Below are 270,535 nucleotides of genomic sequence, written 5' to 3'. Positions count from 1 at the left end.
GGACGAAGGGTAGATGCTGGATGAAGATTAGGTGCTGGATGAAGGGTAGGTGCTGGATGAAGGGTAGGTGCTGGATGAAATGTAGGTGCTGGACGAAGGGTAGATGATGGATGAAGGGTAGATGCTGGATGAAGATTAGGTGCTGGATGAAGGGTAGGCGCAGGATGAAGGGTAGATGCTGGATGAAGATTAGGTGCTAGATGAAGGGTAGATGCTGGATGAAGATTAGGTGCTGGATGAAGGGTAGATGCTGGATGAAGATTAGGTGCTGGATGAAGGGTAGATGCTGGATGAAATGTAGGTGCTGGACGAAGGGTAGATGATGGATGAAGGGTAGATGCTGGATGAAGATTAGGTGCTAGATGAAGGGTAGATGCTGGATGAAGATTAGGTGCTAGATGAAGGGTAGGCGCAGGATGAAGGGTAGATGCTGGATGAAGATTAGGTGCTGGATGAAGGGTAGATGATGGATGAAATGTAGGTGCTGGACGAAGGGTAGATGATGGATGAAGGGTAGGTGCGAGGATGAAGGGTAGATGGATGAGGGTAGGGCTAAATGAAGGGTAGATGGATGAAGGGTAGATGGTGAAGGGTAGATGATGGATGAAGGGTAGATGCTAGATGAAGGGTAGGTGCTGGATGAAGGGTAGGCGCTGGATGAAGGGTAGATCATGGATGAAGGGTAGGTGCTAGATGAAGGGTACATGCTGGATGAAAGGTAGACGCTAGATGAAGGGTAGGTGCTGGATGAAGGGTAGGTGCTGGATGAAGGGTAGGTGCTGGATGAAGGGTAGGTGCTGGATGAAGGGTAGGTGCTGGATGAAGGGTACATGCTGGATGAAGGGTGGTTGCTAGATGAAGGGTAGGTGCTGGATGAAGGGTAGGCGCTGGATGAAGGGTAGATCATGGATGAAGGGTAGGTGCTAGATGAAGGGTAGGTGCTGAATGAAGGGTAGGTGCTGGATGAAGGGTAGGTGCTGAATGAAGGGTAGAGGTTGGATGAAGGGTAGAGGTTGGATGAAGGGTAGGTGCTGGATGAAAAGAAGATGCTGGATGAAGGGTAGGTGCTAGATGAACGGTAGGTGCTGGATGAAGGGTAGGTGATAGATGAAGGGTAGGTGCTGGATGAAGGGTAGGTGATGGATGAAGGGTAGGTGATGGATGAAGGGTAGGTGCTGGATGAAGGGTAGGTGCTGGATGAAGGGTAGGTGATGGATGAAGGGTAGGTGATGGATGAAGGGTAGATGCTGAATGAAGTGAAGGTGCTGGATAAAAAGTAGATGCTGGATGAGGGTAGGTGCTGGATGAAGGGTAGGTGCTGGATGAAGGGTAGGTGCTGGATGAAGGGTAGGTGATGGATGAAGGGTAGGTGATGGATGAAGGGTAGGTGCTGGATGAAGGGTAGGTGCTGGATGAAGGGTAGGTGCTGGACGAAGGGAAGGTGCAAGGACCACTAGTCCTGCCACTATATCAGGACGACCAGTCCTGCCACTACACAAGGACCACCAGTCCTGCCACTACACAAGGACCACCAGTACCACCACTACACAAGGACCACCAGTACCACCACTACACAAGGACCACCAGTATCACCACTACACAAGGACCACCAGTCCTGCCACTACACAAGGACCACCAGTCCTGCCACTACACAAGGACCACCAGTACCGCCACTACACAAGGACCACCAGTACCGCCACTACACAAGGACCACCAGTCCTGCCACTACACAAGGACCACCAGTCCTGCCACAACACAAGGACCACCAGTCCTGCCACTACACCAGGACCACCAGTCCTGCCACTACACCAGGACCACCAGTCCTGCCACTACACAAGGACCACCAGTCCTGCCACTACACAAGGACCACCAGTCCTGCCACTACACAAGGACCACCAGTCCTGCCACTACACAAGGACCACCAGTACCGCCACTACACAAGGACCACCAGTAATGCCACTACACAAGGACCACCAGTACCGCCACTACACAATTACCACCAGTAATGCCACTACACAAGGACCACCAGTACCACCACTACACAAGGACCACCAGTCCTGCCACTACACAAGGACCACCAGTACCACCACTACACAAGGACCACCAGTACCACCACTACACAAGGACCACCAGTACCGCCACTACACAAGGACCACCAGTACCGCCACTACACAAGGACCACCAGTACCGCCACTACACAAGGACCACCAGTACCACCACTACACAAGGACCACCAGTCCTGCCACTACACAAGGACCACCAGTACCACCACTACACAAGGACCACCAGTCCTGCCACTACACAAGGACCACCAGTACCACCACTACACAAGGACCACCAGTACCACCACTACACAAGGACCACCAGTACCACCACTACACAAGGACCACCAGTCCTGCCACTACACAAGGACCACCAGTACCACCACTACACAAGGACCACCAGTACCACCACTACACAAGGACCACCAGTACCACCACTACACAAGGACCACCAGTACCACCACTACACAAGGACCACCAGTACCACCACTACACAAGGACCACCAGTACCACCACTACACAAGGACCACCAGTACCACCACTACACAAGGACCACCAGTACCACCACTACACAAGGACCACCAGTACCACCACTACACAAGGACCACCAGTACCGCCACTACACAAGGACCACCAGTACCACCACTACACAAGGACCACCAGTACCACCACTACACAAGGACCACCAGTACCACCACTACACAAGGACCACCAGTACCACCACTACACAAGGACCACCAGTCCTGCCACTACACAAGGACCACCAGTACCACCACTACACAAGGACCACCAGTACCACCACTACACAAGGACCACCAGTCCTGCCACTACACAAGGACCACCAGTACCACCACTACACAAGGACCACCAGTACCACCACTACACAAGGACCACCAGTACCACCACTACACAAGGACCACCAGTACCACCACTACACAAGGACCACCAGTACCACCACTACACAAGGACCACCAGTACCACCACTACACAAGGACCACCAGTACCACCACTACACAAGGACCACCAGTACTTCCACTACACAAGGACCACCAGTACCACCACTACACAAGGACCACCAGTACCACCACTACACAAGGACCACCAGTACTGCCACTACACAAGGACCACCAGTACTGCCACTACACAAGGACCACCAGCCACTACACAAGGACCACCAGTACCACCACTACACAAGGACCACCAGTACCACCACTACACAAGGACCACCAGTACCACCACTACACAAGGACCACCAGTACCACCACTACACAAGGACCACCAGTACCACCACTACACAAGGACCACCAGTACCACCACTACACAAGGACCACCAGTACCACCACTACACAAGGACCACCAGTACCACCACTACACAAGGACCACCAGTACCACCACTACACAAGGACCACCAGTCCTGCCACTACACAAGGACCACCAGTACCACCACTACACAAATACCACCAGTCCTGTCACTACAGGACCACCAGTACCACTACACAAGGACCACCAGTAGTACACAAGGACCACCAGTGCCACTACACAAGGACCACCAGTACCACCACTACACAAGGACCACCAGTACCACCACTACACAAGGACCACCAGTACCGCCACTACACAAGGACCACCAGTACCACCACTACACAAGGACCACCACTACACAAGGACCACCAGTACTGCCACTTCACAAGGACCACCAGTACCTCCACTACACAAGGACCACCAGTACCGCCACTACACAAGGACCACCAGTACCACCACTACACAAGGACCACCAGTACCACCACTACACAAGGACCACCAGTACCACCACTACACAAGGACCACCAGTCCTGCCACTACACAAGGACCACCAGTACCACCACTACACAAGGACCACCAGTACACAAGGACCACCAGTACCTGCCACTACACCAGCACCACCACTACCACCACTACACAAGGACCACCAGTACCACCACTACACAAGGACCACCAGTACCACCACTACACAAGGACCACCAGTACCACCACTACACAAGGACCACCAGTACCACCACTACACAAGGACCACCAGTACCACCACTACACAAGGACCACCAGTACCACCACTACACAAGGACCACCAGTACCACTACACAAGGACCACCAGTACCACCACTACACAAGGACCACCAGTACCACCACTACACAAGGACCACCAGTACCACCACTACACAAGGACCACCAGTACCACCACTACACAAGGACCACCAGTACCACCACTACACAAGGACCACCAGTACCACCACTACACAAGGACCACCAGTACCACCACTACACAAGGACCACCAGTACCACCACTACACAAGGACCACCAGTACCACCACTACACAAGGACCACCAGTACCACCACTACACAAGGACCACCAGTACCACCACTACACAAGGACCACCAGTACCACCACTACACAAGGACCACCAGTACCACCACTACACAAGGACCACCAGTACCACCACTACACAAGGACCACCAGTACCACCACTACACAAGGACCACCAGTACCACCACTACACAAGGACCACCAGTACCACCACTACACAAGAACCACCAGTACACAAGGACCACCAGTACCACCACTACACAAGGACCACCAGTACCACCACTACACAAGGACCACCAGTACCACCACTACACAAGGACCACCAGTACCACCACTACACAAGGACCACCAGTACCACCACTACACAAGGACCACCAGTACCACCACTACACAAGGACCACCAGTACCACCACTACACAAGGACCACCAGTACCACCACTACACAAGGACCACCAGTACCACCACTACACAAGGACCACCAGTACCAAGGACCACCAGTACCACCACTACACAAGGACCACCAGTACCACCACTACACAAGGACCACCAGTACCACCACTACACAAGGACCACCAGTACCACCACTACACAAGGACCACCAGTACCACCACTACACAAGGACCACCAGTACCACCACTACACAAGGACCACCAGTACCACCACTACACAAGGACCACCAGTACCACCACTACACAAGGACCACCAGTACCACCACTACACAAGGACCACCAGTACCACCACTACACAAGGACCACCAGTACCACCACTACACAAGGACCACCAGTACCACCACTACACAAGGACCACCAGTACCACCACTACACAAGGACCACCAGTACCACCACTACACAAGGACCACCAGTACCACCACTACACAAGGACCACCAGTACCACCACTACACAAGGACCACCAGTCCTGTCACTACAGAAGGACCACCAGTACCACCACTACACAAGGACCACCAGTCCTGCCACTACACAAGGACCACCAGTCCCACCACTACACAAGGACCACCAGTACCACCACTACACAAGGACCACCAGTACCACCACTACACAAGGACCACCAGTACCGCCACTACACAAGGACCAAGGACCCAGCCACTACACAAGGACCACCAGTACCACCACTACACAAGGACCACCAGTACCACCACTACACAAGGACCACCAGTACCACCACTACACAAGGACCACCAGTACCACCACTACACAAGGACCACCAGTACCACCACTACACAAGGACCACCAGTACCACCACTACACAAGGACCACCAGTACCACCACTACACAAGGACCACCAGTACCACCACTACACAAGGACCACCAGTACCACCACTACACAAGGACCACCAGTACCACCACTACACAAGGACCACCAGTACCACCACTACACAAGGACCACCCGTACCAGCCACTACACAAGGACCACCAGTACCACCACTACACAAGGACCACCAGTACCACCACTACACAAGGACCACCAGTACCACCACTACACAAGGACCACCAGTACCACCACTACACAAGGACCACCAGTACCGCCACTACACAAGGACCACCAGTACCACCACTACACAAGGACCACCAGTACCACCACTACACAAGGACCACCAGTCCTGCCACTACACAAGGACCACCAGTACCACCACTACACAAGGACCACCAGTACCACCACTACACAAGGACCACCAGTACCACCACTACACAAGGACCACCAGTACCACCACTACACAAGGACCACCAGTACCACCACTACACAAGGACCACCAGTACCACCACTACACAAGGACCACCAGTACCACCACTACACAAGGACCACCAGTACACAAGGACCACCAGTACCACCACTACACAAGGACCACCACTACACAACGACCACCAGTACCACCACTACACAAGGACCACCAGTACCACCACTACACAAGGACCACCAGTACCACCACTACACAAGGACCACCAGTACCACCACTACACAAGGACCACCAGTACCACCACTACACAAGGACCACCAGTACAACCACTACACAAGGACCACCAGTACCTACACAAGGACCACCAGTACCACCACTACACAAGGACCACCAGTACCACCACTACACAAGGACCACCAGTACCACCACTACACAAGGACCACCAGTACCACCACTACACAAGGACCACCAGTACCGCCACTACACAAGGACCACCAGTACCACCACTACACAAGGACCACCAGTACCGCCACTACACAAGGACCACCAGTACCACCACTACACAAGGACCACCAGTACCACCACTACACAAGGACCACCAGTACCACCACTACACAAGGACCACCAGTACCACCACTACACAAGGACCACCAGTACCACCACTACACAAGGACCACCAGTACCACCACTACACAAGGACCACCAGTACCGCCACTACACAAGGACCACCAGTACCACCACTACACAAGGACCACCAGTACCGCCACTACACAAGGACCACCAGTACCACCACTACACAAGGACCACCAGTACCGCCACTACACAAGGACCACCAGTACCACCACTACACAAGGACCACCAGTACCACCACTACACAAGGACCACCAGTACCACCTACACAAGGACCACCAGTACCATCACTACACAAGGACCACCAGTACCACCACTACACAAGGACCACCAGTACCACCACTACACAAGGACCACCAGTACCACCACTACACAAGGACCACCAGTACCACCACTACACAAGGACCACCAGTACCGCCACTACACAAGGACCACCAGTACCACCACTACACAAGGACCACCAGTACCACCACTACACAAGGACCACCAGTACCACCAGTACACCAGGACCACCACTACACAAGGACCACCAGTACCACCACTACACAAGGACCACCAGTACCACCACTACACAAGGACCACCAGTACCACCACTACACAAGGACCACCAGTACCACCACTACACAAGGACCACCAGTACCACCACTACACAAGGACCACCAGTACCACCACTACACAAGGACCACCAGTACCACCACTACACAAGGACCACCAGTACCACCACTACACAAGGACCACCAGTACCACCACTACACAAGGACCACCAGTACCACCACTACACAAGGACCACCAGTACCACCACTACACAAGGACCACCAGTACCACCACTACACAAGGACCACCAGTACCACCACTACACAAGGACCACCAGTACCACCACTACACAAGGACCACCAGTCCTGCCACTACACAAGGACCACAAGTACCACCACTACACAAGGACCACCAGTACCACCACTACACAAGGACCACCAGTACCGCCACTACACAAGGACCACCAGTACCACCACTACACAAGGACCACCAGTACCTGCCACTACAAAAGGACCACCAGTACCACCACTACACAAGGACCACCAGTACCACCACTACACAAGGACCACCAGTACCACCACTACACAAGGACCACCAGTACCACCACTACACAAGGACCACCAGTACCACCACTACACAAGGACCACCAGTACCACCACTACACAAGGACCACCAGTACCACCACTACACAAGGACCACCAGTACCACCACTACACAAGGACCACCAGTACCACCACTACACAAGGACCACCAGTACCACCACTACACAAGGACCACCAGTACCACCACTACACAAGGACCACCAGTACCACCACTACACAAGGACCACCAGTACCACCACTACACAAGGACCACCAGTACCACCACTACACAAGGACCACCAGTACCACCACTACACAAGGACCACCAGTACCACCACTACACAAGGACCACCAGTACCACCACTACACAAGGACCACCAGTACCACCACTACACAAGGACCACCAGTACCACCACTACACAAGGACCACCAGTACCACCACTACACAAGGACCACCAGTACCACCACTACACAAGGACCACCAGTACCACCACTACACAAGGACCACCAGTACCACCACTACACAAGGACCACCAGTACCACCACTACACAAGGACCACCAGTACTGCCACTACACAAGGACCACCAGTACCACCACTACACAAGGACCACCAGTACCACCACTACACAAGGACCACCAGTCCTGCCACTACACAAGGACCACCAGTACCACCACTACACAAGGACCACCAGTCCTGCCACTACACAAGGACCACCAGTACCACCACTACACAAGGACCACCAGTACCACCACTACACAAGGACCACCAGTACTGCCACTACACAAGGACCACCAGTACCACCACTACACAAGGACCACCAGTCCTGCCACTACACAAGGACCACCAGTACCACCACTACACAAGGACCACCAGTCCCACCACTACACAAGGACCACCAGTACACAAGGACCACCACTCCTGCCACTACACAAGGACCACCAGTACCACCACTACACAAGGACCACCAGTCCTGCCACTACACAAGGACCACCAGTACCACCACTACACAAGGACCACCAGTACCACCACTACACAAGGACCACCAGTACCACCACTACACAAGGACCACCAGTACCACCACTACACAAGGACCACCAGTACCACCACTACACAAGGACCACCAGTACCACTACTACACAAGGACCACAAGTACCTGCCACTACACAAGGACCACCAGTACCACCACTACACAAGGACCACCAGTACCACCACTACACAAGGACCACCAGTACCTGCCACTACACAAGGACCACCAGTACCACCACTACACAAGGACCACCAGTACCACCACTGCCACTACACAAGGACCACCAGTACCACTACTACACAAGGACCACCAGTACCGCCACTACACAAGGACCACCAGTACCACCACTACACAAGGACCACCAGTACCACCACTACACAAGGACCACCAGTCCTGCCACTACACAAGGACCACCAGTACCACCACTACACAAGGACCACCAGTACCACCACTACACAAGGACCACCAGTACCACCACTACACAAGGACCACCAGTCCTGCCACTACACAAGGACCACCAGTACCACCACTACACAAGGACCACCAGTACCACCACTACACAAGGACCACCAGTACCACCACTACACAAGGACCACCAGTACCACCACTACACAAGGACCACCAGTACCACCACTACACAAGGACCACCAGTACCACCACTACACAAGGACCACCAGTACCGCCACTACACAAGGACCACCAGTACCACCACTACACAAGGACCACCAGTACCGCCACTACACAAGGACCACCAGTACCACCACTACACAAGGACCACCAGTACCACCACTACACAAGGACCACCAGTACCACCACTACACAAGGACCACCAGTACCACCACTACACAAGGACCACCAGTACTGCCACTACACAAGGACCACCAGTACCACCACTACACAAGGACCACCAGTACCACCACTACACAAGGACCACCAGTCCTGCCACTACACAAGGACCACCAGTACCACCACTACACAAGGACCACCAGTACCACCACTACACAAGGACCACCAGTACCACCACTACACAAGGACCACCAGTACCACCACTACACAAGGACCACCAGTACCACCACTACACAAGGACCACCAGTACCACCACTACACAAGGACCACCAGTACCGCCACTACACAAGGACCACCAGTACCACCACTACACAAGGACCACCAGTCCTGCCACTACACAAGGACCACCAGTACCACCACTACACAAGGACCACCAGTCCTGCCACTACACAAGGACCACCAGTACCACCACTACACAAGGACCACCAGTCCTGCCACTACACAAGGACCACCAGTACCACCACTACACAAGGACCACCAGTACCACTACACAAGGACCACCAGTACCACCACTACACAAGGACCACCAGTACCACCACTACACAAGGACCACCAGTACACAAGGACCACCACCACTACACAAGGACCACCAGTACCGCCACTACACAAGGACCACCAGTACCACCACTACACAAGGACCACCAGTACCACCACTACACAAGGACCACCAGTACCACCACTACACAAGGACCACCAGTACCACCACTACACAAGGACCACCAGTACCGCCACTACACAAGGACCACCAGTACCGCCACTACACAAGGACCACCAGTACCGCCACTACACAAGGACCACCAGTACCACCACTACACAAGGACCACCAGTACCACCACTACACAAGGACCACCAGTACCACCACTACACAAGGACCACCAGTACCGCCACTACACAAGGACCACCAGTACCGCCACTACACAAGGACCACCAGTACCACCACTACACAAGGACCACCAGTACCACCACTACACAAGGACCACCAGTACCACCACTACACAAGGACCACCAGTACCACCACTACACAAGGACCACCAGTACCACCACTACACAAGGACCACCAGTACCACCACTACACAAGGACCACCAGTACCACCACTACACAAGGACCACCAGTACCACCACTACACAAGGACCACCAGTACCACCACTACACAAGGACCACCAGTACCACCACTACACAAGGACCACCAGTACCACCACTACACAAGGACCACCAGTACCACCACTACACAAGGACCACCAGTACCACCACTACACAAGGACCACCAGTACCACCACTACACAAGGACCACCAGTACCACCACTACACAAGGACCACCAGTACCACCACTACACAAGGACCACCAGTACCACCACTACACAAGGACCACCAGTACCAGCACTACACAAGGACCACCAGTACCACCACTACACAAGGACCACCAGACCACCAGTACCACCACTACACAAGGACCACCAGTACCTGCCACTACACAAGGACCACCAGTACCACCACTACACAAGGACCACCAGTACCACCACTACACAAGGACCACCAGTACCACCACTACACAAGGACCACCAGTACCACCACTACACAAGGACCACCAGTAACACCACTACACAAGGACCACCAGTACCTGCCACTACACAAGGACCACCAGTACCACCACTACACAAGGACCACCAGTACCACCACTACACAAGGACCACCAGTACCACCACTACACAAGGACCACCAGTACCACCACTACACAAGGACCACCAGTACCACCACTACACAAGGACCACCAGTACCACCACTACACAAGGACCACCAGTACCGCCACTACACAAGGACCACCAGTACCACCACTACACAAGGACCACCAGTACCGCCACTACACAAGGACCACCAGTACCACCACTACACAAGGACCACCAGTACCACCACTACACAAGGACCACCAGTACCACCACTACACAAGGACCACCAGTACCACCACTACACAAGGACCACCAGTACCACCACTACACAAGGACCACCAGTACCACCACTACACAAGGACCACCAGTACCACCACTACACAAGGACCACCAGTACCACCACTACACAAGGACCACCAGTACCACCACTACACAAGGACCACCAGTACCACCACTACACAAGGACCACCAGTACCGCCACTACACAAGGACCACCAGTACCACCACTACACAAGGACCACCAGTACCACCACTACACAAGGACCACCACCACTACACAAGGACCACCAGTACCACCACTACACAAGGACCACCAGTACCACCACTACACAAGGACCACCAGTACCACCACTACACAAGGACCACCAGTAGCCACTACACAAGGAGCACCACCTGCCACTACACAAGGACCACCAGTACCGCCACTACACAAGGACCACCAGTACCACCACTACACAAGGACCACCAGTACCACCACTACACAAGGACCACCAGTACCACCACTACACAAGGACCACCAGTACCACCACTACACAAGGACCACCAGTACCACCACTACACAAGGACCACCAGTACCACCACTACACAAGGACCACCAGTACCACCACTACACAAGGACCACCAGTACCACTACACAAGGACCACCAGTACCACCACTACACAAGGACCACCAGTACCACCACTACACAAGGACCACCAGTACCACCACTACACAAGGACCACCAGTACCACCACTACACAAGGACCACCAGTACCACCACTACACAAGGACCACCAGTACCGCCACTACACAAGGACCACCAGTACCGCCACTACACAAGGACCACCAGTACCACCACTACACAAGGACCACCAGTACCACCACTACACAAGGACCACCAGTACCACCACTACACAAGGACCACCAGTACCACCACTACACAAGGACCACCAGTACCACCACTACACAAGGACCACCAGTACCACCACTACACAAGGACCACCAGTACCACCACTACACAAGGACCACCAGTACCACCACTACACAAGGACCACCAGTACCGCCACTACACAAGGACCACCAGTACCGCCACTACACAAGGACCACCAGTACCACCACTACACAAGGACCACCAGTACCGCCACTACACAAGGACCACCAGTACCACCACTACACAAGGACCACCAGTACCGCCACTACACAAGGACCACCAGTACCACCACTACACAAGGACCACCAGTACCGCCACTACACAAGGACCACCAGTACCACCACTACACAAGGACCACCAGTACCACCACTACACAAGGACCACCAGTACCACCACTACACAAGGACCACCAGTACCGCCACTACACAAGGACCACCAGTACCACCACTACACAAGGACCACCAGTACCCCCACTACACAAGGACCACCAGTACCGCCACTACACAAGGACCACCAGTACCACCACTACACAAGGACCACCAGTACCACCACTACACAAGGACCACCAGTACCACCACTACACAAGGACCACCAGTACCACCACTACACAAGGACCACCAGTACCACCACTACACAAGGACCACCAGTACCACCACTACACAAGGACCACCAGTACCACCACTACACAAGGACCACCAGTACCACCACTACACAAGGACCACCAGTACCGCCACTACACAAGGACCACCAGTACCACCACTACACAAGGACCACCAGTACCACCACTACACAAGGACCACCAGTACCACCACTACACAAGGACCACCAGTACCACCACTACACAAGGACCACCAGTACCACCACTACACAAGGACCACCAGTACCACCACTACACAAGGACCACCAGTACCACCACTACACAAGGACCACCACTACACAAGGACCACCAGTACCACCACTACACAAGGACCACCAGTACCACCACTACACAAGGACCACCAGTACCACCACTACACAAGGACCACCAGTACCACCACTACACAAGGACCACCAGTACCACCACTACAATGGAATATTATATTTGTGTTATGGGAAGAGAGTGCTAAACCAACACGGGTTTAAAGCATAATGGCAATTAAATATTTGAAGTTTAGTTCAAGGAAAGGGATGTCAGGTCTAATTAACTTGGAACAAGAGCCCTCACCAGCATCAAGGAATCTTCTTGCAAGGGCCATGGATCAAGGGAACCTCTTTTATAAATGTTCCAGAATCAATGATGATGGATATTGGCCATTATTTTTTTTTTCAACAAGTCGGCCGTCTCCCACCGAGGCAGGGTGACCCACCGAGGCAGGGTGACCCACCGAGGCAGGGTGACCCAAAAAAGAAAGAAAATCCCCATAAAGAAAATACTTTCATCATCATTCAACACTTTCACCTCACTCACACATTATCACTGTTTTTGCAGAGGTGCTCAGAATACAACAGTTTAGAAGTATATACGTATAAAGATATACAACATATCCCTCCAAACTGCCAATATCCCAAACCCCTCCTTTAAAGTGCAGGCATTGTACTTCCCATTTCCAGGACTCAAGTCCGACTATATGAAAATGACCGGTTTCCCTGAATCCCTTCACTAAATATTACCCTGCTCACACTCCAACAGATCGTCAGGTCCCAAGTATCATTAGTCTCCATTCACTCCTATCTAACACGCTCACGCATGCTTGCTGGAAGTCCAAGCCCCTCGCCCACAAAACCTCCTTTACCCCTTCTCTCCAACCCTTTGGAGGACGACCCCTAACCCGCCTTCCTTCCCCTATAGATTTATATGCTTTCCATGTCATTCTACTTTGATCCATTCTCTCAAAATGACCAAACCACCTCAACAACCCCTTTTCTGCCCTATTACCATATATTCATAGGAAAGTAAAAAACTTGTATGGGTCATACACAGTAAAAGTAAAAACAACTGCTACATAGTAATGTAGCTGCACCTCTCCTCGTACTACAGTTGCTTCTGTAGTCTACTGTTTCCTGCTTCTATTGTGCTGCCTGATACTCTGGGCAAACAGGTCGCTCTCTTTCTGACAGACTTATAGAACAAAAATGCAGTATTAGACTTGATAACACTAATAATGTTATTTTCTGTCATGTCAGAGATGACAGTCATCATATTAACTGATCCTGTCAAAACTGTCTACCTTTCTCCTAGCCTTCACAGACACAGTCTTCCTGAATCGACTTTCTTGATATGAATCTTAGTCTTGGCTTTTTCCCTCTAGATGCCTTCCTTTCTCATTACTTTATCAAATGTTCCAAAAATCACAACACTCGTGACTTGACCTGATCTTTACCTCCTTCTCTCCTTACCTCCTCTTCTTTCCCATTCTTCTTAGCCTTCCCTTTTTTTCCCGCCTAGGTGAGTTCTGTCCACGAGCTGTCGCTGTGTTTTTGGTCCTACCCTCATGGGCCATTAGCTCTCCTGCAGTGCTCCTTTTTCTTGTCCTTACACTTCCTATGCTACTTGCACTACTTCTACTACCACTGCTACTACTGTACCACTACCACCACCACCACTACTACCACCACCACCACCACTACCACCACTACTACCACCAGTTCCTCTACCACTACCTTCATTATGTTATTACTTCCACAATTGGATCGAAACATTACCATAAGTTTTTCTCTTATATGCTGGTTATTTGTGTATAGCAGAAAAATGTTGAGAAGAGTACAGTTATAAGCCCAATTGAGGCTTGTTGCAAAACAGCTTGTTGGTAATTGATGAGGACCAATTAAGCTGCTAGCAATATAATAAGACCTGATTTAGCAATGAATAAAATTAGAGGATTGTAATCATTACCAACACTGGGTACTGAATTACAAGACCCAGTGTTAGTAATGAAGAGTAAGCACATGTCCAGACATGATGGCCATGTGGGAACTGAGCTCTTACTTTCCACACACATTACAGTAGTGGAATGCCAGCCAAGGCAGCAACAAAGACCATAATCCTCACAAATAACACGCAGGAGTAAGAAGCTTATGATGATGTTTTGGTCCGACTTGGCCCACTAACTAGTCACACACTACGACTAGTTAATAGTCTAAGTTGGCCAAATCTAAGGCGAAAACAACATCCAGTATTGGACCCCTGCTTAGACGAGATGGGACCTGCACACATGACAGCAAAGAAATGAGTGAGATACTAAAGTCACTGTTCCGTGAGCCATTAACCAGACTCAGGGTCGATAATTTAAATGATTTTTTGTGACTGAGACTCAAAATTTGGTCACCTCAAAAACCTCTAATATTATCCTAAAACCACAAGACTTTTAAATGGCAACTAATGACATGCCCATGCACTCTGCCCGAGGCTCAGACTTGTGGAACTCTGTGTTCATCAAGAACTGCAAGAAGTACCTATCACGTGCCTTCAGCATTCTATGGAGAGGGAGCATGGACATGGGTCATCTCACACACACTAAAAACAACAGACATAGCCCCGCTCCACAAAGGTGGCAGTAAAGCAATAGCAAAGAACTACAGACTGATAGCACTAACATCCCATATCATAAAAATCTTTGAAAGGGTTCTAAGAAGCAAGATTGCCAACCATCTAGATACCCATCAATTGCACAACCCAGGGCAACACTGGTTTGGAGCAGGCCACTCCTGTCTGTTCCAGCTACTGGACCACTATGATAAGGTCCTGGACGTTTTAGACAAACAAAATGCAGATTACGTATACACAAACTTAGCGAAAGCCTTCGGCAAGTGTGACCATGGTGTAATAAGGCACAAAATGCATGACAAAGGAATAACAGTTAAGGTTGGTAGATGGATCTATAACTTCCTAACCAACAGAACATAAAATGTAACAGTTAACAGAGTAAAGTCTGAGGCATCTACAGTGAAAAGCTGTGTTCCACAATGCACAGTACTCACTCCCATCCTGCTCTTCATCTTCATATGTGACATACACAGAGATGTATGCCATAGCTCCGTGTCTTCCTTTGTAGATGACACTCAAATTTCCATGACAGTGACGTCCATCTAAGACACCACAAGACTTCGAGCAGAAATCATCCAAATCTTTAAATGGTCACAGAAAATAATATGAAGTTCAATGAAGACAGATCCCAACTACTCAGATATGGAAAACTTGAGGAAATTAAAACTTTAACAGAGTATAAAACAAATTCTAACCACAAAATAGACATACAGAGCAAAAAACTAATGTGAAAGATCTGGGAGTGATAATGTCAGAAGATCTCACCTTCAAAGACCACAACAATGTATCTATCTCATCTGCTTGAAAAATGATAGGATGGATAATGAGAACCTTCAAAACTAGAGATACGAAGCCCATGATGATTCTCTTCAAATCGCTTGTTCTCCCTAGGCTGGAACACTGCAGTACACTAACTGCCCCCTTCAAGGCAGGTGAAACTGCACACCTGGAGAATGTACACCTACCATCCGACTTACGACCTGCTCGACTTACGACCACTCGACTTACGACCGTGTTTTTTATGCCAAATTTCTGGGAAATAAACAACTATTTGTGTTGTACACAGTGTTTATCCTAAACCTTACAGTATAAAATACAGTACTAACAACATAAAAAGTAAAGTAAAACATGAAATACCAAAATAAAACAATAAAATAAAGTCGTTACAAAAATGTTTTGTTGATATTCAGTAGTAAAGTTCGACTTACGACCATTTCAACTTACAACAGGTTTCTCGGAACCAAACTCGGTCGTAAGTCGGATGGTAGGTGTACAGAGAACTTTCATGGCATGCATAAGTATGATAAAGCACTTAAATTACTGGGAATATTTGAAGTCCCTTGATTTATATTCTCTGGAATGCAGGCAAGAAAGATATATGATAATTATACACTTGGAAAACCCTAGAGGGATTAGTACCAAACTTGCACATGAAAATCACTCTCTACAAGAGCAAAAGACTCAGCAGGAGATGTAACATTCCCTCAATGAAAAGCAGGGGTGCTACGTACATTAAGAGCCAACATAATAAGTGTCAGGGGCCCAAGACTGTTCAATGCCTCCCAGCATACATAAGGGGGATTACAAATAGACCCCTGGCTGTCTTCAAGAAGGCACTGGACAGTACCTGATCAGCCGGGCTGTGGTTCGTATGTCGGTTTAGGAAGAGCCAGCAGTAACAGCCTGGTTGATTAGATCCTGATCTACCACGAGGCCTGGTCTCAGACCGGGCCATTGAGGCATTGACCTCTGAAACCCCTCTCCAGGTAAACACCAGGTAATTGTTCCAGTCACCATATTGTACCTTTTGATAGTCATAATCCTTCACACAAAGGGAAGTTTACCCTAAAAAGGCTGATGGTTCAATAATACTGAGTTGTATGATTTAAGAAAGCTCTCAACTAATTTTTTTTTTTTTTTTTTTTTTCAACAAGTTGGCTGTCTCCCACCGAGGCAGGGTGACCCAAAAAAGAAAGAAAATCCCCAAAAAGAAAATACTTTCATCATCATTCAACACTTTCACCACACTCACACATTATCACTGTTTTTGCAGAGGTGCTCAGAATACAACAGTTTAGAAGTATATACGTATAAAGATACACAACATATCCCTCCAAACTGCCAATATCCCAAACCCCTCCTTTAAAGTGCAGGCATTGTACATCCCATTTCCAGGACTCAAGTCCGACTATATGAAAATAACTCAACTAATATGTTTACTTAAACACTCCTCAGATGTTTCCATTTTCTTCTTCAATAAACTTTTAATCAATCTGAAAAAACTACCACATAACATTCAAATAATTACTAACTTAAATTTGTAATGAATGAGTTAGTAATGTACTGATGAAGGATAAATAAGTAAGATTTTTACATATACATAAATTATATTAACAAAAATAATACATACAGAAAATTTACATATTTTCCTTATATGCTACACTTTCTTGACTATAGTAACACAAAATTATATGGGTCATATTCCAGCAGAACTGACCTTCAAAAACAAATTTCAAACAAATAAAAATTTAAAAATTTCCTTAGGATAAACAGAATGCTTATACTGACTGGAAAGAGCACATTGTAAGTATACATACAGTTACAGTACAGCCTCGCCTCACTTAACGATGGAGTTCCGTTCATAAGACTACGTCATTCAACGAATTTGTCGCTAAGTGAGGAGCATACTACAGTGGACCCCCGCATAACGATTACCTCCGAATGCGACCAATTATGTAAGTGTATTTATGTAAGTGCGTTTGTACGTGTATGTTTGGGGGTCTGAAATGGACTAATCTACTTCACAATATTTCTTATGGGAACAAATTCGGTCAGTACTGGCACCTGAACATACTTCTGGAGTGAAAAAATATCGTTAACCGGGGGTCCACTGTATAATGATAGTGGGTTTGTGTCAACCATCTTTGATACTGTTTTAATGTTTCCTTTCCACCATTTATAACATTTCTGTTATATTTTTAAATGTTTATACAGTAATGTACTGTATATTGAAATAAACAGAATAGAGAAAATCAGCTCTAATATATATTATTTAGGTATGAATACTGGTCAGGGACCCCATCGTATGTCCGAGGCGTCGGTAAACGAGTACATTACTAGTGAGGAGAGGCTGTATATAGTTACAGTATTAACTATCTTACTTCATAGTTCCATACCTTTCCTTTAATATCAAACAACAATACATGAAGGACAGGTGGAGATACAGTGGTCCCTCGATAATCATCGGGCTCGATAGTCGTCCTTTTCGGAAATCGTCACATTATTTTCGTCCAAACATTGGCTCGCAAATGGTCAGTTGACCCGCTAATCGTCGTTTGTCCTGGACACGTACTTATGGCTCTGAGCTGCCTCGGCCTCCCTTCCCAGCCAGTGTGCCATTGTTTACCAGTGAGTGACGGTCCCCTCACTTGTTCATACAAAATATTTCATAATATTCCATTCATTTTAGTGCTTGCAAGTGCTAAATAAGCTACCATGGCTCCAAAGAAAGCTCCTAGTGCCAAGCCTTTGGTAAAGAAGGTGAGAAATACGGCTGAATTTAAGAAAAACATCATTGAACAATATGAAAGTGGCATACGTGTGGCCGAACTGGCCAGGATGTATAACAAACCCCATACAACCATATCTTCCATCGTGGCAAAGAAAAAGGAAATCAAGGAAGCTGTTGTTGCTTGGAGAAAACTGTGGCCAGATTGTGTCCAAAAGAGGGATTTTGAAGGGTTTGTGGCTGACCCTGATGAGCCTATGTCAGTTGTGAAATCTATTGTGGCATTGGGGAGTTCCATGGGGTTGGATGTGAGTTTGGAGGATGTGGAAGAGTTGGTGGAGGACCACAATGAAGAGCTAACCACTGAGGAGCTGCAAGAGCTTCAGCAGGAACAACAACAGATCGCAGCTCAGAATCTTGCTGCAGAGGAGGAAGAGAGATGGAAGAAGTTGCCTTCTTCAGAAATTAAGGAGATTTTTGAAATGTGGGGTAGAATGGAAAGATTTATGGAGAAACATCACCCTGAGAAGGATGTTGCAAGCCATATTGGCAACTTGTATAGTGACAGAGTCTTGGCCCATTTTAGGGAAGTTTTAAAGAGACGCCAGAAACAGAGCTCTCTGGACACTTTTTTTTGCGAGGCAGGACTCCAGTGACTCTCAAGCTGCTCCTAGTGGCATTAACCCTTTGAGGGTCGACAGGCCCTCTCCGAAACTCGTTCTCAGGGTCGGCCAAATTTAAAAAAAAAAAAAATTATTTTCTCTTATGAAAAGATAGAGAATCTTTTCCCGATCATAACGACACCAAAAGTTTGAAATTTGATAGAAAACTTACGGAATTATGCTCTCGCAAAGTTAGCGGTCTCGGCGATGTTTACGGATCGGCGATTTTGCCCACTTTGAGCCCCATTTTCGGCCAATTTCACTGTACTAGTCGACAAAGAACATGAATATTTCGCTAGAACTCCATTTTTTCTATCGAATGGGTGCAAGAAACCACCCATTTATAAATTCAACTATCCAGTACAGTGGTCAGAATTTAGCAATTTTGCCAATTTCACACAAATTTCAAAAGATGCCAATTTCGGAATAGGGTCCAGAATAAACAAGAAAGACATTCCTGGCACTAAAATGACATTTCCTCTAGTCATTAGTCACGTCTCAAGGCCCCTCTTATATTCTTTTGCTTTCCACTTTGAATTTTTATTCTCACAAAAAATATAAGATTTACTGTTATGCAGACTACTGCATTAGTGTAAAAAATGGTATAAATATTATTGGTGCACTTGTGAAAGAATATTAGACTCACCAGTTGACGTGTATTGCACGCTTGGCACGATTTGTTTACTTTTGAAGTTTGGTAAAAATCGAACATTTCTGCTACTTTGAGCTCAATTTCAAGGCACCTTTCATTGTAAAACCAGTCAAAATCATCTCAATTTCAGTAATATGTCTTCCATTCTATAAAATGAGACCAAGAAAACTAGAATACAACAATAAATACTATACGAAAATACACTGCAAAGTTGCTGATTTATTAAAAAAAAAATGGAAAAAGTTTTTTTTTTCTCATTATGCACCGTTTGCTGCAGGATTTTTTTTAGACTGTGCACACTGACCACATAGACCCATTCTTTCATATGAAGGCCTACCAGCTTTCTCCCACTAGATTTGAGGTCGCTAGAATTTATGAGTACTAGTACGTCAAAAACCCCTACGCGTAAGACGTACTAGTACGACGAAAACCCTCAAAGGGTTAAGAAACAGAGAAGAGAAGTAACCCCAGAAAAGCCCTTGGTACCTGAGGTGTTGATGGAAGGGGATTCCCCTTCCAAACTGTAAATAATCCAATCTGTCTCCTCCTCCAGTCTTCCATACACTAAGAAGAATCATCAATAAAGGTAAGTGTTATGCTGTTAATGTTTCATTCATCATGTGCCATTGTATTGTTTATGTCCTACATCTATATTTCATGTAAAAAAAATTTTTATTTTAATACTTCTGAGTGTCAGGAACGGATTAATTGTATTTACATTATTTCTTATGGGGAAAATTGATTCGAAAATTGTCTATTTCGATAATCGTCGCACTTCCAGGAACGGATTAACGACGATAAACGAGAGACCACTGTATGTTGCAGTTTTTCAAATGTAGTATCAGAAGGCCTCTGGTAAGAAAGTGATGGAGTCAGTGATGGTGAGAAATGGCAGATGTGTTTAAAATAAACAATATACTGTATATTGTGATCTTAGTTTATTTCAATATAAATAACTTAATAAACACAAAATAAAACCGCATCAATTTCTAAAAGTAACAAATCACGTAGAGTGCAGGGCAGTGGCGGATCTATGATGAAAGTAATGAAGGTTAAGCTTGAGGGCCCCTAATCCCGGAGGGTCCCCTAATCCCGGAGGGGCCCCAGAAGGAACTTTAATCCACATTGCTTGAAAATTTTGGGTCTACTGTATGAGAAGGAGTTGAAAAGGGGCTCCATAACAGTTCAAGTTTGAGGGCCCCAAAAATGTAGGACCACCCCTGGTGCAGGGAACCCGAGTGGTGAAGCTGCAGTGGAAAATCTATGACTATACTGACTCTACTACACTTTCTGACAGAACTGGCATAGTTGTGCACTTGTAAATGTAATGCCAATATTTCAGTCCCTCATTACTCCTAACACAATTTGATGAGACACATTCAATTATAATATGTATTCTTAGACAGAATCTAGGCAAGAAAATTAGAAAGAACTTTTAAAGTGGACATGAGATGAACTCAACCCAGACTAGAGTTGTGCAAGCAGCAAACACAGTGTCTTCACTCTGAAGGATGCTTGGGGATGCTGAGAGTAATTTCAATTGTGATGTTTGTGTTCTTCTAGTAAGACAACTATTGTACATATGTTGGTAAAATTACCAACAATATGTAAAGTAAAAGGACACAAGTGCAACTAATGTGACATTTTATTGTGGCAACATTTCGCTCTCCAGGAGCTTTGTCAAGCCGTTACAAACAATACATGGACACAGAGGGTATATATAGGCTTAGAGTGAGGTGTAATACTAGTGGTAGAAGAAGTAGTAGTAGTGATATAAGTTGTAGTGGTAGTAGTAATACAATATGGTAGAACAATTAACTTGCACATGAGTAAAAGGATATAAAAGCTAATACTTGAGTAGCATAAAAATAAGTTAGACAAATATTTCTATTGGAGGTTTGATTAGAGGCAGCCTGTTTCAGTGTTCATCCTCTGTAATGTGCTTGTGTAGTAATAACAGGAGAGACTATGTGATGGCAGGGTTTACTGTTTTCAGGAGGATTCTTGCTAAGACTTCAGAGATGGTGAAGCTGCCTTTGTTTTGTTTAATTGTATTAGAAACAGCAATTAGTGCTGATTCAAGGCACTTGCGTCTGCAGATATTAGTTTCTTTGATCACTAATCAGGCATCCCTGAATTTCATGAGATGATTGGTGGAATTTTGGTGTTGTACGGAGGCATTGTTCAAGTCATTGCTCCTACATGCGCAAATGTGTTCATTGACTCAGGTTTCGAGGTTTCTTGCTGTTTCACTTACATAAATCCTGTCGCAGCCTCCACAGGGTATAGTGTAAACCCCTGCATTGACTGGTTCATGGTACTTGATTTTGTCCTGGTTAGAAGTAATGGGGACTCTAGTGTTAGCTTGTGCAAGTACTTTAGAAACATTCATTGCAACCTGTCTGCTGGGAAGAATTATAACTTTGTTAGGAGTGGTGTTGGTGCATGGAGAATTAATGATCTGAAGAGCTCTTTTCTTGCAGTCTTTGATGAAAAAGGAAGGAAAATGTAAATCAGTGAAGGTATGTACATTCCTCATCAAGAAACTCAGGACTACAAATTCGGTATGTCCTTAGGAAAAATTCGATGATGATGCTTCTTTTGGTCTTAGTATCTTGACTGGAATAGAAGTTTGTGAGATCATTTTTATTTGTAGGTTTCCGGTAAACTTGAAATCTTAGGTTGTTATCTGCTTTGTGAATGAGGACGTCTAGAAAAGGTAGCTTGTCATTGGACTCGTCTTCTAGTGTAAACTGGATTGCCGGTTCAACTGCATTGAGCCTTGCCTGAAGATTCTGTACATCAAAATGTTTGAGGAAATGATGTTGGCGAAGTGCTCAGCCTCTGTGCGTTCCATGTACAACTTGTCTAAGATGGCACTGATGGGGGACCCCATTCCCATGCTGTAGGTTTGTTTGTAGAGCTTGTTCTTGAAAGAAAAACAGTTGAAATTAATGCGGAGTTCAATCAGGTCAACAAAATGTCCAGGAGATAGAGGAAAATTAAGGTCCTGATTGAGTTTACGTCACAGAACCTCGATGGCTTGTGTGGTAGGTAATTTAGTGAAGAGGGAAGTTAAGTCCAAACTGTTTAGTTTCTTGTTACAGATGGAGAGGTTTCGCATGCAGGTGAGAAGGTCGCCTGAATGCTTAAGATGAGTGGGGCTGATGGTCCCCAGAAGGCAAGAAAGATGTTTGGCAAGAACTCCTGCTAGTCTCTGTGATGCATTGCCTATACCTGATGTGATTGGTCTGAGAGGAATATTATGTTTATGGGTCTTGGGTAAACCATACATTGTCTGGTTCTGTATAGGAAATCTTTGCTGTCTCCCACTGTTATGTGCTGAAGGGTTCGTATGTAGACTGATTATTCAAAAGGTCCATCATTTTGAATGATCAGTCTACATATGAACCCATCAGCACTCAACAGTGGGAGACACTCACCAAAGATTTTCTATACAAAACCAGACAAATGCTCAAATGCACTAGTGAAGGGAAGAAACTTCTGTACTTGATACCCAGGAAACCTAAACCAGCACACATGTATGGTTTACCCAAGACCCATAAACATAATATTCCTCTCAGACCAATCACATCAGGTATAGGTAGTGCATCACAGAAACTACCAGGAGTTCTTGCCAAACATCTTTCTTGCCTTCTGGGGACCATCAGCCCCTCTCATCTTAAGCATTCAGGTGACCTTCTCACCTGCATGCGAAACCTCTCCATCCATAATAAGAAACTAAACAGTTTGGATGTAATTTCCTTTATCTCCTGGAGATTTTGTTGACCTGATTGAACTCTGCGTTAATTTTAACTGTTTTTCTTTCAATAACAGGCTCTACAAACAAACCTATGGGAATGGGGGTCCACCATCAGTGCCATCTTAGCCAACTTATACATGGAACACCTAGAGGCTGAACACTTCGCCAACATCATCCTCTCAAGCGTCACTTGGTTACGTTACGTGGACGACATCCTCATAATAACTCCCAAACATTCTGATGTACAGAATCTTCAGGCAAGGCTCAATGCAGTTGAACCAGCAATCCAGTTTACACTAGAAGAAGAGTCCAATGACAAGCTACCTTTTCTAGACGTCCTCATTCACAAAGTAGATAACAACCTAAGATTTCAAGTTTACCGGAAACCTACAAATAAAAATGATCTCACAAACTTCTATTCCAGTCAAGATACTAAGACCAAAAGAAGCATCATCATCAAATTTTTCCTAAGGACATACCGAATTTGTAGTCCTGAGTTTCTTGATGAGGAATGTACATACCTTCACCAAACCTTCACTGATTTACATTTTCCTTCCTTTTTCATCAAAGATTGCAAGAAAAGAGCTCTTCAGATCATTAATTCTCCACGCACCAACACCACTCCTAACAAAGTTATAATTCTTCACAACAGACAGGTTGCAATGAATGTTTCTAAAGTACTTGCACAAGCTAACACTAGAGTTCCTATTGCTTCTAACCAGGACAAAATCCAAGTACCATGAACCACGAACACTATACCCTGTGGAGGCTGCGACAAGATTTATGTAGGTAAAACAGCAAGAAACCTCGAAACCTCACTCAATGAACACATTTATGCATGTAGGAACGATAACTTGAACAACGCCTGCCTACAACACCGAAATTCTACCAATCATCTCATGAAATTCAGGGACGCCTGATTAGTGATCAAAGAAACTAATATCTGCAGACGCAAGTGCCTTGAATCAGCACTAATTGCTGTTTCTAATACAATTAAACAAAACAAAGGCAGCTTCACCATCTCTGAAGTCTTAGCAAGAATCCTCCTGAAAACAGTAAACCCTGCCATCACATAGTCTCTCCTGTTAATACTACACAAGCACATTACAGAGGATGAACACTGAAACAGGCTGCCTCTCATTCAACCTCCAATAGAAATATTTGTCTAACCTATTTTTATGCTATCCAAGTAATAGCTTTTATATCCTTTTACTCATGTGCAAGTTAATTGTTCTGCCATATTGTATTACTACTACCACTACAACTTATATCACTATTACTACTTCTTCTACCACTAGTATTACACCTCACTCTAAGCCTATATATACCCTCTGTGTCCATGTATTGTTTGTATCGGCTTGATAAAGCTCCTGGAGAGCGAAATGTTGCCACAATAAAATGTCACATTAGTTGCACTTGTGTCCTTTTACTTTACAAAACAACTACTGAAGTAATAATGGGTCATTATCACTGACCAAATTAAATGCGGAGCACCAACACTGTCACTCAAAAGCATAGCCAATATTTCTGATAAAGTGAAAACATTTATCTACCAAAATAAAGATAACCAATGGGACAGACTAATATATGAACTTTCTATTTCTATATTTAAAATTAGTATAAAAAAAAAATCCTAAGTCAAAAATATCCTAAGTCGAACATGAATATATTTGCGTTTTCCCAACATATCAGCTATTTCCCACTGAGGCAGGGTAGGAAAGAAACACTTTCACCATCATTCACACACATCACTGTCTTTGCAGAGGCACTCAGACATGACAGTTAAGATGTTACTCCAAACAGCCAATACTGCAAACCCCTCCTTTAAAGTGCAGGCATTGTACTTCCCACCTCCAAGACTCAAGTCCAGCTAACCAAATATTAATATATGCTTAATAAATAAATAACTACTGTCCATGAATAGGTAAATAAGCAAATAATTACTGTAACTAACTAAATACCAGCACTGAAAGGTTAAAAAATGTATACAAATTAAGAACTTGCCACCTTCATGATGGATAATTATCTTAAGTTTCGACTTTATGATGGTGCAAAAGCACCATTGTAAAGTTGAAATATCATAAGTCAACCCATCGTAAGTTGAGTAACAACTTAACAACTGTGTAGCATGACTATATTTGGTATATAACAACTGAATTCTAAATACAAGGTACATAAGGTACAAAACAGAAATATAAATTTTTCACATCAAAATTATATAATATTCTAGGAAAACACTGCACGACTTTTCCTAAATTAAGAGAAATCAAATTTTAACTGATTTAGAGTACAATGTTCTACATAAGCACAAAATAAATTACTCGGTTATAACATTAATATTATAAAGAGCACAAAAAAATATTAGTAAACAAAAATATTAATTCCCACAAGCAGGTTTCCACAACATATAAAGCAAATTCACTTGGTAATTAATGTTTCAATATTGGCCGTTCCATTTGTAGGAGGCGGAGGAGGAGCTGCGTAGGGGCAACCCAGAAATTGATCAGCAATTCGACCTGCTTCCCTCAACCCACTGAGGAAGGCCCCATGAACAGTGGCTGGGTAGTTCCTGATGGTATGTTCTCCTCCAAAGAATAACCTGGAAAATTATTATTTGATGGTACAATAGAAATAATTTCTTTCTGACATGCTGGTCATCTCCCACTGAGGCAGTGTGACCCAAAAAAGAAAGAGGAAAAAAATGATCAATCCAGGACTTACAAATTACAAATCCTTACAAAATCAGACACTTTCTTAAGTAAAGGGAATATTACAGGAATAAGAACTACTGGATTAAGAAACACAGGAAAGTAAAGCTAAGTGTATAATGTAGGAAAATTGATGTTTTTAAGGTATGCCTGGTCCTACATGTTTATAATAGAAAAAAACAGCACTCCTAATATAGTGCTAAATCAACAAATATCTATTGCACACCCATATGAGAGAACAAAATTACTGTACCTTCCTGGGCAACTAGTTGGTTTACCAACTTCCTACCATAGAATTCTTTACAGTTATAAGACAGGGTGGTAGTACCTCCACGAGTGGTACTTATTCAACAATATTTTTTTTCTAAAAAAAGATCAGACTAAAAACATACCTGGGAGGTGGGGTGGAAGTATCTGCTGAGTTCTGCAAGTTCTGTGAACTCTGGTTGGAAGGAGGAAGTGAAATAGGTGTAGCTAGGATGTCATAGTCATTTCCAGAAGCTCCAGTAGAAACAAAAGAGTAGGATCCCCTTGACCAGGGATCAGCTCGCCAGCGTGTTACAACAGTTTCCTTGGGCTGAAAACAAGTCGCTTTACTAAACACCAAAACTGCTTGGTGTATTTTTATTATATCACCCCCTTAGCATCTTTCACCAGGAACAGGTAATCCAAAGAGATTATGAGGCTAAAGTGGCAAGGGATTCAAAGACTAACCCAAAATGTTTCTTTCAAGTATATAGAAGTAAGATTAGGGACAAGACTGACCCACTCAAAAGTAACTCAGGTCAGATTACTGACAGTACTGAAGAAATGTGTGAAATTTTTAACTCTTATTTCCTCTCCGTTTTTACACATGAAGATACTAACGAAAATCCAGAAATAATAAATTATGTAGAACAGGATGATAATAAACTATGCACAATTATGGTAATTAGTGACACAGTCTTCAGACAAATAAGGAAATTAAAACCAAACAAATTCCCAGGCCTTGATGAACTGTTTGCAAGGGTTTTAAAGGAATGTAAAGAGGAACTCAGCAAACCTTTGGCTAGTCTTTTCAACATGCTACTACAAACTGGCATGGTACCAGATAAGTGGAAAATGGCAAATGCAATACCTATTTACAAAGCAGGAGACAGGTCCTTAACTCTGAACTATAGACCAAAAACCCTCACCTCCACAGTGGGAAAATTTATGGAATCAATACTTGCCGAGGCAATTTGTAGCCATCTTGAAACTCATTAATTGATTAATGAATCTCAACACGGTTTTACAAAGGGGCATTCCTGCCTTACTAATTTACTAACTTTTTTCACAAAGGTATTCAAGGAGGTAGATCATGGTAATGAATATGATATTGTGCATATGGACTTCAGTAAGGCTTTTGATAAAGTTCCACATCAGAGGCTACTGAGCAGAGGAAAATTAAGGTACACAGAACAGGAGAAATATTTTTTTCCTGGGTAGAGGCATAGTTGACAGATAGACAGCAGAAAGTTTGCATCAATGGGGAGAAGTCAGAATGGGGGTGTATCACGAGTGGTGTTCCACAGGGGTCAGTGTTGGGCCCTTTGTTGTTCACAATTTATATAAACAACGTTGATGAGGGAATCAACAGCGACATAAGCAAGTTTGCTGATGACACCAAAATAGGTTGCGTAATTCGCTCTAATGAGGACATTAGAGCACTCCAGGAAGATTTGAAGAGAATGATGCAGTGGTCGGAAAAGTGGCAGATGCAGTTTAATATAGACAAATGCAAAGTTCTAAACATTGGACAAGAAAATAACCATGCCACATATAAACTAAATAATGTAGATCTTAATATTACTGATTGCGAAAAGGATTTGGGAGTTCAGGTTAAGAGTAATCTAAAACCAAGACAACAGTGCATATATATTCACAATAAAGCAAACAGAATCCTTGGCTTCATATCAAGGAGCATAAATAATAAGAGTCCTCACGTTGTTCTTCAACTATATACAGTGGACCCTTGAATTTCATGATTAATCCGTTCCAGAGAGTCCGCTGAAATTCAAAATTCACGATTTTCAAAACCATTTTTCCCATAAGAAATAATGTAAATCCAATTAATCCATTCCAGACACCCAAAAGTATTAAAAAATATATTTTTTTACATTAAATGTACATTTATCTACACAGAAAACAATGAGACATGAAGAATAAAACAATAATAACTTGACACTTACCTTTATTGAAGAGTTCTTGATGTGTGGAGGAGGGGAAAGGATGGAAGAGTTACTATTGTTTGGAAGGGTAATCCCCTTCCATAAAGACTTCAGGTACCAAGTCCTTTTCCGGGGTTACTTCCCTTCTTTGTTTTTTTAATTCAACTAGGACCAGCTTGAGAGTCACTGGAGCCCTGTCGCTCAAAAAATTGTTCCAGAAAGGTCTATTTCTGGCGTTTCTTTAAAATTTGCCTAAAATGAGACAAGACAGTCATTGAACATGTCACATACACAGTCTGCAACAGCTTTGTCAGGGTGATGTTCCTCCACAAATTTTTCCATCCTAGTCCACATTGCAACTTCTTCCCTCTCTCTTCCTCTTCCTCTTCCTCTGAAGCAATTTCCTGAGCTGTGGTCTGTTGCTGTTGCAGATTATGGTCTAGCAGCTCTTCAGTGGTTAGCTCTTCATTGTGGTCCTCCACCAACTCTTCCACATCGTCGCCACTAACCTCCAACCCCAATGACTTCCCCAGTGCCACAATAGACTCCACAACTGGCACAGGGTCCTCAGGATCAGCCTCAAACTCTTCAAAATCTTTGTCGAGGACACATTCTGGAAACAATTTTCTCCAAGCAGAGTTCATCGTCCTGGAAGCCACTCTCTGCCAAGCCTTACCTATAAGGTTCATGCAGTGGAGGATTCTGAAGTGATCTTTCCAGAACTCTCTTAGGGTCAATTCAGAGTCCGAGGTTATGTTACAGCACCTTTGAAACACTGCTTTGGTGTAGACTTTTTTGAAGTTTGAAATGATCTGCTTGTCCATGGGCTAGAGGGGAGGAGGGGTATTAAGGGGGCAAGAACTTCACTGTGATGAAATTAAACTCCTTCACCATTTGCTCTTCCAAGTCTGGAGGATGAGCAGGAGCATTGTCCATTACAAGGATGCACTTGAGTTTCAATTTATATTCCAGGAGGTATTTCTTTACACTGGGGCCAAACACTTCATTGAACCAATCAAGGAAAATGTCCCTCATGACCCATGCCTTATTGTTAGCCTTCCACATCACACACAAATTAGCCTTTGCGACACTGTTTTTCTTGAACACTCTGGGATTTTCAGAGTGATACACCAGTAAAGGCTTCACTTTGAAATCACCACTAGCATTACCACACAACATGAGAGTTAGCCTGTCTTTCATTGGCTTGTGTCCTGGCAGTGCTTTTTCCTTCTGCGTGATGTAGGTCCTCCTTGGCATTTTCTTCCAAAAGAGGCTGCTTCACTTCCTGGGGGATGAATCCTTCAGCCTCTACATAGTCCTTGAATTCATTATGAATTTTTCAGCAGCATGTTTGTCTGAACTGGCAGCCTCACCATGCCTTACAACATTGTGTATGCCACTTCACTTCTTATAATTTTTGAACCAGCTTTTGCTGGCCTTCAATTCACCAACATCAGCACTCGTTCCAGACCTTTTCTTTACGAGATCTTCATGCAACTGCCTTGCGTTTTTGTAAGGTAGTTGCTAACTCTTTTTGTTTGATCCACACCAGCAACAACAACTCAACATCGATTATTTGCGACCTCTTTATGTTAGCATATTCATCCCTTTTGCAACACCTGCTTCCTTGATTTCCTTTTTCTTCGCCACGATGGAAGAGATGGTTGAATGGGCCTTCCTGTACATCCTGGAGAGCTCCGCCAAACGCACTCCACTTTCATATTTTTCTATGGTCTCTTTCTTTACTTCAGTTATGTTTCTCACTTTTTTTACCAAAGGGCTGGCACTAGGAGCTTTCTTTGGGCCCATGGTGGCTTATTTAGCGGTTGCAAGCACTAAAACAAATGAAATATATTAAGAAATGTATCAATGAGCGCGTGAGGTGATTGTCACTCGCCGAGATACAATACCAGACTGACACTGAATGGTGTTTGTGTGACCGCTGTGGCTGGGAGGCCGCTCAGACACGTTTCGTATGACTGTGGACTTCTAAACTAAATCACGAAAATCAAGCCAATATTATGAAGAAAAAAGTAGCTGATTTCCAAAATTCATGATATCCAAGGGGGACAAAATTCAAGGGTCCACTGTATATCTTTGGTTAGGCCTCATTTAGATTATGCTGCACAGTTCTGGTCACCATATTACAGAATGGATATAAATGCACTGGAAAAAGTACAAAGGAGAACGACAAAGTTGATCCTATGTATCAGAAATCTTCCCTATGAGGACAGACTGAGGGCCCTGAACCTGCACTCTTTAGAAAGGCGTAGAATTACAGGGGGTATGATTGAAGTGTATAAATGGAAAACAGGAATAAGTAAAGGTAATGTAAATAGCATGCTAAAAATATCTAGCCAAGACAGGACTTACAGCAATGGTTTTAAGTTGGAAAAATTCAGATTCAGGAAGGATACAGGAAAGCCTTGGTTTGGTAATAGAGTTGTGGATCAGTAGAACAAACTCCCGAGTACCGTCACAGAAGCTAAGACGTGTAGTTTTAAAAATAGGTTGGATAAATACATGACTGGGTGTGAGTTGGACCTGACTAGTTTGTGCTGATAGGTCTGATGGTGTGCTCCTTCTCTAAGTGTCCTTAAGTGGATGTGACCTGACCTGACTAGGTGGGTCACTGGTTTAAGCCAAGAGGCAACTTGGACCTACCTTGCATGGGCCAGTAGGCCTGCTGCAGTGCTCCTTTTTTCTTATGTTCTTAACAATTACATTTACCAGTTGTTTTTTTTTCCCAACAAATCGGCCGTCTCCCACTGAGGCAGGACGACCAAAAAGAAAGAAAATCCCCAAAAAGAAAATACTTTCAGGTTTCCCTCCACATTCGCGAGGGTTAGGGGATCAAGAACCTCGTGAATGTTGAAAAATCTCAAATGTTTGGTGCACAAATATATTGTAGGGAAATATAATAGCATTTATTTAGCCAAACAATACTGCTTCCTTAACCTATTGAACCATGAACAATCATAAAACACATGAAAACATCATAAAATATTGTACAGTGGACCCTCGACATTTGATACTAATCCGTTCCTGAGAGCTATCGAAAGTCGAATTAATTTTCCCCATAAGAAATACAGTGGACCCCCGCATAACGATATTAATCCGTTCAAGAGAGCTCATTGTTATGCAAAATTATCGTTATGCGAATGAATTTTCCCCATAAGAAATAATGGAAATCAAATCAATCCGTGCAAGACACCCCAAAGTATGAAAGAAAAAACATTTTTACCACATGAAATATTAATTTTAATACACACAAACTGAAAAAGGCATGCACAATTACATGACACTTACCTTTATTGAAGATCTGGTGATGATTGATGGGATGGGAGGAGGAGAGAGTCTTAGTGTTTAGAAGGGGAATCCCCTTCCATTAAGACTTGAGGTGTCAAGTCCTTTTCTGGGGTTACTTCCCTTCTTCTTTTAATGCCACTAGGACCAGCTTCAGAGTCACTGGACTTCTGTCGCACAACATATCTGTCCATAGTGGCCTGTACCTCTCGTTCCTTTATGACTTCCCTAAAGTGTTTCACAACATTGTCAGTGTAATAGTCACCAGCATGGCTTGCAATAGCTGTGTGAGGGTGATTTTCATCCATAAAGGTTTGCACTTTCAGCCACATTGCACAGATTTCCTTAATCTTTGTAGTAGGCAACTTCTTCAATTTCTCTCTCCCCTCCTCCGAACCAGTTTCCTCAGGTCTGGCCTCTTGCTGTTGAAGTTGATCTAGCAGCTCATCAGTGGTTAGTTCTTCATTGTCCTCCTCCACCAACTCTTCCACATCATCCCCACTAACCTCCAACCCCAAGGACTTCCCCAATGCCACAATTGATTCCTCAACTGGCATAGGATTCCTAGGGTTAGCCTCAAACCCTACAAAATCCCTTTGGTCTACACATTCTGGCCACAGTTTCTTCCAAGCAGAGTTCAAGGTCCTCTTAGTCACTCCCTCCCAAGCCTTACCTATAAGGTTTACACAATTGAGGATATTAAAGTGCTCTCTCCAAAACTCTCTTAGAGTCAGTTGAGTTTCTTAGGTCACTACAAAGCACCTTTCAAACAGAGCTTTTGTGTACAGTTTTTTGAAGTTTGCAATAACCTGCTGGTCCATGGGCTGCAGGAGAGGAGTGGTATTAGGAGGCAAAAACTTGACCTTAATGAAGCTCATGTCCCCATAAAGTCGCTCTGCCATGTCTGTAGGATGACCAGGGGCATTGTCTAACACCAGGAGGCACTTAAGGTCTAATTTCTTTTCAGTTAGGTAATCTTTCACATTGGGGGCAAATGCATGGTGTAACCAGTCATAGAAAAAGTCCCTAGTGACCCATGCCTTACTGTTTGCCCTCCACAGCACACACAAATTAGCCTTGAGGATATTCTTTTGCCTGAACGCTCTGGGAGTTTCTGAGTGATACACTAATAAAGGCTTCACTTTGCAATCACCACTAGCATTGGAACACATCAACAGAGTAAGCCTGTCTTTCACAGGCTTATGTCCTGGGAGTGCCTTTTCCTCCTCAGTAATGTAGGTCCTGCTTGGCATTTTCTTCCAAAACAGGCCTGTTTCATCACAATTAAACACTTTTTCAGGTTTCAGTCCTTCACTTTCTATGTATTCCTTGAATTCCTGCACAAATTTTTCAGCTGCTTTGTGGTCCGAACTGGCAGCCTCACCATGCCTTATCACACTATGTATGCCACTACGCTTCTTAAATCTCTCAAACCAACCTTTACTGGCCTTAAATTCACTCACATCATCACTAGTTGCAGGCATTTTTTTAATTAAATCCTGATGCAACTTCCTAGCCTTTTCACTTATGATCATGATCACTTGAGAGATGCTATCTCCTGCAATCTGTTTTTCATTTATCCACACCAATAAGAGTCTCTCAACATCTTCCATCACTTGCGATCTCTGTTTCGAAAACACAGTTGAACCTTTGGCAAGAACAGCTTCCTTGATTGCCTTTTTGTTGCCCACAATAGTAGCGATGGTTGATTGGGGTTTATTATACAACCTGGCCAGCTCGGAGACACGCACTCCACTTTCATACTTATCAATGATCTCTTTCTTCATCTCTATAGTAATTCTCACCCTTATTCCTGTAGGGTTGGCACTAGAAGCTTTCTTGGGGCCCATGGTCACTTATTTTGCAGATAAAATCACCAAAAACACTGTAATAATACGAAATGTTCCGATTGTATGCTTGGATGTTACCGCGGAGGCTGGCTGGTAAACAATGCCACCGGCGGAACATGTGAGGCTGGCTAAGGCTGTACATTAGACGCGTCTCGGACGAACAGCGTTGAGTGGGTTTTTTAGCGGTATGCGAGGCAAAATCTTAGCGATAAAATGTATCGGTATGTGGATTTAACGTTATGTAAGGCCAATGGTATGCGGGGGTCCACTGTAATGGAAATCAAATTAATCCGTGCAAGACACCCAAAAGTATGAAAAAAAAATTTTTACCACATGAAATATTAAGTTTAATGCAACAGAATAATTACAATAACAACAATAACAATAGATTAATAACAATAGAATAATTGACACTTACCTTTAATGAAGATCTGGTGATGATTGATGGGATGGGAGGAGGAGAGTGTGTGGATGGTGTTAGTGTTTAGAAGGGGAATCCCCTTCCATTAGGACTTGAACTGGCAGCCTCACCATGCCTTACCACACTGTGTATGCCACTACGATTCTTAAATCTTTCAAACCAACCTTTGCTGGCCTTAACTTCACTCACATCACCACTAGTTGCAGGCAATTTTTTCTCGAAGAGTTGGCACAAGAAGCTTTCTTGGGGCCCATGGTTACTTATTCTGCAGAAACAAGCACCAAAAACAGTGATAATATGGAATGTACCGAATGTATCCTTAGATGCGCGCACACTGGCTGGCTTGTAAACACTGGGCAGTTCAGGCCACACATGGACACGTCTCGTATGAATCGTATCGAATGTCGGGTTTTCCATCGAATGCCGAGGCAAAACTTTTGCGTTAAAATGCATCGAATGTCGGATTTATTGAATGTCGATGCCATCAAATGTCGGGGGTCCACTGTACTAGTATATAGATGAATGGTTAAGAGAACCAACAAGATGATAAATTAGACACATATGCAACACTTGGGTATCTTTAATGAGGAAATGTTTTGGAAAAGAGTACAGCATATGTTCAATTTAATTTTTTGTCCATGGACAGTGAATATATTACCAAGAGACTCCAAAGCAAAATTCAACATTAGTGAGGGAAAAAGCTTTGTACACCAAGGCACTATCGTGGCACCTCTGATGTTTCTTATCCTCACAGCAGACATGGATAAAAACACCCATCACAGTTTTGTATCATCATTTGCAGATGACACTAAAATAAGCATGAAAGTCACTTTGGTAGAAGACACTTAAAAACTGCAGGAAGATATAAGCAGTGTTTTCCAGTGGACAGTGGAGAATGAACTCAATACACACACTAAAGTAGGACCCCATATCCACGATATATGTTCCAAGGACTTGCCATGGATACCAAAACTGCGGAACATAGCAAACCTTATACAATGGATCCCTGGTTATCATAACTAATCTGTTCCAGAGAGAGTGACTAAACCCGAATCCGACGCCTTCCGAATTCATTTTTCCCATAAGAAATAATATATGTAAATCCAATTAATCCATTCCAGACACCAGAAATTATTAACAAGAATTATTTTTTTTATAGATTAAATATAGATTTACATACAGAAAAGAATGAGAAATCAAGTATAAAACAATAATAACATCACACTTACGTTTATAGAAGACTCTTGTTGGTGTATGGAAGATGGGAGAGGGGGAGAGGGTTAGGGTGATGTTCCTTCACAAATGTTTGCACCTCGCTCCACTTTGAACTAATGTCCTTAATCTTTGAAGAAGGCACCTTCTTCCCTCTCTCTTTCTCCTCCTCTGAAGCAATTTCCTCAGCTGGTGAACATAAGAAAGCAGGAACACTGCAGCAGGCCTGTTGGCCCATATTAGGCAGGTCCTTCACAAACTATACCACTAACAGAATCGAATTTGACCAACCCAATTTTCAATGCTCCCCAAGCAATAAGCTTTGATAATTCTATTCACTCATGCGCAAGTCCTGCTCAAATCAAATCGTGTGTGTGGGGAAGTACCCTATCTGGTGTGTGGGGAAGTACCCTGGCTGGTGTGTGTGGGGAAGTACCCTGGCTGGTGTGTGTGGGGAAGTACCCTGGCTGGTGTGTGTGGGGAAGTACCCTGGCTGGTGTGTGTGGGGAAGTACCCTGGCTGGTGTGTGTGGGGAAGTGCCCTGGCTGGTGTGTGTGGGGAAGTACCCTGGCTGGTGTGTGGGGAAGTACCCTGGCTGGTGTATGGGGAAGTACCCTGGCTGGTGTGTGGGGAAGTACCCTGGCTGGTGTGTGGGGAAGTACCCTGGCTGGTGTACATAAGGAAGCAGGAACAATGCAGCAGACCTGTTGGCCCATACTAGGCAGGTCCTTCACAAACCATCCCACTAACAGAATCGTATTTGCCCAACCCAATATTTAATGCTTCCCAAGCAATAAGGTTTGATAATTCTATTCACTCATGCTTTTGTGTTTATTGCCTTCTTTCCCAAAGGGCTGGCACTAGGAGTTTTCTTTTGGCCCATGGTGGCTTATTTAGCAGTTGCAAACACTAAAATGAATGGAATTTTACAAAATGCATCATATGAACGCTTGGGATAGTGCTCACTGGCTGATAAACAATGACACACTGGCTGTAAATGGTGTCGAGCTGCTTGGACACATTTGGGACGAATGATTACTACCGAGCTAAATGATGATCACTGACCAAATATTCTGATGAAAAAACGTTACTATATATTTCCGAATATTACAAAATCCGATGACTACAAAATCCAGGGGTCCACTGTATGTAAGTCCTATACATACTTATTATGAAGTTTAATTGATAAATTATGCATGATAAGTGCAGAATTATCACTTGTACACTGATGGGAAGCACTTCACTGCTTCTCTTAGGGTTTGAAGAACTGCCAATTTCTCTGCTTTTGCACTTCAGGGCCATTATTATGCAAAGTTAAAAGGTATTTTGGGGCCATAGTAACCGTGGATAACTGAAACCACAGATACCAAATCAGTAGATATTGGGTTTCAACTGTATATAAAACTCAAGAGGATCATCAACAAGAATGAAAGGAACACACAAAAGATCTGGGAGTAATTACATCAGCTGAGCTTTCTTTCAGAAAATGCAATAAGGCAAATGCCCTGACAGCCAGGTAGATGATGGGGATGGATAATGAGAATTTACAAAACAAGAGATATAGTATACTGCTCAATGTTGATGGCCACTTCAAGGCAGGAGATACCATACCAGAGCTGGAACATTTACAGATTTCGTTGACTGCCCGCATAGAGCCAATAGAGTATTTAAATTACTGGAAATGCCTTAAAGTTCTAAATATGCACTCACTGGAGTAAAGGAGAGAAATACATGACAATATATACCTGGAAAGTACTCAAGACTGTAGCCCCAAACCTGCACACTGCCACAACAACACACTGGAGTGAGAGGTATGGCAGGAAATGTAAAATTAACCCAGTGAAAAGAAGAAGCGCCACAGGCACAATACGGAAACACTGTATCAACATACGTGGCCTCACACTATTCAACGTCTCACCAGAAGATATCAGAAACACTGCTGGGACAAGTGTAAAAGTGTTCAAGAGGAAACTGGACAAGTATCTTCACAAGGTGCCAGATCAACCTGGCTGTGATGGATATGTGGGCCAGCGGGCCACCAGCAGGAAAAGCCTGGTTGACCAGGCAAGCTCCCAGAGCCCTAGCCCAAGGCCGGGCTCCGGGAGCAGAAAAGCTCTCGGAATTCATCAAAGGTATAAATGGATGCCATGCGCTCAACACTTCCTGAAAAAAATATTTTTCAGTTATACCTCATACTTAAATTTTATGTAAGCAAGCCCCGCCACTGCTGTAACTACTGCTTCACCACTCCACTATAACCTCAAGATACGGCAAAAAATTTTCTGCAGTAATGATACCCTAGTGTTGCACATGTCTTGTTCACCAACTCGTCAGTATTAGTATATACTTTTGATTCTATGATATTTATACAGTACATTCGACATAAAACACCAGAATCATGGCTCTTGAAATGATAATGACACGTCTGCAAACAAACCACTGTATGGGCGGGAATTGAACTTGCGGCTAGTAAGTCATAAAACTCCAATCCAATGCATTAGCCACTGAATCAGCTGGCTACAATAAGATTCATCCAACTACAGTGGACCCCCGCATACCGCACACATCGCATACCGTACAATCCGCATACCGCTCGCTTTTTTCGCAAAAATTTTGCCTCGCATACCGCCCAAAAACCCGCTCACCGCCCTTCGTCCGAGACGCGTCCACTGTGCGGCCTGAGCCACGCTCACATGTTCCGCCAGTGGCATTGTTTACCAGCCAGCCTCCGCGGTAACATCCAAGCATACAATCGGAACATTTCGTATTATTACAGTGTTTTTGGTGATTTTTTCTGGAAAATAAGTGACCATGGGCCCCAAGAAAGCTTCTAGTGCCAACCCTACAGCAATAAGGGTGAGAATTACTATAGAGATGAAGAAAAAGATCATTGATAAGTATGAAAGTGGAGTGCGTGTCTCTGAGCTGGCCAGGTTGTATAATAAACCCCAATCAATCATCGCTACTATTGGTGGTACAGCTGCTGTACCACCGTCAGCTGCTGCTGCACTGTCAGCTGCTGCTGCACTGTCAGCTGCTGCTGCTGTTGTACCACCGTCAGCTGCTGCTGCTGCTGTAGCATCGTCTGCTGCTGCTGTAGCATCGTCTGCTGCTGCTGTAGCATCGTCTGCTGCTGCTGTAGCATCGTCTGCTGCTGCTGTAGCATCGTCTGCTGCTGCTGTAGCATCGTCTGTTGCTGCTGTAGCATCGTCTGCTGCTGCTGTAGCATCGTCTGTTGCTGCTGTAGCATCGTCTGTTGCTGCTGTACCACCGTCAGCTGCTGCTGCTGCTGTAGCACCGTTGTTGGTGTGGCTTATTGAGAATACCAAGAAACAATTAACCCCAGAGGATTTGCCACCCAGGATAACCCAAAAAAGTCAGTGTCATCGAAGACTGTCTAACTTATTTCCATTGGGGTCCTTAATCTTGTCTCCCAGGATGCAACCCACACCAGTCGACTAACACCCAGGTGAACAGGGAAAAATGCCTGGAACTAGTGCTCATATTGGTGAATTTAAAGCCAGCAAAGGTTGGTTTGAGAGATTTAAGAATCGTAGTGGCATACACAGCGTGATAAAGCCTGTTCTGGAAGAAAATACCAAACAGGACCTACAGTACTCAGGAGGAAAAGGCACTCCCAGGACACAGTGTCTCATCAGTCATTGCTGCATCTTCAATAAAGGTAAGTGTCATTTATTCTTCATTTAGTAGAGTAGTACATGCACAATATATACTGTGCATGTACTACTCTACTATTGTGCATGTATCCTTCTCTTTGTGTGTAGGAAAATGTATATTTCATGTGGTAAAATTTTTTTTTCATACTTTTGGGTGTCTTGCACGGATTAATTTGATTTCCATTATTTCTTATGGGGAAAATTCATTCGCATACCGAACATTTCGAATAACAACCAGCCCTCTTGCACGGATTATGGTCGCTATGCTGGGGTCCACTGTATATATATTTATACACCATTGGAAGGTTAGCATAGGCATCACTGTGACCACAGATGCATGATTTTACAGATGAATTTCCTGTCTGTGTGGCCATCATGAACTCTAGCTCAAGTCTCCTGAAAGCTGGGGAGGCTTTGATGGGACTTGAGCTATCATTTTCCCTAGTTTCTGGTATATTTTTTTCACAATAAATACATGTTTCTACCCCATAATCCAAATGACCCTTACTGGTACACTGTATAGTGCACCAGTAAATGGACTACGACAAAATTGAAGAACCTTGAACCAGTCAATGCAGGGGCTCATACTATCTCCTGTGGAGGCTGTGACAGAATATACGTTGGCAAAACAGCAAGAAACCTCAAAGCACATCTGAATGAACATATTAACACATGTAGGAAGGATAACTTGAACAAAGCCTGCGTACAACGCCGGAATTCCGCCAACCATCTGATAATATTTAATGACACCCAACTAGTGATTAAAGAATGAAATTTCCACAGATGCAAATGCCTTGAATCATCATTAATCACCATTTTCAACACAAACAGAATAAAAGTAGCTTCATAATCTCTGAAATATTAGCAAGAATTCTCATTACAATAATAAACCCTGCCATCACAGCTGCTAGTACCACCACTACTACTACCTACAGCAATTATATTATGCTTTTACATCTCTAATACCTATATATACCCTCTGTGTCCCTATACTGATTGTAACGCCTTGACAGAGCTCCTGGTGAGCAAAACGTTGCTACAATAAAATGTTACATTAGTTGTACTTGCGTTCTATTTTTACCTAACAAATATATTAATAAACTGCCCATTATACATTAGGTCTCACCAATACGAACATTTCTACATCTCCCAGTACTGTCCACACCTACAGTACTCTACAAACATTTCTACATCTCCCAGTACTGTCCACACCTACAGTACTCTACAAACATTTCTACATCTCCCAGTACTGTCTCAGTACTCTACAAACATTTCTACACCTAATACAGAACATTTCTACACATCTCCTACAGTACATCTCCCAGTACCTACACCTACAGTACTCTACAAACATTTCTACATCTCCCAGTACTGTCCACACCTACAGTACTCTACAAACATTTCTACATCTCCCAGTACTGTCCACACCTACAGTACTCTACAAACATTTCTACATCTCCCAGTACTGTCTACACCTACAGTACTCTACAAACATTTCTACATCTCCCAGTACTGTCTACACCTACAGTACTCTACAAACATTTCTACATCTCCCAGTACTGTCTACACCTACAGTACTCTACAAACATTTCTACATCTCCCAGTACTGTCTACACCTACAGTACTCTACAAACATTTCTACATCTCCCAGTACTGTCTACACCTACAGTACTCTACAAACATTTCTACATCTCCCAGTACTGTCCACACCTACAGTACTCTACAAACATTTCTACATCTCCCAGTACTGTCCACACCTACAGTACTCTACAAACATTTCTACATCTCCCAGTACTGTCTACACCTACAGTACTCTACAAACATTTCTACATCTCCCAGTACTGTCCACACCTACAACACTTCTACTTTTTTGTACATACATTTTTGCAGATTTTACTTACACTCTGCATGAAAACCCATGTTGCATCACCACTATGATACAACATACTTTGCTATTCTATAACATCACTATACACTTCCCACAGGTATGGTGCTGTTGCCATGATGCACATGTTGGTACCAAACAGCCTCCCACGAGGGGCACAAAACACATGCAAACTTTTCACTGCATTATAAATTGTGAGCACACGAATCAAGATGTCTCCTCAACAACAAGTACATAGTAATTCACTTATGAAGTATATCCAGATAAAATTAAATCCTTGATATAGAGGCAGGCTTCACTTTACAGCGCTTTGATGTACGGTGTTTCGCTAATGCAGCAGTTTTCAGTTATACTCGTTCTTCATTTATTCAGACTTCCTACAATAAATATATTCACTGCTCATTATAAGCTAAGGATGAAAATATTTTAAGTAATGTGTATTGTATACACATTTTTTGGGCCTAGTTCTATTGCTCACTTAATATATGATAGTGTAAACATATCAGGTTTTTATATGAATTTGAATTTTGGAAGTGAAAAAAGGTCTATGTTTCACTTTACAGCAGTATAGCCTGGAAACTGACCTGCTGTACAAGTGGGGCCTGACTGAATATTGTAAAATTACCAATAAAATGTTACATAAATGGACACAGATGCATCTAATGTGACATTTTGTATTGGCTTGACAAAGCTCTTGGAGAACAAAACATTTCCACAATAAATGTCACATTAGCTAAATTTAAGTCCATTTACCTAATATGCTGTAAATGGTTTAAGATAATCCAAAACTTGCTTTAATCTAATTTTTTTTTTTTTTTTTTTTCAACAAGTCGGCCGTCTCCTACCGAGGCAGGGTGACCCAAAAAAAAGAAAGAAAATCCCCAAAAAGAAAATACTTTCATCATTCAACACTTTCACCACACTCACACATTATCACTGTTTTTGCAGAGGTGCTCAGAATACAACAGTTTAGAAGCATACACATATAAAGATATACAACATATCCCTCCAAACTGCCAATATCCCAAACCCCTCCTTTAAAGTGCAGGCATTGTACTTCCCATTTCCAGGACTCAAGTCCGACTATATGAAAATAACCGGTTTCCCTGAATCCCTTCATTAAATATTACCCTGCTCACACTCCAACAGATCGTCAGGTCCCAAGTATCATTCATCTCCATTCACTCCTATCTAACACGCTCACGCACGCTTGCTGGAAGTCCAAGCCCCTTGCCCACAAAACCTCCTTTACCCCCTCTCTCCAACCCTTTCGAGGACGACCCCTACCCCGCCTACCTTCCCCTATAGATTTATATGCTTTCCATGTCATTCTACTTTGATCCATTCTCTCTAAATGACCAAACCACCTCAACAACCCCTCTTCTGCCCTCTGACTAATACTTTTATTAACTCCACACCTTCTCCTAATTTCCACACTCCGAATTTTCTGCATAATATTTTGCTTTGATTGCTTCCTTGCTCCCAGTCATGAGAAATGGCAGTCTTTACAGTTATCACAAATATTTTATTTTATTAACACATCAGCTGTTTCCCACCAAGGCAGGGTGGCCCAAAAAAGAAAAACTTTCATCATTCACTCCATCACTGTCTTGCCAGAGGCACGCTTACACTACAGTTATAAAACTGCAACATTAACACCCCTCCTTCAGAGTGCAGGCACTGTACTTCCCATCTCCAGGAATCAAGTCCGGCCTGCCGGTTTCCCTGAACCCCTTCATAAATGTTACCTTGTTTACACTCCAACAGCACGTCAAGTCCTAAAACCCATTTGTCTCCATTCGCACCTGTCTAACACGTTCACGCACGCTTGCTGGAAGTCCACGCCCCTCGCACACAAAACCTCCATTACCACCTCCCCCTAACCTTTCCTAAGCTGACTCCTACTCCGCCTTCCCTCCACTACAGACTTACGTACTCTTGAAGTTATCACATATATTTACAATAAACAAAATGCTACAAATGGGACATTACAAGCTTAGCTTTGCTTCTATAGTGAGACCCCACACACCTGACTTGTTAAGAAACAAATGTGGGGGTCTTACACCCACTCCAAACCTGCCTTTTAGGAGGCAGGTGTGGGGGTCTAACACTCTCCCCACACCTGTCTTGTCAGAAGGAAGGTGTGGAGGTCTCACACCCACCCCACACCTGCCTTCTCAGAGTGTGAGCAACTTATACCCCAGCACACCTTATCAAGAGGTTGCAAAAAATCAGGTGAAGATTCATTCTCCTGCATACATACAGTCAGGAGGTGGGTACTGAAGACTCATACCCTCCCCACACCTGTGGTGGAATCACGCCTCTGTACCAACATTATCAGGAGGCAATGTTTTGTTTTTAAACACGCTTGCTGTCCCCTACCAAAACAGGGTGACCCTTGTTCCTAGTATTTAGTAATGTATACAGGAAAAGGGGTTACTAGCCCCTTGCTCCCAGCATTTTAGTTGCCTCTTACGACACGCATGGCTTATGGAGGAAAGATTCTTCTCCATTTCCCCATAGAGTACGAGGTGATGTATTTTAATTTTAGGTTTCAAGAAATGTAATTGATCTCAGTTGGGCTGAGTCTTTGAATTAACCCTTTGAGGGTCGACAGGCCCTCTCCGAGACTCGTTCTCAGGGTCGGACAAATTAAAAAAAAAAAAAATTCTTATGAAAAGATAGAGAATCTTTTCCCGATCATAATGACACCAAAAGTATGAAATTTGATGGAAAACTTACAGAATTATGCTCTTGCGAAGTTAGCGGTCTCGGCGAAGTTTACATATCGGCAATTTTGCCCACTTTGAGCCCCATTTTCGGCCAATTCCACTGTACTAGTCGACAAAAAACATTTTCTCTATTGAATGAGTGCAAGAAACCACCCTTTTACCAATTTCAACCATCCAGTACAGTGGTCAGAATTTAGCAATTTTGCCAATTTCACACAAATACAAAAGATGCCAATTTCTGAACAGGGTCCAGAATAAACAAGAAAGACATTCCTGGGACTAAAATGACATTTCCTCTGTTCATTAGTCACGTCTCAAGGCCCCTCTTACATTCTTTTGCTTTCCACTTTGAATTTTTATTCTCATAAAAAATAGATTTACTGTTATGCAGACTACTGCATTAGTGTGAAAAATGGTATAAATAATATTGGCACACTTGCGAAAGAATATTAGACTCACCAGTTGACGTGTATTGGATGCTTGGCATGATTTGTTTACTTTTGAACTTTCGTAAAAATCAAACATTTCTGCTACTTTGAGCTCAATTTCATGGTACTTTTCATCGTAAAACCAGTCAAAATCATCTGTAATATGTCTCCCATTCTATAAAATGAGACCAAGAAAACTAGAATACAACAATAAATACCATACGAAAATACAGTGCAAAGTCGCTGTTTTATTCCAAAAAAACGGTCCAAGTTTTCTTTTTCTCATTATGCACTGTGTGCTGCAGGATTTTTTTTATACTGTGCACACTGACCACATAGACCCATTCTTTCATATGTAGGCCTACCAGCTTTCTCCCACTAGATTTGAGGGCGCTAGAATTTAGGCGTACTAGTACGTCAAAAACCCTGGGTCGTAAGCCATACTAGTACGGCCGAAACCCTCAAAGGGTTAAAACTGATGCAATAAAAGTAAAACTGCCCCCAAACAAAATTTTTGTACAAATATCTTTTTGAAATGGGAGGAAGGGGCTAGTAACCCCTTGTCCTGCATAAATCAAAATGAAAAGTTTTAATATGATGTGCTACTCAACAAAGTGCAAAGCCAAAAAATTCCACATTAATTAAAGAGCATCAACTCCTATTTAATATTTTGGAGAGATGTGTTTTCTTTTAACACAGCAGCAGCAGCCGTCTGCCACTGAGGTAGAGTGACTCAATAAAAAGGAAACACTGTCAGCGCTATTCATTCCATCACTGTCTTGGAATATTTTTAAAATCAGTATACAGGAAGGCCCCATTCATATGGTTCTACGGTCAGCAACTCCAAACGGTAAGCAAAAATCACTAGTGTGTGGAAAAGAGCTGTTTTTTTATTATGAAATGTCTAAAATGCCTGATACCATTTTTACACTATCATATATTATGTGCTCAATATAGCTAGGCATAAAAAAAAAAGATAAAGTAAGATAAATACATAATACATACAATACTTACCTTAAAATACGGTAATGGTGGTCCTTCCCTTACACAACTGTTGTACAAAAATGGCGATAATGGTGGAAAAATAGTAAAAGCACCGAACACAATGAACAATGGCTCAACTGAAAACCACCGAAATATTAAGACAACAAAAAGAGGGTGTCAAAAATGCAGAGTCCTACTGTACAAAGACTGATAAAATGATGCATCACTCAACACACACAGTAGTGCAGCCAAATAATTACTCCCTCAAGGGTACTGTTCCCTTCATTAAAAATTTTGGAAAGCTATATAACCTTAAACCTGCTTCTGGGTGCAAGAAAGACTTTAAGGTAGTTTGGTTGCACCGGCTTTCATGAAGACTAAGTTATAGAACAACAAAAATCCACACATCAACAAACCTTCACAAATATATATAAATATATATGAGAGAGAACAAACACAACTCACTTGTGGTACAGCAGAATTTCCAAAAATGCCCTTAAGCACAGCAATGCAGCGGCCGACAATAACATCATCACTGACATTTTCCATTATTGCCGCAGCTTCACCAGCGACCAATGCTAGAAGAACTGGTGCTCGATACAGGTTCCAAAACAGAAATAATTCACCTGTGATGGGAAAGAAAAACTGTTTTGTATAAAGTAATACCAAATATAGTAGGACCCCCATATCTGCGGGGGATACCCCAGTATCTGCCACGGGTACCAACACCATGAACAGTAGCACACCTTATGTATAAGTCCTATACATACCTATTACAAAGTTTAATTAATAAATTATGCACAATAAGTGGAGAATTATCACTTTCTGACTGATGGGAAGCACTTCATGGGTTCTCTTAAGCTTTGAAGAACTGTCACCTTCTCTACATTTGCAATTTTGGGCCATTATTATACAAAATTAACAGGTATTTTTGAGCTACAGTAAACCATGGATAACTGAATTAGTGGATACTGAATTAGTGGATAAGGGGATTCTACTGTAAATATCAACAATTGACATAGGAACAAGCCCTTCATGTTAACATATGGAACCCAACAAGTAACATGGAACCCAACAAGTAACATTCAAAAATGTTGTACTGAGAAAACTGTATACCGCTTTCCATAAAAAATAAAAAACTTTTAAGAGAAAAACTTAAAAAAAATATACTACTGGAATAGCTTATATATGGGATGATATACGTAATTTAGAATAGGTTAAAACAAAGAAAAAAATCTACAATGCAGTTTAAAGCAATAAAGATGACCAATGAAGATCACCATCAATAAAGTTCACCATCAATAAACGTCACCATCAATAAAGATCATCAATAAAGATCACCATCAATAAAGATCACCATCAATAAAGATCACCATCAATAAAGATCATCAATAAAGATCACCATCAATAAAGATCACCATCAATAAAGATCACCATCAATAAAGATCACCATCAATAAAGTTCACCATCAATAAAGATCACCATCAATAAAGTTCACCATCAATAAAGGTCACCATCAATAAAGATCATCAATAAAGATCACCATCAATAAAGATCACCATCAATAAAGATCACCATCAATAAAGTTCACCATCAATAAAGATCATCAACAAAGACCATCAATAAAGATTACTTTCAATAAAGGTCACCATCAATAAAGATCACCATCAATAAAGGTCACCATCAATAAAGGTCACCATCAATAAAGTTCACCATCAATAAAGGTCACCATCAATAAAGATCACCATCAATAAAGATCACCATCAATAAAGATCACAATCAATAAAGATCATCAATAAAGATCACCATCAATAAAGATCACCATCAATAAAGTTCACCATCAATAAAGTTCACCATCAATAAAGATCACCATCAATAAAGTTCACCATCAATAAAGATCACCATCAATAAAGTTCACCATCAATAAAGATCACCATCAATAAAGATCACCATCAATAAAGATCACCATCAATAAAGATCACCATCAATAAAGATCACCATCAATAAAGTTCACCATCAATAAAGATCACCATCAATAAAGTTCACCATCAATAAAGTTCACCATCAATAAAGTTCACCATCAATAAAGATCACCATCAATAAAGATCACCATCAATAAAGTTCACCATCAATAAAGATCACCATCAATAAAGATCACAATCAATAAAGATCATCAATAAAGTTCACCATCAATAAAGATCACCATCAATAAAGATCACCATCAATAAAGTTCACCATCAATAAAGATCATCAATAAAGATCACCATCAATAAAGTTCACCATCAATAAAGATCACAATCAATAAAGATCATCAATAAAGATCACCATCAATAAAGATCACCATCAATAAAGATCACCATCAATAAAGTTCACCATCAATAAAGATCACCATCAATAAAGATCACCATCAATAAAGTTCACCATTAATAAAGATCACCATCAATAAAGTTCACCATTAATAAAAATCACCATCAATAAAGTTCACCATCAATAAAGATCACAATCAATAAAGATCACCATCAATAAAGATCACCATCAATAAAGATCACAATCAATAAAGTTCACCATCAATAAAGTTCACCATCAATAAAGATCACAATCAATAAAGTTCACCATCAATAAAGTTCACCATCAATAAAGATCACCATCAATAAAGTTCACCATCAATAAATATCACCATCAATAAAGTTCACCATCAATAAAGATCACCATCAATAAAGATCACCATCAATAAAGTTCACCATCAATAAAGATCATCAATAAAGTTCACCATCAATAAAGATCACCATCAATAAAGATCACCATCAATAAAGTTCACCATCAATAAAGTTCACCATCAATAAAGATCACCATCAATAAAGTTAACCATCAATAAAGATCACCATCAATAAAGATCACAATCAATAAAGATCACCATCAATAAAGATCACCATCAATAAAGTTCACCATCAATAAAGTTCACCATCAATAAAGATCACCATCAATAAAGATCACCATCAATAAAGATCACAATCAATAAAGTTCACCATCAATAAAGATCGCCATCAATAAAGATCACCATCAATAAAGATCACCATCAATAAAGATCACCATCAATAAAGATCGCCATCAATAAAGATCACCATCAATAAAGATCACCATCAATAAAGATCACCATCAATAAAGATCACAATCAATAAAGTTCACCATCAATAAAGTTCACCATCAATAAATTTCACCATCAATAAAGATCACCATCAATAAAGATTTGTAGATGAATGGTTCAGAGAACCGACATGTTAATAAATTAGACACATGTGCAACTCTTGGGTATCTTTACTGAGGAAACGTTTCGCCACACAGTGGCTTCATCAGTCCATAAAAAGGAGAATCTTGAAGAACAGGAGGAGAATGAGGTAATCAGTCCCTCAACCTTGAGTCGAGTCGAGTTGAGTTGAGTCGACTCAAGGTTGAGGGACTGATTACCTCATTCTCCTCCTGTTCTTCAAGATTCTCCTTTGTATGGACTGATGAAGCCACTGTGTGGCGAAACGTTTCCTCAATAAAGATACCCAAGAGTTGCACATGTGTCTAATTTATCAACATGTCGGTTCTCTGAACCATTCATCTACAAACCTGTCAGACACTGCAACTTCTTGGGATCTTAATACTTGGGAATTCTTCGCTTGCCTAATTCTTGGGCACGACCTACTTCAAGATTGAACAAATGTTACACGACCTATGACTGCTGCACCTCTCCTGCCAACGGTTTATAAGCTCCTTCTCAGCACGTATGCCGTATTCTATTCAAGATTGATGGACTGACCACATCGACTCAAGGTTGAGGGACTGATTACCTCATTCTCCTCCTGTTCTTCAAGATTCTCCTTTGTATGGACTGATGAAGCCACTGTGTGGCGAAACGTTTCCTCAATAAAGATACCCAAGAGTTGCACATGTGTCTAATTTATTGCACATGTGTCTAATTTATCATCAATAAAGATCAATAAAGAGGGTGATTGCTAGGTTATGCTCACTGAAGAAAAATGTTATAATAAATGAGTTCAACTGATGAGTCTGCTTATATTTTATATTAGGTTACGTATATAATCACTAATTTTCTACTTAATTAAAATCAAAAGGTTGACTTTCACATAAGATTAGCTGAAAAAACTACAGTATTTGTTACAATACAGTTTCAGTGCTACAATTATGAGTCTTAAGCACATGTAATCAAAAATCAATTTAATAAAAACTTTTAAAATATGCTGAATACTGACATAAAAACAAAGCTACAGGACATTCAGACATTTAGAGAGGACAGAACAAAATACGATGACTTAGTGTGTGTATAAATCTGTAGTGGAGGGAAAGTGGGGTCAACCTAGGAAAGTTTGGAGGGAGGGGGTAAAGGAGGTTTTGTATGTGAGGGGCTTGGACTTCCAGCAAGCATGCATGAGTGTGTTAGATACAAATGAGTGGAGACAAATGGTTTTTATGACTTGATGTGAAGTTGACTATGAAAGAGGGGTGGGGATATTTGCAGTTTTGAACTGTGGTATCGCCCCTCTGGCAAGACACTGAAGACAGCCAATGTGTTAATAAAAAAAATAAGAATAAGAATAAGAATCTTTCCTCCCTAAGCCATGCGTGTTGTAAAAGTCAACTAAAATGCCGGGAACAATGGGCTAGTAACCCCTTTTACTGTAAAAATTACTAAAAAGAATAAGAAGAAAATTGTCAAAGTGGGAAGTCTGAATGTGCGTGGATGTTGTGCAAATGATAAGAAAGAGATGATTGTGGATGTTATGAATGAGAAGAAGCTGGATGTCCTGGCTTTAAGTGAAACAAAGCTGAAGGGAGTGGGAGAGTTTCAGTGGAGAGGAATAAATGGGATTAGGTCAGGGGTTTCAAATAGAGTTAGAGCTAAAGAAGGAGTAGCAATAATGTTGAAGGATAAGCTATGGCAGGAAAAGAGGGACTATAAATGTATTAATTCAAGGATTATGTGGAGTAAAATAAAGGTTGGATGCGAAAAATGGGTTATAGTAAGCGTATATGCGCCTGGAGAAGAGAGAAGTGTAGAGGAGAGAGAGATTTTGGGAAATGTTGAGTGAATGCGTGGGGAGTTTTGAACCAAGCGTGAGAGTACTTGTGGATGGGGATTTCAATGCTAAAGTGGGTCAAAATGTTATGGAGGGAGTAGTAGGTAAATTTGGGGTGCCAAGGGTAAATGTAAATGGGGAGCCTTTAATTGAGCTATGTGTAGAAAGAGATTTGGTAATAAGTAATACATATTTTATGAAAAAGAGGATAAATAAATATTGAAGGTATGATGTAGCACGTAATGAAAGTAGTTTGTTAGATTATATATTGGCGGATAAGAGGTTGATGGGTAGGCTCCAGGATGTACATGTTTATAGAGGGGCAACTGATATATCAGACCATTATTTAGTTGTAGCTACAGTTAGAGTAAGAGGGAGATAGGACAAGTAAGAGAGAGGTGAAAGTGTATAAACTAAGGGAGGAGGAAGTTCAGGTGAGATATAAGCAACTATTGGCAGAAAGGTGGGCTAGTGCAAAGATGAGTAGAGGGGGGGTTGAAGAGGGTTGGAATAGTTTTAAAAATGCAGTATTAGAATGTGGGGCAGAAGTTTGTGGTTATAGGAGGGTGGGGGCAGGAGGAAAGAGGAGTGATTGGTGGAATGATGAACTAAAGGGTGTGATAAAGGAGAAAAAGTTAGATTATGAGAGGTTTTTACAAAGCAGAAGTGTTATAAGAAGAGCAGAGTATATGGAGAGTAAAAGAAAGGTGAAGAGAGTGGTGAGAGAGTGCAAAAGGAGAGCAGATGATAGAGTGACAGAGGCACTGTCAAGAAATTTTAATGAAAATAAGAAAAAATTTTGGAGTGAGTTAAACAAGTTAAGAAAGCCTAGGGAACGTATGGATTTGTCAGTTAAAAACAGAGTAGGGGAGTTAGTAGATGGGGAGATGGTGGTATTAGGTACATGGCGAGAATATTTTGAGGAACTTTTAAATGTTGAGGAAGAAAGGGAGGTGGTAATTTCATGCACTGGCCAGGGAGGTATACCATCTTTTAGGAGTGAAGAAGAGCAGAATGTAAGTGTGGGGGAGGTACGTAAGGCATTACGTAGAATGAAAGGAGGTAAAGCAGCTGGAACTGATGGGATCATGACAGAAATGTTAAAAGCAGGGGGGGGATATAGTGTTTGGAGTGGTTGGTACTTTTGTTTAATAAATGTATGAAAAAGGGGAAGGTACCTAGGGATTGGCAGAGAGTATGTATAGTCCCTTTATATAAAGGGAAGGGGGACAAAAGAGATTGTAAAAATTATAGAGGAATAAGTTTACTGAGTATACCAGGAAAAGTGTACGGTAGGGTTATAATTGAAAGAATTAGAGGAAAGACAGAATGTAGAACTGCGGATGAGCAAGGATGTTTCAGAGTGGGTAGGGGATGTGTAGATCAAGTGTTTAAATTGAAGCATATATGTGAACAGTATTTAGATAAGGGTAGGGAAGTTTTTATTGCATTTATGGATTTAGAAAAGGCATATGATAGAGTGGATAGGGGAGCAATGTGGCAGATGTTGCAAGTATATTTAATAGGTGGTAAGTTATTAAATGCTGTAAAGAGTTTTTATGAGGATAGTGAGGCTCAGGTTAGGGTGTGTAGAAGAGAGGGAGACTACTTCCCGGTAAAAGTAGGTCTTAGACAGGGATGTGTAATGTCACCATGGTTGTTTAATATATTTATACATGGGGTTGTAAAAGAAGCAAATGCTAGGGTGCTTGGGTGAGGGGTGGGATTAAATTATGGGGAATCAAATACAAAATGGGAATTGACACAGTTACTTTTTGCTGATGATACTATGCTTATAGGAGGTTCTAAAGAAAAATTTCAAAGGTTAGTGGATGAGTTTGGGAGTGTGTGTAAAGGTAGAAAGTTGAAAGTGAACACAGAAAAGAGTAAGGTGATGAGGGTATCAAATGATTTAGATAAAGAAAAATTGGATATCAAATTGGGAAGGAGGAGTATGGAAGAAGTGAATGTTTTCAGATACTTGGGAGTTGACGTGTCGGCGGATGGATTTATGAAGGATGAGGTTAATCATAGAATTGATGAGGGAAAAAAGGTGAGCGGTGCGTTGAGGTTAAGGTGGAGTCAAAAAACGTTATCTATGGAGGTAAAGAAGGGAATGTATGAAAGTATAGTAGTACCAACACTCTTATATGGGTGTGAAGCTTGGGTTGTGAATGCAGCAGCAAGGAGACGGTTGGAGGCAGTGGAGATGTCCTGTCTAAGGGCAATGTGTGGTGTAAATATTATGCAGAAAATTCGGAGTGTGGAAATTAGGAGGTGTGGAGTTAATAAAATTATTAGTGAGAGGGCAGAAGAGGGGTTGTTGAGATGGTTTGGCCATTTAGAGAGAATGGATCAAAGTAGAATGACATGGAGAGCATTTAAATCGGTAGGAGAAGGAAGACGGGGTAGGGGTCGTCCTCGAAAAGGTTGGAAGGGGTAAGGGAGGTTTTATGGGCGAGGGGCTTGGACTTCCAGCAGGCGTGCATGAGCGTGTTCGATAGGAGTGAATGGAGATGAATGGTATTTGGGACCTGACGATCTTTTGGAGTGTGAGCAGGGTAAGATTGCTGGTGTCTTTTTCTGTCTCATAAACATGCTAGATAACAGGGATATCTTGCTACTCCTACTTACACTTTGGTCACACTTCACAGACATGCACATGCATATATATATACATACATCTAGGTTTTTCTCCTTTTTCTAAATAGCTCATGTTCTTCTTTATTTCTTCTATTGTCCATGGGGAAGTGGAAAAGAATCTTTCCTCCGTAAGCCATGCGTGTTGTATGAGGCGACTAAAATGCCTGGAGCGATGGGCTAATAACCCCTTCTCCTGTAGACATTTACTAAAAAAGAGAAGAAGAAAAACTTTATAAAACTGGGATGCTTGAATGTGCGTGGATGTAGTGCAGATGACAAGAAACAGATGATTGCTGATATTATGAATGAAAAGAAGTTGGATGTCCTGGCCCTAAGCGAAACAAAGCTGAAGGGGGTACAGGAGTTTCGGTGGGGGGAAATAAATGGGATTAAATCTGGAGTATCTGAGACAGTTAGAGCTAAGGAACGGGTAGCAGTAATGTTGAAGGATCAGTTATGGAAGGAGAAAAGAGAATATGAATGTGTAAATTCAAGGATTATGTGGATTAAAGTAAAGGTTGGATCCAAAAAGTGGGTCATAATAAGCATGTATGCACCTGGAGAATAGAGGAATGTAGAGGAGAGAGATTTTGGGAGATGTTAAGTGAATGTATAAGAACCTTTGAACCAAGTGAGAGAGTAATTGTGGTAGGGGACCTGAATGCTAAAGTAGGAGAAACTTTTAGAGAGGGTGTGGTAGGTAAGTTTGGAGTGCCAGGTGTAAATGATAATGGGAGCCCTTTGATTGAACTTTGTATAGAAAGGGGTTTAGTTATAGGTAATACATATTTTAAGAAAAAGAGGATAAATAAGTATGCAAAATATGATGTAGGGCGAAATGACAGTAGTTTGTTGGATTATGTATTGGTAGATAAAAGACTGTTGAGTAGACTTCAGGATGTACATGTTTATAGAGGGGCCACAGATATATCAGATCACATTTTAGTTGTAGCTACACTGAGAGTAAAAGGTAGATGGGATACAAGGAGAATAAAAGCATCAGGGAAGACAGAGGTGAAGGTTAATGAACTAAAAGAGGAGGCAGTTAGGGTAAGATATAAACAGCTATTGGAGGATAGATGGGCTAATGAGAGCATAGGCAATGGGGTCGAAGAGGTATGGGGTAGATTTAAAAATGTAGTGTTAGTGTTCAGCAGAAGTTTGTGGTTACAGGAAAGTGGGTGTGGGAGGGAAGAGGAGCGATTGGTGGAATGATGATGTAAAGAGAGTAGTAAGGGAGAAAAAGTTAGCATATGAGAAGTTTTTACAAAGTAGAAGTGATGCAAGGAGGGAAGAGTATATGGAGAAAAAGAGAGAGGTTAAGAGAGTGGTGAAGCAATGTAAAAAGAGAGCAAATGAGAGAGTGGGTGAGATGTTATCAACAAATTTTGTTGAAAATAAGAAAAAGTTTTGGAGTGAGATTAACAAGTTAAGGAAACCTAGAGAACAGTTAAAAATAGGAGAGGAGAGTTATTAAATGGAGAGTTAGAGGTATTGGGAAGATGGAGGGAATATTTTGAGGAATTGTTAAATGTTGATGAAGATAGGGAAGCTGTGATTTCGTGTATAGGGCAAGGAGGAATAACATCTTGTAGGAGTGAGGAAGAGCCAGTTGTGAGTGTGGGGGAAGTTCGTGAGGCAGTAGGTAAAATGAAAGGGGGTAAGGCAGCCGGGATTGATGGGATAAAGATAGAAATGTTAAAAGCAGGTGGGGATATAGTTTTGGGGTGGTTGGTGCAATTATTTACTAAATGTATAAAAGAGGGTAAGGTACCTAGGGATTGGCAGAGAGCATGCATAGTTCCTTTGTATAATGGCAAAGGGGACAAAAGAGAGTGCAAAAATTATAGGGGGATAAGTCTGTTGAGTATACCTGATAAAGTGTATGGTAGAGTTATTATTGAAAGAATTAAGAGTAAGACGGAGAATAGGATAGCAGATGAACAAGGAGGCTTTAGGAAAGGTAGGGGGTGTGCGGACCAGGTGTTTACAGTGAAACATATAAGTGAACAGTATTTAGATAAGGCTAAAGAGGTTTTTGTGGCATTTATGGATTTGGAAAAGGCGTATGGCAGGGTGAATAGGGGGGCAATGTGGCAGATGTTGCAGGTGTATGGTGTAGGAGGTAGGTTACTGAAAGCAGTGAAGAGTTTTTACGAGGATAGTGAGGCTCAAGTTAGAGTATGTAGGAAAGAGGGAGATGATTTCCCAGTAAAAGTAGGCCTTAGACAAGGATGTGTGATGTCACCGTGGTTGTTTAATATATATTTATAGATGGGGTTGTAAGAGAAGTAAATGCGAGGGTCTTGGCAAGAGGCGTGGAGTTAAAAGATAAAGAATCACACATAAAGTGGGAGTTGTCACAGTTGCTCTTTGCTGATGACACTGTGCTCTTGGGAGATTCTGAAGAGAAGTTGCAGAGGTTGGTGGATGAATTTGGTAGGGTATGCAAAAGAAGAAAATTAAAAGTGAATACAGGAAAGAGTAAGGTTATGAGGATAACAAAAAGATTAGGTGATGAAAGATTGGATATCAGATTGGAGGGAGAGAGTATGGAGGAGGTGAATGTATTCAGATATTTGGGAGTGGACGTGTCAGCGGATGGGTCTATGAAAGATGAGGTGAATCATAGAATTGATTAGGGGAAAAGGGTGAGCGGTGCACTTAGGAGTCTGTGGAGACAAAGAACTTTGTCCTTGGAGGCAAAGAGGGGAATGTATGAGAGTATAGTTTTACCAACACTCTTATATGGGTGTGAAGCATGGGTGATGAGTGTTGCAGCGAGGAGAAGGCTGGAGGCGGTGGAGATGTCATGTCTGAGGGCAATGTGTGGTGTAGATATAATGCAGAGAATTCGTAGTTTGGAAGTTAGGAGAAGGTGCGGGATTACCAAAAATGTTGTCCAGAGGGCTGAGGAAGGGTTGTTGAGGTGGTTCGGACATGTAGAGAGAATGGAGCAAAACAGAATGACTTCAAGAGTGTATCAGTCTGTAGTGGAAGAAAGGCGGGGTAGGGGTCGGCCTAGGAAAGGTTGGAGGGAGGGGGTAAAGGAGGTTTTGTGTGCGAGGGGCTTGGACTTCCAGCGGGCATGCATGAGCGTGTTTGATAGGAGTGAATGGAGACAAATGGTTTTTAATACTTGACATGCTGTTGGAGTGTGAGCAAAGTAACATTTATGAAGGGATTCAGGGAAACCGGCAGGCCGGACTTGAGTCCTGGAGATGGGAAGTAGAGTGCCTGCACTCTGAAGGAGGGGTGTTAATGTTGCAGTTTAAAAACTGTAGTGTAAAGCACCCTTCTGGCAAAACAGTGATGGAGTGAATGATGGTGAAAGTTTTTCTTTTTCGGGCCACCCTGCCTTGGTGGGAATCGGCCAGTGTGTTAATAAATAAAAAAATAATTCAGGGAAACCGGTTATTTTTATATAGCCGGACTTGAGTCCTGGAAATGGGAAGTATAATGCCTGCACTCTAAAGGAGGGGTTTCGGAATATTAGCAGTTTGGAGGGATATGTTGTGTATCTTTATACGTACGTACATGCTTCTAAACTGTGATTATGTGTGAGTGAGGTGAAAGTGTTGAATGATGATGAGGGTATATTCTTTTTGGGGATTTTCTTTCTTTTTTGGGTCACCCTGCCTCGGTGGGAGACGGACGACTTGTTGAAAAAAAAATATATATGTATATATAAGTCAAATGTCTGCACTGATTGCAGTATCATACCTGCATCCAGTACAAGCAGAGATTGTGACATTGAACAATTTTACACCAAATTCCTTTTTAAATTTTGTATACGTGTTATAATGAACTGTAATAAGAGTTTCCCTGTAAATATATTGTGTTAAATTTGAAATGCATTTCAAAATACTACTGTGCCTCGTCTTGTGTCTTGTTCGTTTGGAGATCAATAAATGCACTATGTCATCTTCATATATTTTATTTCATGTATAAACTTGAAGAGGAAAAACAGTTCTTGGGGATGAAGCACTATGACAGATGAAGCACTATGACAGATGAAGCACTGTGACAGATGATGCACTATGACAGATGAAGCACTGTGACAGATGAAGCACTATGACAGATGAAGCACTGTGACAGATGAAGCACTATGACAGATGAAGCACTATGACAGATGAAGCACTGTGACAGATGATGCACTATGACAGATGAAGCACTGTGACAGATGAAGCACTATGACAGATGAAGCACTGTGACAGATGATGCACTATGACAGATGAAGCACTGTGACAGATGAAGCACTATGACAGATGAAGCACTGTGACAGATGAAGCACTATGACAGATGAAGCACTAGGACAGATGAAGCACTGTGACAGATGATGCACTATGACAGATGAAGCACTGTGACAGATGAAGCACTATGACAGATGATGCACTATGACAGATGAAGCACTGTGACAGATGAAGCACTATGACAGATGAAGCACTATGACAGATGAAGCACTGTGACAGATGATGCACTATGACAGATGAAGCACTGTGACAGATGAAGCACTATGACAGATGAAGCACTGTGACAGATGAAGCACTATGACAGATGAAGCACTATGACAGATGAAGCACTGCGACAGATGAAGCACTATGACAGATGAAGCACTGTGACAGATGATGCACTATGACAGATGAAGCACTGTGACAGATGAAGCACTATGACAGATGAAGCACTGTGACAGATGAAGTACTATGACAGATGAAGCACTGTGACAGATGAAGCACTATGACAGATGAAGCACTATGACAGATGAAGCACTGTACAGATGAAGCACCATGACAGATGAAGCACTGTGACAGATGAAGCACTATGAGAGATGAAGCACTATGACAGATGAAGCACTATGAAAGCTGAAGCACTGTGATAGATGAAGCACTATGACAGATGAAGCACTATGACAGATGAAGCACTATGATAGCTGAAGCACTACGATAGATGAAGCACTATGACAGATGAAGCACTATGATAGATGAAGCACTATGACGGATGAAGCACTATGATAGCTGAAGCACTACGATAGATGAAGCACTATGACATGAAACACTATGATAGATGAAGCACTATGACAGATGAAGCACTATGATAGATGAAGCACTATGACAGATGAAGCACTATGATAGCTGAAGCACTACGATAGATGAAGCACTATGACAGATGAAGCACTATGATAGATGAAGCACTATGATAGATGAAGCACTATGACATGAAACACTATGACAGATGAAGCACTATGATAGATAAAGCACTATGATAGATGAAGCACTATGACAGAGGAAGCACTATGACAGATGAAGCACTATGACAGAGGAAGCACTATGGCAGATGAAGCACTATGACAGATGAAGCACTATGACAGATTAAGCACTGTGACAGATGAAGCACGATGAAGCACTATGACAGATGAAGCACTATTATAGCTGAAGCACTATGACAGATGAAGCACTATGACAGAGGAAGCACTATGGCAGATGAAGCACTATGACAGATGAAGCACTATGATAGATGAAGCACTATGACAGATGAAGCGCTATGACAGATGAAGCACTGTGACAGATGAAGCACTATGACAGATGAAGCACTATGATAGATGAAGCACTATGATAGATGAAGCACTATGATAGATGAAGCACTATGACAGATGAAGCACTGTGACAGATGAAGCACTATGATAGATGAAGCACTATGATAGATGAAGCACTATGACAGATGAAGCACTATGACAGATGAAGCACTATGATAGATGAAGCACTATGACAGATGAAGCACTGTGACAGATGAAGCACTATGATAGATGAAGCACTATGATAGATGAAGCACTATGACAGATGAAGCACTATGATAGATGAAGCACTATGACAGATGAAGCACTATGATAGATGAAGCACTATGATAGATGAAGCACTATGATAGATGAAGCACTATGATAGATGAAGCACTATAACAGATGAAGCACTATGATAGATGAAGCACTATAACAGATGAAGCACTATGATAGATGAAGCACTATGATAGATGAAGCACTATGATAGATGAAGCACTATAACAGATGAAGCACTATGATAGATGAAGCACTATAACAGATGAAGCACTATGATAGATGAAGCACTATGATAGATGAAGCACTATGACAAATGAAGCACTATAACAGATGAAGCACTATGATAGATGAAGCACTATAACAGATGAAGCACTATGATAGATGAAGCACTATAACAGATGAAGCACTATGATAGATGAAGCACTATAACAGATGAAGCACTATGATAGATGAAGCACTATGATAGATGAAGCACTATGATAGATGAAGCACTATAACAGATGAAGCACTATGATAGATGAAGCACTATAACAGATGAAGCACTATGATAGATGAAGCACTATAACAGATGAAGCACTATGATAGATGAAGCACTATAACAGATGAAGCACTATGATAGATGAAGCACTATAACAGATGAAGCACTATGATAGATGAAGCACTATAACAGATGAAGCACTATGATAGATGAAGCACTATAACAGATGAAGCACTATGATAGATGAAGCACTATAACAGATGAAGCACTATGATAGATGAAGCACTATAACAGATGAAGCACTATGATAGATGAAGCACTATAACAGATGAAGCACTATGATAGATGAAGAACTATAGCACAGATGAAGCAATATGATAGATGAAGCACTATAACAGATGAAGCACTATGATAGATGAAGCACTATAACAGATGAAGCACTATGATAGATGAAGCACTATAACAGATGAAGCACTATGATAGATGAAGCACTATAACAGATGAAGCACTATGATAGATGAAGCACTATAACAGATGAAGCACTATGATAGATGAAGCACTGTGATAGATGAAGCACTATGATAGATGAAGCACTATGATAGATGAAGCACTATGATAGATGAAGCACTATGATAGATGAAGCACTATAACAGATGAAGCACTATGATAGATGAAGCACTATAACAGATGAAGCACTATGATAGATGAAGCACTATAACAGATGAAGCACTATGATAGATGAAGCACTATAACAGATGAAGCACTATGATAGATGAAGCACTATAACAGATGAAGCACTATGATAGATGAAGCACTATGATAGATGAAGCACTATGATAGATGAAGCACTATGATAGATGAAGCACTATGATAGATGAAGCACTATAACAGATGAAGCACTATGATAGATGAAGCACTATAACAGATGAAGCACTATGATAGATGAAGCACTATAACAGATGAAGCACTATGATAGATGAAGCACTATAACAGATGAAGCACTATGATAGATGAAGCACTATAACAGATGAAGCACTATGATAGATGAAGCACTATAACAGATGAAGCACTGAAGCACTATGATAGATGATAGATGAAGCACTATGATAGATGAAGCACTATGATAGATGAAGCACTATAACAGATGAAGCACTATGATAGATGAAGCACTATAACAGATGAAGCACTATGATAGATGAAGCACTGTGACAGATGAAGCACTATGATAGATGAAGCACTGTGATAGATGAAGCACTATAACAGATGAAGCACTATGATAGATGAAGCACTATAACAGATGAAGCACTATGATAGATGAAGCACTATAACAGATGAAGCACTATGATAGATGAAGCACTATAACAGATGAAGCACTATGATAGATGAAGCACTATGATAGATGAAGCACTATGATAGATGAAGCACTGTGACAGATGAAGCACTATGATAGATGAAGCACTATGATAGATGAAGCACTATGATAGATGAAGCACTATGATAGATGAAGCACTATGACAAATGAAGCACTATAACAGTTGAAGCACTATGATAGATGAAGCACTATAACAGATGAAGCACTATGATAGATGAAGCACTGTGATAGATGAAGCACTATAACAGATGAAGCACTATGATAGATGAAGCACTATAACAGATGAAGCACTATGATAGATGAAGCACTATAACAGATGAAGCACTATGATAGATGAAGCACTGTGACAGATGAAGCACTATGATAGATGAAGCACTGTGATAGATGAAGCACTATAACAGATGAAGCACTATGATAGATGAAGCACTATAACAGATGAAGCACTATGATAGATGAAGCACTGTGATAGATGAAGCACTATAACAGATGAAGCACTATGATAGATGAAGCACTATAACAGATGAAGCACTATGATAGATGAAGCACTATAACAGATGAAGCACTATGATAGATGAAGCACTGTGACAGATGAAGCACTATGATAGATGAAGCACTGTGATAGATGAAGCACTATAACAGATGAAGCACTATGATAGATGAAGCACTATAACAGATGAAGCACTATGATAGATGAAGCACTGTGATAGATGAAGCACTATAACAGATGAAGCACTATGATAGATGAAGCACTATAACAGATGAAGCACTATGATAGATGAAGCACTGTGACAGATGAAGCACTATGATAGATGAAGCACTGTGATAGATGAAGCACTATAACAGATGAAGCACTATGATAGATGAAGCACTATAACAGATGAAGCACTATGATAGATGAAGCACTATAACAGATGAAGCACTATGATAGATGAAGCACTGTGACAGATGAAGCACTATGATAGATGAAGCACTGTGATAGATGAAGCATTATAACAGATGAAGCACTATGATAGATGAAGCACTATAACAGATGAAGCACTATGATAGATGAAGCACTGTGATAGATGAAGCACTATAACAGATGAAGCACTATGATAGATGAAGCACTATAACAGATGAAGCACTATGATAGATGAAGCACTATGAGAGATGAAGCACTATGAGAGATGAAGCACTGTGACAGATGAAGCACTATGATAGATGAAGCACTATGAGAGATGAAGCACTGTGACAGATGAAGCACTATGATAGATGAAGCACTATGAGAGATGAAGCACTGTGACAGATGAAGCACTATGATTGATGAAGCACTATGAGAGATGAAGCACTGTGACATGAAGCACTGTGAAGGACAAAGCACTATGAAATATAACCAGACATGTTGTAATAGTGCCATTCACACTGTGATGTTTGTGCTTCTATCGTAAGAGTTATTAAATGACAATTGCTAAATCTCAGGGGCCCAAGACTGTTCAACAGCCTCCCACCATGCGTAAGGGGAATTACCAATAGACCCCTGGTTGCCTTCAAAACGGAGCTGGACAGTCACCTAAAGTCAGTACCTGACCAGCCAGACTGTGGTTCATACGTTGGTTTACATGCAGCCAACAGTAACAGCCTGGTATATCAGGCCTTGATCCACCACGAGGCCTGGTCACAGACCGGGCCAAGGGGGCATTAACCCTCAGAATTACCTCCAGGTAGGTAGGTAGACTCTACCTTAGTGGTAAATTATAAGATACATGTGCAACACTAGCAATTTTTATTGATTCCTGGTGTTGCACATTTTTCTTTACTTGTTGATAAGACACACGTTGGTATACCTGGAGCATCTTCTGGGGGGTCAATGTCCCCACCAGACAGTCCTTGATGATGCACTGACTTTCTTGGGTTATCCTGGGTGGCTAACCCTCCGGGGTTAATCGTTTCTCGGTAATTGTTTCACGTTAAGCCACACCAACAACACTCTCTCCACATCTTCGAGTAATACAGCTGATTGTGGTGCAGCAACAACAACAGCTGACTGTGGTGCAGCAGCAGCTGCACCTTTGGCAAGAACAGCTTCCTTGATTGCCATTTTCTTACCCACAATAGTAGCGATGGTTGATTGGGGTTTATTATACAACCTGACCAGCTCAGAGACACGCACTCCACTTTCATACTTAGAAGTGATCTCTTTCTTCATCTCCATAGTAATTCTCACCCTTTTTGCTGTAGGGTTGGCACTAGAAGCTTTCTTGGGGCCCATGGTGACTTATTTTGCAGGTGCAATCACTACAAAGGCTGTGATAATATGAAATGTTCCAGTTGTTGTATGTTTGGAAATGACCGCGATGGCTGGCTGGCTTGTAAACACTGACACCCAAGGGACAAGTGAGGTGCGCTCAGGCCAAAGTGGACGCGTATGGTACGGAACGAATAGCGCTGGTCGGGTTTTTAAGCGCTAGTTGAGGCAAAATTTTTGCGTTTAAATGTATCGCTAGTCAGATTTATCGTTAATCGATGCCATCGCTGGTTAAGGGTCCACTGTAATTGTATAAATAATGTCAGTGCATTCCTAAATGTGTATCAGACTGGCCACTTGGATGTGTATTAGACAAATGATGTCATTTGTATACTCTAGAATACAGTGGACCCCCGTGAATTCGCGGCTTCAGTAATTTGCGGATTTTTCCTTAGAACCTAACTAATAATTGTTCATGGAAATTCCTGCAAATTTGCAAAATTTTTGTTTTGCTTTTTTCGTGGCAATATATAACTTTTATGCATTTTAACGCTAAATACAGTGGACCCCCGGTTAACGAACTTTTTTCATTCCAGTAGTATGTTCAGGTGCCAGTACTGACCGAATTTTTTCCCATAAGGAATATTGTGAAGTAGATTAGTCCATTTCAGACCCCCAAACATACACGTACAAACGCACTTACATAAATACACTTACATAATTGGTCGCATTTGGAGGTGATCGTTAAGCGGGGGTCCACTGTATTAAGAAAAATATAATTTAATAATTTTGTAACGTAAATATTAACGTGAATTTAGCAAAATTTCCATATACAGTGGTCCCTCAATAATCGTAAGGTTCGATAGTCGTAATTTTCGAAAATCGTAACGTTATTTTCGTCAAAACATTGGCTCGCTAATCGTAGTTTGACTCGCGAATAGTCATTCATCTGGGACGTGTACGCATGGCTCTGAGCCGTTCCCAGCCAGTGTGCCACTGTTTACCAGTGAGCGATGGTCCCATCACTTGCTCATATGAAATATTTCATAATACTGTATTCCATTCATTTTAGTGCTTGCAACTACTAAATAAGCTACCATGGCTCCAAAGAAAGCTCCTAGTGCCAAGCCTTTGGTTAAGAAGGTGAGAAATATGATTGAATTTAAGAAAAACATCATTGAACAATATGAAAGTGGCATACGTGTGGGCGAACTGGCCAGGATGTATAACAAACCCCATACAACCATAGCTTCCACCGTGGCCAAGAAAAAGGAAATCAAGGAAATTGTTGTTGCAAAGGGGGTAAATATGCTGACAAAAATAAGATCACCAGTACTCGAAGATGTTGAGAAGTTATTATTGGTGTGGATAAAAGAGAAACAATTAGCAGGAGATAGTCTTATGACGTCGATTATTTGTGAAAAGGCTAGGCAGTTGCACGATCTGGTAAAGAAATTGCCTGCAATAAGTACTGATATTTGTGAATTTAAGGCCAGCAAAGGTTGGTTTGAAAGATTTAAGAACCGTAGTGGCATACACAGTGTGGTAAGGCATGGTGAGGCTGCCAGTTCAGATAAAATTGCAGCTACAAAATTCGTAAGTGAATTCAAGGAGTACATAGAGGCTGAAGGACTGAAACCTGAACAAGTGTTCAACTGTGATGAAACAGTCCTCTTTTGGAAGAAAATGCCAAAGAGGACCTACATTACTCAGGAGGAAAAGGGACTGCCAGGACACAAGCCTATGTAATACAGGCTGACGCTCATGTTATGTGCTAATGCTAGTGGGGATTTCAGAGTGAAGCCATTACTAGTGTACCATTCTGAAAATCCCAGTGTTCAGGAAAACAATGTTATGAAGAGTAAATTGTGTGTGTTTTGGAAATCTAATAGTAAGGCATGGGTCACGAGGGAATTTTTTGTCAGGTGGTTCAATGAAGTGTTTGGCCCTAGTGTGAAGAATTACCTCCTGGAAAAGAAATTGGATCTCAAGTGCCTCCTAGTAATGGACAATGCACCTGCTCATCCTCCAAACTTGGATGACCTAATTTTGGAGGAGTTTGGGTTCATCACAGTAAAGTTCTTGCCCCCGAATACCACTCTTCTCCTCCAGCCCATGGACCAGCAGGTCATATCAAACTTTAAAAAACTCTACACCAAAGCAATGTTTCAAAGGTGCTTTAATGTGACCTCGGACTCACTTGACCCTAAGAGATTTTTGGAAAGAACACTTCAGTATCCTCCATTGCATAAGCCTTATAGGTAAGGCTTGGGAGGGAGTGACTACCAGGACTTTGAACTCTACTTGGAGAAAACTGTGGCCAGATTGTGTCCACAAGAGGGATTTTGAAGAGTTTGGGACTGACCCTGATGAGCCTATGTCAGTTGTTAAATCTATTGTGGCACTGGGGAGTTCCATGGGGTTGGATGTGAGTTTGGAGGATGTGGAAGAGTTGGTGGAAGACCACAATGAAGAGCTCACCATTGAGGAGCTGCAAGAGCTTCAGCAGGAACAGGAACAGATTGCAGCTCAGAATCTTGCTGCAGAGGAGGAGGAAGAGAGATGGAAGAAGGTGCCTTCTTCAGAAATTAAGGAGATTTTTGAAATGTGGGGTAGGATGGAAAGATTTATGGAGAAACATCACGCTGACAAGGCTGTTGCAAGCCATGTTGGCAACATGTACAGTGACAAAGTCTTGGCCCATTTTAGGGAAGTGTTAAAGAGACGCCAGAAACAGAGCTCTCTGGACACTTTTTTTTTGCGAGACAGGACTCCAGTGACTCTCAAGCTGGTCCTAGTGGCATTCTCAAGCTGGTCCTAGTGGCATTAAGAAACAGAGAAGAGAAGTAACCCCAGAAAAGCACTTGGTACCTGAGGTGTTGATGGAAGGGGATTCCCCTTCCAAACAGTAATTCAATCTCTCTCCTCCTCCAGTCTCCCATACACTAAGAAGAATCACCAATAAAGGTAAGTGTTATGCTGTTAATGTTTCATTCATCATGTGCCATTGTATTGTTTACATACTACATCTATATTTCATGTAAAAAATTTTTTTGTTTTAATACTTCTGGGTGTCAGGAACGGATTAATTGTATTTACATTATTTCTTATGGGGAAAATTGATTCGAAAATCGTAAATTTCGATAATAGTCACACTTCCAGGAACAGATTAACTATGAAAAATGAGGGACCACTGTACAATATAGTACAGTGGAACCTTGGCTTACGAGTGCCCCAACATGTGAGTTTTTCAAAATACGAGCAGTCGTTTGGTCGATTTTTTGCTTCCATATGCGAGTGCAATTTCAAGATGCGAGCGGGCCTCAAGGGAGGTTCCTTGACGCTGGTGAGGGGGCTCTTGCACTTAATCTAGGGAGTTGTATCTCAGTTGTTTGTTGGACTATCATATTGAAACTTTGGCAATGTATGATGGAAAGATGCTTCTTAACCTACACCAAAATTGAAAGAAATCGAATCATAAATAACGGAGTTCACTTCTCAGCCATTAGCCACCCATTAGCAGCATAATAATTTCATATGGTTTTTATTGGTGGTATTCTCATTTTTTTGGTCTCATTTGTTAGAATGGAAAATATATAATAGAAATAAATGTGATTTTGATTGGCTTCACGATGAAAAGTACCTTGAAATTGAGCTCAAAGTAGCAGAAATTTTTTATTCTTTGGCGATGTTCAAGAGTAAACAAATGACGTCACCATTCAATACCCGTCCAACTGGCCATTCCAATACACAGTACAGTTATTTCAGTTATTTTAATAATGCAGTAGCCTGCATAACAGTAAATCTATTTTTGTGTGAATAAAAATTCCAAATAATAAGCAAGAGTATTATTATAAGAATGCGTAAGTACTAATAAATAATAATAATAATAATAATGGATTTATGAAGGATGAGATTAATCATAGAATTGATGAGGGAAAAAAGGTGAGTGGTGCGTTGAGGTATATGTGGAGTCAAAAAACGTTATCTATGGAGGCAAAGAAGGGAATGTATGAAAGTATAGTAGTACCAACACTCTTATATGGATGTGAAGCTTGGGTGGTAAGTGCAGCAGCGAGGAGACGGTTGGAGGCAGTGGAGATGTCCTGTTTAAGGGCAATGTGTGGTGTAAATATTATGCAGAAAATTCGGAGTGTGGAAATTAGGAGAAGGTGTGGAGTTAATAAAAGTATTAGTCAGAGGGCAGAAGAGGGGTTGTTGAGGTGGTTTGATCATTTAGAGAGAATGGATCAAAGTAGAATGACATGGAAAGCATATAAATCTATAGGGGAAGGAAGGCGGGGTAGGGGTCGTCCTCAAAAGGGTTGGAGAGAGGGGGTAAAGGAGGTTTTGTGGGTAAGGGGCTTGGACTTCCAGCAAGCGTGCGTGAGCGTGTTAGATAGGAGTGAATGGAGACGAATGGTACTTGGGACCTGACGATCTGTTGGAGTGTGAGCAGGGTAATATTTAGTGAAGGGATTCAGGGAAACCAGTTATTTTCATATAGTCGGACTTGAGTCCTGGAAATGGGAAGTACAATGCCTGCACTTTAAAGGAGGGGTTTGGGATATTGGCAGTTTGGAGGGATATGTTGTGTATCTTTATATGTGTATGCTTCTAGACTGTTGTATTCTGAGCACCTCTGCAAAAACAGTGATAATGTGCGAGTGTGGTGAAAGTGTTGAATGATGATGAAAGTATTTTCTTTTTGGGGATTTTCTTTCTTTTTTGGGTCACCCTGCCTCGGTGGGAGACGGCCGACTTGTTGAAAAAAAAAAAAAAAAAAAAAAATCAAATTAAATAAAGATTTATATACTGAAATCAATGAGAAATCAAGTACATGCATATAAAAAATAATAATAACATTACACTTACCTTTACTGAAGACTTCTGGGTGGATGGAAGACGGGAGGAGGGGATAGGAGGAAGGTGTTCATGTCGGTTCTCTGAACCATTCATCTACAAATCTGTCAGACACTGCAACTTCTTGGGATCTTAATACTTAGGAATTCTTCGCTTGCCTAATTCTTGGGCACGACCTACTTCCACATTGAACAAATGTGACACGACCTATGACTGCTGCACCTCTCCTGCCATACGGTTTATAAGCTGCCTCTCCGCTGATATGCCGCATTCTATTCAAGATTGGTGTTTATTATTGTTTGGAAGGAGAATCTCCTTCCATTAGGACTTTAGGTAGCAAGTCCTTATCTGGGGTTATTTCCCTTCTTCTTTTAATGCCACTGGGAACAACCTGAGAGTCACTGGACCCCTGTCGCACAAAATATCTGTCCAGAGAGGTCTTTTTCCGGCATTTCTTTAAGATTTTCCTGAAGTGGGACACAACACTGTCATTGTACATGTTGCAGGTATTGCTTGTTTCAGCTTGGTCAGGGTGATACTTTTCAACAAAACTTTGCAACTCATTCCACTTGGCACAAATCTCCTTAATCTTTGAAGAAGCCACCTCATCCACTCCCTCTTCCTCCTCCTCTGAAGCAAGTTCCTTGGCTGTGGTCTGATGCTGTTCCAGTTGAAGTTCTTGCAGTTCGTCAGTGGTTAGCTCTTCCCTGTGGTCCTCCACCAACTCTTCCACATCCCCGTCACTCACCTCCAACGCCATGGACTTGCCCAATGCCACAACACTTTCCACAACAGGCAGAGGGTCAGCAGGGACAGGGTCTGCCTCAAACCCTTCAAAATCCCTCTGGATCGTGTTCCTCACTTTATTTACCAAAGGGCTTGCACTAGCTTTCCTTGGGTCCATGATGACTTATTTAGCAGTTGCAAGCACAAAAAACAATGGATTATTATGAAATGTATGAACATGTGGGATGATGGTCACGTGTTGGTAAACAATGGCACACTGAGCGTGAATGACGTGGGAGACTGGCTTGGTGTGTGCAGTGACGGGCGGACGGGTACTGGACGGTCGCCGAAACCTGAGTCTAATCACAAAACTCGAGGCCAAATTTTGCCCAAAAAATTCGCCGAAGGTCGAATTTCACGAAAGTCAAGGCTGCCGAAACTCTAGGGTCCACTGTAATTGCATTTCAATTTAAATGAGGAAAATTGACTCAGCATATGAGCAAACTGGGATACGAGCAAGGTCACAGAACAGATTAAACTCATAAGTAGAGGCCCCACTGTAATGTATAATTTTTTAGTTCTGTAGAGAGAACACAAAGCGACCGTAGAGGAAAACACGGCATGGGATGGTGAAATGCACTTATACTTAGAGGCGTAATTATTACCATATATTTACCGTGCGTATACCAAAGAAAATGGGGTTGCATGAATTACAGTACATACAAGGGTAACATTGGTATTTTACATTCTAGCACTGTGGGAGACATAGCAGAATAGTACTGTACATGGGTTTATCTTTACATTTTTTTTTTTTAAGGGTGATGAATGAGGCTGAGTTTGAAATTAAATTAAAGTGTTTTGGGGGTATATTTAGGGTTTAACCTATGAAAATAGGCATTTACAGTAGAGGCATTTTTTTAACTATGTCCAGAATTCAAGGTTTTTCCAAATTCACAGATGGTCTTGGAACGTAACCCCCACGAATTTGGGGGACTACTGTATTGGCAAAAATCAAACATTTCTGCTATTTTGAGCTCAATTTCAAGCTACTTTCAGTCCTGAAACCATCAAAATCATCTCTATTTCTGTAATATATTTTCCATTCTATCAAATGAGACCAAGAAACTGAGAATATAACCATAAAAAACGTGCAAAAATACACTGCAAAGTTGCTGTTTTGAACAAAAAACACGGATGCAGTTTTTTTTCTCATTATGCACGGAGTGTTGCAGGATTATTTTTATATGTTGCACACTTACTGCAACAACCCATTCTCTCATATCTAGCCCCAAATTTACCACTCACAGCTTATCCGAGAGAGATGAGCTCATGGTGTCACACTATGGGATCGACACTGGCTTCAAAGCCAAGATACAATGGGAGCGACCCTAAAAGTGTTAATAGGAGAAAATCAGTGATAACAAATCCACTACAAAGAAGTCTGCTCACCTCTGCTGGCTGTGGTTGATCCAACATGGCCAAATAAATTAGCATTTGGATCCCAGAAGACACGGTCAAAACACAACACAACCTGAAAATAGTTTATAAAGTTTACAAAACTAATTATTGATGGTATACAATGTTTACAAGACAACAGGCCTGAGGGACCGGCCACCTCCTACTAAAGGTGTCGGACTGATCACGTCAAAATTATTTCTATTGCCCCCTTTGTCATTTTGTTTTTTTACCACACTGGCTATCTCCCACTGAGGAAGGGTGACCCAAAAAAAAAAAAAACATTTTCACCATCATTCACATTATCACTGCTTTGCCAGAGATGCATAGATATGATAGTTCTGATGTTCCTTTAAAAAGCAAATACCTTTAACCCCTCCTTTAGAGTGCAGACACTGTACTTCCCATCTCCAGGACTCAAGTCTGGTTTCCCTGACTCCCTTCACAAAATGTTACCTGGCTCACACTCCAACAGCTTGTCAGGTTCAAAGAACCATTTACCTGTATTCGACTGGTTTTGTTAATAAAGATACCCAGGTGTTGCACATGCATCTTACTCAGCAGACAAAACTAAGTTCCAACAATACCAGTGTCGAAGACACCTTAAAATTTATACAATAGAATTCAATGATGTGGTGATGTAAGGTATATAATAAAAGATGAGTTAATATAGTTCATTAACTACATTAAGAATATAAAAACAATATATCAACACAATCCAGGTGAGTAAGATTCCAGGCTGCCGCCATAAAGCTAATATTGCCTTAAAGCAAATTACAGCCTTTATTTTTCCCTTGTCAGTGCATGTGACAGCCTAAAAATACATTTACACTAACATTTATTAACTATGCAATAGTGCTAGGCCTAATAAAATGTAAAAGTAAAAATAAATAATAAAAAAATGTTTTGCAGACTATTTCAAATTACAGTAGGGCCCCGCTTTACGGCGTTTCACTAATACAATGATGTCAAATTATGACCAAAATTTGCTATACGGCAAGTGGTCTTTCAAATACAGTGCGCCCCACCAGGTTTGTTTACATTCTCCATGAGCACATCTATTATGTCTGGAAACTTTCCAAAATTTCAAGTGTTTTAAAGTTATTGCATATAATTATGCTTATGTGTACATGTACCTAAATATACTTACACACTGTGCTGGTACGTAGGCACACATTAAAACCACTAAGAGTCTTTCTCCTCATGATGCCATAGTAATACTATGTAATAATAATCACTCTTGGGCACATTAAGTGTCTTATTTTATGTTAATAAAGACATTTTCATTAATCCATCTATGATATTTTCTTCAAAATTATATAAGAAACACGTTACATAGCATATAAACATTATACATACACCCAGAGAATAAAAATTGACATAAATATGAGATTTGCTTACAAAGTGGCTTTGCAGGAGTGCCAGAAGAATTACGTTTTCTCTAGTCAAACCCTGGGGGATAACTGTAGATAAATATTCCTTTCGTATGCCTTCACTCTATATATAGCAATTCACGACCCTTGTGGGTTTAGTGCTTCTTTTTTATTATGATTATAATAATAACAACTTGCAATAATAATTTGTAATAATAATTTGTAATAATAATAATAATAATAATTTGTCAGAGCACCATTCTTTCTAAAAATTACATGAGAATGGAAGTGTTGGTCTTTATTTATTCTACTGTACCACTGTGGAGACAAGTTTAACACAATGTAAGCTGTTTGTATGAATGTTTATGAACCATAACCAGATGCATCGTTTGTTTGTTTACATAGTGGGTGGGGTGGCCAGACTGGCTTCCCTACACTACCATACCTACCACACCACTTTCTACAAATACTTTTCACCTTTCATCCTACATTAAGACTACAAATATTTTAAGGTAGGTAATGAATGTACTGTACATGTATATTCATTTTATCACTATTTAACCCCTTGACTGTCGCAACCCCCAATCCTGAGGTGTCTCCTGGTGTCGCAAAATTTCAAAAAAAAAAAAATTATTTTTTCTTATGAAATGATAGAGAATCTTTTCCTGATTGTAATGACACCAAAAAAACGAAATTTGATGGAAAACTGACGGACTTATGCTCTCACGAAGTTAGCGGCCTCGGCAATATTTACAAATCGACGATTTCGCCCACTTTGAGCCCTATTTTCGGCTAATTCCGTTGTTCCAGTCGACCAAACTCATAGCTATTTCTTTAGAACTCCATTTTTTCTATCGATTGAGCACAAGAAACTGCCCATTTACTGATTTCAACTACCCAATAATGTGGTCAGAAATTTGCAATTTGGCCAATTTCACGAAAATTAAAAAATACGACAATTTCAAAATAAGGTCCAGAATGAACAATGCAGACATTCCTGGCTCTAAAATAACATTTTCTTTGTTCATCAGTCATGTCTCCAGGCCCCTCTGATATTACTCTTGCTTTCTATTTTGAATTTTTATTCAAACAAAAAATAGAAGACTTACTATTATGCAGACTACTGCAATACTGTAATAATTGTATAAATAACATCAACCCATTCATGACTGCATATCAGAATGGCTAGTTGGACATTTATTGGACAATGACATCATTTGTTTACTTTTGAACATTGGCAAAAATCAAACATTTCCCCTACTTTGAGCTCCATTTCCAGGTTCTTTTTATTGTAAAATCAATAAAAATCACCTCTATTTCTATAATATGTTTTCCATTCTATCAAATGAGACCAAGAAAATGAGAATACAACCATAAATACTATACGAAAATAGACCACAAAGTCGGCATTTTAATTAAAAAAATGGTTGGAGTTTTTTTTTTCTCATTATGCACTGCGTGCTGCAGGATTTTTTTTATATGGTGCACACTGACCACACAGACCCATTTTCTCACATGTGGGCCTACCAGCTTTCTCCTGCTTGATTTGAAGCCACTAGAATTTATGAGTATATATACGTCAAACACGGTACCTCGTAAGACGTATATATACGGCCGCGACAGTCAAAGGGTTAAGCATCTCCGTAGTATATTATGTGTGGGTGGGGGTGGCCAGGAGGGCTACCACACCTAGCTTCTTACAGTAAATACTACTCACCTTTTGCCCTACATTAAGACTACAAATATTTTGAGGTAAATAATGAGTGTACTGTGTGTGTGTATTTTACTTTTGATTGTTTTTTAATGCCTAACTTAATACTGCTAACTTAATATATGTTAGTGTAAACTTGTTATCTGGCATTTATATGCATTTATAAGTGGAAAAATTGGTGTTCTGCTTCCTGGCAAAGTCTGCTTTCCGGCAGTAGCCTGGAACCTAACCTGCCGTATGCTTTCCGGCAGTAGCCTGGAACCTGACCTGCCATATGCTTTCCGGCAGTAGCCTGGAACCTGACCTGCCGTATGCTTTCCGGCAGTAGCCTGGAACCTGACCTGCCGTATGCTTTCCGGCAGTAACCTGGAACCTGACCAGCCATATAAGTGGGCCCTACTGTACATGAAAATTATTTTTTTTTTTTACCACGCCAGCTGTCTCCCACCGAGGCAGGGTGACACAAAAAAGAAACACTTTCACCATCACTCACACTATTACTGTCTTGCCAGAGGCATGCAGATATCTACGACAGGTTAGATATCCCTCCGAACAGCAAATATCCCAAACCTCTCCTTTAGAATATGAATTAACTCTGACAAATAAATTTCATCCTGATGTTTCAGGTGATAAAAATGATAATTGATACAATCACAATCAGCCTGCCACAAACATTCACGCTCACCTTGTTGAGATTACCAAAACCGAGTCTATTGATAGCATCCGCTTTCCACTGTGGCAGAGGTGGATTGAAGGAGACGGAGTGCGGTGCGCTAGGGTTCGCACCAACTGATTGCTTGAGGACGCCCAGGGGCAGGGTACACAACACTGCATCAGCTGCAAAATTCAGACAAGTTATAAATGAGTGTGGTAAAACAACACCAGATGAATTTGAAAGTATGTAACTTAAGAGATACACAAATAACCCGCACATAAAAGACAGAAGCTTACGACGACGTTTCGGTCCGACTTGGACCATTGACAAAGTCACACTAACAGAGGAGGAGCAGGACGGCTATATATAGGCAGGAAGAGGTGGAGGTAGTAGTAGTGGTAGTAGTAGTAGTAGTAGTAGTACAAGAATTGTATATAATACCGACAGGATGAAATGACACATGCACAACACCCGGGCATCCCCACCGTAGACGTTTCGCCATCCAGCCAGCCACTGGATGGCGAAACGTCCACAACAAAGACAACCAGACGCCGCACATGTGTCTAATTTCATCAGTAGTTGTAGTAGAAGAAGAAGAGGTAGTAGTAGTGGTAGTGGTAGAAGTGGGAAATAAGGAAGACGAGCCAGTCAAATACAAAGGAAGGGGAGCACTGCAAGAGAGCTAGAAACCCACAGAGGGAGAGCAAGCGCACCGAGGTGCGTGAAAGGGGAAGTGGTGAAATAAAATAAAGAAGGAACAGAAACACGAGACAGGAGAGAGAAAGACAACCCAGAGGAGAAAAAGAGAGAGGAAAGGGGAAGAGGAAGAAGAAAAAAAAAGAAGAAAAAATGAGGATTCAGGTTAAGTCACGGGTGTTCTGAAGTTTGGAGCATTTTACAATGTAGTGGGAGAGGAAGGCATCTACAGAGACGAAGCCAGGGCTAAGGTTCATACAAGGAAAGTTGTGTATAAGAGAGGATTCAACTAGACGGCGACTGTTCGAGTTGGAAGTAGGGAAGACAGTTTTAGCAGAAGACCAGTCAATAGGATGGCTATGATCTCTGACGTGACAGAAAAGAGCATTGTTAGTGTCGGCAAGCCTAACACTATTTTTGTGCTCCCTAAGTCTGTCAGAAAGAGATCGACCAGTTTCTCCGAAGTATTGAAGAGGACAGGAGGAGCAAGAAATAGAGTAGACACCAGGAACATCTGTAGAGGGAGGAGAGGTATGAACGAGATTAGTGCGAAGAGTGTTAGTCTGGCGGAAGGTAAGCTTGATGTCTAAGGGACGGAGAGAATTGTTGAGATTAGAAAGACCGGAAATGTAGGGAAGGCAGAGGATAGAAGAGTTCCCATGAGTAGAGAGTTTGGGAGAGAAGAAATTGCGTTTAGCACGTGAGAGGGCAGAGTCTATGAAATGGGAAGGGTAGCCAAGACGGGAGAACGAATTATAAAGAGTGGAAATTTCTGCTGGAAGGAACTGAGGATCACAGATGCGGAGGGCACGGAGAAAGAGGGAGATAAGAACACTTTTCTTGACAGGGGAAGCATGATAGGAAAAGTAGTGAATGTACATGCCACTGTGCATAGGTTTACGGTAAACGGAAAAGGAAAAACCTGTATCTGAGCGGTGGACATGGACATCAAGGAAAGGAAGTAAGGAATTAGATTCCCATTCAGCTTTAAACTTAATGGAAGGGGCAAGATTGTTAAGAGCTTCAAGAAAAGGTTGGAAGAGACTGGAGTCATGAGGCCACAGAGCAAAAATGTCATCCACATAGCGGAGCCAGAGTGAAGGTTGCACATCGAGGGTAGGAAGAAGAACAGTCTCGAAGTATTCCATGTAAAGATTAGCAAGGACAGGAGAGAGAGGAGAGCCCATAGCGACACCGAAGGTTTGGGAATAATATTTCCCTTGGAAGGAAAAGGAGTTAGAGTCCACACAGAGGCGGATCAGATCAAGAAAGACATCAGTGGGGATAGGGAGATGAAGAAACCCTTCATGGGCCTTCTCTCTAAGGAAATCAAGGACATCATCAAGAGGGACATTGGTGAAGAGGGACTCAACGTCAAGGTTGGGAGAGAGCGAACCCGTTCAATGAAGTCTTGAGAGTAACGGAGGTGGGCAGGAGAAAAAGTACCAAGTATCAAGAGAACTTTCAACAAAAAACTAAGGACTCTTTCCGACCTCTGTCCTCCTGACTTTGACCTTGTTCAACGGTTTCGTGTCATCTGTCCCTCTCTTCCCTATTTCTATGGCCTTCCCAAAACTCATAAACCTGATATTCCTCTTCGTCCTATCATATCCTCTAGAGGTTCTGTCTCTTATTCTCTTGCTTCTTGGCTGGCCAAAACCCTCACTCCCTTTCTTGGTACTTTTTCTCCTGCCCACCTCCGTCACTCTCAAGACTTCATTGAACGGGTTCGCTCTCTCCCAACCTGTAAGATGCTTAGTCTTGACGTTGAGTCCCTCTTCACCAATGTCCCTCTTGATGATGTCCTTGATTTCCTTAGAGAGAAGGCCCATGAAGGGATTCTTCATCTCCCTATCCCCACTGATGTCTTTCTTGATCTGATCCGCCTCTGTGTGGACTCTAACTCCTTTTCCTTCCAAGGGAAATATTATTCCCAAACCTTCGGTGTCGCTATGGGCTCTCCTCTCTCTCCTGTCCTTGCTAATCTTTACATGGAATACTTCGAGACTGTTCTTCTTCCTACCCTCGATGTGCAACCTTCACTCTGGCTCCGCTATGTGGATGACATCTTTGCTCTGTGGCCTCATGACTCCAGTCTCTTCCAACCTTTTCTTGAAGCTCTTAACAATCTTGCCCCTTCCATTAAGTTTAAAGCTGAATGGGAATCTAATTCCTTACTTCCTTTCCTTGATGTCCATGTCCACCGCTCAGATACAGGTTTTTCCTTTTCCGTTTACCGTAAACCTATGCACAGTGGCATGTACAATCACTACTTTTCCTATCATGCTTCCCCTGTCAAGAAAAGTGTTCTTATCTCCCTCTTTCTCCGTGCCCTCCGCATCTGTGATCCTCAGTTCCTTCCAGCAGAAATTTCCACTCTTTATAATTCGTTCTCCCGTCTTGGCTACCCTTCCCATTTCATAGACTCTGCCCTCTCACGTGCTAAACGCAATTTCTTCTCTCCCAAACTCTCTACTCATGGGAACTCTTCTATCCTCTGCCTTCCCTACATTTCCGGTCTTTCTAATCTCAACAATTCTCTCCGTCCCTTAGACATCAAGCTTACCTTCCGCCAGACTAACACTCTTCGCACTAATCTCGTTCATACCTCTCCTCCCTCTACAGATGTTCCTGGTGTCTACTCTATTTCTTGCTCCTCCTGTCCTCTTCAATACTTTGGAGAAACTGGGCGATCTCTTTCTGACAGACTTAGGGAGCACAAAAATAGTGTTAGGCTTGCCGACACTAACAATGCTCTTTTCTGTCACGTCAGAGATCATAGCCATCCTATTGACTGGTCTTCTGCTAAAACTGTCTTCCCTACTTCCAACTCGAACAGTCGCCGTCTAGTTGAATCCTCTCTTATACACAACTTTCCTTGTATGAACCTTAGCCCTGGCTTCGTCTCTGTAGATGCCTTCCTCTCCCACTACATTGTAAAATGCTCCAAACTTCAGAACACCCGTGACTTAACCTGAATCCTCATTTTTTCTTCTTCTTTTTCTTCTTCCTCTTCCCCTTTCCTCTCTCCTTTTCTCCTCTGGGTTGTCTTTCTCTCTCCTGTCTCGTGTTTCTGTTCCTTCTTTATTTTATTTCACCACTTCCCCTTTCACGCACCTCGGTGCGCTTGCTCTCCCTCTGTGGGTTTCTAGCTCTCTTGCAGTGCTCCCCTTCCTTTGTATTTGACTGGCTCGTCTTCCTTATTTCCCACTTCTACCACTACCACTACTACTACCTCTTCTTCTTCTACTACTTCTACTGATGAAATTAGACACATGTGCGGCGTCTGGTTGTCTTTGTTGTGGACGTTTCGCCATCCAGTGGCTGGCTGGATGGCGAAACGTCTACGGTGGGGATGCCCGGGTGTTGTGCATGTGTCATTTCATCCTGTCGGTATTATATACAATTCTTGTACTACTACTACTACTACTTCTACCACTACTACTACCTCCACCTCTTCCTGCCTATATATAGCCGTTCTGCTCCTCCTCTGTTAGTGTGACTTTGTCAATGGTCCAAGTCGGACCGAAACGTCGTCGTAAGCTTCTGTCTTTTATGTGCGGGTTATTTGTGTATCGTTCCAGTCACGGTATTGTGCCTTTTTGTTATTTAAAAGGACTCTCTCCGACCTCTGTCCTCCTGACTTTGACCTTGTTCAACGGTTTCGTGTCATCTGTCCCTCTCTTCCCTATTTCTATGGCCTTCCCAAAACTCATAAACCTGATATTCCTCTTCGTCCTATCATATCCTCTAGAGGTTCTGTCTCTTATTCTCTTGCTTCTTGGCTGGCCAAAACCCTCACTCCCTTTCTTGGTACTTTTTCTCCTGCCCACCTCCGTCACTCTCAAGACTTCATTGAACGGGTTCGCTCTCTCCCAACCTGTAAGATGCTTAGTCTTGACGTTGAGTCCCTCTTCACCAATGTCCCTCTTGATGATGTCCTTGATTTCCTTAGAGAGAAGGCCCATGAAGGGTTTCTTCATCTCCCTATCCCCACTGATGTCTTTCTTGATCTGATCCGCCTCTGTGTGGACTCTAACTCCTTTTCCTTCCAAGGGAAATATTATTCCCAAACCTTCGGTGTCCCTATGGGCTCTCCTCTCTCTCCTGTCCTTGCTAATCTTTACATGGAATACTTCGAGACTGTTCTTCTTCCTACCCTCGATGTGCAACCTTCACTCTGGCTCCGCTATGTGGATGACATCTTTGCTCTGTGGCCTCATGACTCCAGTCTCTTCCAACCTTTTCTTGAAGCTCTTAACAATCTTGCCCCTTCCATCAAGTTTAAAGCTGAATGGGAATCTAATTCCTTACTTCCTTTCCTTGATGTCCATGTCCACCGCTCAGATACAGGTTTTTCCTTTTCCGTTTACCGTAAACCTATGCACAGTGGCATGTACATTCACTACTTTTCCTATCATGCTTCCCCTGTCAAGAGAAGTGTTCTTATCTCCCTCTTTCTCCGTGCCCTCCGCATCTGTGATCCTCAGTTCCTTCCAGCAGAAATTTCCACTCTTTATAATTCGTTCTCCCCGTCTTGGCTACCCTTCCCATTTCATAGACTCTGCCCTCTCACGTGCTAAACGCAATTTCTTCTCTCCCAAACTCTCTACTCATGGGAACTCTTCTATCCTCTGCCTTCCCTACATTTCCGGTCTTTCTAATCTCAACAATTCTCTCCGTCCCTTAGACATCAAGCTTACCTTCCGCCAGACTAACACTCTTCGCACTAATCTCGTTCATACCTCTCCTCCCTCTACAGATGTTCCTGGTGTCTACTCTATTTCTTGCTCCTCCTGTCCTCTTCAATACTTTGGAGAAACTGGTCGATCTCTTTCTGACAGACTTAGGGAGCACAAAAATAGTGTTAGGCTTGCCGACACTAACAATGCTCTTTTCTGTCACGTCAGAGATCATAGCCATCCTATTGACTGGTCTTCTGCTAAAACTGTCTTCCCTACTTCCAACTCGAACAGTCGCCGTTTAGTTGAATCTTCTCTTATACACAACTTTCCTTGTATGAACCTTAGCCCTGGCTTCGTCTCTGTAGATGCCTTCCTCTCCCACTACATTGTAAAATGCTCCAAACTTCAGAACACCCGTGACTTAACCTGAATCCTCATTTTTTTTTTTTTTTTTTTCTTCTTCTTTTTCTTCTTCCTCTTCCCCTTTCCTCTCTCCTTTTCTCCTCTGGGTTGTCTTTCTCTCTCCTGTCTCGTGTTTCTGTTCCTTCTTTATTTTATTTCACCACTTCCCCTTTCACGCACCTCGGTGCGCTTGCTCTCCCTCTGTGGGTTTCTAGCTCTCTTGCAGTGCTCCCCTTCCTTTGTATTTGACTGGCTCGTCTTCCTTATTTCCCACTTCTACCCTACCACTACTACTACCTCTTCTTCTTCTACTACAACTACTGATGAAATTAGACACATGTGCGGCGTCTGGTTGTCTTTGTTGTGGACGTTTCGCCATCCAGTGGCTGGCTGGATGGCGAAACGTCTACGGTGGGGATGCCCGGGTGTTGTGCATGTGTCATTTCATCCTGTCGGTATTACATACAATTCTTGTACTACTACTACTACTACTACTACCACTACTACTACCTCCACCTCTTCCTGCCTATATATAGCCGTCCTGCTCCTCCTCTGTTAGTGTGACTTTGTCAATGGTCCAAGTCGGACCGAAACGTCGTCGTAAGCTTCTGTCTTTTATGTGCGGGTTATTTGTGTATCGTTCCAGTCACGGTATTGTGCCTTTTTGTTATTTATTAACTTAAGAGATGTTATGATCATAAGCATAAAATATTTTAAAGAAGAATAAAAGAAGAAGAAGAAGAAGAAGAAGAAGAAGAAGAAGAAGAAGAAGAAGAAGAAGAAGAAGAAGAAGAAGAAGAAGAAGAAGGAGGAGGAGGAGGAGGAGGAGGAGGAGGAGGAGAACGAGGAGGAGGAGGATGAGGAAGAGGAGAAGGAGGAGGAGAAGAATGAGGAGAAGGAGGAGGAGGAGGAGGAAGAAGGAGGAGGAGGAGGAGGAAGGAGGGAGGAGGAGGAGGAAGGAGGAGGAGGAGGAGGAGGAGGGAGGAGGAGGAAGGAGGGGGAAGGAGGAGGAGGAGGAGGAGGAAGGAAGGAAGGAGGAAGGAGGAGGAGGAGGAGGAGGAGGAAGGAGGGAGGAAGGAGGAGGAAGGAAGGAGGAAGGAGGAAGGAGGAGGAAGGAGGAAGAAGGAGGAAGGAGGAGGGAGGAAGGAGGAGGAGGAGAAGGAAGGAGGAGGAAGGAGGAGGAAGGAGGAGGAGGAAGGAGGAAGGAGGAAGGAGGAGGAGGAGGAGGAGGAGGAGGAGGAGGAGGAGGAGGAGGAGGGAGGAGGAGGAGGAGGAGGAAGGAGGAGGAGGAAGGAGGAGGAGGAGGAGGAGGAGGAGGAGGACGGAGGAGGAGGAGGAGGAGAAGGGAGGAGAAAAAGAGAGGAGAAGGAAGAGAGAGGAGGGGAGGAGGAGGAAGGAGGAGGAAGAGGAAGGAGGAGGAAGAGGAGGAGGAGGAGGAGGAGGACGAAGAGGAGAATGAGGAGGAAGGAAGAGGAAGGAGGAGGAAGGAGGAGGAAGGAGGAGGAGGAGGAAGGAGGAGGAGGGAGGAGGAGGAGGAGGAAGGATGAGGAGGAGGAGGAGGAGGAGGAGGAGGTGGAGGAGGAGGAGGAGGAGGAGGAGGAGGAGAAGGAGGAGGAGGAGGAGGAGGAGGAGGAGGAAGGAGGAGGAAGGAGGAGGAAGGAGGAAGGAGGGAGGAGGAGGGAGGAGGAAGGAGGAGGAAGGAGGAGGAAGGAGGAGGAAGGAGGAGGAGGAAGGAGGAAGGAGGAAGGAGGAGGAAGGAGGAGGAAGGAGGAGGAAGGAGGAGGAAGGAGGAGGAAGGAGGAGGAATGGAGGAGGAAGGAGGAGGAGGAAGGAGGAAGGAGGAGGAAGGAGGAGGAGGAAGGAGGGGAGGAGGAGGAGGAGGGAGGAGGGAGGGAGGAGGAGGAGGAGGGAGGAGGAGGAGGAGGGAGGAGGAGGAGGAGGGAGGAGGAGGAGGGGAGGAGGAGGAGGATGAGGAGGAGGAGGAGGAGGAGGAGGAGGAGGAGGAGGGAGGGGAGGAGGAGGAGGGAGGAGGGAGGAGGAGGAGGAGGAGGGAGGAGGAGGAGGAGGAGGAGGAGGAGGAGGGAGGAGGAGGAGGGAGGTGGAGGAGGGAGGAGGAGGAGGGAGGAGGAGGAGGGAGGAGGAGGAGGGAGGAGGAGGAGGGAGGAGGAGGAGGGAGGAGGATTAATACTCTTGAAGACTGCCTCACTGCATGGTAGATATTAATATTTCTAGGACTGACCTTTACCCTTATAATGGAGGCAGCATGAGTGTCTCTCTCTCCGTCCAACCCCAGGATCAGACTTCAGTGCTGGCCTTGCTGGAGTGCAGATAAGTAAGCCTCACTTTATCCCTACCCTGAGCATCGCTGACAAATTTACCCTATTTTCTTCCTAGGATGTTTGTTATCATACAAAACCCACAGGGTAATTGGTCAGTGTACCATACATCAGCTCTTTCAAGACCTTGAAAAAGCTCGTTGTTACTGAATGTGGTAGTGGTTGCGGCAGTGATATATACCTTTGATAAGTACCAAGAGTTTTTCTACACCTGAAGCCCAGCCATGGGCCAGGCTTATCTGGTGCTTGCATGGTCAACTAGGCTGTTGTTGCTGGTGGCTCTCTGCTGAGGCAGCAGTGGTGGTGGCAGTGTAGGTATTTGGCTCTGTCAGGGTTTAAACCACCTGACCTAAATGGGAACATATTGTACCCATTTCTGCTACTGGAGGAACCTTTGTTTTCTTTTCAATTCCTGCCCAGATCTGGGCAGGAATTGAAAAGTTCCTTGAAAAACAACAACAAAAACAACAATTCCAGAATCATATCTACAGCTATTATTATTAGCTACAACTATTACTACATTATGTGTCACAGCTACAACTACTTTTGATACATAATGCAGGAAAAAGAAATTAACGGCAGAAATTCCATAACAATTACAATCTGAACAAACAATGCATAGTAGACTGTTTTGCTATTATTATATTTACTAAAAAATATTCAACTCTTAACCCTTTGACTGTCGCGGCCGTATATATACGTTTGCGAGGTACCGTGTTTGACGTATATATACTCATAAATTCTAGCGGCTTCAAATCAGGCAGGAGAAAGCTAGTAGGCCCACATGTGAGAGAATGGGTCTGTGTGGTCAGTGTGCACCACATAAAAATGCAGCACGTAGTATAATGAGAAAAAAAAACTCCGACCGTTTTTTTAATTAAATGCCGACTTTGTGGTCTATTTTCGTATAGTATTTGTGGTTGTATTCTCGTTTTCTTGGTCTCATTTGATAGAATGGAACCTATATTATAGAAATGGAGGTGATTTTGATTAATTTTACTATAAAAAGAACCTGGAAATGGAGCACAAAGTACAGGAAATGTTTGATTTTGCCGATGTTCAAAAGTGAACAAATGATGTCATTGTCCAATAAATGTCCAAATAGCCATTCTAATACGCAGTCATGAATGGGTTGATGTAATTTTTTACAATTATTACAGTATTGCAGTAGTCTGCATAACAGTAAATCTTCTATTTTTTGTTTGAATAAAATTTCAAAATAAAAAGCAAGAGTAATATCACAGGGACCTGGAGACATGACTGATGAACAAAGAAAATGTTATTTTAGAGCCAGGAATGTCTGCATTGTTCATTCTGGACCTTATTTTGAAATTGTCGTATTTTTTAATTTTTCGTGAAATTGGCCAAATTGCAAATTTCTGACCATGTTATTGTAGTTGAAATCGGTAAATGGGCAGTTTCTTTGTACTCAATCGATAGAAAAAATAGAGTTCTGAAGAAATAGTTATGAGTTTGGTTGACTGGAATAACGGAATTAGCCGAAAATAGGGCTCAAAGTGGGCGAAATTGCCGATTTTTAAATATCGTCGCTAACTTCGCGAGAGCGTAATTCCGTCATTTTCCATCAAATTTCGTTTTTTTGGTGTCTTTACAATCGGGAAAAGATTCTCTATCATTTCATAAGAAAAAATAATTTTTTTTTTTTTCGAATATTTTGCGACACCAGAAGCAACTTCAGGATTTGGCCCTTCGACAGTCAAAGGGTTAAATAGTACTGGAGAGTGAAATACAATATCTCACCCTTCCTTCAGAGTGCAGGAACTGCAAGTCCAGCTAAACGGTTTCCCTGAATTCCTTCATAGATGTTACCTTGCTCACTTGCTCTCACTCCAACAGCATGTCAAGTCATAATAACGGCTTGTCTCCACATACACAAGCCTGTTGGATGCTCAAGCCTCTAGCATTCAAAACCTCTTACCCTTCCTTCTTTCCTTCCTTTCACCCCAGATTTACATGCTCTTTTCATAGTTTTATTCTGTTCCATCCTATCTAAATGCCAGAACCACTTCATTACACTCAGTGTTATAAACGTAAGCTATTTAGCAATGCACTTCTAAATCTTTTTTTTTTAACACATTGGCTGTTTCCCACTGAGGCCAAGTGACCCGAAAAAGAAGAAACGCTTTCAGGGGTTAAACACTACCTGGGGAATGAAAGGTAATCAGACCATACCACGGGTGGGATTTGAACCCGCGGTCAGGGAGTCTCAAAACTCCAGACCGTCGCGTTAGCCACTGGGCCAGCTAGCTTCAATAAGATTCGTCCAACTAGGTGTATTTCTACACCATAGGAAGGTTAGCATAGGCACCACTGTGTCCAACTAGGTGTAGAAATACACCTAGTTGGACGAATCTTATTGAAGCTAGCTGGCCCAGTGGCTAACGCGACGGTCTGGAGTTTAGAGACTCTCTGACCGTGGGTTCAAATCCTGCCCGTGGTATGGTTTGTTTGCAATCATGTCATTACGATTTTGTGAGTCATGTTGACGGCTTTGAGGGGACTTGAGCTAGAGTTCGTCACAGCCATGCTAGCGGGAGATTCCTCTGTAAAAACTTGCATTTGTGGACACAGTGGTGCCTATGCTAACCTTCCTATGGTGTAGAAATATACCTAGTTGGACGAATCTTATTGAAGCAAGCTGGCCCAGTGGCTAACATGACGGTCTGGAGTTTTGAGACTCTCTGACCACGGGTTCAAATCCCGCCCGAGGTATGGTTTGTTTGCAATCGTGTCATTACGATTTCGTGAGTCATAAAGGTAATCAGGTTTAATCCAAGAAAGGGAAGGATAGCTCAAATTCCTTGGATCTAGGTCTTCACCAGCATCAAGGGATCCTGTCTGAAACCAGTAAAAGCCTGATTAATCAGGCCATCAACAGAAAAACCTGATTAACTACCAGGGCACAGAGTACAATGATTCCGGTACCCTCTACAAAGTATCTGTAATTGTTACAAAAACTTTGAGAGGGAACACTGAACTTACCCTTGAGGGTAGCAGGGTTGGAGTGGTTACGTGCATTGGAAACTGTTACTTCAGCCCCAGAATTTGAATACATGATTTTGCGCACAGCCATATTCAGTCGAATATCTAGGCCTTCACTTAGGCCTACAGGCACACAGGAATATCCATTTCGAACTGTAAAAAAACAAAATTATCCTAGTTTATCAAAAAGGGGGTAAGAAATAGGAACTTTTATTTAAAAAGATTAGTTATACAGTGGACCCCCGCTTAACGATCACCTCCCAATGCGACCAATTATGTAAGTGTATTTATGTAAGTGCGTTTGTACGTGTATGTTTGGGGGTCTGAAATGGACTAATCTACTTCACAATATTCCTTATGGGAACAAATTCGGTCAGTACTGGCACCTGAACATACTTCTGGAATGAAAAAATATCGTTAACCGGGGGTTCACTGTACACTTATAAATCTTTCTTTCAACACACCAGCCGTATTCCACTGAGACTGGGTGACCTAAAAAGAAAAACAAAATTTTTCTTTTTAAATTTAATAATTTATACAGAAGGGGTTACAAGCCCCTTGCTTCTGGCATTTTAGTCGCCTCTTAATCCACGCATGGCTAACAGAGGAATAATTCTTTTCCACTTCCCACTGGAGGTAACAGGAAATAAAGGAGAACAAGAACAATTAAGAAAATAAAAGAAAACCCAGATGAGTGTGTATGCCTATACTTATACATGCATGTGTAGTGTGACCTAAGTGTAAGTAGAAGTAGCAAGACGTACCTGATATCTTGTGTGTTTATGAGACAGAAAAGAGACACCAGCAATCCTACCATCATGTAAAACAACTACAGGCTTCCGTTTTACACTCGCTTGGCAGGATGGTAGTACTTCCTGGGGCAGATGCAGACAGTTATCAATTTTTTTTTTTTTTTCCAACAAGTCGGCCGTCTCCCACCGAGGCAGGGTGACCCAAAAAGAAAATACTTTCATCATCATTCAACACTTTCACCTCACTCACACATAATCACTGTTTTTTACAGAGGTGCCCAGAATACAACAGTTTAGAAGTATATACGTATAAAAATACACAATACAGTGGACCCCCGCTTAACGATCACCTCCAATGCGACCAATTATGTAAGTGTATTTATGTAAGTGCGTTTGTACGTGTATGTTTGGGGGTCTGAAATGGACTAATCTACTTCACAATATTCCTTATGGGAACAAATTCGGTCAGTACTGGCACCTGAACATACTTCTGGAATGAAAAAATATCGTTAACCGGGGGTCCACTGTATATCTTTTTCCTAATAAGCACATTACCAGTAGATCTGTATCTGTATTGTAACTATTTGTTGTAGTTTGTGTTTGAGTGTTTGATAGGGCGGGTAGAGCCCCGTTAGTTAGTGAAACCAGTCAGAGGATATGTCATTATCAACGAATCCATTTGAATCCAGTCACTGAATGATCCAGGCAGATCTGGATTAGGCTCACTGGTGATATTGGACTAACTCATGAAAAGGACTACTGGAAGAAAATTAAACAGAGTAGTATATGTTCAGTTTGATACAGAAAGTATAACTTGTGTATTTCGGTGCTGATGGCTTCAATATATGGAGATTACTGGAGGAATAATGATTTTCGTTGTGTATATAGCGACCGCTGATAACTACAGGTTTACCACACACTGTATATGTCACTCCATCACAATAAGTACTAACAATTATACATTGTTTATCATATTTCTACAAAACCGTACACTTTTTGTATTTCCTTGAGATTTTGCACCTCTTCGTATTTCAACAGTAATGTTTTACTCACTGGAATCACTAATTATAGGTCAGGTACACTAGCAGACCTGCATGGGAGGGTTCTGATGACTGCTGGCAACTGTTTACAACATGAACCTTTGGGCCTAACACTTCAGTTTTAAATTTCACCATATCTTTTATTATCCATATACTAGGGTACCACTGTTGTACACACTATAACACACTATAACACTATGTATAACACACTATTATCAGGGAGACTGTCTTTTCTCTGACAAAAAAAAAGTTCTAATATCATTTTCATTGGTACTCTAGGCCTAAAGTTTTCCTCTGAGAGTATGGTTATGCTTTGTTATTTTACACTGATTCTCCTTTTTTGACTCGGTAGATATTATTTTCCATTAGATTAGTTCCAAGCGCTGGAGGGATATATCTTATAAGTTCACTGGCATTGTTTAAAGTTCTAGTACGCCAGAGAGGCAATGAAAAACACGAAAGAACACGGCAGCACGGCGACACGGCGACAGTCCTTTACCAGAAGAGATTCGAACCCTGGACCTCAGTGTGTGAGCTGAGTGCACTAGCGACTGAGCTACAGGACACATACAGGACACATTGTATCTTGCAAAAAAAAAAAAGCAAGTTTGCTTGTTGGAAGTTGGAAGTAAATTTAATGAGTTATTTTAAAATTTAAAAAAAGTAGTAATTTTTAAATGCATGTTTAATGTAACAGGGAAAGGAAGCATATGTTCAAGTGTGGTAGATCTTACATTAATGAACCATCATATTTTGTTTATTGTCATTCTCACAGACTTAGGTAAACAATATTTTTTTAGGTCACTAGTCACAATACCTGTGAGGTGGCTGCCTGAAAATTCAAAATCATCATCTTGGTCCCAATGTTTGAGTGATAGGTTATTGAGAGGAGTGGCATTAGCAAACTCAAGATTAGCAAAATGCCAGTCCAGAATCTGTCTATCCCTGGAGGAGAGGTAAACATCACTTGGAGACGATGCCTCCAGCTCCTGCAACTTGTCTTCTATTTCACGCTGTTGCTCCACCAATTGATCCCATTCCTTAAACAAGAAAATTAAAACCAATAATAAATCATTTTAACATTCTTATTTTGCCACAATGATTATCTCGCACTAAGGCAGGTATCACATGAAAAACATTCACCATCATTCATTTATTAGCTGTCTTGCCAGAAGTGAATAGACACTGAAAATTAAAATGACCCTCTGAACTGCAATATCTGCACCCTTCCTTCATTGTACTTCCCACCTCCAGGACTTAAGTCTACTTAACTGATTTTCCTGAATCCCTTCATAAATGATACTTTGTTCACACTCCAACAACGTATCACCTCATAAAAACTACTTATCTCATTTCAATCAAACACACTCACACAAGCTTGCAGAGAGTCAAGCTCCTACCAATCAAAACTTCCTTCACTCTCTTTCTTCAGTCTTCCTTGGGATGGCACTTAACCATCCATCCATCCACCCTGGATTTATAGACCCTCTTGGGTATATAAATCCAGAGTGGATGGAAGGATGGTTAAGGGTGGATGGAGGATGGATTTATACATCCTCTTGGGTGTATAAATACATCCTCTGTAAATACCCTAACCACCTCAACAACCCTTCCACTCCCCTCTGTGTATTTACAATATACAAAAAGGATCTAACTTCTGTTTACCTTACAAGCATTCTGTAGTTCACGTAGTTTGACCCGGTACACAAATTCATTTGTGATGTTCCGGGAGTTTCTCTTTTCACTTAACTGGCTGTGTTCCTTATGTAATAATGCAATTTTGTCATGAAGGGCAAGGAGCTGTTGAGAAACAAAAGAGAGATAATATTATATCTATACTAATGCATTCAATTATGTATTTTGTATGTACACAAATAACCCGCACATACGAAAAAGAAATTTGTGACATTTTGGTCTGACTTGAACCTAATATATTAACTAATCTGAGTCTAGTTAATGGTCAGAGTCAGACAGAAACATCATCATAAGTTTCTCTCGCCTATGCCTGGGTTATTTGTGTATTGTTCCAGTCAGTCACAGTATTGTACCTTTTCGTTCTTTCTTAATTTTGTTTAAGTTGACAGTTAGGGTGAGGCTTCTAAACTTCTAAGAAGTGACTGTTCTTCATACACATTAATAAAATATCAATGAAGGCCACACCAGTTAGTTACCATCCACATTAGTCCACTAAATACAGTGGACCCCGGTATTCGATGGCATCGGTATTTGATAAATCCGGTATTCGATGCATTATATCGCAAAAAAATTTCCTCAGTATTCAATTGAAAACCCGGTATTTGATACGATTCGTACGATACCTGTCCACGTGTGGCCTGAACTGCCCCGTGTGTGCCAGTGTTTACAAGCCAGCCAGTGTGCGCGCATCTAAGGATACATTCGGTACATTCCATATTATCCATATTATCACTGTGTTTGGTGCTTGTTTCTGCAAAATAAGTCACCATGGGCCCCAAAAAAGCTTCTAGTGCCAACCCTGTGGTAAAAAGGGTGAGAATTAGTATGGAAATTAAGAAAGATTTTGAAGGGTTTGGGGCTAACCCTGAGAAGCCTATGCCAGTTGTGGACTCCATTGTGCCTACTTCAAAAATTAAGGAAATGTGTGCACAGTGGGTTGAAGTGCAAACCTTTATGGATGAAAATCACCCTAACACAGCTATTGCAAGCCTTGCTGGTGACTTTTACAATGACAATGTTGTGGCCCATTTTAGACAAATCGTAAAGGAACGGGAGGTACAGAGCTCTATGGACAGATTTGTTGTGTGACAGAGGTCCAGTGACTCTCAAGCTGGTCCTAGTGGCATTAAAAGAAGAAGGGAAGTAATCCCGGAAAAGGACTTGCTACCTCAAGTCCTAATGGAAGGGGATTCCCCTTCTAAACACTAACATCTCTCCCCTCCTCCCATCCCATCAATCATCACCAGATCTTCATTAAAGGTAAGTGTCAATTATTTTATTGTTATTGTAATTATTCTATTGCATTAAACTTAATATTTCATGTAGAAAATTTTTTTTTTTCATACTTTTGGGTGTCTTGCACGGATTAATTTGATTTCCATTATTTCTTATGAGGAAAATTTATTCGGTTCTCGATATTATCGGTATTCGATGAGCTCTCATGGACGAATTAATATCGAATACCAGGGGTCCACTGTACTCATCTTCCTGGGCATATTTGCTATTTTGCAAATAAAGAGTACAAAATTTTAGAGCTATGAGTTAATGCTTTCTTAAGTAAATTGTAATAAAAATCATAAAATATATTATGGGTGATCCTATTGGGAATTTTCTGAACAAAAATTGAACAAATACGGTATTATAATGGAAAATGTCTGCTATAATAATTTCTATAACAATTTAAAATGGGAATGCACCACCAATCTGACGAGTAAGACACATGCAATTTTTTCTAACATGCCAGCCATCTCCCACCAAGGCAGGGTGACCTAAAAAGAAACACTTTCATCATCACTCTATCACTATCTTGCTAAAGGTGCTCATTTACTATGATACAGATGTTACTCTAAACAGCCAATATCCCAAACCTCTCCTTTAAAGTGAAAGCATTGTACTTCCCACCTCAGCTTCTATGAATCCCTTCATAAAATATTACCATGCTCACACTCCAACAGCACATCAGCTCTCCTGCGCTGTAGGCACAATGAAGATACCTAATGGCATACTCATCAACATATCAGCATTGTATACTATTTATAATATGACACAATAATTTTATAATATTTTATTTTCATATAGTCGGACTTAGAGTCCTGGAAATGGGAAGTACAATGCCTGCACTTTAAAGGAGGGGTTTGGGATATTAGCAGTTTGGAGGGATATGTTGTGTATCTTTATACGTATATGCTTCTGAACTGTTGTATTCTGAGCACCTCTGCAAAAACAGTGATAATGTGTGAGTGTGGTGAAAGTGTTGAATGATGATGAAAGTATTTTCTTTTTGGGGATTTTCTTTCTTTTTTTGGGTCACCCTGCCTCGGTGGGAGACGGCCAACTTGTTGAAAAAAAAAAAAATTATAATGTGCTAACCTTAGGTCTAGTAATATGGCAATAAAATCTCTCACGGGACCACAATATTTCCAACAAATGAGTTACGTTCCTGGAAGCCCAGTAATACCAAATCCCCAAAACTCTAATTTTCAACACGATCGTGCTAAAACAAAACCAGCCAATAATTATAGTTATAGTCTTCTGGCTCCACCAAGAGGTGGAAACAGGAAAGAACTGTCACTCAGTATAGGTTCTCAAGCTGAAAGCAAGTTGACACAGTATTATTATTATTAAGTGGTAGAGAATTCTTCCTCTGTAAGTCATGCATGTTGTAAGAGGTGACTAAAATACTGGGAGAAAAGGGCTAATAACTCCTTCTCCTGTATACATTACTAAATTTAAAAAGAAAAACTTTTGTTTTTCGTTTTAGGTCACCCTGCCTCGGTGAGATACAGCCGGTTGTTGAATTGTTATTATTATTATTATCATTATTATTATTATTATAATCATGGGAAGTGTATGCTTGAGACAGTGGAGAACTTAGAGCTGGCCTCTTCCTCTCCACACTGACAATCTTGCACTAAGTTTGTGCTCATGAGCAGACCACAAAAGGACACAAATATAGTGCTGGTGTATCATGACTGTTTCCTATAAATGATATCTGTTATTGTTATGAGTATCGTAGAGCTTCGGCAGAACACTGTAGCACTGTGAGCTAGAGAATTTTTTGGTACTGATCAAATATCAGTCATACCTCTTTATATACACATGACTCAGGTTGGCAGTAGGTTGGTAGACAGCAACCGCCCAGGGAGATACTACCGTCCTACCATGTGAGTGTAAAACAGAAGCCTGTAATTGTTATACATGATGGTAGGATTGCTGGTGTCTTTTTTCTGTCTCATAAACATGCAAGATTTCAGATACGTCATGCTAGTTCTACTTACACTTAGGTCACATTACACTTGCATGTATTAGCATGTATAAGCATATATATATATATATATATATGCTTATACATATATATATATATATATATATATATATATATATATATATATATATATATATATATATATATATATATATATTTTTTTTTTTTTTTTTTTTTTTTCAACAAGTCGGCCGTCTCCCACCGAGGCAGGGTGACCCAAAAAAGAAAGAAAATCCCCAAAAAGAAAATACTTTCATCATCATTCAACACTTTCACCACACTCGCACATTATCACTGTTTTTGCAGAGGTGCTCAGAATACAACAGTCTAGAAGCATAAACATATAAAGATACACAATATATCCCTCCAAACTGCCAATATCCCAAACCCCTCCTTTAAAGTGCAGGCATTGTACTTCCCATTTCCAGGACTCAAGTCCGACTATATGAAAATAACCGGTTTCCCTGAATCCCTTCACTAAATATTACCCTGCTCACACTCCAACAGATCGTCAGGTCCCAAGTACCATTCGTCTCCATTCACTCCTATCTAACACGCTCACGCACGCTTGCTGGAAGTCCAAGCCCCTTACCCACAAAACCTCCTTTACCCCCTCTCTCCAACCCTTTCGAGGACGACCCCTACCCCGCCTTCCTTCCCCTATAGATTTATATGCTTTCCATGTCATTCTACTGTGATCCATTCTCTCTAAATGACCAAACCACCTCAACAACCCCTCTTCTGCCCTCTGACTAATACTTTTATTAACTCCACACCTTCTCCTAATTTCCACACTCCGAATTTTCTGCATAATATTTACACCACACATTGCCCTTAAACAGGACATCTCCGCTGCCTCCAACCGTCTCCTCGCTGCTGCATTTACCACCCAAGCTTCACACCCATATAAGAGTGTTGGTACTACTATACTTTCATACATTCCCTTCTTTGCCTCCATAGATAACGTTTTTTGACTCCACATATACCTCAACGCACCACTCACCTTTTTTCCCTCATCAATTCTATGATTAACCTCATCCTTCATAAATCCATCCGCCGACACGTCAACTCCCAAGTATCTGAAAACATTCACTTCTTCCATACTCCTCCTCCCCAATTTGATATCCAATTTTTCTTTATCTAAATCATTTGACACCCTCATCACCTTACTCTTTTCTATGTTCACTTTCAACTTTCTACCTTTACACACATTCCCAAACTCATCCACTAACCTTTGCAATTTTTCTTTAGAATCTCCCATAAGCACAGTATCATCAGCAAAAAGTAACTGTGTCAATTCCCATTTTGAATTTGATTCCCCATAATTTAATCCCACCCCTCTCCCAAACACCCTAGCATTTACTTCCTTTACAACCCCATCTATAAATATATTAAACAACCATGGTGACATTACACATCCCTGTCTAAGACCTACTTTTACCGGGAAGTAGTCTCCCTCTCTTCTACACACCCTAACCTGAGCCTCACTATCCTCATAAAAACTCTTTACAGCATTTAATAACTTACCACCTATTCCATATACTTGCAACATCTGCCACATTGCTCCTCTATCCACTCTATCATATGCCTTTTCTAAATCCATAAATGCAATAAAAACTTCCCTATCTTTATCTAAATACTGTTCACATATATGCTTCAATGTAAACACCTGATCTACACATCCCCTACCCACTCTAAAACCTCCTTGCTCATCCGCAATCCTACATTCTGTCTTACCTCTAATTCTTTCAATTATAACCCTACCGTACACTTTTCCTGGTATACTCAGTAAGCTTATTCCTCTATAATTTTTACAGTCTCTTTTGTCCCCTTTCCCTTTATATAAAGGGACTATACATGCTCTCTGCCAATCCCTAGGTACCTTCCCCTCTTTCATACATTTATTAAACAAAAGTACCAACCACTCCAACACTATATCCCCCCCTGCTTTTAACATTTCTGTCATGATCCCATCAGTTCCAGCTGCTTTACCCCCTTTCATTTTACGTAATGCCTCACGTACCTCCCCCACACTTACATTCTGCTCTTCTTCACTCCTAAAAGATGGTATACCTCCCTGACCAGTGCATGAAATTACTGCCTCTGTTTCTTCCTTAACATTTAAAAGTTCCTCAAAATATTCTCGCCATCTTCCCAATACCTCCATCTCCCCATCTACTAACTCCCCTACTCTGTTTTTAACTGACAAATCCATATTTTCCCTAGGCTTTCTTAACTTGTTTAACTCACTCCAAAATTTTTTCTTATTTTCATTAAAATTTCTTGACAGTGCCTCTCCCACTCTATCATCTGCTCTCCTTTTGCACTCTCTCACCACTCTCTTTACCTTTCTTTTACTCTCCATATACTCTGCTCTTCTTATAACACTTCTGCTTTGTAAAAACCTCTCATAAGCTACCTTTTTCTCTTTTATCACACCCTTTACTTCATCATTCCACCAATCACTCCTCTTTCCTCCTGCCCCCACCCTCCTATAACCACAAACTTCTGCCCCACATTCTAATACTGCATTTTTAAAACTATTCCAACCCTCTTCAACCCCCCCACTACTCATCTTTGCACTAGCCCACCTTTCTGCCAATAGTCGCTTATATCTCACCCGAACTTCCTCCTCCCTTAGTTTATACACTTTCACCTCCCTCTTACTTGTTGTTGCCACCTTCCTCTTTTCCCATCTACCTCTTACTCTAACTGTAGCTACAACTAAATAATGATCCGATATATCAGTTGCCCCTCTATAAACATGTACATCCTGGAGCCTACCCATCAACCTTTTATCCACCAATACATAATCTAATAAACTACTTTCATTACGTGCTACATCATACCTTGTATATTTATTTATCCTCTTTTTCATAAAATATGTATTACTTATTACCAAATTTCTTTCTACACATAGCTCAATTAAAGGCTCCCCATTTACATTTACCCCTGGCACCCCAAATTTACCTACTACTCCCTCCATAACATTTTTACCCACTTTAGCATTAAAATCCCCAACCACCATTACTCTCACACTTGATTCAAAACTCCCCACGCATTCACTCAACATTTCCCAAAATCTCTCTCTCTCCTCTACACTTCTCTCTTCTCCAGGTGCATACACGCTTATTATAACCCACTTTTCACATCCAATCTTTATTTTACTCCACATAATCCTTGAATTAATACATTTATAGTCCCTCTTTTCCTGCCATAGCTTATCCTTCAACATTATTGCTACTCCTTCTTTAGCTCTAACTCTATTTGAAACCCCTGACCTAATCCCATTTATTCCTCTCCACTGAAACTCTCCCACCCCCTTCAGCTTTGTTTCACTTAAAGCCAGGACATCCAGCTTCTTCTCATTCATAACATCCACAATCATCTCTTTCTTATCATCTGCACAACATCCACGCACATTCAGACTTCCCACTTTGACAATTTTCTTCTTCTTATTCTTTTTAGTAATCTTTACAGGAAAAGGGGTTACTAGCCCATTGTTCCCGGCATTTTAGTTGACTTTTACAACACGCATGGCTTACGGAGGAAAGATTCTTATTCCACTTCCCCATGGATATAAAAGGAAAATTAATAAGACCAAGAACTATTAAGATAAAATCAAAGAAAACTCAGATGAGTGTGTATAAATAAATGTGTACATGTATGTGTAGTGTGACCTAAGTGTAAGTAGAAGTAGCAAGACATGCCTGTAATCTTGCATATTTATGAGACAGACAAAAGACATCAGCAATCCTACCATCATGTAAAACAATCACAGGCTTCGTTTTACACTCACTTGGCAGGACGGTAGTACCTCCCTGGGTGGTTGCTGTCTACCAACCTACTACCTACATAAAAAATATATATATATATATATAAGTATATATATATATATATATATATGTATAAGCATATATATATATATATATATATATATATATATATATATATATATATATATATATATATATATATATATATATATATATATATATATATATATATATATATATATATATATACTTATATATATATATATATATTTTTTTTTTTATTATCACACCGGCCGATTCCCACCAAGGCAGGGTGGCCCGAAAAAGAAAAACTTTCACCATCATTCACTCCATCACTGTCTTGCCAGAAGGGTGCTTTACACTACAGTTTTTAAACTGCAACATTAACACCCCTCCTTCAGAGTGCAGGCACTGTACTTCCCATCTCCAGAACTCAAGTCCGGCCTGCCGGTTTCCCTGAATCCCTTCATAAATGTTACTTTGCTCACACTCCAACAGCACGTCAAGTATTAAAAACCATTTGTCTCCATTCACTCCTATCAAACACGCTCACGCATGCCTGCTGGAAGTCCAAGCCCCTCGCACACAAAACCTCCTTTACCCCCTCCCTCCAACCCTTCCTAGGCCGACCCCTACCCCGCCTTCCTTCCACTACAGACTGATACACTCTTGAAGTCATTCTGTTTCGCTCCATTCTCTCTACATGTCCGAACCACCTCAACAACCCTTCCTCAGCCCTCTGGACAACAGTTTTGGTAATCCCGCACCTCCTCCTAACTTCCAAACTACTAATTCTCTGCATTATATTCACACCACACATTGCCCTCAGACATGACATCTCCACTGCCTCCAGCCTTCTCCTCGCTGCAACATTCATCACCCACGCTTCACACCCATATAAGAGCGTTGGTAAAACTATACTCTCATACATTCCCCTCTTTGCCTCCAAGGACAAAGTTCTTTGTCTCCACAGACTCCTAAGTGCACCACTCACTCTTTTTCCCTCATCAATTCTATGATTCACCTCATCTTTCATAGACCCATCCGCTGACACGTCCACTCCCAAATATCTGAATACGTTCACCTCCTCCATACTCTCTCCCTCCAATCTGATATTCAATCTTTCATCACCTAATCTTTTTGTTATCCTCATAACCTTACTCTTTCCTGTATTCACCTTTAATTTTCTTCTTTTGCACACCCTACCAAATTCATCCACCAATCTCTGCAACTTCTCTTCAGAATCTCCCAAGAGCACAGTGTCATCAGCAAAGAGCAGCTGTGACAACTCCCACTTTGTGTGTGATTCTTTATCTTTTAACTCCACGCCTCTTGCCAAGACCCTCGCATTTACTTCTCTTACAACCCCATCTATAAATATATTAAACAACCACGGTGACATCACACATCCTTGTCTAAGGCCTACTTTTACTGGGAAAAAATTTCCCTCTTTCCTACATACTCTAACTTGAGCCTCACTATCCTCGTAAAAACTCTTCACTGCTTTCAGTAACCTACCTCCTACACCATACACTTGCAACATCTGCCACATTGCCCCCCTATCCACCCTGTCATACGCCTTTTCCAAATCCATAAATGCCACAAAGACCTCTTTAGCCTTATCTAAATACTGTTCACTTATATGTTTCACTGTAAACACCTGGTCCACACACCCCCTACCTTTCCTAAAGCCTCCTTGTTCATCTGCTATCCTATTCTCCGTCTTACTCTTAATTCTTTCAATTATAACTCTACCATACACTTTACCAGGTACACTCAACAGACTTATCCCCCTATAATTTTTGCACTCTCTTTTATCCCCTTTGCCTTTATACAAAGGAACTATGCATGCTCTCTGCCAATCCCTAGGTACCTTACCCTCTTCCATACATTTATTAAATAATTGCACCAACCACTCCAAAACTATATCCCCACCTGCTTTTAACATTTCTATCTTTATCCCATCAATCCCGGCTGCCTTACCCCCTTTCATTTTACCTACTGCCTCACGAACTTCCCCCACACTCACAACTGGCTCTTCCTCACTCCTACAAGATGTTATTCCTCCTTGCCCTATACACGAAATCACAGCTTCCCTATCTTCATCAACATTTAACAATTCCTCAAAATATTCCTTCCATCTTCCCAATACCTCTAACTCTCCATTTAATAACTCTCCTCTCCTATTTTTAACTGACAAATCAATTTGTTCTCTAGGCTTTCTTAACTTGTTAATCTCACTCCAAAACTTTTTCTTATTTTCAACAAAATTTGTTGATAACATCTCACCCACTCTCTCATTTGCTCTCTTTTTACATTGCTTCACCACTCTCTTAACCTCTCTCTTTTTCTCCATATACTCTTCCCTCCTTGCATCACTTCTACTTTGTAAAAACTTCTCATATGCTAACTTTTTCTCCCTTACTACTCTCTTTACATCATCATTCCACCAATCGCTCCTCTTCCCTCCTGCACCCACTTTCCTGTAACCACAAACTTCTGCTGAACACTCTAACACTACATTTTTAAACCTACCCCATACCTCTTCGACCCCATTGCCTATGCTCTCATTAGCCCATCTATCCTCCAATAGCTGTTTATATCTTACCCTAACTGCCTCCTCTTTTAGTTTATAAACCTTCACCTCTCTCTTCCCTGATGCTTCTATTCTCCTTGTATCCCATCTACCTTTTACTCTCAGTGTAGCTACAACTAGAAAGTGATCTGATATATCTGTGGCCCCTCTATAAACATGTACATCCTGAAGTCTACTCAACAGTCTTTTATCTACCAATACATAATCCAACAAACTACTGTCATTTCGCCCTACATCATATCGTGTATACTTATTTATCCTCTTTTTCTTAAAATATGTATTACCTATAACTAAACCCCTTTCTATACAAAGTTCAATCAAAGGGCTCCCATTATCATTTACACCTGGCACCCCAAACTTACCTACCACACCCTCTCTAAAAGTTTCTCCTACTTTAGCATTCAAGTCCCCTACCACAATTACTCTCTCACTTGGTTCAAAGGCTCCTATACATTCACTTAACATCTCCCAAAATCTCTCTCTCTCCTCTGCATTCCTCTCTTCTCCAGGTGCATACACGCTTATTATGACCCACTTCTCGCATCCAACCTTTACTTTAATCCACATAATTCTTGAATTTACACATTCATATTCTCTTTTCTCCTTCCATAACTGATCATTTAACATTACTGCTACCCCTTCCTTTGCTCTAACTCTCTCAGATACTCCAGATTTAATCCCATTTATTTCCCCCCACTGAAATAAATATATATATATATATATATATATATATATATATATATGCTTATACATATATATATATATATATATATACTTATATATATATATATATATACTTATATATATATATATATACATATATATATATATATATACTTATATATATATATATATATATATATATATATATATATATATATATATATATATATATATATATATATATATATATATATACACACACACACAAACACACACACACACACACACACACACACACACACCCATCTGGGTTTTCTTCTATTTTCTTACTAGTTCTTGTTCTTGTTTATTTCCTCTTATCTCCATGGGGAAGTGGAACAGAATTCTTCCTCCGAAAGCCATGCATGTTGTAAGAGGCGACTAAAATGCCGGGAGCAAGGGGCTAGTAACCCCTTCTCCTGTATAAATTACTAAGTGTAAAAAGAAAGACTTCTGTTTTTCTTTTTTAGGTCACCCTGCCTCGATGGGATACGGCTGGTTTGTTAAAATAAAAATAAAAAATGCCATATTAGCAAAGCACTCTAAAGCAAGTGCCGTATTAACAAGGTATGCCTGTATTAAAAACAAAATAATAGTCCTTACCTTGTTCAAGACAGTTTTAAGCTTCTCCTGAAGTTTCACTACAGTCTTCCAATGAGTCACTTGCTTTTCTTTGACATTTTTCTCTTGAAGACTTTAAACATGAAAGAAAAAAAACCTTACATTAAATAAGGAAAACCTATAATTTTTAATATATTATATAAAAAAAAAAAGACAGCCCAGACTTTTCGAATTTAGAACTAACTCCTGGAACGGATTAAGTTCGATATTTGAAGTTCCACTGTATACATTGGACCCGCGACCAGCGATGGCATCGATTAACGATAAATCTGACTAGCGATATATTTTAACGCAAAAATTTTGCCTCAACTAGCGCTTAAAAACCCGACCAGCGCTATTCGTTCCGTACCATACGCGTCCACTTTGGCCTGAGCGCGCCTCACTTGTCCCTTGGGTGTCAGTGTTTACAAGCCAGCCAGCCATCGCGGTCACTTCCAAACATACAACAACTGGAACACTTCATATTATCACAGCCTTTGTAGTGATTGCACCTGCAAAATAAGTCACCATGGGCCCCAAGAAAGCTTCTAGTGACAACCCTACAGCAAAAAGGGTGAGAATTACTATGGAGATGAAGAAAGAGATCATTGCTAAGTATGAAAGTGGAGTGCGAGCTCTCTGAACTGGTCAGGTTGTATAATAAACCCCAATCAACCATTGCTACTATTGTGGGCAAGAAAACGGCAATCAAGGAAGCTGTTCTTGCCAAAGGTGAAACTATGTTTTCGAAACTGAGATCGCAAGTACTCGAAGATGTTGAGAGACTGTTATTGGTGTGGATAAACGAAAAACAGATAGCAGGAGACAGCATCTCTCAAGCGATCATATGTGAAAAGGCTAGGAAGTTGCATGACGATTTAATTACAAAAATGCCAGCAACTAGTAATGTGAGTGAATTTAAGACCAGCAGAGGTTGGTTTGAGAGATTTAAGAAGCGTAGTGGCATCCATAGTGTGATAAGGCATGGTGAGGCTGCCAGTTCGGACCACAAATCGGCTGAAAAATATGTGCAGGACTTCAAGGAGTACATAGACAGTGAAGGACTGAAACCTGAACAAGTGTTTAATTGTGACGAAACAGGCCTGTTTTGGAAGAAAATGCCAAGCAGGACCTACATTACTCAGGAGGAAAAGGCACTCCCAGGACATAAGCCTATGAAAGACAGGCTTACTCTGTTGATGTGTGCCAATGCTAGTGGTGATTGCAAAGTGAAGCCTTTATTGGTGTATCACTCTGAAACTCCCAGAGTGTTCAGGAAAAACAATGTCCTCAAGGCTAATTTGTGTGTGCTGTGGAGGGCAAACAGTAAGGCATGGGTCACTAGGGACTTTTTCTATGACTGGTTACACCATGCATTTGCCCCCAATGTGAAAAATTACCTAATTGAAAAGAAATTAGACCTTAAGTGCCTCCTGGTATTAGACAATGCTCCTGGTCATCCTTCAGACTTGGCAGAGCGACTTTCTAGGGACATGAGCTTAAGTAAGGTGAAGTTTTTGCCTCCTAATACCACTCCTGTCCTGCAGGCCATGGACCAGCAGGTTATTTCCAACTTCAAGAAACTGTACACAAAAGCTATGTTTGAAAGGTGCTTTGTAGTGACCTCAGAAACTCAACTGACTCTAAGAGAGTTTTGGAAAGATCATTTTACCATCCTCAATTGTGTAAACATTATAGGTAAGGCTTGGGAGGAAGTGACTAAGAGGACATTGAACTCTGCTTGGAAAAAACTGTGGCCAGAATGTGTAGACAAAAGGGATTTTGAAGGGTTTGAGGCTAACCCTGAGAATCCTATGCCAGTTGAGGAATCCATTGTGGCATTGGGGAAGTTCTTGGGGTTGGAGGTTAGTGGGGAGGATGTGGAAGAGTTGGTGGTGGAGGACAGTGAAGAACTAACCACTGATGAGCTGCAAGATCATCTTGAACAGCAAGAGGGCAGACCTGAGGAAACTGCTTCGGAGGAGGGGAGAGAGAAATTGAAGAAGTTGCCTACTTCTAAGATAAAGGAAATGTGTGCAAAGTGGCTTGAATTGCAAACCTTTTTTGATGAAAATCACCCTGACACAGCTACTGCAAGCCGTGTTGGCAACCTGTACACTGACAATGTTGTGAACCACTTTAGGAAAGTCATAAAGGAATGAGAGGTACAGGTATCTATGGACAGATATGTTGTGCGACAGAAGTCCAGTGACTCTGAAGCTGGTCCTAGTGGCATTAAAAGAACAAGGGAAGTAACCCCAGAAAAACACTTGCTGCCTCAAGTGCTAATGGAAGGGGATTCCCCTTCTAAACACTAAGAAGATCAACGCTCTCCCCTCCTCCCATCCCATCAATCATCACCAGATCTTCAATAAAGGTAAGTGTCATGTAACTGTGCATGTAATCTTCAGTTTGTGTGTATTAAAATTAATATTTTATGTGGTAAAAAAAATTTTTTTTCAATACTTTTGGGTGTCTTGCACGGATTAATTTGATTTCCATTATTTCTTATGGGGAAAATTAACTTGACTAACGATAATTTTGACTAACGATGAGCTCTCAGGAACGGATTAATATCGCTGGTTGAGGGTCCACTGTATTTATTTAGTGATCTTTTTTTTGTGAAGAATGAAAGTTACAATACCACTGCTGGAACAACTAACCTCTCCCCCCCCCCCATTAAAAAACAATAACTGACAATGTTTCAGTCTATCCTGGACTTGATAACAGTCTAGCATGAACCAAAATACTGTTCATAAAGAACAAAAAGTCACAATACCATGACTGGAACAATATACAAATAACCCACACATAGGAGAAAGAAATTACTGTACTACTACTACTACTAGGTCCACTACCAGCATTATCTCTACCACTGCTATCTCCACTTCCTTCTTCCTGTCTTTGTCCCATCCCTGCTCTCCTCTCGTATATACACTGGCTCCCTTACCTTCATGTGTTAGTGTGTTACTAGTTAATGGTCCAACTTAGACCAAAACATCGTCGTGAGTTTCTTTCTCCTATGTGCGGGTTATTTATGCAATGCAAAATACTGTCTAGTTTTCATTTATAAATAAGTATACAAGACATGCTGTAGGGCGAAATGACAGAAGTTTGTTGGATTATGTATTGGTAGATAAAAGACTGTTGAGCAGACTTCAGGATGTACATGTTTATAGAGGGGCCACAGATATATCAGATCACTTTTTAGTTGTAGCTACACTGAGAGTAAAAGGTAGATGGGATACAAGGAGAATAGAAGCATCAGGGAAGAGAGAGGTGAAGGTTTATAAACTAAAAGAGGAGGCAGTTAGGATAAGATATAAACAACTATTGGAGGATAGATGGGCTAATGAGAGCATAGGCAATGGGGTCGAAGAGGTATGGGGTAGGTTTAAAAATGTAGTGTTAGAGTGTTCAGCAGAAGTTTGTGGTTACAGGAAAGTGGGTGCGGGAGAGAAGAGGAGTGATTGGTGGAATGATGATGTAAAGAGAGTAGTAAGGGAGAAAAAGTTAGCATATGAGAAGTTTTTACAAAGTAGAAGTGATGCAAGGAGGGAAGAGTATATGGAGAAAAAGAGAGAGATTAAGAGAGTGGTGAAGCAATGTAAAAAGAGAGCAAATGAGAGAGTGGGTGAGATGTTATCAACAAATTTTGTTGAAAATAAGAAAAAGTTTTGGAGTGAGATTAACAAATTAAGTAAGCCTAGAGAACAAATGGATTTGTCAGTTAAAAATAGGAGAGGAGAGTTATTAAATGGATAGTTAGAGGTACTGGGAAGATGGAGGGAATATTTTGAGGAATTGTTTAATGTTGATGAAGATAGGGAAGCTGTGATTTCGTGTATAGGGCAAGGAGGAATAACATCTTGTAGGAGTGAGGAAGAGCCAGTTGTGAGTGTGGGAGGACTTCGTGAGGCAGTAGGTAAAATGAAAGGGGGTAAAGCAGCTGGGAGTGTTGGGATAAAGATAGAAATGTTAAAAGCAGGTGGGGATATAGTTTTGGAGTGGTTGGTGCTATTATTTAATAAATGTATGGAAGAGGGTAAGGTACCTAGGGATTGGCAGACAGCATGCATAGTTCCTTTGTATAAAGGCAAAGGGGACAAAAGAGAGTGCAACAATTAGAGGGGGATAAGTCTGGCGAGTATACCTGGTAAAGTGTATGGTAGAGTCATTATTGAAAGAATTAAGAGTAAGACGGAGAATAGGATAGCAGATGAACAAGGAGGCTTTAGGAAAGGTAGGGGGTGTGTGGACCAGGTGTTTACAGTGAAACATATAAGCGAACAGTATTTAGATAAGGCTAAAGAGGTTTTTGAGGCATTTATGGGTTTGGAAAAGGCGTATGGCAGGGTGAATAGGGGGGTAATGTGGCAGATGTTGCAGATGTATGGTATAGGAGGTAGGTTACTGAAAGCAGTGAAGAGTTTTTACGAGGATGGTGAGGCTCAAGTTAGAGTATGTAGGAAAGAGGGAGATTATTTCCCAGTAAAAGTAGGCCTTAGACAAGGATGTGTGATGTCACCGTGGTTGTTCAATATACGTATTTATAGATGGGGTTGTAAGAGAAGTAAATGCGAGGGTCTTGGCAAGAGGTGTGGAGTTAAAATTTTGATAATCACACATAAAGTGGGAGTTGTCACAGTTGCTCTTTGCTGATGACACTGTGCTCTTGGGTGATTCTGAAGAGAAGTTGCAGAGGTTGGTGGATGAATTTGGTAGGGTATGGAAGGAGAAAAGAGAATATGAATGTGTAAATGCAAGAATTATGTGGATTAAAGTAGGTTGGTAGACAGCAACCACCCAGGGAAGTACTACCGTCCTGCCAGATGACTGTGAAACAAAAACCTGTAACTGTTTTGCATGATGGTAGGATTGCTGGTTTTCTTTTTCTGTCTCATAAACACGCTAGATAGCAGGGATATCTTGCTACTCCTACTTGCACTTTGGTCACACTTCACAGACACGCACATGCATATATATATATACATACATCTAGGTTTTTCTCCTTATTCTAAATAGCTCTTGTTCTTTTTTATTTCTTCTATTGTCCATGGGGAAGTGGAAAAGAATCTTTCCTCCGTAAGCCATGCGTGTCGTATGAGGCGACTAAAATGCCGGGAGCAATGGGCTAGTAACCCCTTCTCCTGTATACATTTACTAAAAAAGAGAAGAAGAAAAACTTTATAAAACTGGGTTGTTTAAATGTGCGTGGATGTAGTGCGGATGACAAGAAACAGATGATTGCTGATGTTATGAATGAAAAGAAGTTGGATGTCCTGGCTCTAAGCGAAACAAAGCTGAAGGGGGTAGGAGAGTTTCAGTGGGGGGAAATAAATGGGATTAAATCTGGAGTATCTGAGAGAGTTAGAGCAAAGGAAGGGGTAGCAGTAATGTTAAATGATCAGTTATGGAAGGAGAAAAGAGAATATGAATGTGTAAATTCGAGAATTATGTGGATTAAAGTAAAGGTTGGATGCGAGAAGTGGGTCATAATAAGCGTGTATGCACCTGGAGAAGAGAGGAATGCAGAGGAGAGAGAGAGATTTTGGGAGATGTTAAGTGAATGTATAGGAGCCTTTGAACCAAGTGAGAGAGTAATTGTGGTAGGGGACCTGAATGCTAAAGTAGGAGAAACTTTTAGAGAGGGTGTGGTAGGTAAGTTTGGGGTGCCAGGTGTAAATGATAATGGGAGCCCTTTGATTGAACTTTGTATAGAAAGGGGTTTAGTTATAGGTAATACATATTTTAAGAAAAAGAGGATAAATAAGTATACACGATATGATGTAGGGCGAAATGACAGTAGTTTGTTGGATTATGTATTAGTAGATAAAAGACTGTTGAGTAGACTTCAGGATGTACATGTTTATCGAGGGGCCACAGATATATCAGATCACTTTCTAGTTGTAGCTACACTGAGAGTAAAAGGTAGATGGGATACAAGGAGAATAGAAGCATCAGGGAAGAGAGAGGTGAAGGTTTATAAACTAAAAGAGGAGGCAGTTAGGGTAAGATATAAACAGCTATTGGAGGATAGATGGGCTAATGAGAGCATAGGCAATGGGGTCGAAGAGGAATGGGGTAGGTTTAAAAATGTAGTGTTAGAGTGTTCAGCAGAAGTTTGTGGTTACAGGAAAGTGGGTGCAGGAGGGAAGAGGAGCGATTGGTGGAATGATGATGTAAAGAGAGTAGTAAGGGAGAAAAAGTTAGCATATGAGAAGTTTTTACAAAGTAGAAGTGATGCAAGGAGGGAAGAGTATATGGAGAAAAAGAGAGAGGTTAAGAGAGTGGTGAAGCAATGTAAAAAGAGAGCAAATGAGAGAGTGGGTGAGCTGTTATCAACAAATTTTGTTGAAAATAAGAAAAAGTTTTGGAGTGAGATTAACAAGTAGTAGGTTGGTAGACAGCAACCACCCAGGGAGGTACTACCGTCCTGCCAAGTGAGTGTAAAACGAAAGCCTGTAATTGTTTTACATGATGGTAGGATTGCTGGTGTCTTTTGTCTGTCTCATAAATATGCAAGATTACAGGTACGTCTTGCTACTTCTACTTACACTTAGGTCACACTACACATACATGTACACGTTTATTTATACACACTCATCTGAGTTTTCTTTGATTTTATCTTAATAGTTCTTGGTCTTATTACTTTTCCTTTTATATCCATGGGGAAGTGGAATAAGAATCTTTCCTCCGTAAGCCATGCGTGTTGTAAAAGTCAACTAAAATGCCGGGAACAATGGGCTAGTAACCCCTTTTCCTGTAAAGATTACTAAAAAGAATAAGAAGAAGAAAATTGTCAAAGTGGGAAGTCTGAATGTGCGTGGATGTTGTGCAAATGATAAGAAAGAGATGATTGTGGATGTTATGAATGAGAAGAAACTGGATGTCCTGGCTTTAAGTGAAACAAAGCTGAAGGGGGTGGGAGAGTTTCAATGGAGAGGAATAAATGGGATTAGGTCAGGGGTTTCAAATAGAGTTAGAGCTAAAGAAGGAGTAGCAATAATGTTGAAGGATAAGCTATGGCAGGAAAAGAGGGACTACAAATGTATAAATTCAAGGATTATGTGGAGTAAAATAAAGATTGGATGTGAAAAGTGGGTTATAGTAAGCGTGTATGCACCTGGAGAAGAGAGAAGTGTAGAGGAGAGAAAGAGATTCTGGGAAATGTTGAGTGAATGCGTGGGGAGTTTTGAATCAAGTGTGAGAGTAATGGTGGTTGGGGATTTCAATGCTAAAGTGGGTAAAAATGTTATGGAGGAAGTAGTAGGTAATTTTGGGGTGCCAGGGGTAAATGTAAATAGGGAGCCTTTAATTGAGCTATGTGTAGAAAGAAATTTGGTAATAAGTAATACATATTTTATGAAAAAGAGGATAAATAAATATACAAGGTATGATGTAGCACGTAATGAAAGTAGTTTGTTAGATTATGTATTGGTGGATAAAAGGTTGATGGGTAGGCTCCAGGATGTACATGTTTATAGAGGGGCAACTGATATATCGGATCATTATTTAGTTGTAGCTACAGTTAGAGTAAGAGGTAGATGGGAAAAGAGGAAGGTGGCAACAACAAGTAAGAGGGAGGTGAAAGTGTATAAACTAAGGGAGGAGGAAGTTCGGGCGAGATATAAGCGACTATTGGCAGAAAGGTGGGCTAGTGCAAAGATGAGTAGTGGGGGGGTTGAAGAGGGTTGGAATAGTTTTAAAAATGCAGTATTAGAATGTGGGGCAGAAGTTTGTGGTTATAGGAGGGTGGGGGCAGGAGGAAAGAGGAGTGATTGGTGGAATGATGAAGTAAAGGGTGTGATAAAAGAGAAAAAGGTAGCTTACGAGAGGTTTTTACAAAGCAGAAGTGTTATAAGAAGAGCAGAGTATATGGAGAGTAAAAGAAAGGTGAAGAGAGTGGTGAGAGAGTGCAAAAGGAGAGCAGATGAAAGAGTGGGAGAGGCACTGTCAAGAAATTTTTATGAAAATAAGAAAAAATTTTGGAGTGAGTTAAACAAGTTAAGAAAGCCTAGGGAAAAGTATGGACTTGTCAGTTAAAAACAGAGTAGGGGAGTTAGTAGATGGGGAGAGGGAGGTATTAGGTAGATGACGAGAATATTTTGAGGAACTTTTAAATGTTAAGGAAGAAAGGGAGGCGGTAATTTCATGCACTGGCCAGGGAGGTATACCATCTTTTAGGAGTGAAGAAGAGCAGAATGTAAGTGTGGTGGAGGTACGTGAGGCATTACGTAGAATGAAAGGGGGTAAAGCAGCTGGAACTGATGGGATCATGACAGAAATGTTAAAAGCAGGGGGGGATATAGTGTTGGAGTGGTTGGTACTTTTGTTTAATAAATGTATGAAAGAGGGGAAGGTACCTAGGGATTGGCGGAGAGCATGTATAGTCCCTTTATATAAAGGGAAAGGGGACAAAAGAGATTGTAAAAATTATAGAGGAATAAGTTTACTGAGTATACCAGGAAAAGTATACGGTAGGGTTATAATTGAAAGAATTAGAGGTAAGACAGAATGTAGAATTGCGGACGAGCAAGGAGGCTTCAGAGTGGGTAGGGGATGTGTAGATCAAGTGTTTACATTGAAACATATATGTGAACAGTATTTAGATAAAGGTAGGGAAGTTTTTATTGCATTTATGGATTTAGAAAAGGCATATGATAGAGTGGATAGAGGAGCAATGTGGCAGATGTTGCAAGTACATGGAATAGGTGGTAAGTTACTAAATGCTGTAAAGAGCTTTTATGAGGATAGTGAGGCTCAGGTTAGGGTGTGTAGAAGAGAGGGAGAATACTTCCCGGTAAAAGTAGGTCTTAGACAGGGATGTGTAATGTCACCATGGTTGTTTAATATATTTATAGATGGGGTTGTAAAAGAAGTAAATGCTAGGGTGTTTGGGAGAGGGGTGGGATTAAATTATGGGGAATCAAATTCAAAATGGGAATTGACACAGTTACTTTTTGCTGATGATACTGTGCTTATGGGAGATTCTAAAGAAAAATTACAAAGGTTAGTGGATGAGTTTGAGAATGTGTGTAAAGGTAGAAAGTTGAAAGTGAACATAGAAAAGAGTAAGGTGATGAGGGTATCAAATGATTTAGATAAAGAAAAATTGGATATCAAATTGGGGAGGAGGAGTATGGAAGAAGTGAATGTTTTCAGATACTTGGGAGTTGACGTGTCGGCGGATGGATTTATGAAGGATGAGGTTAATCATAGAATTGATGAGGGAAAAAAGGTGAGTGGTGCGTTGAGGTATATGTGGAGTCAAAAAAACGTTATCTATGGAGGCAAAGAAGGGAATGTATGAAAGTATAGTAGTACCAACACTCTTATATGGATGTGAAGCTTGGGTGGTAAATGCAGCAGCGAGGAGACGGTTGGAGGCAGTGGAGATGTCCTGTCTAAGGGCAATGTGTGGTGTAAATATTATGCAGAAAATTCGGAGTGTGGAAATTAGGAGAAGGTGTGGAGTTAATAAAAGCATTAGTCAGAGGGCAGAAGACGGGTTGTTGAGGTGGTTTGGTCATTTAGAGAGAATGGATCAAAGTAGAATGACATGGAAAGCATATAAATCTATAGGGGAAGGAAAGAGGGGTAGGGGTCGTCCTCGAAAGGGTTGGAAAGAGGGGGTAAAGGAGGTTTTGTGGGTGAGGGGCTTGGACTTCCAGCAAGCGTGCGTGAGCGTGTTAGATAGGAGTGAATGGAGACGAATGATACTTGGGACCTGACGATCTGTTGGAGTGTGAGCAGGGTAATATTTAGTGAAGGGATTCAGGGAAACCGGTTATTTTCATATAGTCGGACTTCAGTCCTGGAAATGGGAAGTACAATGCCTGCACTTTAAAGGAGGGGTTTGGGATATTGGCAGTTTGGAGGGATATGTTGTGTATCTCTATACATATATGCTTCTAAATTGTTGTATTCTGAGCACCTCTGCAAAAGCAGTGATAATGTGTGAGTGTGGTGAAAGTGTTGAATGATGATGAAAGTATTTTCTTTTTGGGGATTTTCTTTCTTTCTTTTTTGGGTCACCCTGCCTCGGTGGGAGACGGCCGACTTGTTGAAAAAAAAAAAAAAAAAATTAACAAGTTAAGGAAGCCTAGAGAACAAATGGATTTGTCAGTTAAAAATAGGAGAGGAGAGTTATTAAATGGAGAGTTAGAGGTATTGGGAAGATGGAGGGAATATTTTGAGGAATTGTTAAATGTTGATGAAGATAGGGAAGCTGTGATTTCGTGTATAGGGCAAGGAGGAATAACATCTTGTAGGAGTGAGGAAGAGCCAGTTGTGAGTGTGGGGGAAGTTCGTGAGGCAGTAGGTAAAATGAAAGGGGGTAAGGCAGCCGGGATTGATGGGATAAAGATAGAAATGTTAAAAGCAAGTGGGGATATAGTTTTGGAGTGGTTGGTGCAATTATTTAATAAATGTATGGAAGAGGGTAAGGTACCTAGGGATTGGCAGAGAGCATGCATAGTTCCTTTGTATAAAGGCAAAGGGGATAAAAGAGAGTGCAAAAATTATAGGGGGATAAGTCTGTTGAGTTGTAGGTAGTAGGTTGGTAGACAGCAACCGCCCAGGGAGGTACTACCGTCCTGCCAAGTGAGTGTAAAACGAAAGCCTGTAATTGTTTTACATGATGGTAGGATTGCTGGTGTCTTTTGTCTGTCTCATAAATATGCAAGATTACAGGTAAGTCTTGCTACTTCTACTTACACTTAGGTCACACTACACATACATGTACAAGCATATATATACACACCCCTCTGGGTTTTCTTCTATTTTCTTTCTAATTCTTGTTCTTGTTTATTTCCTCTTATCTCCATGGGGAAGTGGAACAGAATTCTTCCTCTGTAAGCCATGCGTGTCGTAAGAGGCGACTTAAATGCCGGGAGCAAGGGGCTAGTAACCCCTTCTCCTGTATATATTACTAAATTTAAAAGGAGAAACTTCAGTTTTTTCTTTTGGGCCACCCCACCTCAGTGGGATACGGCTGGTATGTTGAAAGAAAGAAGAAGTCTGTTGAGTGTACCTGGTAAAGTGTATGGTAGAGTTATAATTGAAAGAATTAAGAGTAAGACGGAGAATAGGATAGCAGATGAACAAGGAGGCTTTAGGAAAGGTAGGGGGTGTGTGGACCAGGTGTTTACAGTGAAACATATAAGTGAACAGTATTTAGATAAGGCTAAAGAGGTCTTTGTGGCATTTATGGATTTGGAAAAGGCGTATGACAGGGTGGATAGGGGGGCAATGTGGCAGATGTTGCAAGTGTATGGTGTAGGAGGTAGGTTACTGAAAGCAGTGAAGAGTTTTTACGAGGATAGTGAGGCTCAAGTTAGAGTATGTAGAAAAGAGGGAAATTTTTTCCCAGTAAAAGTAGGCCTTAGACAAGGATGTGTGATGTCACCGTGGTTGTTTAATATATTTATAGATGGGGTTGTAAGAGAAGTAAATGCGAGGGTCTTGGCAAGAGGCGTGGAGTTAAAAGATAAAGAATCACACACAGGGTGGGAGTTGTCACAGCTGCTCTTTGCTAATGACACTGTGCTCTTGGGAGATTCTGAAGAGAAGCTGCAGAGATTGGTGGATGAATTTGGTAGGGTGTGCAAAAGAAGAAAATTAAAGGTGAATACAGGAAAGAGTAAGGTTATGAGGATAACAAAAAGATTAGGTGATGAAAGATTGAATATCAGATTGGAGGGAGAGAGTATGGAGGAGGTGAACGTATTCAGATATTTGGGAGTGGACGTGTCAGCGGATGGGTCTATGAAAGATGAGGTGAATCATAGAATTGATGAGGGAAAAAGAGTGAGTGGTGCACTTAGGAGTCTGTGGAGACAGAGAACTTTGTCCTTGGAGGCAAAGAGGGGAATGTATGAGAGTATAGTTTTACCAACGCTCTTATATGGGTGTGAAGCATGGGTGATGAATGTTGCAGCGAGGAGAAGGCTGGAGGCAGTGGAGATGTCATGTCTGAGGGCAATGTGTGGTGTGAATATAATGCAGAGAATTCGTAGTTTGGAAGTTAGGAGGAGGTGCGGGATTACCAAAACTGTTGTCCAGAGGGCTGAGGAAGGGTTGTTGAGGTGGTTCGGACATGTAGAGAGAATGGAGCGAAACAGAATAACTTCAAGAGTGTATCAGTCTGTAGTGGAAGGAAGGCGGGGTAGGGGTCGGCCTAGGAAGGGTTGGAGGGAGGGGGTAAAGGAGGTTTTGTGTGCGAGGGGCTTGGACTTCCAGCAGGCATGCGTGAGCGTGTTTGATAGGAGTGAATGGAGACAAATGGTTTTTAATACTTGACGTGCTGTTGGAGTGTGAGCAAAGTAACATTTATGAAGGGATTCAGGGAAACCGGCAGGCCGGACTTGAGTCCTGGAGATGGGAAGTACAGTGCCTGCACTCTGAAGGAGGGGTGTTAATGTTGCAGTTTAAAAACTGTAGTGTAAAGCACCCTTCTGGCAAGACAGTGATGGAGTGAATGATGGTGAAAGTTTTTCTTTTTCGGGCCACCCTGCCTTGGTGGGAATCGGCCAGTGTGATAATAAAAATAATAAAAAATAAAGTAAAGGTTGGATGCGAGAAGTGGGTCATAATAAGCGTGTATGCACCTGGAGAAGAGAGGAATGCAGAGGAGAGAGAGAGATTTTGGGAGATGTTAAGTGAATGTATAGGAGCCTTTGAACCAAGTGAGAGAGTAATTGTGGTAGGGGACCTGAATGCTAAAGTAGGAGAAACTTTTAGAGAGGGTGTGGTAGGTAAGTTTGGGGTGCCAATTGTAAATGATAATGGGAGCCCTTTGATTGAACTTTGTATAGAAAGGGGTTTAGTTATAGGTAATACATATTTTAAGAAAAAGAGGATAAATAAGTATACAAGATATGATGTAGGGCGAAATGACAGTAGTTTGTTGGATTATGTATTGGTAGATAAAAGACTGTTGAGTAGACTTCAGGATGTACATGTTTATAGAGGGGCCACAGATATATCAGATCACTTTCTAGTTGTAGCTACACTGAGAGTAAAAGGTAGATGGGATACAAGAAGAATAGAAGCATCAGGGAAGAGAGAGGTGAAGGTTTATAAACTAAAAGAGGAGGCAGTTAGGGAAAGATATAAACAGCTATTGGAGGATAGATGGGCTAATGAGAGCATAGGCAATGGGGTCGAAGAGGTATGGGGTAGGTTTAAAAATGTAGTGTTAGAGTGTTCAGCAGAAGTTTGTGGTTACAGGAAAGTGGGTGCGGGAGGGAAGAGGAGCGATTGGTGGAATGATGATGTAAAGAGAGTAGTAAGGGAGAAAAAGTTAGCATATGAGAAGTTTTTACAAAGTAGAAGTGATGCAAGGAGGGAAGAGTATATAGAGAAAAAGAGAGAGGTTAAGAGAGTGGTGAAGCAATGTAAAAAGAGAGCAAATGAGAGAGTGGGTGAGATGTTATCAACAAATTTTGTTGAAAATAAGAAAAAGTTTTGGAGTGAGATTAACAAGTTAAGGAAGCCTAGAGAACAAATGGATTTGTCAGTTAAAAATAGGAGAGGAGAGTTATTAAATGGAGAGTTAGAGGTATTGGGAAGATGGAGGGAATATTTTGAGGAATTGTTAAATGTTGATGAAGATACGGAAGCTGTGATTTCGTGTATAGGACAAGGAGGAATAACATCTTGTAGGAGTGAGGAAGAGCCAGTTGTGAGTGTGGGGGAAGTTCGTGAGGCAGTAGGTAAAATGAAAGGGGGTAAAGCAGCCGGGATTGATGGGATAAAGATAGAAATGTTAAAAGCAGGTGGGGATATTGTTTTGGAGTGGTTGGTGCAATTATTTAATAAATGTATGGAAGAGGGTAAGGTACCTAGGAATTGGCAGAGAGCATGCATAGTTCCTTTGTATAAAGGCAAAGGGGACAAAAGAGAGTGCAAAAATTATAGGGGGATAAGTCTGTTGAGTATACCTGGTAAAGTGTATGGTAGAGTTATTATTGAAAGAATTATAAGTAAGATGGAGAATAGGATAGCAGATGAACAAGGAGGCTTTAGAAAAGGTAGGGGGTGTGTGGACCAGGTGTTTACAGTGAAACATATAAGTGAACAGTATTTAGATAAGGCTAAAGAGGTCTTTGTGGCATTTATGGATTTGGAAAAGGCGTATGACAGGGTGGATAGGGGGGCAATGTGGCAGATGTTGCAGGTGTATGGTGTAGGAGGTAGGTTACTGAAAGCAGTGAAGAGTTTTTACGAGGATAGTGAGGCTCAAGTTAGAGTACATAAGAAAGAGGGAAATTATTTCCCAGTAAAAGTAGGCCTTAGACAAGGATGTGTGATGTCACCATGGTTGTTTAATATATTTATAGATGGGGTAGTAAGAGAAGTAAATGCGAGGGTCTTGACAAGAGGCGTGGAGTTAAAAGATAAAGAATCACACATAAAGTGGGAGTTGTCACAGTTGCTCTTTGCTGATGACACTGTGCTCTTGGGAGATTCTGAAGAGAAGTTGCAGAGATTGGTGGATGAATTTGGTAGGGTGTGCAAAAGAAGAAAATTAAAAGTGAATACAGGAAAAAGTAAGGTTATGAGGATAACAAAAATATTAGGTGATGAAAGATTGGATATCAGATTGGAGGGAGAGAGTATGGAGGTGAATGTATTCAGATATTTGGGAGTGGACGTGTCAGCGGATGGGTCTATGAAGGATGAGGTGAATCATAGAATTGATGAGGGGAAAAGGGTGAGTGGTGCACTTAGGAGTCTGTGGAGACAAAGAACTTTGTCCTTGGAGGCAAAGAGGGGAATGTATGAGAGTATAGTTTTACCAACACTCTTATATGTGTGTGAAGCATTGGTGATGAATGTTGCAGCGAGGAGAAGGCTGGAGGCAGTGGAGATGTCATGTCTGAGGGCAATGTGTGGTGTGAATATAATGCAGAGAATTCGTAGTTTGGAAGTTAGGAGGAGGTGCGGGATTACCAAAACTGTTGTCCAGAGGGCTGAGGAAGGGTTGTTGAGGTGGTTCGGACATGTAGAGAGAATGGAGCGAAACAGAATGACTTCAAGAGTGTATCAGTCTGTAGTGGAAGGAAGGCGGGGTAGGGGTCGGCCTAGGAAAGGTTGGAGGGAGGGGGTAAAGGAGGTTTTGTGTGCGAGGGGCTTGGACTTCCAGCAGGCGTGCGTGAGCGTGTTTGATAGGAGTGAATGGAGATGAATGGTTTTTAATACTTGACGTGCTGTTGGAGTGTGAGCAAAGTAACATTTATGAAGGGGTTCAGGGAAACCGGCAGGCCAGACTTGAGTCCTGGAGATGGGAAGTACAGTGCCTGCACTCTGAAGGAGGGGTGTTAATGTTGCAGTTTAAAAACTGTAGTGTAAAGCACCCTTCTGGCAAGACAGTAATGGAGTGAATGATGGTGAAAGTTTTTCTTTTTCGGGCCACCCTGCCTTGGTGGGAATCGGCCAGTGTGATAATAAAAAAAAAAATAATGTAAAAGAAGAAAATTGAAAGTGAATACAGGAAAGAGTAAGGTTATGAGGATAACAAAAATATTAGGTGATGAAAGATTGGATATCAGATTGGAGGGAGAGAGTATGGAGGAAGTGAAAGTATTCAGATATTTGGGAGTGGACGTTTCAGCGGATGGGTCTATGAAAGATGAGGTGAATCATAGAATTGATGAGGGGAAAAGGGTGAGTGGTGCACTTAGGAGTCAGTGGAGACAAAGAAGTTTGTCCTTGGAAGCAAAGAGGGGAATGTATGAGAGTATAGTTTTACCAACGCTCCTGTATGGGTGTGAAGCATGGGTGATGAATGTTGCAGCGAGGAGAAGGCTGGAGGCAGTGGAGATGTCATGTCTGAGGCAATGTGTGGTGTGAATATAAAGCAGAGAATTCATAGTTCGGAAGTTAGGAGGAGGTGCGGGATTGCCAAAACTGTTGTCCAGAGGGCTGAGGAAGGGTTGTTGAGGTGGTTCGGACATGTAGAGAGAATGGAGAGAAACAGAATGACTTCAAGAGTGTATCAGTCTGTAGTGGAAGGAAGGCGGGGTAGGGGTCAGCCTAGGAAAGGTTGGAGGGAGGGGGTAAAGGAGGTTTTGTGTGTGAGGGGCTTGGACTTCCAGCGGGCATGTATGAGCATGTTTGACAGGAGCGAATGGAGACAAATGGCTTTTAATACTTGACGTGCTGTTGGAGTGTGAGCAAAGTAACATTTATGAAGGGGTTCAGGGAAACCGGCAGGCCGGACTTGAGTCCTGGAGATGGGAAGTACAGTGCCTGCACTCTGAAGGAGGGGTGTTAATGTTGCAGTTTAAAAACTGTAGTGTAAAGCACCCTTCTGGCAAGACAGTAATGGAGTGAATGATGGTAAAAAAAAAGTTTTTCTTTTTCGGGCCACCCTGCCTTGGTGAGAATCGGCCAGTGTGTTAATAAAATAATAATTTTCATTTATAATTTGCTATTTGTGAATTTAGCAATTATGAATTGAATTATGCGAAAGTGAATTATGCAAAACAAACTTAGATATTTTATTAATGCACAAAATATCTCAAGATCAACTCTTGTGGTTCAGAGAGTCACTAGAACTATGATGTCTGTGCACTTCTGACAAGAAAGATATTTAATGAGTTATGATGAATGTTCCCTTCTCTGGGTGTCTCGCCTGGGTGGGAAATGGCTAGTGTGGTAAACAATTTTAATAATTCATAGGGTCACTTTCTATACGTTTACTGTGCTGATTATAGACCCGAGCTTAAAAGACATTTGCAAAAGCTAAATAACTGGTAAAACCCTATAAGGGAGGCATATTCATTTACATTAACTGAAAAAATATACATATTAACTTAAGTCCTATCAAAGTCATTGTGAATGACCCACATGAAATTCCAGTGACAATTATAAAACCTTCCTATGCTGTACAGAAACACACATTATTGGGTGAACCTTATTAGTACAGTGGATAACACATTGGCTTGCTAGTTTTAGGCCTGGCTTGCCATAGATTCAAACTTCTACTGTATTTTGCAGCTTAGAAGACTTGTTTTAGCTTTAATGGCTCAGCATCAGACATAAATGGGAAAGCTACAGCCCACCTAACACCCCAAACTTATAGCTCCTATCACTGACCTTCAGTTTATAGGACACAGGGTGGTTTTTGGAGACATTTTATGAAAAAAAAAATGCATCTAACAAGCCGTATTTGGTGAGCTGTTTACAGTTGTGTCGTTATGATTTCAAAAGTCATTCATAATGCCTTTGAAGGTACTTGAGCTACAGTTTATTACAGCCATGCTGGTGTGAGATTTGTCAGTAGAAACATGCATTGTGGTTACTGAGGTGGCCCATGCTAACCTTCCTATGAAGTACAGGAATACACCTAGCTGGATGAATCTTACTAAGCCAGCATAGCAGGGTGGATAGATCACCGGCCTGCTACTTCTAGCACTGGCTTGCCATGGCATCCAACTCTGCTCAGCACATTATTTACAATCAAGTAATTACAGTTTTAACCCTTTCAGGGTCCGTCCCGTAGATCTACGGCTTTACGTTCAGGGTCCAAACCGTAGATCTACGTCATGAGCTCAGCTCACTCTGATAAACTGTGAGTGGTACATTTGGGCCTAGATATGAGAGAATACATGTATGTGGTATGTGTGCACCACATAAAACAAATCCTGCAGCACATTGTGTATAATGAGAGAAAAAAAACTGAAATCATGATTTTTCGATTAAAACAGCGACTTTGCAGTGTTTTTTCATATGTTTTTTATAGTTGTATTTGCGATTTCTTGGTCTCATTTGATAGAATGGAAGACATATTACAGAAATAGAGATGATTTTGATTGGCTTTAGCACTGGAAATGGCTTGAAACTGAGCTCAAAGTAGCAGAAATGTTAAATTTTTGCCGATATTCAAGAGTAAACAAAAGACCTCACATGTCTAATACATGCCAGCTGGTGGGTCTAATATACATTCACAAATATGGTGATGATATTTATACAATTATTACAGTATTGCATAATAGTAAATCCTCTATTTTTTGGTGTGAATAAAAATTCATTATGTGAATAAAAAATCAAAATGGAATTTATTTGTAAAGCCTCAAAACGTAACTAATGAACAGAAAAAATGTTAGTTTAGTTCCAGGAATACCTACATTGTTTATTCTGGACCCTATTTTGAAATTGGAATATTTTGAACTTTGTGTTAAATTGGCCAAGTTAACAATTTCCGATCACTTTATTTTGTAGTTGAAACAGTTGATTGGCGATTTCTTGTGCTCAATCGATAGAATAGAAGTAATACTAGTGAAATAGCTAAGAATTTGGTTGACTGGAATAATGTAATTGGCCTAAAATGGGAGTCAAAGTTGGCAAAATCGCAGATTCGTAAATATCGCTGACACATCAAAATTCGCAAGAGCATAATTTCGTCAATTTTCCATCAAATTTCGTACTTTTTGTTTTATTACCTTCACAAAAAGAATCTCTACCGTTTCATAAGAAAAAATAACAATGTTTTTTTTTTTTAAATTCTTGGACACTGGGGCACCACTTCAGATTTGGGCCTTGGACCCTGAAGGGGTTAAGGATCAGTTTTCCTGAAAAAATCCTAGGTGTTATGGGAGTTATCCTAACCATTACATTTTATTCCAACTGGAATTATAGGTTTATAATTAGAAAGTTGAAAGTGAACATAGACAACGGTAAGGTAATGAGGGCATCAAACGAATTAGGTAAAGAAAAACTGGATATCACATTAGGAGGAGGGAGTGTGGAAAAAGTGAATGTGTTCAAATATTTGGAAGCAGATTTGTCATATGGGTTTATGAGGGACGAGGTTAGCCATAGAACTGACGATGGAAAAAAGGTGATTGGTGTTTTGAGGAACCTGTGGAGAAAAAAAAAACGTTATCCATGGAGGCAAAACAAGGAATGTACGAGAGTATAGTGGTATCAACACTCTCATATGGGTGTGAAGCATGGGTTGTAAATGCTGCAGCGAGGAGGCTGGAGGCAGTGATGTCATGTCTAAGGGCAATGTGTGGTGTAAATATTATACGGAGAATCTGTAGTGTGGAAATAATGATTCAGAGGGCTGAAAAGGGGTATTGAGGTGGTTTGGTCATTTAGAGAGGATGAAGCAAAAGAGATTGACTTGGAGGGTGTATAAATCTGTAGTGGAGGAGAGGAAGGGTAGGAGTCATCCTAAAAAATGATGGAGGGAGGGGATAAAAGAGATTTTGTGTGCAAGGGGCCTGCACACAAGTTAGTTGTAGTAGCTGTGAAGGTCATGTATAACTAACAACTAACCCATCCCTTTGGGTATGACCTACTTCCACTGGGGGAATCCCACCTACCAGTGACTATGCCCTCATCTGCTACACATCCTTATCCACTGATGCCTACATAAGCGTCACTCCCCTTGCTTGTGCTCTAGAATCTCTACCACCATGGTGCTCTCCACACCAACTCCAAGGCTGAGGGACTGATTACCTCATCTTTTGTATATAGTTCTACTGTCTTCTAATTATGTCCTAGAATCTGTATTGATAAAGCCACCGGATGGCAAAACGTCTACAATAAAGATAACCAGATGTTGCACATGTCTTAACTTTCATCTGGTCGGTATTGTATACCTTTCTTGCACAACTTGATGAGTTGTCGGAGTGTGAGCAGGGTAATATTTCGTGAAGGGATTCAGGGAAACTGGTTAGCTGGACTCGAGTCCTGGAGGTGGGAAGTACAATGTATGCACTTTAAAGGAGGGGTTTGGGATATTGGTAGTGATTATGTTTGAATGATGATGAAAGTGTTTCTTTCTTTTTTGGGTCACCCTGCCTTAGTGGGAAACGTCCAATGTGTTAGAAAAAAAATTATACAAGTACCATCTGACTTACAACCGAGCTTCATTCCGAAAAACCGGTCATAACTCAAAATGGACCCAAGTCGAACCTTAGAAAACGTCAACCTTTGCTATATAAAGTACCTACATAATATCGTATGTTACTTTTTAATAAACATTTTACTACTGTATATGCTGCCAGACGTATGTTACTTTTTACTGAATATTTTACTACTGTATATGCTGTCAGATGTACGGTCCTAAGTATGAGTGGTTGTATGTCGAGCAGGTCGTAAGTCGGATGGTACTTGTAATGGGTTTCAAAAGTTTCAACTTCTGAAAACTTTGACTTGAAACTAACCCACATCATACAACATGAAGGTATTTACCATATAACTAATGGTGTCAACAATTTTTTTTTTTACCATATCAGCAGTTTCCAAGCAAGGCAGGTGACCCAAGTTATTATTGCATTCATGGGGGAGCGCTAAACACATAGGAGTCATAGAGTGTCTGGGGGAATGGGAAGCAATCAATTTCAATTCCAGGAAGTGGAGGTCAGATCCAATTCCTCAGATCAAGAGTTCCTCAACAACATCAAGCAACTTTCCTTGAGGGGTTAAAGATTCATCATCACCTATTTAATAGCAATCATGAAAAACAAAAAGGTACAATACCATGACTGGAACAATATACAAATAATCCATACATAAGACAGAGAAGATTATGGTAACGTTCCAGTCCGACTTGGGTCAAAGGGGTCCAAGTTGGACTGAAACATCGTCGTAAGCTTCTCTCTCTTATGTGCTGGGTATCTGTCAATAGCAATCATGTCAGAAGTGTGAAAACATTAAAATTCAAATGACCCTCTTGAGCCATAACAACCAAACACAATAATTTTTCGACTGGAGGTTATGTACTTTCCAACCCCAGAACTCAAGCCCAAAGCAAAAATATGTGCAGTAATAAACATCTGATTTGAATGTTCTCTCTCCCTATATAATTTCATTCATTATCATTTTATCAATCATATTTTGTATGGTTTTACTGGAATTTTCACTTGAGAAGTGATTCACAGATGCCTGTGGCCACAGGCAAGGTTATAGCCATTCAACTAGGCTGCGAGACTGACCAGTCCATCTAACAATTAGCAGACAGAGGATCAAGCCTTCACCACTCCGTGTACTGAATGACCCACAAGGATTTAGCGCATCATATAATAATAATAATAATAATAATACAGTAATAATAATAATACAGTAATAATAATAATAATAATAATAATAATAATGACCTCCATTCTAGGTAGGTTGGTAGACAGCAACCATCTAGGGAGGTACTACCGTCCTCCCAAGTGAGTGTAAAATGAAAGCCTGTAACTGTTTTACATGATGGTAGAATTGCTGGTGTCTTTTTTTGTCTCAAACATGCAAGATTTCAGGTATGTCTTGCTACTTCTACTTACATTTAGGTCACACTACACATGCATGTACAAGCATATATATACACACTCTTCTGGGTTTTCTTCTTTCTTACTAGTTCTTGTTCTTGTTTATTTCCACTTATCTCCATGGGGAAATGGAACAGAAATCTTCCTCCGTAACCCATGCATGTTGTAAGAGGCGACTAAAATGCCAGGAGCAAGGGACTAGTGACTCCTTCTCCTGTATATATTACTAAATTAAAAAGGAGAAACTTTCATTTTTCCTTTTGGTTCACCCTGCCTCAGTGGGATACAGCCGGTTTGTTGAAAGAAGAATCACCATCATCATCCCCGCTAAACTAAGGGAACTTCAAGAAAGCTCTATGTCAGTTTCCACTTAATGAAACCACTGGAATGTATGTTTCAACAGTTAATATCTGCAATATAATAAACTAATATACATTTACTTACTTAATGACCCACTCAAGACCTTCTCCAAGACTTATGGGTCGATTATCTACATAGTTAAAGTCCAACTGGTGGGACAGGAAGCTGGTAGCCTCAAGTAATCGGTTAAATTCTCTCTCAACCATCTCATCCTTGTCCTTCAAAACCTTATAAAATCAATGAAAGGATTAAAATTTTAAATAAAAATTGAGCAACAGTAGAAGCAACATGGAACATGCAATATAAAAAAATAATGACTCAAGACTCAATACTCCTAACAACACTGGTCTCTCTCATTTTATGTAAATTTGCTTATGGAATGTCTTACTTCTATCAGTAATTAAGCATATAATATATATTATTTATGGTTGCCATATGCAATCAATAAGGTTCCAAAAGCCTATGAAAGATTTTTATTATGTTTAATTGTTTAGGCCTGATTCAGCTTAGTAGTAATGCCAAGGACCCACAACATACATACAGCATAAAATGAGGGACACCTGAGTACAGTATTCTAATAATTTTTAAAATATCTATAACCAAACAACATGAATTATAAAAGAAATTATTGCTCAGGATATCATACTCAGAATGGCTAGTTTTTACAAGTAGGTTTCCATCGCTTCATGAGAATTCACTGTTACATAACGACCTAGTCTCTACAAATAATCCACTATTTTTTCTTTTTAACACACCGGCCATCTCCCACCAAGGTAGGGTGACCCAAAAGAAGAAACACTCTCACCATCATTCACTTTCTTGCCAAAAGCCACGCCAATATTACAGTTCAGATGAACCACTAAACTGCAAATATCCTCACCCCTCCTTCAAAGTGCAAGCACTGACTTCCCACTTCCAGTCCAGCTAATGGGTTTCCTTGAATCTCTTCACAAAATGTCACCTTCCTCACACTTCAACAGCTCATCAAGTCCCAAAAACAATTTGCCTCCACTCACTCCTATCTAGCATGTTCACACACGCCTGCTGAATGTCCAATGCCCTCACACACAAAATCCTCATTACCCCCTCCTAGGGGGTCCCTACCCTCCTCTCCTCCACTACACATTTATACACTCTCCAAGTCATCTTATTTTGTTCCATCCTCTCTAAATATCCAAACCTCCTCAGCCTTCTACATAATACTTTTAGTAACTCAGCACCCCATAATCTCCAAGTTAAGAATTCTCTGCATAATATTTACACCACACATTTTTTAGAACAAGAGAGGCTGGTGGTAAGTGGTGAATACAGGCTGGTTGATAAGTGGTGGAAAATAGGCTGGTTGATAGGTGGTGGAAAATAGGCTGGTTGATAAGTGGTGAAGACAGGCTGGTTGATAAGTGGTGGAAGCTAGGCTGGTGGTAAGTGGTGCAAGACAGACTGGATGATAAGTAGTAGAGTGAGCAAGGGTAAAACTGACCAAAATTATAACTGGATTTTGGATATTATTTTTTTCAGTTTTTTTGAACCAAGTTTTTTTATATATGATCATTCATGAAAGTATGGTAAGCTCATATTTTTGGAGGTAAACTTTCATCAAGAAATGTGCAATTAAACAAGTGTAAGAATGTAGACCTATATTTCACATGTTACGCTGGCTATGTTTTATGTATGGACTGGGAAAGTATCTAACCAGAAATTACTATTACTTTTTTGTTACACTTACTTGCCAGCACATAAAAGTCAGGAAAGTTATAAAAACAAAGAGGCAGCGCAAAAAATAAAAAAACAGGAAAACAGTATTAAAAGTGGAAAAACAAACTAATTAATGTTGCATTAATGTAACTACAACAAAAGAAAAAATATGTATGAATGGGTACATCTTTTACTTTTCCAATAAAATTTCAATGGTAATGAGGATAAATCAGTTCAGTGTTTGAGTACAATTACTTACAGTGTTTCCGTTGGATTCGTAAAGGGGACACTTTTGCTTAATCCGTACTAATTCCATATTTATTTGTTTTGATAAAACATTAACAGGATTTCCTCCTAATCCCGTCACCACCATGGCTCCTAAATCAGCTATGTATGGTCCCTTGCGGAAGGTTGCAATTCTGCCTCCAACACGATCCTGAAAACAATGATTAACTAATAATTTATTCAATAATTACTTATTAAATTATATGAAAACCAGGTAAGAGAGAACTTTTAAAACTAATGACAGGGAAAACAAGAAGCCAAAATTTTAAACAGTTAAAAGTTCAGTATTGCACAGTAGTTCTTTCTGAAAGGTCTAATAAACATTTGAGCAACAAGAGCAGATACTGTGCACTACAAGCACAGCTCTGTTACTTTAAGTACAAACAAGTAATCACAAATGAATCACATTAACCTTACAGTAAGTACAACAATTATCACACTGAGTAAATACTGTACAAAAACTTAGTACCAACCCGAGCTTCCAAAACAGTAACTTCAAATCCAAAAGATGTAAGTTGTTGGGCAGCGGCCAAACCAGCAATCCCTGCTCCAATGACAATGACACTCCCATACTTCTTCTGGGGAAGGGGCTGTATGCCATACCACATAAATAAGAAACCAAATATTTATTTGTAAAATTAACTGCTAAAATAAAAGAACACGAGAGACAATGTACAGGAGGTATATATGTGAACAGTGGTGCCTCGGGATATGAACGGCTCAAAACTCGAACAATTATGTAAGTGTATTTATGTAAGTGCTTTTGTAAGTGTATTTTTAGGGGTCTGAAAAGGATTAATCTAATTTACATTATTCCTTATGGTAACAAATTTGTTTGGTATCAGCACTCAAACAGCCTTCTAGAACGAATTACATTCATATCCTGAGGTACCACTGTATTTGTTTTAAACACATCGGCCTTTTTCCACCAAGGCAGGGTGACCAAAAAGAAGAAACACTTTCATCATTACTCACTCCATCAGTGTCTTGCCAGAGGTTTGCTGATAATACAGTTCAAAAACTGCAACACATCTCCACCCTTCCTTCAAAGTGCAGGCACTGTACTTCCCACCTCCAGGACTCAAGTCTGGCTACCTGGTTTATTCCCTAAATCCCTTCATAAGTGTTACTTTGCTCACACTCCAACAGCGTGTCAAGTCATAAAAAACATTTGAATCCACTCCCTCCTATCTAACATGCGCAAGCACACTTACTAAAAGTCTATGCTCCTCACACACAAAACCTCCTTTACCCCCTCCCCCAACCTTTCCTAGGATGACCCCTACCCAGCATTTCTTCCACTACAGATTTATAAGCCCTCTTCTCTAAATGTCTGAAACACCTCAACAACCCCTCTTCAGTTCTCTAGATAATACTTTAAAAAACCCTGCACCTCCTTCTAAATCTTCAAGCTACGGATTCTCTGTATAATATTTGCACCAAACATAGCCCTCACACATGACATCCCCACTGCTTCCAGCCTTCTTGTTGTAACATTCACCACCCATGTTTCCCATTATAGAAAATATTCTTTGTCTCCACAGACTCCTCAATGTACCACACACTTTTATCCCCTCATTAATTCTATGATTCACCTTTTTTTTGATAGACCCATCTACTGACAAGTCCACTCTCTAATATCTGAACACATTCACTTCTTATACTCCTTCCCTCTAATCTGTTATCCAATCTTTCATTTCCTAACATTCTTATCCTCATAATGTCCAAATTTGGACATAAAAATTTAGGCATTTCTGGCTGTCCTGGACTAATAAAATATTTACAAAAAGCATAAAATGCTCATGAAATCTAGTGCAATATTTAATGGAACAAAAAATTTCTGTCAGAAGTTAATGAAACTATGTATATCTGTATTTACAAGGCCAGCTATGAAGAGGAGTAAAAAACATAAAGTAGAATCATATTGGAACGAAAATTTTGGAGAAAAGTACTTGATCCATTCCTCTTGTATTAACACTGAGACGGAAGTTTTCCTGATATAGCTACTAACAAGGAGTAATACATATTATTTGTGGCTTTTTAAAACAATTAAAAGAATTGACCTGAGAGATAAAAAACGCCAAGGAGTCCAAAAGAAATATTAGCCCCTTTCAGGGTCCGTGCCATAGATCTACGGCTTTACGTTCAGGGTCCAAACCGTAGATCTACGCCATGAGCTCAGCTCACTCTGATAAGCTGTGAGCAGTAAATTTGGGCCTAGATATGAGAGAATACATCTATGTGGTACGTGTGCACCACATAAAACAAATCCTGCAGCACGCAGTGTATAACGAGATAAAAACATATTGACCGTAATTTTCGATTAAAACAGCGACTTTGCAGTGTTTTTTCGTATGTTTTTTATAGTTGTATTTGTGATTTCTTGGTCTCATTTGATAGAATGGAAGATATATTACAGAACTAGAGATGATTTTGATTGGTTTTAGTACGGAAAATGGCTTGAAACTGAGCTCAAAATAGCAGAAATGTTAAATTTTTGCCGATGTTCAAAAGTAAACAAATGACCTCGTACATCTAATACACACCAGCTGGTGGGTCTAATATATGTTCACACATGTGCTGATATTCTTTACACATTTATTACAATATTGCATGACGGTAAATCTTCTATTTTTTGGTCTGAATAAAAATTCATTATGTGAATTAAAAATCAAAATGGAATTCATTTGTAAAGCCTGAAAACATAATTAATGAACAGAGGAAATGTTAGTTTAGTGCCAGGAATGCCTGCATTGTTTATTCTGGACCCTATTTTGAAATTGGAAAATTTTGAACTTTGCACTAAATTGGCCAAATTACCAATTGTAGTTGCAACAGTTGACTTGACGATTTCTTGTGCTCTATCGATAGAACAGAAGTAATAATAGTGAAATAGCTAAGAATTTGGTCGACTGGAATAAGGTAATTGGCCTAAAATGGGAGTCCAAGTCAGCAAAATCGCCAATGTGTAAATATTGCTGACACATCAAAATTCACAAGAGCATAATTTCATCAAATTTCATACTTTTTGTTTTATTACCTTCAGAAAAAGATTCTCTACCGTTTCATAAGAAAAAATAACAAAATTAGTTTTTGAAAATTCTTGGACCCTGGTGCGCACTTTGAAATTTGGCCTCTGGACCCTGAAAGGGCTAAAGGAAAGTAATCATCGCATTACTATAGTATATAATATTATCAAACGAAATGCTTAACCCGGATGAGCATTCGGGTCAAGGAGTATTGGAGGGTCAAGCCTCTGTTCAAAAATCATGATTTGGTCTCTTGTTCAGTCAGGCTGGCGTGAAAATTATTTTATTTTTATTTTTATTATTAACACACTGGCTGTCTCCCACCAAGGTAGGGTGGCCCGAAAAAGAAAAACTTTCATCATCATTCACTCCATCACTGTCTTGCCAGAGGCATGCTTATACTACAGTTATAAAACTGTAACATTAACACCCCCCTCCTTCAGAGTGCAGACACTGTATCTCCCATCTCCAGGACTCAAGTCCAGCCTGACGGTTTTCCTGAATCCCTTCATAAATGTTACCTTGCTCACACTCCAACAGCACATCAAGTCCTAAAAACCATTTGTCTCCATTTGCTCCTATTTATCATGCTCATGCATGCTTGCTGGAAGTCCAAGCCCCTCACACACAAAACCTCCTCTACCCCTTCCCTCCAACCTTCTCTAGGCCGACCCTTAACCCACCTTCCCTCCACTACAGATTTATACACTCTCAAAGTCATTCTATTTTGTTCCATCCTCTCTACATGTCCAAATCACCTTAAGAACCCCTCTTCAGCCCTCCGGATAATAGTTTTGGTAATCCTGCACCTCCTCCTAATTTCCAAACTACGAATCTCTGCATTATATTCACACCACACATTGCTCTCAGACACGACATCTCCACTGCCTCCAGCCTTCTCCTTGTTGCAACATTCACCACCCATGCTTCACACCCATATAAGAGTGTTGGTAGAACTATACTCTAATACATTCCTCTCTTTGCTTCCATGTATAAGATTCTTTGTCTCCACAAACTCCTCGGTGCACCGCTCACCTTTTTCCCCCCTCATCAATCCTATGATTCACCTCATCTTTCATAGACCCATCTGCTGACACGTCCACCCCTAAATATCTGAATACATTCACCTCTTCCATACTCTCTCCCTCCAATCTGATATCTAATTTTTTGTCACCTAATTTTTTTGTTAGCCTCATCACCTTACTCTTTCCTATATTCATTTTTAATATTCATCTTTTACATACCCTACCAAACTCATCCACCACGTTGACAATGATTTTGATTCAATAATCATGACCTGGTCTCTTGTTCAATAAGACTGGTGTGAAAATGAGTAGTATTAAGAATAAACCTTGTATGCATTATGATTAGAAAAGACTGAAGTCAATGCTAAAATACGAGGGGGACAGCCTTTCCTCACTGAACGATGGGGTTCCAATCCTAAGACCATGCCGGTAAACGAATCTGTCGCTAAGTGAGGAGCATACTATAATGGTAGTGGGTTTGTGTCAACCATCTTTGATTTTGTTTTAATGTCACCTTTGAACCATTGATAACATTTCTGGTATATTTTGAAATGTTTATACAGTAGTGTACTGTATATTGTAATAAACAGAACAGAGGAAATCAGCTCTAATATACATTATTTAGGTATGCATACAAGTCAGAGAGCCTGTCATAAGTCCGAGTCATCGGTAAACGAGGACGTCGCTAAGTGAGGAGAGGCTGTATTAAATATAACTTCTTATAAAAGAGATAATGGAGGTGGAAAATTTGTGAAAGTGAAGCATTATTAAGCCCAGGAGTAATATAATATATAAGCACATACATGAGAGACAAGGTGACAAACCAATCATCCCCAGCAAATTACAAGCTTTTCAAGTAGTATCTGTTTTCCTTAAAAAGAAGAAATAGAAATTATATATAGGTGTTGAAATTCTCTGTAATGCTGTAAGCTAGTCATGCCAGTTAAAATTATAAATCAATATTAAACGCTGATACCAAATAAATAAAAACTATCCTTTCACACCACTACAGATTTGTCAGCTAAAAAACTTTTATACCTTAACTCTTTTAAATACACCAAAATTGATGTATCCATGACGCTCCAGGTAAGCATGGATACGTGCACACAGGACGCCTTCTGAATTAAATGGTGACTCCAGATCTGCCATTACTCCTTCATACGTCAGCTCCTGAAGTGGAGACTCCAGCCACATCTGCAGCTGAGAGACAGAGATAGTAATTAGTCTAAATAAATTTATTAATATTATTCACAGCTAATTCCATTTTAGAAATGTAATTTATATGAAGAATATATAGGTGAACAGTATTTAGATATGGGTAAGGATGTTTTCATTGCATTTATGGATTTGGAAAAGGAGTATGACAGGGTGGATAGGAGAGCAATGTGGCAGATACTGCAAATGTATGGAATAAGTGGTAAGTTACTGACAGCAGTTAAGAGTTTTTACGAGAATAGTGAGGCTCAGGTTAGAGTATGAAGGAGAGAGGGAGATTATTTCCCAGTAAAAGTAGGCCTTAAGCAGGGATATGTGATGTCACCATGGCTGTTCATTACATTTATAGATGGGGTTGTAAGAGAAGTGAATGCTCGGGTGCTGGCAAGAGGTGTGGGGTTAAAAGATAAAAAAATCTAACACAAAGTGGGAGTTGTCACAGTTGCTCTTTGCTGATGACACTGCTTTTGGGAGATTCTGAAGAGTTTCAGAGGTTGGTGAATGAGTTTGGAAGGGCATGTAAAAGGAGGAAACTAAAGTGAACATAGGAAAGAGCAAGGTGATGAGGATAACAAAAAAATTAGGTAATGAAAAATTGGATATCAGACTGGAGGGGAGAAGTATAGAGGAAGTAAATGTATTCAGATATTTGGGAGTGGACTTGTCAGCAGATGGGTCTATGAATGATGAAGAGAATCATAAAACTGGAGACAAAGAACATTATTCATGGAAGCAAAGAGGGGAATGTATGAGAGTATAGTTGTACCAATGCTCTTACATTGGTGTGAAGCATGGGTGGTGAATGTTGCAACAAGGAGAAGGCTGGAGGCAGTGGAGATGTCATGTCTGAGAGCAATGTGAGGTACGCAGAGAATCCATAGTTTGGAAATTGGGAAGAGGTGCGGGATTACCAAAACTATTATCCAGAGGGCTGAGGAGGGGTTGTTGAGGTGGATCGGACATTTAGTGTAGGTTAATTGTGAAACATAAAGAATGAGACTAAAGAATTGTAGTGTCGTAGAGTTAACAAGTAAAATTCTAGCTTCATGAAGTTAACAAATCAAATTCTAGTGTCATCAAGTTAACAGGAAGTCTAGTGAACAAATAGCCTGTGTATTGATCATTTTTACACTATTACATCTATGAGGAAGAATGCTAAACCCACAGGGAGTCATACAGCACCTGGGTGAACGGGAAGCAATCAGGTTCAATCTAAGGAAAGATAGGTCCTATTTCTTAGATTAATTGCCCCTTACCCTTGAAGGTAGCTGTGTACTAAGAAAATTTATTATTACATAGATATGTTACCTTAAAAAACTGTCTAATTTTCCCTTGGTCAAGTTTCCTCATTATTATTATATATTTCGATGTTTGAGGAACAGTGGAACCCCGAATATCGGCCGTAATCCGTTCCAGAAGGTCGGCCTAAATCCAAAAAGGCCTAAATTCAAAGCAATATTTTCCATAAGAATTAATGTAAATACAATTAATCCGTTCCAGACACCCAAAAATAATAAAAAAAAAAATACATTATGTAAAGTTTAACTATACAGTGGAATCTCAAAAATCGAACTTAATCCGTTCCATGAGCTAGTTCTAAATTCAAAAAGTCTGAAATTCGAAGCAATATTTCCCATAAGAAATAATAGAAATACAATTAATCCGTTCTAGAAACCCAAAAATATTCACACAATAAATACATTTTATAGAGATTAATTACAGTTTTACATACAACAACTACTATAGTTTTTAATTATGTATAGTAATACATATAAAATAACATTTTTACTTACCTTTATTGAAGATTGGTGATGGCATCTGGAAGATAGGGAGGAGGAGAGAGGGAGTTGGGGTTAGTGTTTGGAAGGAGAATATCCCTCCATGAGGACTTCAGGTAAAGCCCTCTCTGGGGTTACTTCCTTTCTCTGTCTTTTAATGCCACTAGGACCAGCTTGAGAGTCACTGGACCCCTGTCTCACAAAATAACTGTCCACAGTCCTCTGTTTCTGGCACCTCTTTAACATTTCCCTAAAATGGGACATGGTTCTGTCACTGAACTTGTTGCAAAGATGGCTTGTTTCAGCTTGCTCAGGGCGGTACTTCTGCACAAACATTTGGACATCATTTCACTTGGCACAAATCTCCTTAATCTTTGAAGAAGGCACCTCATCCACTCCCTATATTAACACCTTTCGCAACATCAGCTTCCTTGATTTGTTCTTTCTTTGACAGGATAGAACCGATGGTCGACTTGTTTTTCCCATACAACCTGGCAAGCTCAACAAGTCTCACACCACTCTCATACTTCTGTATTATTTCCTTCTTCACATCTATGGTATTTCTCACTTCCTTTACCACAGGGGTACCACTAGCAAGTTTCTTTGGGCCCATGACAGCTTATTTCACAGTCCCACAAGCACTAAACACAACGAAATAATCGTACAATGCCTGAATGAGAATGCAGGTTAGTGTTCACTCAAGCATAAACAAATCTAGACTGCTCGTGGCGCTTGCGCGGGGATGTGGCCAGAGCGGGCGGCAGACAGGTCCCATACCCGGTGATCCGAAAATAGGGGCGCGTTCGATAATAGGGACACAGTGTCCAAAAAAATGGTCCTATTTTCGAAACGTTCGATATGTGATACGCTCGATTTTTGAGGTTCCACTGTAGTTTTACATACACAAAACAATGACATTTACATATAAATGAACATTTAAATCATTATTACATACCTTTATTGAAGACTCTAGTTTGCGTATGGAAGACGGGTATTTTTTCACACTCGGGTCAAACACTTCATGGACCCAGTCAATGAAAATTTGCTGCATGACCCATGCCTTATGATTAGCTTTCCACACCACACAATTTACTCTTGATGACATTGTTTTTCTTGAACACACTGGGATTTTCAGAGTGATACACCAGTAAAGGCTTCACTTTGAAATCACCACTAGCATTAGCACAGAACAAAAGAGTTACCTATCTTTCATAGGCTTGTGTCCTGGCAGTGCCTTTTCCTCCTACGTGATGTAGGTCCTCTTTGGTATTTTCTTCCAAAGGAGGCCTGTTTCATCACAAATGAACACTTGTTGGGGGAGGAATCTTTCAGTCTCTACGTACCCCTTGAATTCCTACACAAATTTTTCAGCCGCATGTTTGTCTGAACTTGCAGCCTCATTATGCCTTACAATACTGTGTATGCCACTATGCTTCTTAAATCTGTCAAACCAGCCTCTGCTGGCCTTAAATTCACTAACATCAGCACTAGTTCCAGGCATTTTCTTTACGAGATCTGCATGCAACTGCCTTGCCTTTTTACAAATGATTGTCTCTGAAACACTATCTCTCAGTAAATGTTTTTCGCTGATCCACAACAACAACTTCTCCACATTTTCCACTGTTTGTGATCTCTTTTTCGTTAACATGTTTACCCCTTTTGCCACATCAGCTTCCTTGATTTATTCTTTCTTTGCCAGGATAGAAGTGATTGTTGATTTGTTTTTGCTGTGCATCCTGGCAAGCTGAAGCTCACGTACACCACTCTCGTATTTTCCTACAATTTCTTTCTTCAATTCTATCGTGTTTCTCACTTTCTTTACCAAAGGGCTGGCACTCTGAACTTTCTTTGGGCCCATGGTAACTTATTTCAGTTGCACTTAATACACAAGCACAAAAACCAATGGACTTAAAGGAAATATTTGGATGAATGCATGGAGTATATGCTCACTCACCAAGAGACACAGGGAGACTGACTCACCTACGCGCAGCATCCTGGCGGAAGGTGGGCTGACACGTCTAATACGGCTGACTTGTGAGGCACCGGCTGAAACAACTTTTTAATCACACACCGAAATGGACAACTAGAGTATAAACTAGAGAAGGTAAACAAGTTACCTTCAAAACTTACTATTCTGTTTCTTATATGAAGAAAGAGCCTGTGTGTTGGGGGCGGACTCTTGACAATATCGGAGAAGAGCGAGCCTTCAAGGGTAGTGAGCTTGTCGGCAGGCATGCGACTCTGGAATGCTGCACCATCCAACCCAACTGAAGCAATCGTCAGATATTCGTGTGATTTCACAACTCCGAATTAAAAAAAATAGTAAAACAAAAAATTCCCTAAGGAGTGTGATATTTCCTAATTATAATGTAGAGGCACTTAAGCAAAGGTTTAAGGTAAATTATTATTATTATTGTTATGATAATTATTTTCCAACAAAGTGGCTATTTCCCACCAAGGCAGGATGACTTAAAGAGAAAAACAAAAGTTTTTCTCTTTAAATTTAGTAATTTATACAAGGGGTTACTAGCCCCTTGCTCCCAGCATATTATTATTATTATTAATTATTATTATTATTATCACTATTATTTATAATTACATTCATGGGTAAGTGCTAAACCCATAGGGCACAGTGCCAGGGAAATAGATGATCAGGTTTCATCCAAGGAAGGTATGAGTAGCTCCAATTCCCAGATCAAGATCACTTCATTGGTATCACAATGTTACAGTACAATGGTACACATTAAACAATGCATGTAGTTTAAAGAGTATTTTTTTTTAATCTTTAAAGCCTCTGGGCCTCCAATGGAAATAAGTCACATTACTGGACTTTATTGGGCTACTCTAGGTTAAATTTACATACAAATGCCAATTTTTATTTCAAAATTACTGTACAAAACACAGGATGCTTAGCACTTTAGGCAAAACTTAGGCTATACTACTTAAAATCTACAGAATTACTGCACATTTCATATGCCCATAACACCCATGTGCCTTCGAGGTCATTATTAACCCTTTGAGGGTTTCGGACGTACTAGTACGGCTTGCATGCAGGGGTTTTTGACGTACTAGTACGCATAAATTCTAGCGCCATCAAATCTCGCGGGAAAAGACTGGTAGGCCTAGATGTGAGAGAATGGATCTGTGTGGTCGGTGTGCGCAGTAGAAAAAAAATCTGGGACCCAGTGGTGCATTGTGGGAACGCCATCTTAGTACACAATGTCCACCATGCCTCACGGTAAGAAGTTCCTCACTCCTTGGCAAATTGGGACACTTTTGTTCCCCAGTGACAGTTCTAATGCAGATGGAAGTGCCAGTGAAGATGAGTTTCAAGGTTTTGGTGAGGTTTTGACCGAAACTAATGACCATAATATCGGTAATAGTGAGGAAAACCCAGACAACCCTCAGCCTTCCACCTCTGGTGCTGGGCTGACTTGCTCACATTCAGTTGTACCAGAATCAAAGAAGAAACTCTTATTTTCCCAAATCCCAGACTCAGATGTGAGCATTTGTGATGACAGTGATAGTGATTATGAACTACAAGCTCTTGAAAACAGTTCCAGTAGTAATAGTGAAGTGGAATAGTAGTCCCCAGTGAAGCGTCGGTATATACAACGATATATGCGCTCTGGTAGTGTGCCATATGCTATTCCAAGGGGAAGGAGTACATCTCGGAGTACATCCCGTGGCTGTACAACAGGAACAGACAGTGAAAATGACGATGATAGTGCTGCAATTGGGATGGAAAATGTGCATGGTGGTGGTAGCGGTGGTGATGGCCGTGAGACACCAGCAGTGGGCCATGCTGCCACCCACGCCACTGCCTCAGCTGATCTACAACAAAGGCCACCAGCCTCCACAACCACAACCTCCACAACCACAACCACCTGTCATTGTCCAGTACCCACCAGCAGACCGCACCTGGGACTGGCAGGAAGCTGTCAATTTTGTTCCAAATCCCCACCAGTTTGATGGCAGCCAAAGTGGAATATGGCCATCTTGTACACTTGGGAGCAATGCCACTGAACTGGAATGTTTCAAGTTTTTCTTTGACAAACCCCTGATTGAAAGTATTGTCATGGGAAGCAACACATACTACGAGTACACCATGGCAAACACAATACTTTCACCAAAATCACGTCTACACCAGTGGAAGGAGGCAACTGTGGCTGAGATGTATCTTTTCTTTGCCACAATAATGCTTATGCCACATGTGTACAAGTACAAAGTGAAATCATACTGGTCAACAGACCGCCTGATTGCAACCCCAGGTTTCAGTGATATAATGCCAGTGAATCGATTTGTGCTAATGTTATGTATGCTTCACTTCTCAGACAAAACCAGGCCTGACAGAAACAACAGGTTATGTAAGATTAGGCATGTGTTTGTGTATCTGAAAGAGAAATTCAATATGTATTTTTATCCCTTCAGGAAGCTTGTAATTGATAAGCCTTTTATTCTGTTCAAAGGAAGACTCTCTTTCAAGCAGTACATACCAAGCAAGAGGAAATGCTTTGGTATAAAGTTGTTTGTGCTCTGTGATTGTTACAGTGGTCTGGTATTGGATATTATTGTGTACACTGGAAGTTATACATTGCAAAATACCAGGAAGTTATTGGGCATCTCTGGTGATGTGGTTAGAACAATGATAGAACCATACCTTGGTAAGGGGCATATATTATATACTGATAACTGGTACACAAGCCCCTCAGTGATTTACTGCGAGTGAACATGACAGATGTGTGTGGCACAGTGCGTGCAAATCGGAAGCATATGCCCAGGTTTGATGTTGGCACTCGTAGAGGTGAGGTGCAGGCATTTGCTGCCAATGACATCATGGCATTTTGGTGGCATGACAAACGAGATGTCACACTGTTGTCATCAGTTCACCCTAATGAAATGGCAGACACTGGCAGGCAGCACAGAGAGAGCAATGAACCCATTCTAAAACCTGCAGCTGTGATTGATTACACCTTCAATATGCGTTCAGTGGACAAATGTGACATGCAGATTGGGTTTGCTGATTGTGCTCGCAAGAGTTATAAGTGGTACATAAAACTCTTTTTCCATCTTCTGGACATTTTCATGCTCAATGCTTATAATATGTATAAGATGAGGACCAGAAACACACCACAATATGGAGAATTCTGTTTGTCTGTCATCAGACAAATAGTATTCAAGTACCAAGGAAGAACACCTGCAATAGACCGCCCACCAAATTATCAACAACTACCTTCTCGTCTGAAGCATGGTGATCACTTCCTAGCAAAACTGCCTGCTACTGCTTTCAAGAAAAAGGCTCAGAAGAGGTGTTACGTCTGTGCACATACAAGGAAACACCCACAACAACGCAGAGACACTCGTTTTATGTGTGAGGAATGTAAAACACCACTGTGCATGACACCATGTTTCAAAGACTTTCACAGGCTGCAGAAAATTCTAGAAACATTCCCTGTGACTGTATATGTGTATATAAAATATAGAAAAATAGTAATAAACAACATTTCATATCGTTTGTTTGTGTAAATATTTTCTATAAACAAAACAATGACAACAGTGTTTACACCCTTATTGTGTAGTATTGAAATAGAAAAAACTTACAAAATACTGATCATATTGGTCTCACAGGCCATAAAAGTTACTTGGAAAAAGAAAAATTAAAAAATAATAGAAAAAGTACATAAAACAGTAAATAAAAGAATACCGGGAGACGGCAGTCGGCGATGTTGCCACATTGTCCCCTTTTTTCGTCAACTTCACGCCTCCATATCTCGGTAAGTATTGATGGTAAAAATTTTTTGTTTAGCCTATAATATTTAGAAAAAAAATCAATTTTTTCATAAGAAATTTTTTTTTTTTTTTTTTTAAATTTGGCCGACCCTGAGAACGAGTCTCTGAGAGGACCTGTCGACCCTCAAAGGGCTAAAATAAGTATTTGTATGTTACATACACAAAACCTATATAAAAACTGACTATAGGCGGGCCTGGCTTTACAGTGCTCCGCTAATGCAGTGTTTTCTATTATACCCATTCTTCGTTCATTCTGGCTTCCTACAATAAATATATTCACCACTCACTATATGCCAAAGATGAAAATATTTTAAGGTAAGTAATGTGTGTAGTGTATATTCACATTTTAGGCCTAGCTCTATTGTCACTTAACCCTTTGAGGGTCGACAGGCCCTCTCCGAGACTCGTTCTCAGGGTCGGCCAAATTTAAAAAAAAAAAAATTTTTCTTATGAAAAGATAGAGAATCTTTTCCTGATCGTAATGACACCAAAAATATGAAATTTGATGGAAAACTTACGGAATTATGCTCTCGCGAAGTTAGCAGTCTCGGTGATGTTTACGGATCGGCGATTTTGCCCACTTTGAGCCCCATTTTCAGCCAGTTCCACTGTACTAGTCGACAAAAAACATGAATATTTCACTAGAACTCCATATTTTCTATTGAATGAGTGCAAGAAACCACCCATTTACCAATTTCAACTATCCAGTTCAGTGGTCAGAATTTAGCAATTTTGCCAATTTCACACAAATTTCAAAAGATGCCAATTTCCGAATAGGGTCCAGAACAAACAAGAAATACATTCCTGGCACTAAAATGACATTTCCTCTGTTCATTAGTCACGTCTCAAGGCCCCTCTTACATTCTTTTGCTTTCCACTTTGAATTTTTATTCTCACAAAAAATAGAAGATTTACTGTTATGCAGACTATTGCATTAGTGTAAAAAATGGAATGAATCATATTGGCGCACTTGCAAAAGAATATTAGACTCACCAGTTGACGTGTATTGGACGCTTGGCATGATTTGTTTACTTTTGAACTTTGGTAAAAATCGAACATTTCTGCTACTTTGAGCTCAATTTCAAGGTACTTTTCATTGTAAAACCAGTCAAAATCATCTCAATTTCTATGATATGCCTTCCATTCTATAAAATGAGACCAAGAAAACTAGAATACAACAATAAATACCATACGAAAATACAGTGCAAAGTCGCTGTTTTATTCCAAAATAACGGTCAAAGTTTTTTTTTCTCATTATGCACTGTGTGCTGCAGGATTTTTTTTATACTGTGCACACTGACCACATAGACCCATTCTTTCATATGTAGGCCTACCAGCTTTCTCCCACTAGATTTGAGGGCGCTAGAATTTAAGCGTACTAGTACGTCAAAAACAATGGGTCGTAAGCCGTACTAGTACGTCCGAAACCCTCAAAGGGTTAATATATGACAGTGTAAACATGTTATCAGGTTTTTACATGCATTTGAAAGTGAAAAAAAGATTATTTTTCACTTTACAGCAATTTTTGCTTTACAGCAGAAGACCAGAACCTAACCTGCTGTATAAGCAGGGCTGTACTTTACAGTAATAGCCTGGAACCTAACCTGTTGCATGAGCAGGGCCCTCTACCACAGTATCCCAACACCTACTCTGCTGTATGAGCAGGGCCCCTGTACTGCACTAGCCCAAAACCTACCCTGATGAATAAGTGGAGTCCTTTTATACAGCAGTAGCCCAGAACCTAACCTGCTGTGTAAGTGGGACCCTCCTTTACAGCAGTTGCCCAGAACCTACCCTGCTGTATGAGTGGGACTGCTCTACTGCAGTAGCTTGGAACCTAACCTGTTGTATAAGCAGGGCCCTCCTTTTCAGCAGTAGCCTGGAACCTAACCTGCTGTATAAGTGGGTTCCTCCTTTACAGCAGAAGCCTGGAATCTAACCTGCTGTATAAATGGGGCCCTCCTTTACAGCAGTAGCTTGGAACCTAACCTGCTGTATAAGCAGGGCCTTCCTTTACAGCAGTAGCCTGGAACCTAACCTGCTGTATAAGTGGGTTCCTCCTTTACAGCAGAAGCCTGGAATCTAACCTGCTGTATAAGTGGGGATCTCCTTTAGAGCAGTAGCCTGGACCCTAACCTGCTGTAAATGCAGGGCCTCCTTTACAGCAGTAGCCTGAAACCTAACCTGTTGTATAAGCGGGGCCCTTCTTTACAGCAGAAGCCTGGACCCTAACCTGCTGTATAAGAAGGGCTCTCCTTTACAGCAGTAGCCTGGAACCTAGACTGTTGTATAAGCAGGGTTGTCCTTTACAGCAGTAGCCTGGAACCTAGACTGTTGTATAAGCAGGGTTGTCCTTTACAGCAGTAGCCTGGAACCTAGACTGTTGTATAAGCAGGGTTGTCCTTTACAGCAGTAGCCTGGAACCTAGACTGTTGTATAAGCAGGGTTGTCCTTTACAGCAGTAGCCTGGAACCTAGACTGTTGTATAAGCAGGGTTGTCCTTTACAGCAGTAGCCTGGAACCTAGACTGTTGTATAAGCAGGGTTGTCCTTTACAGCAGTAGCCTGAAACCTAGACTGCTGTATATGCAGGGCCATCCTTTACAGAAGTAGCCTGGAACCTAGACTGTTGTATAAGCAGGGTTGTCCTTTACAGCAGTAGCCTGGAACCTAGACTGCTGTATATGTGGGGCCACCCTTTACAGAAGTAGCCTGGAACCTAGACTGTTGTATAAGCAGGGCTGTCCTTTACAGAAGTAGCCTGGAACCTAGACTGCTATATAAATGGGGCTTTCCTTTACTAAAATTTCTGATGCAGTCTGACAACATTCAACAACACATTAACTAAAACAAAAAAATTACAGTATAAATACAGTGGAACATCAGTTTTCATATGCCCTAGTTTGTATGTAAAATTATGTATGGTTATTCTCCATAAAATGTATTTTCGTTAATATTTTTGGGTGTCTGGAATGGATTAATTGGATTTACATTATTTCTCATGGAAAATATTAACAAAAAAATACATTTTATAGAGAATAACTATATTTTTACATACAAACTAGGGCATACAAAAACCAAGGCTCCACTGTACTAACAATGCATTAATGCAGAATGTCCATAACCTGTATGATTACAGAAATCTTATCCTCAGTTGGGTTATATACCAAGTTCAATTCTGAGGCTGATGAGATTAAGCCTTTGTGTACATTTTGTTATGAATCCTGACAAATTATAAGCTGAGTACATTTTTATTGCCATGTTAAATAATTTTCTTTAGGCATTACAAACCACTTCCATTTTCATTTAAATGAGCTAAGCAAGGTCCCGGAGGTCAATCGCTAGCATACTCTGCTCACACACTGAGGTCTGGAGTTTGAATCTCCACTAAAACATATACAATGGAACCAAGGTTCCATTGTATATGTTTTAGCTGAGTTATCATAAAATATAAAACAGTAGTACTGAATGGCTGTACATAATCATGTATAAGTTTATTCAGGTACAGTCATACATAAGAACAATTATCATACATATTAACATATGTCCAGGTAGTAGGTTGGTAGACAGCAACCACCCCAGGGAGGTACTACCGTCCTGCCAAGTGAGTGTAAAACTGAAGCCTGTAATTGTTTTACATGATGGTAGGATTGCTGGTGTCTTTTTTCTATCTCATAAACATGCAAGATTTCAGGTAGGTCTTGCTACTTCTACTTACACTTAGGTCACACTACACATACATGTACAAGCATATATATACACACCCCTTTGGGTTTTCTTCTATTTTCTTTCTAGTTCTTGTTCTTGTTTCTTTCCTCTTACCTCCATGGGGAAGTGGAACAGAATTCTTCCTCCACAAGCCATGCATGTTGTAAGAGACGACTAAAATACCGGGAGCAAGGGGCTAGTAACCCCTTCTCCTGTATATATTACTAAATGTAAAAGGAGAAGCTTTCGTTTTTCCTTTTGGGCCACCCCGCCTCGGTGGGATACGGACGGTGTGTTGAAAGAAAGAAAGATTAACATATGTATAGATTACCAAGGATAACCCAAAAAATCCAGCCAAAGTGCTTAATGTAACCATTGCAAATATTTAAAACAATGCTTTAAAAAAGCAGCTTTATTTTTAACCTGAATAAAGGTACAGTAATGTTAACCTAACCCACCTGTTGGATCATCCGTCTCTGCTTCCGCTACATCGTCATCTTTTTCAGATTTCTCCGTCTTTACTTCTTCCTTGACTTCCGTTGCTGGTTCTTCTTCTTCGACCTCCACCTACCAGTAAACAACTCTTAATAAATTTTAGGTATAATAATAATAATAATAATAATAATAATAATAATAATAATAATAATAATAATAATATCTTTATTTCTACAAGTACATGTACAAGGCATACAGACCATAGCTAACATCAATGACATACTACTGTATAGAAAGTCGCTTGTTTTGCAGAGCATTTCGGGCAAATTAGATCAATTTTGTTCCAGGATGTGACCCACACCAGTCAACTAACACCCAGGTACCTAGGTAAGACACATATGTAACAGTTAGGTATCTTTATTTCAAAACGTTTCGCCTACACAGTAGGCTTCTTCAGTCGAGTACAGAAAAGTTGATAGAAGCTGATACTCGACTGAAGAAGCCTACTGTGTAGGCGAAACGTTTCTAAATAAAGATACCTAACTGTTGCATATGTGTCTTACCTGACAACCTGTCGGTATTTTATACCATTTTAATGTTCACCCAGGTACCTATTGTATTGATGGGTGAACAGGGACAGCAGGTAAGATAAATAATACCCAGGTTTCTACTTACTGCTAGCTGAACAGTAACAGCAGGTGTAAGGTGACAAACACCCAAGTACCTCCTTACTGTTACATGAATAGTGACAGCAGGTGTAAGGTGACAAACACCCAGGTACCTCCTTACTGCTAGGTGAACAGTGACAGCAGGTGTAAGGTGACAAACACCCAGGTACCTCCTTACTGCTACGTGAATAGTGACAGCAGGTGTAAGGTGACAAACACCCAGGTACCTCCTTACTGCTAGGTGAACAGTGACAGCAGGTGTAAGGTGACAAACACCCAGGTACCTCCTTACTGCTAGGTGAACAGTGACAGCAGGTATACCTGGAAGGGGTTTTGGGGGTCAATGCCCCCACAGCCCGGTCTGTGACCAGGGTTCGTGGTAGATGAGGGCCTGATCAACCAGGCTGTTACTGCTGGCTGCATGTAAGCCAATGTATGAACCACATCCCGGATGATCAGGCACTGACTTTAGTTGCCTGTCTAGTGTCTTCTTGAAGACAGTGAGGGGTCTATGGCAATCCCCCTTATGTATGCTGGGAGGCATACATAAGGGGGAACAGTCTTAGGCCCCTGACACTTACTGTGTTGTCTCTTAGCGTACTCATGGTGCCTCTGCTTTTCATTGGGGGAATGTTGCATCTCCTGCCAAGTTTTTGTTTTCATATGGAGTGATTTTTTTGTGTGCAGATTTGGTATTAGTTCATCTACGATTTTGCAAATGTATATTATCATGAATCTTTCTCGCCTACATTCCATGGAGAACAAATCAAGGGACTTCAACCATTTCCAGTAATTTAGGTACTTTATTTATCATGCTTTATTTATTTATCATGCATTTGGTGTGCTATTAAACTGTGGTCAACAAGTGTGACAGTGGTATAATAGCACACAAAATGTGTGATGAAGAAAAAACAGAAAAAGTTGGTAGATGGATCTACAACATCCTAACAAACAGAATACAAAAAGTACAGTAATATGAAAAGTTCTGTTCCACATGGTACAGTACTTGCTCCCATCCTGTTCCTCATCCTCACATCTGACATAGACAGAGATGTAAGCCATAGCTCCATGTCTTCCTTTGCAAATGACACCCGAATCTGCATAAAAGTGTCCTCCATCGAGGACACTGCAAGGCTTCAAGAGGACATCAACCAAATCTTTAAATGGGCTGCAGAAAACAATATGAAGTTCAATGAAGAGAAATTTCAATTACAGCCTCTCCTCACTTAACGACGGAGTTCCGTTCCTAAGACCACGTAGGTAAACGAATTCATTGCTAAGTAAGGAGCATACTATAATAGTACAGTAGTGGGTTTGTGTCAACCATCTTTGATATTGATTTAATGTTGCCTTGGCACCATTTATAACATATCTGTAATATTTTTAAATGTTTATACAGTAGTGTACTGTATATTGTAATAAACAGAATAGAGCAAATTAGCTCTAATATGTATTATTTATGCATGTATACTAGTCAGAGAGCCTGCCATAAGTCCAAGTTGTCAGTAAACAAGAACGTCGCTAAGTGAAGAGGGGTTGTACAGTGAAACCTCAAAAATCGAACGTATCACATATTGAACGTTTCGAAAATAGGACCATTTTTTCGGACAAACTGTATCCCTATTATTGAACGCGCCCCTATTCTCGGACCGCCGGGTACGGGACCTGTCTGCCGGCCCACTCTGTCCGCGTCCCCGCGCAGGCGCCGTGAGCAGTCTAGCTTTGTTTATGCTTGAGTGAACACTAACCTGCGCTCTCATTCACGCATTTTACGATTATTTCATTGTGTTTAGTGCTTGTGGGACTGTGAAATAAGCTGCCATGGGCCCAAAGAAACTTGCTAGTGGTACCCCTGTGGTAAAGGAAGTGAGAAATACCATAGATGTGAAGAAGGAAATAATACAGAAGTATGAGAGTGGTGTGAGACTTGTTGAGCTTGCCAGGTTGTATGGGAAAAACAAGTCGACCATCGGTTCTATCCTGTCAAAGAAAGAACAAATCAAGGAAGCTGATGTTGCAAAAGGTGTTAATATAGGGAGTGGATGAGGTGCCTTCTTCAAAGATTAAGGAGATTTGTGCCAAGTGGAATAATGTCCAAATGCTTGTGCAGAAGTACCGCCCTGAGCAAGCTGAAACAAGCCATCTTTGCAACAAGTTCAGTGACAGAACCATGTCCCATTTTAGGGAAATGTTAAAGAGGCACCAGAAACAGAGGACTGTTGACAGTTATTTTGTGAGACAGGGGTCCAGTGACTCTCAAGCTGGTCCTAGTGGCATTAAAAGACAGAGAAGGGAAGTAACCCCAGAGAGGGCTTTACCTGAAGTCCTCATGGAGGGATATTCTCCTTCCAAACACTAACCCCAACTCCCTCTCTCCTCCTCCCTATCTTCCAGATGCCATCACCAATCTTCAATAAAGGTAAGTAAAAATGTTATTTTATATGTACAGCAGACCCCCGCATAACGATCACCTCCGAATGCAACCAATTATGTAAGTGTATTTATGTAAGTGCGTTTGTACGTGTATGTTTGGGGGTCTGAAATGGACTAATCTACTTCACAATATTCCTTATGGGAACAAATTCGGTCAGTACTGGCACCTGAACATACTTCTGGAGTGAAAAAATATCGTTAACCGGGGGTCCACTGTATTACTATACATAATTAAAAACTATAGTATTTGTTGTATGTAAAACTGTAATTAATCTCTATAAAATGTATTTTTTGTGTGAATATTTTTGGGTTTCTGGAATGGATTAATTGTATTTCCATTATTTCATATGGGAAATATTGCTTCGAATTTCAGACTTTTCGAATTTAGAACTAGCTCATGGAATGGATTAAGTTCGATTTTTGAGGTTCCACTGTATTCCAATATGAAAAACTCGACATAATTAAAACTATACTAGAGTATAAAGCAAATTCCAACTGCACAATAGAGCAAAAAACTATTGTGAAGGATCTGGGAGTGATACTGTCAGAGGATCTCACTTTCAAAGATCACAACAATGTATCTACGACATCTACTAGGATGCCAAGCCCATGATGACTCTCTTCCAATCACTTGTTCTCTCTAGGCTGGAATACAGTGGAGCCCCAGTTCACGATATTAATCCATTCCTGAGAGCTCATCGTAAACCAAAATTATCGGAAAGCGAATCAATTTTCCCCTTAAGAAATAATGGAAATCAAATTAATCTGTGCAAGACACCCAAAAGTATGAACTAAAGTGGTTCACAACATTGTCAGTGTACAGGTTGCCAACACGGCTTGCAGTAGCTGTGTCAGGGTGATTTTCATCAAAAAAGGTTTGCACTTCAAGCCATTTTGCACACATTTCCTTAATTTCAATAGTCATTAGCACCCTTGGTCTCGATGGGTTGGCACTAGAGCTTTCTTGGGGCCCATGGTGACTTATTTTGCAGAAACAAGCACCAAAAACAGTGATAATATGGATAATATGGAATGTACCGAATGTATCCTTAGATGCTATAAACCTTGGTAATAAATACCGACAAGTTGGTTTAGAAAGACACGTTATAGTGTTTGCTTACGTGTCTTTCTAAACCATCCTTAGATGCGCGCACACTGGCTGGCTTGTAAACACTGGACATGTCTCGGACGAATCGTATCGCATAACCGGTTTTGTAATGGGAACCAAGGCAAATTTTTTGCGATATATAATGCTTCGGATACCGGATTTATCAGATACCGATGGCTTCGCGAACCGGGGGTCCACTGTATTGCTGTATACTAACAGCCCCTTTTCAAGGCAGATGACATTGCAGACCTGGAGAATGTACAGAGAACCTTCATGGCACACATAAGTACAATAAATAAGGACCTAAATTACTGACTTGTATTCCTTGAAAAGCAGGCAAGAGACATACATGATATTATACACTTGGAAAATCCTAGAGGAATTAGTACCAAATTTGCACATGAAAATCACTCCGTACGAAAGCAAAAGATTTGGTAGGAGATGCAACAACCCCCCAATGAAAAGCAGGGCCGTCACGAGTACGCTAAGAGGCAACAATAAGTGTCAGGGTCCCCAAGACTGTTCAACTGCCTCCCACCATACATAAGGGGGATTACCAATAGAACCCTGACTGTCTTCAAGAAGGCGCTGGTATGTGGTTCATACGCTGGTTTGCATGTGGCAAGCAAGCAAACCAATGCCCCTACTGTCCGGCCCGGTTGATCAGGCTGAGCAGTAGGGGCATTGACCCCTGAAACCCTCTCTAGGTATACGTGTTGTGAAAACTCTCTGTAATAATAATAATAATTTATTTCAGCATGATACATGTTTGTACAAAGGAATATAATATTTGTATGTACATGCTAAAAGCCTCTTTAAATGCAAAGCATTTCGGGCAAACTTAAAACGAACTTAAAATTAATAATGCAATAACAGTACATATGGTCATTAGGTGAGTTACAATGTATACAAGAGAACTGAATACACCTACCATCTGACTTACGACCTGCTCGACATACGACCACTCGACTTACGACCATGTTTTGTATGCCAAATTTCTGGGAAATAAACAACTGTTTGTGTTGTGTACATTATTTATCCTAAACCTTACAGTATAAAATACAGTACTAACAGCATAAAAAGTAAAGTAAAAAATTAAATACCAAAATAAAACAATAAAATAAAATCATTACAATAATATGATGTTGATATTCAGTAAGTCAAAATGGACTTACGTCCATTCTGACTTACGACCAGTTGGTCGGAACCAAGCCTGGTCATAAGTTGGATGGTACCTGTATTGTATTAGGTCATGCTATATGGCTTTGTTAACTTCTGTAGGGAAGAATTACAATTTTGATTATTAACCTTAGGTGGACACAATGGAGTGATTAACATTTGAGGTGAATACAGATACTGAGAGTAAGTATATATTGATTATATTCATGATATTGAGGAAATGCAGGTATAGTTTTTACATATGTATTTACGTTGGGCTGGAAAAGGTTTGGGAGATAAGGTGCTTTTAACTGTAGTTTTAAAAATGCTGAACCAGTGGTTCTGGAGATTTCTGGCAGAGTGTTCCAGATTTTGGGCCCTTTTATGTACAATGAGTTTTTGAAAAAATTTAGCCTGACACAGGGGATGTCAAAGTGGGTTTTTTTTTGCCTAGTGTTGTGTCTATGAGTCCTATTGCAACTGTCAAGAAAGTACTTCAGGTCGGGATTTATGTTGGAATTAGCATAGGTTGCACAAAAGTATGAGTGAATGTTTTACTTGGAGTTTATCAGGAGAGAGTTTTGTATAGTAAGTACATCTTTGAAGAGTGGGGGAGGGGGGGTTGTCTAGCAGTGGACTGTATGATCATTCGCACTGCAGCTTTTCATGACTCACGAAATCGTAATGACACGATTGCAAACAAACCATACCATGGGCGGGATTGAACCCGCGGTCAGAGAGTCTCAAAACTTTAGACCGTCACTCTAGCCACTGGACCAGCTAGCCACAATAAGATTCGTCCAACTAGGTATATTTCTACACCATAAGAAGGTTAGCACAGGCAACACTGTGACCACAAATGGAAGTTTGTGGTCACAGTGGTGCCTATGCTAACCTTTCTATGGTGTAGAAATATATACCTAGTTGGACGAATCTTATTGTGGCTAGCTGGTCCAGTGGCTAACGTGACGGTCTAGAGTTTTGAGACTCTCTGACCGCAGGTTCAATCCCGCCCGTGGTATGGTTTGCAGCTTTTCGTTGGGTAATTATTGGTTTTAGGTGATTTGTCATTGTGGAGCCCCAGACACAAATAGCATAGGTGAGGTAGGGGTAGATCAGTGAATAATATAGTGTAAGTAGTGTTGTTTGTGGTACATAGTAACATATCTTTGAGACAATGACAACTGTTTTAGAAACTTATGTTGTGTGTTGGATATGGGCGTTGAATTTCAGGTAGATATCAAGGTGCAGACTCAGGAATTTTCCCTCATTATGTTTAGCAATAAAGATATTGTTAAGCATAATGTTTAGTTGGTCCTCACTTGCTCTGTTCCCAAACATAATGTATATTCTACATGTCGGCAATTTCACCTGCCTTGAAAGGGGCCATTAGTGTGCAGCAATATTATAGCCTAGAGAGAACAAGTTATTTGAAGACAACCATTATAGGCCTGGCAGTCCAAGTTCTGACTAGGTGACTAACACTCAGGTACCTTCTTACTGCTAGGGGAACAGGGACAGCAAGTGTAAGGTGAGTAACTCTCAGGTACCTACTTACTGCTAGGTAAACAGCAGGTGCAAGGTTGAGTAACTCTCAGGTACCTACTTACTGCTAGGTGAACAGCAGGTGTAAGGTGAGTAACTCTCAGGTACCTACTTACTGCTAGGTGAACAGCAGGTGTAAGGTAACTCTCAGGTACCTACTTACTGCTAGGTGAACAGCAGGTGTAAGATGAGTAACTCTCAGGTACCTACTTACTGCTAGGTAAACAACACGTGTAAGGTAACTCTCAGGTACCTACTTACTGCTAGGTAAACAGCAGGTGTAAGGTAACTCTCAGGTACCTACTTACTGCTAGGTAAACAACAGGTGTAAGGTAACTCTCAGGTACCTACTTACTGCTAGGTAAACAGCAGGTGTAAGGTAACTCTCAGGTACCTACTTACTGCTAGGTGAACAGCAGGTGTAAGGTGAGTAACTCTCAGGTACCTACTTACTGCTAGGTGAACAGCAGGTGTAAGGTAACTCTCAGGTACCTACTTACTGCTAGGTAAACAACACGTGTAAGGTAACTCTCAGGTACCTACTTACTGCTAGGTAAACAGTAGGTGTAAGGTAACTCTCACGTACCTACTGCTAGGTAAACAGCAGGTGTAAGGTAACTCTCAGGTACCTACTTACTGCTAGGTAAACAGCAGGTATAAGTAAAGGACCCCAATGGAAATAAGTCACTGTCTGACTTTTTTGGGTTATCCTAGGTTCTCTACACATATGTGCTATGTATGATAATCTATGTAACTGTATTTGTGTATACCTGAATAAACTTACTTACTTACTTACTATAACATTTACCATCGTGCCGGGTATCGAACCCCGGTCCCTCAGAGTAAGAACTTAAAACTCTACCAACCGAGCCACAAACAACCTCACAGTCATCAATAATACACATCAACGCTAATAATAACTACCTATAACCTAGCATTTTTCTCATAAATATAACTAAACATGTACATAATTAAATGGAGAACTGACGGCGTCTGGAACACTCAGATGAGAAACATATTTCCTTTTTTTTTTTACCTTTCCTCGCTTCTTCTTTCCCTTTCTACCATCTTCTTCCTCTGCTGTGTCTGCTGGTCTCTTCAGGTTTGTTGTCTCTTTACTCTCCATCTTGTATTTGTTGTGATACACAACAAAAATAAGAGTGAAAATCCCCCCCGAGTGGCGTCCCTTATTGTGTTGTTGTTGGAATATAGAGGCAGAGTTGACCAGCACCGTACAGTGCTGTGTACACTGTACAGTACTGTGAACACTACAGTACTGTGTACACTGTACAGTACTGTGTACACTACAGTACTGTGTACACCGTACAGTACTGTGTACACTACAGTACTGTGTACACTGTACAGTACTGTGTACACTACAGTACTGTGTACACTGTACAGTACTGTGTACACTACAGTACTGTGTACACTGTACAGTACTGTGTACACCGTACAGTACTGTGTACACTACAGTACTGTGTACACTGTACAGTACTGTGTACACTGTACAGTACTGTGTACACTGTACAGTACTGTGTACACTGTACAGTACTGTGTACACTGTATAGTACTGTGTACACTACAGTACTGTGTACACTGTACAGTACTGTGTACAGTACTGTGTACACTACAGTACTGTGTACAGTACTGTGTACACTACAGTACTGTGTACAGTACTGTGTACAGTACTGTGTACACTACAGTACTGTGTACAGTACTGTGTACAGTACTGTGTACACTACAGTACTGTGTACACTGTATAGTACTGTGTACACTACAGTACTGTGTACACTGTACAGTACTGTGTACAGTACTGTGTACACTACAGTACTGTGTACAGTACTGTGTACAGTACTGTGTACACTACAGTACTGTGTACAGTACTGTGTACACTACAGTACTGTGTACAGTACTGTGTACACTACAGTACTGTGTACACTGTATAGTACTGTGTACACCGTACAGTACTGTGTACACTGTACAGTACTGTGTACACTACAGTACTGTGTACACTGTACAGTACTGTGTACAGTACTGTGTACACTACAGTACTGTGTACACTGTACAGTACTGTGTACACTGTATAGTACTGTGTACACTACAGTACTGTGTACACTGTACAGTACTTTGTACAGTACTGTGTACACTACAGTACTGTGTACAGTACTGTGTACAGTACTGTGTACACTACAGTACTGTGTACAGTACTGTGTACAGTACTGTGTACACTACAGTACTGTGTACACTGTATAGTACTGTGTACACTACAGTACTGTGTACACTGTACAGTACTGTGTACAGTACTGTGTACACTACAGTACTGTGACATTGTCAACAGACTGGATAATATCATGTCAGGTAATGGGAACAAGCCCATTATCAGTCTCAGTGCTGGTGGAAATGATATTGGGAAGGGTAGGAGAGAAGAGCTGCTAGATAAGTACAGGTCAGCTATAGATTTCATTAAGTCTAAGGGAGGGATCCCAATCATATGTAGCATCTTGCCTAGAAGGGGAGTAGGAAATGAATGGTTGTCTAGGGCAATTGGTGTAAATTGCTGGCTAGACAGATACTGCAAGGAACTTGCAATCCCATTCATTGACAACTGGAACAACTTTTATGGCAAACATGATATGTATGCAAGGGATGGCGTTCATCTCTCTGGGGCAGGGGTGGTAGCACTTGCAGACTCGATTGAGAAGGCCATTGGTGAAATGCCTATGATTTTAAACTGATGGAAGATAGAGGTATGGGTGTGTGTGGGAAACAAGCAGGTTGCAACACTAGGGTTGGAAACAGTAAATGTATAAAAGGCACTCAGCATGAAGTTATAAATAAAGACAATAGAACAGGTCAGCAAACAAAGGGGGACAGCAGAGGGCAGCAAGGGACTAGCTCCCTTAAGGTTTACTATACTAATAGCAGGAGTGTTAGAAATAAGATAGATGAGCTAAGATTAATTGCAAGTGCAGGAAACATAGATATTATTGCTATAACAGAGACCTGGCTCAATCTGAAAGATAGAGAGATGCCCTCTGAATGTCACATACAAGGCTATAAATTATTCCACACTGACAGGGTCAACAGGAAAGGTGGTGGAGTAGCGATGTATGTCAGAGACAATTTAAATTGTTGTGTTAGACAAGATATTAAATTAGAAGCGTCAGCCACTGAATCTGTTTGGTTACAGCTTCTCGAGGGCCGAGAAAAACTAATTTTGGGTGTGATTTACAGGGCCCCAAATCTTGATAGGGAGTGCAGTAAACTTCTATGGGACGAAATTCGTAAGGCATCTACATACGAAAATGTTGTGCTAATGGGAGATTTCAACTATAGACAGATTGACTGGAGCAATTTGACAGGAAATTTAGAGTCGGGTGACTTTCTTGATACGATCCAGGATTGTTTTTTAAAACAGTTTGTGACAGAGCCAACTAGGGGAAATAACCTCCTTGACTTGGTTCTTGCCAGTAGGGAAACACTAATTAATAATCTTGAGGTTAATGATGAGCTTGGGGAGAGTGATCACAAATCACTCAGTTTTAACATATCATGGAATTCCCCTAATAATGGCAATCAAGTCTCCGTCCCTGACTTTCGCTTGGCTGATTTCATAGGACTGAAAAATTACTTAGGTGGGCTGAACTGGAATGACCTGACTAGGGGTCAGGTAGGTGGTGATGGTTGCCGATATGATGCTTTCCAGGGCATAGTTCTAGCTGCTCAGTCAAATTATGTTCCAAATAGGGAAATCAGATCAAACAAAAATGATCCTAAATGGATGAACAATAGATTAAAATATCTGATTGGTCAAAAGAGAGGCATATATAGGCAAATCAAAAGAGGAGAGGGGCAATTAAGAAATCGATATATTCAGTTAAAGAGAGAAATAAAAAAGGGAATTAGAAAAGCAAAAAGAGATTATGAGGTTAAAGTTGCAAGAGAATCGAAGACTAACCCAAAAGGATTCTTTCAGGTATACAGAAGTAAGATCAGGGACAAGATAGGCCCACTCAAAAGTTCCTCGGGTCAGCTCACTGACAGTGATAAGGAAATGTGTAGAATTTTTAACACATACTTCCTCTCAGTTTTTACACAGGAGGATACCAGCGATATTCCAGTAATGATAAATTATGTAGAACAGGACGATAATAAACTGTGCACTATTAGGGTCACAAGTGACATGGTCCTTAGGCAAATAGATAAATTAAAACCTAACAAATCCCCAGGCCCTGATGAACTGTATGCAAGGGTTCTAAAGGAATGTAAAGAGGAGCTTAGCACACCTTTGGCTAATCTTTTCAACATATCACTACAAACTGGCATGGTGCCAGATAAGTGGAAAATGGCAAATGTGATACCTATTTTCAAAACAGGTGACAGGTCCTTAGCTTCGAACTATAGACCAATAAGCCTAACCTCCATAGTGGGAAAATTTATGGAATCAATAATTGCCGAGGCAGTTCGTAGCCACCTTGAAAAGCATAAATTAATCAACGAATCTCAGCATGGTTTTACAAAGGGGCGTTCCTGCCTTACGAATTTATTAACTTTTTTCACTAAGGTATTTGAGGAGGTAGATCATGGTAATGAATATGATATTGTGTATATGGACTTCAGTAAGGCTTTTGACAGGGTCCCACATCAGAGACTATTGAGGAAAATTAAAGCACATGGAATAGGAGGAGAAATTTTTTCCTGGATAGAGGCATGGTTGACAAATAGGCAGCAGAGAGTTTGCATAAATGGGGAGAAATCAGAGTGGGGAAGCGTCACGAGCGGTGTTCCACAGGGGTCAGTGTTGGGCCCCCTGCTGTTCACAATCTACATAAACGACATAGATGAGGGCATAAAGAGCGACATCGGCAAGTTTGCCGATGACACCAAAATAGGCCGTCGAATTCATTCTGACGAGGACATTCGAGCACTCCAGGAAGATTTGAATAGACTGATGCAGTGGTCGGAGAAGTGGCAGATGCAGTTTAATATAGACAAATGCAAAGTTCTAAATGTTGGACAGGACAATAACCATGCCACATATAAACTAAATAATGTAGATCTTAATATTACGGATTGCGAAAAAGATTTAGGAGTTCTGGTTAGCAGTAATCTGAAACCAAGACAACAGTGCATAAGTGTTCGCAATAAAGCTAATAGAATCCTTGGCTTCATATCAAGAAGCATAAATAATAGGAGTCCTCAGGTTGTTCTTCAACTCTATACATCCTTGGTTAGGCCTCATTTAGATTATGCTGCACAGTTTTGGTCACCGTATTACAGAATGGATATAAATTCTCTGGAAAATGTACAAAGGAGGATGACAAAGATGATCCCATGTATCAGAAACCTTCCCTATGAGGATAGACTAAGGGCCCTGAAACTGCACTCTCTAGAAAGACGTAGAATTAGGGGGGATATGATTGAGGTTTATAAGTGGAAGACAGGAATAAATAAAGGGGATGTAAATAGTGTGCTGAAAATATCTAGTCTAGACAGGACTCGCAGCAATGGTTTTAAGTTGGAAAAATTCAGATTCAGGAGGGATATAGGAAAGTACTGGTTTGGTAATAGAGTTGTGGATGAGTGGAACAAACTCCCAAGTACCGTTATAGAGGCCAGAACGTTGTGTAGCTTTAAAAATAGGTTGGATAAATACATGAGTAGATGTGGGTGGGTGTGAGTTAGACCTGATAGCTTGTGCTAACAGGTCGGTTGCCGTGTTCCTCCCTTAAGTCAATGTGACCTGACCTGACTAGGTTGGGTGCATTGGCTTAGGCCGGTAGGGACTTGGACCTGCCTCGCGTGGGCCGGTGGGCCTTCTGCGGTGTTCCTTCGTTCTTGTGTTCTTGTGTTGTACAGTACTGTGTACAGTACTGTGTACACTACAGTACTGTGTACAGTACTGTGTACAGTACTGTGTACACTACAGTACTGTGTACACTGTATAGTACTGTGTACACCGTACAGTACTGTGTACACTGTACAGTACTGTGTACACTACAGTACTGTGTACACTGTACAGTACTGTGTACACCGTACAGTACTGTGTACACCGTACAGTACTGTGTACACTGTACTGTGTGTACAGTACTGTGTACACCGTACAGTACTGTGTACACTGTACAGTACTGTGTACAGTACTGTGTACACCGTACAGTACTGTGTACACTGTACAGTACTGTGTACACTGTACAGTACTGTGTACACTGTACAGTACTGTGTACACTGTACAGTACTGTGTACACTGTACAGTACTGTGTACACTGTACAGTACTGTGTACACTACAGTACTGTGTACACTACAGTACTGTGTACACTGTACAGTACTGTGTACACCGTACAGTACTGTGTACACTGTACAGTACTGTGTACACTGTACAGTACTGTGTACACTGTACAGTACTGTGTACACTGTACAGTACTGTGTACACCGTACAGTACTGTGTACACTGTACAGTACTGTGTACACTGTACAGTACTGTGTACACTGTACAGTACTGTGTACACTGTACAGTACTGTGTACACCGTACAGTACTGTGTACACTGTACAGTACTGTGTACACTGTACAGTACTGTGTACACTGTACAGTACTGTGTACACTACAGTACTGTGTACACTACAGTACTGTGTACACTGTACAGTACTGTGTACACTGTATAGTACTGTGTACACTGTACAGTACTGTGTACACTGTACAGTACTGTGTACACTACAGTACTGTGTACACTGTACAGTACTGTGTACACCGTACAGTACTGTGTACACTGTACAGTACTGTGTACACCGTACAGTACTGTGTACACTGTACAGTACTGTGTACACCGTACAGTACTGTGTACACTGTACAGTACTGTGTACACTGTACAGTACTGTGTACACTGTACAGTACTGTGTACACCGTACAGTACTGTGTACACTGTACAGTACTGTGTACACTGTACAGTACTGTGTACACTACAGTACTGTGTACACTGTACAGTACTGTGTACACTGTACAGTACTGTGTACACTGTATAGTACTGTGTACACTACAGTACTGTGTACACTGTACAGTACTGTGTACACTGTATAGTACTGTGTACACTGTACAGTACTGTGTACACTGTACAGTACTGTGTACACTACAGTACTGTGTACACTGTACAGTACTGTGTACACTGTACAGTACTGTGTACACTGTACAGTACTGTGTACACTGTATAGTACTGTGTACACCGTACAGTACTGTGTACACCGTACAGTACTGTGTACACCGTACAGTACTGTGTACACTACAGTACTGTGTACACTACAGTACTGTGTACACTACAGTACTGTGTACACCGTACAGTACTGTGTACACTGTGTACACTGTACAGTACTGTGTACACTACAGTACTGTGTACACTACAGTACTGTGTACACTGTACAGTACTGTGTACACTGTATAGTACTGTGTACACTGTACAGTACTGTGTACACTACAGTACTGTGTACACCGTACAGTACTGGGTACACTACAGTACTGTGTACACCGTACAGTACTGTGTACACCGTACAGTACTGTGTACACTGTACAGTACTGTGTACACTGTATAGTACTGTGTACACTGTACAGTACTGTGTACACTACAGTACTGTGTACACCGTACAGTACTGTGTACACTACAGTACTGTGTACACCGTACAGTACTGTGTACACTACAGTACTGTGTACACTACAGTACTGTGTACACTGTGTACAGTACTGTGTACACTGTGTACAGTACTGTGTACACTGTGTACAGTACTGTGTACACTACAGTACTGTATACACTACAGTACTGTGTACACTGTGTACAGTACTGTGTACACTACAGTACTGTGTACACTACAGTACTGTGTACACCGTACAGTACTGTGTACACTACAGTACTGTGTACACTACAGTACTGTGTACACTGTGTACAGTACTGTGTACACTACAGTACTGTGTACACTACAGTACTGTGTACACTGTACAGTACTGTGTACACTGTACAGTACTGTGTACACTACAGTACTGTGTACACTGTACAGTACTGTGTACACTGTACAGTACTGTGTACACTACAGTACTGTGCACACTGTACAGTACTGTGTACACTACAGTACTGTGTACACTACAGTACTGTGTACACTACAGAACTGTGTACACTGTACAGTACTGTGTACACTGTACAGTACTGGGTACACTACAGAACTGTGTACACTGTACAGTACTGTGTACACTGTACAGTACTGTGTACACTACAGTACTGTACAGTACTGTGTACACTGTACAGTACTGTGTACACTGTACAGTACTGTGTACACTACAGTACTGTGTACACTGTACAGTACTGTGTACACTGTACAGTACTGTGTACACTACAGTACTGTGTACACTACAGTACTGTGTACACTACAGTACTGTGTACACTACAGTACTGTGTACACTGTACAGTACTGTGTACACTACAGTACTGTGTACACTACAGTACTGTGTACACTACAGTACTGTGCACACTGGACAGCACTGTGTACACTGTACAGTACTGTGTACACTACAGTACTGTGTACACTGTACAGTACTGTGTACAAAACAGTACTGTGTACACTACAGTACTGTGTACACTGTACAGAACTGTGTACACTACAGTACTGTGTACACTGTACAGTACTGTGTACACTACAGTACTGTGTACACTACAGTACTGTGTACACTGTACAGTACTGTGTACACTACAGTACTGTGTACACTACAGTACTGTGTACACTGTGTACAGTACTGTGTACACTACAGTACTGTGTACACTACAGTACTGTGTACACTGTACAGTACTGTGTACACTACAGTACTGTGTACACTACAGTACTGTGTACACTGTACAGTACTGTGTACACTACAGTACTGTGTACACTACAGTACTGTGTACACTACAGTACTGTGTACACTGTGTACAGTACTGTGTACACTACAGTACTGTGTACACTACAGTACTGTGTACACTGTACAGTACTGTGTACACTACAGTACTGTGTACACTACAGTACTGTGTACACTACAGTACTGTGTACACTACAGTACTGTGTACACTGTACAGTACTGTGTACACTACAGTACTGTGTACACTACAGTACTGTGCACACTGTACAGTACTGTGTACACTGTACAGTAGTGTGTACACTACAGTACTGTGTACACTACAGTACTGTGTACACTACAGTACTGTGTACACTACAGTACTGTGTACACTGTACAGTACTGTGTACACTACAGTACTGTGTACACTACAGTACTGTGTACACTACAGTACTGTGTACACTGTACAGTACTGTGTACACTACAGTACTGTGTACACTACAGTACTGTGTACACTACAGTACTGTGTACACTACAGTACTGTGTACACTGTACAGTACTGTGTACACTACAGTACTGTGTACACTACAGTACTGTGTACACTACAGTACTGTGTACACTACAGTACTGTGTACACTGTACAGTACTGTGTACACTACAGTACTGTGTACACTACAGTACTGTGTACACTGTACAGTACTGTGTACACTGTACAGTACTGTGTACACTACAGTACTGTGTACACTACAGTACTGTGTACACTGTACAGAACTGTGTACACTGTACAGTACTGTGTACACTACAGTACTGTGTACACTGTACAGTACTGTGTACACTACAGTACTGTGTACACTACAGTACTGTGTACACTACAGTACTGTGTACACTGTACAGTACTGTGTACACTACAGTACTGTGTACACTACAGTACTGTGTACACTGTACAGTACTGTGTACACTACAGTACTGTGTACACTACAGTACTGTGCACACTGTACAGTACTGTGTACACTGTACAGTACTGTGTACACTGTACAGTACTGTGTACACTACAGTACTGTGTACACTACAGTACTGTGTACACTGTACAGTACTGTGTACACTGTCCAGTACTGTGTACACTGTACAGTACTGTGTACACTGTACAGTACTGTGTACACTGTACAGTACTGTGTACACTGTACAGTACTGTGTACACTACAGTACTGTGTACACTGTACAGTACTGTGTACACTACAGTACTGTGTATACTGTACAGTACTGTGTACACTGTACAGTACTGTGTACACTGTACAGTACTGTGTACACTGTACAGTACTGTGTACACTACAGTACTGTGTACACTACAGTACTGTGTACACTGTACAGTACTGTGTACACTACAGTACTGTGTACACTGTACAGTACTGTGTACACTACAGTACTGTGTACACTGTACAGTACTGTGTACACTACAGTACTGTGTACACTACAGTACTGTGTACACAGTACTGTGTACACTACAGTACTGTGTACACTACAGTACTGTGTACACTGTACAGTACTGTGTACACTACAGTACTGTGTACACTGTACAGTACTGTGTACACTACAGTACTGTGTACACTACAGTACTGTGTACACTGTACAGTACTGTGTACACTACAGTACTGTGTACACTACAGTACTGTGTACACTGTACAGTACTGTGTACACTGTACAGTACTGTGTACACTACAGTACTGTGTACACTGTACAGTACTGTGTACACTACAGTACTGTGCACACTACAGTACTGTGTACACTGTACAGTACTGTGTACACCGTACAGTACTGTGTACACTACAGTACTGTGTACACCGTACAGTACTGTGTACACTGTACAGTACTGTGTACACTGTACAGTACTGTGTACACTACAGTACTGTGTACACTGTACAGTACTGTGTACACTACAGTACTGTGTACACTGTACAGTACTGTGTACACTACAGTACTGTGTACACCGTACAGTACTGTGTACACTACAGTACTGTGTACACTGTACAGTACTGTGTACACTGTACAGTACTGTGTACACTACAGTACTGTGTACACTACAGTACTGTGTACACTACAGCACTGTGTACACTACAGTACAGTGTACACTGTACAGTACTGTGTACACTGTACAGTACTGTGTACACTGTACAGTACTGTGTACACTACAGTACTGTGTACACTACAGTACTGTGTACACTGTACAGTACTGTGTACACTGTACAGTACTGTGTACACTGTACAGTACTGTGTACAGCGTACAGTACTGTGTACACTACAGTACTGTGTACACTACAGTACTGTGTACACTACAGTACTGTGTACACTACAGTACTGTGTACACTGTACAGTACTGTGTACACTGTACAGTACTGTGTACACTACAGTACTGTGTACACTACAGTACTGTGTACACTGTACAGTACTGTGTACACCGTACAGTACTGTGTACACTGTACAGTACTGTGTACACTGTACAGTACTGTGTACACTGTACAGTACTGTGTACACTGTACAGTACTGTGTACACTGTATAGTACAGTGTACACTACAGTACTGTGTACACTGTACAGTACTGTGTACACTGTACAGTACTGTGTACACTGTACAGTACTGTGTACACTACAGTACTGTGTACACTGTGCAGTACAGTGTACACTACAGTACTGTGTACACTGTACAGTACTGTGTACACTGTACAGTACTGTGTACACTACAGTACTGTGTACACTGTACAGTACAGTGTACACTACAGTACTGTGTACACTGTACAGTACTGTGTACACTGTACAGTACTGTGTACACTGTACAGTACTGTGTACACTACAGTACTGTGTACACTGTACAGTACTGTGTACACTGTACAGTACTGTGTACACTGTACAGTACTGTGTACACTGTACAGTACTGTGTACACTACAGTACTGTGTACACTACAGTACTGTGTACACTGTACAGTACTGTGTACACTGTACAGTACTGTGTACACTACAGTACTGTGTACACTGTACAGTACTGTGTACACTACAGTACTGTGTACACTGTACAGTACTGTGTACACTACAGTACTGTGTACACCGTACAGTACTGTGTACACTGTACAGTACTGTGTACACTGTACAGTACTGTGTACACTACAGTACTGTGTACACTGTACAGTACTGTGTACACTACAGTACTGTGTACACTGTACAGTACTGTGTACACTACAGTACTGTGTACACTGTACAGTACTGTGTACACTGTACAGTACTGTGTACACTACAGTACTGTGTACACTGTACAGTACTGTGTACACTGTACAGTACTGTGTACACTACAGTACTGTGTACACTGTACAGTACTGTGTACACTACAGTACTGTGTACACTGTACAGTACTGTGTACACTACAGTACTGTGTACACTGTACAGTACTGTGTACACTACAGTACTGTGTACATCGTACAGTACTGTGTACACTGTACAGTACTGTGTACACTGTACAGTACTGTGTACACTACAGTACTGTGTACACTACAGTACTGTGTACACTACAGTACTGTGTACACTACAGTACTGTGTACACTACAGTACTGTGCACACTGTACAGTACTGTGTACACTGTACAGTACTGTGTACACTGTACAGTACTGTGTACACTACAGTACTGTGTACACTACAGTACTGTGTACACTGTACAGTACTGTGTACACTACAGTACTGTGTACACTACAGTACTGTGTACACTACAGTACTGTGTACACTACAGTACTGTGCACACTGTACAGTACTGTGTACACTGTACAGTACTGTGTACACTACAGTACTGTGTACACTACAGTACTGTGTACACTGTACAGTACTGTGTACACTGTACAGTACTGTGTACACTACAGTTCTGTGTACACTACAGTACTGTGTACACTACAGTACTGTGTACACTACAGTACTGTGCACACTGTACAGTACTGTGTACACTACAGTACTGTGTACACTGTACAGTACTGTGTACACCGTACAGTACTGTGTACACTACAGTACTGTGTACACTGTACAGTACTGTGTACACTGTACAGTACTGTGTACACTGTACAGTACTGTGTACACTACAGTACTGTGTACACTACAGTACTGTGTACACTGTACAGTACTGTGTACACTGTACAGTACTGTGTACACTACAGTACTGTGTACACTACAGTACTGTGTACACTACAGTACTGTGTACACTGTACAGTACTGTGTACACTACAGTACTGTGTACACTACAGTACTGTGTACACTGTACAGTACTGTGTACACTGTACAGTACTGTGTACACTGTACAGTACTGTGTACACTACAGTACTGTGTACACTACAGTACTGTGTACACTGTACAGTACTGTGTACACTGTACAGTACTGTGTACACTACAGTACTGTGTACACTACAGTACTGTGTACACTGTACAGTACTGTGTACACTGTACAGTACTGTGTACACTACAGTACTGTGTACACTACAGTACTGTGTACACTGTACAGTACTGTGTACACTGTACAGTACTGTGTACACTGTACAGTACTGTGTACACTACAGTACTGTGTACACCGTACAGTACTGTGTACACTACAGTACTGTGTACACTACAGTACTGTGTACACCGTACAGTACTGTGTACACTACAGTACTGTGTACACTACAGTACTGTGTACACTACAGTACTGTGTACACTGTACAGTACTGTGTACACTACAGTACTGTGTACACCGTACAGTACTGTGTACACTACAGTACTGTGCACACCGTACAGTACTGTGTACACTACAGTACTGTGTACACCGTACAGTACTGTGTACACTACAGTACTGTGCACACCGTACAGTACTGTGTACACTACAGTACTGTGTACACCGTACAGTACTGTGTACACTACAGTACTGTTTACACTGTACAGTACTGTGTACACTGTGTACAGTACTGTGTACACTGTACAGTACTGTGTACACTGTGTACAGTACTGTGTACACTGTACAGTACTGTGTACACTGTACAGTACTGTGTACACTTTGTACAGTGTACACAGAGTGTACATAGTACTGTACACAGTGTACAGTACTATGTACACTCTGAGGTGTGTACAGTACTATATATGCTTTGAGATGTGTACAATACTATGTACACTTTGATGTGTGTACAGTACCATGTACATTCTGAGGTGTGTACAATACTATGTACACTCTGGGGTGTGTACAGTACAATGTCCATGTACACTGTGATATGTGGACAATATTCTATACATGTACACTATTTATTTATTTTTTATTTGGACATAACGGAGATAAAACACCTCAATTACTGGGAGCGCTTGAGGTTCCTAAACCTGTATTCCCTGGAACGCAGGCGGGAGAGATACATGATTATATACACCTGGAAAATCCTAGAGGGACTAGTACCGAACTTGCACACGAAAATCACTCACTACGAAAGCAAAAGACTTGGCAGACGATGCAACATCCCCCCAATGAAAAGCAGGGGTGTCACTAGCACGTTAAGAGACCATACAATAAGTGTCAGGGGCCCGAGACTGTTCAACTGCCTCCCAGCATACATAAGGGGGATTACCAACAGACCCCTGACTGTCTTCAAACAGGCACTGGACAGGCACCTAAAGTCGGTACCTGATCAGCCGGGCTGTGGCTCGTACGTTGGATTGCGTGCAGCCAGCAGTAACAGCCTGGTTGATCAGGCTCTGATCCACCAGGAGGCTTGGTCACAGACCGGGCCGTGGGGGCGTTGACCCCCGGAATTCTCTCCAGATAAATTCCAGGTACCTCCAGTTACATAGTTCTACAAAGAAATACAGTAGTTGGGTGAGCATGCCAAAAGCCCCTTGTATGCTGGCTAAAGGCAGCAACAAACAACAAAATACCTTTCATGCGTGGACTGCTTGCAGAGGCAAAGGCAATGTTCGCGGCTTTCACTGAGACCCACATAAAGGATCACTTGGACAACGAAATATGGATCCCAGGTTACAACCTATACAGATGTGACAGAGGGAACAGGCAAAAGGAGGGGGGATGGCCTGTACATTGCAGAGTCACTTGTTTGCACAGAACTGCTGAATGCCTCAAATGATGTAGTGGAAGTTTTAGCAGTAAAGATCGAGAACCAAAACCTAGTCATTGTGGTAGTCTACAAGCCTCCGGATGCAACATCCCAGCAATTCCAGGAACAGCTGTTAAAAATTGACCACTGTCTGGAAAATCTGCCAGCTCCTGCACCCAGCATCTTGCTCCTGGGGGATTTCAACTTAAGGCACCTAAAATGGAGGAATATAGCAAATAATATTGTTGCAGTGATAACACCAGGAGGAAGCTCTGATGAAAACTCACAATCACACGAGCTTTTAAATCTCTGCACAAAATTCAATTTAAACCAGTAAATAATAGAGCCTACTAGACTGGAGAATACACTAGACCTCATCTTCACTAACAATGATGATCTGATAAGAAATGTCACCATATCAAAAACAATATACTCAGATCACAACATAACTGAAGGTCAGACATATATGCGCGGAAGACCCAGACCGACATAATGAGATTAGTCACGAGGGAGCATTCACCAAATTCAACTTCAATAACAAAAACATAAAGTGGGACCAAGTAAACCAAGTTCTAACCGATATAAGCTGGGAAGACATACTAAGCAACACAGACCCCAACTTATGCCTAGAACAGATTAACTCGGTGGCACTCGATGTATGCACAAGGCTTATTCCTCTAAGAAAAAGGAGGAGTTGATGTAAAATAGAAAGAGACAGGCGCTCCCTTTACAGGCGACGGAAAAGAATAACAGAGCGGCAAAAAGAGGTCAATATATCTGAAATGCGTAGGGAGACACTGGTCAGAGAAATAGCAAGCACCGAACTTAAGCTAAAGGAATCTTATAGGAGTCAGGAATCGCGGGAAGAACTAAAAGCCATAAATGAAATCGAAAGAAACCCAAAGTATTTCTTCTCCTATGCCAAATCAAAGTCGAGAACAACGTCCAGTATTGGGCCCCTACTTAAACAAGATGGGTCCTACACAGATGACAGCAAGGAAATGAGTGAACTACTCAAGTCCCAATATGACTCAGTTTTTAGCAAGCCGCTAACCAGACTGAGAGTCGAAGATTAAAATGAATTTTTTATGAGAGAGCCACAGAATTTGGTTAACACAAGCCTATCTGATGTTATCCTGACGCCAAATGACTTCGAACAGGCGATAAATGACATGCCCATGCACTCTGCCCCAGGGCCAGACTCATGGAACTCCGTGTTCATCAAGAACTGCAAGAAGCCCCTATCACGAGCTTTTACCATCCTATGGAGAGGGAGCATGGACACGGGGGTCGTCCCACAGTTACTAAAAACAACAGACATAGCCCCACTCCACAAAGGGGGCAGTAAAGCAATAGCAAAGAACTACAGACCGATAGCACTAACATCCCATATCATAAAAATCTTTGAAAGGGTCCTAAGAAGCAAGATCACCACCCATCTAGAAACCCATAAATTACACAACCCAGGGCAACATGGGTTTAGAACAGGTCGCTCCTGTCTGTCTCAACTATTGGATCACTACGACAAGGTCCTAGATGCACTAGAAGACAAAAAAGAATGCAGATGTAATATATACAGACTTTGCAAAAGCCTTCGACAAGTGTAACCATGGCGTAATAGCGCACAAAATGCGTGCTAAAGGAATAACAGGAAAAGTCGGTCGATGGATCTATAATTTCCTCACTAACAGAACACAGAGAGTAGTAGTCAACAGAGTAAAGTCCGAGGCAGCTACGGTGAAAAGCTCTGTTCCACAAGGCACAGTACTCGCTCCCATCTTGTTCCTCATCCTCATATCTGACATAGACAAGGATGTCAGCCACAGCACCGTGTCTTCCTTTGCAGATGACACCCGAATCTGCATGACAGTGTCTTCCATTGCAGACACTGCAAGGCTCCAGGCGGACATCAACCAAATCTTTCAGTGGGCTGCAGAAAACAATATGAAGTTCAACGATGAGAAATTTCAATTACTCAGATATGGTAAACACGAGGAAATTAAATCTTCATCAGAGTACAAAACAAATTCTGGCCACAAAATAGAGCGAAACACCAACGTCAAAGACCTAGGAGTGATCATGTCGGAGGATCTCACCTTCAAGGACCATAACATTGTATCAATCGCATCTGCTAGAAAAATGACAGGATGGATAATGAGAACCTTCAAAACTAGGGATGCCAAGCCCATGATGACACTCTACAGGTCGCTTGTTTTAACTAGGCTGGAATATTGCTGCACACTAACAACACCTTTCAAGGCAGGTGAAATTGCTGACCTAGAAAATGTACAGAGAACCTTCATGGTGCGCATAACGGAGATAAAACACTTAAATTACTGGGAGCGCTTGAGGTTCCTGAACCTGTATTCCCTGGAACGCAGGCGGGAGAGATACATGATTATGTACACCTGGAAAATCCTAGAGGGACTAGTACCGAACTTGCACACGAAAATCACTCAGGCTCTGATCCACCAGGAGGCCTGGTCACAGACCGGGCTGCGGGGGCGTTACCCCCGGAACTCTGTCCAGGTAAACTCCAGGTAGTTTACCTGGAGTTTACCTGGACAGAGTTCCGGGGGTCAACGCCCCCGCGGCCCGGTCTGTGACCAGGCCTCCTGGTGGATCAGAGCCTGATCAACCAGGCTGTTACTGCTGGCTGCACGCAAACCAACTTACAAGCCACAGCCAGGCTGGTCAGGAACCGACTTTAGGTGCTTGTCCAGTGCCAGCTTGAAGACTGCCAGGGGTCTGTTGGTAATCCCCCTTATGTATGCTGGGAGGCAGCTGAACAGTCTCGGGCCCCTGACACTTATTGTATGGTCTCTTAACGTGCTAGTAACACCCCTGCTTTTCATTGGGGGGATGTTGCATCGTCTGCCAAGTCTTTTGCTTTCGTAGTGAGTGATTTTCGTGTGCAAGTTCGGTACTAGTCCCTCTAGGATTTTCCAGGTGTATATAATCATGTATCTCTCCCGCCTGCATTCCAGGGAATACAATTTTAGAAACCTCAGGCGCTCCCAGTAATTGAGGTGTTTTATCTCCGTTATGCGCGCCGTGAAGGTTCTCTGTACATTTTCTAGGTCAGCAATTTCACCTGCCTTGAAAGGTGCTGTTAGTGTACAGCAATATTCCAGCCTAGATAGAACAAGTGACCTGAAGAGTGTCATCATGGGCTTGGCATCCCTAGTTTTGAAGGTTCTCATTATCCATCCTGTCATTTTTCTAGCAGATGCGATTGATACAATGTTATGGTCCTCGAAGGTGAGATCCTCCGACATGATCACTCCCAGGTCTTTGACGTTGGTGTTTCGCTCTATTTTGTGGCCAGATTTTGTTTTGTACTCTGATGAATATTTAATTTCCTCGTGTTTACCATATCTGAGTAATTGAAATTTCTCATCGTTTAACTTCATATTGTTTTCTGCAGCCCACTGAAAGATTTGGTTGATGTCCGCCTGGAGCCTTGCAGTGTCTGCAATGGAAGACGAAAGCAAAAGACTTGGCAGACGATGCAACATCCCCCCAATGAAAAGCAGGGGTGTCACTAGCACGTTAAGAGCTCATACAATAAGTGTCAGGGGCCCGAGACTGTTCAACTGCCTCCCAGCATACATAAGGGGGATTACCAACAGACCCCTGGCAGTCTTCAAGCTGGCACTGGACAAGCACCTAAAGTCGGTTCCTGACCAGCCGGGCAGTGGCTCGTACGTTGGTTTGCGTGCAGCCAGCAGTAACAGCCTGGTTGATCAGGCTCTGATCCACCGGTCTGATCCCCAGACCGACATAATGAGACTAGTCACGAGGGAGCATTCACCAAATTCAACTTCAATAACAAAAACATAAAGTGGGACCAAGTAAACCAATTCCTAACCGATATAAGCTGGGAAGATATACTAAGCAACACAGACCCCAACTTATGCCTAGAACAGATTAACTTGGTGGCACTCGATGTATGCACAAGGCTTATTCCTCTAAGAAAAAGGAGGAGTAGATGTAAAATAGAAAGAGACAGGCCCTCCCTTTACAGGCGACGGAAAAGAATAACAGAGCGGCTAAAAAAGGTCAATATATCTGAAATGCGTAGGGAGACACTGGTCAGAGAAATAGCAAGCATCGAACTTAAGCTAAAAGAATCCTTTAGGAGTCAGGAATCGCGGGAAGAACTAAAAGCCATAAATGAAATCGAAAGAAACCCAAAGTATTTCTTCTCCTATGCCAAATCAAAATCGAGAACAACGTCCAGTATTGGGCCCCTACTTAAACAAGATGGGTCCTACACAGATGACAGCAAGGAAATGAGTGAGCTACTCAAGTCCCAGTATGACTCAGTTTTTAGCAAGCCGCTAACCAGACTGAGAGTCGAAGATCAAAATGAATTTTTTATGAGAGAGCCACAAAATTTGATTAACACAAGCCTATCCGATGTTATCCTGACGCCAAATGACTTCGAACAGGCGATAAATGACATGCCCATGCACTCTGCCCCAGGGCCAGACTCATGGAACTCTGTGTTCATCAAGAACTGCAAGAAGCCCCTATCACGAGCCTTTTCCATCCTATGGAGAGGGAGCATGGACACGGGGGTCGTCCCACAGTTACTAAAAACAACAGACACAGCCCCACTCCACAAAGGGGGCAGTAAAGCAACAGCAAAGAACTACAGACCAATAGCACTAACATCCCATATCATAAAAATCTTTGAAGGGGTCCTAAGAAGCAAGATCACCACCCATCTAGAAACCCATCAGTTACACATCCCAGGGCAACATGGGTTTAGAACAGGTCGCTCCTGTCTGTCTCAACTATTGGATCACTACGACAAGGTCCTAAATGCACTAGAAGACAAAAAGAATGCAGATGTAATATATACAGACTTCGCAAAAGCCTTCGACAAGTGTGACCATGGCGTAATAGCGCACAAAATGCGTGCTAAAGGAATAACAGGAAAAGTCGGTCGATGGATCTATAATTTCCTCACTAACAGAACACAGAGAGTAGTCGTCAACAGAGTAAAGTCCGAAGCAGCTACGGTGAAAAGCTCTGTTCCACAAGGCACAGTACTCGCTCCCATCTTGTTCCTCATCCTCATATCTGACATAGACAAGGATGTCAGCCACAGCACCGTGTCTTCCTTTGCAGATGACACCCGAATCTGCATGACAGTGTCTTCCATTGCAGACACTGCAAGGCTCCAGGCGGACATCAACCAAATCTTTCAGTGGGCTGCAGAAAACAATATGAAGTTCAACGATGAGAAATTTCAATTACTCCGATATGGTAAACATGAGGAAATTAAATCTTCATCAGAGTACAAAACAAATTCTGGCCACAAAATAGAACGAAACACCAACGTCAAAGACCTGGGAGTGATCATGTCGGAGGATCTCAACTTCAAGGACCATAACATTGTATCAATCGCATCTGCTAGAAAAATGACAGGATGGATAATGAGAACCTTCAAAACTAGGGAGGCCAAGCCCATGATGACACTCTTCAGGTCACTTGTTCTATCTAGGCTGGAATATTGCTGCACTCTAACAGCACCTTTCAAGGCAGGTGAAATTGCCGACCTAGAAAATGTACAGAGAACTTTCACGGCGCGCATAACGGAGATAAAACACCTCAATTATTGGGAGCGCTTGAGGTTCCTAAACCTGTATTCCCTGGAACGCAGGAGGGAGAGATACATGATTATATACACCTGGAAAATCCTAGAGGGACTAGTACCGAACTTGCACACGAAAATCACTCACTACGAAAGCAAAAGACTTGGCAGACGATGCAACATCCCCCCAATGAAAAGCAGGGGTGTCACTAGCACGTTAAGAGACCATACAATAAGTGTCAGGGGCCCGAGACTGTTCAACTGCCTCCCAGCATACATAAGGGGGATTACCAACAGACCCCTGGCATTCTTCAAGCTGGCACTGGACAAGCACCTAAAGTCAGTTCCTGATCAGCCGGGCTGTGGCTCGTACGTTGGTTTGCGTGCAGCCAGCAGCAACAGCCTGGTTGATCAGGCTCTGATCCACCAGGAGGCCTGGTCACAGACCGGGCCGCGGGGGCGTTGATCCCCGGAACTCTCTGCAGCTAAACTCCAGGTAACTAATCAATGATATATTCAGTGATAAAAATGACAGTAAACAAATTACAACATAAAGTACAAATGAGAATTTCAAATAAGAAGCTTTAACAGTGTTTCTTTTATATTCACAGGTAAATGAATTCCAGATTTTAGGGCCTTTTATGTGCATTGAGTTTTTGTATAGTGTGAGATGGACACGAGGAACATCAAAGAGTGATCTGTGTCTTGTGTTATGGTCATGTGTTCTGTTGAGGTTGGTAAGATGTTTGAGGGGAGGGTTTATGTCAGAGTTAAGTGTTCTATGTATGTAATAGGTGCAGTAATAAGTATAGATGTTTTGTATGGTGAGTAGGTTTAGAGTTTTGAATATTAGTGGAGTGTGCTGCCTGTAGTGAGAATTTGTTATCATTCTGACTGCAGCCTTTTGTTGGGTAATTAATGGTCTGAGATGGTTAGTTGTTGTTGAGCCCCATGCACAAATTCCATAGGTGAGATAGGGGTAAATAAGAGAGTAATATAGGGCCAGGAGGGCTGACTGTGGAACATAATACCGTATCTTCGATAGTATGCCTACGCCCTACAGTCTTAGAAATTTGTTGTATATGTGTTTGAAATTTGAGTCTATTATCAAGGTGGATTCCTAAGAATTTTCCCTCTGTTAGTTTTGTGATAGGTGATCCATTTATCATTATGTTTAGAGAAACATCTGTAGCTCTGTTACCAAACTGAATGAAGTAGGTTTTGTCAATGTTTAGAGTAAGTTTGTTAGTCCTCATCCAGGTAGATATTTTTTGTAATTCGGTGTTTACAGTATTGGCCAGCATGACTGGGCTCGGGTGAGAGAAGACGTATGTAGTGTACTCACCTAGTTGAGGTTGCAGGGGTCGAGTACTAGCTCCTGGCCCCGCCTCTTCAATGGTCGCTACTAGGTCACTCTCCCTGCACCATGAACTTTATCATACCTCTGTCATGTGCAAATATTGTGGGTTTGAGTAGTTATTTATGTATGAGAACTTACCTTCGTCATCCTCACGATCTAGCTTGACTTTGCTCTCTCATAACCGTAATTTTTTTGTGGTGGAGTGATAAGCCAGTGGAAGGGCTCGGTCAGATGACTAAAAGCTCCAGCTGTTGGTCATCATGTAACTAAGACCCGCGTCAGGAACAGTCGTCCTGTTTCCTGACAAACATTATACCTAACCATCCCTCATTTTTATTTTATGTCATTAATGTACACTAAATTTTTTCATCCAATTATCATGAAAGACATTTACAGTCATTTTTATTATTTATTGAAGCTAATACGGTGCCCCGTGGCCTGGTGGTTAAAGTTCTCGCTTCACACTGTGTCCCGGTTCGATTCCCAGCGAGGGTAGAAACATTGGGCGTGTTTCCTTACACTGGTTGTCTGTGTTCACCCATCAGTAAAATGGGTACCTGGGTGTTAGTGGACTGATGTGGGTCACATCCTGGGTGTTAGTGGACTGGTGTGGGTCACATCCTGGGTGTTAGTGGACTGGTGTGGGTCACATCCTGGGTGTTAGTGGACTGGTGTGGGTAGCATCCTGGGTGTTAGTGGACTGGTGTGGGTCGCAGGCAGGGGAGGCCGGGAAGAGTCAAAGTTGACAGGCAGGGGAGAGTCATGGTTGACAGGCAGGGAAGAGTCAAGGTTGACAGGCAGGGGAGGCAGGGAAGAGTCAAGGTTGACAGGCAGGGGAGGCAGGGAAGAGTCAAGGTTGACAGGCAGGGAAGAGTCAAGGTTGACAGGCAGGGGAGGCAGGGAAGAGTCAAGGGACAGGCAGGGGAGGCAGGGAAGAGTCAAGGTAGACAGGCAGGGGAGGGAGGGAAGAGTCAAGGTTGACAGGCAGGGGAGGCAGGGAAGAGTCAAGGTTGACAGGCAGGGGAGGCAGGGAAGAGTCAAGTGACAGGCAGGGGAGGCAGGGAAGAGTCAAGGTAGACAGGCAGGGGAGGCAGGGAAGAGTCAAGGTTGACAGGCAGGGGAGGCAGGGAAGAGTCAAGGTTGACAGGCAGGGGAGGCAGGGAAGAGTCAAGGTTGAGAGGCAGGGAAGAGTCAAGGGACAGACAGGGGAGGCAGGGAAGAGTCAAGGTAGACAGGCAGGGAAGGGAGGGAAGAGTCAAGGTTGACAGGCAGGGGAGGCAGGGAAGAGTCAATGTTGACAGGCAGGGGAGGCAGGGAAGAGTCAAGGTTGACAGGCAAGGGAGACAGGGAAGAGTCAAGGTTGACAGGCAGGGGAGGCAGGGAAGAGTCAGGGTTGACAGGCAGGGGAGGCAGGGAAGAGTCAAGGTTGACAGGCAGGGGAGGCAGGGAAGAGTCAAGGTTGACAGGCAGGGGAGGCAGGGAAAAGCCAAGGGACAGGCAGGGGAGGCAGGGAAGAGTCAAGGTAGACAGGCAGGGGAGGCAGGGAAGAGTCAAGGTTGACAGGCAGGGGAGGCAGGGAAGAGTCAAGGCTGACAGGCAGGGGAGGCAGGGAAGAGTCAAGTTTGACAGGCAGGGGAGGCAGGGAAGAGTCAAGGGACAGGCAGGGGAGAGTCAATGTTGACAGGCAGGGGAGGCAGGGAAGAGTCAAGTTTGACAGGCAGGGGAGGCAGGGAAGAGTCAAGTTTGACAGGCAGGGGAGGCAGGGAAGAGTCAAGGGACAGGCAGGGGAGAGTCAATGTTGACAGGCAGGGGAGGCAGGGAAGAGTCAAGGTTGACAGGCAAGGGAGACAGGGAAGAGTCAAGGTTGACAGGCAGGGGAGGCAGGGAAGAGTCAGGGTTGACAGGCAGGGGAGGCAGGGAAGAGTCAAGGTTGACAGGCAGGGGAGGCAGGGAAGAGTCAAGGTTGACAGGCAGGGGAGGCAGGGAAAAGCCAAGGGACAGGCAGGGGAGGCAGGGAAGAGTCAAGGTAGACAGGCAGGGGAGGCAGGGAAGAGTCAAGGTTGACAGGCAGGGGAGGCAGGGAAGAGTCAAGGTTGACAGGCAGGGGAGGCAGGGAAGAGTCAAGGTTGACAGGCAGGGGAGGCAGGGAAGAGTCAAGGTAGACAGGCAGGGAAGGGAGACAGGTAGAGGAGAAAAACAGGCAGAGAGTGGAGGAAAACAGGCAGGGGTGGAAGGCAGGCATGGGAGGGAGGAAGACAGGCAGGGGAGAGAGGGAGGGAGGAAGACAAGCAGGGGAGAGAGGGAGGGAGGAAGGCATTTAGGGAAGGGAGGGAGAAAGGCAAGTAAGGGAGGAAGGAGGGGAAGTAAGGGAGGAAGGAAGGAAGGCAGGGAAGGGAGGGAGCAAGGAAGGTATAGGAGGAAGGAAGGGAGGGAGCAAAGCAGGTAGGGGAGGAAAGCAGGCAGGCAGGGAAGAGAGGGAGGGAGCAAGGCAGGTAGGGGAGGAAGGCAGCCAGGCAGGGAAGGGATGGAGGGAGCAAGGCAGGTAGAGGTAGGGGAGGAAGGCAGGCAGGCAGGGAAGGGAGGGAGGGAGGGAGCAAGGCAGGTAGGGGAGGAACGCAGGCAGGCTGGGTAGCGAGGGAGGGAGCAAGGCAGGCAGGGGAGGAAGGCAGCCAGGCAGGGAAGGGAGGGAGGGAGCAAGGCAGGTAAGGGAGGAAGGCAGGCAGGCAGGCAGGGAAGGGAGGGAGGGAGCAAGGCAGGTAGGGGAGGAAGGCAGGCAGGCAGGGAAGGGAGGGAGGGAGCAAGGCAGGTAGGGAAGGAAGGCAGGCAGGCAGGGAAGGGAGGGAGGGAGCAAGGCATGTAAGGGAGGAAGGCAGGCAGGCAGGCAGGCAGGGATGGGTGGAAGACAGTACGTTTACCAGACATAGGGGGGGGGGAGAAACTGCGACTAGTGTATATATTAAATCTACAATTCTTTACCAATTTCTGCCTGCCTGCCCACCTGCCCTGTCCTACCTTACTTGCTCTGGCCTGCCTCTTCTACCTTGCTCTGTATGCCCAAGCCTACTGGAGTATACCTAGAGAGGGTTTTGGTCTGTGAACAGGCTTCGTGATGGATCAGGGCCTGGTCAACCAGGCTGTTACTGTTGGCCGCACATAAACCAACGTACAAGCCACAACCTGGCTGGTCAGGTACTGACTTTAGGTACCTGTCCAGCACCTTCTTGAAGACAGCCAGGGGTCTATTTGTAATCCCCTTATGTATGCTGGGAGGCAGTTCAACAGTCTTGGGGCCCTGACACTTATTACGTTGTCTCTTAGTGTACTCGTGGCACTCCTACTTTTCATTGGGGGATGTTGCACTGCCTGCCAAGTCTTTATCTTTCTTAGGGAATGATTTCCCTGTGCAGATTTGGGAATAGTCCCTCTAGGATTTTCCAAGAGTATATTATCATGTATCTTTCTCACCTGCATTCCAAGGAGTACAGGCCAAGAGACTTCAACAATTCCCAGTATTCTCAAGGCCTGCAGTTTTGCCTGCCTTGAAAGGGGCTGTTTATTGTACAGCATTATTCCAACCTAGAGAGAACAAGCAATTTGAAGAGAATCATCACTGGATTGGCATCCCTAGTTTTCAAGGTTCTCATTAACTGTGCTATCATTTTCCTAGCCTGTTTTAATCTGCCTGCTTTGCTTGGCTTGCCTGTCTTAATGCTGGTGGAGGGTGTGTTGGAGGGGAGTTGGTGGGGAAGGCAGGCAGAGGAAGGAGGAAGACCATACATGTACCAGACACAGTACTTACTGATAGCAAGAAACTGTTACAAGAGTAGAAATTAGAGTTTTAATAGAAACAGTGTATCATGCCAAGATAAAACCATTCCCATTACTAAATTTACTGATTGTAATATTGCTATATATTTTGTACTACCTCACTAGTAAAAATCTAATTAATCACTTCAGTTACTTAACTTTTATATCAGTATGCAATAAGGTATATTAAAATGTACTGCTCCATAATCTGTGTCAATACATATAGACTATGAATTAGGATTAGTCTGCCCGAAATGCCTAGACATGCAAGTGGCCTGTCTTGTAATTAATACTGTATAATATTTAAACCATACATTATAAGTTTTGCAAGGAAATAAACATTTTCATTACATAAGTACATTATTATACAGCATAAATTACCTAGGATAACCCCAAAAATTCAGAGTGACTTGCTTCCATTGGGATCCTTGAAAATTAAATTTGCATTGAGGATAGACAATAAACTGATGTGAGCAGCTTATGGTCCGAGAAACAAGGAAAATGGACAGGTTCTGTATAAGGACACTACCTCGAATCAAATAAACATTGGATTTGGTCCAATGATTCAGAAGACTATGGACAGTCTCTGAAGATAAAATCTGGAAGCCACAATCTATGGGCTTCTTCCATTTTATTTGATGGTTCCATTTATTCAGGCAATTTTTTTGTCAGTTTCCAAAATCCATTAATGGGGTTCATTAATTCCAAGTTTTACAAATGAGACAAAAGTCTTTTAAATATTTCTACACTTACAAAATTAAAACCATTCACAGGTTCTGATATTTATCATCAACTTTATATTTTTTTAATTCAATTTTTTGAAGTATGTTAATCATTTAAGAGAAAAGTAATCGAACACACATGAGGAGACTGACTTGGAAACAGTCAGCATCCATAAATTCTTTTCTTGTACAGGTACACCACCGATTTTCTGGCAACAGATAGTCAGGTACCTCCTTTACTCTGGAAAAAATTATGAGCGGGAAAAGGTCACAACACATGAAGCAACTTCATTGAATGAAATGTTTAAAAAGGTTGCCAAAATGTGTGTGCCCTGCGGCTTCACCGTCAAGTACCCAGAATGTCACACCTGAAGCATAACTTCACCGTCAAGTACCCAGAATGTCACACCTGAAGCATAACTTCACCGTCAAGTACCCAGAATGTCACACCTGAAGCATAACTTCACCGTCAAGTACCCAGAATGTCACACCTGAAGCATAACTTCACCGTCAAGTACCCAGAATGTCACACCTGAAGCATAACTTCACCGTCAAGTACCCAGAATGTCACACCTGAAGCATAACTTCACCGTCAAGTACCCAGAATGTCACACCTGAAGCATAACTTCACCGTCAAGTACCCAGAATGTCACACCTGAAGCATAACTTCACCGTCAAGTACCCAGAATGTCACACCTGAAGCATAACTTCACCGTCAAGTACCCAGAATGTCACACCTGAAGCATAACTTCACCATCAAGTACCCAGGATGTCACACCTGAAGCATAACTTCACCGTCAAGTACCCAGAATGTCACACCTGAAGCATAACTTCACCATCAAGTACCCAGAATGTCACACCTGAAGCATAACTTCACCGTCAAGTACCCAGAATGTCACACCTGAAGCATAACTTCACCGTCAAGTACCCAGAATGTCACACCTGAAGCATAACTTCACCGTCAAATACCCAGAATGTCACACCTGAAGCATAACTTCACCGTCAAGTACCCAGAATGTCACACCTGAAGCATAACTTCACCGTCAAGTACCCAGAATGTCACACCTGAAGCATAACTTCACCGTCAAGTACCCAGGATGTCACACCTGAAGCATAACAAAACTAAGATGAAACAGTCAGCTACAAAACAGACAGTAATCATGACAGCTCTCAACTTTCAGGTTGATAAATAAATTTTGTTTAAAAATCTTGTTTAATTTAATTTAATGTAGCTTTAGGTTTCCAGAAGTCCATGGTGCTTTAGACACATACGGGAAGTGTATTATTAACCCTTTGAGGGTTTCGGACGTACTAGTACGCCTTATGACCCAGGGTTTTTGACGTACTAGTACGCCTAAATTCTAGCGCCCTCAAATCTAGTGGAAGAAAGCTGGTAGGCCTCCATATGAAAGAATGGGTCTATGTGGTCAGTGTGCATGGTATAAAAAAAAATCCTGCAGCACACAGTGCATAATGAGAAAAAAAAAACTTTGACCGTTTTTTTGGAATAAAACAGCGACTTTGCACTGTATTTTCGTATGGTATTTATTGTTGTATTCTAGTTTTCTTGGTCTCATTTTATAGAATGGAAGGCATATCATAGAAACTGAGATGATTTTGACTGGTTTTACAATGAAAAGTACCTTGAAATTGAGCTCAAAGTAGCAGAAATGTTCGATTTTTACCAAAGTTCAAAAGTAAACAAATCATGCCAAGCGTCCAATACACGTCAACTGGTGAGTCTAATATTCTTTCGCAAGTGCGCCAATATGATTCATACTATTTTTTACACTAATGCAGTAGTCTGCATAACAGTAAATCTTCTATTTTTTGTGAGAATAAAAATTCAAAGTGGAAAGCAAAAGTATGTAAGAGGGGCCTTGAGACGTGACTAATGAACAGAGGAAATGTCATTTTAGTGCCAGGAATGTATTTCTTGTTTGTTCCGGACCCTATTCGGAAATTGGCATCTTTCGAAATTTGTGTGAAATTGGCAAAATTGCTAAATTCTGACCACTGTACTGGATAGTTGAAATTGGTAAATGGGTGGTTTCTTGCACTCATTCAATACAAAAAATGGAGTTCTAGCGAAATATTCATGTTTTTTGTCGACTAGTACAGTGGAACTGGCCGAAAATGGGGCTCAAAGTGGGCAAAATCGCCAATCCATAAACATCGCCGAGACCGCTAACTTCGCGAGAGCATAATTCCGTAAGTTTTCCATCAAATTTCATATTTTTGGTGTCATTATGATCAGGAAAGATTCTCTATCTTTTCATAAGAAAATTTTTTTTTTTTTTTTTAAATTTGGCCGACCCTGAAAACGAGTCTCGGAGAGGGCCTGTCGACCCTCAAAGGGTTAAAACAAACCATACCATGTTCGGGGATAGAACCCGCAATCAGAGAGTCGAGTCGAGTCAGTAGTGTATCATTAGTGGGTTAGTGCATCTTGATGGTGACCACTGTTGGTTTGGCCAAACGGTTAATCTGGCAAAGCTTTGGAACCAGGAGTGCCAGAAAATTGGTGGCATACCCGTGTAAGTAAATTTTATGATTTCACAAAAAATAAAATTTCCTTAACAAATCTGATATCATTTTCTGTGTACTCACCTATTTGTGGTTGCAGGAGTTGATCCACAGCTCCTTTGTGAGGTGTGCTCTCTATGCTGGGTTAGCAAGTGCTCCAGGCTACTCTGTTTTTTCTTTATTTCCTTGTTATATTATAGCTGGGAGAAAGTTGAAAGTGAACATAGATAATAGTAAGGTGATGAGGGTATGAAATGATTTAGATAAAGAAAAATTGGATATTACATTGGAGGGAGTATGGAAGAAGTGAATGTTTTCAAATACTATTTGGGAGTCGACTTGTCAGCAGATGGGTTTATGAAGGATGAGAGTAACCATAGAATTGAAGGAAAAAAAGTGAGTAGTGCGTTGAGGTATCTGCGGAGACAAAAAAACGTTATTCATGGAGGCAAAGAAGGTAATGTACCAACACTCTTATATGAGTGTGAAGCTTGGGTTGTGAAAGCTGCAGTGAGGAGGCAGCTGGAGGCAGTGGAGATGTCTGAGGGCAATGTGTGGTGTAAATATTATGCAGAGAATTCATGGTGTGGAAATTAGGCAGTGTGGAGTTACTAAAAGTATTAGTCAGAGGGCTGAAGAGGGGTTGTTGAGGCAGTTTGGTCATTTAGAGAGAATGGAACAAAGTAGAATGACTTGGACAGCATATAAATATGTAGGGGAAGGAAGGTAGGGTAGGGGTCATCCCTGAAAAGGTTGGGGGGAGGGGGTAAAGGTGGTTTGTGGGTGAGGGGCTTGGACTTCCAGCAAGCGTGCGCGAGCGTGTTAGGTAGGAATGAATGGAGACAAATGGTTTTTGGGACCTGACGAGCTGTTGGAGTGTGAGCTGGGTAATATTTTGTGAAGGGATTCTGGGAAACCGGTTAACTGGACTTGAGTCCTGGAAATGGGAAGTACAATGCCTCCACTTTAAAGGAGGGGTTTGGGATACTGGCAGTTTGGAGGGACATTTAAACTGTCGTATCTGAGTGCCTCTGCAAAGACAATGATTATGTATGAGTAATGGTGAAAGTGTTGAATGACGATGAAAGTTTTTGCTTTCTTTTTGGGTCGCCCTGCCTCGGTGGGAAATGGCCAGTGTGTTAAAAAAAATTATATGCGAAAAATACCAATGTATTATTTCTTAACATTTATTTGCAATATTACAAGTAATAATGCCCATCAGAAAGTAACCTTTGCAGTCCTGCATATATATTCATTACTCAATGTTTTATGTAATGAATAATAACAGGCTAATACAGCTAGCTAGCTTTATAAATACGTATTTGTGTAATTACTCTTAAGAGCATACAGGAATATTAATGATATATTTATTTTTACAGAAGGCACATCTTACTGCACCACCACTGCCCAGCAGTGCCCAACAGAGCCCAGCAATGCCCAGCAGTGCATAACTGGGGAATAATCCTCAATGAACTTTCCCTCTCTACTGCTTGTCAAAGTTATTGATGTATTTATCCAAGAAAACTCAGACAAAAACAAAATCATGATTATTACTCATACATAATGGCACTCTCAGAAGTTTTGCATGTGTTTATTTAATATAAAACACATTTAGAATGTTGAGATATACATCATACACACACATCAGTGTTTTGATAAAAGTGATATATATTTTAAAGCTTTTCCTAAAATTTGCACATTTTTAAAAAATTCTGTTTCTAAATGATCCTCTAATAATATAAACCAATTTAACAAAAGTATGACAAAAATACTGAAAAATAACCTATGATCAAATTATAAGCCTCTGATACATTGCAAAACTTTTTTGTAGTCCTGTATTATAATATTCCTAGACACAATAAAGATGATAGTGTCTGGGGATCAGTTACCAGGTTTAATGTAAGGAAGAGAAGGGTAACTATTAGATCAAGAATCCTCCTTCACTAGCACCTGGTAACCTCCCTTGATGGCACTGTCTAATAGTCTTTAAAAAAAAAACATAATTTAGCCACTCAAACTACCCTAGCAAATGGAGGGGTTGACTATAAAGGAAATTCTGCAATCTTAAAATGTTTCACTAGAAATATATGTTCGCTATATAGAGAGTAATACATTATAAACATTTATATATTATTATAAAGCCAGGCTTCACTCTTCATGCATTTCATTTATTTTATGATGGTGCATATTAAAACTTACATTAGTTAACTCGTATGAAAATACAATGTGTTTATTTAATATATTCTAAAAGCTTTAGTAAATGAAAAAAGCATCAAAGTGTACATTCTGCGTTACTCAAATACATACATGCATACCAAAATTTGGTCAACCATTGCTAGTTATGTATATATATAAAGAAAAGTTAAAATAACTGATAGGGAAGTATATAAACACATTTTTATATGTAATTATTTATAATAAATTGTAACTGTATACAATATTCACATTTCCAATGCATTTACATCATATACTATATAGAATGAAGTTAACACAAGTATTTACTGAAACAATACAATTAACATACAAAGTCTTCAAGGTACTGCAAACAATTTTAAATGTTTAAAATTGTTTATCTATACTGTACACGTCAGTGAAAATATAAAAAGTGTAAAAGATTTGTAGCGTTGAAGTTAATAATGTTCATTATCTTGGAGAGAAAACTTGTCGGTCTTCAGACCGAAGGATTCATCATCAGTCTTTATTTTGCAACTGTGTAGAAAATGAGAACTATTACAGTTCTGAAAATAATTAATATCTTGTATCATGTGTATCTTAATATATCAAGCTGTATGACCTATGCAGGTTAACTGCTTGCTTATTAATGGGGTTTAACCCGTAAATGGTCCAAACGTACATATATGTTTTTACTGCTAGTGCCCCAAACGTATATATATGTTTTATTTGTCATACATTCAACATTGCCACGATAAGCCTGAGTCGCCTAGACATGAGAGAATGGGTGTGCGCACTCACTGTGCGCCATATTAAAATAATTGGGGATGCCTGGGTACCATATGCTCTTTTTTCCTACTAAAAAAAAAACAATTTTTTTTTTCTCAAAAAAAGTTGGGGCACTACAGGAGAGAATGTAGTACAGTGTATATACATTTGGACAGTTTACAGGTTAAAGCCTATTGATTAATCAAAGGTCATTAAGGCTGCATGTAACTTGTTCACCACCAGGCAAGTGTGTGAGTGTATTCACCTATTTGTGGTTACAGGGGTTGGTTCATAGCTCCTGGCCCTGCCTCTTCACTGGGGGGGATAGGGGGGTTGGGTGTGTGAATGTTCGTATGCACGTGCATAATGTATATGTAGTCTGTGCATAGTGCACACACGTGTGCAGTGTATGTAGTGTATATACACAGATGTACATCTCTCAGTCATACAGGTTCAGCATTTATTTCTAAATACAATTCAATAATAATGTTTTATAATAATAACATTTACATACCAGCATATAATAATAACTAATTAAACAGAAATATGAGATGCTACTTGCATAATAGAAAAAAATTCTTTCTAATACATCCAAAACCATAGCTATCTTGACTTTACTCAGGAACCAGCAAAATAATCCTAAGGTATACAGTTAAAACAAGAATGATTATTATATTCACAAAAAAGTTTGAAAATCAAAATGGACCTTAAATGTTTAATCAGTTTTTATTGGAAACGTAATATCTATTCTAGCAAGATCTTTCTTATAAAGGAATGTTGTTGTTATAGACTCAAACATGGCTTTAGTGCCTCTTTTTGGCAAATAGTTTTGTTAGCAAGACAGCAGTTGAATGAATGATAGTGAATGTGATTCCTTGTTTTAGGGTCACCCGTCACTTTATCTTGTTAGCAAGATGAAGGATTTATTATAATGGGTAAGATTGTAGAGGACCAAAACTTTCAATATTAAATGATCAGTAATGTTATCTATATAAAATCTTATAATTTCAAATTATGAAACAAGATATTGCAGCTCTTTCTGTCACTGAAACTGCTACATTGTAGCAATGTGTCTTCCTTCTTGAGTCATTGCCAAAAAACAAGGTTAGTTTGACATCTGGGATGGTAACCAATAATGTACCAGGACCATTTCCGAGTGCTGAGGAATTTACTGCAATATATAATAGAAAAATGATAAAAGAGACAGGGATGAGGCTGGAGGACAGTGTAAGATGGGGCTGGGGATAGTGAGGGAAAGGTCTGGGGGACAGTATTGGACTAGGCTTGGGGACAGAAATCCCCAAAATTGTCCACAGGTAATTTACAGGGAGTGGAAGTACAAATACACTGTACATACATATCAGAACAAAAATTCATTTTAACATATTTCAATCAGTTTAGCTCTAAGTGTGTTCATACTACAATAGCAGTCAGCATCTTTGTGACTTCCAAACTACAGATGAATTAACCAGTGTAACATCTACAAGAACTGTGCCTGAAGTTCTGAGGATTGGCTGTGTTGTGAGTGAATACGAGTTTATTGCTTATAAACTACAATTATTATCATAATAAAAAAAAACCACTAAACCTACAAGGGTCATACAGTGCAGCAGGGCAGGGAAGGATGCAGGAGTATTGGGTAGCAAGAGGAAGAGGGATTATTATTAGGTCATGGAGTGCAGCAGGGCAGTGGATAGTGCAAGGGTAGAGGGTATCAAGAGATTGAGGTAGAAAAGGCTGTGAGGAGTGCTAGAGGCATCATCATCAGAGTTTGTGCAGTAATCAGTTGCTGTCAAGAAGTCAATGAGTGGGTTAAAGGAAAATCCATCAGCAAGAAGGGAAGGTAAAGTAAGGGCAGTAAAGCAGTGACGACATTGGGGGTAAATTCTGAATGCTCGTTGTTAGAGTGGGCAGTCCAACAGAATATGGCTAACAGAAACTGGAACCTGACATATTCTCACAGAGTGGAAAAGGGCACCTCTCCATGAGATACCTGTGAGTAAGATGAGTGTGGCCTATGCGAAGACAAGAGAGAGCAGTCTCCCAACCTCGACATTGATGACAAGATGGCCTGAAACCTATACTTGGTTTAATAGAATGTAATTTGTTATGCAGCAGATCAGACCAACGTTGTTGCCAACGGGTGTGAACGTGGGTAGCAATTACAGCAAAATAGTCTGTGAATGGAACACCTCACACAAATAACCCGCACATAAAAGAGAGAAGCTTACGACGACGTTTCGGTCCGACTTGGACCATTTACAAAATAGGACCGAAACGTCGTCGTAAGCTTCTCTCTTTTATGTGCGGGTTATTTGTGTATCGTTCCAGTCACGGTATTGTGCCTTTTTTTGTTATTAATGGAACACCTCTATATGAAACTGGGAGGTCATATACTGCTGACCACACAGCAGTGTCTGCCTGTTCATTGCCCTGTACGTCAACATGACCAGGGATTCAACAAAAAACAATATCTTTATGCTTGCTACAGATACAGTGTAACCAAAGTTGGATACGAAGAACCAGGGGATGAGGTGTATCAAATTTTCTTATAGCCTGTAAAGCACTAAGGGAGTCTGAAACTACCACAAATGATGACACAGGCATAGATGCAATATGGATAAATGCTACGAGAATGACATACAATTCAGCCATAAAAACAATTACACCATAGCATTATTTGACACATATGGGTTCAGTGTTTTTTGGGGGGAATGTAATAATAATTTTGTTTGTACTGCACAAGCATTAAGAAGTAAACTTAGCAAACAATAGTGGAATGGTATAAATTTATTCAAGATATTCAAGAAGACTAATAATGTGAGGTGTCAGTGTCTACCATATTAATCTTCATGTAAGTTATCAGATGAATTTTTCCAGAGGTTAAAATGTAATATTTCCTCAGGTGCTGTGAAAGATGACAATTACCTATGTAATAAGGTTGTCACCAACACTGGCTAGTCATACTTGTGATCACCACCACTGGCTACTCACACTTGTGGTCACCAACACTAGCTAGTCATACTTGTGGTCACCAACACTGGTTACTCATACCTGTGGTCACCAACACTGGCTACTCATACCTGTGGTCATCAACACTGGCTACTCATACCTGTGGTCATCAACACTGGCTACTCATACCTGTTGTCACCAACACTGGCTACTCATACCTGTGGTCACCAACACTGGCTAGTCATACCTGTGGTCACCAACACTGGCTAGTCACACTTGTGGTTACCAACACTTGCTAGTCACACTTGTGGTTACCAACACTGGCTAGTCATACCTGTGGTCACCAACACTGGCTAGTCACACTTGTGGTCGCTGCAGACACAAAGGGCAAAGGCGCCTGGCTAATATGACATATAAGTAGCTGACTAATACTTCCATAATGGCTTGAACAACAGTTATGAGTATAAGCTAAACAGAAATAAATAGACTGTCTTTTAAGAAAGAAATGCACTATGTGAAACTGGGTAAGCACTAAAAGACATACTTTTTTCTAAGCCCATATGAGTTTAGTGCTGCCACATAATAATAATACTGTAACAATATTTGTACTAGGTAGCACTGATTACTTAAGGTTTGGTTTAAAAGTACACAAGCCACCACAAGTTACAGTAGTTCCCCCGTATCTCCAGGTGATATAGTCCAAGACCTACTGCGGACACCCGAAAGTGTGGACAGTAGAGAATCCTACATTATAAGTTATTTTTTGTTTACATACATACCTATGATAAAGTTTAATTGATAAATTACACACAGTAAGACATTACAATGTTAATGGTTGGGGATCATCAGTAGTGAAGATGGTTTGTTTTTCAACCTTTTGGAAGAAACATTGTGATAGGAAGTTGTTGTTTCTTTATTTTCAGCTCCTCAAACATTTGCTGCAGAGGTTCTAATGCTTCAGTGATAATATGGGTGACTTTAATTTTGTGTTCCATCACAGGATCGTAATCCATGATTTTTTCCTTTAAAGTTTGTGCAATTCAAAACACTTCATCAAATTTTTCAAATGTCCATATTACTGGTTTCACCATGTCACTTAGAATGGTGTGCAATTTCAAACTTATGAATTGTTTATTTCTGAAATTTTCCAGCAGATAACTGAAACTGCAGAAACCCAATCTACAGATACAGGGGTTCTACTGCATTTTGAATTTGCAGATTAGGTAAATTTACAATCATAAATAATTTCAATGATCACTAATATTAATACATTTTATTGATATTTTTTTTACAAATTAAGCATGCAGAGCTCCTTTGTATAATGAAAAAGGGGATAAAAGAGCAAGTAAGAATTACAGAGGAATAAATCTGTTGAGGGTACCAGGATTATTAATGAAAGAGTTAGGAGTAAGAAACAGGGAGAAGCAAGAAGGATTGAGGATGTGTTGATCAAGTGTTTACATTGAAGCTATGGGAACAATCCTTAAATAGGAATAAAATATTGTTTGTCACATTTATGGATTTAAAAAAAAAAGCATATGATAATGTGGATTAGGATGTAATGTGGCAGATGTATAGAATAGATAGCACGTTATTAAAGCAGTAAAATGTCTTTATGCAAAGAATGAGGCTTAGGATAAGGTATGCAAGAGAAGGCGATCATTTTCAAATGAAAGTAGTCTTTAGATAGGGAAGTGGGATTTCAAATTGGTTGTCTAATGTTTATAGTTGGAATCATAAAGGTTAATGATGTGCTGGGGAGAAGTAATAGATTAAAAGGTAATGAATCTGATATGAAGTGAATTGTTACAGTTGCAGTTTGCCGATGATATGGTTCTTTTGGGAGATTCTGAAGAGAAGAAATAAAATTTGGTGGAAGACTGTGTGAAAGAAGGAAAGTAAAGGACAACATACAAAAGACAAGGCGGTGAGGGTAACAATAAGTCTAGGCAATGTAAGATTGGACATCAGATGGGAAGGAGAAGAAGTGAAAGTATTTAGATAATTGGGAGTGGACATGTTGCTATTTGGGCCTGAAAGATAAGGTGAATAACAGAACAGATGAAAATGGGCAAGTGAAGTGCTGAAGAATCTGTGGGAATAAAGAAATTCATCTATGTAGGCAAAAAAGAAGAATGTACCAATGTATAGTTGTATCAATCCTTTTCTATGGATGAAGAATGGGCTTTAAATATTGTAGTGAGAAGAAGGCTGGAGGCAGTGGCAATGTTATGGGCATATATTCATGTTTGAGAGCAATGTGTGGTCTGAATATTATGTAAAAAGTTTTGAGTGTAGAAAAGAGAAGTATATGTGGTTATGGAAGGTATGGTTCAGAGGGCAAAGGAGGGGTTGTTGAGGTGGTTTGGGTATTGAGAGAGGATGGAGCATATTAGGACAACTAAGAGGGTGTATAAATCCAGGGTGGATAGGAGAAGTGTAAGGGTCATCCCAGGAAGGGTTGGAGGATGTAAAGGTTTAAAGTGGTAGGGGCTTGAGAATCCAGCAGGCATGTGTTAGATTGGGGTAAATGAAGACGAGCAGTTTGATGGGCTGCTGGTGTGAGAGCAATATAACATTATGATAGCATTTAGAGGAACTGGTAAACCAAATTTAAGTTCAAGAGGTGGGAAGTATAGTGCCTGCACTTTGAAGAGGGGTGAGGATGTTGCAGGTCAGAGGATCATTTGAATTGTAATGTTTACATTTTTGGCAAGAAAACTGAATGAATGAATGATGGTGAATATTTTGTTCTCTTTGGATAACCCTACCTACCTTGACAGAGAGCCAATGTGCTAGAAAGGGAAATGAAGCTTTGGTAAGAAACACTAAAATTCTAATAGAACAGGATTCAAACTCATGTCAAGCCAGTCCTAAAACTAGTGTACAGAAATATACCTAGTTGGATGTATCTTATTCGGCCAGTATAGTACAGTGATAAAAGTACTGACAGGGGCAGCTCCAAAATGCCTGTACAGAGGGAGCTTTGTGGTGGCAATCTGATTGGAAAGGGAGGGAGGGGGAAAGCTAGAGGATGTTTTTTGAAGCTGCATTATTATTTAGTGGGGATAGTAACGATTATGAGGGGGCTTCAGCACCAGTTCTCCTCCATTGGTGCCACCACTGAATACTGACCTGCTAGATTTATGATTGACTTGCCATGGGGTTGAAACCTTTCTGCTCTGTGAGTTGTTTACAATCATGTTATTACAGTGTCATGACTCAGATATGTTACGATGTTTCTCTTGGAATCACAGATAAAGTGTAACTAGCTATTCTCTCCTTGAATAATGACTTAATTTAAAATGTAAAGATGGCTCATAAGTGACTAGGTCTTTGAACTGAATAATGGCAAACTTTAACTACTACATCACCTTCATTAATTACCATAACTTTTCCGAGGTAATGACACGAAACGGCATAAACCTTTACATTACAATGCTTCACTAATTAAGAACTTTATTCAATTACACAGATAAAATATCAGGCAAAGAGTGGAGGTGAGAACCTGGTCATCCAACTTGAGCTGCTGTTTGGGCGTGGTCAGGTGATGTAGAAGGTAGGTAAGTGTGAAAGCACCATGATTTTTCTCTACAGTCGTAAGTTCAGATAGTTGGAGGCATCTTCCATGCATATTCTGACCCTGTCTTGAAGAGATGGGTTTTATCCCAAAAGTTGTGCATAATAGGCAGTGTTATACACATGTATATATGTTCTAGTTATGTGTTAAGATAATGAGAAGCTTCCTCATGTAGAATCTGCTGCACCCAACACAAGGAATGATGTAGATGTTATCTGTGCTGTTAGATGTTTTGTGGATACAGGGTCTTGTGATGTTCTTAATGTTTTAGATGATACCACACACAGCAGTTTTAATTTAGTGGAGAATGGGTGTAACTCTAGTAGTAGTTAGCAATGAAAAGAACTAAATGCCTGGTGACCTGTGTTCTCAGGGATTCCAGGTCATATTTTGCCTCATGTCTACAATCTGCAATAAAATGCTGGGGAATTAAAGTGCAGCAAAGCTGTCAATGTAGCAGTACTTCTCCAAAGCTCCACAGAAGAACCAAGTCAGAACCCCACACCTGATTTTTCTATCACAGTTTGAAAAATATGGGATTAGGTCATCCTTATTGATGGGTCCTCTGTAGACCTTGAATCTGAACATATTTCCATCTTTTAGTAGAGCATCAAGGGGAGAGACTAATCCGTTTGTTACTCAAAAATGACAATACACCCAACTGAAGGTCTACAAAAAACCCACCAGTAAGAGTGACTTTATCCATATTTGTCGCAATAACAGATAAACCAAACATGGGGTCCTGGTCAGGTTCTTCCCCAGAGCCCATAGGATTTGCAGCACTGAATACTTAAAAAAAGAAGTGTCACTGTAATCAGGCTAAACCCAAAAGGGTCATACAACATTGCAGAGCGAAGAGTGCTGTTGTATCTCCAACAGCCTTGCTAGGATTAAGCTCAGTCAGCAACATATTGAAGATTGCAGAAATAAGACATGCTGCATCTTGGAATCCCCCCCGGAAGAATGAGGTCTACTGCTGTATACGTACTTCCACAGATGCATCCATTCTTCAAAAAGTTAATAATTAATGTGGCAGTGGGATTATCCCAAACCATTAAGAACATTACTAGACTTTATTTCTGCAATATATCAATCAACACAGCCAGAGTCTGCATCATTTCTTACGGTGGGAGCAGCAAATTCTCTGTAGGGAAAAAAGTGTGTAGTTCATAGGGAAAAAATACACTCTGTTACATGAAGATATGATCAGGAAGAAAAGCATGAAAACGACTTTCATCCAAATCTATGACTCAGCAGAGCCAAACAAAGTCATTTTACACTTACTGCGCTACTCTCCCATATCCTCCTAAGTCACCTTAACTCTATTGCATAGCTGCACAAATCAAATGACTCAAGTTCTCATCTCTCTTCACCTTATGGAATGGACGAAGTCCTCACTTCTTTTCACCTCATGGGATGGACCAGGTTTTCAACTCTCTTCACCATTATAATGGGATGGACTATACACAGTAGCTAACATATTTTCTGTATAGCCTAATATCTCTCTCCTCAAGCAGAATAATACTTAAAGTTTTTTTTTGTTTCAAACTTCATTTTCATCTACACAGCATTAATTTTGTAAACATTAAAATACATTTGAATTCAATTTATTACCATTACAGAATAATTTTATAAAGAAATATAATTTGGAAGGGTTTGTCAATCTGATAACCCATATGCAAGTTGCAGAATTACAGAAGGCCGCACCACAGGTGGAAACAACAGGCATTGACGAAGTCTTGTATAAGACCTTGAATACGACAGTCTATGGATGCTCGTGATGACCCCTCACCCTTCAGTTGCTTGTATACACAGCATAGTTCCTGAAGACACAACATTAACAGTCTTCATTTTCTATCAGATATGCAACCTGAGTCTTAACAAGCTGAATTTCTATAATTTTCATTATTTTGTTTAAACATTATATTTAGTTTAAAAATTTACAAGTAAAAATTTTTTAGATAAATTACACTAATCTATATTAGTTATAGAATTTACAGCAATTTTATATCAATCTAATATAAAAATTACAATATGGAGAACCTGAAAAATTATATTTTTAACTTTGTGATAGTAAAAAAATTTCAACAAAGGAGTTTTTTCTTAATGCAATGTTTTACCCACTTGGGAGTTTTGTCCAATAGTATAGTGGTACCTTGTGTTACAAGCTTAATTTGTTCCAGAAGGCTGTTCAAGTGCCGATACCGAATGAATTTACTCCTCCCACAAGGAATAATGAAAATTAGATTAATCAGTTTCAGACCCCCAAAAATACACTTACAAAAGCACTTACAAAAATACACTTGCATAATTGTTCGAGTTGGGAGCTGCTCGTAACTCTAGGTACCACTGTGCATGGAATACGTGTAAATAAAAACATGGTGTGAATAGCACATGGTGATAGCAATGTGTTGTTGGGAGAGGTTGTGTGTTGTCACAGATGAGTTCAAGTGATGCTGGACAAAGACAAGGTCGAGAGTCAGGTTGTAGTAACTTGTTTTACATGCTGATACAAAATTATCTGTGAAATGGGTACATCCATCTGTTTTGTTCTGTGGTATTGGTGAGGTGGATGGTGGCAGCCTCAAGACACCTGTATTTAGCCCTGTTATTTTCTTTGTAAATAAGATATCCTTGTTTTCAGTCCATAATGGGTAAATGTTTACTGTGGTGTAACACATGTTTTGCTTGTGTGTCCTTTATTTTACAAGTATATTATAATCTGGAGGTAGTAGGTTGATAGACAGCAACTGCCCAGGGAAGTACTACCGTCCTGTGGTAGTAGGCTGGTAGACAGCAACCACTGAGGGAGGTACTACCGTCCTGCCAAGTGAGTGTAAAATGGAAGCCTGTAATTGTTTTACATGATGGTAGGATTGTTGGTGTCCATTTTTCTGTCTCACAAACATGAAAGATTTCAGGTACATCTTGCTACTTCTACTTAAACTTAGGTCACACTACACATACATGTACAAGCATATATATACACACACACCCCTTTGGGTTTTCTGCTATTTTCTTTCTAGTTCTTGTTCTTGTTTATTTACTCTTATCTCCATGGGGAAGTGGAACAGAATTCTGTTGTAAGAGGCGACTAAAATGCCGGGAGCAAGGGGCTAGTAACCCCTTCTCCTGTATAAATTACTAAATTTAAAAAGAGAAACTTTTGTTTTTCTTTTTGGGCCACCCCGCCTTGGTGGGATACGGCCGGTTTGTTGAAAGAAGAATATATACACACTCCTTTGGGTTTTCTTCTATTTTCTTTCTAGTTCTTGTTTATTTCCTCTTATGTCCATGGGAAAGTGGAACAGAATTCTTCCTCCATAAGCCATGCGTGTTGTAAGAGGCAACTAAAATGCCGGGAGCAAGGGGCTAGTAACCCCTTCTGTATAAATCACTAAATTTAAAAAGAGAAACTTTCATTTTTCTTTTTTGGGCCACCCTGCCTTGGTGGGATACGGCCGGTTTGTTGAAAGAAAAAGGAGGAGGATTGCTGGTGTCTTTTTTTCTGTCTCATAAACACGCAAAATTTCAGGTACATCTTGCTACTTCTACTTACACTTAGGTCACACTACACACACATTTACAAGTATATATATACACACTCCTCAGGGTGTTCTTCTATTTTCTTACTAGTTCTTTATTATTATTTTTATTTATTAACACATCGGCAGTTTCCCACCAAGGCAGGGTGGCCCGAAAAAGAAAAACTTTCATCATTCACTCCATCATCATCTTGGCAGAGGTATGCTTACACTACAGTTATAAAACTGCAACATTAACACCCCTCCTTCAGAGTGCCGGCACTGCACTTACCATCTCCAGGAATCAAGTCCGGCCTGCTGGTTTCCCTGAATCCCTTCATAAACATTACCTTGCTTGCACTCCAACAGCACATCAAGTCCTAAAAACCATTTGTCTCCATTTACTCCTATCTAACACACTCATGCACGCCTGCTGGAAGTTCAAACCCCACACACACAAAACCTCCTTTACCCCTTCCCTCCAACCTTTCTTAGGCTGACCCCTACCCCGCCTTCCCTCCACTACAGATTTATACACTCTCGAAGTCATTCTATTTTGTTCCACCCTCTCTACATGTCCAAACCATCTCAATAACCCCTCCTCAGCCCTCTGGATAATAGTTTTGGTAATCCTGAACCTCCTCCTAATCTCTAAACTACGGATTCTCTGCATTATATTCACACCACACATTGCCTACGAGTTCTTGTTCTTCTTTATTTGCTCTTATCTCAATGGGGAAGTGAAACAGAATTCTTCCTCCGTAAGCCATGCGTGTCATAAGAGGTGATTAACATTCTGAGAGCAAGGGGCTAGTAAGATAAGATAAGGTGGCTAACCTGGAGGGTTAGCCACCCAGGATAACCCAAGAAAGTCAGTGTGTCATCAAGGACTAACTTATTTCCATTGGGGTCCTCAATCTTGTCCCCCAGGATGCGACCCACACCAGCCGCTTAACACCCAGGTATCTATTTGCTACAAGGTGAACAGGACAACAGGTGTAAGGAAACGTGTCGAAATGTTTCCACCTGCCAGGAATCGAACTCGGGCTCTCCGTGTGTGAAGCGGGAGCTTTAGCCACCAGGCCACCCCTTCTGTATACATTACTAAAGTTAAAAAGAGGAACTTTTGTTTTTCTTTTTGGACCACCCTGCCTCGGTGAGATACTGCCGGTCTGTTGAAAGAAGAAAGAAGAAATACATAGGATAACAGGTATATCTTGCTGCTTCTACTTACACTTAGGTCACACTATACATGCATGTACAAGCATATATATACACCCATCTGGGTTTTCTTCTATTTTCTTACTAGTTCTTGTTCTTCTTTATTCCTTTTATCTTCATGGGGAAATGGAACAAAATTCTTCCTCTGTAAGTCATATGTGTTGTAGGTGGCGACTAAAATGCTGGAAGCAAGGGGCTAGTAACCCCCTTTCCTGTATAAATTATTAAATGTAAAAGGAAAAACATTGGTTTTTCTTTTTAGGTAACCCCTGCCTTGGTGGGATATGGCTGGTGCATTGAAAAAAACAATTATGTACTTTGTTTACAGATGTATCACCAATTTCTGAGTCAGTTGTGAATATGCAGCCTCTTATAAGAAGTGGCAATGTATTTATATTTAGACAGAGACATAACTACTTACTGCTTTCTGATGATGGAGATTTATAGAGAGCATCATAAAGGCATCAGAACACGTCGAGCTTAGCACCACCACATGCTGAATGTTACCGTCATTAGATGTTAAACTCCTATTTGAAGAGAAAATATATATACAGAATACAGTAAAGTCATAAAGCATATCCTTCACAACAATTTATACATTCAAGGTCCATACTGTACTGAAAAAAAGTGTATATCAAGTCTTAGTATACATAAAGTGTCCAAGAGACTACATTATACATATATGCAGTAGAGCCCCACTTATACAGCAAGTCAGGTTCCAGGCTACCGCCGGAAAGCGGACATTGCCAGAAAGCAGAATGCTATTTTTTCCACTTATAAATGTGTATAAATGTCAGATATCAAGTTTACACTAACATATATTACATTAGCATTAGAACTAGGCATTAAAAAACAATAAAAAGTAAAATACACACACAGTACACCTATTACTTACCTTAAAATATATGTAGTGTTAATGTAGGGTGAAAGATGAGTAGTATTTATTTGTAAGAAAAGTCAGGTGTGGGAGGTATGGCAGCCAGCCAGGCTACGCCACCCACACATAATGTACAACAACATTTAAAGTGCCCCTGAGTGATAAAATGCATATACAGTACACTCTTTACTTACCTTAAAATATCTGTAGTCTTAATATAAAGTGAGAGGTGAGTAAACAAGGTAAAATGAATAAACAAGGTAAAATGAATAAATGAGAGAGAGAGAGAGAGTCAATGAGATTATTATTATTATAATCATGGGAGAGTGCTAAACCCATAGGATTATACAGAGCATGTGGGAGGGGGGGGGGAATGGAAGGTATTCAGACTCAATTCAGGCAATCAGAACACAGGTCCAATTCCCTAGCTCAAGAGCCCCTCACCAGCATCAAGGAGAGAAATGGAAATGGTGATAATGGCACACTTCCTCATCATGTACTAAACTGTATAACTGTACAACCTCTTCTATGTTAATTTTTATACTTTAAAAATCATAAATTTAATGAGAATATTTACCTAATTTTGACCTTAACGTATATTTCATATTTATTCGTAACGCTTAAATTTCATAATTATTCAATGTTATAATATATTATAAACCCTTGATTTAACTTATCGTAATACAACAAACTTTAGAAATATGGGACAAAATCTGCTGGGTTACTGTATTCTGAAAAAAAAGTTGTTTACAGAACTGTCCATAACTGCTATGATCATGGTAAACAGTTTTGTCTCTTTCAATAATAATCACCATTAGTCCATTAAATTAAGGATTGACTGTTAATAAGAGTAGTGTACCTGTGGCGCTCCTGGTACTTGGACTGTAAGACCCTGGTCAGACCTTGGTACCACTGCAGAGGTTTAGACAGGAGGGGTAAGAGTTGTGGGTCGACTGCACTCAGAGGCTCAACACTCACCATGCTCAACAGTTCACTCAGCTCACTGAAGCTTAAACCACTAAGTATCTGTAAGACAACCAGTAAATAAATTACTTTAATCAAAGAAATTAATATAAAAAATACAAATATTGTTTGCCCTGCATATTACTACTTCTTTTAGTACATTAACCATTTCCCATTAAGATAAAGCAACCCCAAGAAAGATATATTTGCCAGCATTCACAATTTAATACATACACTGGCCATTTTCCACTTAGGTAACCCATGAAAAATGAAACTCATCCATCAACTTCCAAATCAATAGCTTTAATAATTTGCAAAGGTTAGTATAAATTGTACCTCAAATAATCAGAATTATTGTCATTATTGTTATTACAGTCATGAGGGAGCGCTAAACCTGTAGGGATCATGCAGCACTAGGGGAGAATGGAAGGCACTCAGACTCGATTCAAGGAATTAAAGCACAGATCTAATTCCTTGGATCAAGAGACCCTTCACCAGCATCAAGGAACCTCCCTTGAGGGATCATATAATCTCATTAATATGCAAGATTTCAGGTACATCTTGCTACTTCTACTTACACTTAGGTCACACTACACATGCATGTACAAGCATATATATACACACCCCTCTGGGTTTTCTTCTATTTTCTTACTAGTTCTTGTTCTTATTTTTGCTTATCCCATGGGGAAGTAGAACAGAATTCTTCCTCTGTAAGCCATGCATGTCGTAAGAGGCGACTAACATGCCAGGAGCAAGGGGCTAGTAACCCCTTCTCTTGTATACATTACTAAAGTTAAAAAGATAAACTTTTGTTCTTTCTCTTTGGGCCACCCTGCCTCAGTGGGATACGGCCAGTTTGTTGAAAGATGTGTATGTACTCACCTAGTTGAGGTTGCAGGGGTCGAATCCAAGCTCTTGGCCCCGCCTCTTCACTGATAGCTACTAAGTCACTCTCCCTGAACCGTGAGCTTTATCATACCTCTGCTTAAAGCTATGTATGGATCCTGCCTCCACTACATCGCTTCCCAAACTATTCCACTTCCTGACTACTCTGTGGCTGAAGAAATACTTCCTAACATCCCTGTGATTCATCTGTGTCTTCAACTTCCAACTGTGTCCCATCTCTGGAACATCCTGTCTTTGCTCACCTTGTCAATTCCTCTCAGTATTTTGTATGTCGTTATCATGTCCCCCCTATCTCTCCTGTCCTCCAGTGTCGTCAGGTTGATTTCCCTTAACCTCTCCTCATAGGACATACCTCTTAGCTCTGGGACTAGTCTTGTTGCAAACCTTTGCACTTTCTCTAGTTTCTTTACGTGCTTGGCTAGGTGTGGGTTCCAAACTGGGCCTAACGTACACGGTGTACAGGGTCCTGAACGATTCCTTATTAAGATGTCGGAATGCTGTTCTGAGGTTTGCTAGGCGCCCATATGCTGCAGCAGTTATTTGGTTGATGTGCGCTTCAGGAGATGTGCCTGGTGTTATACTCACCCCAAGATCTTTTTCCTTGAGTGAGGTTTGTAGTCTCTGGCCCCCTAGACTGTACTCCGTCTGCGGTCTTCTTTGCCCTTCCCCAATCTTCATGACTTTGCACTTGGTGGGGTTGAACTCCAGTAGCCAATTGCTGGACCAGGTCTGCAGCCTGTCCAGATCCCTTTGTAGTTCTGCCTGGTCTTCAATCGAATGAGTTCTTCTCATCAACTTCACGTCATCTGCAAACAGGGACACTTCGGATTCTATTCTTTCTGTCATGTCGTTCACAAATACCAGAAACAGCACTGGTCCTAGGACTGACCCCTGTAGGACCCCGCTGGTCACAGGTGCCCACTCTGACACCTTGCCACGTGCCATGACTCGCTGCTGTCTTCCTGACAAGTATTCCCTGATCCATCACAGTGCCTTCCCTGTTATCCCTGCTTGGTCCTCCAGTTTTTGCACTAATCTCTTGTGTGGAACTGTGTCAAACGCCTTCTTGCAGTCCAAGAAAATGTGTGTGTATATGTATGTTCTCTAAGAATCATGAATGACCTGTTCTCTGAGAAACACTGTAACTGACCTGTTCTCTAAGAAACATTGTGACTGACCTGTTCTCTGGGTAACTTTTGTCTCTCATCTTCTCGAAGGCTGGCTGTCAAGCGCTGCCACAGTAAGTCCCGCCTGAGAGGATAATAAAAGATAATTTGTATTATCTAATTCGTGTAATCTTTGTAATGCTCCTTCAAGGGCCCTTGAAGGAGTGGCTGCAACAATATCTTAAGTTGCAAGTAATGTTAGTGAAGCTCTTCTTTTGTCGGAAACCCCCAGATGCCTTAAAAGTGCAGCTGTAGTTCCTCTGCACCAAGGATACAGCAGAGCATCAAAAAAGATAACTTAAAGACCAGCAGCACTTTTTCACACATAAAAATCCTTGACAGAATGATGAGACCACAACCAATCAATTGTAAAAATAAACTTCATTATTTATCAAGTACACAGTTATTTAGAGAAGGAAGATTTCTTTTATTAACACATCGGCTGTTTCCCACCAAGGCAGGCTGACCCGAAAAAGAAGAAACACTTTCATCATCACTCATTCCATCACTGTCTTCCCAGAGTCATGCTGACACTACAGTTAAAAAAAAACTGCAACATATCTCCACCTCTCCTTCAGATTATGACAAAATCATAGAGGCTTTGGAAGACAACCAAGAAGTAAATGTGGTCTACACACTTTACAATGGAATCTGATAAATGTGATCATGGAGTGAGAGGCAATAAAATGGGATCAGTAACTAAAGTAGGAAAATGAATAAGCAATTATATAACAAAACACAAACAGCACTAGTAAATAAAACAAAATTTAGTCTTAGTTAAGTAAAGAAGTTCAGTATGTCCCAAGCAGAGTCCTGGCACTGCTCTTGTTTCTCATCCTCATAGTAGACCTTGATAAAAGTATTAGCAACAATTTTTTATTATTTGAGGATGATACCAAAGTAAGCATTTAACCCTTATAGTAGATGTCCTGTAGAAGTACATCATTAAGAGTCCCTTGTGTAGCTGCCATCTTAGTCAGATAAGTTATGAGTGGTAAGTTTTGGCCTAGATTTGAGAGACTGGGTCTGTGCACTGAGCGTACATAATATAAAAAAAATCCTGTCTCATACATAACAAAATGGGAAAAGTAAAATTCTGATCTCGTGTTTGGTTTAAAATAGCAAATTTGAGGTTTCTAGGGTGATTTTTATGGTTTTATTGGCAGTTTCTTGGTATGATTTGATAGAATGAAAAACATACTACTGAAGCAGGGATGATTTTAATTGCTTTCAGCGCTGAAAGTAGTTTGAAACTGGGCTCAAAATAGTTGAAATATATGACTTTTGCCAATTTTCCTGAGGATGGGTAAGGCCCCCAGTTTGTATCATGGATTTTTAACCCTTAAACGGTCCAAACAGATCGACGTTCAAATTCATAGTGCTACAAAAGTAGATCTACTTTTTTTTACATATTTTCAAATATAACAAAAAAAAAGATAGATAAAAGTTTTTTTTACACGTTTTCAAATGTAAAACAAAAAAGAAGATCTACATTTTTTGACATACTTTCAGATGTTGAAAAAACGTATATATACGTTTGGACCGTTTAAGGGTTAATAGGTCCGATTTAATTATCGGGACACAGCAAACTATGACCACATTCCTCGTTATATTTTTATTATCCAAGAAATAAGAGTAAATCTTGTATTTTTGTAATTATGAATTCAAAATGGAAGGCAAACATAATGTAGGGGAGACCTGAGACCAGAACAAATGTTGTTTTACTGCCTACAATGTCTACATTAATAAGTACTTTATTTTAAAATAAGCATTTTTTAATTTTGCATAAAACTGGTCAAATTAACGACTTCTGTGCACTTTATAGGGTAGTTGTAATAGCTGAATGGGCGGTAAGTAAGTTTACTCAGGTATACACAAATACAGTTACAAAGATTATCATACATAGCAGGATATGTATAGAGAACCTGGGATAACTCAAAAAAAAGTCAGAGTGACTTATTTCCATTGGGGTCCTTTTGTTACCTTATTGATAATACATGTATTACATTATTATAAAAAACAAATGTGGCAGATAAGAAATTACATCCTAGGTAGTAGGTTGGTAGACAGCAGCCGCCAAGGGAGGTACTACCGTCCTACCAAGTGAGTGTAAAAAGAAAGCCTGTAATTGTTTTACATGATGGTAGGATTGCTGAGTCCTTTTTTCTGTCTCATAAACATGCAAGATTTCAGGTACGTTTTGCTACTTCTACTTACACTTAGGTCACACTATACATACATGTTTTTTTTTTTTGTTTTTTTCAACAAGTCGGCCGTCTCCCACCGAGGCAGGGTGACCCAAAAAAGAAAGAAAATCCCCAAAAAGAAAATACTTTCATCATCATTCAACACTTTCACCACACTCGCACATTATCACTGTTTTTGCAGAGGTGCTCAGAATACAACAGTCTAGAAGCATACACATATAAAGATACACAACATATCCCTCCAAACTGCCAATATCCCAAACCCATCCTTTCAAGTGCAGGCATTGTACTTCCCATTTCCAGGACTCAAGTCCGACTATATGAAAATAACCGGTTTCCCTGAATCCCTTCACTAAATATTACCCTGCTCACACTCCAACAGATCGTCAGGTCCCAAGTACCATTCGTCTCCATTCACTCCTATCTAACACGCTCACGCACGCTTGCTGGAAGTCCAAGCCCCTTGCCCACAAAACCTCCTTTACCCCCTCTCTCCAACCCTTTCGAGGACGACCCCTACCCCGCCTTCCTTCCCCTATAGATTTATATGCTTTCCATGTCATTCTACTTTGATCCATTCTCTCTAAATGACCAAACCACCTCAACAACCCCTCTTCTGCCCTCTGACTAATACTTTTATTAACTCCACACCTTCTCCTAATTTCCACACTCCGAATTTTCTGCATAATATTTACACCACACATTGCCCTTAAACAGGACATCTCCACTGCCTCCAACCGTCTCCTCGCTGCTGCATTTACCACCCAAGCTTCACACCCATATAAGAGTGTTGGTACTACTATACTTTCATACATTCCCTTCTTTGCCTCCATAGATAACGTTTTTTGACTCCACATATACCTCAACGCACCACTCACCTTTTTTCCCTCATCAATTCTATGATTAACCTCATCCTTCATAAATCCATCCGCCGACACGTCAACTCCCAAGTATCTGAAAACATTCACTTCTTCCATACTCCTCCTCCCCAATTTGATATCCAATTTTTCTTTATCTAAATCATTTGACACCCTCATCACCTTACTCTTTTCTATGTTCACTTTCAACTTTCTACCTTTACACACATTCCCAAACTCATCCACTAACCTTTGCAATTTTTCTTTAGAATCTCCCATAAGCACAGTATCATCAGCAAAAAGTAACTGTGTCAATTCCCATTTTGAATTTGATTCCCCAAAATTTAATCCCACCCCTCTCCCGAACACCCTAGCATTTACTTCCTTTACAACCCCATCTATAAATATATTAAACAACCATGGTGACATTACACATCCCTGTCTAAGACCTACTTTTACCGGGAAGTAGTCTCCCTCTCTTCTACACACCCTAACCTGAGCCTCACTATCCTCATAAAAACTCTTTACAGCATTTAATAACTTACCACCTATTCCATATACTTGCAACATCTGCCACATTGCTCCTCTATCCACTCTATCATATGCCTTTTCTAAATCCATAAATGCAATAAAAACTTCCCTACCTTTATCTAAATACTGTTCACATATATGCTTCAATGTAAACACTTGATCTACACATCCCCTAACCACTCTGAAACCTCCTTGCTCATCCGCAATCCTACATTCTGTCTTACCTCTAATTCTTTCAATTATAACCCTACCGTACACTTTTCCTGGTATACTCAGTAAGCTTATTCCTCTATAATTTTTACAGTCTCTTTTGTCCCCTTTCCCTTTATATAAAGGGACTATACATGCTCTCCGCCAATCCCTAGGTACCTTCCCCTCTTTCATACATTTATTAAACAAAAGTACCAACCACTCCAACACTATATCCCCCCCTGCTTTTAAAATTTCTGTCATGATCCCATCAGTTCCAGCTGCTTTACCCCCTTTCATTTTACGTAATGCCTCACGTACCTCCCCCACACTTACATTCTGCTCTTCTTCACTCCTAAAAGATGGTATACCTCCCTGAACAGTGCATGAAATTACTGCTTCTGTTTCTTCCTTAACATTTAAAAGTTCCTCAAAATATTCTCGCCATCTACCCAATACCTCCATCTCCCCATCTACTAACTCCCCTACTCTGTTTTTAACTGACAAATCCATATTTTCCCTAGGCTTTCTTAACTTGTTTAACTCACTCCAAAATTTTTTCTTATTTTCATTAAAATTTCTTGACAGTGCCTCTCCCACTCTATCATCTGCTCTCCTTTTGCACTCTCTCACCACTCTCTTTACCTTTCTTTTACTCTCCATATACTCTGCTCTTCTTATAACACTTCTGCTTTGTAAAAACCTCTCATAAGCTACCTTTTTCTCTTTTATCACACCCTTTACTTCATCATTCCACCAATCACTCCTCTTTCCTCCTGCTCCCACCCTCCTATAACCACAAACTTCTGCCCCACATTCTAATACTGCATTTTTAAAACTATTCCAACCCTCTTCAACCCCCCCACTACTCATCTTTGCACTAGCCCACCTTTCTGCCAATAGTCGCTTATATCTCACCCGAACTTCCTCCTCCCTTAGTTTATACACTTTCACCTCCCTCTTACTTGTTGTTGCCACCTTCCTCTTTTCCCATCTACCTCTTAATCTAACTGTAGCTACAACTAAATAATGATCCGATATATCAGTTGCCCCTCTATAAACATGTACATCCTGGAGCCTACCCATCAACCTTTTATCCACCAATACATAATCTAATAAACTACTTTCATTACGTGCTACATCATACCTTGTATATTTATTTACCCTCTTTTTCATAAAATATGTATTACTTATTACCAAATTTCTTTCTATACATAGCTCAATTAAAGGCTCCCCATTTACATTTACCCCTGGCACCCCAAATTTACCTACTACTCCCTCCATAACATTTTTACCCACTTTAGCATTGAAATCCCCAACCACCATTACTCTCACACTTGATTCAAAACTCCCCACGCATTCACTCAACATTTCCCAAAATCTCTCTCTCCTCTACACTTCTCTCTTCTCCAGGTGCATACACGCTTATTATAACCCACTTTTCACATCCAATCTTTATTTTACTCCACATAATCCTTGAATTAATACATTTATAGTCCCTCTTTTCCTGCCATAGCTTATCCTTCAACATTATTGCTACTCCTTCTTTAGCTCTAACTCTATTTGAAACCCCTGACCTAATCCCATTTATTCCTCTCCACTGAAACTCTCCCACCCCCTTCAGCTTTGTTTCACTTAAAGCCAGGACATCCAGCTTCTCATTCATAACATCCACAATCATCTCTTTCTTATCATCTGCACAACATCCACGCACATTCAGACTTCCCACTTTGACAATTTTCTTCTTCTTATTCTTTTTAGTAATCTTTACAGGAAAAGGGGTTACTAGCCCATTGTTCCCGGCATTTTAGTTGACTTTTACAACACGCATGGCTTACGGAGGAAAGATTCTTATTCCACTTCCCCATGGATATAAAAGGAAAATTAATAAGACCAAGAACTATTAAGATAAAATCAAAGAAAACTCAGATGAGTGTGTATAAATAAATGTGTACATGTATGTGTAGTGTGACCTAAGTGTAAGTAGAAGTAGCAAGACATGCCTGTAATCTTGCATATTTATGAGACAGACAAAAGACATCAGCAATCCTACCATCATGTAAAACAATCACAGGCTTTCGTTTTACACTCACTTGGCAGGACGGTAGTACCTCCCTGGGTGGTTGCTGTCTACCAACCTACTACCTACATACATACATGTACAAGCATATATATATATACACACACCCCTCTGGGTTTTCTGCTATTTTCTTACTAGTTCTTGTTCTTCTTTATTTCCTCTTATCTCCATGGGGAAGTGGAACAGAATTCTTCTTTCGTAAGCCATGCGTGTTGTAAGAGGCAACTAAAATGCTGGGGGCAACGGGCTAGTAACCCCTTCTCTTGTATAAATTACTAAATTTAAAAAGAGAAGCTTTTGTTTTTCTTTTTGGGCCACCCTGCCTCGGTGGGATACGGCCGGTTGGTTGAAAAAAAAGAAGAAGAAGAAGAAGAAAAAAAGAAATTATGTATATAAAAATGACACATAAAACAAATTATATAAAATATTGAATAAAAGATGATGAAGATAGGATAAGTAGACCACAAGAATTATGACAATATAAAAAAATATGAAGAATACTAAATTATAATAGATTTCACTCTGAAAATTAATTATGAATCTGTTGGAATAAAATGAAAAATAGAAGACAATGAATCTTTCTCTCTTTCAACACACTGGCCGTATCCCACTGAGGCAGGGCGGCCCAAAAGGAAAAACAAAAGTTTCTGCTTTTACATTTAGTAATATATACAGGAGAAGGGGTTACTAGCCCCTTGCTTCCAAGACAATGAATATATATCAAAAAATTAATAACCATCTCTAGGGAATGAATTTATTGCCCTAATAACAATTGATAGACTGGAAAGCATACTATCAAAATAGCTAAGAACTTTGTCAAATGCAACAATAGAATTTACTTAAAATAGGACTCAAAGTCAGTGAAATTGCTAATGGATAAACTGTGCCCAGACTGCTAACTTTGCGCCTGTGTAATTGCATAGTTTTTCCATCAAATTTAGTACTTTTGGTGTCGTTACATTCAGAAAAAGTTTCTACTATCTGAGAAGAATTTTTTTTTTAAAAGTGGACATTGGGAGCAATATAAATTTTGGGTCTGGTCAGTGAAAGGGTTAAAGTCACCTCAATAGGAGACAGAGAAATTATAAGCAGAAATGAACAATGTGTTCCAGTGAGCAATGAGGACAAATTCCAACATCTCATATATGGAAAAAATGAACTGAAAATGAATATTGGATACAAAACATAGTAGAACTATTTTATAGAATGAAGAGAACATGTAAAAAGACTTGGGAATAATGATGATATTAGAACACTTGTCATTTAGAGAAGCAAATGTAACAAGGGCAAGAAAAATAACTGAGTGGAGCATGAGAACTTTCAAAACATAAGAAATAATACCAATCTTAACACTATTCAAGTCACTTGTTCTCTTGCTTCTACAATATTGTTTTGTACTCACAGCTGTGTTAAGGAAGGAGTGACATCAGAGATGGAAAGTGTACAATAGGACCCCTGTATCCACAGGGGATGTATTCCAAGGACCTGCTGCAGATACCAAAAGTGTGGATAGTAGCAAACCCTATTATAAAGTTTAACTGGTAAATTATGCACAATAGGTGGAGAAATGTCACTTTTTCACTGATGTGAAGCACTTCACGGCTTATCTTAGGCTTGGAAGAACTGCCAGCATTTCTACTTTTGCACTTTGTGGCTATTTATTATGCAAAATTAAAGAGATATTTTGGGGCCACAGTAAACCATGGATAACTGAAACTGCGGATACCGAATCAGTGGATACGGGGGTTCTACTGTAGTGAAAAAATGTGCTACCTACAGAGCCAATAACATATTTACAATACTGAAAATGCCTAAAAGTACGTACTTGCAATGTACTCTCTTTAGTGGAGAGAGAGAGAGATACCTGGTAGGGGTGTGCTGAAGTAGTAGTACTAGTGGGTATTGGCTAATTTTGATGGTATCAATATTGGCTTAACTGAGTACTGGTATCAGCATAGGCCAAAAATTTGGTATCATCCCATACCTAATACCTGGTAATATACATGGAAGATATCTGAGGGTCTGGTGTAAAGTCTACACACTACTGTAACAGGTAAGACACATATGCAACAGTTAGACAACTTTATTCCGAAACGTTTCGCCTACACAGTAGGCTTCTTCAGTCGAATACAGAAAGTAGGCAGGAACAGTAGAGATGTGAAGACGATGTAATCAGTCCATCACCCTTAAAGTCGTAGAATTTGAGGTTGTCAGTCCCTCGGCCTGGAGAAGTTCAGTTCCATAGTCAGGAACTATCTGAAGATCAAGCGACAGTGCGGAGACTTAAATACTGTCGGAAGGAGAGGTGCAGGGTAGTAGTAGTAGTAGTAGTAGTAGTGAGAGGCAACTGAGAGGTCATGTCCCTCTCAGATCCAACCCTTCTCACTTGAAAAGCTTGGTACAGAAAACACCTTGGACAAGCTTTTCAAGTGAGAAGGGTTGGATCTGAGAGGGACATGACCTCTCAGTTGCCTCTCACTACTACTACTACTACTACTACTACTACTACCCTGCACCTCTCCTTCCGACAGTATTTAAGTCTCCGCACTGTCGCTTGATCTTCAGATAGTTCCTGACTATGGAACTGAACTTCTCCAGGCCGAGGGACTGACAACCTCAAATTCTACGACTTTAAGGGTGATGGACTGATTACATCGTCTTCACATCTCTACTGTTCCTGCCTACTTTCTGTATTCGACTGAAGAAGCCTACTGTGTAGGCGAAACGTTTCGGAATAAAGTTGTCTAACTGTTGCATATGTGTCTTACCTAACAACCTGTCGGTATTGTATACCATTTTGATGTTCATCTTGTCAGACACTGCAACACGTGGCATCTTGGTACAGAAAACACCTTGGACAAGCTTTTCAAGTGAGAAGGGTTGGATCTGAGAGGGACATGACCTCTCAGTTGCCTCTCACTACTACTACTACTACTACTACTACTACCCTGCACCTCTCCTTCCGACAGTATTTAAGTCTCCGCACTGTCGCTTGATCTTCAGATAGTTCCTGACTATGGAACTGAACTTCTCCAGGCCGAGGGACTGACAACCTCAAATTCTACGACTTTAAGGGTGATGGACTGATTACATCGTCTTCACATCTCTACTGTTCCTGCCTACTTTCTGTATTCGACTGAAGAAGCCTACTGTGTAGGCGAAACGTTTCGGAATAAAGTTGTCTAACTGTTGCATATGTGTCTTACCTAACAACCTGTCGGTATTGTATACCATTTTGATGTTCATCTTGTCAGACACTGCAACACGTGGCATCTTGGTACAGAAAACACCTTGGACAAGCTTTTCAAGTGAGAAGGGTTGGATCTGAGAGGGACATGACCTCTCAGTTGCCTCTCACTACTACTACTACTACTACTACTACTACTACTACCCTGCACCTCTCCTTCCGACAGTATTTAAGTCTCCGCACTGTCGCTTGATCTTCAGATAGTTCCTGACTATGGAACTGAACTTCTCCAGGCCGAGGGACTGACAACCTCAAATTCTACGACTTTAAGGGTGATGGACTGATTACATCGTCTTCACATCTCTACTGTTCCTGCCTACTTTCTGTATTCGACTGAAGAAGCCTACTGTGTAGGCGAAACGTTTCGGAATAAAGTTGTCTAACTGTTGCATATGTGTCTTACCTAACAACCTGTCGGTATTGTATACCATTTTGATGTTCACTACTGTAACAACTTGCTGGAGTGAGAGATATGGTAGGAAGTGTAAAATAAAGCCAGTGAAAGCAGGGAAGCCAAAGGGATAATAAAAGAACACCATGTCAACACCCATAGTCCAAGACAACCTAGCATACTACCAGAAGATATCAGAAATATTGCTGGATCAGAGGTACAAGTCTTCAAGAAGAAACTGGAGCACTACATAAAAGTGCCACAACAACCAGGGTGTGATGGGTATGTTGACTAACTGGCTGCTAACAGCAACAGCCAGGATGAACACTCAACAGGAAAGACTGGTCTTAGGCCTAGCTGGGCAGAAATATAAAACTAATCACATGTATCTCATGGGTATGCCACAATGAAAAATATGGAGATCATCAGTTAATAAGATAATTGGGGACAATGCTCTATATCAACATTCAGTGAATTTAAACATTTTTAAACCAAAACACATTTGGCAGAGATAAAAATTTATACACAAATAACCCACACACAGGAGAAAGAAACTAATGTCAACATTTCAGTCCAGCCTGAACCATTTACTAGTCCAAGTAGGACAAAAATGTCATCCTACGTGTGGGTTATTTGAGTATTGTTCCAGCCACGATATTGTGCCTTTTTCTTCTTTATAAAAATTTAATTACAGGAAAAACTTGTATGATATATCCCACCTGCAATGAATCTTAGCCTGGTTGAAGATGTGATGGATACGAGATCTTGCATCCTCTGCCTGAGCCTCCAGTGTCCTCTGCATGGTCTCTTCATACTGTGTGTAGTACCCAAGGTAGTTTACGCTCTCTGATCTGATGTATAAAGTAGTTATTAGGCGTAAATATGTGGCTATGAGCTGACAAATGGTAGTAAGATGAGATTTTCAGCAAAGAAGCTTTTTTTTAGTAATACGACATTACAGGTACTGGAGACTGCATCAAGTACAGTGGGCCTCCGCCTCACGAATGCATCGCGTTACGTTTAATTCGCCATACGAAGCATTTGAACGCAAAAATTTTGCCTCGCCTCACGATAAAAAACTCGCCTTACGTGATTTGTCCGGGACGCATCCCACGTGTGGCCTCAGCTGCCCCGTGGGTGCCCGTGTTTACAAGCCAGCCAGTGCGGTCGCATCCACGTATACATTTGGTACATTTCACCTTATCCCAGTGTTTTTTGTGCTTGTAACTGCAAAATAAGTCACCATGGGCCCCAAGAAAGCTTCTAGTGCCAACCCTGTGGTAAAAAGGGTGAGAATTAGTATGGAAATTAAGAAAGATTTTGAAGGGTTTGGAACTAACCCTGAGAAGCCTATGCCAGTTGTGGAATCCATTGTGCCTACTTCAAAGATTAAGGAAATGTGTGCAAAGTGGATTGAACTGCAAACCTTTATGGATGAAAATCACCCTAACACAACTATTGCAAGCTGTGCTGGTGACTTACAATGACAATGTTGTGGCCCATTTTAGGCAAATCTTAAAGGAACGGGAGGTACAGAGCTCTATGGACAGATTTGTTGTGCAACTGAGGTCCAGTGGCTCTCAAGCTGGTCCTAGTGGCATTAAAAGAAGAAGGGAAGTAACCCCGGAAAAGGACTTGCTACCTCAAGTTCTAATGGAAGGGATTCCCCTTCTAAACAATAACTTCTACACTCCCCTCCTCCCATCCCATCAATCATCACCAGATTTTCAATAAAGGTAAGTGTCATGTATTCTATTCTTAGTAGAGTAGTAATTGTGCATGTCTTCTTCAGTTTGTGTGTATTAAAATTAATATTTCATGTGGTAAAAAAAATTTTTTTCATACTTTGAGGTGTCTTGCACGGATTAATTTGATTTCCATTATTTCTTACGGGGAAAATGAATTTGCTTTATGATAATTTCGATTTACGATGAGCTCTCAGGAACGGATTAATATCGTAAGGCGGGGGGTCCACTGTACTTGGACAAAACATTACACCTAATGGAGGCTTCATCAAGTACCTAGACAAAATGTTACATCTACTAGAGACTGCATCAAGTACCTGGACAAAACATTACATCTACTAGAGGCTTCATCAAGTACCTGGACAAAACATTACATCTACTGGAGACTGCATGAAATACCTGGACAAAACATACTATTAATAAGTTTTGCTGAAAGTGTCTTGTTACTACTATAATAATACTACTGTAAGTAGTGACTTAATAAAGCCCACTGCGTGGGCGAAACATTGTCAATAAAGTATCACATTATACTGCTTAAGTGTTTATATTTCCATTGTGTCAGTATTTTATAACATTTATTTCCATCCAGGATTCAAATCTGCAGAGGCAGAATGTGCTGGTTCGTATCCTGCTATGGGCTGAAAGATAATGTTTGCATATTTTAAAAAGTTTTACTAGAGCACCCTTCATCCTACAAACACATGTACTAACATACCTAATGCCAATATATGACTTGAGAGGGGGTGGGAGACCAACTGCAGTTGAGGCAGCTTGGGTAGCCTCATCTTCAGTAGCAGCAGACACAGCCGTTGCAGAAGGAGGGGTGACTGAACCACTCTGATCACTCTCTTCTGTCCATAAATTATATAATTTTTGAGTTATCCAGGTAATTTGCACATATGTTCCTATGCAATAAGGTCACAGTAAATAGATGATATCACAATAAGCAAAACAACCACTGTGAAAAATAGTGAACTTCCAAGCGTTCCTGTGACTGCGTGAGAAATCATTAAAGTGCTCAGAAGTTCACTATTTTCTCACAGTGGGTGTTTTGCATAAGTTACTATGTATGATAATTTGTGTAATTGTATTTATGTGTACCTGTACCTAAATAAACATAGAGTTATAAAAGTACTGCATTATCAAACACTACAGTCACTGTTAAGTGAATTCTCCTGACTCATCATCCAAATAATCTTAATCCTTTCTGGGAACTCATCAAAGGTATGCATCTCAGCGAGCTGCTGTTCTTATGATGAACACAGAGAAGAACTTCAATGAATGATGTTCATGTTCAGTTGATGATTAAGACCAATGTGTATCAGTTGGGTATCTTTATTACTGAAACATTTCACATACATAGTAGGCTTCTTCAGTCACATACAGAGGCAACAGGTGTATCTGACTGAAGACGTCTACTGTGTAGGCAAAACATTTCAACAATAAATATACTCAACTGTTACACTTGTATCTTCCCATCAACTTGTTGGTATTTTATACTATGTTCAACATAACATGTTCAGTCCATCATTTTCATGGCTATAAATTTACAATGAGTTCTTTTATTCAGAAAGATTTCATTGTGCAAATAAAACTTATGATATATTTACTATAATATTTTAAAATATTAAAGGCTTAAAGTACAACCAATCTTACCTGCATAGGTTGAATATGGAGTCCAGCGCTTTCCTAGGGAAGGTGCAATCGAGACAGTGCGAAACCGTCCCATCTTTTTCTCCAGAATACGATTCGGGTACATCTCCCTGGATTTGACAGTTCAGCACTGAGTAATCTCTATGAATTATGTACTATACTATAACTACAAACATATTGTATATTGCCACCCATAAGTCATCATAAGCCATAAGATGAGGGGGATAGGCTATTTCTCAAAAACTTATGCTTATGCTTAATCCAAAACCAAATAAATACTGAATAACTGAACCTTATAAATTGTATATCTTAAATGTTTCTCACAATTATATCACATAAATGTTAAACCTAAAACCCAATCTAACTTTATTATTTTTTAAATACACTACCTAACAGAATACTCCATTCTACTGAATGTACAACAATGCATACAACAATATGACCTGTCTTTGTAATACTCACTTGTGCTTTATAGTAACCTGTTTACATTAATGTTTTATCACTGATTTCATCATTGCTTAGTTAATCTTAAGTTAATTTTAAGCCAGCCCGTAATGCTATGCATAGTATAAGTGGCTTTGGCATACTGCTCTTACCTGTATTTGTTGTACCTCTGTATGTGTGCTCAAATTTTTAAATAAATAAATAAATAAATAGACATAAGATGGGGGAGGGGGTAGGGGGGAGGGGGAAAGGGTGGCAGAGCTGAGATATTTAGAGGCCTCACAGATGGAAATAGATCTCCCATCTGTGAGGCCTCTAAAGTAGAAAAAAAAGCAGAAAATAAAACTAAGGATTGTAAACTGTATACACTGCTTGACTGCTAGCTTACTCAGCTCACACACTGAGGTCCAGTGGTCAATCCCTGGTATAGGCGGAAACACTGCGGTGCCCCATGGCCTGGTGGCTAAAGCTCGTTTCACACGGCGAGGGTCTGGGTTCGATTCCCAGTGAGGGTAGAAACACTGGACGTGTTTCTTTACACCGGGTGTCTATGTTCACCAATCAGTAATATGGGTACCTGGGTGTTAGTCGGCTGGTGTGGGTCGCATTCTGGGACAAAGCTGACCTAACTTGCCTGAAATACTCAGCATAACAAGCAGCTTTCTATATAGCAGTACTGCCTGCCTGTCCTCCTTATCACTTTAAAAGAGGTCAAGGTGCAATAATTCAATAGACTTTTAGCTACTTTTTCTAGGAAACCAAGAACCTGGATGATCAGGCTCTGATCCACCAGGAGGCCTGGTCACAGACCGGGCCGCGGGGGCGTTGACCCCCGGAACTCTCTCCAGGTAAACTCCAGGTAAACAAGTAAAATTTAGAGGCCTTTTAATGTCATATTGTTTCTTAACCCTTTCAGGGTCCAAGGCCCAAATCTGGAGTCACGCACCAGTGTCCAAGAATTTTCAAAAAAAAAATTTGTTATTTTTTCTTATGAAATCGTAGAGAATCTTTTTGTGAAGGTAATAAAACAAAAAGTACGAAATTTGGTGGAAAATTGACGAAATTATGCTCTCGCGAATTTTGATGTGTCAGCGATATTTACGAATCGGCGATTTTGCCGACTTTGACTCCCATTTTAGGCCAATTACATTATTCCAATCAACCAAATTCTTAGCTATTTCACTAGTATTACTTCTATTCTATCGATTGAACACAAGAAATCGCCAAGTCAACTGTTTCAACTACAAAATAAAGTGATCGGAAATTGTTAATTTGGCCAATTTAACACAAAGTTCAAAATATTCCAATTTCAAAATAGGGTCCAGAATGAACAATGTAGGCATTCCTGGCACTAAACTAACATTTCCTCTGTTCATTAGTTATGTTTTGAGGCTTTACAAATAAATTCCATTTTGATTTTTTAGTCACATAATGAATTTTTATTCACACCAAAAAATAGAAGATTTACTGTTATGCAATACTGTAATAATTGTATAAATATTATCACCATATTTGTGAATGCATATTAGACCCACCAGCTGACGTGTATTAGATGTGTGAGGTCGTTTGTTTACTCTTGAATATCGGCAAAAATTTAACATTTCCGCTACTTTGAGCTCAGTTTCAAGCCATTTCCAATGCTAAAACCAATCAAAATCATCTCTATTTCTGTAAGATGTCTTCCATTCTATCAAATGAGACCAAGAAATCGCAAATACAACTATAAAAAACATACGAAAAAACACTGCAAAGTTGCTGTTTTAATCGAAAAATCATGATTTCATTTTTTTTCTCTCATTATACACAGTGTGCTGCAGGATCTGTTTTATGTGGTGCACACATACCACATAGATGTATTCTCTCATATCTAGGCCGAAATGTACCACTCACAGTTTATCAGAGTGAGCTGAGCTCATGGGGTAGATCTACGGTTTGGACCCTGAACGTAAAGCCGTAGATCTACGGGACGGACCCTGAAAGGGTTAAGTTAGAAATACATCAATTATAAGTCATTTGCATATCTCTCGTATCTTACGAGTGCAAGAATATACATACAGAACTATTTACATGACCTTAAGGTATCACCACCATTCATTCTTGCAAAGTTACCTAAGGTAACTTCACAGGGTTCTCCAAATCGCCTGTGAATAATCAAGATAATTTAACACGGGATGTAAGAGACACGTTTGTCCCCTTCGAGCACCATCTATCGTATTCTCAAAGGAATAGGGTTCTGTCACAACAAAGTATCTCAAAGAGATGCACCTTGGGCTGAAGACCAGCTGCTACTGCTTGCTGTGAGGAGGCATGACCTGACATGAGGCAGGTCACATGTCATTCTCAGAGGTAGCTTGGGGTTGAACCAGAGACTGGTTGTTACTCAAGCACTTTACAATACCTGCACTGTTACTCCTAACCTATGACGTTAAGTCAAGTTACAATACATATTAATTGAACATGATTTTGTTTAGTAAGATACTATGGCCCCAGATAATATTATGTAGTTGGACCCCCTTATTTTAGCTATTAACCCTTAAACGGTCCAAACGTATATATACGTTTTTTCAACATCTGAAAGTATGTAAAAAAATGTAGATCTTCTTTTTTGTTTTACATTTGAAAATGTGTAAAAAAACTTTTATCTAAATTTTTTTTGTTATATTTGAAAATATGCAAAAAAAAGTAGATCTACTTTTGTAGCAAGACGAATTTGAACGTCAATCTCTTTGGACCGTTTAAGGGTTAATAAGGAAGTTCGCAATATGATATTAAGTGATATTTCGGCACAAAGTAATGTGGAAGGTGACCAGGCGTAACAGTAGTATGCCACTGATGTCAGCTAGGCCTGTATACCTTGTACATGTACTTGTAGTAAATAAAGATATTATTATTATATGGGCTAGTAACCCCTTCTCCTGTAAACATTTACTAAAAAAGAGAAGAAGAAAAACTTTATAAAACTGGGATGCTTGAATGTGCGTGGATGTAGTGCGGATGACAAGAAACAGATGATTGCTGATGTTATGAATGAAAAGAAGTTGGATGTCCTGGCCCTAAGCGAAACAAAGCTGAAGGGGGTAGGGGAGTTTTGGTGGGGGGAAATAAATGGGATTAAATCTGGAGTATCTGAGAGAGTTAGAGCTAAGGAAGGGGTAGCAATAAACCAGCACCATTCTGAAATCCATTGATAAGAAACACCAATATGAAAAGCAATATAGACAGGGCTTAATACACAAAGATATTCTTAAACACTATTCATCAGTCCTCACCAAAGTAATAAAGAAAGCCAAACAACTATACTACTCCAGTAGATTCACTGACACAAGAGGAGATATAAAAAAGACCTGGAAAACACTCTCTCAGATTCTAGGGACCCACAAATGGAAAAAAACCAAGAATATTGTCCTAACTAAACCTAATGAAACACCACTGCAACCCACTGACACAGCTAACAAGATAATTGACTTCTTCTCAACCATAGGTTCTAATCTCGCCAATAAAATCCCACGAACCAATGCCCATGCCGGGGACTACCTAGATGGGAATTTCCCAAATTCCTTCTATCTTGCTCCAACTGAGCCCACGGAAGTCACCGAGATTATAAAGTCACTTAAAAATAACTCAGGGAATCTGTCTCATGTCCCACCATTATTGTACAAGAGAGCGGCCCATGTCCTCTCACATACTATCTCATTACTTTTTAACAAGTCACTAGAAACTAGCACCTTCCCAAAACTTCTCAAGATTGCAAGGGTTACACCAATACATAAAGGTGGTGACTCTACAGATTTAAACAACTATAGGCCAATATCAAACTTACCATTGCTATCCAAAATCTTTGAGAAACTCGTGCACAGGAGACTATATTCATTTATAACGGCACAAAACATACTCAACCCCTGCCAATTTGGATTCAGGAAAAATAAAAGCACTAACGATGCAATCATAAAAATGCTAGATCTGCTTTACACAGCATTGGAAAATAAGGAATATCCACTAGGAATTTTTATTGACCTAAGAAAAGCTTTTGACACAGTAGACCACGGCATCCTACTCCACAAACTTGACCATTATGGTATAAGACGCCATGCGCTTGCATATTTCAAATCTTACTTTACTAATAGGTATCAGTATGCCACCAATAAAGACACAGCATCAACAACACAGCCACTTAATACTGGAGTTCCACAGGGAAGTGTCCTTAGTCCCCTGCTCTTCCTCATATACATCAATGATCTTCCAAACATATCTCAACACCTGAACCCCATTCTCTTTGCTGACGACACGACTTATGTCATCTCTCACCCTAATCTTGCCACCCTCAACACCATTGTTAATGAGGAGCTGATCAAAATATCGACTTGGATGACAGCCAATAAACTTATGCTTAACGCTGACAAAACCTACTACATTATGTTTGGTAGCAGAGCAGGAGATGCGCAAATTAACATTAAGATCGACAACACTCTAATTACCAGGCATAATGAGGGCAAATTCCTAGGCCAATACCTCGACAACAACCTGAATTTCAGAACCCATATCCAACACATAACCAAAAAAGTATCCAAAACGGTTGGGATCCTCTCCAAGATACAATACTACATGCCGCAAACTGCCCTTCTCACCCTATACCATTCACTTATATATCCATACCTCACCTATGCTATCTGTGCTTGGGGTTCAACTGCAGCAACACACCTAAAGCCAATAATAACCCAACAAAAAGCCGCAGTAAGAATAATCACTAAATCCCATCCCTGGCAACACACCCCCCCACTCTTCAAAGATCTAAACTTACTCCCCGTTCAGTACATCCACACTTACTACCGTGCAATCTACATCTACAGGACCTTAAATTCCAATATTAACCTTGACCTAAAATGCTTTCTTGATAGTTGTGACAGAACCCACAGGCACAACACCATACACAAACATCTCTATGACATTCCCCGTGTCCGACTAAACCTTTACAAAAATTCAATGTATGTCAAAGGCCCTAAAATCTGGAACACCCTAACTGAAAATTCTAAAACTGCAGACACATTCATCAACTTCAAAACTACGATCAGAAAACATCTTATCTCCCTGATACACCCTGTCAACTAATTATACGAATACCACCTGGTGGTTCACACTTACACTCATTCACCCATTTGACCATAAACAGAAATATCAATCTCAATCTCAAAATAATGAATCTTAACTAGTCATAAGTTGGCCTGTGATACTCCAATACTGAAACTATGTATAGTGCCAAAACAAAAGCATTCACATTGCTAAACTCACAAACTAGTATTTAGCCACTTAGCCATAATACCAACTTACCTCATAATTTTGTAATATTTTAAACTTAAGATTTAATTTAAGTCTGCCCGAAATGCCTAGCCATGCTAGGTGTTCTAGTGGTACACTCTGTAATTATTATTTTACTACATGTAAACCACACAATAACCAAATTCTGTAAACTCAGCATTGTAATCCTTACAGAGAATAAACTTTGAATTTGAATTTGAATAATGTTGAAGGATCAGTTATGGAAGGAGAAAAGAGAAAATGAATGCGCAATTCAAGGATTATGTGGATTAAAGTAAAGGTGGGATGCGAAAAGTGGGTCATAATAAGCTTGTATGCACCTGGAGAAGAGAGGAATGTAGAGGAGAGAGAGAGATTTTGGGAGATGTTAAGTGAATGTATAGGAACCTTTGAACCAAGTGAGAGAGTAATTGTGGTAGGGGACCTGAATGCTAAAGTAGGAGAAACTTTTAGAGAGGGTGTGGTAGGTAAGTTTGGGGTGCCAGGTGTAAATGATAATGGAAGCCCTTTGATTTAACTTTGTATAGAAAGGGGTTTAGTTATAGGTAATACATATTTTAAGAAAAAGAGGATAAATAAGTATACAAGACATGATGTAGGGCAAAGTGACAGTAGTTTGTTGGATTATGTATTGGTAGATAAAAGACTGTTGAGTAGACTTCAGGATGTACATGTTTATAGAGGGGCCACAGATATATCAGATCACTTTTTAGTTGTAGCTACAATGAGAGTAAAAGGTAGGTGGGATACAAGGAGAATAGGTGCATCAGGGAAGAGAGAGGTGAAGGTTTATAAACTAAAAGAGGAGGCAGTTAGGGTAAGATATAAACAGCTATTGGAGGATAGATGGGCTAATGAGAGCATAGGCAATGGGGTCTGTGAGGAAAAAGTTTAATAGATAGGAGTAGCGAGGGAGTATATAGTAACAATAGTTTCATTGCCGGCTACTTGTTAAGGTAGGGTAAGTCAAGCTCCCGCTATTCCCGCCTTTTTTTCCCCCTCCCCGAAAGTGATAGTTTCATTGCCGGCTACTTGTTAAGAGAGTGGTGAAGCAATGTAAAAAGAGAGCAAATGAGAGAGTGGGTGAGATGTTATCAACAAATTTTGTTGAAAATAAGAAAAAGTTTTGGAGTGAGATTAACAAGTTAAGGAAGCCTAGAGAACAGTTAAAAATGGGAGAGGAGAGTTATTAAATGGAGAGTTAGAGGTATTGGGAAGATAGAGGGAATATTTTGAGGAATTGTTAAATGTTGATGAAGATAGGGAAGCTGTGATTTTGTGTATAGGGCAAGGAGGAATAACATCTTGTAGGAGTGAGGAAGAGCCAGTTGTGAGTGTGGGGGAGTAGGCAGTAGGTAAAATGAAAGGGGGTAAAGCAGCTAGGATTGATGGGATAAAGATAGATATGTTAAAAGCAAGTGGGGATATGGTTTTGGAGTGGTTGGTGCTATTATTTAATAAATGTATGGAAGAGGGTAAGGCACCTAGGGATTGGCAGAGAGCATGCATAGTTCCTTTGTTTAAAGGCAAAGGGGACAAAAGAGAGTGCAAAAATTATAGGGGGAGAAGTCTGTTGAGTTGTAGGTAGTAGGTTGGTCGACAACAACTGCCCAGGGAGGTACTACCGTCCTGCCAAGTGATTGTAAAATGAAAGCCTGTAATTGTTTTACACGATGGTAGGATTGCTGGTGTCTTTTTTCTGTCTCATAAACATGCAAGATTTCAGGTACATCTTGCTACTTCTACTTACACTTAGGTCACACTATACATACATGTACAAGCATATATATACACACCCTCTGGGTTTTCTGCTATTTTCTTTCTAGTTCTTGTTCTTTTTTATTTCCTCTTATCTCCATGGGGAAGTGGAACAGAATTCTTCCTCCGTAAGCCATGCGTGTTGTAAGAGGTGGCTAAAATGCCGGGAGCAAGGGGCTAGTAACCCCTTCTCCTGTATAAATTACTAAATGTAAAAGGAGAAACTTTCATTTTTCCTTTTGGGACACCCTGCCTTGGTGGGATACGGCCGGTTTGTTGAAAGAAAAAAAAAAAAAAAAAAATTAAGTATACCTGGTAAAGTGCATGGTAGAGTTATTATTGAAAGAATTAAGAGTAAGACGGAGAATAGGATAGCAGATGAACAAGGAGGCTTTAGGAAAGATAGGGGGTGTGTGGACCAGGTGTTTACAGTGAAACATATAAGTGAGCAGTATTTAGATAAGGCTAAAGAAGTTTTTGTGGCATTTATGGATTTGGAAAAGGCATATGACAGGGTGGATAGGGGGGCAATGTGGCAGATGTTGCAGGTGTATGGTATAGGAGGTAGGTTACTGAAAGCAGTGACGAGTTTTTACGAGGATAGTGAGGCTCAAGGGCTAGTAACCCCTTTTACTGTATATATTACTAAATGTAAAAGGAGAGGCTTTCGTTTTTCCTTTTGTACCACCCCGCCTTGGTGGGATACGGCCGGTGTGTTGAAAGAAGAAGAAGTGAGGCTCAAGTTAGAGTATGAAGGAAAGGGGGAGATTATTTCCCAGTAAAAGTAGGCCTTAGACAAGGATGTGTGATGTCACCGTGGTTGTTTAATATATTTATAGATGGGGTTGTAAGAGAAGTAAATGCGAGGGTCTTGGCAAGAGGCATGGAGTTAAAAGATAAAAAATCACACATAAAGTGGGAGTTGTCACAGTTGCTCTTTGCTGATGACACTGTGCTCTTGGGAGATTCTGAAGAGAAGTTGCAGAGGTTGGTGGATGAATTTGGTAGGGTATGTAAAAGAAGAAAATTAAAAGTGAATATAGGAAAGAGTAAGGTTATGAGGATAACAAAAAGATTAGGTGATGAAAGATTGGATATCAGATTGGAGGGAGAGAGTATGGAGGAGGTGAATGTATTCAGATACAGTGGACCCCCGCATAGCGACTTTAATCCGTGCAAGAGGGCTCATTGTTATGTGAAATGATCGGTATGCGAATGAATTTTCCCCATAAGAAATAATGGAAATCAAATTAATCCGTGCAAGACACCCAAAAGTATGAAAAAAAATTTTTTACCACATGAAATATACATTTTCCTACACACACAGAGAAGGATACATGCACAATAGTAGAGTAGTACATGCACAATATATATTGTGCATGTACTACTCTACTAAATGAAGAATAAATGACACTTACCTTTATTGAAGATGCAGCAATGACTGATGAGACACTGTGTCCTGGGAGTGCCTTTTCCTCCTGAGTACTGTAGGTCCTGTTTGGCATTTTCTTCCAGAACAGGCCTTATCACACTGTGTATGCCACTACGATTCTTAAATCTCTCAAACCAACCTTTGCTGGCTTTAAATTCACCAATATGAGCACTAGTTCCAGGCATTTTCCCTGTTCACCTGGGTGTTAGTCGACTGGTGTGGGTTGCATCCTGGGAGACAAGATTAAGGACCCCAATGGAAATAAGTTAGGCAGTCTTCGATGACACTGACTTTTTTGGGTTATCCTGGGTGGCAAATCCTCTGGGGTTAATTGTTTCTTGGTATTCTCAATAAGCCACACCAACAACGGTGCTACAGCAGCAGCAGCAGCAGCTGACAGTGCTACAGCAGCAGCAGACGATGCTACAGCAGCAGCAGACAGTACTACAGCAGCAGCTGACGGTGGTACAGCAGCAGCAGCAGCTGTACCACCAATAGTAGCGATGGTTGATTGGGGTTTATTATACAACCTGGCCAGCTCGGAGACACGCACTCCACTTTCATACTTATCAATGATCTTTTTCTTCATCTCTATAGTAATTCTCACCCTTATTGCTGTAGGGTTGGCACTAGAAGCTTTCTTGGGGCCCATGGTCACTTATTTTGCAGATAAAATCACCAAAAACACTGTAATAATACGAAATGTTCCGATTGTATGCTTGGATGTTACCGCGGAGGCTGGCTGGTAAACAATGCCACCGGCGGCACATGTGAGGCTGGCTAAGGGCGCACATTGAACGCTTCTCGGACGAACAGCGGTGAGCGGGTTTTTGAGCGGTATGCGAGGCAAATTTTTTGCGATAAAAGCGAGCGGTATGCGGATTAAACATTATGTGATGCCGACGGTATGCGGGGGTCCACTGTATTTGGGAGTGGACGTGTCAGCGGATGGATCTATGAAAGATGAGGTGAATCATAGAATTGATGAGGGGAAAAGGGTGAGTGGTGCACTTAGGAGTCTGTGGAGACAAAGAACTTTGTCCTTGGAGGCAAAGAGGGGAATGTATGAGAGTATAGTTTTACCAATGCTCTTATATGAGTGTGAAGCATGGGTGATGAATGTTGCAGCGAGGAGAAGGCTGGAGGCAGTGGAGATGTCATGTTTGAGGGCAATGTGTGGTGTGAATATAATGCAGAGAATTCGTAGTTTGGAAATTAGGAGGAGGTGCGGGATTGCCAAAACTGTTGTCCAGAGGGATGAGGAAGGGTTGTTGAGGTGGTTCGGACATGTAGAGAGAATGGAGCGAAACAGAATGACTTCAAGAGTGTATCAGTCTGTAGCGGAAGGAAGGCGGTGTAGGGGTCGGCCTAGGAAAGGTTGGAGGGAGGGGATAAAGGAGGTTTTGTGTGCGAGGGGCTTGGGCTTCCAGCGGGCATGCGTGAGCATGTTTAATAGGAGTGAATAGAGACAAATGGTTTTTAATACTTGACGTGCTGTTGGAGTGTGAGCAAAGTAACATTTATGAAGGGGTTCAGGGAAACCGGCAGGCCGGACTTGAGTCCTGGAGATGGGAAGTACAGTGCCTGCACTCTGAAGGAGGGGTGTTAATGTTGCAGTTTAAAAACTGTAGTGTAAAACACCCTTCTTTCAAGACAGTGATAGAGTGAATGATGGTGAAAGTTTTTCTTTTTTGGGCCACCCTGCCTTGGTGGGAATCGGCCAGTGTGTTAATAAATAATAAATATTATTATATTATTATTAGGATGTGCTTCCTAAAGACACCTGCTGCCCATGTTCACCTAGCAGTAAAATGGGTGCCTGACTGTTAGTCGACCAATGTGGGTCATATCCTGGGGACAAAATTGCCCAAAATGCTCTGCATAACAAGGGACTTTCTATATAGTAGTATGTCATTGATGTGAGCTAGGCCTGTATACCTTGTACATGTATTTGTAGAAATAAAGATTTTCTTCTTATTATTATTATTAAAGGTCAAAGTTAATTATTATAGTCATGGGGAAGTGTTAAATCCAGTTATGATACATCTGAGGAATGGAAGGCATTCAGGTTTAATCCAAGGCAAAGGTAGCTACAATTCCTTGGATCAAGAGCTCCTCAGCATCAAGGCACCCCATTGAAGAGACGAAGAAGTGGAGAAAGGACAGACCTTGTAATGTGTACTGCACTGATTGCAAAAGGTAAATGCATAAGGAATATGGTGAATTGCTGCCAGCAATAAGATACAATAATAGTGACATGGGTGGTGAATGTTTCAACAAGGAAAAGGCTGGAGGCAGTGGAGATGTCATGTCTGAGGGCAATGTGTGGTGTGAATATAATGCAGAGAATTCGTAGTTTGGAAATTAGGAAGAGGTGCGGGATTACCAAAACTGTTGTCCAGAGGGCTGAGGAAGGGTTGTTGAGGTGGTTCGGACATGTAGAGAGAATGGAGCGAAACAGAATGACTTCAAGAGTGTATCAGTCTGTAGTGGAAGGAAGGCGGGGTAGAGGTCGGCCTAGGAAAGGTTGGAGGGAGGGGGTAAAGGAGGTTTTGTGTGCGAGGGGCTTGGACTTCCCGCAGGCATGCGTGAGCGTGTTTGATAGGAGTGAATGGAGACAAATGGTTTTTAATACTTGACGTGCTGTTGGAGTGTGAGCAAAGTAACATTTATGAAGGGGTTCAGGGAAACCGGCAGGCCGGACTTGAGTCCTGGAGATGGGAAGTACAGTGCCTGCACTCTGAAGGAGGGGTGTTAATGTTGCAGTTTAAAAACTGTAGTGTAAAGCACCCTTCTGGCAAGACAGTGATGGAGTGAATGATGGTGAAAGTTTTTCTTTTTTGGGCCACCCTGCCTTGGTGGGAATCGGCCAGTGTGATAATATATAAAATATAATATAGTCTAGTAAGGTCATAGGTACATTTTTTTTAAATTACATGACATTCAATTCATGAACTTGAATTCTCAAAGCAGCAACTGTATATCTTTATAAGAGAGTCTAATTTAGAGTAAATAATGCATTAAAGATTAATTTTATGTTAAAACAAATACACAAGGAGACTTGCAACATATTTTAGCAAACAAAATCAGGTCTCTGGTAGATATGAGACGTGTTTCTCACCGAGTGCTGGTCAAGATGACGTAGTAATTGAGATGCAAGACGTTTGGACGCTCATCGGAGCGGTCCTCAGCATTGGTGTTGTGAGAGACCAGCAAGGTAACATCATACTCGTCTGATACTCGCTGGTCGTTGGCATCTTTGTAGTGCACACGGCAAGTTTTGGTGTGAACCAGAATGAACTCTGTATACTGCTGTAAAATACAAAGAAACAAATGAAGCTATTTTGTCTCTGCCAATATCTCATCGCATTACATTTTATTCTTTTTAAGAATATGCATTAATCATTATCACTTATTATAAAATAATTATTATAAAATTATGATATTAACCCTTTGAGGGTTTCGGACGTACTAGTACGGCTTACGACCCAGGGTTTTTAGCGTACTAGTACGCCTAAATTCTAGCGCCCTCAAATCTAGTGGGAGAAAGCTGGTAGGCCTACATATGAAAGAATAGGTCTATGTGGGCAGTGTGCACAGTATAAAAAAAATCCTGCAGCACAGTGCATAATGAGAAAAAAAAAATTTGACCGTTGTTTTGGAATAAAACAGCGACATTGCACTGTATTTTCGTATGGTATTTATTGTTGTATTCTAGTTTTCTTGGTCTCATTTTATAGAATGGAAGACATATTACAGAAATTGAGATGATTTTGACTGGTTTTACAATGAAAGATACCATGAAATTGAGCTCAAAGTAGCAGAAATGTTCGATTTTTACCAAATTTCAAAAGTAAACAAATCATGCCAAGCGTCCAATACACGTCAACTGGTGAGTCTAATATTCTTTCGCAAGTGCGTCAATATTATTTATACCATTTTTTACACTAATGCAGTAAACTGCATAACAGTAAATCTTCTATTTTTTGTGAGAATAAAATTTCAAAGTGGAAAGCAAAAGAATGTAAGAGGGGCCTTGAGACGTGACTAATGAACAGAGGAAATGTCATTTTAGTGCCAGGAATGTCTTTCTTGTTTATTCTGGACCCTATTCGGAAATTGGCATCTTTTGAAATTTGTGTGAAATTGGCAAAATTGCTGAATTCCTACCACTGTACCAGATAGTTGAAATTGATAAATGGGTGGTTTTTTGCACTCATTCGTTAGAAAAAATGGAGTTCTAGCGAAATATTCATGTTTTTTTTCGACTAGTACAGTGGAATTGGCCAAAAATGGGGCTCAAAGTGGGCAAAATCGCCAATGCGTAAACAAGCCGAGACTGCTAACTTCGCGAGAGCATGATTCCGTAAGTTTTCCATCAAATTTCCAACTTTTGGTGTCATTATGATCAGGAAAGATTCTCTATTTTTTCATAAAAGAAAAATATATTTTTTTTTTAAATTTGGCTGACCCTGAGAACGAGTCTCGGAGAGGGCCTGTCGACCCTCAAAGGGCTAAAAGGCAAAATGAACTGCTACAAAAAATTCTTTAATGTTAAAATTGTCTTAGTGAGTACAACATAATTTGATCATGCACTCTACTTTATTTATTTATTTCCTGAAAATTACTAAACTGACAAGGGGTCACACAGCTCCTTTGGGAATGACAGGCAATGAGATCTGATCTACAGAAAGGAAGGGTAGCTCTAAGTCTTTGAATCAAGAACCATTCACTGGCATCAAAGCACCTATTTTGAAGGGTACTGTACTTGAAACAGTATGCATTTATATAACCAGACTAACTCTATGGAGAAATTGAGAAAAATTCTTGTCATAAGAGATGACTAAAATGACATGCTTGTCATAAGAGATGACTAAAATGCCAGGAGCAAGGGGCTAGTAGCCCCTTCTCCTGTATAAATTACTAAATGTAAAAAGAACTTTCTGAAAGCATTTCTTCATTCTCAGGTCACCCTGCCTTGGAGGGAGATGTGTTCTAAAAGAAATATAACCAGACTAATCATCAAATCTTAATTCAGAAGGTTCTTAACTTACATATGCCTTAAGTTACAAAAAGGGCACTTAGGAAGCAATTCAAGTCGTACAGTGCAGTACGAGCCTATACAACTTGAATTGCTTCCTTCATATATACTACTGTTCTCAATACAAACAGCTTGTTTGTAAGCTTAAAAAGAAGTCATGCACTTTTTTTGCAAGTTGTAAATCTGTTGCAGTGTAATGGATAAATTCTCATTTAAATGTAAAGAGGACAAGTATGATAAAGATGGTGGTTCCTACCATGACAGCATCAGGATCGTGGATGACGGGAGTCATACGTAACACTCTCATGCGATACTGCTTCTCACGTGCCAGCAGGTAATTGTATAATTGTTCCCCTGGAGTTCCTGTGTCTTCTATTGTCAGTTTACCTGTAAGTACAATAAGATAGATAAAAAAAAACATTAAACATGAAAGATGTAAATAAATGGAATAAGTCAATTTGTCTGACTTTTTGGGTTATGCTGGGTAATTTACACAAAGTATGATAATTGTACTTATGTGTACTTGAGCCTAAATAAACTTACTAACCCTCAGTTTAATGGACTATTGATTGTGGACGGAGATGAGATTGTTTTACAGTGATCATCATAATAACAGACAATTCAGTAACCAATGGACTTGATTTGCTGTTTTACAAATCAGGTGAGACAGTGGATTTTGTCCCATATTTCTGAAGTCTGCTAAATCAGGGTCAATTATATCAAGGATTTACTGTAGTTTGCTTTGAAGAATGTTATATTATTGTATATAAAAGGAAGTGCTAAACCTAGAGGAGTCACAGAGTGCCTAAGAATGGGCAGTAATCATGTTTGATGAAAGAAGAGAATAGCTTCAATTCCTTGGATCAAGAGCCCTTCAACAGCAACAAGGTATACCTACTTGCTTATTTTTATTTCATTGGTCACTGAAGAAATATTTTCTGTCTTGTCTGGTACTTTGATACCAGAAAGAGACAAAGTTCAGGAAACAAATTCTCACTTTTTTTTGAGGAGGGAAGATGGGATATGTGGATGTGACCTGGACCTGACTAAGTTGGGTTAGTGGCTTAAAGCTGGTAGGTAACTTGGACCTGCCTCGCATGGGCCAGTAGGCCTGCTGCAGTGTTCCTTCTTTCTTATGTTCTCATTAAGAAATTTTTTTTTAACAGGTTGGTCCGTTCAAATTACAAATTTGGAGTTGAATTAATAAAATACAGTATTCATTAATTCTTGGCATCCCTCCAGGGAGGTTCCTAGATGCCTTTTTTTGGGTTGAACCTGATTGCCTTCCATCCCCCCATGCAGTGTGTCACCCCTATGCATTTAACACTTCCCTCTATGACTGTAAAAATAATCGGATTAAATTGTAACAAACACTCAGTGATGAGAAGTGGGAAGCCACTTAGAAAATGGAAAATCAAGTGCAAAACAAAAAAAAAAATGTATTTATGTCCAGGATGGTTTGACTTTACTATATTGCAAAAGCAATTACTTTGGAAAGGAAACTTTAGATAATTACCCAGCATGAAGGCGGCAAACCCTTAACATGTATTCATTTATCAATACAGTGGACCCCCGCATAACGATTACCTCCGAATGTGACCAATTATGTAAGTGTATTTATGTAAGTGCATTTGTATGTGTATGTCTGGGGGTCTGAAATGGACTAATCTACTTCACAATATTCCTTATGGGAACAAATTCGGTCAGTACTGGCACCTGAACATACTTCTGGAGTGAAAAAATATCGTTAACCGGGGGTCCACTGTATTGGCATTTTGTTAGTTACAGTAATTATTTGTTTATTTACTTATTCAGTGACAGTAGTTATTTAATTACTTATTTAACATATCACATTCACATTCAACTTACAATGAGTTCTTCGGAACATAACCCCATCGTCAGTCGAGGAGCACCTGTGTGTACGTATTTCAGATTTAGTCAGAGATACACCTCAGCAGGTTGCCAAAGAGTCTCTCTGAAGCTGAAATACATGTCTTTCTCTACCTGTTTCAATGTACTAACTAACCAGTTCCTCACTTCTCTTTTTAGTAATTTACTTGGATGCTGTTACCTGAGTGAATCAGATTTCTGGCAAAGTTTGGTCCTTTATTGTAGTACTTGATAAAGTCTGACAGACACGATGACAGATGATAGCCGGGAGTAAAGAGAAGTTGACGGTCAGCAACGTATGCACACAGAGCTCTCAGGTGGAAGTCAAATGTGAAGGAATGCATATGAAGCAGCACTTTTATGTCATCAACTTTATCCAGAAAGGAATTGATGGCAAACTGTAAAGAAAAATAAACAAGAATTTATTATTATGGTGACCTTCTGCTGTTACAGTGTTGTTGCTTTGCCATTCTGCTGTTAAACTGTTACTACTGTCCTCTTCTCTTGTTATAGTGTTGTTACTTTGCTGTTAAACTGTTAGTTATAAGCAAGTTTATTGTGCCAACTGGTTTAATAAAAAAAAAGGAGATACAGTTAACTCTCTTATAAAACTTCTCTGTAAATAGTGATATTTTTGGTGAAAATGCAATTAAAACAATTTATTCAAAACTGAAATAAAGGTCTTTCCAAGTGCTATTCAATGCTGGAGGAAATTCTTCAGTCACATTAACAAAAAACAAATGACACTATACAGGGAATCTTTATAAGAGAGGTTATTATATAAAAAAATCTGGAACTCTCACAAATGTCCAAGCACATTAACCAACACCAAAAAAATTGTAGTAAATAAACCTAATAAAGCTCTCAATGAAAGAGCAAATAAAACTATATAACTTCTTAACTATTGGATCAAACCAAGTAAGCAAAATGGCAAACTCCCATGCTAAAGTCACAGATTACCTCACTGATAATTACCCAAGCTCTTTATACCTAACCACGACTAATTCAACTGAGGTAACTTCAATAATAAATTCACTAAAATAAACTGCAATAGAAATAAGGAGACAATCAAGTTTACTGAGCATGCAAAATATACTCATACCTTTATATACAAGAGGCCCTGTTTGTATGGCTCTTCGGTGCATCACCTTGCATAATAAACAAAAATCACCAACAGGTGGAAAAGAGCATTTTTTTCATTATCAAATGTACGTATCTAAATGTCTGATAACATGTTTACACTCTCAAATATTAAGTGCTCAATACAGCTAGGCATAAAAAAAACAGATAAGAAAGTAAAATAAATACAGTGGTCCCTCAATAATCGTCCGGCCTGAAAGTCGTCCATTTCGGAAATAGTCCTGTTATTTCGTCTAAACATTGGCTCGCAAATGGTCCGTTAACTCGCTAATAGTCCTTTGTCCGGGACGCGTACTCACGCTCTGAGCCGCCTGGGCCTTCCCTTCCCAGCCAGTGTGCCATTGTTTACCAGTGAGCGACGGTCCCCTCACTTGCTCCAACAAAATATTTCATAATATTCCATTGATTTTAGTGCTTTCAAGTGCTAAATAAGCTACCATGGCTCCAAAGAAAGCTCCTAGTGCCAAGCCTTTGGTAAAGAAGGTGAGAAATATGATTGAATTTAAGAAAAACATCATTGAACAATATGACAGTGGCATACGTGTGGGTGAACTGGCCAGGATGTATAACAAATCCCACCCAACCATATCTTCCATCATAGCCAAGAAAAAGGAAATCAAGGACGCTGTTGTTGCAAAGGGGGTAAATCTTTCTTTCATTCAACACACCGGCCGTATCCCACCGAGGCAGGGTGGCCCAAAAGGAAAAACGAAAGTTTCTCCTTTTACATTTAGTAATATATACAGGAGAAGGGGTTACTAGCCTCTTGCCCCTGGCATTTTAGTTGCCTCTTACAACACGCATGGCTTACGGAGGAAGAATTCTGTTCCACTTCCCCATGGAGATAAGAGGAAATAAACAAGAACAAGAACTAGAAAGAAAATGGCAGAAAACCCAGAAGGGTGTGTATATATATGCTTGTACATGTGTGTATAGTGTGACCTAAGTGTAAGTAGAAGTAGCAAGACGTACCTGTAATCTTGCATATTTATGAGACAGACAAAAGACACCAGCAATCCTACCATCATGTAAAACAATTACAGGCTTTCGTTTTACACTCACTTGGCAGGACGGTAGTACCTCCCTGGGTGGTTGCTGTCTACCAACCTACTACCTACAAAGGGGGTAAATATGCTGACAAAATTGAGATCACCAGTACTCGAAGATGTTGAGAAGTTATTATTGGTGTGGATAAACGAGAAACAATTAGCAGGAGATAGTCTTATGACGTCGCTTATTTGTGAAAAGGCTAGGCAGTTGCATGACGATTTGGTAAAGAAATTGCCTGCAACTAGTGGTGATGTGAGTGAATTTAAGGCCAGCAAAGGCTGGTTTGAGAGATTTAAGAAGCATACTGGCATACACAGTGTGGTAAGGCATGGTGAGGCTGCCAGTTCTGACAACAAAGCGGCTGAAAAATATGTGCAGGAATTCAAGGAGTACATAGACAGTGTAGGACTGAAACCTGAACAAGTGTTTAATTGTGACGAAACAGTCCTCTTTTGGAAGAAAATGCCAAAGAGGACCTACATTACTCAGGAAGAAAAGGCACTGCCAGGACACAAGCCTATGAAAGACAGGCTGACGCTAATGTTCTGTGCTAATGCTAGTGGGGATTTCAAAGTGAAGCCGTTACTAGTGTACCATTCTGAAAATCCCAGAGTGTTCAAGAAAAACAATGTTATGAAGAGTAAATTGTGTGTGTTTTGGAGATCTAATAGTAAGGCATGGGTCACAAGGGACATTTTCGTCGAGTGGTTCAATGAAGTGTTTGGCCCTAGTGTGAAGAATTACCTCCTGGAAAAGAAATTGGATCTCAAGTGCTTCTTAGTAATGGACAATGCACCTGCTCATCCTCCAAATTTGGATGACCTAATTCTGAAGGAGTTTGGGTTCATCACAGTAAAGTTCTTGCCCCCGAATACCACTCCTCTCCTCCAGCCCATGGACCAGCAAGTCATTTCAAACTTTAAAAAACTCTACACCAAAGCAATGTTTCAAAGGTGCTTTAATGTGACTTCAGACACTCACTTGACCCAAAGAGATTTTTGGAAAGAACACTTCAGTATTCTCCATTGCGTAAGCCTTATAGGTAAGGCTTGGGAGGGAGTGACTACCAGGACTTTGAACTCTGCTTGGAGAAAATTGTGGCCAGATTGTGTCCACAAGAGGGATTTTGAAGGGTTTGAGGCAGCCCCTGATGAGCCTATGTCAGTTGTGAACTCTATTGTCGCACTGGGGAGTTCCATGGGGTTGGATGTGAGTTTAGAGGATGTGGAAGAGTTGGTGGAGGACCACAACGAAGAGCTAACCACTGAGGAGCTGCAAGAGCTTCAGCAGGAAGAGATCGCAGCTCAGAATCTTGCTGCAGAGGAGGAGGGAGAGAGATGGAAGAAGGTGCCTTCTTCAGAAACTAAGGAGATTTTTGAAATGTGGGGTAAGATGGAAAGATTTACGGAGAAACATCACCCTGAGAAGGATGTTGCAAGCCATATCGGCAACTTGTACAGTGACAAAGTCTTGGCCCATTTTAGGGAAGTTTTAAAGAGACACCAGAAACAGAGCTCTCAGGATAGTTTTTTTGCGAGACAGGACTCCAGTGACTCTCAAGGTGGTCCTAGTGTCATTAAGAAACAGAGAAAAGAAGTAACCCCAGAAAAGCAATGGGTACCTGAGGTGTTGATGGAAGGGGATTCCCCTTCCAAACAGTAAATCATCCAATCTGTCTCCTTCTCCAGTCTTCCATACACAAAGAAGAATCTCCAATAAAGGTAAGTGTTATTCTGTTAATGTTTAATTCATCATGTGCCATTGTATTGTTTATGTACTACATCTACATTTCATATAAAAAAAATTTTTGTTTTAATACTTCTGGGTGTCAGGAACGGATTAATTGCATTTACATTATTTGTTATGGGGAAAATTGATTCGAAAATCGTCTATTTCGATAACAGTCCCACTTCCAGGAATGGATTATGGACGATTATTGAGGGACCACTGTACACAAAACATACAATACTTACCTTATAATATGGTGCCGGTTGCCCTTCTCTTATGCAATTGTTATGCAAAAATGGCAGAAAAGAGGTAAAAGCACTGAACATAAGGAATAATGGCTCCATTGAAAGCCAACGAAAACACCGAAAAGAGGGTGCCGAATAAGTGGGATCCTCCAGTAAATACTTTTTACAATGGTCTTAAAGGCAGAAAGATGTTATGGGCACATAAAGAGTACATTACAAATTATGTATCTTTTTTCCCAGGTTAACCCAACAAAGTCAAACTGTTTGACTTATTTTTCTTTCTAAAGATCTCACATCTTGAATCAATTGTAATCTAAGATTACCATGTGGAACTATGCTGGGCTAAGAATCTTCCCACATTCTGAGCGCTAAAACACCACAAAACACATGTAATACAGTATTATATGAAAACAATGTACATAATATTAGACATTGAAAAGAGAAAGAATTTCTACAAAACTATCATAAACTGGTATGAATAAATGGGGAATCAAACATTTCTGTGAGCATGTTGAAGAGCGATTGTTTTTCATTAACTTCAAATTCTTTAATAAGTACGCTTTCGTCTTATCTTTTTTATTCTACCTAGACAAAAATGACATCCTTAAAATTTTTAAGGTTAGACTTTTTCCAAGTTTTTGCCCTCCCCCCCCACACAGTGTGCACGCACGCACGCACACGCACGCATGCGCACGCACGCACACGCACACACACGCACACACACGCACACACACGCACACACACGCACACACATGCACACACATGCACACACACACACACACACACACACACACACACACACACACACACACACACACACACACACAGGGCACTTTTCTTCACAGGTCTCCCACAGCTGAAGATTTCAAGATCCCAGCTGACTGAAACTCCTCAAATAAAACCTACTTACCATATTATAATACAGTAATTATAGCAACAATCAAAATATAATTCAAACCTAATACCTAATATATAATACCTAATACACAATACCTAATATATAATACCTAATACACAATACCTAATATGCAATACCTAATACACAATACCTAATACACAATACCTAATACACAATACCTGATACACAATACCTAATATATAATACCTTATATATAATACCTAATATATATTACCTAATACTACACAATACCTAATACACAGTACCTAATACACAATACCTAATATATAATACCTAAGACACAATACCTAATACACAATACCTAATATATAATACCTAATGTATATTACCTAATACAGAAGACCTAATATATAATACCTAATACACAATACCTAATACATATATAATAACAAATACATAATACCTATTCTTATAAAACTACATAAAATTGAAAAGTTAACCTTGTGCCAGTATGCAATTTTCATTAAGAATCCCCATAACACAAAGAAAAAAAACAATACAACAGTTGAGAAAGAGTTTTTATTATACAAATGAAGAGCAATAAAAAAATTACATATGAGAACATGTGTTACTGTGTGTTGTGTCTCACTAAACTCGAAGTGTCTTCAAATTACTCTGCATTGAAACTTCTACATTTCTATTGCTTGATATAACAACAACTCATTAAACAATTTCAGTTAGAAAATCTTTAAAAGCTATAATACTGAAATAACAAAAAATGGCGCAATACCGTGACTTGAACAATACACAAATAACCCGCACATAGAAGAGAGGAGCTTACAGTGACGTTTTCATCCGACTTGGACCATTTACGTCGTTGTAAGCTCCTCTCCTCTATGTGCGGGTTATCTGTGTATAATACTGAAAACCTGTCATATTTGTTTTTCAACAAGTCAGCCGTCTCCCACTGAGGCAAGGTGACCCAAAAAGAAAATACATTCACCATCATTCAACACTTTCACCTCACTCATACATAATCAGTGTCTTTGCAGAGGCGCTCAGATACAACAGTTTAGAAATCCCTCCAAACTGTCAATATCCCAAACCCTTCCTCTGAAGTGCAGGCATTATACTTTCCATTTCCAGGGCTCAAGTCTGGCTAACCGGTTTCCCTAAATCCCTTCACTAAATATTACCCTGCTGTCAACATGACTCAAGAAATCGTAATGACACGATTGCAAATAAACCATACCCCCGGCCGGGATTGAACCCGCGGTCATAGAGTCTCAAAACTCCAGCCCGTCGCGTTAGCCACTAGACCAGCTAGCCACAATAAGATTCATCCAACTAGGTATATTTCTACACCATAGGAAAGTTAGCACAGGCACCTCTGTGACCACAAATGCAAGTTTTTACAGACGAATCTCCAGCTAGCGTGGCCGTGACGAACTCTAGCTCAAGTTTTTCGTCTGTAAAAACTTGCATTTGTGGTCACAGAGGTGCCTGTGCTAACTTTCCTATGGTGTAGAAATATACCTAGTTGGATGAATCTTATTGTGGCTAGCTGGTCTAGTGGCTAACGCGACGGGCTGGAGTTTTGAGACTCTATGACCGCGGGTTCAATCCCGGCCGGGGGTATGGTTTATTTGCAATCGTGTCATTACGATTTCTTGAGTCATGTTGACGGCAGTGAAGGGACTTGAGCTAGAGTTCGTCACGGCCACGCTAGCTGGAGATTCGTCTGTAAAAACTTGCATTTGTGGTCACAGAGGTGCCTGTGCTAACTTTCCTATGGTGTAGAAATATACCTAGTTGGATGAATCTTATTGTGGCTAGCTGGTCTAGTGGCTAACGCGACGGGCTGGAGTTTTGAGACTCTATGACCGCGGGTTCAATCCCGGCCGGGGGTATGGTTTATTTGCAATCGTGTCATTACGATTTCTTGAGTCATGTTGATGGCAGTGAAGGGACTTGAGCTAGAGTTCGTCACGGCCATGCTAGCTGGAGATTCGTCTGTAAAAACTTGCATTTGTGGTCACAGAGGTGCCTGTGCTAACTTTCCTATGGTGTAGAAATATACCTAGTTGGATGAATCTTATTGTGGCTAGCTGGTCTAGTGGCTAACGCGACGGGCTGGAGTTTTGAGACTCTATGACCGCGGGTTCAATCCCGGCCGGGGGTATGGATTACCCTGCTCAAACTCCAACAGCTCGTCAGTTCCCAAAAACCATTCGTCTCCATTCACTCCTGTCTAACATGCTTGCTGGAAGTCCAAGCCCCTATCCCACAAAACCTCCTTTACCCCTTTAGTCCAACCTTTTCAAGGATGACCCCTACCCCTCCTTCCTTACCCTGCAGATTTATACGCTCTCCAAGTCATTCTACTTTGATCCATTCTTCCTAAATGACCAAACCACCTCAACAACCCCTTTTCAGCCCTCTGACTAATACTTTTAGTAATTCCACACACACCTCTTCCTAATTTCCACACTCCAAATTCTCTGCATAATATTTACACCACACATTGCCCTTAGACAGGACATCTCCATTGCCTCCAGCTGCCTCCTCACTGCAGCATTTGCAACCCATGCTTCATACCCATATATTGTATTGTATTTAAATTTATTGTACATTAATATAAAGTAATCATATTCAAGCAATACTATACACAATACACATATTTAAATATACTGCATATACATATTTAAAACAAAAGATTACTCTAAAAGACCTTTTATCTGACATCCAACTTTGTCATCATTCAAACATTGAAAATTTACATTAATAAGTCTCATTTAGATAAGTGGCAGGTATATGACCTCAGTTATGCAGTATAAGAGTTAGTCACATAGTACGTACAGTAGCACAAACTCCACAAATTTTCTACTACTCTCTCTTTACCTTCCCTTCTTGCTGATGGACCCTCCTTTAATCCTGACTCTCTCATTGACTTCTTGACAACGACTGATTTACTCCACAAACTCTGATACTTTTCGCACTCCCCTCAGCCCTTTCTAGTTCAGTCTCTTGCTGCCCTTTACCCTTTCACCATCCACTACCCCGCTGTTATCCGTAATCTATTACTCATCCATCTCCCTTTTGCCACCTGATGCCCTCGCTTCCTTCCTGCCCTGCAGCGCTGTATAGTCCTTGTGGCTTAGCGCTTCTTTTTGATTATAATAATAATCCACAAATTTTTGCAAATTCTCTTGTTTCCCAGCACCATCCATTCCTCACAAATACTGTACTTGCACAAATAATAACAACAGACATTGTGAAAACCAAACATAACCTAAACCTATGCAAAGGTCAACTCGTCAAATTAAAATACTGAGTGACCAAGCAAGCAAGCACTACTTTCACTACAAACAGATGACACCTTCAAGACACTGCCAGAAACAAGTGACCAAACACCTCTACAATTTTTCAACACCACACTTTTTCAACAGCATGACAAGAGGCATAGGTAGAGGATCAGTATCATGGAATAACTAAAGACTGCTGCAATCAACAAAGGCTACAGTCAAAACAGAACAACTGCCAACTGGTTTCATTGGCCATCATACAGAAATAATAACAAGAACTACATAAATCTCCATGGGGAAGTGGAAAAGAATTCCTCCGTAAGCCATGCGTGTCGTAAGAGGCGACTGCCATGCTGGGAGCAAGGAACTAGTAACCCACTTCTTCTGTATAAATTACTAAATTTGAAAAGAAAAACTTTGATTTTTCTTTTTAGGTCACCCTGCCTTGGTAGGACATGGCCATACTGATAAAAAAAAAAATACATGAATGAAAAGATGACTAGTAGCATGTCCCACAAACTCAAGGACATACTAAACCAGTTGGTGGAGAAGTTCATATAAATAAAGGAATTAGAAGACACAGTATCAACAAAGAAAATGGCTGAATACTATAAGAGACTCAATCAAAGCAGACATACAGACCACTGAAAATTTGATTACAAATCTACATAGCAACACATACTATGTGTGAACCACCACAGCGGAAGCTGTAAATCTGTAAGTTGCTGACATGATCACCAGAGCACAGTATTTCAGTGAAAATAAACTGTTGTAACTTCTCACATGACAACACAACTGTGATGGTATGATCATCTGATTAGCTAAAGAGTACCTTAGATTGTAAAATTTATCCTCAATATATACATAAAAGATAAAGAATAAGCAAAACAGTGCAAAGTGCCAAGCTACCAATTCTGCTTAAATTTAACAACTGTATGCAAAAGATGTAAAATACCCACAGGAGGGAGTTGAAAGATAGCTCTAGGCCTTTTGTGTTGCAATCTACATGACCCAGTGCAATCATTGAACTCCCCCTGCAGTTATTTTGCATTCTATTGTCACTCATTTCACGATCATTGCTTAACAACTATGTAATAAAAAAAGACATAATTCCAGCAGCCACTGGATTTAAAACCAGCATAGGCAAAATGAAAGCCTCCCCCCAAATAAAAGACAAACTTCTATACTCTGTATACCAAAAACTGAGAAAATTAGCCAGTGTCACATTCAAAATACCAAAACCAAAATCACTGAAGAATATACGTACAACAAAAACTTAAAAGATATGAATTAACCTGTGAAAATTTACTGAATGTTTCTGATGAATAATGTCACAATACAGTGGGTGGAACAATTCACAACCAACCCACAATTTGTACCAATTTGTATTACACATGGTCCAAAATAGTGCAAAATACTAGATCAATACTCTACTATGGGTGCGGTTCCACAATGTATCTCCTTATTCTTATGTAAACATAAGTTTAAGATGTGTGAATTCACTACCTGATCACTTATCTCAACACACATTCTAGAGGTCCACATCTCTCTATCCGAAATGCTTGGGGCCAGTATTGTTTTACATTTCAGAATGATTCAATGCCACCACATGGTGACGTGGCCCAACACTGAGATGACTGATACTCCACAAAAAAACTTTGGTTTTTGGAACTTATTGAATTTCAGAATTTTGGATAAAGGGATGTGGACCTGTGCTGAAGTCAGATAATAGAAATATTAGTGTACAGTGCACATATATTTATAAACAATATATATGTAAGTAAGCATATATACACACAATATATACAAATCCTCCCACAAGAATTACATACAGTACCATATTTTTGTAAAGCCTCTATTTGCCTGAACAATGCTACAGTCTATACACTGTAACTTACAAGAAAAAAAAAATATGTGAAATTCTAATAATGGAGGCAAGGGCTTGGTCAGATGGATTGTGATCCTGGAAGTGTGTCAACATAGCTCCATGGCCACTACATTAAAACTACAACTGTGACATTCAAAATTTAAAATATTGAAGGAATCAGTATTTTGAAGTGTAAACAGTTAATATAGACAGATTAAAAAAAAAAAACTAGCAATGTACAGTATTATCAAGTTAAAAATGTGGTGCTTTATGTGAAAAGAGAAACTGCTTCTTGTTGTAGGTCTCAGTCAGATGAGAACACATCCTCTTATTGTGAAAAAAGACAATTATGAACAGCTCAGGACATTTATTACAGGAAGTGTTTTGCCATGATTGGCTGTATCAGTCCTAATACAGAGATAAATAAGAAACACATTTATATAGTAGCAGGGGTCAAGTGGTAAGCCTCACAGCTTTCCACCTGACTACTGCCACCATATATATATATATATATATATGTTTCTTAGTTATCTCTGTGTTAGGACTGAAGAAGACACTCGTGGTGAAATGTTGCCTATAATAAATACAGTGGACCCCCGGTTTACGACATCTTTTCATTCCAGAAGTATGTTCAGGTGCCAGTACTGACCAAATTTGTTCCCATAAGGAATATTGTGAAGTAGATTAGTCCATTTCACACTCCCAAACATACACGTACAAACGCACTTACATAATTGGTCGCATTGGGAGGTGATCGTTAAGCGAGGGTCCACTGTATATGTATTCTGAATTGCACATAAGTGTCTCTTTCCACATCTTGTTGGTATCACCATACCATTACCCCATTATCCTCTTAAATCCCATAAGCATATCTGTGAATATAGATCGTTTGATTTTACATTCTTTCTTATGTAAAAAAAAAAAAAACGCAGCTCTACGTTCTGAGCACTATGCGCATGAACGTAGATCTACGTTTGGACAGTTTAAGGGTTAGGCTACCTTCGTTAGTCTCCCATATGACTGTCCTTACATCAGCAAAATGATGTGTGTAATTAAGATGACAATGACCTTGCTGGAGATGTAGGTCATTTGAGCAAGAAATTCCACTATCTTAATAGTTCACCCCCATAAAAATGAAACACATATCAAAAGATACAAAATAACCATGGGTGAGTTGAATTATAACTGTAGGCCTTTCATGTTGCAATCAACACATCAGGAGCTTGTAATGTTGCAGAAATAAAGTAGGAAATCCAGGCAGATTTGTTCAGGGAAATTGACTCATTTTCCTGAATGAATCTGCCTGGATTTCCTACTCTATTTCTCTAACATTGCAAGCAGCAGCAGCAGCAGCAGCAGCAGCTGCAGCTGCTGCTGCTGCTGCTGCTGCTGCTGCTGCTGCTGCTGCTGCTGCTGCTGCTGCTGCTGCTGCTGCTGCTGCTGCTGCTGCTGCTGCTGCTGCTGCTGCTGCTGCTGCTGCTGCTGCTGCTGCTGCTGCTGCTGCTGCTGCTGCTGCTGCTGCTGCTGCTGCTGCTGCTGCTGCTGCTGCTGCTGCTGCTGCTGCTGCTGCTGCTGCTGCTGCTGCTGCTGCTGCTGCTGCTGCTGCTGCTGCTGCTGCTGCTGCTGCTGCTGCTGCTGCTGCTGCTGCTGCTGCTGCTGCTGCTGCTGCTGCTGCTGCTGCTGCTGCTGCTGCTGCTGCTGCTGCTGCTGCTGCTGCTGCTGCTGCTGCTGCTGCTGCTGCTGCTGCTGCTGCTGCTGCTGCTGCTGCTGCTGCTGCTGCTGCTGCTGCTGCTGCTGCTGCTGCTGCTGCTGCTGCTGCTGCTGCTGCTGCTGCTGCTGCTGCTGCTGCTGCTGCTGCTGCTGCTGCTGCTGCTGCTGCTGCTGCTGCTGCTGCTGCTGCTGCTGCTGCTGCTGCTGCTGCTGCTGCTGCTGCTGCTGCTGCTGCTGCTGCTGCTGCTGCTGCTGCTGCTGCTGCTGCTGCTGCTGCTGCTGCTGCTGCTGCTGCTGCTGCTGCTGCTGCTGCTGCTGCTGCTGCTGCTGCTGCTGCTGCTGCTGCTGCTGCTGCTGCTGCTGCTGCTGCTGCTGCTGCTGCTGCTGCTGCTGCTGCTGCTGCTGCTGCTGCTGCTGCTGCTGCTGCTGCTGCTGCTGCTGCTGCTGCTGCTGCTGCTGCTGCTGCTGCTGCTGCTGCTGCTGCTGCTGCTGCTGCTGCTGCTGCTGCTGCTGCTGCTGCTGCTGCTGCTGCTGCTGCTGCTGCTGCTGCTGCTGCTGCTGCTGCTGCTGCTGCTGCTGCTGCTGCTGCTGCTGCTGCTGCTGCTGCTGCTGCTGCTGCTGCTGCTGCTGCTGCTGCTGCTGCTGCTGCTGCTGCTGCTGCTGCTGCTGCTGCTGCTGCTGCTGCTGCTGCTGCTGCTGCTGCTGCTGCTGCTGCTGCTGCTGCTGCTGCTGCTGCTGCTGCTGCTGCTGCTGCTGCTGCTGCTGCTGCTGCTGCTGCTGCTGCTGCTGCTGCTGCTGCTGCTGCTGCTGCTGCTGCTGCTGCTGCTGCTGCTGCTGCTGCTGCTGCTGCTGCTGCTGCTGCTGCTGCTGCTGCTGCTGCTGCTGCTGCTGCTGCTGCTGCTGCTGTTGCTGTTGCTGCTGCTGCTGCTGCTGCTGCTGCTGCTGCTGCTGCTGCTGCTGCTGCTGCTGCTGCTGCTGCTGCTGCTGCTGCTGCTGCTGCTGCTGCTGCTGCTGCTGCTGCTGCTGCTGCTGCTGCTGCTGCTGCTGCTGCTGCTGATGATGATGATGATGCTATAATAATAATTCAACTCTCCCTGTGGTTATTTTGCATGTTACAGCAGAGTACTGTATATTATTTCTCAATACTTGGCCCATTCAATACACTGTACATAGTACATGATAGTTAAGCCTTTATGCAAATAATGAAAATATGTTTAAATAAATCCATATTTTTTTTTATTACAAAAAATTAATGATTATTATTTGAGAATTAATATTGGAAAATAGCACAATGAGTAGAATTTTACCATGGTAACTAAATCTATGTTGAGTGCCATATTTACTGATCAAGAGGAATAAAATACTGTTTAACTGTTATTTACAATTTCTTCATAATATAGGAATCATTTGATGTTAGCATCATCAATTTTGAATGAATAATGAAATATATACTGTATTGTACATATACACTTAATGGCCACTTAATTAGATACACCCTTCTAGTAATGGGTTGGGGTCCCCTGTACCCCCAGAACAACCTGAATTTTTCATGGCATGGATTAAAAGAAGTGATGGAACAATCCTTAGAGATTCTGGTCCAAGTTGACATGACAGTATCACACAGTTGCTGCAGATCTGTCAGCTGCACAATCCCACTACAAATCTCCTGTTCCATCAAAGGTGCTTGCTCTACTGGCCTGAGATTTGGTGACTGGAGGCCATTAGAGCCCATAAACTTATTGTTATTTTTGTGGAATCAGCTTGAGATGACATGTGCTTTATAAGATGATGTGTTACCCTGCTGGAAGTAGCCACTAACTAAAAGATGGGTAGACTGTGGCTATAAAGAGATGCACATGGTCAGCAACAATACTCAGGTAGGCTGTGGAACTTAAACAATAATCAAGTGGTATTATGGGGACTTGTGTGTGCCAGGAAAACATTCCCCACACCATTACACCACCACGCAGAACCACTAACACAAGGCAAGACGAATCAGAGGATTCACGTTGTTTATGCCAAATTTTGACCCTACAATCTGCTTGTCACAGCAGAAATCACAATTCATCAGACTAGGGAATGTTCTTCCTATCTTTAATTGTCCAATATTAGTGAGACTGTGCCCAGTGTAGCCTCAGTTTCCTGTTCTTAGCCGACAGGAGTGGAGCCCAATGCAGTCTTTTGTTCCTGTATCCCATCTACTTCAAGGTTCAATGTGTTGTCATTTAGAGATGCATACCACTGTTGTAATGTGTGGTTATTTCAGTTACCATCACCTTCCTGTCAGCTTGAACCAGTCTGGCCATTCTTCACTGACCTCTCTTATTAACAAGACATTTTTACCCACAGAATTGCAACTCATTGGATGTTTTGTGTTTTTCACACCATTTTCTAAAGACTGTTGTGCATAAAAATCCCAACAGATCAGCAGTTTCTGAGGTACTCAAACCACCTCGTCTGTCTGGCACCAACACTCACTCCACGGTCAAAGGAACTTAGATCACATTTCCTCCCCATTCTGATGTTCAGTTTGAACAACTGAAGCTCTAAACAGCATATGCATGCTTTCAGGTACTGAGGTGTTGCTGTGTAATTGGCTAATTAGATATTTGCATTAATGAGCAAGTGTACCTAATAAAGTGACCACTAAGTATACTTTACCTGAACTTCTTTCCAAAATCACATTAATGATCACAATAATTAGTTAATATTAATGCAATTATTAAAACAGATGAGTACTGGTTAATGAAAGCTTAGTTCACTATCATGGAACTCTGAAGTCAAAATAAAGTTTGAGTTACAATGATAGTATACTTAATAAAACCAACTTTGGCTTTTAGCACCACCTGTAAATATACATATACAGTATTTTCTGGTATACAAGGCATGCTTTTTCCCCTCACAAAAAAAAGTCCTGGAAAAAATCTGCCTGCACCTTATATGCTCAAGGTCAGGGTCAAGGGTAGACTTTGGGTTACACTTCAGAATCTGTTTACTAACGTTACATTACAAATGCTTGGAAACATCATCTTAAATGCTCATGTGCCTTATATGCCAGAAAATACAATACATGAATGATGCCTTTGGTAAACCCTCGTTAATTTAATTATAAGTCAAAAATGGTTAACAATTAAGTTTGAGGATGATTTGCAATCTTATACAAGACAACAGAGAAAATATAAGCAGCATCAAGCAGAGTTCAGCATGGGATTATTACAATCACGAGGAAGCACTAAACCCATAGGAAATGGGTGGAAATTAGGTTTGATATGAGAAAAGAGGAGGGTAGCCCTAATGCCTTGCATCAAGAACCTCTCACCAGCATTCAGGCATCTCCCTTGCCCACCTTTAAGGATTCAGCATGAGAAGGGTTTTGCAAAAGTGGAGACAACGGACACAAAGCCAACAAGTTGTGAAAATGGCAATTGCAGAGAGGAATTTTATTGAAATTTGGAACAGACTTCTTCAGCTGATCTGAAGAAGCTTATCCACAAGCAAACCTCTCAATAAAGTTCCTCTCTGCAACTATATTTTTATCACCACTTGATGCAAGAGTAAGAATCAGGTAGGATATGTCTTACTTTGTCGTCCATCTGGTCAGGAGGACAGCCCTCGGGAAAGATAGGTGGTGCGGCAGTGTGTGGAGAGGGCGACATAGCTGCCAGTGCCCCTCCTACTAACACTTCTGACACAGCTTCAATCTTGGTACAGAAAAAATAAATCTAGAGCCATTACTTTCATGCAAAGCTTAACTTATCACCAAATTTATAGAGTAAACAATAAATAATACTAAAAAAGCTTTATCACACAGCAAAAACTAATACTGGATATAAAGTTATACGATACTATACTGACAAGTAGTGTAATCACTAAGACGAATGAAAACATTTCAGTCCTGGGAGCCTGGTCACTCCAAGGTCCCAGAGCAGAAATGTTACCAATAAACACACTTAGAGCAATCATGGTTCCAGGACAAACACATTTCCAATAAACTTGCCCTAGTGATTCCATTTTCTTCCTCCAACAATAAATACTGATTCATTAACATTTCCTGAAAGATAACAGATATCTTAATATACAAGTCTGTACTAAGGGGATATTAATAAGAACTTTGAGAAAATAAACAGATGCTCCTTCACTTACAATGGTTTGATTTATGATATTTCAACTTTATGATGGTGCACAGGCAATTACTTAGGAGATGAAACTTAAGATATTGCCCATCACAAAGGCAGCAAGTCCATAACTCGTATTCATTTATTTACTTTTCAGTACTGGTATTTAGTTCCAGCAATTATTTGTTTATTTATTTACTCAGTGACAGTAGTTATTTACTTATTTATTATATCAAATTCATATTTGATTTGTATTTTGAGCTTACGATGGGTTCATTGGAACGTAACCCCATTGTAAGTCATGGAGCACCTGTAGTGTTTAAACCTGAAATGACAACGAATATAGTGTTCAACAGTTTTGTTTTAATTTATTCTAACTCCTCATATATTTATTAAATTCTCATGAACATTTATGTAATAGACCTTTTTAATAACTAGTTTATTTTAAGTTTAAACTTCAGTCTGCCATTTTGGATTTCCCAGGTGTGTCAGTGATATTGGGCTATCTTGTACATATATCAAATTTTATTTTAATCAGGACAAGAGGTTTGATTTTATATTTTAAATTTTCCAAATAAGGTAGCCATTTCTTCGTATCCTTTTAAAAACACATTAGGAGACAAGCACAAAACTCATACCACACAATTCCTAATACTGTGCTGCTACAATACTCTTGAGTGGTTAATATACAATGTGAAAAGGGAAAAAAAGAATGGTATGAAAATTATCACTCCAAAATTTCATAATTCACCATTGAAGTTTAGTATAACTTACCTAAGGTATATGCAGAAATAAATAACCTACAAAATGCTATTTAGTAAATGCAGATACTGGTAGTACTGTGAATCAATAAATTGTTGTATACTGTACCACAAAAAATAAAATCACTATTTGGAGGTTATGTGCTTTTTCATTTTCATTCAGACATAATTTTACCCACTAACTTACGTTTATGATACCCTATGAGGCTGTGATATACAATATACTTTAGTGACAACTATAATACATGGACAACACAATAGTATCTGCTCATGTCTCATTATAATACACTTGAAAATAAGCATAAATTAAGGACTAATTTTGCTGACACTTTAGGAAGTTATTTTGTGTGTGTGTGCATGCATGTGTGCACATGTGCATGCATGTGTGAATGTATGTGTGATATGTGTGATATATGTTTTTTTTTCACCTGACTCTAGTTTTGGAGACTTTTACTGTTTTTATCTTTTTTTTTATATCGTTTCTTTTCCTCCAAGATAATGTACATAGTAGTCTTTATATTCCTTGCACAGTTTCAGATTAAACCAACATATACAAATAATATAGTATCCCCATCACCGACATTCATGTGCAAAAATATTTACCCTATGTGTAAGAGTACCAATGAAAAAATTCCACACTCACTCACTAGGAAAAAACAGGAGTTTGTTATTTTTATTATATTTTTTCCATCTTCTGTGCTGCAATCTTTTTAATAAAATTATACCATAACCACATCACACATTTTCCAGAAAAAATGGCTGAAAGACCCTTTAAGGCAGCAATCAATATTTGTTTTATCTCAAAGAAGAAAACACAGTCACCATCATTTTTGCAAACACTGTTTTCAATGGTCTATTTTCTAATTTAAGACATAACAGATAATTCTTCTAACTAGTGTAGAGAAGAATTTAATATGGCATACATATCAATACACTGTTTCACTATTAGCAATGCCTGGTGGACCAAGGGTAACATATGGGGTTCCCACAACACAGGTACAGGAGGGCACCATTTACATGGCAGGTTAGGTTCCAGGCTACCACTGTAAAGCAAAGTGCCATAAAGCAGGGCCCTACTGTATGTGTTCCAGCACATATGATGCCTTGGTCTATACGATAAGACAAATAGCTAAATTACTAAACTATAATGATACAAAAGTGAACAAATTACTTATTGAAATAATCACAAACTATGAAAGGATTGGAACTAAATTGTCATCAAAGACAACTAGGTAAGATGAACGGTAATGACACAACATGATAACAAGGTGAAAGGTAACGACAAAACATGAGGATAATAAAGTGAACTGGTTTTCACAAAATGAGAATTCAGATACAGTGAGCAGAATATTATGACTGAGTAAGGTAAATTTAAGAAAAATAAGACTTTGAGGTTATGCAACATGATGACAGTGACTGCAGATGCTGCTATTACTGCTACTGCTGTTGCTGCTATTGCAGCAGCTACTGCTGCTCCAGACATACAGCCATGACAAAAATATTTAATATAATATTCAGCTACAAATTTGCATATAAATAATTTACTATAGATATGCAGGTTAGTTATTATAAATAAAGTAGTGAGAATCAATGATCCCTCCAAAATATTTAGTACTCTTGTAAATTATTAGACTTTTACAGAACCTCCAGGAACCTGACCCTCCACAGACTTTCAGGATTTACAGAACCACCAGGAACCTGACCCTCCACAGACTTCAGGATTTACAGAACCTCCAGGAACCTGACCCTCCACAGACTTCAGGATTTACAGAACTTCCAGGAACCTGACCCTCCACAGACTTTCAGGATTTACAGAACCACCAGGAACCTGACCCTCCACAGACTTCAGGATTTACAGAACCTCCAGGAACCTGACCCTCCACAGACTTCAGGATTTACAGAACCTCCAGGAACCTGACCCTCCACAGACTTCAGGATTTACAGAACTTCCAGGAACCTGACCCTCCACAGACTTCAGGATTTACAGAACCTCCAGGAACCTGACCCTCCACAGACTTCAGGATTTACAGAACCTTCAGGAACCTGACCCTCCACAGACTTCAGGATTCACAGACCCTTCAGAAACCTGACCCTTCACAGACTTCAGGATTCACAGAACCTCCAGAAACCTGACCCTCCACAGACTTCAGAATTCAGAGAACCTCCAGGAACCTGACCCTCCACAGACTTCAGGATTCACAGAACCTCCAGGAACCTGACCCTCCACAGATTGTGAATTGCATTCATAATTTAACATTCAGGAAGAATAAATGTCGCAATACCATGGTTGGGCAAACTGAACAATACAAGAGACAAACTTCTGTATCAAGTTGGACACTGCTGTATTAAGTTGGACACAGCTGTACCAACCTGGACACTGCTTTATCAATTTGGACACTGCTGTATTAACTTGGACACTGCTGTATCAATCTGGACACTGCTGTATCAACCTGGACACTGTTGAATCAACCCGGACATGGCTGTGTCAACCAGGACACAGCTATATCAACTAGGACACGGCTATATCAGCTAGGACATGGCTGTATCAACTCAAACATGGCTGTATCAACTAGGATATGGCTGTATCAACTTGAACACGGCTGTATCAACTTGGACATGGTACCAGAAGATCAAAGCAAACATTTCCAAGTTTTTTATTTAGATTTGCTACAATAGTCATGCATAACACATATGAGCTTTGCAAAACTGCTTTTTATTAAACTTTTCCAAAAATATATATTTGTCTAATGCATGTTTTCCTAGGTAGTAGGTTGGTAGATAGCAACTGCCCAGGGAGGTACTACTGTCCTACCAAGTGAGTGTAAAATGAAAGCCTGTAATTATTTTACATGATGGTAGGATTGCTGGTGTTTTCTTTCTCTCTCATAAACATTCAAGATTTCAGGTACTTCTTGCTACTTCTACTTAAACTTAGGTCACACTACACTTGCATGTACAAGCATATATATACACACCTTTCTGAGTTTTTCTATTTTCTTACTAGTTCTTGTTCTTGTTTATTTTCTATCTCCATGGGGAAGTGGAACAGAATTCTTCCTCTGTAAGCCATGTGTGTCATAAGAGGTGACAAAAATGCCGGGAGCAAGAGGCTAGTAATTCCTTCTTCTGTATACATTACTAAAGTAAAAAAGAGAAACTTTTGTTTTTCTTCTCGGACCACCCTGCCTCGGTGGGATATGGCCAGTTTGTTGAAAGAAAGAAAAGAATGCACTTTTTATATGAAGGAGTTTCAGTATTTGTGATTCTTTCAAGCTTACATTGTAAGTGCCAGGACCAACTTAACAGGAATATGAGTTGCCACTTTACCTGTGATGATAGCTTCTTTCCCTCCAGCCTACATGACTCTAACACATATATCTGCAAAAATGAAAACTGTGAGTAATGACAAACCAACATTAACAATTTGTGAATAACAGAAAACTGGTTGAAAAAAACAATTATAATCATGTTGAAGTAAGTAATGTTAAATTTAAAGGTAAAAGCTATTTAACTCTTCATGGTGCAATAACCCTTTGCGGGTCTGTCCCGTAGTTCTACGGCTTTGAAGCCAGGGGATAAACCATAGTACTACATCATGAGCTCAGCTCACTCAAATAAGCTGTGAGTGGTAAATTTGGGCCTTGATACAAGAGAATGCATCTATGTGGTAAGTGTGTACCATATAAAACAAATCCTGTAGCACGCAGTGCATAATGGGAGAAAAAAACTGCGACCATGGTTTTAGATTAAAATAGTGACTTTGCGGTGTATTTCTGTATGGTTTTTACAGTTGTATTCTCAGTTTCTTGGTTTCATTTGATAGAATGGAAGACATATTACAGAAATAAAGATGATTTTGATTGGTTTTAGAAGTGAAAGTAGCTTGAAATTGAGCTCAATGTACCAGAAATATTCGATTTTTGCCGATTCGAGAGTAAACAAATCACATCACATATCCAATACATATCAACTGGCGAGTCAAATGTGCATTTATAAATTCACTGATATTATTTATACAATTATTACAATATTGCATAACAGTAAATCTATTTTTCGGTGTGAATAAAAATTCTTTATGTGAACAAAAAATAAAAATGGAATTCATCTGTAAAGCCTGGAAACATAACTAATAAACAGAGGAAATGTTATTTTCAAGCAAGGAATAGCTGCACTGTTTATTCTGGACCCTACTGTGAAACTGAAGTATTTTGAACTTTGTGTGAAATTGGCCAAATTATCAATTTCCGATCACTTTATTGGGTAGTTGAAATAGTTAATCGGGTGATTTCTTGTGCTCAACAGATAAAATGGAACACATGGTACTGAAATAGTTAAGAATTTGGTCTAATGAAACAATGTAATTGGCCAAAAATAGGACTCAAAGTGGCCAAAAATAGGACTCAAATTGGGCAAAAATTGCCAATGCATGAATATAGCTGACACAGCAAAATTCGCGATAGTGTAATTTTGTCAATTTTTGATCAGATTTCGTACTTTATGTTTTATTACCTTCAGAAAAAGATTCTCTACCATTTCATGAGAAAAAATAATAAATTTTTTTTTGAAAAATTCTTGGAGCCTGTGGGGAATTTTCAGATTGGGGGTCTGGACCCTCAAAGAGTTAACATAATTATCTTGTAACAAATGTAAACTAAATATTATAAAACAACATTATTTTGCATCATAGCAAATACCGCCAGCACTTTTATAGAGCTTGTCTGTATAGTGAAACTTTTTTGCAAAAAGCTATGAAAAAGTATATTCAAAATTGAATATCACATAGATAAAAAGCTATCATAGTGCATGCTATACCACTTATTATACACTTTTTCAATCAAAGTTTTTAAAAATTGCACTATAAAGAGGAGCTTCATGAGAAGGCTGACTGTATATTAAAATATACATTTTGATTACATAAATTAATCAAACCCTTGAAATATGAAAGAATTTTAAAACCCTATACATATTACTGCGTACCTTAGCAAAGAAGTAAGGCTCTAAGAAGCTTATCTCCAACAGAATTGTACCACCCAAGACATTCTTCAGTAAATAAGTGGGATCCTTAGTGACTTTCTCACTAAATCGCACTTCCTTCACTCGGAAACCTCGACTTTCTGCCTCTCGCCCAATGTTGCGCCTGGTTATTGGACATAATTGACCTCTTATTAAATTTTTTAACGAATATTAAGTCTATAAAAATTCAATAACAGCAACTACTAGATTATTTTTCACTATTATTCATTCAACCACTCTTTTGCCATACGTGTGCTGACATAGTTCAGATGATCCTCTGAAATGCAACATCCTTCACACTCCTTCAGAGTGCAGGCACTATGCTTACTCAATTGTTTCTTGAATCCTTTCATAAATGTTACCTTCCTCACACTCCAAAACACGTTCATAAAAGCCAACTCTATCTTCCACCCCAAATATATACACACACTGACATCCTACTCCTCTTCATCCCCCCTAAATGCCCACACTTCCTCCTGAGCCCTCTGAATTATACCCTTGGTCACCCCCAACTGTCTTTCACCTTCCATAATCAGAATGCTCTGTATAATGTTCACACCATAAGTTGTTCTCAAACATGCATCTCCTCCTCACCACAACATTCACAACCTATGCTTCATTCTCTTATAGAAAGTGCTGCTACCACTATACTCTGTTACATTCTCTTTTTTCTTCTTCCATAAATAAACCTGTACAATATCTTCCTAAAAATAATTAACCCTTTCAGGGTTGGTGTCATACTAGTACAGCTTGCATGCCAGGGTTGGTGCCGTACTAGTATGCGTAAATTCTAGCACCTTCAAATCTAGCGAAAGCTGGTGGGCCTGCACATGAAAGAATGGGTCTGTGTGGTCAGTGTGCACAGTATTAAAAAAATCCTGCAGCACACAGCGCATAAGAAAACAAAAATCCGACTGTGTTTTTTATTTAAAACAGTGACTTTGCAGTGTATTTTCGTATGGTATTTATGGTTGTATTCTCATTTTCTTGGTGTCATTTTATAGAATGGAAGACATATTACAGAAATTGAGATGATTTTGATTGGTTTCACAATGAAAAGTACCTTGAAATAGAGCTCAAATAAGCAGAATTTTTTTATTATATCATAGTGACTATCTGTCATTTTAACTTTGTTTACCATTACTTAATTTAGTCCCTTATTTTTTTTCTCTTTTATTTTAGCTTTAAATAACTACCTTAGTTCATATATTCACAATTGTTAAAATAATCAAAGTGCTATTCTCAGGTGCTAAAGTGTAATAAGTTCATTATTTTGCCATTATATTTATTTATTTGATTACCACTTTTTTGTTCACCACAAATTATTTTAGTCCCTTTTATATTGCCTCATTTATTTTAGCTTTAAAGAGCTACCTTAGCTCATATTTTTTACATTTGTTAAAATAATTCAGGTGCTATTTTATAGCTTTAGAATATTTACTTTGTCTTATACTTAATTCTAACTATAGATTCACTATAAATCTTATGATAACTAGCATTGATCCTGATACCAACCTCTTATCTAATGGCTTAAATGAATCAAACAGTAACTGTAATTACTACACAGCAGAACAATCAAAGGCACTTCTCAGAGCCAACAACAACATAACTGTCTTTAACTACAATATCAGATCTTTAAGCAAACATTACGATGACCTCATAGCATTACTAAATTCTCTGCATGCCAGTATGTCCATCATTACTCTCACCGAAACCTGGCTAAAGCCTGATACTACAGATGTCTATGCCATTCCTGGTTACACAGCCATAAACAACTGTAGGCCAGATCAACAACGGGGTGGCACAGCTATATACTACTCAGACCAACTAGAATGTATCACTAATACTTGCATAAGGGATGAACATGGGGAATATATAATAGCTAAATTCAAATCCAAATACCTACAAAAACCACTCACAGTGATAAACATCTACAGAGTACCACAGTCAAACATTAGCCGTTTTAGTGACAACCTAGGAAGTATGATAACTGATGCACGCATGAACGAAGATCACTTACTACTCTCAGGTGACTTCAATATAAATCTCCTACAAGACCAAGACCCACATGTTACTGAATTCACAAACACTATGAGTAACTGCATGTTGCTACCAACAGTAACAAAACCTACAAGAGTTACAGAGACTAGTGTTTCCCTACTAGACCACATCTGGACCAACACCATATCCCCCTTAAGATCAGGCATAATCACAGATAATACCACAGACCATTACCCTACCTTCCTCATAACATACCTTGGCAAATTACAGCTAGACACTACTAAAGTCACTTTCAGACTTCACAATGAGGCAGCCATTAATAATTTCACAGCAGCAGTAACAAACATTGACTGGCACACTGAGCTAGAAATCTATACAGATATTGACGAATGTATTAATAATTTTCTAAAAAAGACCTAGTACCTCTATAACAAGCACTGTCCTAAAAAAACTAAACAGATGACTGCAAAGAGACTGAACAGTCCCTGGCTAACACCCAGTATCCTCAAATCCATAAATACAAAGCACCTATACGAAAAACAGTACAGAATGGGCCACATAACCAGAGACCAAACAAATGTTACTCGTCAATCCTAACCAGCCTAATAAGAAGGGCTAAAAAATTGTATTATGAGAACAGATTATCCAACTTACGAGGTGACATAAAAAAGACCTGGAAAACTCTATCAGAAATACTAGGAACAAAAAGATAACACGAAATAGTGAAATTAAATTAACAAAACCAGATGAACCCCAATTCCCACCTGCTGAAACAGCAAACAGACTCAATGATTTCTTCTCCACTATAGGAAAAAGCCTTGCTGATGAAATCCCAAGCTCAGATACCCCACCCAATGACTACCCCACTGGCAACTACCCAAACACACTGTTCCTAGCTCCGACTAACCCAACTGAAGTCTCCCTTATTATCAACAAACTAAAAAAACAAGACAGGAGATTTAAATACCTTACCACCCATTATATACAAAAAAGTGTCACAGGTGCTATCACCAATCATTGCAACACTCTTTAACAAATCCACTGAATCCTCTACCTTTCCTACAATTCTCAAAATAGCAAGGGTCACCGCAATCCATAAAGGAGGAGACCACACAGACTTGAATAACTATAGGCCAATATCCAACTTAAACCCTCTCTCTAAAATCTTTGAAAAATTAATCCATAAGCATATCTATTCCTTCCATATCTCCCACAACATACTCAACCCCTGTCAAATTGAGTTCAGGCCTAATAAAAATACTAATGATGCTATTATCCACATGCTAGAACATATTTATACGGCAATAGAGAAAAAAGAAGTCCCACTGGGGATCTTCATTGACTTACGTAAAGCTTTCGATACAGCTGACCACGACTTGCTCCACATAAAATTAACCATACCCCCGGCCGGGATTGAACCCGTGGTCATAGAGTCTCAAAACTCCAGCCCGTCGCGTTAGCCACTAGACCAGCTAGCTGGTCTAGTGGCTAACGCGGGTTCAATCCCGGCCGGGGGTATGGTTTGTTTGCAATCGTGTCATTACGATTTCTTGAGTCCACATAAAATTGTCGCACTATGGTATAAGAGGGCACTCCCTCAACTACCTAAAGCCATACCTCAGCAACAGAAGCCAATATGTGTACACAAATGGGGCAAACTCTTCCGCACAGCCAATTACAGTTGGTGTCCCACAGGGAAGTGTCCTAGGCCCTCTTCTCGTTCTCATATACATAAATGACCTACCAAATGCATCGCAACTACTCAAACCCACACTATTTGCAGATGACACTACATACGTCTACTCTCACCCGAGCCCAGTCATGCTAGCAAATATTGTAAATACCGAATTACAGAAAATATCAACCTGGATGAGGGCCAACAAACTTACTCTAAACATTGACAAAACCTACTACATTCAGTTTGGTAACAGAGCTGCAGATGTGTCTCTTAACATAATGATAAATGGATCACCTATCACAAAACTCACAGAGGGAAAATTCCTAGGAATCCACCTTGATAATAGACTCAAATTTCAAACACATATACAACAAATTTCCAAAAATATTTCCAAGACCGTAGGCATACTATCGAAGATATGGTACTATGTTCGACAGTCAGCCCTCCTGGCCCTATATCACTCACTTATTTACCCCTATCTCACCTATAGAATTTGTGCATGGGGCTCAACAACAATAAACCATCTCAGACCACTAATCACCCAACAAAAGGCTGCAGTCAGAATGATAAAAAAATTCCCACTACAGACAGCACACTTCACCAATATTCAAAACTCTACACCTACTCACATTACAAAACATCCATACTTATTACTGCACCTACTACATACATAGAACACTTAACTCTGACATAAACACTCCCCTCAAACATCTCCTTACCAACCTCAACAGAACACATGACCATAACACAAGACACAGATCACTCTTTGATGTTCCTCGTGTCCATCTCACGCTATGCAAAAACTCAATGCACATAAAAGGCCCTAAAATCTGGAATTCATTACCTGTGAATATAAAAGAAACACTGTCTGTTTATAAATTCAAGTCTCTTCTCAAAAATCACTTACTCACCCACAACTAAATAAATACTGAATAATTGTATCTCATATATGTATCTCATTATTGTATCTCATAAATGTCAACCTGTGACCCAATCAAACTTTGTTACTAATTAACTTCATTACCTAACAGAATACTCCATTCTAGTGATTACACAGCAACACAGTAAATGACCATATGACCTGTCTTTGTAATACTCATCTGTACTAAATTGTTATCTGTTTACAATAATTTTTGTACCACTGAATATATCATTGCTTAGTTAATCTTAAGTTAATTTTAAGCCTGCCCATAATGCTCTGCATACAAGGGGCTTTGGCATGCTGCATTTAACTGTATTCTTTTGTACTTCTCTGTATCATGTTCAAATTAATAAATAAATAAATAAATAAATAAATAAAAAAAATAAAATGTTCAAAAGTAAACAAATCATGCCATGCATCCAATACACGTCAACTGGCGAGTCTAATATTCTTTCACAAGTGTGCTGATATTATTTATACCATTTTTACATTAATGCAGTAGTTTGCATAAGAGTAAATCTTCTATTTTTTGTGAGAATAAAAGTTCAAAGTGGAAAGCAAAAGAAAAGTAAGGGGGGGTCTGGGGATGTGACTAATGAACTGAGAAAATGTTATTTTAGTGCCAGGAATGTCTGTCTTGTTTATTCTGGACCCTATTTTGAAATTGGTATCTTTTGAAATTTGTGTGAAATTGGCAAAATTGCCAATTTCTGACCACTTTATTGGGTACTTGAAATCAGTAACTGACTGGCTTCTTGTACTCATTCGATAGAATAAATGGAGTTCTAACGAAATAATTATGATTTTTGTCGACTGGTGCATTGGAATTGGCTTAAAATAGGACTCAAAAAGGGCAAAATAAAAAATAATTTTTTTTTTTTCGAAAAATTTTCGACCCTGAGAACAAGTTTAGGAGAGGGCCTCTCGACCCTGAAAGGGTTAAACTATAATACTATATACTGTACAGTATTAGTAAAATCATCATTATTATTATCCTTAAACCTTATGATCATGTAACATAAATAGAAATATTATTGTTATCCTTAAACCTTATTATCACTTAACATAGAATTATTATTATTGTCATTATTATTAATGTTATAAAGAGGCCCCATTTACAAAATCTATACAGACTCAGAGGTCTGACTTATTAATGAAGCTGCAAGTACTCACCCATGTTGCTGGGGTGCGCATGTCACATTTAGTGTAAGAAACCCTAAGCTCTGCAAATACTGGATATATTCCTTAAGGTAGTTAGAGCAGAGTGCGTCGTGCCACTTCTCGTCTCCACCTGTCACGTGGCGCCGACGTTGAATAGGGCTGGGCAGGTTAGACTTGAGTGACAGTGAGCGCCGAAGATCAGTAGGGCCACTAGCACTGACACCTTTTGTAGAACTGCCAGAATCATGACGAGAACGCTGCAGAATAATCTGATATAAACATATGACTGTTGCACAGGACTACTTGAGAGAGAGAGATAAAAGAGGACTTTTAAGTCTACAACGAGGTTCTCTACTGAGAACTTTCATTTTTCTTTTTGGGTCACCCTGTTTCAATGGGATATGACCGGTTTGTTGAAAATAATAATAACAAGAATAATAATAATAGTCATAATAATGATGATATTATTATTTTCAACTTAACAGTCATCTCATCATCTCCTGTTAAGGCAGTGTGACCCAAAGAAGAAAAAACAACCACCAATATTCACTCAATCTTTGTCTTTCCAGAAGTGTGCTGGAATCATAATCCGATTAACCCTCCAGATTAATCAGATTATGATTCAAATTAATCCCTGATTTCCCTGAACCCCCTTCATAAAAGTCACCCTCAACACCCTCCAACAACACATCCATTACAAACCACCCATCTCCATGCACTGTCTAAAACTTTTCTTTCAAATATATTCATGACATATGAGACATGAACAATGGCATGAGTAAAATCTATCTAAAACATTTCTTCTTTCAAAATCATTCATGACGTATGAGACATGAATAATGACACAAGTAAAATGAATCTCAGGATGACCTAACCAACAGTACAATAGGTATTTGTCAAAGTGAAGTAACTTACAGGTTCAGGAGTCTTCATGCCAAAGTTGACAGTTTTATCAGTGAGTGAATTAGGATCAGCCAAGCTGTGATCCCTAGCAGCTGCCACTTGCCATCGCCACCTGTAGTAACAATCCAGAGTTATGTGCTGGGCTTGTATGGTCAAAAGAACAAAAAGGCACAATACCGTGACTGGAACAATACACAAAAGCAACTCGTCGCCCTTTGGTTGAATCCTCCTTATATACAACCTTCCTTGTATGAATCTTGGTCCTGGCTTTGTCTCCATGGATGCCTTCCTTTCCCATTACATTGTAAAATGCTCCAAACTCCAGAACATCCATGACTTAACCTGATTCTTTTTTCTCCTTCTCCCTCTTCCCCTTTCCTTTTTTTTCTCTTTCTTCTTTGGGTTTTCTTTCTTCTGCCTTGGGTGTTTGGTCCTTTACTTCCTCCCCCCCTTCCCCTTCAGTGTTTTTGTTCCTACCCCTTGCAGGCCCTTAGCTCTCCTCCAGTGCTCCTCTTTCTTGGCCTTTGATTAACTCCAGTACTATTACTACTACTACAACTACTACCACCTCTCTACTTCCTTTCATACTATCTCTCTTGTCTCATCCCTGTCTATGGGACTCCATGTATTTACTGCCTCCTCCTCTCCTTTCTGTTAATGTGACTTTGTCAATGGTCCAAGTCGGACTGAAATGTTGTTGTAAGCTACTCTCTCCTATGTGCATGTTATTTTTGTCTTATGGGTTGTACAACACTGCCAATAATGGAGTATTGGGGATGTGTTGTGCAGTTTAGATTATTCAGCAAGAAAAAGCTTGTTGTGAGTCTTTGCCATGCTGGACAAGCCATTGGTGCCAGCACTGTGTAAGGGCGCCAGAAGACAGTATCTCGAGGGTACCTAAGCAAATCAAATCAAGTTTGTTCTCTATAAAGAATATGATGTAGGGTTTACATATTATAGGATATTGTGTGGGTTACATATTATATAAAACTAATTGCAGAGAGGGCCACTATCACACCTAGCAAGACTAGGCATTTCGGGCAGACTAAGATTAATTCAAAACTCTGTACTGAATGGTTCTATTGTGGACCATGTCACCAGTGACCTCTGTCTCACCAATGCTGACTCAATGCTAATGTGTATAAAAATTATTAAAAAAATTAATATTTCTTTAAACACACAAGCCATCTCCCACTGATAACACACCAGCCGTCTCCCACTGTTAAAACACTGGCTGTCTCCCACTGTTAAAACACTGGCCGTCTCCCACCGAGACAGGGTGATCCGAAGATGAAGTAATGTAAAGTTTTCTTATTTTTACATTTAGTAATGTATACAGGAGAAGGGGTTAGTAGCCCCTTGCTCCCAGCATTTTAGTCATTTTTTACAACATGCATGACTTATGGAAGAAGAATTCTTCACCACTTTTCCATGGAAAATTTAATATCTGTATTGAAATAATAATTTTGAGCTTGCTTCTCCTTCTCACATGTCCATCAGCTGTGTTCTCTATAACAACTTACCTTTCTTAAGTGATTAACCTCATGTAGAATTCTCTCTTCATATTCTGAACCTCCAAAAAATCTTATGCTTCATCACCTCACATCAATAATAATAAGAATAGTAATAATGGAAATATAAACACATATGCAGTTCAATGTGATCCTTTATTGACAACGTTTCGCCCACACAGTGGGATCACATTAAACTGCATATGTGTTTATATTTCCATTGTGTCGGTATTTTATACCATTTGTTTTCAAGAATAGTAATAATAATAAAATAATATGTAGGTAGTAGATTGGTAGACAGCAACTGCCCAGGGAGGTACTACTGTCCTGCCAAGTGAGTAAAATGGAAGCCTGTAATTGTTTTACACAATGGTAAGATTGCTGGTGTCTTTTTTCTGTCTTGTAAACAAGCAAGATTTCAGGTACGTCTTGCTGCTTCTACTTACACTTAGGTCACACTACACTTGCATGTACAAGCATATATATACACACATCCCTCTGGGTTTTCTTTTATCTTCTTACTAGTGTTCTTGTTCTGGTTTATTCCTTCTTATCTCTATGGGAAGGTGGAACAGAATTCTTCCTCCGTAAGTCATGCGTGTTGTAAGAGGCGACTAAAATGCCGGGAGCAAGGGGCTAGTAACCCCTTCTCCTCTATATATTACTAAATGTAAAAGGAGAAACTTTCGTTTTTTCCTTTTGGGCCACCCCGCCTCGGTGGGATACAGTCGGTGTGTTGAAAGAAAGAATACTAATAATATAAATTTTTGATAGGTTGGTAGACAGCACCCATCCAGGGAGGTACTACCATCCTGCCAAATACATGTGAAATGAAAAACTGGAATTGTTTTACATGATGGCATTATTGCTGGTGTCTTTTCTTTTTGTCTCATAAACACACAAAATAACAGGTACATCTTGCTACTTCTACTTGCATTTAGGCCACACTACACATGCTTGAACATGTACATATATGTATACACACCAATCTGAGAATAGCTTGAACATGTATATGTATACACACCAATCTGAGTTTTATTCTATTTTCTTAAATTCTTGTTTCTACTAAGTTCCTTTCATCTCCATGGGGAAGTGGAAAAGAATCTTTCTTCTGTAAGCCATGAGTGTTGTAAGAGGTGACTAAAATGCCTGGAGCAAGGGGCTTGTAACCTCTTCTCCTGTATACATTACTACATGTAATAAGAAAAATTTCTGTTTTTCTTCTTGGGTCACCCTGTCTCAGTGGGAGACAGCTGGTGCATTAAAAAAAAATATATAAATCACAATAATATGGGAAGATTTATGAATGCACTGCTAGGGCGAGCAGGAGTAGTTTGTGGTTATAAAGGGTGGAGAAGTGTGGGAAGAGGAATAATTGGTGAAATGATGAAGTAGAGAGGGTGGTAAGGGAGACAAAGATTACATATGGAAGGCAGAGTACAGGGAAAGAAAAAATGAGGTAAGATGAGAGAGTGCAAAAGGAGAGCTAATGAATGAATGTGAGAGTCTTTAATCATCAAATTTTGTTGAGAATAAGAAATAGCTTTGTGAGAGATGAATAAGTAGAGAAAGCCAGGGAAGCAAATGGACTTGTCAGATAAAAATGAAAGATAGATGTAAAATGGGATGATGGAATTACTGGAAAGATGGAGAGAATATTTTTAGTTATTAAATGTTGCAGACCCTAGGTAGTAGGTTGGTAGACAGCAACCACCCAGGGAGGTACTACTGTCCTGCTAAGTGAATGTAAAACGAAAGCCTGTAATTGTTTTACATGATGGTAGGATTGCTGGCGTCCTTTTTTCTGTCTCATGAACATGCAAGATTTCGGGTACGTCTTGCTACTTCTACTTACACTTAGGTCACACTACACATACATGTACAAACATATATACACACACCCCTCTGGGTTTTCTTCTATTTTCTTTCTAGTTCTTATTCTTGTTTATTTCCTCTTATCTCCATGGGGAAGTGGAGCAGAATTCTTCCTCTGTAAGCCATGTGTGTTTGAGAGGCGACTAAAATGCCAGGAGCAAGGGGCTAGTAACCCCTTCTCCTGTATAAATTACTAAATTTAAAAGGAGAAACTTTTGTTTTTCTTTTTGGGCCACCCTGCCTTGGTGGGATACGGCCGGTTTGTTGAAAAAAAAAAATGACAGAACAACAGCTGGCAGATCTTGCCATAGTTGCAAAGGAGTAACTGCAGATAATTTTTCCATTAAAACCTACCTAGTAAAAACAAATCAATGCAGTATAATGCAATGCCTTATTGACAACAGTTCATCCGCAGGGTGGGCTTTATCAAGCCACAAATGGATAGCATTATAATAATAATAATAATAATCTGGAATTTTGTTTAGAATCGGTCTATTTTTTATCATGATGGTATTTGATATTATATAGTATCCACGGATAAGTAGAGGAGGATCCTTCCTCCGTAAACCATGCATGTTATAACAGGTGACTAAAATACCATGAGCAAGGTGCCAGTATAAATTACTAAATATAAAAGAAGTATAAATTACTAAATATAAAAGAAGAATTTTTTTTTTTTTTTTTTTTGGGTCACCCTGCCTTGGTGGTAGATGGCCAATGTGTTAAAGCAAGTCCATATCATACCTTGGCAGAAACAGAAGAGGAGTGTAGCAGAAGTGTACAATGCGTGCATTCTGCTTATACAGAGCCAAAATCTTGTCATTGAAGACTGGACTGGAGTGTCCATGTGTTTGCACTAAGGTCTTTAATAGCACTTTACGTTGAGTTTCTGCAACAAGAACAACTGTTATCTACAGGTACATCAGTTTTATTTATGTGAAAAAGAAATTACTTCCCTAGTGTAAGTATGAAAGTAAGGCTAGCCAACTGATGATGGATGGGGAATAAAACAAACAAAAACATATCATTCTTCCTCCGTAAGCCATGCATGTCTTAAGAGGCGACTAAAATGCCGAGAGCAAGGGGCTGGTAACCCTTTCTCCTGTATAAATTACTAAATTTAAAAAGAGAAACTTTTGTTTTTCTTTTTAGGTCCCCCTGCCTTATTGGGATACAGCTGGTTCATTGAAAAAAAAAAAAAGACTTACCGCATAATAAACTTGCTGATCAACTAAATATTCAGATTTCTTTACCAACAAAAACTCTTGTCATGATGTTTACAAAACTTCATTTATTCTTGGTTCAGGTTAGGTGTGTGTAAGAGCTGAGATCAATGGTTGTCTAATGTGACATTGCTACTTACTTTGCTCACTAAGCTAGTTATTAAGACTTCAATTTCTAATTTATTATGTAGAGAAGAGCCCTGCATATTCAGCACCTCTTTTTGGTGTTCCACATTTTTATTGGTTTTTAACTGAGCCATTATTCACTATGTTTTGTGTTTTTACCATTTTTCTGCCATTTTTGCACAACAGTTATGTAAGGGAGGGGTGACTAGCAACATACTTTAAAGTAAGCATTGCATATGCAGTAGGACCCTGCTTTACAGCGTTTCACTTTATGGTGTTACGCTAATATGGACATTTCAAATTATGACCAAAACATGCTATACGGCTGCCCCACCTGACTTTCTAATACAGTCACCGTGCCCCACCTGGTTTGTTTACATTCTGCGTGAACACCACGTCTCTCCATTATGTCTGGAAACTTTCCAAAATTTCAAGTGTTTTTAAAAGTTATTTCATATTTTTTTATATATGTACTCTGATAATTATGCTTATGTATACCTGTACCTAAATAAATTTACACACTGTGCTGGCATGCAGGTACACATTAAAATCAGTAAGAGTGTCTTATGTCTCGGGATGCCATATTAATAATGATAATAATAATACAGTACTCGATAATAATCAGTCTCTCATTAAATGTCATATATTACGTTAATATATACATTTTCATTAATCCATCTACGATTTTTTTTCAAAATTATAAAATAAACATGATATGTAGCATATAAACATGATAAATACACCCCACAGTAGAATAAATTAACAAATATTAGATGTGGAAGCCAGACAACTTCTACAAGTGACAGCAAGAATAACATTTTCTCTGGTCCATCATCAGAGAAAATGTGTGTACTATAATATTACTTGGGGTAACTGTAGATACATATTCCTTTCGTATGCCTTCACTCAGAGCGTCATTTCTTCTAAAAATAGTGTTACATAAGAATGGGAGTGTTCCTCTTTATTTATTCTACTGTATCAACATGGAGATAACTTGTACACAAACCAGATGTGTTTGCCTGGTTTGTTTACATAACTCCGTGCCTGTCCTCTTTCCTCTACTCTCCTCTCTTCTACTCTACTCTTCTCTTTTCTCTCTCTCTCTCTTTTCTTTCTCTCTCTCTTTTCTCTCTCTCTCTCTCTTTTCTCTCTCTCTCTCTCTCTCTCTTGTTCATTCATTTTATCTCATTTACTCACCTCTGACCCTACATTAGCCCTTATTAAACGGTCCAAACGTATATATACGTTTTTTTCAACATTTGAAAGTATGTAAAAAATGTACATCATCTTTTTTTTTTTATATTTGAAAATGTGTAAAAAAACTATCTACATTTTTTTGTTGTATTTGAAAATATGTAAAAAAAAACATAGATCTACTTTTGGAGCACTACGGATTTGAACGTCGATCTATTTGGACCGTTTATGGGTTAAGACTACGAATATTTTAAGGTAAGTAATAAGTGAACTGTATATGCATTTTATTGCTCTGGGACACTTTAAATGTCACAGAATATTACATGTGGGTGGGTTGGCCTGGTATGGTAGTCTGGCTGGCTACCATACATACCACATCTGATTTCTTACAATAAATACTACTCATCTTACCCTACATTAACACTACAAATATTTTAAGCTAAGTAATGAGTGTACTATATGTGTATTTTACTTTTTTATTGTTTTTAATGCCTAGTTCTATGGCTAACGTAATATATGTTAGTGTAAACTTGTTATCTAGTATTTATATGCATTTATAAGTGGAAAAACGGGTGTTCCACTTTACGGCAATTTACGCTTTACGGCGGTAGCCTGGAACCTAACCTGCCATATAAGTGGGGCCCTACAGTACTGTGTACAGCCTCTCCTCACTTAACGATAGAGTTCCACTCCTAAGAGTAGGTCGGTAAGCGAATTGATTGTTAAACGAGGTGCACACTATACTGGTAGTGGGTTTGTGTCAACCATCTTTAGATATATTTTAATGTCACTTTTGCACCATTTATAACGTTTCTAGTATATTTTTAAATGTTTTTACAGTAGTGTACCACATACTGTAATAAACAGAATAGAGGAAATTGGCTCTAATATACATTATTTAGGTATGCATACCAGTTGGAGAGCTGGTCGTAAGTCCAAGCAGTTGGTAAACAAGTACGTCGCTAAGTGAGAAGAGGCTGTATTTATTTTACTTTCATATCTTTTTTTTATGCCTAGCTGTACTAAGCATTTAATATATGGTAGTGTAAATATGTTATCAGGCATTTCAGACACATTGTATAAAAAATACAAAGAAACTCAGATACTGCAGCCTATAAGAGCCACTTTGCTATACACAATTTTAGCAAATAAGGCCTAATAGAAATATAATGAAGACACATGTACAGCCTCTCCTCTTTTAACGACAGAGTTCCGTTCTTAAGACCACGTCGGTAAATGAATTCATTGCTAAACAAGGAGCATACTATAATGTAGTGGGTTTGTGTCGGTCATCTTTGATATTGTTTTAATGTCACCTCTGCACCATTTATAACATTTTTAGTATATTTTTAAATGTTTATACTGTAGTGTACTGTATATTGTAATAAACAGACTAGAGGAAATCAGCTGTAATATATATTATTTAGGTATGCATACTGGTCAGAGAGGCCGTTGTAAGTCTGAGTTGTTGGTAAACGAGTATGCAAGTGAGAAGAAGCCGTACATACACGATAACGATGACCATCACAATAAAAGATATTATAAAGGCAACAACTGCTGGTATACCACTGATGGGTATCAGAGTCAAAGTTAATTTTCACATGATACAATGTTTATTACAGACATGGGTGACACTTGCATGTGTGCAGAAAGTCTATAGATATTCAGAGCATTTCAGGCAAGCTCCAGCAACTGCTAGATTACCAGCACTAGACAAGTGTGAACAAAAATCTGCCGATTTAACCCTTAAACTGCCACAGGGTCTAAAATATGAGTGAATTTGGTGCAAGCGATTTTGAAAAATAAGATTTTCTTACCAAAATTTTTTCTCTCATTTTCAAAGCATAAGACAAGAGTGAATAAAACTGTAGTAGTACTTACTGACATGAAGGTATGAAGCTGACCTATGTATATATGTTCTTAAAAGTACATCACTTCCATGTATCGTTTGACAGTACTAAAGAAGAAAGTGTTTTCTGGCTCCCACAGTGCCCTGTTTACAACACCTTTTTTTTTTTATATTGCTTACACCTATGTCCAATTCCCATTTTCTCTGATGTAGGCCTAACCAGACTGATCAGGATCATTATGGAGACCTTAGAATTTTCCCAGTTAGCAGAACTACATGTCATTGGTAGCCTAAGGGTTAACAAGGCTAGATTTCCCATCCCTCAGGGTCAGGAGCTGTAACTCAACCCCTGCAACCACAATTAGGCGAGTACATGGGATCACCAGTGTGTCCTAGCACTCTACAACTGGTTATACCTCTCACAATTCAGCACTGGGCCTGCTATTCACATACACCATGGTTGAAATCCCCTTCTTCATATACTGCTTCACATTATACAAATGAATGCTCTATAAAAATAATAATGATCAAAGGGAAAATACCTTTTTGTAGAATGAGATGCCTCATATCAGTCATCTGGTTGCCATGGCGTAGTACCAAATCCTTCATACTTCCATACTGAGAAATTTTAAGAGATCCTGGAAGTCTGCTGTCTCTATAGATGTCAGTTAGGCTGGGTACTGCCAACAAACCCTAAAGCAAAACATTATGAGCCCATAAATGTCAGATATTTAGTATTGTTTTTTTAATATACTGGTCATCTGTTACCAAGGTCAGGTGACCCCCCCCTCCCCCACAAAAAAGGAAACACTTTTACCATCATTCATTCAGTTGCTGTTCTGCCAAAAGTTTGCTGACATTACTGTTTGGATGATCCTCCAAACTACAACATCCACACCCCTCATCCTGAGTGCAGGCACTAAATACTGCTTATATTATTAACAAAAAACTTTTGAAATTTATATAAATGTGGGCAAATGAATAGTGTACAAGGGCTGGAGTGATATAAAAGTAAGAGTAACTCAGAATAGGAAAGTGGATGAGGATAATCAAGGAACATGTAGAAAGAAAGACCATATGAATAATCTGTATTGAAAAATATCTGAAGAGCATGACAATCTTTTAATAATAATAATAATAATAATGAGGGTATCAAATGATTTAGATAAAGAAAAATTGGATATCAAATTGGGGAGGAGGAGTATGGAAGAAGTGAATGTTTTCAGATACTTGGGAGTTGACGTGTCGGCGGATGGATTTATGAAGGATGAAGTTAATCATAGAACTGATGAGGGAAGAAAGGTGAGTGGTGGGTTGAGGTATATGTGGAGTCAAAAAACGTTATCTATGGAGGCAAAGAAGGGAATGTATGAAAGTACAGTGGATCCCCGCATAACGATTACCTCCGAATGTGACCAATTATGTAAGTGTATTTATGTAAGTGCGTTTGAACGTGTATCTTTGGGGGTCTGAAATGGACTAATCTACTTCACAATATTTCTTTTGGGAACAAATTCGGTCAGTACTGGCACCTGAACATACTTCTGGAGTGAAAAAATATCGTTAACTGGAGGTCCACTGTATAGTGGTACCAACACTCTTATATGGGTGTGAAGCTTGGGTGGTAAATGCAGCAGCGAGGAGACGGTTGGAGGCAGTGGAGATGTCCTGTTTAAGGGCAATGTGTGGTGTAAATATTATGCAGAAAATTCGGACTGTGGAAATTAGGAGAAGGTGTGGAGTTAATAAAAGCATTAGTCAGAGGGCAGAAGAGGGGTTGTTGAGGTGGTTTGGTCATTTAGAGAGAATGGATTAAAGCAGAATGACATGGAAAGCATATAAATCTATAGGGGAAGGAAGGCGGGGTAGGGGGTCGTCCTTGAAAGGATTGGAGAGAGGGGGTAAAGGAGGTTTTGTGGGCGAAGGGCTTGGACTTCCAGCAAGCGTGCACGAGCGTGTTAGATAGGAGTGAATGGAGACGAATGATACTTGGGACCTGACGATCTGTTGGAGTGTGAGCAGGGTAATATTTAGTGAAGGGATTCAGGGAAACCGGTTACTATTTTCATATAGTCGGACTTGAGTCCTGGAAATGGGAAGTACAATGCCTGCACTTTAAAGGAGGGGTTTTGGCATATTGGCAGTTTGGAGGGATATGTTGTGTATCTTTATACGTATATGCTTCTAAACTGTTGTATTCTGAGCGCCTCTGCAAAAACAGTGATAATGTGTGAGTGTGGCGAAAGTGTTGAATGATGATGAAAGTATTTTCTTTTTGGGGATTTTATTTCTTTTTTTGGGTCACCCTGCCTCGGTGGGAGACGGCCGACTTGTTGAAAAAAAAAAAAAAAAAATAATAATAATAATACTTTCATTTTAGCATGATACATGTTTGTACAGAGGAGTGTAACAATTGGGTGAATATGCAAAGCATTTTGGGAAAACTTAAGACTAACTTAAGATTAATAGGGCAATACATTGCTGTAATTTGTACATATGGTCATTAGGTGAGTTACAATGAATACAAGTTAATTGAATATTCTATTAGTTCAAGCTTTGTGGCTTTAATAAGTTAGGTAGAGAAGAATTACAGTTTTGATATAGTATATAATAATACAGTATTACAATTAAGATAAGATAAGATTTCGTTCGGATTTTTAACCCCGGAGGGTTAGCCACCCAGGATAACCCAAGAAAGTCAGTGCGTCATCGAGGACTGTCTAACTTATTTCCATTGTGGTCCTTAATCTTGTCCCCCAGGATGCGACCCACACCAGTCGACTAACACCCAGGTACCTATTTGCTGCTAGGTGAACAGGACAACAGGTGTAAGGTAACATGTCGAATGTTTCCACCCGCCGGGAATTGAACCCGGGCCCTCCGTGTGTGAAGCGGGAGCTTTAGCCACCAGGCCACCGGGCCACAATTTAAACAATGAAGTTGAAACAATTATAAGTTTGAAGAAGTGATTTTATAGTTGTGCTGTCAATATCCTGAAATTAATATTGCTCTCCGTGTCCACAATTAAAAAATATATTTTTTCTTTTGAAATGGAAGAAAATCTTTTTCTAAAAGTAATGACACCAAAAACAAAAAATTTGATGAAAAACTTAAGAAATTATGCAGGCACAACGTTAGCAGTCTGGGTGCAATTTATGCACTGCCGATTATACCTACTTTGAGTCCTACTTTAAGCTAGTTCCATTATTTCAATCAATAAAATTCTAATCTATTTCACTAGTATGCATTATGTTCTATTAATTGAGCAGAAGAAACCACTCATTCAACTATTAGAACTACTCAGTAAAGTACAATGAAGTAATGTGGCCAATGTAGACATTCCATGCATGAAAACATTTCCTCTGTTCATAAATCACTTCTTAAGGCCTCTCCTGTATTACACTCACTTTCCATTTTGAATTCATAATCTCACAAAAAAATAAGATTTGCCCATTTCTTGGATAAAATATACCAGGAATGATTAGTCATGGATTATGATATCCCAATAATTGAATCAGAACAATTAAAAACCCATGAAATAGAGGTGGGTATAGAGGGCCTTACTTGTCCTCAGAAAAATTGGCACAAATAGAATATTTCCATTACATTGAGCCAAATTTCAAGCCACTTCGAGTCCTGAAACCAACCAAAATTATCACGATTTCAGTAATACATTTTCTCTATATGTGTTGGTAGAATTACCGACAATATGTAAAGTAAAAGGACACAAGTGAAACTAATGTGACATTTTACTGTGGCAATGTTTTGCTCTCCGGGAACTTTGTCAAGCCGATACAAACAATACATGGACACAGAGGGTATATATAGGCTTAGAGTGAGGTGTATTACTAGTGGTAGCAGTAGTAGTGATACAATATGGCAGAACAATTGACTTGCACATGAGTAAAAGGATATAAAAGCTATTACTTGGGTAGCATAAAAATAGGCTAGACAAATATTTCTATTGGAGGCTGGATAGAGGCAGCCTGTTTCAGTGTTCATCCTCTGTAATGTGCTTGTGTAGTATTAACAGGAGAGACTATGTGATGGCAGAGTTTACTGTTTTCAGGAGGATTCTTGCTAAGACTTCAGAGATGGTGAAGCTACCTTTGTTTTGTTTAATTGTATTAGAAACAGCGATTAGTGAAGATTCAAGGCATTTGCAAGTGCGTCTGCGGAAATTAGTTTCTTTGATCACTAATTAGGCGTCCCTGAATTTCATGAGATGATTGGCAGAATTTCGGTGTTGTATGCAGGCGTTGTTCAAGTTATCATTCCTACATGTATTCACTGAGGCGGGTGTCGAGGTTTCTTGCTGTTTCACCTACATTAATCTTGTTGCAGCCTCCACAGGGTATAGTGTGAACCCCTGTGCTGACTGGTTGATGGTTCTTGGTTCATGCCACAATAAAATGTCATATTAGTTGCACTTGCGTCCTTTTACTTTACAATACATTTTCTATTCTATCAAATGGTACCAAGAAGCAGCCAATAAAACCATAAAAAAGTAAGCCTAGAGAACATCTGAAAGCTGCTGTTTTAAACCAAACACAAGATCAGAGTGGAGAAGAATTTTTTTTTTATACTGTGCACATTCACTAGGTACCCATTCTCTCACATCTATGCCAATATTTACCACTCACACCTTGTGAAAGAGCTGTGCTCAAAATGTATATCTACATGAGAGGCCCTGGCATCAATAATGTAGATCAACATGAGGGGCCCTGGCATCAATAATGTAGATCGACATGAGAGGCCCTGGCATCAATAATGTAGATCAACATGAGGGGCCCTGGCATCAATAATGTAGATCGACATGAGAGGCCCTGGCATCAATAATGTAGATCAACATGAGGGACCCTGGCATCAATAATGTAGATCGACATGAGAGGCCCTGGCATCAATAATGTAGATCTACATGAGGGACCCTGGCATCAATAATGTAGATCTACATGAGGGACCCAGGCATCAATAATGTAGATCAACATGAGGGGCCCTGGCATCAATAATGTAGATCTACATGAGGGACCCTGGCATCAATAATGTAGATCAACATGAGGGGCCTGGCATCAATAATGTAGATCGACATGAGAGGCCCTGGCATCAATAATGTAGATCTACATGAGGGACCCTGGCATCAATAATGTAGATCTACATGAGGGGCCCTGGCATCAATAATGTAGATCTACATGAGGGGCCCTGGCATCAATAATGTAGATCTACATGAGGGGCCCTGGCATCAATAATGTAGATCTACATGAGGGGCCCTGGCATCAATAATGTAGATCGACATGAGAGGCCCTGGCATCAATAATGTAGATCTACATGAGGGACCCTGGCATCAATAATGTAGATCTACATGAGGGGCCCTGGCATCAATAATGTAGATCTACATGAGAGGCCCTGGCATCAATAATGTAGATCTACATGAGGGACCCTGGCATCAATAATGTAGATCTACATGAGGGGCCCTGGCATCAATAATGTAGATCTACATGAGGGGCCCTGGCATCAATAATGTAGATCTACATGAGGGACCCTGGCATCAATAATGTATATCTACATGAGGGGCCCTGGCATCAATAATGTAGATCTACATGAGGGACCCTGGCATCAATAATGTAGATCTACATGAGGGGCCCTGGCATCAATAATGTAGATCTACATGAGGGACCCTGGCATCAATAATGTAGATCTACATGAGGGACCCTGGCATCAATAATGTAGATCTACATGAGGGACCCTGGCATCAATAATGTAGATCTACATGAGGGACCCTGGCATCAATAATGTAGATCTACATGAGGGACCCTGGCATCAATAATGTAGATCTACATGAGGGGCCCTGGCATCAATAATGTAGATCTACATGAGGGGCCCTGGCATTAATAATGTAGATCTACATGAGGGGCCCTGGCATTAATAATGTAGATCTACATGAGGGGCCCTGGCATTAATAATGTAGATCTACATGAGGGGCCCTGGCATCAATAATGTAGATCTACATGAGGGACCCTGGCATCAATAATGTAGATCTACATGAGGGGCCCTGGCATCAATAATGTAGATCTACATGAGGGACCCTGGCATCAATAATGTAGATCTACATGAGGGACCCTGGCATCAATAATGTAGATCTACATGAGGGACCCTGGCATCAATAATGTAGATCTACATGAGGGACCCTGGCATCAATAATGTAGATCTACATGAGGGGCCCTGGCATCAATAATGTAGATCTACATGAGGGACCCTGGCATCAATAATGTAGATCTACATGAGGGACCCTGGCATCAATAATGTAGATCTACATGAGGGACCCTGGCATCAATAATGTAGATCTACATGAGGGACCCTGGCATCAATAATGTAGATCTACATGAGGGACCCTGGCATCAATAATGTAGATCTACATGAGGGACCCTGGCATCAATAATGTAGATCTACATGAGGGGCCCTGGCATCAATAATGTAGATCTACATGAGGGACCCTGGCATCAATAATGTAGATCTACATGAGGGACCCTGGCATCAATAATGTAGATCGACATGAGAGGCCCTGGCATTAATAATGTAGATCTACATGAGGGACCCTGGCATCAATAATGTAGATCTACATGAGGGACCCTGGCATCAATAATGTAGATCGACATGAGGGACCCTGGCATCAATAATGTAGATCTACATGAGAGGCCCTGGCATTAATAATGTAGATCTACATGAGTGACCCTGGCATCAATAATGTAGATCGACATGAGGGACCCTGGCATCAATAATGTAGATCTACATGAGGGACCCTGGCATCAATAATGTAGATCTACATGAGGGGCCCTGGCATCAATAATGAGGGGCCCTGGCACAGATCGACATGAGGGACCCTGGCATCAATAATGTAGATCGACATGAGGGACCCTGGCATCAATAATGTAGATCTACATGAGGGACCCTGGCATCAATAATGTAGATCTACATGAGGGGCCCTGGCATCAATAATGTAGATCTACATGAGGGACCCTGGCATCAATAATGTAGATCGACATGAGGGGCCCTGGCATCAATAATGTAGATCTACATGAGGGACCCTGGCATCAATAATGTAGATCTACATGAGGGACCCTGGCATCAATAATGTAGATCTACATGAGGGACCCTGGCATCAATAATGTAGATCTACACGAGTGATGCTGGCATCAATAATGTAGATCTACACGAGTGATGCTGGCATCAATAATGTAGATCTACACGAGTGATGCTGGCATCAATAATGTAGATCTACACGAGTGATGCTGGCATCAATAATGTAGATCTACACGAGTGACGCTAACATTAATAATGTAGATCTACACGAGTGACGCTAACATTAATAATGTAGATCTACACGAGTGATGCTAACATTAATAATGTAGATCTACACGAGTGACGCTAACATTAATAATGTAGATCTACATGAGGGACCCTGGCATCAATAATGTAGATCGACATGAGAGGCCCTGGCATCAATAATGTAGATCTACATGAGGGGCCCTGGCATCAATAATGTAGATCTACATGAGGGGCCCTGGCATCAATAATGTAGATCTACATGAGAGGCCCTGGCATTAATAATGTAGATCTACATGAGGGGCCCTGGCATCAATAATGTAGATCTACATAAGGGACCCTGGCATCAATAATGTAAATCTACATAAGGAACCCTGGCATCAATAATGTAGATCTACATAAGGGACCCTGGCATCAATAATGTAAATCTACATAAGGGACCCTGGCATCAATAATGTAGATCTACATAAGGGGCCCTGGCATCAATAATGTAGATCTACATAAGGGACCCTGGCATCAATAATGTAAATCTACATAAGGGACCCTGGCATAAGAACATAAGAACGAAGGAACATTGCAGAAGGCCTACTGGCCCATGTGAGGCAGGTCCAAGTCTCCTACTGGCTTAAGCCAATGCACCCAACCTAGTCAGGTCAGGTCACATTGACTTAAGGGAGGAACACGGCAACCAACCTGGTAGCACAAGCTATCAGGTCCAACTCACACCCACCCACATCCACTCATGTATTTATCCAACCTATTTTTAAAGCTACACAATGTTCTGGCCTCCATAACTATACTTGGGAGTTTGTTCCACTCATCCACAACTCTATTACCAAACCAGTACTTTCCTATATCCTTCCTGAATCTGAATTTTTCCAACTTAAAACCATTGCTGCGAGTCCTGTCTAGGCTAGATATTTTCAGCACACTATTTACATCCCCTTTATTTATTCCTGTCTTCCATTTATACACCTCAATCATATCTCCCCTAATTCTACGTCTTTCTAGAGAGTGCAGATTCAGGGCCCTTAGTCTATCCTCATAGGGAAGGTTTCTGATACATGGGATCAACTTTGTCATCCTCCTTTGTACATTTTCCAGAGCATTTATATCCATTCTGTAATACGGTGACCAAAACTGTGCAGCATAATCTAAATGAGGCCTAACCAAGGATGTATAGAGTTGAAGAACAACCTGAGGACTCCTATTATTTATGCTTCTTGATATGAAGCCAAGGATTCTATTAGCTTTATTGCGAACACTTATGTCTTGGTTTCAGATTACTGCTAACCAGAACTCCTAAATCTTTTTCCCAATCCGTAATATTCCTTTTTCGCAATCCGAAAAGGACCCTGGCATCAATAATGTAAATCTACATAAGGGACCCTGGCATCAATAATTAGATCTACATAAGGGACCCTGGCATCAATAATGTAAATCTACATAAGGGACCCTGGCATCAATAATGTAAATCTACATGAGGGACCCTGGCATCAATAATGTATATCTACATGAGGGACCCTAGCATCAATAATGTAGATCAACATGAGTAACCTTGGCATCAATAATGTAGATCTACATGAGGGACCCTGGCATCAATAATGTAGATCTACATGAGGGACTCTGGCATCAATAATGTAGATCTACACGAGGAACCTTGGCATCAATAATGGAGACCTACATGAGGAACCCTGGCATCAATAATGTAGATATGTGTGAGGGGCCCCTGGCATCAATAATGTAGATCTATGTGAGGGAACCCTGGCATCAATAATGCAGATCTACATGAGGGGCCCTGGCATCAATAATATAGATCTACATGAGGGACCCTGGCATCAATAATGTAGATCTACATGAGGGACCCTGGCATCAATAATGTAGGTCTATACGAGGGACCCTGGCATCAATAATGTAGATCTACATGAGGGACCCTGGCATCAATAATGTAGATCTACACGAGGAACCTTGGCATCAATAACGTAGATATGTGTGAGGGGCCCCTGGCATCAATAATGTAGATCTATGTGAGGGAACCCTGGCATCAATAATGCAAATCTACATGAGGCTCTGGCATCAATAACATAGATCTACATGAGGGGCCCTGATATCAACAACACAGATCTACATAAGGGACCCTAGGATGAATAATGTAGATCTACATGAAATCCACTCAGAGGGTTAATATATGCTAAAGCTAACTGTTTTACAGCATAAAAAAGTACGAATTACATCATTTGACAAAAAGAAAAGTATGAACAGTGACAAAAGTATGCAAAACAAGTCTTTAAGAGGGTAATATTTTGCCCTAAGAAGGCTTGTCTTCCATACTTATGTCTTTGTTGACATAACTGTCACCACTACAAGAACACACACACACACACCTGAGCCCTTCTGTTGCCTCGCTCTGGGTTCATTGGTAAATCTCTTCCTGGAGCTTGAAATTTTATTAATCCATGGACATATGCAGGACTTCCCATGTAAGGATTGTTATCCTGGAAATATATAAAAAAAAAATGATGGCACTTTAAGATCACATGTAGGAAATATGAAAAATCAAGTGAATAAGTGGTAGTAGACTATTATATTAAGATACAGAGGCTAGTCTTAGTTATCATAGAAGTTGTAAAATGTATCATCAACTTGTATTGTGATAGATTTTCACATGTATAGCAGGTCACCAGCTGGTACCACATAAGAGAATCAACAGCTGGCCCTGTATGTTAATACTAAGAAAGGATCACCAGTTGGTCCTGCATCTTAACAGTGAGAGAGGATCACCAGCTGCTACTCCATCTTAACACTAAGAGAGGATCATCAATTGGTACTACAAGCATCTACAACAGAGCATCAGCTGGTACTACAAACAACTACAACAGATCATCAACTGGTACTACAAACATCTACAACAGATCAGCTAGTTCTTCGTCCAGATATTAAGAACAATTACTAGTATAAGCAAACCTCTTCTTTTTTAAGTGAGGTCTTGCGCACAAATGGTTGGTTGTGGAAGAGTCCCATCTTCTGCAAGACTATAGTTGACAGCAGGGAATTACCAGCAGTTGACCAGTGACCCAAACGTGTCATAGCTGAGTGAAGATTGTCACACTGTTCTTTAGTCCAATTGTAAGTGTAAATAACAAGCTGAAAATAAAAAAAATTATTTCCCCCACTGTAAAAAAATTTAACTTTTTTTTTTTCAACAAACTGGCCATCTCCCACCAAGGCAGGGTGACCCAAAAAACAAGAAACACTTTCATCATTATTCACTCTACCATTGTTTTGCTAGAGGGGCACTGACACTACAGTACAAAACTATGAATTTCTCCACCCCTCCTTCTCACCTCCAGGGCTCAAGTACGGCTAACTGGCTTCCCTGACTCCTTTCATAAATGTTACTTTGCTTACACTCTAACAGCACATCAGGCTATAAAAAACATTTGCCTCCACTTGCTCCTACCTAACATGCTCATGCACACTTGCTGCATGTCTAAGCCCCTTACACACAAAACCTTTACTCCCTCCCTCCAACCTTTCCTAGGATGACCCCTACCCCACCTTCCTTCCACTACAGATTT

General features: G+C 40.7%; 2 protein-coding genes across 3 annotated transcripts in view; both read right to left on the bottom strand.

Annotated features, from left to right (window-relative positions):
- Window positions 1–26,944: 26,944 nt before the first annotated feature.
- Su(var)3-3 (lysine-specific histone demethylase Su(var)3-3) lies at window positions 26,945–148,740 on the bottom strand. 2 transcript variants are annotated; one of them, XM_070102259.1, is made up of 16 exons: window positions 148,579–148,740; window positions 140,654–140,762; window positions 132,829–132,965; window positions 128,744–128,905; window positions 124,125–124,241; window positions 123,626–123,802; window positions 121,756–121,898; window positions 100,040–100,130; window positions 89,047–89,181; window positions 88,199–88,421; window positions 85,590–85,742; window positions 74,498–74,649; window positions 70,723–70,804; window positions 46,519–46,679; window positions 27,762–27,946; window positions 26,945–27,260 (listed from the first exon to the last, which is right to left on the bottom strand). In XM_070102259.1, exons 1-16 carry the CDS (start codon window positions 148,666–148,668, stop codon window positions 27,080–27,082), a joined length of 2,298 nt encoding a protein of 765 aa, XP_069958360.1. In that variant the 5' UTR covers window positions 148,669–148,740; the 3' UTR covers window positions 26,945–27,079. The 2 variants fall into 2 exon arrangements, with proteins under 2 accessions (XP_069958360.1, XP_069958363.1); XM_070102262.1 differs by having other exon boundaries at window positions 132,829–132,947.
- Window positions 148,741–177,667: 28,927 nt separating this feature from the next.
- LOC128699781 (KICSTOR complex protein SZT2) overlaps window positions 177,668–270,535 on the bottom strand; it is an 807,931-nt gene continuing 715,063 nt past the window's right edge. The window contains 19 exon segments of the mRNA XM_070102247.1: window positions 177,668–187,789; window positions 191,133–191,238; window positions 192,448–192,614; window positions 194,636–194,708; window positions 204,845–204,976; window positions 206,586–206,721; window positions 207,527–207,633; window positions 219,592–219,782; window positions 221,768–221,898; window positions 223,583–223,799; window positions 238,887–239,006; window positions 243,509–243,559; window positions 245,159–245,318; window positions 250,969–251,213; window positions 251,872–251,971; window positions 255,990–256,134; window positions 260,180–260,330; window positions 269,342–269,452; window positions 269,922–270,101. Coding sequence (XP_069958348.1) covers window positions 187,658–187,789; window positions 191,133–191,238; window positions 192,448–192,614; window positions 194,636–194,708; window positions 204,845–204,976; window positions 206,586–206,721; window positions 207,527–207,633; window positions 219,592–219,782; window positions 221,768–221,898; window positions 223,583–223,799; window positions 238,887–239,006; window positions 243,509–243,559; window positions 245,159–245,318; window positions 250,969–251,213; window positions 251,872–251,971; window positions 255,990–256,134; window positions 260,180–260,330; window positions 269,342–269,452; window positions 269,922–270,101 — 2,655 coding nt within the window. The 3' untranslated portion in view covers window positions 177,668–187,657.

This window comes from Cherax quadricarinatus, chromosome 81 (assembly GCF_038502225.1).
Source record: "Cherax quadricarinatus isolate ZL_2023a chromosome 81, ASM3850222v1, whole genome shotgun sequence".
Lineage (NCBI taxonomy): Eukaryota > Metazoa > Arthropoda > Malacostraca > Decapoda > Parastacidae > Cherax > Cherax quadricarinatus.
Note: the sequence above shows the minus strand (reverse complement) of the source record. Positions and strands in the feature narration are given on the sequence as shown.